The sequence below is a fragment of the Tenrec ecaudatus genome, chromosome 8 (assembly GCF_050624435.1).
Source record: "Tenrec ecaudatus isolate mTenEca1 chromosome 8, mTenEca1.hap1, whole genome shotgun sequence".
Lineage (NCBI taxonomy): Eukaryota > Metazoa > Chordata > Mammalia > Afrosoricida > Tenrecidae > Tenrec > Tenrec ecaudatus.
The window spans coordinates 12,104,676-12,347,635 of record NC_134537.1 but is presented as its reverse complement, the minus strand read 5'-3'; the positions used below and the strand labels follow the sequence as shown (position 1 = coordinate 12,347,635).

The window sequence follows — 242,960 nt, the reverse complement described above, 5'->3', positions numbered from 1 at the left end:
TATGCTTTCTTCACTCGGCTCCTGGCCCAGGTGGGGTGGTGGGATGGTGGAGAGGAGACAAGCTGATGCAGTTGACAGAACCTGCAAACACTCAGGGCCAGGTGGAGGCCCAGAGCAGGGAGAACAGGTGGTCTGCTGGGAGGCAGCTTCAAAGTCAGCAGACCCACAGTCTGCCTCGACAGCCCTCCCAATCGAAGAGGTCCTCTCCTGTCTGTCATTAGTTGGTCTTTGGAGGCTGGAGTGAGGAGGCTCATCAAAAGTAAGGGCATCTTGATCAAGGGCAATGTAGCCGAGAAGAATTACTGAAACCTGAAGGAAGGCTGAACATGAGTGTGGGACAAGAGGAAAGTAAAAGGAAGTAGAGGAAAGAACTAGGAGGCAAAGGACATTTGTAGAGGTCTAAATACAGACATGTACATATGTAAATATGTTTATGTATAACGATAGGGAAATAGATCGACGAACATATATTTATATGTTAAGTAGTAGACAGACATTGGGCCTCTACTCAAATCATCCCTCAATGCAAGAAAACTTTGTTCTAATAATCCGTCATTCTGTGATGCTCACTTTCCCTGACACAATGGATGAAGACAACATGGGTGCATAAGCACATGTGGTGAAGAAAGCGGATGGTGTCCAGCTATCAAAAGATATAGTGTGTGGAGTCTTAAAGGCTTGAAGATAAACAAGTAACCATCTAGATCAGAAGCAACAAAATCCACATGGAAGAAACACAGCAGCCTGTGTGAACCTGAAGTATTGATGGGATCAGGTATCAGGCATCAAAGGCCCAGAAAAAAAAAAGTCACATCATTGTGAGTGGGGAGCGTGCGGTGAGATAGTTAAGGTTTATTGTGCCAACCTGGCCAATAAACACATGGGGGATTAACTGAAGGGCTGAGAGATAAGTGGCTTGGTGAGCCTCGCCTTTCTAGTTCTTGGGTCTCTTGCTTTCTGATGGTGAGACCAGGGTGCAGCTACCTTAGCCAGTTCCCTGCTTTAGCTGGCAAGACTCATTCCCTGTGAGATATCCCTGAGGAGAAGCCGCATGGACCTACCCTGATGCAGCCCTGGGTGCTGGAGCAGCCGTGTGGAGACTTCTGCCAGCGCTGAGATGCTTACACATTCACTGATCCGGCTCTCTTCCTGCAGTTGGCATCATTGCGTGTGTTTTGTGAAATTGAGGAGGACTTAGCAGATTAGTGTTGAACAGATGGGCTAATGTTGGACTTATGGACTTGGGCAGCACTGGGTTGGGATACTTTCTTAATGTACACTTACCCTTTATATAAAACTCTCCCTGACACATATGAGTTCATGTGGATTTGTTTCCCTAGTTTACCCAGACTAGCACAGGCAGAGTGGCGACCCAAAGCCCATCTGTAGACTATTGGACATCACCTTACCGAAGGCTCACAAGGAATAAATGAGCCAGTCAGGGTGCAGTATAGCACCAATAAAACATACAACTTTCCTCTAGTTCTTCAATGCTTCCCCCCACCTCCCACTATCATGACCCCAATTCTACCTTACAAATCTGGCTAGAGCAGAGCATGTACACTGGTACAGATAAGAGCTGGAAACCCAGGGAATCCAGGAAAGATAAATCCCTCAGGACCAATAATGAGAGTAGTGATACCAGGAGGCTAAGGGGAAGGTGGGGAGGGGAGGGGGAACCAATCACAAGGATCTACATGTAATCCCCTCACAGGGGGACGGACAATAGAAAAGTGAGTAAAGGGAGACATCAGTCAGTGTATGACATGAAAAAAAATTATCAAGAGTTCATAAGGGAGGAGGGGTGGATGGGGGTGGGTGGGTAGAAATGAGCTGATACCAAGGGCTCAAGTAGAAAGAAAATGTTTTGAAAATGATGATGGCAACCTGTGTACAAATGTACTTGACACCTGGATGTGTATATGGATTTGTAATCAGCGCTGTACAAGGCCCCAATAAAATGATTAAAAAGCGAAAAAAGTAAGAGGATCAAGGGAGACCCCCCCTAGTCCCCCAGCTCCACTAGGTACCAGAGCTCTGACTACTGGTGGGCAGTGCGGTGGGGCACCTCCACTTTGAGAAGCTGAGTGGGCTGAGAGAAATTACCTCTGACATTGGCCTCACGCAGTCTAGCTGTCAAGAATCTCCGCTCACCTCACATCCGCTTCCAGCCTTCACTCCCCTTACCTGCCTCTCCTGTTAACACTGTCCCAACGAAGTATTTACCTTCAGCTCTGCCAGCCCCAGCCCCCAGGGCGACCATGTAACACGCAGCTGGCCAAAGGTCAACGCCAAGAGCTAATGGGGAAATGGGAGTCTCTAGGCAGTGGTTCTCAAACTTCCTCATGCCGTGACCCTTTAATACAGTTCCTCACGTGGTGGTGACCCCCAACCAGAAAATTATTTTCGTCGCAACTTCAACACTGTCATTTTGCTACTGTGATGAATTGTCATGTAAATATCTGATAGGCAGGATGTATTTTCATTGTGACAAATTGAACATCATTAAAGCATAGTGATTCATCACAAAACAATATGTAATTATAGATTGGGAAATATTTACTTCTAATGACAAATGAAATTTTGTCTTGAAGCATGGTGTAGCATGGGTAACGGTCTTAATATAACAACAGTACAGTACATTGCTACATTTTTCGACAGTATGTGAAAAAGCCAGTCAGTGTGAAGGTTGAGATAGTTTCTTTCTCACCAGATCCGAAATTCTCGGGGCAGTCTTTGCAACAGCACCATGAAGATCATCTTCCACAACATTTGCCCAGTAATTATAACTCATGAAGTGTTGTTTTACCTCCAATAGTGCTGCTTTCAACACAGTATCTGTTTGTTTTTTTTTTAACACAGTAGCTGCTTTCAACACAGCAGCTGTTCTCTACCCATGTGAGACTGGTCCGCATAAGTACAGTATAACCCCAACCCTGTCACATATACCTGTATTTGTACGGGGTGTATGTGATGGGGTTGTTGCAATGATGTCATCACACCTGGTACTCCTATGTGGGCGTATCTGCATGTGGGCGGACCTGCCTGAAGACAGATAGAGGAGCCGTGTCTCGGTTCCTAATATCATCCGCAATATGCGTTTTCTGATGGTCTTCTGTGACCCCTTTGAAAGGGTCATTCAATCCCCAAAGGGGTCGCGACCCACAGGTTGAGAATGGCTGCTCTAGGCGAAAAGGACAAGGAGCAGCCGGCTTGGCTCACTCTCCCAGGATGGTTAAAACTCAATTTGCAGAGTCGTGGGGCCCGATGACAGAGAATCACAGCCTGCCACTTGCATACTCTCTCAGTGTTCTTCCTTTGAACCGGTGGGACCGGACTCAGGTGTTCTGGTACTTGCAGACGGACTGTTTGGGGTTGGGGGGAGAGAGATCCGGAAGCCTGAATGGATCTTTCTCCAAGTCCTGCAGTGTCCAGCCTGGCGCCTCCTCTCCACCTTCCCAGGACTAGAGTTCAGGGAACCACCCAAGACATGGGGAGGGAGCCTTTGCCTTTCTCTGCCCCACGTCCCCCTAAGGGCCTTCTGAAGCCAGGCTCCGCCACCCTGCGGAATCAGTTCACACTCAGACTTCCAAACTGCTGAGACAGCCTCTCTCACACTTTTTGTCCTTGTAAGTCTGTGGCTTTTAAAAAACAATTTTCTTGTCATTGCAGACAGGTGCCTGGAGGCAGGGCTTTACTCCCCACCCCAGTATTTTAAAAAGAGCTCTCCCTTTCTGTTTCTCCCGGCCCAGAACCTTTCTAAGTTGGGCTCCAAGGTCATCCTCACGAGCTGTCACCTTTTTTTTCAGAAGGGTTTCGGTTTCCTTTTGAGAGTCTGAGCAGGCGAGACCTTAGGAGGGACAGAGAGAAAAAGAGGCGTTTGTGTATTGCCGGAGCAAGGACCTGCTTTCAGAGGTGTGCGGTGACCTGATCACTCTCTACCTTCATGGTGGGTGGGCTAGTGCTCTGACCTGAGGGGACATTGCCCTTGGAGGGGCATCTGCTGCCTCCTTCCTCTGCCCTCAGCCCTAGTCACCCAGGCATATCATGGGTCCCCACCGGACCAAAGAGTGCCTCTCTGCCAATAAAGAGGAGCGGGCCCTCCTCTAGACTCTTGACTGCCATCTGCTGGAACCTTGAGAGAAAATAGACACCTGTGGCCATTGTGAGGCCTGCATGTGGCCACCCTCCCCCCTCCATCGACGCTAACACTCTCTTCTTCATCAACCCCTCTCCCACCCTCTCTGGCCAATGCACAGAGCTAGGGAGCCAGGCTTGAGTTTCAGGAGCTGAGATACATCCCTTATTTTCCAGGTGGACTTTCTCTACCTTGTTTCAACTAGTCATTGACCACTTGTTTCTGGAGTCCTGGTGGTGTAGGGAGCTTATGTCTTCATGGGCCGCCAACCCATAAAGACAGCACTTCAAAACTGCCAGCCACTCCCGAGGGAGATAGAAGAGTCTTTCTACTCCCATAACGAGTTACGGTCTCAGACACCCACAGGGGCGATTCTACCCTGCCCTGTGGGTTCTCTATGAATCAGGATCCACTCCTGGAAGGAGAAGGCCGTGGGCTTTTTTTTTTAGGTTTCGACTCATCCCGTGGAACCGTTGAGCAGATCAAACGAGCTAACACACGGGCCCAGTGGGAGAGAAACGGGATATATGTTTCCGAGATAGAACTTGGCAGTGAATCTTATGAAAGCCTGTACCCCCTTTGCCTCTGCCCCCCTTTGCAGAAGGTACCCTTTGCAGGGCTGTCCCCCAGCAGGCAGGAGGCACCTGCTGAGTGCATTCAGAAACAGCTGGGTTGGGCAGAGGAGCAATTTGACCTCCAGTGTAGTCCAAAGCAAAAGCCTCACTCGGGCAAGCTCCGGGGACACTCTGGAGTGAGGATGACGCCTCCACATTCACCCCCAAACGGAGGCTAAAGGGAGATGGGCCAGCTTTCTGTCTCCACGTGAACCAGCCACTGGCTGTTGGCTGGAACCTTGGGCACGCAGCTTCTGTCAGTCACCACTGTGCACTGTAGTAGTGGCCACAGGTGAATGTTCCTAGGTCCTAAGGGAGGCTCCAGGCAGTGGACCACGGGCACCCTCCCACTTGACTGTTTATATCGTTGTTGTTTTTGAAATCATTTTATTGGGGGCTCATCCAGCTCATCACAATGCATCCATTGTGTCAAGCACCTTTGTACAGTTGTTGCCATCGTCCTTTCAAGACATTTTCTTTCTAATTGAACCCTTGGTATCAGCGCCTCATTTTTTGTCCCTCCCTCCATTCCCCATCCTCGCTCCCTTATGAACCCTTGATCATTTATAAATGATTGTTATTTTTTTCATGTTTGTGCTGTTCTTGAGAGGAGAGATGGCAGGTGAAGGAAGGAGCCTTCATGCTGAAGAACTTTCCCAGGGTTGGTTTATGCAATTTAACAAGCAGGAGGCTGTCGTGTCTGGAGTGGGACAAATTTCCTAAGTCATCTCCCCAGCCTTACCTTGTCCAGTAGTCAGACTGTCTGCCATCCCAAGCTTTCTGCTTGAAGTACATGGCAGAAAAGTATTCCATTCTATATAGCTTCTGCCTCCCCGGGTCCCATCCCCTGCCTCTAAGGACCTGTGAACCTGTGACCTCCCTCAGTGTGTCACCTGCAGCAGGTGACTTGGTCACCCTGTATCTGCCGTGGCTCACCTCAGTTTAGCGATGGAGTCAAATTGAGGTTCCGGGTGAGAGACTCAGAGGCTGCAGACCAGCGTCTTCCTCCTGAATTCAGCCCAGGATGTGTGTGTGTGTGTGTGTGTGTGTGTGTTGGGGGGAGGGGCGGGGCAGGGAGGAAGCGTTAATAATAATGTGAATATCGGAGCATACTCTCTCCAGCACGGGGCTTCGATTAGCAAGTTCAAAGCCACCACCCCTGGGAGAAAGAGGTGGCTTTCTACTTCTGTAAGCAGGACAGTGTCAGAAAACAGAGAAAGTTCTACCTTGACCTGTCGGGTCGCTATGAATCAGCATGGACTCGATGGCAGTGAGTTTGGCTTCGGTATGCATGGTGCTAAGGAATCCTCATGGAGCAATGGTTCCACATTGGACTGTGATCTGTATGGTCAGCAGTTTGGAATGACCAGCCCTGCTGAGTGGGGAAGATGGCGCTTTCTACTCCCATAAACAGTTAGAGTCTCAGGAACTCACCAGGGCAGTTCTACCCTGTCCAGAGGGTCGCTATGAGTCCATATTGACTCAATGGCAGTGAGTTTGGACTTTTGGTGGGGGCAGCCCAAGATTTAAATACTCGGTGGTGGTCCACATCCACCTGGAAGACCCTCAAGAGAAAGGCCTGGTGATCTGCTTCCCAGAGATCACAGCCTTGAAACTTCTGGGGAGCCCAGTTCTGCTCTGCACCACATGGAGGCACCGTGAGTCAGAAATGCTCGGTGGCATGTGTCCTGGTTTGTTTTTCCGTCCTTGTTCTATGATTTAAGTAGGAGCCTCAGTGGCGTCATGAGTTACACGTGGGCGGCTAACCGTAAGGTCAGCAGTTTGAAACCATCAGTCACTCCATGGGAGAAAGATGAGGCTTTCTACTCCTGGAAAGAGTTACAGACTCAGAAATGCTCAGGAGGGGCAGTTCGACCCTGTCCTGTAGGATCACTAAGGATCTTAACTGACTTGATGACAGTGGATTTTTTAAATGTCTATGTTAATTAACATGAGCGGCCTAGGCTCCAGGGGTTTGGGTTTCTCTCTCCTGGGTTATGCTCAATTAGTCCCAGTGAAGATTTCGGATATTGAACGTGGACATGTGAACTAGGATCAGAGATGACCTGGGAGTCCTGGGCTTTGGACAAGTTTCATGTTCAGAAGGGCAGGCTGGTTGGAGAGATGGCACTGGTGACAGAGCTGAGGGCTCCTGCTGGGTGGGCACCTGAGTTTTATCGGGGATCCTGAAGAAGTTGTGTTACGGATACATGCACCATACATGAATCTCCAATGCATTATGCTCAGTGCGAGAAGCCAAGCTCAAAAGGTTGCCTGTGCTATCAAATTCCATCTACAGGACATTCTGGAGAAGACAAGATGACTGGAACAGAAAGTAGTCACCCAGTGTGGCAGGTTGACTTAGGTCAGCTTGCTGTAAGTGCAAGAGTGAAGTCCAATCTATGCATCAGGTCATAGCTGGAAAATGCCTCCTGTGGGGTGGCCTTGTTTAAAAAATTTTTTTATGAGAGAGGCACTCAGAAGTTCTTCTTTTCTGGCCCTCTGCCTTCCCCTTGGTGGGATTCTGTCTGCCTACAGGGGGTGGCCTCCAAGCTGTCAGTGCCCTGCCATGATCCCACCAACCGTGGATCCCAGAGACTCTGCCTCCACCAGTCTCAGATCACCCTGAGACCTGTTTTCTCTTTCTGTGTCATGAGCCTCCTCCTAAGTGAGTCCGAAGAGGACTCTGGTTAAGGTCAGCCCCCTGGACTTGAGTTGGACTGGGCTGGGCTGCTTCCTCCATATGACATTCTTGACGTCAAGTTCTTTCTGATCCATATCAGAGTGTCACTGGCGTCGTCGTTTCTGGAGACAGTCAGCCTAACACCCCCAGGGGGTGGGGGTGAGCGGCAGTGGTCGACTCACAGAGAGGCAGCAGGAGGGAGTGGGTGTTAGGGGGTGAGGGACCCGCTCATGGCTCAGGGTGGTCCTTCCTTGACTCGGTGCCTTTGTCAAACCGCATGTAGCTGGACACCTGGAAGGATGGATTTGCCACCAGGTAAATAGGAAAGGAAGGAAGATGGAGACCAATACAAATAGGAGGCTCTCTCTCTCTCTCTCTCTCTCTCTCTCTCTCTCTCTCTCTGTTTTACCTTTTTTGTACGGAAGCGGCTCTTCCTTCAGGAATGTGTAGGCGTGTGAGTGGAAGAGAAACAAGAGGTGTGTGGTTTCCCCGCGATGGGGCTCAGAGCTGCTATTCCGAGCGCTTGCTCGCTGGGGACACTGGAATCGTCACTGGACTTCCGGCCTTCTGTCGGAGCTTGAACTAGCAGCTCTGGTTGCTCAGAAACAGGGGTCATGGACTTGGAATCCAAAGACTGTGATTTCTGTTAGTATTTATTATTTTTTTTCAGATCTGAGCTTTTCTCCCCAGTGGTACAGTGGCAGAGAGGAGGGAGGAAGCGAGTTCCTGGAGGAGGCTGCCCTCTACCTCCCCCATCCCCCCTCCTGCCCATGATCCCCTTTCCCTGCACCGATGAAAACCACCACAAGCAGGGGGAAGCATGGCTGTGGGTAGGGTGGGGGTGAGGGGGAGATCAGCAGATCCGGGGAGCCAGGCCCCAGTGTGGCCTCAGAGCTGGGAGACCCCTCCGAGCCTCAGTTTCCTCCTTTTTAAAGGGATTCTAAGAGCTGACAAAAGAGGTTTCCGCAGAGAGTGAGTGAAGGATCCCACCAGGCAGGTCTGCAGGCAGTGCCTGAGAACCCTCCGGCTGGGCTGCCGTGTCCGGCTCCTGGCTGGGATTGAGCCCATACCTGCTTCCTCACCATGTGCAAACCCTGACGGAGTCCTGGGGAGCCCCATCCCAGCTGCCGAGCCTGGCTGGCAGACAGCTCACCCCACGCCAGCCTGCTCACTCCCCAAAGGAGTGGATGAACAAAGGTGCCCGAGCTGACAAGCTCAGTTCAGAGGCTTTGTAGGGAAATTGGTTTTTCATGGGAAGTCAATGCTTCCAGGCCAGAAAATGCTCAGAACTGGCAGCCGCTGACAAAAGCTGCCTCTTGTCGGCAAGTGTATCAGCTTCTGAATGAGATAAGAGGCAGGGGCTGGAGTGCAGGCTTCTCAAGTGTACGCTGACAGGAGAACAGAAGAGCTGCCACCCACTCGCGCGTCACAGAGCATCCGGGCTGCCAAACTCAGGCATCAGCCACTCAGCCCCCTCACACCTCCAGGGTGGGGGCTGGGGGGCAGGCAGGGGCCTGAGACCTGCCCAGGGCTTTCCAGGGGGTGGCGGCTGTTGCTGAGGTCCTTGGACGAAGGTCTGCAGTGGAGAGCAGCCATCTTAAAGGATTGTGGGAGGGTCCACTTGCTGGCAATGAGCTCTTCAAAGGAGCCCCGGTGGCAACATGGACTGCAAGCCACAAGGCCAGCAGTTTGAAACCACCAACCACTCAGAGGGAGAAAGAGGAGGCATTATAGTATCGGATACCCACAGGGGAGTTCTTCCCTGTCCTTCAGGGTTGCTGTGGGTCGGGCCTGACGCAATGGCAGTGAATTTGGTTTGGGGTTCTCTCTGTTCAGTGGATGGATAGCAAGGACCCGAGTGGCTACCATTCTCTGGAAGGGATGTGGGAGACCAGACCAGCCTCATGTCACAGGGAGTTTGGCTTCAGTTTGAGCCAATATCAGGGCCACTTCTGTATCAGTGGGCCTTCTCAGGGAGGAGTTGAAGGGGTGGGAGGATGGGGGAACTGGCCTTGATTTTTTTTTTCTTTTCATAAATCCCACTGGACTATCTCTCAGTCGTCCCGGCATCTGGGGTCCCTGGGTAGTTTGAACGAGGTATGAACCAAAGGATAGCAGATCAGGCCCAACTATAGGGGCCACAGAAGAAAGACCTGGTGAACGCTTTCCACAAACACCTCCCACTGAAAACCCGTGGAACACAACGTACCCTGATACACCTGGGCTTGCCTTGGCGTGGAATCTGAGGTCCATGGGAATGAATGCCCAGCCTCTGGGAGTGGACAGTCAGGCCCAGCCCCCCCACCCACCTCCTGGCCATGCCTGGTTCTAACTATTGGAATAGCCCGAGGAGCGACATCGAACCGTCGGACACTCCTGACCCAATTGAAGTCCCTTTGCCGAGAGCAATCTGGACATGAGTTTAGGCTCCGTGTAAATCGGACCTGGCTGCATGAAATCAGAAGGTTGGAAGCAGAAACAGAAACCATATCCCCTCTGCACCGGCTCTTGCTGCGGGCGGGCATGGTCAGGGAGGCGGTGGGTTTTCTGTATCAGCGTTCCAATGATTTGTGACGAGCTTTTGGGGCACAAAGAGACAATAGGAGGCAGTTGGAACGGCTTCCTGATGGTGGTGCATTAAAAGCCATTGGCAAACCCCATGGAACTCACTGCCATTGAGTTGATTCTGACGCAGAGTGCCCGACAGGGCAGAGTGGAATGGTTTCTGTGGGTTTCCAAGACGGTCGCTCATCTTTCTCCTGCAGAGTGGCTCATGGTTTCTGCTGATCTTGGGTGGGGGGGCAGCCCAACTCATAAGCCACTCTGTTACTGGGGAGCCTCCCAAACCCCATTAAGAAACACGATATGTTTTCAATAGAGAGATTGCTACCGTCATGCCAACTCCAGCTCATGACAATGTCATGTCTGACAGAACGGTTGCTAGTCCCTCACTAGCCTCATGGTGGCCACCAAGCTCAAGTAGCTGTGGCCCACATGCTGAGCACCGTGGGTCTCTCTCTTGTTTGCTGGCCCTCTGCTTCACCAACCATGGTCGTGTCCCAAGCACGTGAATTAGTCCATGTTCTGTGGGGATGCAGGAAGATCTCATTGGCTCATGCTTGGAAGTAGACGACTAGGCCCTTTCTTCTTCTTCAGTCCTATTGCAGACGCTCCTTTGAAACCTACCCACCTGGGTGACCTGACTCTTATTTGCAAAACCAGGGATGTCACGTCTATCATCCCAGCAATGAATAGGCAGGCCACCGTGGTCCAACAAATGGAGAGGCGGCAGTGGGTCGTATGTTCTCCTTAAATTTACTTTGACCAATAGAATCTGTCAGCAGTGATGCTCTGTAAGTCCAGACTGCGACCTCAGGGAGCTCCAGCTTCCGCCTTCTTTGGGAAGCATCTCTCGGAAGCTACACCCCACGGACATAGTCTGAGTGGTCTGACGCAGCCATGCTGCAAGGATGCCCAGTCTCGCCATGTCAATGGGGAGGAGCACTGGATGAGAGGACACTGAGAAGCTGGAGAGCAGACGAGGGGCTGTCGGGAGTCCGGTGGGGAGGATGGTGGCTGTCATGAGGAAAGAGGCGCACCAGAGAGATCCGTGCGAGGCAGTCACTTTGCGTCTCCACTGTGGCATGGGCCTAGGAGTCTGCACACGGGATGCATTTGCATCGAACAACACACACACCTGGGAACACGGGAAATAAGGTCAATATAACCAAAAGCAAACAGACAAGCACAAACTCGCTGCCATCGAGTTGATGTCACCTCATAGCACATAGTACAACTGCCCCTGTGAACGTCCCTGACTGTCATTCTTTATGGGCGTGGAAAGCCCTGTCTTTCTCCCGAGCAGGGGCTGGGGGTATTGGAACTGTTGATCTCGCAGCCAGCAGCCCAACCCATAACCCTCGGGGGTCCTGAAAAAGGTCGATAGATTACACCGTTGTCCATTTTCTAGTTGCGATGCTATATTCTGGTTATGCAAGGTGTTTCCATTAGGGGAAAATGGGTGAAACATACGGGAAGTTTCTTGAAATTATTTCTAAGAAACGGTATGCTGTAAGAAACAATGATCTCAAATTGCTCCAAAAAAAACCTAACAAATAAAAAAACGTAAGTGGTGCCGAAGAGTTTGACTCTTAGTGTGGAGATGTTTTAAAAACACCTGAAATGATTTGTTTTGCTTAATACACTTTTTATGTATGCACAGGAATGAAATGTTATTAAATCCAGGTTTAAATAAATCCAAAAGATCTGTTTCAAAATGTAAAAATGAAAAATTCTAAGTGATGAAAAGAACCCGGGACTATCAACAGAGGAATGGGTAAACGAAGTAGGGTGGATACTTGTACAGACAATGGAATGTTATTCAGTCATAAAGAGGAATGAAGTTCTTTAAAATATATTTAAATTTTTATGGGCATATACTTCACATCTCATATAATTAATCCTTCATTCATATTTAGAAGTGCTGTTCAATCATCACCGCAATCAATTCAGAACACTTTCTTCTCGTGTTTGTTGTTAGCTTCTCATTTCGTCCGAACCTCCCCTGCCATGCCCATGCGTAATTATTAATCCAGTCCCCGTCTATAGGTTCACCTATTCTCGATGGCATACCTAGGTGTGTGATTTACACTAAACAAGTAGGAAACAAGCAACAGCAATGACTACACAAGACACAAACCTCCATAAAAAATATTAGGAGCAAAACCAACTTTAAAATAGGTCAAAAGGCAGATCGAATGATAAGGTATGGTGCTTGAACATAACTGCAGTCATCATATTCAAATTTACAATGCGCCCTGTCTGATAGCAGGACTGTTCATATCTCTGGACTGTGTTCAGAGAGGATTCACCAGAGGGTAAATCCACGGGGGTGGGGGCTCTGCAAATGGATTTTGGGCATCCACTGTCACCCATAGACTTCTGTAAACCAGGTGTACACGATTTAACTCTGACACCATTCCCTCCTTGGGATTTGAATTTTAGTATTTACAATCCCTAGATCACACAGGTTGGTGTGCTTCTTCCAGGCAGACTTGGTTGATGCCAGGAATGGGGATCTGATGCATGCCACAGTATGGACAGACCTAGAAAACATTGTACTGGAGACACAAAGGGACACGTATAACTCCATTGATATGAAATATTGAGAGTAGGTAAATGGATGCATAATGATAGAAGTGGATTAGTGGTGGTGGTATAGTGGGTTCTCTGTTGGGCTGCTAACCTCAAGGTCAGCGGTTCAAAACCACTTGCTTATTGCTGGGAGAAAGATGAGGATGTAAAGAATTACAGTCTGAGAAATCCACAGGGGTAGTTCTGGCCTGACCTGTATGGTCGCTATGGGTCTACTGACTTGACGGCTTGAATTTGGTTTTTGTGGTTTGGGGCATGGAGGCTGGAGGTTGTGGGGATGAGTCAAGAATTCTGGGTGGGATGAGAGAAAGTTGAGGAAATGAATTGAGGGGATGGTTGTCACACAACATTGTCAATATAATTAATGCCACTAAATTGGAAACTTAACTGATGAAAATGGTAAATTTTGTTTTATATATTTTATCGCAGGCTTGCTTGCTGGCAGTAAAGAGAACTTGAACTACTTGCTAATGAAGATCAAGGATTGCAGCCTTCAGGATGGATGACAACTTGATTTTAAGAAAACAAAAGGTCTCACAACTGGACCAATAGGTAACATCATCATAAAAGAAGAAAAGATTGAAGTTGTCAAGGATTAATTTTATCTTGTGTGGATCCACAATCAATGCTCATTGAAGCAGTAGTCAAGCGATAAAATGAAGGATCATATTGGGTAAATTGACTTCACAAGACCTCTGCAAAGTGTTAAAAATCAAGGATGTTACTTTGAGGACTAAGGTACACCTGACCCAAGCTATGGTACTTTCAGTGATGCATGTGAAAGTTAGCCATTGAAAAATAAGAAGGAAGAAGATAGCATGCATTTGAATCATGGCGCTGGAGAAGACTCTTGGAAGCATCATGGACTTCCAAAAGAACAAACAAATCTGTCTTGGAAGAAGTACAGACAGAATGTTCCTTAAAGACAATGATGATGAGAGTTTGTCTCATGTGCTTTGGACCTGTTGTCAGGAGAGACCAGTCCCTGAAGCAGGACATCATGCTTGGTCAAGTAGAGGGGCAGAGAAAAAGAGGAAGGCCCTCAACAGGACAGATGGACACAGTGATTGCAACAATGGGCTCAAATATGTGAACAATTGTGAGGATGGTGCAGGGCCAGGTGCCATTTTTTCTTCTGTTGGACACAGGGCGCTGTTCTGTTGGACATAGGTTTGCTGAGTTGGGACCGACTTGATGACATCTAGCAACAACAACAACAACAACATATTTTAACATGATAATCATAATAAAAAGAAACTAGGGGAACTATAAATGAGATATCAATTAGAGAGATGGTGTGGAAGCCACACCTAGTCTCCTCCAGTTACAGAGGGGAGGAGAGTCCAAGTCCATATCTGCCCAAGGACGATTCCTTTGGGAAGAAGTCTGAGACACCTCCATCTTCCAACTTCCTGCCCTATTCTGACATCCAGATTTTCCACCCATGACACTCTACTTTTCTGTTGGGCTCGATAATCCGCCGCAATGGTAACTCAGAACTCACAGACATTACAAAACTCATGCTTATGGAGTTTAGTAGTGAAGAAGTCTCCTAGCCATGTGGTATCAAAACAAAGCTCCTTGAACACTGATACATCCCCAAAGGGTATCCCACTCTGCAAACCAGTCACTCTGCCTCTCTGTCACGGTAGCTCCATGCAGGGATCTCGAATGCCCTTCACTCCTGGTTTTTACTTCTTTCTGTGATGGGATTATCTGTTCCCACTTCTGGAATCATTCTAGACCCAGTGGAACGGTCAAACGGACCAATTGCTTCTATGAAAATGACACACACCCTACTTGCAAATAATTTGGTGGAAGCTACAGACTGCAGCTAGAAGAACCATGCCAAAGAATTCCACCTCACGGCACCAAGGATTTCCCATTTCATTACACTTGTGGTTACATGTTGCGCTGCTAACGATAATGTCAGCAGTTTGAGACCACCAGCCACCCCTGGGGAGAAAGACAGGGCTTTCTACTCCTGTAAACAGTTACAGTCTTGGAAACCCACAGGGGCCGCTCTACCTTGTTCTATAGGGTTGCCATGAGTCGGCCTCAACTCGATGGCAGTGAGGCTGCTTGGTGTTGGCTGACAACATCTCGAGTAGATGAAGATGTAGGTTAGATGAAGTATTTCACACCCCTGGTGTGGTTTGATTTATACTTTGGTTTGGCATCTACTAATAGCCGTGTAACTCCACTTTAAAATATACACACAAGAGAATCTTTCACACATATGCAAAGTGTGCATGGGGTTGTTCTGAGCAGCACGGGTTTTAATAATAAAACTTGAAACCATGGGTTTATCAACCGGAAGTGATTTTTTTAAACTGAAGTAACACGAGAAATAAGGGTCAAAACGATAAGCTCAAAATGTAATGTTGAATGAAAAAAAATGAATCAAGGTACATATTGTAGTATGAATGTAACTTCTACAGAGTACTCAAGGCATTAGAAATCACTCATGAAACATATTCACGTAATGAAATGCAAAGCCCATCAAGAATATAAACACTCCCTATTCGTGATGACGATTGCCTTTGAGAGGCGAGGAAAGAGCGTCGGATTGGAAGGTCACCTCAGTGCAGGCTAGCTTCACCACACCTGCGATGTTTGTGTGCGTTTGAGCCTGCAGGCAGAGACCTGAAGCACAGTCCGATGGCTGGATTCTTCTTTCTTCTGGGTGGGGAGAGCCTGCTAGTTGTGCCTTCAACCAAAATCCACTGCCTTCGAGTCAATTCTGACTCACAGTGGCGCTATGTAAGATTGATGAGGAATCCTGATCAAGAGGAGGGAACTGAAGGAGAGAACTGTAAACTCTCATGGACTCCACACTTCCTGGAGCCACGAGGGTGGCATGAACCCTTGTCCTGAGATCATCTTGAAATTGTAGACCAAAAATAGCCCCTGAAGTCTTTCAATCACAAACAATAGTTTAACTACTTTTAAAAATGCCTGCCTTGATCATTATATGCTGTTAAGAACAATCTATATAGAATCAAGTTGAAAAGATAACTTGAAAATTTATGTAGAAACCACAGAGGACAGTGAAGTGAGTCTGTTACTGGGAGATGAACTGTTCAGAAGAAGTAAGAATGGAAGCACAGCTTGAACAATGCTATCAGTGTCACTGAATAGGACGTGTAGACACTGTTATATTGGTGCATGTTTGCTGTGTATGTTCTCAACAATAACAGAAATATATATATATACTTTTAAAATATAAAAACCGAAGCCAAATGCATGTGGCAGGCAAGTACTGAAGGATGTACAAACTCAGAATTAAGCTTTAAAGACCAACTTTGGCTTTTGACAAGAAGAAAAAATTCAATTGAAATTAAAGTGAGAAACCCATTGCTAATGAGCAACCCTTGTGGGTCCTGGGAGAATTCACACTGAATAAGGTCCTTCCAGTGAAATAAATGGAGGGAACTCTTCAGTAAGGACTCATTATTAGGCTAACATGAAAGTTCTCAGACAAGGGAAATTCCCAGACCTGTAGTCAGTGTAGAGTTTATATCAAAAAACCCGTTCTGGAAAGATACTCTATTAAGGACCTTTCCCCATGTAATTGAGCCAAGAATTCAGGCCTTGACTAAATAGGTTTTGATGGGGGAAAAACAAACAAACAAACAAACAAACAAACAAGATAGCATCTATAGCCTAAAGATCTTGAAAGTGCCATGGATTGCCAAAAGAACCAACAAATCTGTCTTGAAGAAGTGCAGCCAGACTGCTCCTCAGAACGGAGCGTGCAGCTCACGTTCCACATTCTCATCCTGTTCTTGACTTTCCTAGTCTGCTCTAGTCTTTCAAGTCAATTCCAACTCACAGCAATCTCACGTGCGTCGGAGGAGAATTGTGCTCCATGGTGCTTTCAGTGGCTGCTTGTTCAGAAGGAGATGGCCAGGCCTTTCTCTAACTTCTAACCTCTTAGCACCTGAGCATACTAACCCAGTGGTTCTCAACCCTCCTAATGCCGCGACCCTTTAATACAGTGACACCCGCCCCACCCCCAACCATAAAATTATTTTCGTTGCTACTTCATCACTGTCATTTTGGTACTGTGATGAATCGGGCAACCCCAAAGGGGTCACAACCCACAGGTTGAGAACCGCTGTGCTAACCATTTGCACACCTTGGAGACCCTGCCTTGGTCTTTCCTCCCTTCCTATTCTGCGCCTGAAGATTTACCAGACAGGGAAGCTTAGGAGTGTTTCAAGTCGTGGGCATGTGGATGTCCTGCCAGATTTCCTGATCAAAGCCTTTCCTACTTCCTATACGCTCTCTCTTTCACAGCCTCTTCTGTTCTAGGGTTTTCATCTGTTGACTGCATGCCCAATCCGTTGTCCTTAGCCTGGGCAGCTTTAGGTAAGAAGGACAATTTAACCAATCAACCAACCAACCCACCAAACAACCCCAAATTCACGGCCATAGAGGCTTTCTGTTGGGCTGACCCTCTGTTGGGCAGCCCTGTTGGAGAATGGAAAACTTTATGGGTGTAGAAAACCCCCCTCTTTTTCCCATGGAGAGGCTGGAGGTTTCCAACTGCTGACCTTGATGAGGTTAACAGCCCAATGAATAATCTACTTTACCCCCAGGGCTGCTGATTATCCCTATGTAGTATGTGCCTGGGTACTAGTCTGTATTAGCCTGTATTATTCTGAGAAACAAATTCACAGAAACTCATGCATAAGAGAGAGTTTTATATAAAGAATAAGTGCACACAAGCCCACATGTCCAACACTAACCCATATGTCCAAAACCAATCTACAAAGTCTTCCTCCATTTCACAAAACACACACTATGACGCTGACTGAGGAGGAAAGCTGAATCAGTGAGTGTGTAAGCATCTCAGCTCTGGCAGGGGTCTCCACACGGCTGCTTTAGCACCCAGGGCTGCATCGGGGTAGGTCCATGTGTTTTTTCCTCAGGGATGTCTTGCAGGAAGTGAGCATTGCCAGCTGAAGCAGGGAACTGGCTAAGGCAGCTGCCCCCTGGTCCGACCATCACAAAGCAAGACACCTGAGAACTAGAAAGGCGAGGCTCACTGAGCCATTTATCTCTCTGCCCTTCAATTAACCCCACATGTGTTTATCGGCCTGGTTGGCACAATAAACTAAGTACCTTAGTGCCTTTAAGTAAGTTTGACCAGTGCCCTTCAGGATATTGTCCCAGCCCCGAGGGAGCCCTAAGGCAAACCCTGGAGCCATCCTTTAGGGAGCTGCCATCAGATAGGTCACAACACAGAAGCACAATTCTTTGAGAATGAGGTCTATATTAACCTCTTGGACCACGAGCATGCCACCCCAGGAACATGGACCCCATGCCCACGGCTGCCTCTGGGCTTGAAAATGGGGGTGGTAGGCTTTCAGTAGAGGAGCCCTGAGGGACAGCACGCGTGCTACACTCAGGAAGAGTTACCATCTGCGAAACGCATAGGAATATTGTATCCTACAGGGTTTCTGAGTCTGGTGGACCAATAGTAATGAGTTTGAGGCTTTGAGCAAGCAAAAATGCCGCAACAATTTTTTTTGGCTTAGATTGAGTAGTTTTTTCACTAAAAATTCCCCCGATGAACATTATTATTATTTTTTTAAAACTACAATGAATAAATAACCTTTACTTTTTACAGCAGTTTTGGGGTTACAGAAAAATCAAGCAGAAAGCACAGTGTCCCTGTATAATTTCTCTCTTTCTACATGACTCCCCCTATCATTAACACCCTGCATCATTGAAATGATGTACTTGCTACAATTGATGAACTACTACTGATAACTTACTATTAACCAAAGTCCATAGTTTACATTAGCGTTGTCTATTCAATGGGTTTTCACAAATGCATGATATCTTATATTCACCGTTATATCATATAGGAATAGTTTTATCATCCTAAAATCCTTTGTGCGTCACCTATTCAGCCATCAAGCTTCCCTTGATCCACTGAAAGCTACTGATCTGTTATTGTTTTTCAATTGCCTCTCTTGTCTTACCTTTCCAAACAAAAACAAATAAACAAACTCACTGCTATCAAGTCAATTCCAATTCCTGGCCCTCTTATGACGGGATAGAACTGCCCCTGTGAGTTTCTGAGACTATAACTCTTTACAGAAGTAGAAAGCCTAGTTTTTCTCCCAAGGAGAAGCCAGTGGTTTTGAACTGCTGACCTTGCAATTAGCAGTACAACATGTAAACACTACGTCACCATGCCTTACCTTACATTTTCCAGAATGTTATATAGTTGGAGTCTGGGCCTTTTACTTAGCAATTGATTTACGGTTCCTCCTGTCTTCGCGTGTCTTGATAACTCGTTTCTTCTTACTGCTGAATAGTATTTCATTGTCTGGATGTACCACAGTTTGTTATCCATTCTCTATCAAACACATATTGATAGCCTCTGATTTTTGATAGTTATTAGTAAGCTGCTATACGTATTCATATGCAGCTTTTCGTATGGACACACATTCATTTTCCATTCATTCGGGTCAATTCTGTAAGGAGTGCTGGATCGTATGGAAAGGGCGTTAGCTTTGTAAGAAACTGCCAAATTGTCTTCCAAGGGGCTGTGCCATTTTTCATCCCCACCAGCAATAAATGAGAATTCCTGTTGTTCTACACCCTTACTAATACCTGCGGTTGTCAGCATTTTGTAAGTGTGTTAGCCTGGGTTGACTAGAGAAACAGATTCATAGATATTCTTATGTGTACAAGAAAGAGTTTTATGAGTTTGATACGGAGGGTGGGAGAGGAGGGAAATGAGCTGATACCAAGGGCTCAAGTAAAAGAAAATGTTTTGAAAATGATGATGGCAACATATGCACAAATGTGCTTGACACAATGAATGTGTGTATGGATTGTGATAAGAGCTGTAAGAGCCCCTAATAAAATGATTTTTTAAAGTAAAAAAGAAAGAGTTTTATATAAAAGAGCAATTATATATTGAGAAAATATCCCAGCCCAGTCCAGATCAAATTCATAAGTCTGATATTAGCCCATATGTCCGATACCAGTCTATAAATTCCTCTTTAGACTCATGCAACACATGCACTGATGTTGAATGCAGGGAGATAACAGACCGGTGAGTGGAAAGTCTTGTGGATCCAGTGGTGGTGGAAGCATCTCAGCGCTGGTGCGGGTCTCCATGTGGCTCCTCCAGCTCCAGGGCTCTGGCTCCATCAGCATAGCTCCATGTGACTTGTCAACAGGAATGTCTCACAGGAAGACAGTACGTGTCTGGCCACCATGAGCTATTTATCTCCATTAGTCCCTCCCAAATGAGGTCATCAAGCTGCGACTAATTGATAGGCTAGACTCCACCCCTTCACTCTTAATAGTCTCAAGTTGACACCAGGTTATGTAACTACCACAGTAAGTGTTGTACTGAATTATAAAGTTGTGGTTCAAATCCACTAGCTTCTCCAAGGGACAAAACAAAACAAAAAACAACTAAGAAAATCAAAAACTCATATCAAGTGGGTGCTGACTCATAGTGACCCTATAAGACAGGGTAGAACTGCCCCTGTGGGTTTCTGACACTGTAATTGTTTATGGGCATAGGAAATCACCAGCTTTCTCCCCGAAGGGACCACGGTGTGGCTATTTGTAAAGGTTCACAGCCTCAGAAAGCCTATAAAGGGTTGCTACGAGTGAGGATTGACTTGATGGTAATAGGTTGGGTTGGCATTTTGGAATAGGTATGTAGTGGTTTCTCATTGTTTTGATTTGCAGTGCCCTAGTGAGCACTGAGAAGCCCTGGTGGTGAAGTGGTTAAGAGTTAGACTGCTATTCCCCAGGTCAGCAGTTCAAAATCACCAGCTGCCCTGTAGGAGAAAGACTGGCTTTCTAGTCTCGTGAGGAATTAGTCTCGGAACCCCGAAGGGGGAAGTTCCACCCTGTTCTAGGCAGTGGTTCTCAACCTTGCTCATGTTGTGGTGAACCCCCCGCCCCGCCAACCATAACATTATTTTCATTGCTACATCATCACTGTACGTTTGCTACTGTTATGAATTGGGCGACGCCTGTGAAAGGGTTGTTCAACCCTCAAAGGGGTCGCGACCCACCGGTTGACAACCGCTGTCCTATAGGGTCACTATGAGTTGGCATCTACTCGATGATAGTGAGTTTGGTTTTGGGTTTTGAGTGACAGTTAAAGGATCCCTGGTGTAGCGGTAGTTAAGAAGGAATTACCCACCACAAAACGTCCGTGATTCAAATCCATCAGTCACTCCACAAGAAAGATGGCAGCCTTGGAATCCCATGGGGTATTTCTACTCTCAGAGGTGACTCAGGGGCATATAACCATGGTGACATGTAGCACGGAATATCTTCTCACATGCGATTTGCCATTACTATATCTTCTATGGTGAGGTGTCTCTGCAGATCTTTTCCCACTTTTTAACTGAGCCCCCGAACTCTTTACTAAGTTTTAAGAATTCTTTGTATATTTTGGATCCAAGTCCTTTCTTACAAAGGTACGTTGCAAATACTTCTAATCTGTGGCTTGTCTTTGAATTATGGTAACAGCGTCCCCGTCAGATCAGACGTGTTTCCTGTGAATAGAGTCCAACTTAATTTCTGGACAACCTGCCTGCACCCCGTAGCGTGATGTTAGACTACGAGTGAGAAAGAAAGGCCCCGATCCCAAGCAAAGTGAGGAAGGAAGAGAAGGCAGGCTGTCTCTTGAACTACGTTTTGCTCTGAATGAGTTCAGGGAGATGGAGAGAGGGTGGAATGTGGAGCTGAGCGAGCAGGGGTGTGTGTGAGTGAGTGAGTGTGTGTGTGTGTGTGTGTGTGTGTGTGTGTTAGAGCACAGATGGAGCATAGTCAAAGGCTAATGGGAATTATGACATTGGTGATGAAGGAGAAGGGGTACTGTAGGGTGGATGAGGATGTACATGATCTGGGGCACAGGTTAACTCTGATTGCAGCAGAAACGTTTTCACTGTAATGGGAGGGATGAAAGTGGATTAATCTCTTTGCTGACGGGAAGAAGAGGAGGTCCCTGGCTGATCAACTTACTTTTTTCAATGAAGCGTAACAGGATGCTAAGTTGGAAGTGTCCTTGGAAGTGTCCATGGAAGTGCCAAATATCATAGAATTGACAGACTAACGTGAGATGACAGACCAGGATCCAAAGTCTCAAAGAAAGTTATGGGCCCCTTAAACTCCTCATTCACACTGAGGGCCGAATGAGAAAGGTTTTTAGAAATGAAGACAGAGGGTTACTAAGGAGGATCCCTGTGAGGACAGAGGCCACCATGTACAGACACAGCAAACTGAGCGCCAACCCTCCCTCCACTGGGGAGGTGTTGAGGGTGCCTGTCTTTTACCCGAACCTTGTGAGGAAGGCTTTCAACAAACCAATAGGATGGTCTTCGGAGCACGAAACTGAGACTGTGTTCTGTGACTTCAAGTGACTAATGGGCTTCTCATTACATAAGAGTATTCAGAAAAGCTAGGGGACCATCCAAGATTTCATTCAGAGGAGAGTTGCCACATTTCCCCCATCTGAATTAATTTAAAAGGTCAATGGGAGACAAAAGGAAATTGTGTACAGAGGTAGAAACTGGGGACACAGACGAAAGAGGAAAGCAGGCAATGGTAGGAAGATTTGCGGAGAGGAGAATCCAAGATCATCAAGATGATTACACTCACAGCAACCATACAGGGCAGAGCAGAACAGCTCCGTAGTGTTTCCTACATTGTAGATCTGAGTGGGCTGAGTGGGCTGCCTCAGATTTCTGGTGGGTTCTACCGCTGGCGTTTCATTTAGCAGCTCACACTTGACTTACTACACCACCAAGGCTCCTTGAGGAGAGGTGAAGAGACACACAGTTTTCATGTTGGTGGGTGAGATAACGAACTTCTTACAAGTGAGGATCGCAAGTACTTGGACTTGTGTCCTTTGGACGTGCCGTCGGGAAAGGGTAATCGCTAGAAAAGGGCATCATGCTGGGTCACGCAGAGTGTGTTGGTCCACGTAAACTAGAGAAACAAATCCAGGGAGACCCATATGTGTGTAACAGAGAACTTTATACCAAAGAGCAATTGTACATTAAGAAAACACCCCAGCCCAGTCCCGGTCAAGTCCACAATCCGATATTATCCCATATGTCCGATACCAATCTGTAAATTCCTTTTCAGACTCAGGCAACACATCCAAGGATGCTGTGTGCAGGAAGATCACAGGCCAGTGGGTGGAAAGTCTTGTGGATCCAGTGGTGGTGGAAGCATCTTAGTGTTGGTGCACATGGCTCCTCCAGCTCCAGGGCTCTGGCTGCCATCACCATAGCTCCATGTGGCTTGTCAGCAGAAATGCCTCTTCAGGGCGAGTTTGCCTGTTCCTGTATCTGGCCTCCAGTGAGCTATTTATCTCCATTTGTACCTCCCAAATGAGGTCATCAAGCTGCGACCTGATTGACAGGCTAGACTCCACCCCTTCCCTCTTAATAGTCTCAAGTCGACACCAGATTATGTAACTGCCACACAGAGGGTCAGCAAAAACAAATGATACTCTCTATGAAGTGGATTGGCACAGTCGCCACAACTATGGGTTCAAATATGCCATCCCTTGTGAAGAGGTGCAGGGTCGGGTCATGGCCCATTTTGTTACATAAAAGGATGCAGCTAAAAACCACAAGGGAGTCCAGTACACTCATGGGGCAGCTTAGAGCCCATCTAAGGTTCGGGACTCCCTGTCAAAGCGGCATCTGACAATGTGCTAGGTCAGCAGTTCTCAACTTTCCTTAGGCCGCGACCCTTTCATACAGTGCCTCATGTGGTGGTGACCCCCCCCCCCCACCATAAAATGATTTTCGTCCCTACTTCATCACTTTCATTTTGCTACTGTGATGAATCGGGCGACCCCTGTGAAAGGGTGATTCGACCCCTAAAGGGGTTGCGACCCACAGGTTGAGAACCACTGTGCTAGAGCGAAGTCCTCCAGCAACTTTTAGCCATTCGGAGCAGGAATGGAAAAGATAGAAAGGTGGGTTTACCTGGGGTGGTTCACGATTTTCACCACCCTAGTAAGATGAAGAGAGAGCAGCAAATGATTTGAAAATGTTTGCAAGCCTGTGAGTGCTCTGCTAGACCCCGAGGGGGCAGTGGGACAGGTGGGAACTCTAGTTTCCCCCTCTTTCAGCTTTCTACTTCCTTCTCCCTGGCAGGGCGAGCTTCTCTCAGCAGGAGAATGCTGATAACCATGCTGCTTAGCTGAGTGCTCCTGTTTGGATCATGTTTGAACATCTCCAGCTTCCAAGTAGTTGTGGGGCTCCCTGTTCTAACTACAAGAAGCATCATGTTAACAGACACTCACCCACGTGCCTCTCTATTGGCTTATAATGTGATTACATCTGTTAGCAGGAGCAGCCCCATTTCTAATGACCAATTAACTCAGTTATTATGGTCTGTATGCATCCAGTGAATTATATCAACCAAGTTTTGGTTTTGTTGTTGTTTCATAAATCCGAGCTGGTGTTTTAGAAGGTCGTGGCAGACATGAACTTTTGGGCATATGCCCAGGGGCAGGCTATGCTTTTCTCTCTCTGAGCTCAATTGGGAGATGGTTCAGCTGGAGCTCTGGGAGGTAGGGGCACACTTCAAAAGTGTTGCCTTTTCAAGAAATGTAGGAATGGTTTCTGGAAACAGAGGCCAGGGCTTCTATTTGGGTCCTAGGGAGGATTTCCATGGAAGAAAAGGGCGCAGGCCTTTTAGCAGAGATGAAAATGGGCTCTGACATCCTGCTCCCTGTGGCGAGGCTCCCTATCTGAGCAGACAGCGGGGGGTGGTCCTGAGTCAAAAGGCATGCCACACTGGAAAGTCCAAAGTGGAAGTCTTCATTATCACCTGCTTAGAGGCCAGACACCGCCTCCTAATCATTCTCCTTGCCCTTAAACTCTGTCTCTACATAATTGTCCACTGTGGCCCGAAAGGTCTTTACAAAATTCAGGAGGTCATCAAAAAAAATTCATGGAACATTTTTCATTATCTTTGAATTTCACTTTCCTACAATCTTTTTGAAGCTCCTTCCTATAAATCCAAGCGATAACTTGTAATATCCATTGGAAACCCTCTCTCTCTTTTGGGCCAGGACCTTAATTTCTCTGGGGACAGGGGATTTAAAAAAACAACAATAACCAAACCCACTTCCTTTTAGTTAGTTCCCAACTCACATTGGCCCTATGTTGGATGCTTGAGGCAGTAAACCTTTATGGGAGCAAACAGCTTCATCTTTCGCTCGTGCAAGGGTTGATTTTAACTGAAAACATTGAATTTAGCAGCTCACTACCTAACCCACAGTGCCTGGACTTCCCCTACCCCATTTTGGGGGAAACAAAACATAAATACACTCCCCATGACCATTGACCAGCACCATGAGCTGATTCGGCGAGTCCCGCTCTTCCCTGGCACTGCCCATTTGTTTTCGGGCCATGAGGCAACACATTCAGCCAAATCTCTTACCATGTTGGCCTCTGAGGACCCTGCATGGGCAGCAGATCACATGAACAGCTTGGTGCAGACATTCTCAGGACATAAGCCACACATTTGGTCATTTTATTTGTGTCCCCCCCCCCCCCCGCCCAAACACACACTTTCTCTCTCTTTCCTGCTATGGTCTTTGGTGCTCTCCCCCACCTATGGCCCCATCTCCCCAAAGTGGTAAACATGTACACACAATAACACTACCAAAGAAGCAGGAATTCCTACCCACTAGATAGAGCCAACTATACAACATATCCAGTAGCTCACACATCACTAGAAGCTGTACCATGATGCTGAAGAAATAGCTAACTTATATATCTACACACACACACACACACACACACACACACACAAATGCAAACAATTGAAAACCACCCAAATCCAATGGAGTGTTCTGAAAAGGAGGCCACACAACTACTGGAAACATAATTCAGAAGAAAGCAATTTAGGTTCTCTCAAGCTCTGTAGGGAACACTCATGAAAACAATGGAAAAAAATCAACAAGCTAAAACCAAACCAAACCAAAAGGAATCCCAGAAGATAAATGATGAGATAATAGAATTGGGAGAAGAGGAAAACTGAATCAGTAAGCTTGAAGGAAGTCATTCTGACTACAATCAAAGAAAGAAAAAATCCATAGAAAAAGGGAAGGAATCAGAAACCTGAGAATGATGTGGGATACTGTCAAGAAAAATCACCTACATCTCATTGGGATTCCAGAGCTGGAAGAAACAAACAAACAAACAAACAAAAATCGACACAGAAAATAGTATAAGAAAATTTTCCCAACAGCCCAAGGCAGAAAAGAAATTTTCAAGAAGCCATAAAGAACTCCAAATTGGGTAGAGCTGAATGGGAAAAATATAATAATGAATAATAATCAAACTCTCAATTCCAAGGAAGAAGAGAGAAGCATGAGGGCAGTCCAAGAAATAAGAACAGTCACTCAGAAAGGAAAATTGATACGGATAACCTCAGTTTTCTCAGCAGAAAGTATGCAGGCAAGGCGACAATGGTGTGACATATATGAAATTTGGAAAGAAAAATACTACCAACTAAGAATCTTATATTGAATAAAATTATCTGAAAGATGAGAGAAAAATAAAGTTTTTTTCTAGACAAGGCAAAACTAACGGAGGCCATTGAAACAAGATCAGAATTACAAAAAATTATTAACTGGATCCTTATGGACAGAGACTAACTAGCAGCAGACAATCCTGAGAGCATCACAGAGCACAGCACCCCTCTGAAACTGATATCATGAAAGCGGCACTCAAAATAACACAGAAAACAAGGAGGAACAAAAACCCTAATAAAACCACACCAAAAAAAGGGAAAAGAAACACAAACAAACCCAGCAAAATGATAGAAACAAGCATGTATCACTAATGGCACTAAATATCAAAGGATTAAGTACACCAATCAAGAGAGAGAGCAGCAGACTTGATTCGAAAACAAGACACATTTATATGCTAACTACAAGGGACACAACTTAAATGCAACCAAAAATAGAACAATCAAACAAATCAAAGGATGGTGGAAAAAAAATCTACCAAGCCAATGGTAGCCCTAAAAAGGCAGGGGTGGCAGTACTAATCTCTGATAAAATAGACATCCTGGTGAATAATATAAAGAGAAACAAGGATGGACACTACATCATGATCAAAGAAACAATATACCAGAAGCTTAGAACCTTAATAAAAATATATGCACGCAATGAAAGACCCTCAAATAAATTAATCAATCAACTGCTCATAGAGTTGAAACGAATAGCTCAACAATAGTAGGAGACAATAGTAGTAATAGTAGGAGATGTCAAGGAAAATAGATCAGAGAAAGAAACTCGATAGAGAAACAGAAGACCTAAGCAACGCCGTCAGCCACCTTCTTAGACATGTGCAGACATATTCTTAGACATGTGCCAAACACTCCACCCAACAAGACAGTATATTTCTGCTCTAGTGCATGGAACATACTCCGGAGTAGATCACATGTTAGGCCACAAAGAAAGCCTTAACAAATTAAAAACATTGAGATCCTACGATCCATTTTCTGTGGTCATCATGCTGTAACACTGGAACTCAACAACAGAAAGAACCGGGACATAAAGACAAACACATGGAGACTGAGCAACATACGACTTACAGACAGGTAGGTAATAGATCAAATAAGTAACAAAATTAAGAACTCTCTTGAAACAAACGAGAACTATAACACATCATATCAAAACCTTTGGAACACAGGAAAAGCAGTTATCAGGGGGCAATGAAAAGCAGTCGGTGCACACAAGAAAAAAAGAGGAGAACTCCAAAATCAATCAGACCTTTAACACAACACCTGCAACAACTAAAACAAGGGAAACAACATACACTCTCTAACAACAGAAAAAAAATAAATAAAAGGTTAGAGCAGAAATAAATGAACTGAAAAACAGAAAAACAATGGATAAATAAGACTCGAAATTTGTTTTGGAAAAGATTAACAAATTGACAAATCCCTGGCAAACTTAACAAGAGAAGATGTAAATATCTAGCATTAGAAATGAAATACAAGGGATTATAACACATTCCTACAAAACACTGTATATACCCCAACAAGTTTGGCAATCTAGAAGAAATGGAAAAATAGCTAGAAATATACCATCTAATCAAATTAACCCAGATCAGTGTAGAAAACTTGAACAGATCCATTAAAAAAATGAAGAAATAGACAAGGTCTTCAAGAAACTTCCAACCAAGAAAAGCCCAGGATCAGAGGCTTCACAGGGACATGTTGCCACCAATTATGCAGGGAATACTTGGTATTCTACACTGACCGTTCCAAAATACAGAAAGGGACAGCAAATCTCCAAACTCATTCTATGAAATCAATATAGCCCTGAAACCAGAATTAGGCAAAGAACCCCATAAGGAGAGAATGCTACAGACCAATATGAACATAGACGTACAGATTCTCAACAAAATTCTGGCCAATATAATCCAACAACATCAAAAATAATTAATCATGGCCATTAGGGATTCATATCAAGGATGCCAGAATGGTTCAACATTAAAAAAACAAACAATTGTCTACAGAGGAGCTTTGGGTCTTCACCCCAAGCCCCCTCTTTCACATCAATATAATTGTTTGGGATCTTTGGATACCTGATACCTGATCCAGTGGACACCTCGTGGTCACGCAGGCTGGTGTGCTTCTTCCATGTGGGCTTATTGGCTTCCCTGCTAGATGGCTGCTGGTTTAAATTCAAGCCTTTAAGACCCCAAACACTACACCTTTGATAGCTGGGCACCATCCGCTTTCATCCACATTTGCTTATGCACCCATTTTGTCTTCAGCAATCGTGTCGGGAAGGTGAGTATCAAAGAGTGCCAGGTTATTAGAACAAAGTGTTCTTGTGTTAAAGGAATCCTTGAATAGAGGCGCAAAGCCAGTCTGCTATCTTAATAGTTAACATATAAATATATGTACATTGGCTTCTATTCCTTTCATTATAAATTAATGTATTTATATATATACATGTCTATAACTATACCTCTATAAATAGTTTTTGCCTCCTATTTCTTTCCTCTATTTCCTTTCACCTTCCTCCTCTTCCACTGTCATGCTCACCCTCCATTTGGCTCTCAGTAATTCCTCTCAGATACGTTGCACTTACAATATAGCACCACCAAAACAGACATTGTTCCTCTAGTTACTGAATGCACCTTCCCCCCCAACTACTATGACTCAGTTCTTCCTTACAAATGCGACTACACTGGAGAACACACCTTGGTACAAATAAGAGCTCTTGACACATGGAATTAAGGACAGCTAAACCCCTCAGGAACAGTAGTGGGAATAGCGATGTCATGAGGGTAGGGGGATGGCGGGGGTGGGGGGAAGAGGAGAAGGGGAGAACCTATAACAAAGTTGGTCATATCACACACACACACACACACACACACACACACACACACACACACACACACCCAGGGGGACGAATAACAGAAAGGTGGGTGAAGGAAGACAATGGACAGTGTAAGACATGAAATAACAGTAATAATATATAATTGATCAAGTCTTCATGAGGGTGGGAGGGTGGGGAGGGAATGGAAAAAAAGAGGAGTTGATACCAAGGGCTCAAGTAGAAAGAAATTGTTTTGGAAATGTTGACAGCAACATATGTACAAGTGTGCTTAATACCACTGAATTATGTATTGTTATAAAATTTGTAAGAGGCCCCAATAAAATGATTAATTTAAAGCAATCAATGTAATATACCACACAAAGAAGACAATGAATAAGAACACATGATTATATTAATAAATGCAGAAAAAGATTTGACAATATCCAGCACTAATTTCTGATAGAACACTCTATAAAAGAGGGATAGAAGGGACCATTCTCACCATAATAAAGGCCATGTACAAAAGTCCAATGATCAATATCACACTTAATGAGAAGACACTGATAATTCTCCTGAAAACAGGAACTAGACAAGGCTGTCTCCATTCCCACTCTTATGCAACATCATGCTGAAAAGTCTTAGAACCGTTAGACAACATAGGAATCAAGGGAACAGAATTGGGCAAAGAAGAAGCAAAACTCTTGCTATTTGCAGGTGATATGACTTTACACTCTACAAAAAGGCCGTTGGAAACAGTCGCGGGATACAAAGCTAACAAGAAGAGTGAAGAGTGCTCTGAAAAAGAAGAGAGCAGTTGTATTTACAGTAGCCACACAAAGATAAATTACCTAGGACTAAAGTAACCAAAGAAGCACATGGCCTGCACGAAGAATACTACAGAACATTATTATAAGAAACCAGAAGAGCCCTACACAAATGGAAGACTAACCCATGATCATGGATGGGAAAACTTAACATTGTGAAAATGTGAATCCAGCCCAAAGCAACTTGAAAACACAACGCATCCTTCTTTCAACTTCACATGGAGAGGGAAGCTTCACATGGATAAGCAAACTTTATCCATGTCAAGATGGATAGTCAAGTCAAGATTGGAGGGGGCGGCATGTATGTCTCTGAGAAGGCGATTGTACTTTTGCTGGTGGGTAAGCCAGATGAAGCAACTTATTAGGATAAAAATGCTTAATGATCCTTATATAGAATTCAAGGGGAGAATATGCTGTGTACTATGATGCTAATTGGACACTTGGACCTGGTGTTTATCCAGCCCTGGGTGACCCAGGCTGGGTGCTGTAGACTAATGGGACTTTTTACTCTCTTTTCCAGGCACACAACGTCCTTCATGGGACACAGGAGAAGGATTTGATGTTAGAAACCCCACTAAGTGAACTGTGCTTTACCCCAAACTCACATGTGGACGATGTAAGGAACTGACATACTCCCTTAGACTTAAAGGCTGAAACTCCTCGTGGGAGAAGAAGCAGATGCCTGCTATGCCAAGATTAAGGATTTAGAAGTTGTTGGACTTTGGTTTGTTATCTCCTGATTCGAGGTTGCCTAATGAATGGCGACCTGGGGCTACTCTATATTTATTCTTTCAATGCTCTCCTTGCTTCCCTATACCTGTGTTAGTCTGGTAGGCTTGATTCTGCTTTTGCGAATGAGTGTTCTTAAAAGTTTTGCCTTATCATCAACCCCCATTGTTTGTGTAAACAGTGTTCGATCACTTGCGTTCGTTATGGACAAGTCAACAACGCAGGCGCTGTGGTCCGAAGTTGGTCTATCCTTGTATACTTTCCTTTTCTCAATAACGCTTTAAATTCTATACATTGACTAAATTACTGATGCTATCAATAGAATTACCCGATGGCCCCGGGAGATGATTTATCAAGTTCCCTATCATACAAGGATAACCATGTCCTTTTTTTCCTGTGCTTCTTTTTTGGGTCTCTTGTTCTAGAATTCTAATGACACTGACATTAATCCTCATGATTACGTCCCACAGAATTCTTAGGCTTTCTTTGTCTTTTCTTGTTCTTTCTTTTTCCTTTTCTGATTATTCCTCTTGCACAGTGTTTACCAAAGTGCCCCATAGCACCCCCGGGGGTCACTGGAATAATCCAGCGAGGCTGTGAAAGCTGATACAGACAAGTAATCCTGGGTGATGCCAGGGGTGGTGTGTAATTTTGTTCTCCTGAAAAAGGCAATGGTGGGCCCAATAAGTTAGGGCACCTGTGCTCCAGCACACTAGGATGGAAAGGTGGGCTTTCAGCACACGAGTTCAACGTTCCATTGAATCATTCTACACGTGTATTATTTATTTCTGAAATCTTTGTTTGATTTTGCAGTGTGTTCCAAATTATCCTAATTTTTTCTCTGTCTTCTTTGATGTTGTCTGCAGCTTTCCCATTCCTTCTCTTAATCTATTGAAGGAGTCTAAATACCATTCTTTTGAGTTCCTTCATAGGTAGTTTCAATGCCATTTCTTCCTCCAAAAGGTCTTTTGGTTTTGTATTTTGGTTACGTGTTTGAGACATTCCGTCTTGTTTCTTCATGCGACCTGAAATTATTTGGTGTCTCCGAGACATTGTGGTGTTTTATTTGTATTTAACTGATGATTGTATGTTGGTAACACCTTAGGCATTCACCATCTCTATCCTGATGAGTGTGATAGAGAATGTGAGAGCTTGTGCTCTTTTCTGTTCACTCTGTGTAGTAGAGTTGAGAAAGGCTTGGCTGGCTCTGTTGTCGACGAATGATCAGGTGGTCAGAGGTGACCCTTACCCTGTAGGTGGGACTGCAGGAGGCGTGGGTGTGGCTGAGCCATATGAGCATGGTTGATGTCTCCCATCATATTGGACAAGAAAAACAACAACCAACCTCAGAAAAGAAATTAACAACTGAAAACAAATAAGCAGGGAATAGAAGGCAAACAATAACCAGAATTTAATTAAAAATAATTTAAGAACTAAAAAGTAAAAAGGAAAGGAAAATAAACACAAGGGAAGAGAAAATAAAGGAAAAATTCAAGAAATGAAATTGGGGTAGGGTGAAAGAAAAAAATCGTAACTAAAATCTAAGAAAATTAAAGAAGAGAAAAAGAAACGAGAATAATGAGAAGGGAAAAGCAGAGAAAGAAAGGAATAAAAAAGGGGAAAGAAAGAAAGGGATGAACAAACAAACAAACAAACAAACCACCACCAACAACAACAAAAAATGAACAAAGGAAGGAGAAAACTGGAAGGCAGGGCACCTGGTGTGAGTTGGCACTCTGGCAGCCAAGATGAGGAGGGAGAGATTGGGGTTCCAGACCCTAGACGGGGTCCCTGCCAACTTATAAGCTGTTTTGGGTCAAGGCACCTGATCTGGACGTAGCTTGTGCAGACTCAGATGGTGGCTGCGGTCAGGAGGGTGCTTGTCCTCAGAAGGAATTACTTTGGGCCCAGAGGGCAGTTAGGGGCAGAGTGACTGGTTATGGAAGGAGTTCCATCCAGGAACCTAGCACTGCATATTCTTCTGTGTGTGTGTGTGTGTGTGTGTGTGTGTGTGTGTGTGTGTGTGTAGGCACCAGCTGCTGGATGGGTGAGGGTAGGGGCTGACTATACTTCTGGTCACCAGCAGGGTATGGAGAACACAGGAGGATTCTACTTCGCTGGTTGCCAGCCAACAGAGAGCCAGACCAGTACGTCAGTTCGGAATGCTGATTGCATAAGTTCAAGGCAGCAGCACTGCATCAGGCTAGCCGGCAATGTATCTGTCTGTCACTATCTTTCCAGAAGTCTCTATCTTAATTTTCATGCTATCATGTCTTGGCTTTTCCTTTTGCATTCCTAAACAATGTAGTTTGATTTGGCCTGTTTGTGAGCCTCATATAATGAGTTTATATAATTCTGTGTCTGGCTACTTTTACTCCATATAATGCTTTGTAAACCCCATCTATCTCATTCATTTGCATTACTGCATACAATTACATTAAAATATGCCACAATTTTATTAATTTACTTTACTGCTGATGGACATTGGGTTGTTCCTAATTTGGGTTCATTATGAACAATACTCCTAAGAAATATTCCTATATATTTCTCCTAGGAGATGTGTGCATGCATTTCTCTGGGACTCATACGGACAAGTGGAAAAATCTGTGTCATGGGTATATGCATCTTCAGTTCTTCTAGGTAAATGGAAACGTTTTCTTGAATGGTTGTATCAATTTTCATTCACTCCAGCGATGTGTAAGTTCCTGTGGCTCTGTATCCTCACCGACACTTTCTATTTGTTAGACTCTACAAACTTCCACTGATCTGATACATGTGCAGATACCGGTCCCTCATTGTGGTTTTAGCTTGCATTTCTCTGATTACTAATTAGGCTGTTCACCTTTTTATCTTTTTGTAAGCTAATCGGATTCCAGTGTTCCTCTTCCAGTCTCTTACTATTTCCCTTCTCCAACCCCCAGGCTGTCAATTTTTGTATTGATTTGTAGATGTTAAAACAAGGTCTTTAGTGCTGGGGGAGTGGGGAGAAGGGAAAAAAAAAGAGGAGCTGATACCAACGACTCAAGTAGAAAGAAAGTGTTTTGAAAATGATGTTGACAACACAGGTACAAATGTGCTTGATACAATTGAAGTATGGATTGTTATAAGAATTGTAAGAGCCCTCAATAAAATTATTTATTAACAAACAAACAAAAACAAGGCCTTTTCTGAATATTAACACTCAGTTGGATATAAGTGGTTTAAATATCATGGTCTACTCTATAACTTACCTTTTTACACTTTTCTGGTATATTTGAAGGAATTCATGTTCTAAAATGTAATATAATATTTACCACTGTTCTCTCTATTCTATGGGCATGTAGATAGTTTTATGTTTTTGCTTCTAAGAGCTTTACGGATTTGCCTCTCACATTTAGGTCAGTCTAGAATACTAAGTCTGGTTTTAGGAAGAGGTCTATTTTAATTTTTTCCCCTTATGAAAACACAACTGCTCCTGCATCCTTTGTAGAAAGGAGTATCTTTTTCTCCCGATTTTGCTATGGCAGCTTTGCCTGAAGGGCCTATATATAATTGAGTCAATTTCTGAATTTTCTATTTCTTCTGCTTATCACAACGTCACAGATGAGAAATCACTGCCCCTTAGTAAGAAGTCCCATTTGGTAGGGCTAGTACTCTGGTCTGTGCTTTTGCTTTAAGTGGGTCTAGACCGTTCTTGACCCTTTGCATTTCGACATACAACTTTTTGAAAATTTACTGGAGCTCCATTGAATGTATACCTTAAGTTAGAGAGAACTAACAACTTTATAATTACTATGTATATGTTCATGGATGATAGTGGCCTAAAATTATCTTCTCTTAAATTTTTCTTCTTTTTTTGGTTCTCTTAAATTATTTTTGTCAGTTTTATATCATGAGTAGGCTAAGATTTGAATCATTACATGCTTGATGGGACTTGCTAGTAAACCTTTTGAATTTGGAGACTTCTTGGTAAAGTTAACCTTTATCTATTAATTAGATTTTTGATGGTTATAGAAATATTTATACTTTTGGATTATTCTTTAGTCAGTCTTGAGTTAAACTTTTCCCTGAATTTTCTCATTTCATTGATGACTTTATCATGTGATTAGTGTCGGTAGTACCTGTAATGATGATGTTCTCTCATATTAGTAATGATTGTTTTTGCGATTAATTTTGCAAGATGTTTGCCAACTTTAACATTTTTTCATAAGGAAACACTAAACTTTAGCTTTACTGAATTTATTTTTATTTTTTAATCTTCATTTCCTTCCTTATCTTTTCTTTGTTTTAAACAGTCTTATCGGCACTTCGTCCGCCTATCATACAATTTCTTATTAATATCACTTTTGCTGAAATCATGCAAATTTTATGGAGCTGTTTTCATTAAAATTTAATTCAAACATTATCTATTTTCACAATAACATCTTGATAAATTGTTTTTCTAGAAATATATTTATGACTTTTTAAATAACATCATTGCATAAATTTAAAATCCTACCTGACAATATTTGTCTATTTTCAGAAGCATTTAGATCATTTACACTTAATATATTGCTGATGCATGTGTGTTTAAATATACACACTACTTTGTCTTTACTACGTAGCTCTCTTGCTCTGTTTTTTCTCTCTTCTCCTCTTTCCTATCTCACTTTGTTATTGTAAAATATATATGAAGAGGAATCAGAAAGTTTGTGGAAGCATTCCATTATCTCTTAATTAAATTCTCCTCTTCATGAACTTTTTGAAATCCCCTCATACATAACACATCTGCTAACTCATTATTATCTACTTTTTGGATTAATACTTGTTTCTTAGCATATTTCTCCTTTCCTGGTTGGGAATGGTCAACTCGGGTTTTGTTCTGTTATACATAACTTTAAGAATTATGCTGTGTAATTCTAATTTACCAAAGTCTAATACTAATAAAAAAAACTGGATGCTACTCTTGAATAACAAAGCTTCAGCACCTGTCTTGGCTAGAAGGAGCCCTGGTGGTGGAGCGTGTTATGTCTTGGGCTGCTAAGCATGGTTCACACCCACCAGCCCCTCCTGAGGCGAGGTCTGTGCTCCTGTAAAGATTTATAGCCTCGGAAACTCAAAGGGACAGGTCTACTATGTCCTGTGGGGTTGACTGATAATCATGCTTTTATTAATTGAAGTTTGGATTGAATTGTGTCCTTCTGAAACGCGTGTCAAACTGGTTGCTCTGCGATTTTAGTGGGTTGGAAGTTATGTAATGATATGATATAACCATCTCCCACGATGTGATCTAGTGTGATCAACCCTGCTCTGATGGAATGAAAGCCCCTTGATCCATCACAGCCATGATCTGAAATAAAAGGAGTTTCCCTTGGGAGTGACCTCCATCATCGTTTAGCTTCAAAAAGACAGAAGAGAAAAGTCAGCAGGGACGGGCCTACTACCTACCACCAAGAAAGAAGGGCAGAGAAAGTAGAGCATATTCTTTGGACCTGGTGTCTCTGCACTGAGAAATTCCCAGAACCAAAGAAAGACTGATAACAAGGACCTTCCCCCAGAGCTGACACACGAGATAGCCTTCCCCTGTAGCTGGTGCTCTGAATTTGCACTTCTAGCCTCCTAAACTGTGAGTGAGTAAATTCCTGTTTGCAAAAACCTCTCTCTTGAGGTATTTCTAAGATGAAATTCTTCCCCTCTTCCCCTTCTTCCAATGACTGTGTGTCCGTGTCACCGATTTCAATGTCTGGTATGTATCTGGCATTTTTATTGTTTTAAACAGGACTTAGACTCCTGTCACAACTGAAAACTTTAGAAGTGGCCCCTTCTCCCCCATTTTATTTAGCAGATGTAGTTCCAGTCTGTCTCTGTGGGCTGTGTCTTCAGCTCCAGGCTAAAGGTCTATCTGACTCATTTTGCATCCCCAGGAGTTAGGGAAGTGCCTTCACCTTCATCTTAAGGCAAATGGTATTGCACACAAACCTCTGGCCTATTCCTGCCCATTTGTGGTAGCTGACTGTTCTTGAATGCTCTTGGCTACCTATGTCTTCATGCTACACAGGTGAATATTATGATAAGTCAGGATGGTATATGGTAGAGGCATATGAAAAAAACTCCAAACCTTGTTCTTCAGCCCCATGATATTCTCAGGTAAGAGACAATCTAGTAACATCTCCCATGGTTGAGGTTGAGAAGGGAGCTCTGGAAGTCTAATTCCTACCTCATATTTGGGTCACCAGTTACTTTGAAACTATGTCTAGCGAAGTTTTCCCGGCCCACGTTTGCTAACTTTGCGATCTGCAGTTTGAAACCACCAGCCACTCTGAGCATGAAAGATGGGGCTTTCTATTCCACTAAAAAGCTCTAGTTTTGGAGACCCACAGGGGAAGCTACTTTGGGTCAGCCCTGACTCAATGACAGTGAGTTTGGAATCTTACATTTGCTGTGCACACATTTCTGAAAACTCTGTGAAAAGCAAAATTCTAGATGGCATTTTCCAGTGGTTCCTATTATAATCCGGGAAATGTACCTGTGTGTGGGGGGTGGGTGGGTGGGTGGGGAAGGGGAATGAGATACAAAATGTGAGAAGAATCCCTTCCAAGATGAATCAGCCTGATAGTCAGTACATTTGATTCCTCCACATAACATTTTAAAAGCTCTCTACCCAGCCAGTTGTCTAAGAACCACTTGGGCTACCATCTCTCAGATGTTCTTTCTCATTGATGGCATGGGATTTAGATGTTGGAGAAACCGCACCATGGCTGTACTCCCTGATTGAGTGAAACTAGGGAGGGAGGGGCATTTTGGCCAACACATCATTGGATACAAACCAGGGACCCAGAGACTAGCTGATCTGGGTTGGGTTTGTCTGATCTGTGGGTGCTGGCAGATCCCAACAGGCATTTTGAAAGCGTCTTTGGCCTCTGACATACCAATAATGACCAAAAAAGGTGAACGAGGCTCCAGAAAACCCTGGGCCTGTAAGATGGATCAGCTTCTGGGTTTTGTAACAGTATATGCGGGAAAGACTATGAAGCGATTGAAGGTATGCAACACACTGATCTTATGTTTGTGATTGGATATTTGGATATTGGGAATGCTCAAGGAAATAATCAATGATCACAGCTATCATTATGGTCATTTCTGTCCTATGGTTAGCCATATGAACTTCATACTCTCCTTCATTTCATTTTCCCTCTGCCTTTGGCATTCAATGCTCTTCTCTGAAAACGCTGGCCCCATTCATGGCATCAAATTGAATGGGTCTTTAGAAGCATATCTTTGTTATGTGCCTAAGCCTATTTGGGGGAACTCTGGTAGGGTAGGACCAAGGTTAAGCATTTGGCTGCCAACCTAAAAATTGGTGGCTTGAATCCACCCAACAGCGCCACAGAATAAAGACCTGGTGTGCTGCCGCTATAAATCTTACAGCCTAGAAAAGTGTCACATGGAGGGAGACCCTATGAGTTGGAAAGGACTCAGCGACACGTCACAGCCACAGAAACCACTACACTTGTTGGGTGAGCTAAGAAAACTATTGGCCACACCTCTTATCTTCCAGATCATCTTTCTCAAGAGTCCTTTTACCTTTGGCTCTGTGAGTTCTGGAGGCCTGGCCCAAGGGGAGTGTGGAAATGCTCTTTCTGAAAGCCTGGCTGGGTGTGACAAAGACTCTGGAAAGTATGTGAAAACCGCCTCTTCAATGGCCTAAGTGGAAGAAGGGTAGACCATTGCGGCGCATCATTGAATTCAACCACGTGTCATGCAAGGGCACCCATACTGGACCCCTGCCAACTTTAGAAGTGGGAAAACTGAGAAGAAGAGACGTAGCACTTGGACCAACATCAGCCAGGAAATCACAGGAAGAGTTAGTATTAGAATGCAGGCCTCCAGTTCCTAGCACATGGTCCCTTCCTATCCCCACTCTACCTATGGTCCAAACTGCAAAATACCAGGAGGGAAAGTGGCTCACGATACATACCATACCAGTATCACGCAATTAAGAAAGTGCAGCGATATTTTCAGATCGAACAGTAGTCTTGACATACCTTTAAAAATATGAGCTTTAATGGATAGATCTCAAAGGGCGTTCATGAGCTTGACCACGAGTGTCACTCTTGGCCAGAGTGGTTTTCTGGAAGCCCCCAACATGCAGTCATGCAAAATCCTAAATAACATTGCCAATTTCTATGTAGTATTACATAGAGGATCAGCTGGGACTGTCAATAGCATCCTAACCATAGGTATATCCCTGGAAGTTCTGGTCCTGAGAAGTTGGTCCAGGTAAATGCAAGCTCTGGCCACAAACAAAATAAAAGACCCAGCGAAGTGTTCTGGGAAGTAATGGAAGTCACCATCTGATAGTGAGATTCGAAGGCCAAGGCCAGTGCAGATGCTCTTGGTTATGACTCCTGTTGACGTATGAGGGGAATCTTCAAAGGTAGGCACCACCTGCAGTACCTTACCAGTTCTGACACTGTGACCAGTGGCATGCATCGGTGAGGTGGTAGACAGGAGAGGCCACGTGGGATGGGAAAGAATTGCCACAGATCAGCAAGACACCCAGGAATGGTGCATGTTCATGTTGACCGTCTTCACTGGGGCCCCAGGGCAGGTTCTTCTTGACCGATGGCTTCATATTCCTTTTGCATAGAGTTAGATGCGCTCAGGTGGGCTTTGTCACTCAGGTCTCTAGTGACACTGTCGTAAGAGGGCGGGAAGGACGTGGTAGATGCAGATGCAGATTTGTCTGGGAGCATACCATCTTCATTCTCCAGGAAGGCCACAAAGCCTTCGTCCGTGGGTGTCACAGCCTCCTCCTCAGCCCTCGGCACACATGAGGGGTCGGAGACGATCATAGTACGGTGGAGCATGTAGCAGCGATAGGCCTTCTGGATGACGGTAGCGGAGATATCTTCTTGCTTCCACCGCAGGGTGTTCGCTATTGGCTCGTAGGACGCCTTTGAAAGATTCGTTGCCATAAACTTCTCTTCCATATTCGCCTTCAGGGAATCCAGCTCCCCAGATTCTCCCAGGACATTCTTGGTGAAGGCAAAAAGGATATCCAAACAGTGGATCTTATCTCCAGGGACCAGCGGCAGATCCATCTGGATTAATGCGTTCCTATTCGGTTTGGGTATTCGTAGAGGGCCCGAGAGGGTGTCTGCAAAATCCGAGAGGGCAGAGAAGGTAATGAACTGGGTGGCCTCGGGGTCAAACCTCTCCCAGGTCTCGTAGAACATGTCAAAATCGTCCTCGCTCAGGGGCTCGGTGCTCTCCTCCGTGGCCACATTGAAGTTCTCCAGAATCACTGCGATGTACATATTGACCACGATGAGGAAGGAGATGATGAGGTAGGTGGTGAAGAAGATGATGCCCACGGCCGGGCTCCCGCAGTTCCCCCGGGAGCCGTTGCTGTTGGGCAGGTTGGGGTCGCAGTAGGGGGGGCCCGTGTTGAGGATGGGGCTGAGCAGGCCGTCCCAGCCCGCCGACGTGGTGATCTGGAAGAGGCACAGCATGCTGTTGGCGAAGGTCTGGAAGTTGAACATGTCATCGATGCCCGCCTCCCACCTCACATAGGGAAAGCTCGACATGCCGAAGATGGAGTAGATGAACATGACGAGGAAGAGGAGCAGGCCGATGTTGAAGAGCGCCGGCAGTGACATCATGAGGGCGAAGAGCAGCGTCCGGATCCCCTTGGCCGCTCGGATCAGCCTAAGGATGCGGCCGATGCGGGCCAGACGGATGACTCGTAAGAGCGTCGGCGAGAAGTAATTTTCAAATGACTTCACAATTGTAGAAACCACCAGGCCTTTCAAAGAGAGGAGACATCAAACAGTCAGTGTGACCAGTCACGAGTTCTGACAAAGTTGGCTGGGATGTCATATCCATTCCCTGTCTGCCGTTACCACCGAAGCATCTCTGCTCAAGGACTCTGGGCCCTCTGAAGCCAGCAGAGCTATTGGCCCCAAAGAGGGCAGATGTTCACTTCACAAATTCTCCCTCAGCTATGTTTCATCCTTCCTACCATGCTTTCTCTCTGGACCTGAAATGCTTTCTTTTTAGTCATTCTCCATGTTGCTAGCCTTCCATTCCACATGCTCACAGTGTCTGTTTTTAATGAATGACACAGACCCTGATTGCTGTCCCTGAAAATTTAGCCTTTCCTTCCATTCTGGTCTTGTGTTCTGCGAGGCCCAGGACCCCCTAGGATTCATCCCCCTATCTCCTACTGAGAAGATTGACTCAGTTCCTGGCACATAGTCTTGTGATTAATTGTACAGAGCCTGGTATTAATTACAAGGGGGCCTGAGGAGTCGGGAACTTGCTGACAGCTAAGGCAGGGTGGCTTTGAGTGGCCAGCTGCCTGCATAATGGCTTATATTTGTTTCTTTCATTTCCAGCTGTGTCCGCATGCTATGTCAGTGCCTGGAGATGGGTTTGTTTAGGGTCAGTTACAGCCCCGCTGCCCCAACCGTGAACAAGGTTGGGAAGATGAATGTAAACGTCTCCCTACATCGTGGCTCGCTTGAAGATTTGTGACGCTTGGTCTTAGGGAACTGCTGAGGCCTCTTGAGACTACCAAAGGTGGACGTGAGGCCTTCGGATAAGAGAGGATTCAAAATCTCTCTGAACAAATGGTTAGGGGAACAGTAGCATGCTCTCTTTCCTGGCAAAGCACATTTGAGCCTCTCCCCCTTACCTCCCCAACTATTTGCATACTGCATATTTAGGTAGTCACAGACTGTGTTAGAAGGTGGAAGGTATTTGAAAGAGACTTGAGAGACCACTCTAGTTTTTGAGCTTATAAATCTTACTAAAACCCCCTATCTTAAAGTACATTTTCAAATATGGTAAGGTACATTAAGTATCTCTATATTTTCTACCAAGTACCCTACTTCAAGGGAGGATGAGCCCTCACACTTGTAATAATTAGATTCCTACCACCTGTCTTCCTTAGGGAAGAAATGTTGGGGAGAAGGGAGGACGGGAGGACAGCAGGATGGACAGGTGAGTCGCATGAGCAAGATCATTCACAGATGTCTCTATAGGTGTGGTCTGCCCAGTGGATGGTGTTGCATGTAAGTCTTGGGGGGCTGAGATTTAGAGTGTCTCCATCATAGAACTAAGGACTTTGACTATGCGTCTATTTTTATATTACTGAGATGAAAATTCACATAAGCCAGCTCCCTTCTCTAAGATAAAACCAAAATGGCCTTTAGAGTCTCTCACTTTGGAAGGTATAACCAGCAACAGGGAAGACTAAAAAGCCAAAAAAAGAAAAGAAAAGGAAAGAAAATTTCTCCTCCACCCCCAATACAAATAAAGCAACAGAACTGAAGGCTGACTTTCAATACCAGGGTACAGAGATTGATTCAATACTGCCAAGCTTTAGTTGGGTGCTACTAGCTCTTGGTGTTAAATCAATGGAAAATGACATCTATAGGTAAGCCCAGAAGGAAACCTAAGCAAGCCAGGATACAAGGAGTTTTTAGAAAGTCCATGGACAAATTCCATTAAAATTCAACTTTTCCATGAAATTTTGGAAACGCCCTTGTTTAAAAGCTCAGGATCTGTTTGACATGGGAAATGAAACCATTGAGCTTGGATCTCACCTTTATAAGGTCAATTTTCAGCTAAACTGAAGAAGGTATTGCACAGGTACTTGCTTGTCCATGGGCGTCAGCAAGTCATTGGAAGAACATAGTTTTGTTCACCCTTATCTCTACAAGCTGTTTGGTCTCAGCTGTCTTAAGTTATCTGCAGCTCAGCTTTAAATGTATAAAGTGAGGATAAGCCTTTTTTTACTGGCGGCTGTTAGGTTTCACAGAGCCCTGAGAAGTCCTCAAAGCTCAACAAGCACTCAATTATGGCAGCTCCATTCCCCGCAAGAGTGTGTCTCTATTGATTTTCTCTGAAGACCATTGACTCCTCGAAAGCTGAGTTCATCACTCAACAACACTCAGACTAAGGTGTCATGGTACTGCACTCTTGGCAATGACCCATGGTCTTTGAGAACACTCGTATTCCATGAGTGGACAGCAAGAAATATAACCCTTACTCGATTCCGACTCGTAGTGACCCTGTAGGACCGGGTAGAATTGCCCCTGTGGGTTTCAGGACTGTAATTCTTTACAGGAATAGAAAGCTCTGCCTTTCTCCTGCAGAGTGCCTAGTGGCCTTGAACTACTGATTTTTCTGTCAGCAGCCCAACATGTAACCACTATGCTCCCAGGGCTCCTGAGATTTGATCCTAGAGCCTCAAATTAATAATGGTTTGAACAATCTTCTTTTCCCACTCTGCTGGAACATGACTTGCTTTTCCAGAAAGTCTTTTAAAATTCAACTTATATTGGTTCTCTTACCCGCTTTTTGGAAGCATATCAGGAAAGACCCACCGGAAGCTTCATTATTTTATAGTCTTAGGGCCTTTGGAAGAGTGATTGTTTTCTGTTGTTCTCCAAGGGCTTGCTAGTTATTGGTAGTGCCCACAGTAGGTGCCTGAACGCACAGTCAAGACCAACGAGAGCTCTTTCATTGAGAGAGCAGCCCATGTCAATTTTAAATCAGCTGCTCCTGGGCAGCAGCAAACATGGTGTGCCTCCAACATAGGCCATGGATTTAGAAAAGAAAATCCTATCCACTGTATCCAAAAAGTGGAGCCTGGACTCCCCCACTGTGTGTTGTCCACTTACTTGCAATGGACAGAACCACGACAATGAAGTCAAATACATTCCAGCCGTTGGTGAAGTAGTAATGTCTCAGGGCGAACATCTTCATGAGACACTCTCCCGTGAAGACAGCCACAAAGAACTGGTTGATTTTGTTGAGGACTTTGGTCTTTTCTTCACTCTGATCATCAGTTTCTATCATCATGGTGATCATGTTGAGGCAGATGAGGACCATGATGGTGATGTCGAAAGCTTGTCTTGACACAATGTCAAAGACGAAGCCTTGGTATTTGTTCTGAGAAAACAAAAGATGGCGGCATCAGGGCCTCTGGGTCAACAGAAATCAGACACCTGGACAGACTGTGTTCTACCTGAAGGAGTTTTCAGTTTCTTTTCACTCACTCCCCAAACACCCCAACGGAAGCCATGCCCCTGTGGTCACCACTTTCAAAATGTCATCTTTAGTTGATTTAATGTCATTGACCTACAAGCTGTTTGATCTCAGCTTTCTTAATTTCAAGTCTTCATCACCTCGCCCAGTCCCTTCAAGTCACTGCATTGTTTGCCAGTCCCCTCTAAAGTTGGCTTTCTCAAGTCCCATGTCTTTGCGTTATCCATCTCCCAAGTACCACTTTCCCCAGGCAGTTTTCCTTCATCATCTCATATCACATGGCTCTGCCCCTTCTTTGAGCACCTCCAGCCTTGATAGACTTAGTTCTGAGTATAAACCTTTTATGAATACATCTATTCCTCTCTATTAGACAATGTGGTACCCAGCACATAGCAAGAAGTTCAATAGTTTCAAGAAATGCGAAATGATTGAGTTGGACCCCTGTTCGGAAGTGTTAGTAAAGGAATCGTGTAACCCCTTCCTGGAAATGTTCTCTTTTGATTCATAGAGCCACACAGATGCCTCAGCAAAGGCAGGCACAGAGCGTGAGGGCAGGTCTTGGCCATGAACATTCTTGGAGGTTTGAAATGTGGCCTAGGTAAGCAAGGGATCGTTTCTATCTAGTTGTTTTACAATGTTTTGAAAAAAGTTCCTCAAATGACCCGTACTCTTTTCCATTTAATTAACATCAGTGCTCTGTATGTCCACGATCCCAACACCTTCTCCATCCCTCATCTTCTTCTCAGTCTTTCTCTGGAGCACTATGCAGTGCTCACTGCTCTGAGCTACAGGCATCTCATCCCAGGGCTTCTCCTTTTCCGCCATCTCATGTACCTCAGGGATGGAGAACAGGCTTGAGGTCCTTCTTGTTCCCCCTAGCACCTCTAGACCTCTGTTCTTCCCATGACTTGAAAAACTCCCTTTCCACTTAGTCTTGTGTTACCTACTAGCATACTTCCACCCCCTCTCCATTGCTGCCACCCTCTAATCTGATGGTTCTGCATCATCACTGACATGTGTGGTGCTTGTCCATGATCCTAAACAGCTAAATCTCTAGTGACTACTTTTCTCCCTTAACTTCAAGCAACATCTTCCTGCACTTCATATCTCTCCCCAGCCATGACCCCATTTCCCTCTTCCCATTCACAGCGAAATTTCTTGAAAGAGTGTGGGCAACGAATGAAGAAAATGTTCTAAGACTGGTGGTGGTGATAATTGTACAACTCTTCTTTTCCTGTTTAAAGATGTTATTATTAATTAGTATTTAATACAGATATCATTCCATAGTTCAGTCACATTGATAGAATTGTACAATCGCTACTGCGGTTTTCAAACATTCTTTTTCTACACGAACCCTCTGGCATCGCCTCCCTTTTACCCTCCTCACCCCAGTACCACACTACCTGTGAAGCTTATATTCTGCTCGCTGTCCCTATAGGCTCATCAATCCTGGGTTTCACATACCGAAACACAGAAAAGCATATCACACAGCTTCAAGAGGGTGACCTCCATTGACGTAACACCTCTGAAATGTACCCTAACAGGAACAAGCAAAAACCAAACCAGACAATGAAAACCAAAAATACAGAAAAGTTTGGAAACCAGATCAGGTCCAGCCTGCATCATAGGGGGGGAATCTACTGGCAAAGTTTTAACTGTTCAGGTCAGAGTTATGCCTTTGATCTTATTTTTTTTTAAATAAATCACTTTATTGGGAACTCTTATAGCTCTTATCACAATCCATACATCAATTGAATCAAGCACATTTGTACACATGTTGCCATCATCATTTTCAAAACATTTTCCTTCCATTTGAGTCCTTGCTTGGTATCAGCTCCTCTTTTCCCCCTCCCTCACCCACCCTTTGTGACCCCTTGATAAATTATAAATTATTATTATTTTCATATCTTACATCGTCTGCTGTCTTCCTTCACTAATGTTTCTGTGTTCATGCCCTAGGTGATGGTGGTGGTAATACGTCAATCATCAGGATTGGTTCTCCCTTTCTACCCCTCTGCCCCTACTTCCCCTACCCTCATGGTATCACTACTCCCATGACTGTTCCTCAGGGGCTTTTTCTGTCCTGGATTCCCTGTACTTGGAGATCTTATGTGTACAAGTGTACATGCTCTGGTCTAGCTGGATTTGTAAGGTAGAGCCAGAGTCATGATAGTGGGGAGGGTAGGGGGTGGGGGAAGCATTAAAGAACTAGAGGAATGTTTTGTGTTTCATCAGCGCCTTGGTTCACTCGTCCTTTCCTTGTGACCCTGCTGTGAGGGGATGTCCTATTGTCTACAGATGGGCTTTGGGTCTCCACTCCAGCCCTCCTCGTTCACATCAATATGATTGTTCATTTTGGATCTTTGCCTTTGATCTTCTATATTCCTTTCTTCCAAGCACTCGGTTTACTTACCACTTTCCTCTCACCCCGCAATTTTAGATAAGGGGAATTCTCCAGAGAATTATTTCTTATGTAGTTCCACAATGAATGTTGGGTGCCCACTGTCATCCATCACCTTCTGCACACCAGATTCTCACAATTTAAGCTCCGATACTAATCATTCTTTCAACTTCAGATTATATGGATTCCAATCCTTCATTGACTGACGATGGTGTGCTTCCTCCATGTGGACTAAGTTGACATCTTACTTAGAAGGCTGCTTGTTTGGAGACAAGTTTTTAAGACCCCAGACACTATTTTATCTGATAGCCAGACACCATCTACCTTCTTCACTACATTTTGCTATAGCATCCGTATCTTCTGTGTTCCCTTCCTGAAGGTGAGTATCAAGCAGGGCCATGATGTAAGAGCTAATTGTTCTTAAGTTGGAGCTAGGATTTAGTGTGAACCCCAAACCCATTCCTGGATCTATGCTATTTTTTCCTTTTAATTTGTTGTGATGTGGGAATTAATACATATGTCATATTATTCCATAGTTCAATCACGTCAAGCAGAATTATACAAAATAAGGTATTGCTGCATCGACACCCTATATGCTGTATTGAGATATGTATTATTCCGGCAATCCTGTGATGGACATCCTGCTTTATTTTGTTTATGCTCGTTCATATTAGGGTGTATCTCATGGGTGTGATGCCATAGGTCGGCATCCTCATGAAGTTGCGTTGTTTGTTTTTCAGTAAATGAACCTTAGGGTCAATGAGCCATTTGACCACAGGATATAGGAAGCACTGGCCCCTCCCACTGTTCTCCAGGCCCTGCCCTTTTCTCACCTGTCAAAATAATATGACTATATCTATCTCGAAAACTCACTGCTATCAAGTTGACCCCAACTCCCCTTGATCCTAGCAGGCCAAGGAGAAGTGTTCCTTTGGCTTTCTGAAGTTGTAAATCTTTGTGGGAGCAGAATGTTCCAGAGTCTCTTTATATATATATTATATATGTGTATAATATATATATAATATATATATATATATATACTACTATATATAGTATATGCTTTTAAAAATATAACTTTTACAGAAGTAAAATTTCATATAGAAAATTATGCTTCTCAAAGGTAGGGGAGAAAAGGGCAACTGATTACAACTGATTACAATGATAAACATATAACATTCCCCAGGTCTGAGGGGGGTGGTGACAAACAACAGAAAAGTGAGTGGATGGAGACAGTTGTCAGTGTAAGACATGAAAAAAAATTATAAATTATCATTGGTTCATGAGGGAGGGAGGGAAAATGAGCTGATACCAAGGGTTCAAGTAGAAAGAAAATGTTTTGAAAATTATGATGGCAACCTATGTACAAATGTGCTTGACATAATGGTTGGATGGATGGATTGCGATAAGAGATCTAAGAGTCCCTAATAAAATAATTTTTTAAAAAGAAAGAAAGAAAAAGAAAAGTATACTATACATCAAGGTAAAACTCAATGAATTTCACAAAGTGAAGAATTCACCCTGCCAGCACACAGACCAAGAAATGAATTATTAACACATTACCAGATGCTCTCCCACGCCCTCCCCTAAGTCATTCTCCCCCCACTACTGGCACATCATTATTCTTCTCTCAGGTTGTTGTACTCTATGGCTTGGGTGTTGCTGGATGCTGGATGCTATGTCACTGGTTTCAACAGAACTTCAGACTAAGAACTGGTGATGAAGAAGGAAATAGTGCCAATTGCAAAGCAAAGCAATACAGAAATGACCAAATGTATCATTAATATCACATGCAAGTATCATTTTTCTTAAGAGAATGGAAAAATGGTTGTAGCATTAACTGGGAGCTTCCAGAAAATCAAGCCAGATTCAGAAGAGGCTAAGGAAAAGGGATATAAGGCTTGGTGGATTTTGGCTGAAAACAGAGAGTACCAGACAGATGTTTATTTGTATTTTACTGCCTATGCACAAGCATTTGACTGTATGGATCACAAGAGACTATGGATAGCATTCCAAAGAATTGGAATTCTAGAACACTTCATTGTGCTCACACAGAACCTGTAATAGGCCAACAGAATAAGAGGCTACTGAAGGGCTTAACTTCAGGAAAGGTGTGTCTCAGAGTTGTAGCCTTTCATTATTCTTTTCAATCCATATGCTTAGCACATAATTCAAGAAGCTGAATTATATCAAGAACTGGGCATCAGGATTGGAGGGCGCCTCCTTAACAACCTTTGATACACACACGACACAACCTTACTTGCTGAATGTGAAGCAAACTTACTAATGAAGAGCCAAGACCAGACCTTTCAGTGTGGATTACAATGCAACGTGAAACAAACTATCCTCACCATTGAATCAATGAACATCATGAAAAATGGAGACAATATTGAAGATGTCAAGTATGCAATTTTCCTTGGATCCGTAATCAATGCCAGGGAAGCTTCAACATGTACAACCACCTCCCTGCCATTGGGTGGATCCCATGAAAGCAGCACTTCATGAATTAAATGACATATTACATTGGAAAACCATGCTGCCAAAGAGCTCTTTAAAGTGTTAAAGATCAGAGACATCACTTTGAAGATTCAAGCCACGGTACTTTAATTTGCCTCACATGCATGTGAAAATTAGACCACGAATAAGGAAGGCCACAGGCCATTGAGTCTATTCTGACTCAAAGCGGCTCTATACAGATTTTCTGGGGGCTGTCAAGCTTTATGGGAATAGAGAGCACCATCCTTCTTCTGAGGAGTGGCTGGTGGGTTTGAACCACTAACCTAGAAGTTAGCAGTCTAAGGCTTATCTCACAGTGCCACCAGAGCTGCACCTGAATTGTGTTGTGGGCAAAGAATATTGAAAGTATTGTGACTAGCCAGAAGAACAAACAAATCTATTTCAGAAGAAATACAGTGAGAAGGTGCCTTAGAGGCCAGATGGATGAACCTTGTGTCATAGACTTCGGACATGTTATCAGGAGTGACAATAACACCACGCTTGGTAAAGCAGAGGGTACTCAAAGCATAGGAAGAGTGGGGGGAGAAGAGGGAGAAAGGGGGAACCGATGGCAAGACTCAACATATGGTGGTGGTGATGGTGGTGGTGGTGTGATGATGGTGGTGGTGAAGATGGTGGTGATGGTGGTGGTGATGATGGTGGTGGTGGTGATGATGGTGTGGTGGTGATGGTGGTGGTGGTGGTGGTGGTGGTAGTGGTGGTGGTGGTGGTGTTGATGGTGGTGGTGGTGATGATAGTGTGGTGGTGGTGGCGTTGTTGTTGGTGGTGATGGTGGTAGTTTTGGTGGTGATGGTAGTGATGATGGAGGTGGTGGTGATGATGGTGGTTGTGGTGGTGATGGTGGTGGTAGTGGTGGTAGTGCTAGTGATGATGGTGGTGGTGATGATGGTGGTTGTGATTGTGGTATTGTTGTTGTTGGTGGTGATGGTGGTAGTTTTGGTGGTGATGGTAGTGATGATGGTGGTGGTCGTGGAGGTGGTGGTGGTGGAGGTGGTGGTGGTGGTGGTGATGGTGGTGGTGGTGGTGGTGGTAGTGGTGGTGGTGGTGATGGTGGTTGTGGTGGTGATTGTGGTGGTGTTGGTGATGATGGTGGTGGTGGTGGTGATGGTGGTGATGATAGTGTGGTGGTAGTGGTGGTGGTGATTATGGTGGTGGTGGTGATTATAGTGTGGTGGTGGTGGTGGTGGTGTTGATGGTGGTGGTGTTGATGGTGGTGATGATAGTGTGGTGGTGGTGGTGGTGATGATGGTGGTGGTGGTGATGGTGGTAGTTTTGGTGGTGATGGTGGTGGTGGTGGTGGTAGTGGTAGTGGTAGTGATGATGGTGGTGGTGGAGGTGGTGGTGGTGGTGATGATGGTGGTTGTGGTGGTGATTGTGGTGGTGGTGGTGTTGATGGTGGTGATGATAGTGTGGTGGTGGTGGTGGTGGTGATGGTGGTGGTGGTGGTGGTGTTGATGGTGGTGATGATAGTGTGGTGGTGGTGGTGGTGATGATGGTGGTGGTGGTAGTGGTGGTGGTGATTATAGTGTGGTGGTGGTGATGGTGGTGATGGTAGTGATGATGGTGATGGTGGTGATGGTGGTGTTAGTGGTGGTGATGATGGTGGTGGTGGTGATGGTGGTGGTGGTGGTGGTGGTTGTGGTGGTGGTGATGATGGTGGTGGTGGTGATGGTGGTGGTGGTGGTGATGGTGATGGTGGTGATGGTGGTGTTAGTGGTGGTGATGATGGTGGTGGTGGTGATGGTGGTGGTGGTGGTGGTGGTGATGGTGGTGGTGGTGATGGTGGTAGTTTTGGTGGTGATGGTGGTGGTGGTGGTGGTGGTGATGATGGTGGTGGTGGTGGTGGTGATGGTAGTGATGATGGTGGTGATGATGGTGTGGTGGTGGTGATGGTGGTGGTTGTGATGGTGGTGGTGGCAGTAAAAGGGAGACGATGCCAAGGAGATCAGAAAGGAAAAGAAAGCTGGGAAACGGATTGTGGTAACAACTGTAGATACTGTTTGACGTGAATGACCTATGGAATGACATATGTATTAACTTCCAGTTAAAATAAATTTATTAAAAAGTAGAAAGACCTTCAACAAGGTAGATGGACACAGTGGCTGTAACAACGGCTTCAGGCAAAACGATGATTATGGGGATGGCACCGGACTGGGCAGTGTTTTATTTTGTCCTGTTGTATGCTGCTGTGAGTTGGAGCTGACTCAATGCCAACTAACAACAAAAACACTGGCAAATGCTAACTTTACTTTTACTTCTACTGCCACACTTCAGCCTTAAGGCAGGGCCAGTCTTGCTCACTGTGCGAGCAGCTATGAGGGAGAGAAAGGGGAACCGGCATGAGTCCCACCACGAAGCTCCCAGGAGCTACAACATAGCAGAGAAGTCTGGCTCCGGCTTTCTGCCCTACAAGGGTTTTAGAGCAAAGATCAGCTCTAGTAGACCAAAGTCTGTACCTAACTGCTGGTTCATGTCTTTTCTGGGGTGAGAAGGGATTCCAAAGCCCAAAATTCCAAATTTCATCACTGGAAACCGTTAAAAAATCAAGGGCCATTCAGGCGTACATGTCTTCTAATTAAACAGAACAGGGGTGACTTTGCTAGGTGTCCAGGTAGACGCTTGGCCTGGATTTCCAGACTGTGGGGAATGGAGCCACTGCTGGCTGCTCTGGGCTTAGCCCGTGGGCAGGGCTCATACCCTGCAATCCTGGGTGCTCTCAGCGCCGATGAAGGGTGTGATCGACACCACGACATTCCACAGCCCATTCTTTTCCTGTCACGTGGGATTTGTGAAACCTGCTTTTAGTGATTTCTATGGTAAAAATTGTATAGAATAAAATTTTCCAATGTTCTAGAACCTTTAATCTTTAATATGGATAAAACCCAAGAAATCGTTGTACTTGTGCTATAACAGAGGTGGGGAATGGTGTGTGTGTGTGCATATGTGTGTGTGTGTGTGTGTGTGTGGATGTGGTTTGGGTTTCCGTGTGATCTAGGCCGGCCCCTCCATGAAATGGAACCCACGTGACCCTGGGACAACACTCCTAAGCCAATGCTCTGTTTATCTGACCAACTACTTGAATTTGTGGGGTTTCTAAATGGAATGTCTCACATGCTTTGGACATGTTATCAGGAGAGATTAGTCCCTAGGAAAGGACATCATACTTGGTAAAGTGGAAACTCACTGCCATCCAGTTGATGCGATGCTGATCTGTAGCAACCCTCTAGGGCAGGGTAGAATTTTCCCTGTGAGTTTCAGAGATTGTAACTCTTGGCGGGAGTAGAAAGCCCCGTTTTTCTCCTGAGAGTGGCTGGTGGTTTTGAACTGCTGACCTTGCAGTTAGCAGCCCAACTCACAATCACTGTGGCACCAAGGCTCCTGGTAAAGTGGAAGGGCAGTGTAACAGAGGAAGATCCTTGACAAGGTGGACTGACACCAGGGCTGCAACAGGGGCTCCAATGTACCAATGACGAGGATGGCCTGGGATGGGGCAGGCCTTCATTCTGTTATTACGAGCTAAAGTAGGCCCATCAGCATCTAATAAACACCACCACCAAGTGGAACAGGTGAGCTCTCTGGTGCCAATCGTGTGATGAAAAGGCCGCTGGGACTGGGAAGGTAAGTCTTAGGTAGAAGGGGGACCTACTCTTTCCCCTTGAGTTTCTTCTTGGCCCTGGGCTTTGAGAAGAGATTTCCAGGCTTGTGCAACTGACTTATGAGGGCCCATAAGGCCACATAGATGTCAATGGAGCGTGAAGATGGGCCAAGACTACGGGCCTTGGAGAACAGCCCTATGTTGCTGCTGCTTGTGACCTACTCTCCTGGCTACACTGTTGGCATCCGGAAGACTTTCAAAGACTTGTTAAATATCCTGGCCTAAGCCAAGGAGAACAAAGGGAAATGTCTTTTCTATTCTTGGGCCTGAGGAGTAAAGGGGGAAACCACGTTCGTCCATTAAGCTCAGTAGAGTGCTCATCGTTATGAACAATACATTTTTTTCCCCACTCAGAGAGATGGTGAATCTCAGGAATAAAGTCAGACTAGGATGCTTCACTTCCCCTCCTTCAGGACCAGCCTCAGTGCCAACCCTGAGGAATCTTGGCTGTGGTTTCATTGGGAGAGATGAGGATCTTGTTGCCGGACCGACTGTCCAATACGCTCACTCTCACTTCAAGGGCTACAATGGTAACCCCAACCTTAGGTCCGTCCTTTGTATTAAGACAGTGTGCTCTCCCGGATCCCTTTGTGAGATGCAGCTCACCCGTTCCAGGGAGATTGCTCTTAAGAGGAGGACATTTCGGCAGCCCGCTTGAGGGATTGGTAGAGGAGGAACGGGATATTGCAGAGAGACGGAGTGGTGGGTGTGAGAAGTTGCCCCCAAACCTTCAGTAGTCTTCTCTACAGGGTTTAGGTTCTGAGCCCAAATTCTCAATGTCTGGTTTCAATGCACACTTCCCATGAGTCCAGCCACAGCCTCGGTTGTTTGTTTTTTGGTAAATTTTTGGATCCTCTTCTTGTAGCTTTTGACTTAAATCTCATTGGTTGGGCCCAGCCTTAGAAGTCTGAGCACCCATCACTCCGCATTGTAACGCTTCTTATCTAAATCAACGAGGACATTAATACATTCATGACCTCTGCTTCTAAGTAGAGTGTGCCCAAGGTCATGGCTTTATTTTCCTTCCGTAAGTTTTCAGGCTTCTGTGCTCACCAAGTTTGGGGGTATTTATGCAAATAGTCCGCCCTGATTTAGAAACCCCATGAATCAGAGTTAACTGACAACAGTAACTAAGAACAACAATAGCAACAATGCCTTGGTCAATGGGATAATGTCTGTCTAATTCATTTAGGGGAAGGCCTATCCCTTTGTTGAATGTCCTTGAGCTTTGTCTTTGTGTGGGCAGGGGCTAATGAGAAGTGCCTGTGGTTTTCTTCATTTATGCTAGGTCTTAGACACAGAATGGTTACATAAAGAGACAAAGATGCTAATTCCTTTGATCGGAGTGGATGGCTCAGACATTCCTTGCAGGAATTCAGCTGTCCATTCCTAGCACTCCAACATTACCAGCCTCAAACCCGCTTATCCGCACCCAACAGGGGTACCATCTTGGGATCACCAAGAAGTTCAATGCTCCCTTTTCTGGCAGAGAACTGAGAACTTGGGACTATCATGTATGGGCTGGGTTCTGCATTTAATGGAGGAATAAAAGGGCAGAGACTTTTTCTTGGGGTCTTTGAGGAAAAGAGTCAGACCCTAATTTCTGGCCATGCTTCAAAGTCTGGAGGGAATAAGTATTCATTTCAAGTGAGTGACCTGGCCATGACCATGAGTGGAGCCTGATTCCCAGAGGGCTGAGTTGTGGCCATTTCCTCTCTGTCTTCCTGTAAGGATGGGGTGGGATGTAGGGGAGGCTGAAGAACATCTGCAATGTAGCTCATGACCCCAAACCACACAAATGTTTCTTCTCTGGGCTCTAAGAATCCTTATTATCATTTAGCTTGTTCTGCTGACCACCATCTTTGTGAACCCCAAGACTCCTGAGGGACTCAGTACTGACCCTAATGGGTTTATTTGGAGGACCTATAAAAGGCTTATTACTCCGGAAAATTGCCTAATTTCTCAGGCCCGGGCACAACCATCTCCCTCATCTCCCAGGCTCAGTCAGATCCCCTCCCCTCCTGGCAGAGAGCCCGGCCAGGCCCTTCCACAGCACAGGCACAGACACAGGCTGGGAGGTGGGATTCGTGGCCTTGTTCGGTTTGAAGGAAGAGCTGAAACTCACCAGGGGCCGTGGGATGGGCTTCTGGGGCTTCTTGGAGCCCAGCTTCTTCATTGCATTGTAGTACTTCTTCTGCTCCTCCGTCATGAAGATGTCCTGGCCCCCTAAGTGCAGAGAGAGCACAACACACATTCTTGTTATTAAAACAACAAAGGTCCCAGGAAATGCCAGAAGCAGAGGACCCTGGAGGAGGAGAACCATTTCAATCCTCTGCCCGCTTTTGCAGAAAGATGGGCCAAGGCCAGGATCCCAGAGCATCCTGCACATGTTTTGTCATCAAGGGAGTAGATGAATTTGAACCCCATCTCTGAGTCTCTGCTCAGGTCTTTGGAGCAAAGCCCGTTTCTCTTCATTGAGAACTCAGAGGTAGGGTCTGGTTGGGTGGGGAGGCTTCGGGCGCATGGCTGAAGGAGGAGGTCATAGGCATAGATCTGAACCCGAGCCAATGTGTTCATCCCTGTCAAATTATCTGGGATTCTAGCGTCACAGTCCCTAGAGGGACAAGAGCTGCTTTAAGGCTTTCTAGAGCAAAGACTCTGGGGCCCAATCCTTTAAGTCCTCTTGGAGCTATTAGAATTAGTTGTACTGATATTATCAAGGACTTTGGGTCCTTGATCTTTGAGAGACTTTCAATTGGTGCCTTTAATTTAGCACACTATGATGATGCCCCATCCCCAAACACACTGCCATTGAGTCAGAAGTAACCTTATAGGACAGGGTAGAACTACCCCTGTGAGTTTTCAAGACTAGAACTCCTTATAAAGGCAGACAGAAAGTCTCATCTTTCTCCTGTGGAGGGACTGATGGTTTTGAACTGCTGACCTTGTGGTTAGTGTCCCAACATGTAACCCCTTTTGCCACCAGGACTCCTGATACAATGCCAGCAATTCCATAATTGGAGATGCCATCCTTACTTAGAATTGGGAGTTTTCTTTTAGAGACTATTTGGATCGCCTTTATTTAACCCCTCACCTCAACTTCCTGGAATGATTTAGAATCTCCAACCCCTACCCCTGTTTCCATAGAATGTTCATGTACATTAGTCCCTGAAGATCCTGGGAAGTGGACTGAGATCTGTGGCATTTGAGAGAAGCTTTTAGGAAAGTCACGGGCACCACAGCTTTCTGCAGAGGAGGTCTGGGCGGGACCGGTGGCAGTGAGTTTGTGGATGCCGTGTGAGCCAGACTGAGAGTTCTAGCCAGAGAGTGAGTAGGTCCCATTTCTTGTCTCGGCTTGATCACTGGCTCATCTCATTTGATCACTTCCCCTGGCTCCCTCCCTCTCTGGGCCTCAGCTTCCTTGTTTGTAAAATGGGGGGCGGGGAGGTTGCTCAGAATGCTCTCAAAGCCCTCTGGGGTAACTGTTGGCATTTCATAGCTGTCTCGGTAAGTCCCTCTAGGTTCCCAGAGATCTGTGCTGACTGCTTCTCTGTCTTATAACCATGACCAAATACTTGTTGCAGGTGTGGTGTCTGATCCACTGGATAGATGATCCTAGCTATAACATTTGGATTTAGTACCTGCTCAGTGCTAAGCCCAACGTCGAGTATGCTTTGTATGGTTTTATTTACCTCTTACCACAATCCTGTGAGTGAGCTTATTAGCCTTATTATTATTTCAGCTTTGTTGAATAAGTGAGAAAACTAAGGCTTTGAATGGTTGAATCAAGAATGTGGACCCACACTTATATGATGCCCAAACTGAAGCTGAGTTCCTAAACCATGAATGTGGGAGGGAGGAGGGAGCACTACAACTGAGTGTGATGGTGCATATGCATCACCTTTTAAAGGCAACCTAACTATGGAAGTGTGTGCTATGTGAATTTTATATCAGGAAAACTTAAAAAAAGAAGAAGAAACCAAAGTTGCCCAATGGATGAAGGAGGAAGAGTTTTTGCTTAGGAGGCATTGAGTTTATGTTAATGGTGGTGGAATAATTTGGAAAAAGATCAATCATGGTTGAACCACACAAAGACCATAATCAATGGCTCTAAATTATATATGTCAGAGTTGTTGAATTAGAGAACATTTTTTTGTGTGTGTGTATATCTTGGCCACCATTGATAAAAAAAATTCCGCTAATAGCAATGAGTGCAAGGAAGAAGAAAATATTCTAAAATTGGCTGTGGTAACGGTTGTACAACTTTTCTTGATATGATGGAACTATTGAATCATATGGCATGTGTAATGACGTGCCAAGAAAACTTTTTAAAAACTTCAACAACAGCAAACTCAACTAGAAAAACAAACAAAATGAAACAAAGTGGAGCGCCCGTGACCCCCTTTACTCTGGATCTTGGCTCACCCACCTCACTGGGTGAGACAAAGCAAGACAAAAAGTAAACCAGCCTCTGCAGGGAGCACCTGGGCAGCCCCGGTGTCTCAGAACTGTGCTCCTTTGGGCGTTTGGTGCTCTTTGGGCAGCAGTTTGCCAGGCGGCCTCATATGGCCAACCTTTCTGTAAGTAACACAGTACTTACCCATCGGTGCCCCCCAGAGCAATTATTGTGGATCTTTGCTGTCCCCCATATTTCCATATAAACAGGAGGCATTACTGGCCCTGGTCTTTTGTTCATCTGAATCAGAGACCAAGGAGGCAAGGTCTTCCTCCCCGTGCCGAGGAGGGCTGGGGTTCTGACATCACTGGGGGTTTGATTGTCCCTGGCCTGCTCTGATTCAGTGCTTGAGGTCTGGGCACAGGACAGATGCAGTAAGTGCCCAAGCTCTTTCCTTATCTGTTGCGATTCCTCCCTGGATCACCTGGAACACAACACACCTGCTTCTAGACAGGACGAGGAATGGGAAGGAGGGGTGCGGTGAATCTGACTTCGAGAGAAACCTAACGCTTCCAGCAGCAGTCCCGGACACCAAGCAGGGGTGAGGACTGCCATCAGGGAACAAAGGCTGATGTTTGGTGCCCAGGGCCAACATTGGGGCCCCTCGCCACGTGTGAAGGATTGTGTGCAGCGCTGGCTTTAGCTATGAGGGCAGGGCCACTGGACACTGTTGACCCGAGAGGGTAACGAGTTCTGAGATCACCCTGTTCAGCAGAAGCACCCAAACCCCACTTATCTTTTTCTTCTGTTGATTGAAGTTATCGATGATGACTCCCACGAAGAGATTCAGTGTGAAGAAGCCGCCAAAAATGATGAAGATGACGAAGTAGAAGTACATGTACAAATTGTCTTCCCACTTGGGCTGCATGTCCACCTGCGACCAGAGGGGGAGGGGGAGGAGGATGGTGTTTTAATTTGGGTTCCCCCTAAGGACAGCTTTGAGGCAAGCACTGGTGGTGATGGTGGGGGGCGGTGGGGAGTAATTTATGTGGGAAGAGATCGCTGGACATAAGAATGAGAAAGTAGTGGGGGCAAACGAGACCAGGAGACAAGCTGAAGAAGCAGGTGTGACGGTGCATGCCGTCACTGTGGAAAACTTATGTCCAATCCTGCTGCAGCCTCTAGGGACAGTGTAGGACAAACTCATCAGGCCATCAAGGGACAGGAAAGCGGGAATCTTTCTCCACAGGCGTCCTTATCTTATTGGAGAGGGTTGGCGCTGGGACATGCAGCCCCCTTGTTTGGGAGCGAGGCTGCTGAGACAGTTCTCCAGTGCTGAAGCGAAGTCTTCAGACAGAGAATGGGGAATAGCATGAGAGGGAGCCGTTGCAGCTGCCAGTGAGCCCAGATGCTGACTGAGGGGACAGGAGGCAGGGCATCAACAGTATGCGCTACACAAGAAAGGGTGTTCTTCCCTAACAACCTCTCCCCCGCAGCCAGTCATGATAGTGTCTGACGTCCTGTCTAACACTATTGAACCTCCCTCCCTTTGTCCTAGGCACTTAGCCCCTCCCACGTTTGCCCAGGCAGCTCCTATTCTTTTAAGAGTGCCTGATACTTTGCTCAGTGGTGAGCAGGGGACTGGATTGCATGTATGGAAGGGGAAGAGGATGGCTTACATATCCAACTGAGGGCAGCTGGGCCCTGATCCAGGGGAGGATAGCTTGAAGCTGTTGGGTAATCACTGCTTTCAGTGGCAAATGGACATCTCCATTCCATTTCAAACGCAGACGCATGTGGGCAGAGCAGCACGAAGGGGAAGACAGTGTTCTGCGCTTACCTCTCGGGAATCAACAGCCGCATACATGATGTCCATCCAGCCTTTGAAAGTTGCCTAGACACAAGGAGTAGAGGCTGCTCAGTGTTTGCCCATCCATTTACACCAGGACCAGCCTGTCATGATGGCCCAGTGAGAGAGGAGGCCAGCTAAGGAGGCCTGAGGGAGAAAAGAACTTGAGCAGAAAGGGAGAAAGGGAAGTCTTTCACTTCCAGGTGATGTGGAAACTCCCACAGAATCATTTATGATTCTGTTTAGACATGGCAACATCCATAATATGGCATGTCCTTGGTGCCTAGATAGCTGACCTTGACTTTCAACTGTTGTTAGCTCCTTTGTGCTCTGGATCAAGGCATTCCCTGCCACAAGGATGCCATTACATAAACCAATTTCGTACCTCATGCTCATGACATGAGAATGGGGTGTTTCCAAATGAGGAGCATGGAACCGTCCATGTCTAGCATTCTTGAAGTCTGGAGATACATTAGGTCTTCCAGCATGGGCAGGAGCTGGACAAAGTCTCCTCTCTTACACTGCCAGGCCTATGACAGCACTTGAAAGGCTGTTCTGATCTGCTCAAAGAGTATACATTTTGAGAATGAGCCCTGACATGTCTCTGTGCCATCCAGGGCTAAATACAATGCTCCCCTGTGTTTGGTAATGACTCGGAAATTATGATACATGTGCAAGTGATTTTATCACCATTTGAAGAAATCGAGGACTGAATGAACAAGTGGATGAAGGTGAGGGATGAATGAGTTGAGTGGACGAATGAGAGTGAAATCATACATATCATCGCACAGACTTGGGACATAATGCATTGTCATGTGGAGATGATATGACATTGAAGACTGAATGCATGGTTTGACCCTGTCTGTCTTGTACAAGTTCTGAGTATGAAGCCTTGACTCGATACAATACCATAAGAGATCCATACCCTTGTCTGGATTAGCCCACTTTTTATTTTCAACGGTGCCATTGTGAGATCAAACTCATTAGGAAGGCCCTTCACGGTGTCATCTATAGGACTAGCATATCCTACCCTTCAGAAACTCTCTATGTAAGACCTTCTCAACAATCCAAGACACCTCCATTTTCTCCAGCAGTCAAGAGCAGAGAGGCAGTTGCTCTCAGGACTTACCACCTGAAGAAGGGCAAGGTAGCCCATGGCAACATTATCAAAGTTGACCTTCACGTTGACCCAGAAGAAGTTGCCAGTGTCATTTTGCTGCTTACATTCAGACTTGTTGTTAATAAGAGAATAGGGCACAAGAGTAAACTCTCCATCGGTGGTGTTGATGCATCTCCAAAACTTGCCCGCAAAGAGGTTCACGCCCATGATGCTGAAGATGAGCCAGAAGATGAGGCAGACCAGGAGGACGTTCATGATAGAGGGGATGGCACCCACCAAGGCGTCCACAACCACCTGCAGAGAAATGCAGACAGGAACCTGGAACCTCACAGTGCCCACTCTTCTCCACTGGCTTCCCCCTTCCATTCAGGCTGGTTTAAGAGCCAATGGTAATTTGGAAGCAGTGAGAAAATGGGTCTAGTGCAACAGTTCAGATGCAGATGACTGATTCTATGGCCAAGAATTACTGAATATCTATGGTCATTTCGACAAACTTGCTCATTTTAAAAACCAGCAAACAAGAGCCCATTTCAATCTTAAACTCCTTGTGGCAGTTACATAATCTGTCAACTTGAGGAAGGGGTGGAGTCTAGCCCATCAATCAGGTTGCAGATTGATGACCTCATTTGGAGGTACTGAAGAGATAAATAGCTCACTGGAGGCAAGACACACTCACTCTCTCCTACACCTTCCTGTTGACAAGCCACATGATGCTTCCCCGAAGGAGCCAGAGCCCTAGAGCTGGAGGAGCCACGTGGAGACCCACACCATCGCTGAGATGCTTCCACTGCCATTGGATCCACAAGACTTTCCACCAACTGGCCTATGATCTCCCTTCATTCAGCATCGTTGCATGGCTGTGTGAATCTAAAGAGGAATTTGTGGACTAATATCAGACATATGGGCTAATATCAGCCTTATGGACTTGATCTGGACTGGGATGAGATGTTTTCTTAGTATACAATTACTCTTTGATAGAAAGCTCTTTCTTATGCACATGAGTCTCCCCAGATTTGTTTCTCTAGTCTACCTGGACTAACACACTCCCCATGTTTGCAAGACACAGTTCAGTTAAAAGGAAGCGATGTCTACTTTGGGCCAACAGTGGCAGCGTATTATGAAAAAAGGGAGGGGGGACAGTTGGCAGCTACTCTTTTCCCTATAAAACAAAACCAGGGTTTGTGAGAAGTCCGCCCTGAGGAAGTCAGTGAGGGGAAGGTAGAGGCTGACAGTGATTGAAAAGGAAGAGGCAGACATGGGGGAACATCTGTAGGATCTGATGACATCCTGAGATAAGGTAGGAATTGTACTCCGGGGAGTGGTGGTGACTGAGGTACCATGCTGAGTGCCATTGCATTGAAATGGAGCATTAGAGGAATGCTTCATTTGTCACAGGCGGGTAGACCAGAATGTTCTGGAGATGTTGGCAGTGAGGATGAGAGGTGGGGTGGAGAGATTGGAATAAGCAAAGTTATGTAGAGCCAGGCATGAGGGTCATTTCACTAAGAACAGGAGAAGTGAGGACTGAGCCCTGGTGGCTGTGTGGCTGGGAGTTCAGGGGTGGAGAGAAAGATGTCACAAAGGAACTCGATGAAGCATAAGGACACCGCAGTAGCATCTATGTTGGTGAGGGCAGGGAGGACGCAGAGTCCACCTTTGGAGGAGTCTCGGCACTCAAGGGGAGTGGGATGGTGGTCATTAAAGGGGTAGATGGTGGTTGGGGAGAGACATTACCAAATGCAGATCAAAGCAAGTTGTGATAGATCTGGGCTGTGGTCTTACCCTCATGCCTTCAAATCGAGACAGAGCCCGCAGTGGCCGCAGTGCACGGAGGGTCCGAAGGGCTTTGATGGGTGCCATTTCAGAATACTCCAGGATCTTTGCTATGAGGCTTGTCAGTGAGATCTGAGGACAAGCAGAGAGCAAAAACATCACCCCGGGATCCCCGAAAGGTCGTCCTGGTGGAAGGAGACCGAGCTTCCCTGCTTGCTCTCCTACCTCCTACTGTGCCTGAGCCCCGGTCCAGGACCCCACGTGATCCTCAAAGCCAATGAGAGCTTGAGAGAAAGATAGCCCCTTCTCGTTTGTTCCAGGTTTACTTCATTACTTCTTTGACTAGGAGAGCCATTCTTCCGCTTTGCTAACCCCCTTGGTAAGTCAGTGGCCAAACTCCCAGCATATGACACCCCCTCCCCCTCATTTCCTTTCTAGGTCCCCTGCCCAGTCTCTGGCAATCTTGAAACCGTAGTTGACTTTTAGAGCTTGGAGAAAGGGTCCTGCTTACTGGGGCCATGACGAAAAATTTACTTTGTGGGAGATAACGACTCTCAGCCACCCTTGTCCAGGAAAGGGGGAGAAAGAATGGCCGTCTGGGCGAGGGTCCGTGCCCACTCAGCATGGATTCTTTATGACGTTGGGTCAATGCCTTGCAAGCTGCATTCCCACCCTCTGTGAGATGAAGGAGCTAGACTAAGAGATTCCCACGGTCTATACTGCCCTGCGGCACCTCAGAGTGGGCGACGGGCCGGGGTCCCTGAAGTCTAGCCGCCAAGGATATCTGAGGGCTAAAGACTGACTTGTGAGCTCCTACTTGCCTGTCAGTCCTTCACATTCTTTCAGTGTCAGCCAAAAGACTTCAAAGGACACAAAGTGACACAGAGAAGCTGTTGGCCACACCTCTCTGGACCTTCTGAAGATGCCAGAGAGACGGCATGATGCAGACAAAAGCTTTAGCCAGGCAAAGGCTGTAGCACAGACTCCTGAGAACTCAAAATACACCTGAGTGAGATTCAGGCTGCATCTCCTAGCAGGGAGGCGACACACACATACACACACACACACACACACACACACACACACACGAACTACAGAGAGAGAGAGAGAGAGAGAGAGAGAGAGAGAGAGAGAGAGAGAGAGAGAGAGAGAGAGAGAGAGAGAGAGAGAGAGAGAGAGATTTACCTTTGAGCAATAAGAGTCTCAAACAATGCCCATTCTTTGAATGGGTGGTTTTCCCGACTGGGGCAAAGAACAGGAAGGGAAAGAAGCCTCTCTTGGCCTTCATCCCAGGGAGGCCCCAGGCACCAGCAGGCGGCACTCTGAGTCAGCCTGGCTGATAGAGGGCAGGGCGGGTTGATGCCAGCGGCATGCTGGGCCTCATTCATTCTTTGGTTCATTCACCTGTGAAAACTGTCTCCCGTGGACCATCTGTAGTTGGGTTGCCAGGGGCTGGGGATTTTCCAGTCAAGTCTTGCACCAGCCCTGTTCCGTTCGCTCCTCAGGCCGTTCGTTTCCCACCCGGTCTCCAGCTCCCAGTATCACACGCTCGCTGCCCATACTCCACTGCGGTTTTCACTGAGCACGTCTCCCTCTTATTGCCAGCGTTCATTGGGGTTTTCTCACGCTCGGAGCCAAAGCTCCTGACCCCTTAGCCTGGATTTGATGGTCACGACCTATTTTTGTCGTCAGGTTTCATGCATCTATCATACCCTCACCAAGTTGTTCACTGAACACACATGTGTGTGTATGTGTGTCTTGGCTCCGGGTCTTCTGTAACACAGACTGGCTTCTCCAGTTTGCCTCATGTTTGCTGAACCGCTTCTCGTTTCTCAGCCCCACAGCTGATGCCGCTGCCCCAGGAAGCCTTCCCAACACTCTGGTCCTTCCAGTAGTGCTTACACACACCCTCTCCCCCCAACCTCTTACAACAGGTCGACTTCTTTCTGTGGGTGTTTTATCAGCTGGAAGATTAATGCAGAAACTCTTGCCTATGGAGAACACAGAAAGGTTTCAGAAAGCTCACAGAGAAATGGAATGAAAAAGCAATGAAATTTATTCATGAACTTTTCAACGGCCTTCTTGCCTTTATTTCTTGCTTCTTTCCAAGCGCTTCAGGAGGCAATCTTGTCATTGTCCGTCATATTTGATAAGTGGGAGAAGGTGGAGAGGAGACAGAGGGGAGGCAGGGAAGGGCAGCCGAGTGGGAGGCTGAAGAATGATTCAAAGAAGGATGAAGTCAAACAGCACGAAGGTGGGAGATAGTTGACTGGAAGCACGGCAGAAAGCAAGCAAGGAAGAAGACCGAGCCTCATCACAGGAATGGATGGGGGAGATGGGAGGCTGGATACGAGGACCGATGCTAGTAGGCGCCCCAACTCTTAGTGATTCTATAGGCGGCAAAACAAAACAAAATGGTAGGTCCTTCTCCATCTTCACAATTGTAAAGTTCGAGCCCGTGATTGCAGCCAGCGTGTTCATCCCTCTCCTTGAGAACCTTGCTCATTTTCTATGACTCTCTCCCAAGCAGGATCTCCTTTTCCAAGGACCGTCCCCTCCTGGTCACCTGCTCAAAGTCAGTGCGAGAAGGTCTCTCAGGAGCATTCTGCTCATGCTACCTCCAAGGCAGATTAGTCTTCCTTCCAGTACCCGAGACTTTCAGATGAGTGAAACAATGGAACATGGAATAGAACGCATGAGTGGCAGAAACCATGGAAGATTGATCAGCTGAATACACTGACAGGTGGACGAAAGGAAGGAAATGGCTGGACAGAAAGATGGGTGGGAGGCAGCTGGATGGGTGAGAGGAAGGTTAGGCTAGAGGGATGGGCAGAGGGGAAGAGAGAACGAAGAATGGAAACAACCAATGGAAGGAGAGGGGATAGACATGGCCAAGGAAAGAAAGAGGGATGGATGCTGGGGAGGAAGGGCAAAGGGAAGGCCAATGGTTGGACAGATGGATGAAGGGATGGAAGGAATAAAGGATAGAAATCAGAAGGAAAACTCAGTCCGAGGAAAATGACCCCAGACTAAAGCCAGTGAGGCCTACAGAGAGAAATGTCTCTGCCCCTAACCTGGTGGGCAGGGAGAAGAAGACAACATCTTTCCTTCGTCTATGAATAATTATTCTATATGCACAAAATTATCACCTGTGACTCAGATCTCAGGCCTCCCAGCCTGATGCTCACAAGACTGCTGTGGGAGGACCTGCCAAGACAGGAGCTGGACAAAATGTTCTGTACTGGACTCCATCCAGCTTCAGGAGGCAGGCACCAAATACAGACACATTCCCCCAGCTCCGGCGCTTCTCAGACCTTGGTGCCGGTAGCTGCTGGAGTGGAGGAGGCTGAGAATTACGCAGCACATTCTTGCAGGGTCCCTTGGGTGTGCAGCGCTGATCAGTTAACTCCTACAGTCTTGCTGCAAGCTGCAGAGGCCAAGGGCCTGGCAAGTTAAATCAGTGAAACGGTAAAGAGTGGGGAGAGAGCCCTCCTGACTTTGTGGGAGCAGGGAAACTCTTGGGAGATGACTTTCAGGAACACAGTCTCTTCTTTGTTTTAAGGGAATCACATTTAGGGTGGAGCTAGGCTCTCTGTCATTTCCCCAATGCAGGCATCTGTGGTCATAGGTTACTATGATTCTGAACCCAGGAGCTGCAGCCCATCACCTTTCCAAAGGGACCCACCACGGGGGAACCAGTGGTTTAAGCTCAGGAATGATTACACCATGTTAGATATGCCTGACATCCTTTTCCAAAAGCCTGATGCCTAGGCCCATCCAAGACGTGCAACATCGGGATCTGTGGTCCCCAGGCGTTTCTACAGCTAGGGTTAGGCCCACTCAGGGTGGATGACGTGATGAATCACCTTGGTTAGGCTGTGATTCTCAGTGGTTTGGCTGAGACTACGCTGATTTCTCTTTCATAATACAATATGATGCAATTGATTTCCAAGAGGTGATCTTGAGATGATGCAACCAGTCAATCATTTGGAAGTTGAATTTTCCTGGTGTGTGTGGGGGTGGGGGTGGTGGTGGGAGGTGGCCTTTCTCCCAAATATAAGTGAATGTTTTGAGAAAGTTAGTGCTCTCTCTTTCTCTCTCTTAACCACAGACTCTTCTTATTGCCTGATTTCTGGTTCCTGGGACATAAATCGCAGGAGTCTCCAGCCTGGCAAAATCGGCCTGCAGATGGTGAAGCTGTCAGCAGCACACACACAGGAGCCAGTAGAGTCCTCCAGCCTGTTGTCGGAACTGCAAATTTGGAGTTTTCCTGCCCTTGCAACCACGTGAGTTAGCAGAGGCCTCCTGTCGGCCTCCTGACCCGTCTATGGGGGAATTGCTAGGCATCACAGTTGTACTGGCCCATGTCTCTCTCTTGCGGGTCGTCCTGCTTTGGGTGCAAACACAGAAGGCACATATGTGGTGCTTTTTGCTGGAGGCCCACCACAATCTGAGGGTCACTGTTGCACCAGAATCACGTGTTGCTTGGAGGTTAGCACTCACAGATGTGCAGGGCTATACTCAGACTCACCACTGAGTGCTCGGACCTCCTCTGGAATGGTCTTTGAGGGACAGGCCTTGGAGCCCCAAACCCATGTGCCCACTCAGCCACTCACTCACGTTCACGATGAGGAAGTCGAGCCAGCACCAGGCGTTGGTGAAGTACTTCTTGAAGCCGTAGGCCACCCACTTGAGCAGCATCTCAAACACGAAGATGAACGTGAACACCTTGTCAGTGTACTCCAGCAGGGCCTTCACAGTGGGCTTCCGGTCCAGGTAAAAGTCTTCGAAGGCCTTAGGAGAAGGAGGAGGAGGAGGAGGAGAAAAGAAACAGAGTGTCAGGCCTTCTGGCCACATCTCCCCGGTCCCCAGGCTAATAGAGAAGACAGAGCTGGCTCTCCCCACAGCTCCTGGGGCTGGCCCTGGACACCAGCTTGCTGGCATTTGTTTTTCTCTGGCCTGAGGTCATGGAGGTGGGACTGTGAGAACCAAACCTCAGAGGCAGCAGGGTCACTGCCACCCTCGCAGCTTAGCCTTTGCAGGGGAGCTGGCTGAATGCAAGTGAGAGAGGAAACCTGCTCGAATCCGAGCTTGGCAGAGAACCAGAGGGATGCGGACGGGTGATTTGGTTTAAAAATAACAGCACCCAAGGACCTTCAAAGAAATGAACGCGCACCAGCGAGCCTCTGAAAAAGAGTGCTCTATCTCATGGATTATCAAGGAAATGCACATGCACAGAAAATGTGCTTCTTCTTTGAACAGGAGGGCGGGGATGAAAAAGATCTGGCAGGTGGGGGTGGGGGGAAGCCTCTGCTCTCATCCTTGTCAGTTGGGAGGGCAGACCAGGTCTCTCTTTGGGGAAACCACACTGATAAGAGGACCCAAAGCTTTTAGAAACCCAGTGATTCCATCTCCAAGAATTTATCTCATAAATGTGCAGCTGAGGCTCCTGGTGCCTTACCCAGACCCTCTCTGGGGAGCCAGGCTCCCGGCTCTCAGCTGCTATGGGGGTTGACTAACAGCTGGCAGTTGGTCCCTTCCCCTGAGATCATCTATGAGTGGCACAGGACTGTCTCCATCTCAAGAGATGCTTAGGAGGATCTATCCTCCGCCCACCCCCCGCACCCCCCCCCTCCCGGCTGCCCACAGCCAAAGGGATCGGTGGGTTTCAAAGGCCCCAAAGTGGGGCAGTTCTGTGGGGCCGTCCCTACTCTAGAGCCCTCTGTGGAACCAGGCTGGATCTGGATGTCCCTGGAACCTACATCTTCCAGCAGCGCCTTCCTCTATTCTGAGATGCCCCGGCGACAGGGCGGCATAAGCCCTGGCCTGCTACCTGCAAGGCCAGTGGTGCAAACCCACCAGTTGCTCAGGGGAGGAAAATGAGGCTGGCTGCTCCTCCCAGGCGTGACAGTCCCTGCTGGAACCGCCTCCCTGGAGTGGGCTTGGGTTTTGTCCTGCTCTCACGCTGGTTGCCTGGGTGACCCACGTGGTTCACAGGCTTGGCTTCCAAGGAGAAGATCGGTGGTCTGAGCCAAGTCCCAGATGTCTGGGAAGAAAGGCCTGCTCTCCTGCTTCCGGAAGGTCACAGCCAATGGAAACCCGCAGAGTACACTGGTTTGGCGCGCTCCCCTCCTATTCTGGCTGGGGGTGGGGTGGGGGTGTCACTTGTTGTTGACAGGTGCTGCCGAGTTGATGGGTGCTTCATACAACAGAACGAAACGCCGCCTTGCCCTGCACCACCTTTACCCCGTTATATCGGAGCCCGCTGCTGAAGGCACCCCTAACCGAGGCCGCGTGAGAGCATTTACTGAGACAGTGTAGCATCTACCAGCACGCGGAGCAGTGGCTTTATTCTGTAACCTTTATGCATTTTATACACAAGAAGCACCGCAAAAAACACATCAGAATGCTTTCAGAGTGAACGTCTCTCTAGAGCGATGGGAAAATGGGTGGCTTTTCTCCCTTTGCATTTTTCTATAATTTCCAAGTTTGTTTGTTTTTTTGCACTTTGCCAGATAAAAACACATTTATAAAAATGTTGAAAATAAAAGCATAAAGAAAACTAAATTTAGACTAAGTTTGAGCCATTGCTTGGGGAAGAGGATGGGAGAGAAGGGGAGAATTGTTGGGCAGGGTCAGGGGTTGGGGATGGGGCTGGGGCAGGGGCAGGGGCTGGGTTTGGGGCTGGGTCAGGGGCAGGGATTGGGGAGGGTTAGCCGCTGAGGCTGGGGCAGGGGCTGGAGCTAAGTCTGGGACAGGGGCAGGGGCTGGGCAAGGATTGGTCAGGGCCTGGGCCTGGGGCTGGGGCTGGGCCTGGGGCTGGGGCTGAGTCAGGGGCAGGGATTGGGGAGGGCCAGCGGCTGAGGCTGGGGCAGGGGCTGGAGCTAAGCCTGGGACAGGGGCAGGGGCTGGGCAAGGACTGGTCAGGGCTGGGCCTGGGTCTGGGCCTGGGGCTGGGGCTGGGGCCGGAGTAGCTATTGTAAGGTCTGAGCTTCCAGGAGGGAATTCAAGGAAGGAGCAAGGCAGCACGGAGCCGGGAAATGAGAAGAGAAAGCCCACGGGTGAGTTATGAGTCAACGAGGTTATGAGGAACATAACCAGCCACCACCAATGTGACGATCACTTTCCTTAGGAAAGAAAAGAAGACAAGAAGGGGGAGAGTGGGGAAGGCCCTGCCCAGGCCAACTCTATCCCGGGAGTTTGGCCTGACACCACCAGTCTGGTGCTAAGGCTGCTGCAGAGGTGAACGGGGCGGGGCCAAAGGCAGACTCCACCCACTGCATCTGTTTGCTCCATTGCCGCCAAGATGGGCCAACCAGAGCCTGCGTTTGAGACGCTCACCTCCCAGATTCTGCCTTCTCCTTTGCTCCTCCCTCAGGGCGAGGACATACACAGAACACCTTCCTGTGTCAGCTGCCGTTGAAGTGGGGGTCTAGACGTTCAGTATGTTGCTTTTCGGGACCAATGACCCACAAGGAGGAGCTGTGTGTTAGGACCCTGAGGCTCCAACTCCTCCCCGTTAACTAGCTGAAACCCTGGCAGGTCCCTGCATGCCTTTGGCCTAGTGGTAGTGACATTATCTTGTGTCAATTTGAGGCTGTTAAGATTCAAGGGGTGGAGTTGAGCCTGCCAATCAGGTCGCAGCTTGATGACATCATTTGAAGGTACTAAGGAGATAAATAGCTCGCTGGAGGTGGGACACACACTCACTCCCTGTGAGACATTCCTGTTGAGAAGACACATGGAGCTACGCTAGAGCTCTTGAACTGGAGGAGCCAAGTGGAGACTCTCACCAGTGCTGAGATGGTTCTACTGCCACTGGATCCAGAAGACTTACCACCCACTGGCCTGTGATCTTCCTGCATTCAGCATCAATGCATGTATTGTGTCCATCTGAAGAGGAATTTATAGATTGGTATCAGACATATGTGCTAATATCGGACCTATAGATTTATGGGATGTTTTCTCAACATACAATTGCTCTTTGATAGAAAGCTCTTTCCTGTACACATATGTGTGTCTATGAATTTATTTCTCTAGTCCACCGGGACTAACACAGGCCTCAACTTCCTTAGCTGAAAAGTGGGCACCCCAGGGGATGCTGAGCCCTCCCCACATCCACCTTGACCTTCTGGGATGCCTGCATAATGGTGAGCGGGTCCTAATTCTCAGCCATAGAACAGAGTTAGCCACCTTTCCTTGTCCTACTAAGTGGACCCTGGGCAGGCTGCTCAGGAAGAGCCTTGTAACTTCTGAATCTCTAGGGCCTGTTTCTCTGGGGGTGATGTGTGGACCAGCTGCAGAAGCATCTCCCAGGCCCTCACCGCAAATCTACAGATTGGAAATCTGCCTCCTTAGCACCATCCCCACGTGGCCCTATTTTTGGTAGTGCCGCGATAATGATTGGCTGTCAGTTTTGAAGGGGTAATAATAATGTTTGCAAATGGCTTGAGCAGGTGAAGAACGAGGGTCCTCTTGGCACTAGATCCTCAGAAAAGGCCGGTGGGTTTGGTGCGGAGGCTGGGGAAGCGCGCAGGTGGAAAACCGGAAGACTTTGGGATCCAACCAGCAGGAGGGCAACGTGAGGCTTCGCTACTGCCAATCTGGGTGATCCCGGACAAGTCCCTGAAGCCCCAGGAGTGTCTGCAGGTATCACTTCAAGTACAAGGATCAGCACAAAGTCAGTTCCCAAGGCGCAGCTCAAATACAGTCCATATTTCCACATGTCCCCACTCTCCTCAGCACTCTTCCTTCCGAGGTTTGGATCTGGCAGTTCACTGCAACACCTCAAAGAACTCACAAACTGTCCTCGCAGTGAGCAGCGTCTCTCAGGCATAACTCAGTCTCTGGATCAGCAGGCTACCCGGCTGGGTCTAGATCAGGAAGCCCGTAGGCAAAGCCTCTTCTCTTCAGAGCAGGATGGCTCTCTCAGCTCATCCTGGCCGTGTGGTTCTCCTGCTCCCCCTCAGGACAGGCTCCTCTCCGCCAGCCCAGGGCCCAGGACAGGCCTGCTGTCTCTGGCTGTAGGACCTTTCCAGGATTCCTGATACCTTCAGCGCTACACACCTTGCCCATCTGACAGCTCTTTCAGGGGGTTCCTTGCCTCTCCCCCTCTGCTTCTTCTCTCCTTCCTTCCTGCTGCTTCTTTCTGGCTCTCAAACCTAGCGGGGTGGGGCCTGGCTGCCCAAATATGCACACCTGTCTGCCAGTTTCAAGGCAGGGCTTTGGGATGAGGCACAATCTGACCAGCCTCCTCTCAGTAGGCCACAGATCTTGATTCATCTGACCTTGATTTTCCAGGGTAGAAAATGAAGACCAAGTTAACTTCTCAGGGTTGTTTTGGTTTTTTGGGGGGGTGGTGGTGGTGGAGGCGGCTGTAAGCATTCAAGTTGTGTTTCCGAAGGCCCTTTAAAGAAGCTCATTTCGGTAATGAATGTACAAATGTGCTGTATACAATTGATGTATGTATGGTTTGTAATAAGAGTTGTATGAACCCACAATACAATGGAAAAAAAAAAAAGAAGCTCATTTCACCACAGTCTCCATTTCCCCATCTGCCACTCACGGCTCGGCATTTCCGCAGATAGGTTTCATTGACCAGGCCAAGGGCACCTGAGCCCCCAGCATGCTCTGGAAACGGGGAGCCCTGGATTGAAAGCAGGAACAAAAATAGAAATATGTACCCCAATGTACATGGCAGCCCCTTTCACCACAGCAAAGACGGAAACTACCACAGTGCACGTCGACAGATGAGTGCCTAGGGGAATGTGCAACGTACACACAACGGAGAACCACTCAGCCGTAAGAGACCCAGCATCTGCGCAGATCCCTAGAATAACACGGGTAAAGCTCGAAAACATTCCCACTCCAACTCACTGCCAGCAAGTCAACTCTGATTCATAGTGACCTTACAGGACAAAGTAGACCGGTACCCCTTGGGGCTTCAGGGGCTTTAAACCCTCAAAGGAGTAGACAGCCTCTCCTTCTTCCTTCAGAGCCAGTGTGGTGAGTGGCCGAATCCACAGAAGCACCAACGCTCTTGGAAAACATCCTGCTGCGTGAAACAAGTTGGTCACAGAAGGACAGACGCTGTATAATCCCATGTATGGGAGCTGAGTAATCAAAGCCTATTCATGATGGCCGGGGGTGGAAGGAAGAGGGCAGGGGGGAGTTCTGCAGAGGGGGCATTACGTTGATGATCAGGGTGGAAGAATGACTTGGAAAAAGATTTTGATTAGGGTTGCAAAATATGAGGCGTTTAATAAATGTCACTGTTTTACACGCATAAATCATGGAATGCACAAGCGTTTTAATTTGTCTTTTTCTGGTGTGTATATTTTCACAGTAGGAAGGAACAGAACAGAACCAGAAAACCAGGAGTCCTTGCTCAGGGCTGCAGCTCTCATTAGGGCTACAGGAGTCAGGGGGACCCACTGATGTGACTTCAGGGACTTGGGCTAGTGGGCCATCCTATCGGGTGGAGTTTGTGGTCGGAGACCCCTATCCTGGGCGCCCCCTTACCAGCGCTCCACTGCTGAGCAGGATCATGAAGATGATGAAGCTCTCGAACCAGCTGTGCTCCACGATGCGGTAGCAGGTCTTTCGCAGCTGCCAGCCGACGTCCCACGGAGCCTTGGCCGGGTCCACTCTGCAGCAGGGACAGCGGCGCATGCAGCCTGTGGGGGGAGGAGGAAGATAGCGGGTGGTCCCACTGGGATCAGGGGACCATTCCCGTGCCAGCCTTGCATCTACTCTGCTGGGAAACCCACTCCTCTGGAAAGAACTCCTTCCCTGGAATATGTGAGAAGCTTGCCTTCCAGGGCTCCCCTCTGTCACCTCTCCTGTCCTCCCAGTCATCCTGCTCCTTCCAGAGGGCAGCACTGGTCCCTGTCCTACGCCCAACCATCTCGCGTCACCTGGAAGCCTGAAAAACCACATGGCACGAGCCTGGTGGTATCGGAGGAGCTATGACCTGAAGACATGCAAGAATGTTGGGCAATCATATGGCTGGGACGGGGCCCAGGACAATAGTCCAGTAGAACTGGACACCAGGCAGAGGGACAACCACCTTCATGGAGTCAGAGCTAGGTGCTTATCCATTCACTGCGCAGCTACTTATTGAAGGCATAGCATGGGTCTCATGGCTCTAGACACTGGGAAAACTAGAGATGGGTAAAGTACAGGTTCTGCTTTTAACAGTTCCACAAACGATCAAGGGGAGTGGGTCCCCCTTTATGTTCTCACCGTCCCCAGTCAGGAGCTGTCAGAGTGGCAACTCCCTTCTCAGTTTTCCTCCTCAAGGGACTGGCGTATAATTCAGCGGAGTGCTTCTGGGGGTGATGCTGAGGCGTGTCACCTACCTCGACTGAGATGGGGTAATGGGAACGCCTCCGTGAGGCTGAGGCTCACACCTTCAGGTACCAGCGTGGATCACAGGTCCCTCTCAGAGGGAGGGCTGGACACTTTTGTTTGACCTTGGACCCCCTCAAGTTCTGGGGACAGCCAGCAAGACACCCTATTTGTGTGTCTCCTACGGCTGCCCCCGCCGGCCTTCTGGATGGCAGGTGCAGCTAGACGGGACCGTGTGGAGGTAGTCGGTGAGGAGGCCTGCGCCGCCACTGTACCTTCCGTGAAGCAGTCCTCTGGCTCTTCCAAGTCATCCGCCAGCTCAGGGATCTTCCTCAGAATTTCCTCTGGATCCGGGAAGTCCACTGTGCTACCCTCAGAGGAGCTGGTGTCTCCCATCGCCTGCAGGACAGAAGCCCAGGGCAGTGAACTCAGCTCTACAGGGAGGGCCCAGCGGACCTGCAAAGGCACCCACAGGTTGGAACAGCCAGGAGCTCCGAGGTGCAGGGGAGCCCCCTGGGCCTGGGCCCCACCATGGCCGAGGCCTCCCTGGCATTCTTGGTGCCCAGCCAGCTGAGGCCCGGAAGAAGGATGCTCTCCGTAGAGCCCCAGAGGCTCAGCTGTGAGAAGCTTCAAACCCCGCAGGTCTCTGATGGAGCACTGGCGATGGCCAGAGACACCGTAATTACACCCATAAAGACACTCAGCATTCCATGGGCTTGAATATTTAATCACAGAGCAGCGTTGCGGGGGCCTGCTACCCTCCCAGCCGCTCCAGCCCTGTAATGTCTCCAGATGAATTCAATTAGGAGTTGAAGCTCCTCTCCCATTAGTAAGCCTGATAGCCTCAGTAATGGACCCAAAGGGCAGGGTGGGTCCCCATCTGTTGCTGCCAGGCCCCTCCCTGCTGGTCCAAGGTCATGGATCAGAAACAAAAACAAAATCCAACACCACCCCGCAGTTATGTACTGAAAACACTGAGCTGGGAAAGCTAGCCAGGGGAGTCCTTAGAAACCTTCAAAGGAAGCACGATGGACATCGCGTGGAATGTGGAATATGATAACATTTGTCCACTAAGACCAAGCCCCATCTCAGCCACCCTGTTATCTTACTCTGCTCTGGCCATGCAGGAGCTAACATTTCTCAAGGGGACAGACTTAAGGGCTTACTCTTCCTTACCTGGGTTGAAGGGACCCCGCTGGCACACTGGTTAAGTACTTGGCTGCTAACTGAAAGGTTAGTGGTTCAAACCACCAGCCTCGGGGGGGAGAAAGATGTAGCATAAAGATTTAGTCTCATCAAAATGTGTGCATAAGCAAATGTGCAAAGAAAGCTGATGGTGCCCGGCTATTAAAAGATGCCTGCGGTCTTAAAAGCTTGAAGTTAAACAAGTGGCCATCTAGCAAAAAAAACAACAAAGCCCACATGGAAGAAGCACACCTGGCTATGTGATCATAAGGTGTCAACAGGAACAAAACAAGCTTAAATTAATGTGAAGGACCATGGACAAATGGAGACCCCAAGTCCACCTGTAAGGTAATTGGACAGTCCCTTTCAGAAGGGTCACATGGAAGGACTGGTGTATCCAGGGCCTAGTACGGCACTGATGAAACACGTAACTATCCTCCAGTTCTTTAATATTTCCTGCCCCCACTATTATGGCCTTAGTTTTGCCTCACTAATCTGTGTATGTACATGTGTACAATTAAGATCTGTTGATTCATGAGATCCAAGATGGATGAACCCCTCAGGAACAGTAATGGGAGTAAGGATTCCCTGAGGGCATGGGAAGAGAGGGTGGGGAAGAGGGAAAGGAGGGCCTGATACCAATACCAAAAATGAATGTATAAACCCCCTTGAGGGGAACAAACATCAGAATCGTAGGAGGTAGGGGATAAAGTTGGAGCTAATTTAAAAGAGTTCAAGAAGAAAGAAAATGTATTGAAAATGATGACAGAAAAAGAAAATGATGACTTCAATTGTACAATTATGTTCTATCTAATGGAACTATGGATTGTAATCATATCTGTAAGAGCTCTGAATAAAATGTTTTAAAAAAAAGATTTAGTCTCAAAAACCTTTAGGGGCAGTTCTCTGCCCTGGAGGGAGGGGCAGGGTGAGTTGAAGGCTATGAATGGGGCTTTGGCTTTGGTATCTTTGCTCAATGGTCCATGGGTGACACACAGGTCTGCATTTTGACTACTAAGTCCATTCCAACCGACGGCAGCACTTCTGCAGAAGCGAGGCCCTGGGCGATCTGCCTCCACAGAGATTATAGTCAAGAAAACCCTAAGGAACCTTCTACCCCGTTACCCACGTGATTGCCATGAGTGGACATGGACTGAGGACAACAGGCTTGGCTTCTGGTTTCTCTTTGGTCCAGTCCAGTGCCTGTCACAGAGCGGACCCTCAAGGACCAAATCTAATTCTTGAACTTCATACAGTAGCATTAGGAAGGAGCCTTGGGGAAGCACGTGGCTGCTAAGGGAAAGGTTGGTCGGTGAGAGAAATGGCCTGCCAATGGGCTCCTGCCAACACAAAAGCCTAGAAAAGCCCAGGGGACAGGAGGGGCGGGTCCAGGGAACAGGGGGGCGGGTCCAGAGAACAGAAGGGGTGGGTCCAGGGGACAGGAGGGGTGGGTCCAGGGGGCTGGAGTCACTCCTGCAACAGCATTCAAGGTGTGTTAAATCACTCCAAGGCACTGGCAACAGCATTCTAGATACCCAAGCTTGAGCGTTACCTGTTTTTCTATAGCTGACTTGCTTCAAGTTCTGTAAGTGAAGCTACGGGTTTATTTTTCACCTCTCGTAAGACACTCCTCATGTCTGAATCTCCTGATCAGTCTCTGCAAGACTGTCAGTTCACGGCTCACCTGCAGACAGCTCCCTCCAGCCGGGTCTGGTTTGGCCTAGAGCAGTGGTTCTCAGCCTTCCGAATGCAGTGGCCCTTTCATACAGTTCCTCATGTTGTAGTGAACCCCAACCGTAAAATTGTTGTTGCTACTTCATGACTGTAATTTGCTACTGTTATGAGTTGGGCGATGCTTGTGAAAGAGTCGTTCCACCCCCAAAGGGGTCGTGACCCACAGACGGAGAACCGCTGGGCTAGATAGAGTGATGTGGGCAAAGGCAGGCAGAGGAGGCAGGGAAAAGGCTCCCCCTTCCCCCACGAGCAACTCCCACTTCCCTCGCAGCCTTTGAAAGAGACTGAACTTGCTTTGTGCTGTGTCTTTTGTTTTCTTTCCCCTTCACTGTCATCTTTCAGCCGAGTCTGCTTCAAGCAGGAGCTAAACACTTGACAAGCAGCGTAGCAGGTGGAGCCGCCAAAGAATCTTACAAAGTAACGCTGCCATTTAGCTTCATAGAAGGAGAAACGGAGGCTCGGAGAAGTCAAAGAACTGGCCACAGTCCCCACATCACCCGGAGTCTCATTCGTTCCGCCATCCCTGATAACCAACCTGGGCCGAGGCCCTGGTGCCCGTTGAAGCCGTGCTGAGCGGTCCAGAGATTGGGCAGAGACTTGGAAAGTCTCAGGATGAGAAATGATGTGAGACAGCCCAGTGTTGGCTGGGATATGCCCCTCACCCCTCTTGCTAGCCCCCCCATCCACTGGTCACAGTCCAGATGACCATTCAACCTCTGTACGATGCTCACATACCTACCTCTGCAGAGTCTCTTGGGGTGGTCTGGATTTTGCACTTCTTGCCAAGGTATGGAGCCAGGTCCTCAGAAGACGTCCCAGAGCCTGGGCTCTTGGGTGTCAGGTCCTCGCACCTGTCCACTTGCTGCAACAGAGAGAGAGAGAGAGAGAGAGAGAGAGAGAGAGAGAGAGAGAGAGAGAGAGAGAGAGAGAGAGAGAGAGAGAGAGAGAGAGAGAGAAACTGTTGGGTACTGGAACTCACACTCGATGGTTTCCAAATTTCGAAAGATCTTGTACATCACCGAGAGGCAGAGCCAGGAACCTAATATATACAACCCGCACAGGCAACATACTTATATGAGGTGAACTTGGAGACTCGGCCACCCTTTGGTCATGCACATTTTCAAATGCCTTCCACAGTCCCTTACCACCTTAAGCTATTATATATACACAAGCCCTTATTCACCTCTCCTCAGGAACTCACAGCACACACCCCAGCCAGCTCTACTCTGGGGTTGAATTTTGGCTCCATGTCTTATAAGCCTTAGGCAGGTTATTTCTCTTCTCTGGTCCTCCTTCTCCACATCTGCAAAACTGAGAAGGCAGGACCGACTTCATTTGGCTATTGGGATGGTGAGGTTCATGCTCCGCACCGAATGCTTGGCTCTAAAGAGGTTAGCCATTATCATTACGACATGTCCAGAGGTCAGAGTGGTAGTGAACTTGGACTTCTGGAGCCTCCCAAGGAATCCCAAAGCCACGGAAAATGCCTCTGAGTGGTAGACAGACACTAGTGAGTTCATGTCCTTTACTCTGGGTATGGTGACGCCCTGCCCTTGGCTGTCACCCAGACAAAGGCATGCAGAAGATGGCAGCTGAATATAAGCAGCTGCTGGAACACAGGCATGACAGCTGCAGGGGAAGAGGCTATGGATGAACGTCAGACTCAGAGTACTGATGACTGGGGTCACTTAGTGGCCTGGCCAGCAGTCCTGCCTGTCTCTGGAGTCCCACAAGGATCTCCCTCCCACCTCTGCAGAAGTGTATGCAGTGAGTCCCCAAGGAGAGATGAATGAGGGCTGGTATATCAGCTTAAGGAGGCAAGGCACTGTGCAAAGCATTTGACAATATACATGACCAAAGGGTTTCAATGTGCTTAAAATTAGTTTCCCTGGGGGTGTTGAGGTTATGTGTTGGGCTGTTAACCTCAAGGTTGACAGTTCAAAACCACCAGCAGCTCTGAGGGACAAAGACTAGGCTTTCTAAATGTGGTGAAGAAAGCTGATAGTGCCTGGCTATCAACGATTTATAGAGTCTGAGGTCTTAAAGGCTTGAAGATCAACAAGCGACCATCTAGCCAAGAAGCAACAAAACCCACACGGAAGAAGCACACCAGCCTGTGTGATCATGAGGTGTCGATGATATCAGATATCAGGCATCAAAAAACAAAATATCATATCATTGTGAATGAGGAGGTGGGGAGCGGCGTGGAGACACAAAGCCTATCTGTAGACAATTGGACATCCCCTTACAGAAGGGTCACAATGAAGATATGAGCCAGTCAGGGTGCAGTATAGCACCGATGAAACATATAACTTTACCCTAGTTCTTTAATGCTCCTCCCCCCACTATCATGACCCCATTCTACTGTACAAATCTGGCTAGACTAGAGCATGTACACTGGTACAGGTAAGAGCTCACAGCAACACAGGGACTCCAGGACAGATAATGCCCTCAGGACCAATCGTGAGAGTAGCAGTGCCAGGAGGGGGAGGGGAAGGTGGGGTAGAAAGGGGGAACCGATCACAAGGATCTACCTAAAATCCCCTCCCAGGGAGATGAACAAAAGAAAAGTGGGTGAAGGGAGACAGTGGTCGATGTAAGACTTGAAAAAAAATAATAACATAAATTATCAGGGGTTCATCAGGGAGGGAGGGTGGGGGGAATGAGCTGATATCAAGGGCTCAAGTAGAAGGAAAATGTTTTGAAAATGATGATGGCAACCTATGTACCAATGTACTTGACACAATGGATGGATGGATTGTGATAAGAGCTGTAAGAGTCCCCAATAAAGTGATTTAAAAAAAAAGACTGGGCATTCTATTCCCATAAAGGTGCTTAAAATGTTTGGTGCCCAAAGGGACACCTTTGATTTTGGGTCGATGAATAAAATAAACCTCAAGACTTCTGAGGGTGCGGGGAATCACATGGACTTTGTTTTTGGACACAGTCCAGTTCTTAGAGGAATCCCACGAGCATCTTACATGTAGGGCCATGGCTGGGCCGAGAGTATGGGGTGGCTGTGAGAGAGAGAATCCCTAAGCATGCCCTAATGGCCTGAGGTGCAACCTCTGCTCAGGGGCTCGTGTTAGTCTTGGGGATTCTGGCTCTTTCCTCCAGGACCAGTTCGAAGGACACCTTCTTTAGAAGCTTGGCATTATTCAAGCTTCCTTACATCATGGTCATTGATGCCTGGCTTGCCAGGGGCTCTTCAAGGCTGTATGAACCCCGATGTTGGAAACCCAAGTCACCAAAATTTCCATCCTGTCCCGGGTCACTCTAGCCCCAAGCCGGTTCTGGGTTTCCTGTGGCTGAACCTCTTACCTCCTCTGTGGAGGCCTCCACTTGTCTCAAGCTCCGAGCTTTCTCTTCATTCTCATCTTCCAAGTCATCGAGGTCAGATTCACCCTCGGCAATGGGGACCGAGACCCATACATTGGGGTTGGCTATGAAGTCACCATGCTCCTCCCCGGGGCCTCTGGGGGCTGGGACCCCCGCAGGGCTCCCCATGGTGGCAGTGTCCACAGCAATGTGGTTCTCGGCTTTGGTGATCGAGAGGGGGAGCTTCACCATCATCTGGGTCTCGTGCTTGGGCCGGGGGAGAAGGCAGGGCGTGTGGAAGAAATTGCAGAGAGCCTGCTTGGTGCGACTGCTGATGGCCTGGATCCGGGCCAGCGCCACTTGCAGGTTGTTCACCTCCCCGTCGTCCTCTGGGGCCGTGAGGTTGTCTGCACTGAAGGAGTTGAGCAGCAGGGCGATAAACAGGTTGAGCACCTGAAGGTGAGGAATTGAGAGGGAAGAACACTCCCTTGGGGAGCTGAACGCCATCCTAACCCATCAGATGGCGGTTCCTGAGCTTTCCCTTCAGGGGGGTGGTGTGGGTGGGGGGTGGACACAGATATTCTTAAACCAGCTCAGGGAGCTTTGGGGACATCATGAGTGACCTACCTGATCCCTCCTGTGGAGGATCACCTGGCTACACCCCTGGACGTTCAGGGCTGTCTGGGACCACTGCCACTTGTCAATGCTCTTGTTTCTATTCCTCATTCTGGGGTCCCCAGCAAGCATGCCTTTTCACTGCATCCAAGGTCATGCTCTTCATCTGGAAGTAAGGGATGGGGGGCTTTCTACCTTTCGGAGTGGTAGTGATGAGGAAATGACCCGTTGGGTGCAAAAGCATCCAGAGAGTCATTCAAACCAGCAAGACATTAAATTAACCCCCTCCACCCCTCTGAAACAAGTGTTCTGAGAAGCAGGCTTGCCTCCTGAAAGTTGGGACCCCGTGTTAACACAAGTGACAAGTTTACCTGGAAGAAAAGCAGAATGCGGACAGTGGAGTTTTCAATCGTCCCCCCCCCTCACACCCCTGCCCCTTTGAACACAGGCAGAAGGCTCAGGGATTCTATAGAGCAGGACTTGGAAGATTCCGCATTCATTAATTTATCCTCTTTCTCGGTTTAGCTTTCTTTCGTCTATGAAACGCTTCCAGGGACAAGAACTGGCCCTGAGAGTTTACTTCCTGTTGGAAGCTGTGGGCATCCTTTCCCCCATCATCTTTCAAGTCCCCCTGGTCAGAGTCATCTCTGCCAGTGGGCACAGAGACCCATATGTTAGGGTTGGCGGAGAAGCTGGGATCTATGGGACCTCGGGGAGCTAGCCTCGCCCAGGGTTCACATAGTTTGAAGTTGGTTGACTTCCAGGGCAAGAAGCAAGGCGATCCTGTAAGAACACATTCCTCAACCCAGCCAGTTACTGCAGGGATGGCATGGATAGACAGGAGGAGCGTGGGCTAGAGATGAGCTGTGGGTCAGAGAAGGGGGCAGTGGAAGATTGCCAGGAAGTCCCTCAGAGGGATTCCCTAAACTGGGAGGTATATGTGTGTGTGTGTGGGGGGGGGCGTTTAATACTACTATTGTGTCTTTTGATGTTGTTCATGACTTAGCTGCTTTTTGTGATCTTGTCCAACTATGCCTGTCTGTGCTCCATGCTTGGGGAAGTCAGTCAGCTCATTTTCTTTTGAGGAGAAATATCTTTGGTGAACCACTCCAGAAGGAAAAAAAAATATTTTTCTTCAATAACGAATGGCTTACCATTGAGCCAGTGTCTTTATGGTTCAGACACTGCACACTGCAGTGGACAATTGACCTATGTCATCTCCTGTAATTTAATTCTTCCAGTAAGGCCCTGAGCAAGCACTGTTTTTTTTCTCCACCCACCTCCCTCTTGTTTCTAAGGAAAGCAGAGCCCAGGGGGATGAAGGCTCTTGCCTAGGGCCACCCAGTAAATGGTACTATCGGGATTCTGTGGGTCCTTCCTTGTCCCTCAGACAGACCTATCCCCACAAGTCTAGCTTCCCCCGCCTCTCTTAGAAGGGACACTCCTTAGAAGGTGTCCTATGTCCCTTTGGAACATTTGAAGACAGAAGATGAGGGAGGAACAGTCTGGCAGAAACATGTGCAAGCTTTTCAGGACACCCCAGGAGCCCCTCCTTGCCTACAAGACAGAGTCTCCCCAGGGGGCTCACCACTCACCACCAGGTTCCCCAGCACCATCACCATCAAGAAGAGGATGAGGCATATGGACTTCTGGCTGACTTCCATGCAGACCCACATGTTCTCGATCCACTCCCCGCAGAGGATCCGGAAGACGATGAGGAAAGAGTGGAAGAAGTCGTACATGTGCCAGCGGGGCCCGTCCTGAGGGGCAAGAGAGATGTTGTACCGTTTTTCGTAGTCATCTCCGAGGAGCTGCTTGCCAACCAGAGCGAAGACAAAGACAATGATGGCCAGGATCATGGTGAGGTTCCACAGCGCCCCCACCGAGTTTCCGATGATCTTAATGAGCGTGTTTAAGGTTGGCCAGGACTTGGCCAGCTTGAAGACCCGCAGCTGCAGAGAGACAGAAACTGTGTTAGATCCTGGTAACTGTTCTCATTACTTTTTATCTGAAGTCTTGGCCAGAAACCAAGAGTTTGAGCAAAGAAGCTGCATTCTGAGACCAGAAAATATCCTTCGAGTTCTGTGATCCCTGAGTATACACGTCTTCCCCTAACTGTGGCAAAGTTGGATAGTGGGGTTACTCTATTCTACAACCACAGTTCTGACCTCCTCTGAAGGTCAGAGGGGAAAACAACCACACTCCTATGGAGTTGGGGTGCAATGTGTTGGCATTCACAAAGAAGGGGAAACACGTCCATTTTTGACCCATACGGCATGACGGGCTACATTTGGCGGGTATTGACTAAGTGTCTATTAGGGCATTTCTCATCTTGGGTGAGCGGGCAACCTCTGTTGCACCTACCAACTCTGAAATTTCACGTGTCTGTGATTCTGTGGACCCCCTGCATATGTTCCTTTCATCAGTCAACCAATCTCTTTCTCTTACTGCATACCGATCATACATGTGCTTGTACCAGCCTCTGACGAATATGGAGAGTGGGCTTCTGTCCTTGTGGATCGAGTGGTTTTGTTAAAGAGACAAGACAAAACCCCACCACGTCTTTATTGTGAACCCCAAAGTGTTACATCCTACAAGAAAGAAAGAAGAAGAGACAGAGAGAAAAGAAAAACCAGACTGTGCTGTGGCGTAGGTTGTTAATTGTTGCTAGCTGCTGTCAAGTTGTCTCATGGCAAACAACACACAATGGGATGGCACCACTGGGAGCGATAGGCTTTTCAGGGGTTGATTTTGGAAGATCTCCAGGCCGTCCTCCTATTTGTCTTTGTCTGGCAGCTGGGCTAAAACCTGTTCAGCTGCATAGTGGCGTGAAAGCCTCCACTGACAGGTAGGTGGTGGAGGCACTGAGTGGGCACTAGCCAGGCATCAAACTTAGTTCTCCTACATGGAACTGGCAGTTTTTGATGCTCAACCACCACCGCCCCTGCTATGGTGTGTTAAAATGTAGAAACACGTAAAAAAAAAAAAAAGACGTCTCAGTGGTTCTCTAAAGAATGAGAAAGAAATATCTGACCATAAAAAATTAGTTAACTTATCTTTATAAAGAACCTCCTCAGTGTCCACCTTTGATCCTGGATGCTAGGTTGCATGTTGGACAAACCAACTGTGATAGGTTTTTGTTCTTGTTGTGTGCCAACATGGCTCCTGTAGGAACATGTGGGTGGAGTTTAACCTGTCAATCAGGCCGCAGCTGGATTGGAAGGCAACCGAGATAAATGGCTCAGTGGATGCCACCCCACCCCTCTCCTTCTTGTGGACAAGCCACATGGAGCCATGCTGAGACCTGTGAGAGGTCTGGAGATGCTTCCATCACCACTGGATCCACAGCACTGTACTCACTGCCCTGTGGTCTTCATCTTTGCATCATTGCATGTGTTACATGAGTCCGAAGAGGGATTCATGGACTGGGATCGAGCTTACAAGCTAATATGGGACTTACAGACTTGAGCTGGACTGGGCTGGGATGATTTCTTAATAGGCAATTACTCTTTGATAGAAAGTTCTTTCCTACACATCTATGAGTGTCTCTGGATTTGTTACTCTAGTCAACCCATCTAGCACACCAACAGTCTTCTCACCCACATGGTTCCACATGTGAATCCCAAGGGAGGAGGCTTAATCCTCTTAGACAGGAGGTGACATATGCCTTTCTCTATGTGACAGGGAATCCATGTTCTCCTTAAACTCCCTCTGAAGTTACTCTCCTCGTATAGTGAACAGAGCTGAAAACACCAACTCGGTGGACACAGAAGTAGCTGAGAAACACAAATAAAAGATGAGTTTTACCAATGAGTCTGAGTCCCTTTGTAAAAAGTATTGGGAAAATGAAAGGTTTCCTTCGCATCACAATTGAGAAAAATCTCCATTCTCTCAGGAAACTCAAGACCATGCCAAGACAGGGCCATGAGATAGGCTTTGACAGGTGACAACAGCCACCCATCACACCACAGAGCCACCTGACACTGGAGAGGGGCATAGGGGGACACTCACTGGCAGTGGAGCTAAAAAACCAGGTTCCCACTGGTTCTTCATCGATGGAGGAGGAGGTGGAAATGGCATCAGAATCCTGTTAGATACGTTATTGCTTACTGCTCACAATTAAGCTCATGCTAAAAGATAAGCAATTTAAATATAATTTTCTCATGATGAGACATGAATCCAGTTATTCTCTCTTAATTCTTTTGTTGTCTTTACCAAGAGGAAGAAACCAGGGTCCCTCTATTTATTACAGAGAAATATCTGGGCTTGAGGCTCCTGTCACTGGCTAGTCAGTCAGCAGACATTTATAGAGTGCCTGCTGCTGGAGGTATAATGCCCAACAGCCTGCCTGGCACCGACTGAGGCCTTGTATGAAGCAAGCAGATGCCAGCCCCACCTGGGTCCCCGTTTCTTACTGTTCCCTACCCAACTGCTCCCTGTAATCTTTGCCCAGGTTAGCATTATATCAAACGCATTTCTTTATATTGGTGCATAATGCTTACCGATAATTACTTTTAGCTACTGGGGACTTTCTTTCTTTTTAAATACTTTTATTGACATATAATTCACACAAAATACAATTTAATAGTTCAATAGTTCGATTACATTATGAAGAGTTGTCCAATCATCACCACAATCCCTTTCAGAACACTTTCTTCTTGCTCAGTTAGTTAGTTCCCCATTTCCTCCCAATCGCCCTGCCATGCGCCTCCGCTTTACCAAACATGGCCTCCTTCTCCAGGGACTAGTCTCTCCTGACCACATGTTCAAAATACGTTAGCCAGAGTCTCACCATCCTTGCTTCTAAGGAGCACTCTGGCCATACTTCTTCCAAGACAGATCGGTTTGTCCTTTGGGCGCTCCAAGGTGCTCTCCGTATTCCTCCCCAGCACCACCAGTCAAATGCATGGATTCGTCTTCAATCCTCCTTCTTCGGTGCCCGATTTTCACACGCAGACCAGGCAAATGAAAATACCATGGCTGGGGTCAAGCTCACTTTCGTCCTCAAAGTAACAGCCCTGCGTTTCAATATCCCAAAGAGGTCTTGCAGCAGATTTATCTAATGTAATGTGTCTTGTCATTTGATCTCTTGGCAGCTGCATCCATGAGCACTGATTGTGGATCCAAGCAAGACAAACTCCCTGACAGTCTCACCCTTCTCTCTATTCATCATGATCTTGCCTCTTGGTCCAGTTGTGGGGATTTTGGCCTTGTTTACACTGAGTGGTAATCCATACTGATTGCAATCCTCGATTGCATCAATATGATTGTTTTGGGTCTTCTGATACCTGATCCTGTCAACACCTCATGATCACATAGGCTGGTGTGCTTCTTCCATGTGGGCATTGTTGCTTCCTTGCTTGTGGTAGTTACATAATCTCCTGTCAACTTGTGAAGGGGTGGAGTCTAGCCTGTCAATCAGGCTGCAGCTTGATGACCTCATTTGAAGGTGCCACGGAGATAATAAGTCACTGGAAGCCACACTCTCTGCTTTGTATTTCTGATAACAAGACACATGGAGGTATGCTAGAGACCTGAAGCTGGAGGAGCCGTGTGGAAACCCACGCCAGTTCTGATGTGCTTCCACTACCACTGGATCCACAAGACTTTCCACCCACTGACCTTTGATCTTTTTGCATTCAGCATCATTGCATGTGTTGGGTGAGTCTGAAGAGGAATTTTTAGATTGAGCTAATAGAAGACTTATGGACTTGATCTGTACTGGGCTGAGATGTTTTCTCAATATTCAATTGCTCTTTGACACAAAGCTCTTTCTTATACACATACGAGTGTTTTATGAATTTGTTTCTCTTGTCAACCCAGACTAACACACTGCTAGATGGCCGCTTGTTTATCTTCAAGCCTTTAAGACCACAGACACTGTCTCTTTTGATAGTCAGGCACCATCAGCTTTCTTCACCACCTTTACTTATGCACCCATTTCGTCTTCAACAATCATGTCAGGAAGGCGAGCATCACAGAAGGGGCCTAAGGTAATTTTGTTGATAGTATCATCAATTTAGCCAAGGGTATAAAGTTTAAAACACTGCTAAGAAAAGGAAATTATACATGAATAAACTGGCTTTTCAGACCACAATACGGGAATTGCTGTGCTGTAGAGATGAAAAACTTCACTGACTGGATATTATTTACCTGAACAATGAGGGCTGGGGATAGGGAAAAACATTCAATAACATTCATTCACATAGGCAGAAGCATGCCTGCCAGACTAACATCTCAAAGAAAAAGCAAAGAGAGCATGAAAATGGTAAATATAGGTTAGTCTCAGGCCACCATTCATTGGATACCCTCCAAGCAAGCGATCCAAAGCAAAATCGAATGACCCCAGTTCTACATAACCTTGGGAGAGCTGTCATCTGCTTCCTCTTACACTAGGACACTCCAGCTCTCAGTACAAGGGAGTACGTCAGTTCCTTAAATCTGCTACAAGGGAGCTTAAGGTAAACCTGGTTTGCTCAATGGGGTTTTCCACTTGGATCTTTCTGATGTGACCTATGAATGATACTGTTTGCCAGAAATGGGAGAGTCTAACATTCCAGCTGACTAGCATGTGGCCCAAGTCACCAAGGGCTGGATAAAGACTGGATCAAAAGTGTCCAGTTAGGAACAGAGCACCAAGTGCATTCTCCCTTTGGCGTATTGCACTTATATACAATCTATATAAGTATTGTTAAACATCTCCCCTAAGGTTTCTTCTCATTTAATGAATCATTTCTCTAATTAAACTAAGAATTTATATTAAAAAGCCTCTATTTAGAATTGGGATCATGATAGTGGGGGGGCATTCAAGTACTAGAGGATAATTGTATGTTTCATCATTGCTACACTGCAAGCTGACTGGCTCGTTTCCTCCCTGCGGTCCTTCTGCAAGGGGATGTCTAATTGCCCATAGATGGGCCCTGGGTCTCCACTCCGCACTCCCCCTCATTCACAATGCTGATTTTTTTGGTCTTTGATGCATGATACCTGATCCCTTTGACACCTCGTGATCTCACAGGCTGGTATGCTTCTTCCATGTGTGCTTTGTTGTTTCTGTTAGATGGCTGCTTGTTTATTGTCAAGCCTATAGGACCCCAGACTATAGATATTTTTGATAGCTGGGAGCCATCAGCTTTCTTCACCACATTTTCTTATGCTCCCACTTTGTCTTTTTACCTTACAAATCCAGCTGGACTGGAGGATGTACACTGGTACAGGTGGGAACTGGAAACACAGGGAATCCAGGACAGATGAACCCCTCAGGACCATGGGTAAGAGTGGTGATACTGGGATGGTGGAGGGAAGGTGAGGGAGAAAGGGGGAACAGATTATAAGGATCAACATATAACCTCCTCCCTGGGGGATGGACAATGGAGAAGTGGGTGAAAGGAGACATTGGATGGTGTAATATATGACATAATAATAATAATTTATAAATTATTGAGGGTTTATGGGAGAGTGGGAGGGGGAGGGAGGGGAAAAATGAGGAGCTGATACCAAGGGCTCAAGCAGAAAGAAATGTTTTGAGAATGATGAGGGAAACAAATGTACAAAAGTGCTTGACACAGTGAATGTATGTGTGGATTGTGATAAGAGTTGTACAAGCCCAATAAAATTATTTAATTATTAAAAATAAATATTAGAATGTTGAGCATAGAAAAAATAAATAAAAACCAACCCTCTATTTAGAAAGAGAGGCTGTAAACAAGTTTGTAACATTGAATCTATTTGTTCAGTAGGGCTTGAAATCAGTTTCTAGTCTTAGATTTAAACTTTCCCAGATTTTCTAATTTACTCTAAGGAAGATGACTTATCTCCACAATGGAATGGAAAATAAGCCTACTATCTCTCCTCTGTTCTTGCAGGGTCGCCCCTGGGTGAGGAAATGGGTCTCATATTGGTGAGAACCATCAGAAGGCAGGGTATTATGTTGAACTCGGAACTTAGATCTCCTTTCCCTGGAAAGCACACTAAAAGTTTATATAATAAAATCTTAAATGCATTGAGGATGCCAACCAAGGGAACCGTTCTTCAGACTAAAATGAAATGACGCTGGGAAATCAGAGAAATAAACCTAATGCTGAAGCTAGCTGTTTCCCTGAGTGGCCCCGAGCTTAGGTTTGAGAGGTCTCCTGAGGCATGGGGAGCAGGAACGCTACCCAGGGCTTGCTTAAAGTAGAGAGCCCAAGGAGAGCTCTCCCTTTTTGGTGGCTGGATTCTAAAGTGCTACCCTTTCCATGCAAGAGCAAACTGGAAATAAACCAGGACTGTCTGGTGAAAGGTACCAAGTGGAGGGGGGAAATTTTGACACAAAGGATTTGCAATTGCAGAGTGGCTGGTGTTTACACTACCTACAGAGTTCAACCTGAGAATTCCATTCAGAACAACCTTGGGCTGGTAGCAGCTTGAGGGGCGGCGTAGAGCGGAAGCAAATGTTCCCTGGAAGAGGAATCGCCTTCATCCAGAGTCTCAGAACTGCAGTAACAGCCCACCGAAAGAAGGCACCACGAGTGAGAGCCAGAGGGAAAGCAGAGACGTGCAATCAGACATGCAAACGCTTCGGATAAAAAAATGTTTAGCCACAGACAACCATTATAATTAGGTAAATATTTGAAAAACAACAACAATCCCCAAACAACTTACATAACTTTAAGAATATTTTTTTTAAAACTTTAAATAACAACCCCAAATCTTTGGAAAGTAACAAACTGAAATTTCTGGAAAGGAAAGCTTAATCCTTAAAATTAAAAATACTATGTGGGAGTCATCAAGAGCAGGATGCCTATGACACCACCTTGTTTACTGAAAGTGCGGAGAATTCGAAGCACTTGCCAATGAGGATCAAAGAATACAGCCTTCAGTGTCGATGACAACTCAACGTAACGAAAACAAACATCCTCATGACGGAAAAATAAAAACATCCTCATGACGGGAAAATAAGCAACAGCATGCTCAACACAGAAAAGATTGATGCTGTCAAAGATTTCATTTTGTGTGGATCTATAATCATTGCTCATGGAAGCAGCCAAAAACTCATCGCTATTGAGTTGATTGCGACGTATCGTTACCTTATAGGACAGAGTAGAGTTGCCTCTGTGAGTTTCTGTGACAATAACTCTTTACCGAAGTAGAAAACCTCTACTTTTTCTAGCAGAGCTGCTGGTGGTTTCGAACTGCTGGCCTTGAGGTTAGCAGCTCACCATATAACCACTAGGACTCCAGAGCTCTTTGCTCAGGGACACAACAGTGAAGAATTTAAATGACATATTGCATTGGGCAAATCTGCTACTTAAGATCTCTTCAACGTGTTGAAGAGCAAGGATGTTACTTTGAGGACTAGAGTGTGCCTGATCCAAGCCATGGTATTCTCAATCTCTTCCTGGGCAAGTGAAATTTTGAGATTGAATTAAAAAGGCTGCAGAAGAGTTGATGTATCTGAATTATGGTTTGGGGGAAGAATATTGAACGCACCATCCATGGACTGTCAGAAGAACAAACAAATCTCTTTTGGGAGAAGTACAAGTCAGAATGTTCCTTTGAAGTGAGAATGGTCTCTCACATACTTCGGGCACGTTATCAGGAAGCCCCCGTCTCTGGAGAAGGACATAATGATGTTTGTTAAAGTAGAGGGTCAATGAAAAAAGAGGAAGACCCTTGATGAGATGGATTGACCAGTAGCTGCAACAATGGGCTCACAGGTCAATAACAACTTTGTACTGCTCTTTCCTCTTCTCAGACACACAGAAAATGAATGCCCCCCAACCCCTCTCTTCACTGGAATATATGTTGGGATCAGATGAATGGTTTCTGGCAGAAGGAATGGAAGCAGCACTAATGTACATGATGAGCAGGCACAGACATCAAATCTGCTCAACTTCCCCACTCTTTCCATGGCTATGATCCAGACTGCTCGATGAAGTGGTGGTGGCATCACAAGGTGGAATGATCTTGAATCACAGAGTCATTACATGGAAGAGACCCTCTCAGAAAGAGGTCCTTAACTGGCATTGGATGTGCTGTGAGAAAGAACCTTCTCCTGCATCAAGCCTTAGATGTACGGGTTATCACACTAATGCTACTTGAGTAATGTAGGAGTTGGTACTGGCTTATTGATCATGATGGACAGCAAGGTAGCTGATATAGAAGGCATGGAAGGTGCTGATCTGTGTCATGCAGTGGCCAGGTATTGCCTGTGAGGATTCTGTGGTACACAATGAGCCTCAAGAGGCAGCAGCTCTGGGGCAAGATTTTGTGAAACATAGCATTCTATATGTGTCTGTTGTCATTGGTTCTGTTTGGCAAGTCACTATAGGAAAGAGATGAACTCAGGAAACATTAGACTGGTTTATAAGAAGAAATGAAAGGAAACAGAACCCCCAAGTTTAAAAACTTGATGGTAGGAAAAACACATCCTTCTCGATCTCAAAGAGCAGTTAAGATGAAGCCTTTATGGGTTGAAGACCCAGATAAGTTTCTAACTGAAACGAGGCAACTCTGAGCAAAGATTCTATGGTGTGTTGTTGTTTTTATTTGCCACTGAATTGGTTCCAACTCACGGAGACATGTGCACAACAGATGCTTCCTATGGCCTCTTCATGGCTGTTGTGCACCTTAATGTCCCCAACCTAGGGGCTTCATCTTCTAGCACCCAGGCCAGAACCAAACTCACTGCCATCGAGTCGATGCCAACTCCTAGTGACCCTATAGGGCAGGGTAGAACTGCCTCTTTCAAAGTTTCAGAGACTGTCGCTGTTTATGGGAGTGGCAAGTCCCTTCTTTCTCCGGAGGGAGAACTGCTGACCTTGCGGGCTGCAGCCCAATGGGTAACCACTACAGCAACAGAGTTCCTCCTCTATCACTCTACTCGGCTAAATCTGTGGTGATCCATTGGGTTTTTATTGCTATGTTGGCCATCACACATGAAGGAACCAGCAGACCATTAAAAAAGGCAGAGAAGGGGAGTGGAGGGAGAAGAACAAAATGGATCCAGGAATTCCATTGCAAACGAAGCCAAGAGCCCTGACTGAGAAAGACAACCACAGTTTCAAACGTAAAGCGAGGCTTGCCCTCTCACCTTTCCCAAAGCAGCACACAGGCTTGAAGGCTGGGTAGACTGCTTCCCAATGCGCCCAAAGCACGCCTTCTTGGGGGAGTCCTGTCTGGAGGTGCAGGGCATTCTGCAGGACTATGATGTGACATGAGAATGAACTGGTATTGGGTTCAGCTACTAGGTCTTTGTAGTTATTTTGTACAGCAGAAAATATCATTTACCCGAGATGAATCTGTGAAGTCTTCTTTTTAACAAGATAAAATGAATGCACCTAACACAAAAGTCACTTGGGAGAAGTTAACTGAATCAAAAGGGTTTACCTAACTTTTAATTTTGAGTACGTTAGTGACACATGCTGTAATTTCTAAGGCAAGCTACTCAAAGAACAGAAAAGTACTTAATTCTGAATCCAGTAGTCAGGGAGTGGGAGGGAGGAAAGGGGATGAAAAGAGGAGAAATTAAAAATCCAAAATAAGTCAAGAGAGAAAAATGAAGAAAAGAGAGAGAATAAAACCAACCAACCAACCAAACAGCAAATGAAGAGACAGGTCTTCTTCCCCAAATATGCCCAAACCCCAACCTTGCCTAAACGAACTCCCCAACTATGATAGTCACCTGCAAAAATGGACCGATATTAAAAATTCCAATACATTCAAAGGTCAATATCAATGATATATGAACAAAAACGCTATGATACAAAGACAAAGATTGGCTCATCGAAACCGAAGAAGAAGATAAAAATCTAAACGTATACTATTTAATAGACACAGATAAAATCGAAGGACACACGAAGGCTGTAAGCAAACAGATAGAAAACGATGCCAGACAAATTCTAAACCAAAAGAAAGCAAAGCAAACAAACTAACTAACTAAATACCCTAAACCAGTTGCTGTCGAGTCTATTCTGGCCTGTAGTAATCTTGAGAACAGAGTGTAACTGTCCCACAGGGTTTCTAAGACTGTAATCTTCTCAGGAGCCGACTACCACATCTTTAACTCACGCGTGGCTGGTGGGCTTGAACCACTGACCTCTTGGTTAACATTCGAGCACTTAACCACGGAGCCTAATGAATATCAGTCAAAAAAAGATTTAAGACAAAGCACTTCTAGAGATAAAGATGGGCCCTTCTGATTAAGGTGTCGCCTTTCTGGGAAGATACAACAGCTCTAAACATGTACGTACTTGCTAACACAGCCTCAAGACAGACCCCCAAGGAGAAACTGGCCAAACCCGAATCATAGTGGGAGATGTTTTTATAACCTACTCCTTGGAAATTCTCGATTAAGCCAAACCTAGTCAGTTGCCACTGAATCATATAAACAGATAAAATGTATCTACCACTCAGTAAGCGTTCCCTTCCCAGCGAATATATGCAGATCTCTGCACCTACTGCCACAGAAGACACATTCTTTTCAAGTACATAAGGAACAAAATATACTGAGCCAGAAAGAAATCATCAGTAAATTTAAAAACATTAAACTCAGACAGCATATGCTCTGACTATAACATAATTAAGCTAGAACTCAATAGCATAGAGATCACTAAAAATACCACATATGTTTACAAGTTAAGGAAACTTTTCTAATTAACCTTTGAATCAAAGAATAGATCAAAGTTGAAATTAAGAACTATTTCAAACCAAACAATAAGGGAAAATTCACATGGCAAAGAAGTGCTTGGAGCAAAATTTAAGTCTAAAATGAATTTACTGTAAAAGAAAATTGGCTGAAAATCTTAAGCTGGAAATAAATAGCAAAGTGTGCAGAACAGAGGATATAATCAAGATAACATGCAGCATCAGTTGAAATAGAAAACATCAATGAAGAGAGGAGTGACCAACAAGCCAAGAGGTGGTTCTTTGGATAGATAAGTACAGGTGGCACAAGATTAATGTAGGGACAAAAATTAAGAAAGCACAAATCAAGAAGAAAAACATGGCGCAGTGCAGGTGATGATAGGTCCCCGAATAGTAAAAGGGAAAGGTATACAATTTTACACCAATAAACCTGAAAATTTAGATAACAAGGAAAACGTCTTAGAAAACTATCTTATTAAAACCAAATTGATAAATGGAAAACCTATTTGCATAGCTGTTACAAAAAATTAAATCAGTAGACAAAATCTTGATTACCCAGATGGCTTCACTAGTGAATTCTACCAAGCCTAAAAGGAATAAATAACGATGTTACCTACAGATTGAATAGAGAAAATGGGGAATATCCCTTCATTTTTTAGCAGGGAAGGCAAAGCCTGATACCTTGATATCCAAATTGGCAAGGACATGCATCTAAGGAAAATTACAGTAAACCCGTTGTTGTCAAGGCAACACTGATTCATGGTGATCCCAGAGTGTGTCAGAGTAGAAATGGGCTCCAAAGGTTTCCAGTGACTAATATTTCAGTGGATGTCCAAGCCTTTCTTTTAAGGTGTCTCTGGCTGGACTTGAACCTGCAACGTTTTGGTTAGCAACTGAGCGTGTGAACTGTGCCACCCCAATATTACTCCTCAGTAAGAATGCAAGAATCTTAAAACATTATTAGCAAATTAAATCATTCAATGTATTATAAAATGTAACAAGTTAGGTTTCTATGAGGAGTGCAAAGTTATTGAGATTTAGGAAGCAATTAACATAATTCATCATTTAACAGATTAAGGGGGAAAATCATGAGATTATCTTAATAGATGTAGAAAAATTTTGGGGGGAGGGATAAAATTAAGCATACATTTTTGATAAAGATTGTTAACAAAAGATATTGTAAGATGGGTATCTTAAAACAAAACAATAAAAACCTACCACAAATAACAGATTTAATTCTTTTGGGGATCAGGGAAAAGATAAGAATGCTCGCTGTTAACATTTCTTTTCAATATTGCGCTGGATGCCCTAACAGCACAGTAATAAAAACAAACAACAACAAAATGACACATAAACAAACGTTATCAGGATTAGAAAAGGAGAAACAAATTACATTATTTGCACATGCCTCGTTGTGTTCAAGACCATTTTACAGGACGAACAAGATGCGCGATGAGAATTCATAAGCGATTTCCGGATACAAACACATTAAATGTCAAACTTCCAGCAAAACAAAATAGAACAACGCCGCAAAGGACATTCAAAAAGAGATGCCATTTAGAATAGAATAAAAAACCAAGGGAGTACCTAGAAATAAGCCTAACAAAAGATGGGCCAGATCTTTGTAAGTTCTTTTGAGAGAATTTTAAACGTTGAATCTTTACAAGCTCTTTTGAAAGATATTTATTGAAAGATCTAAATAAACGGAGAGTTGCTCTCTTCATAGATTGGAAGGCTGCTTAGGTGATTACAGTCCCCATCGTGGAAACCACACAGTTTTGAATCAATGTGTATGGAGCTTGACAATGCGATTCCAGAATGAGTCCGGAAGCTCAGGGCCAAGACAGTCTTGAAAAAGTCCAAATGAAGTGGGTGCCTTGGACACATTTAATGTGGTAGCAACTCAAGCGGCATGGCGTTGGTATCAGGAGGGACCAATGAACGAATAGGATCATGAGAAGAGAGATGTTCTTTTTGGAGAGAGGAGAAAGCAGGAATGAAAGAACAAGATTTATGTTCCCTTGTCTCCTCTCTTTCATTTTCCTTGCTTCCTTCCATCTATCCAGCACCAAACAATTATTGAGTTCCTATGTGCTAGGGACTTGAGAGATCATGTTTTTGCCCCATGGAAGAGTAGAATCGTTTTACGTTGTGAAAAACAGGTTAATTTGATGAGGAACTCCAACTTTAGAGAGGGTGGTTGGGAAAGGAGTCTGTGAGGAGGTGATGCATGAATGGAGCCAGGCAAGAGGAGAACGTAGCTCATTCATTCTCCTGTGCAAACACTCACAGCCAGAAGTTCGGTTATGTGTGATAAAGGGAGAGGAGGCCTTACGGCTGCGGCAAAGTGGCCAAGCAGGAAATTACTCATAGAAATGGGCAGGACCTGGTTATGTAGGATTTTATGGGCTGTAATAAGAACTTTTTTTGTTGTTTTTTAATTCCCAGGGCACTGGAAATTATTGCAAGCACACTAAAGAGTTTTCAGGATGTGCTGCTGAAATCAGGAGGACTGATTATCCAGGGGAAGAGTGGAGGAAGGGAGATCAATGGAAAGAGTACTGCAAAAATCCAGTGAGGGACGATTCTCGTCTATGCTATATCGGAGCCACAAAGCTAGAAAGAATTAGACGGGTGTCAGATGTATTTTGGAGTTCTAATCAGCTAAGACTTGGAGACGAATTTAAAGTGGGAGGTGAGGGAAATAGAAGAATCATGGGTAAATCTATGTTTCATTTTTGGCTTGTCCAAAAGAGTGAATGGTGGTACTACTAGAGAGCCAAACGAAGATGCCTTGTCCACAGCTACTTTTAAATTCTGTTGCTCCGGTCTTCAAGGTCGTCGATGTGTATGTTCCCGGAGAGCCAATGAAAATGAAAAAGAAAGTAAAGATTTGAAGACTTCAGTAATAGAAATTAAGAACAGAAGGAGATTGGGGGGTGGGGGAGAGGTAAGGGTTTGGGAAGTATTGAGGGACGCAGGGTGGGGAAAAAAAAGAACCACATACTGGGGATAGGGTGGGATGGGTTGAGGAGGTGGGCTGCCGTTATTGGTGAACCCTGGTGGCTTAGTGGTTTTGCATAGGTGGCTGTTGTTAAGCAATGGAAAGCCAATCAGTGTAAGAGGCTCAGGAAGGAGGAAGCCGGGGAACTTACACCTGCCCTGCGGGAAAATGTCTGCTCACTTGGGCTGTGATATAGTTAAAGTTTATTGTGCCAACCTGGCCGATAAACACGTGAGGTTAATTGAAGGGTGGAGAGATAAATGGCTCAGTGAGCCTCGCCTTTCTAGTTCTCAGGTCTCTTGCTTTTTGATGGTCGGACCAGGGTGCAGCTGCCTTAGCCAGTTCCTTGCTTCAGCTGGCATGGCTCACTTCCTGCAAGACATCCCCAAGAAGAAGCCACATGGACCTACCCCGATGCAGCCTTGGGTGCTGGAGCAGCCATGTGGAGACCCCTGCCAGTGCTGAGATGCTTACACGTTCACTGATTCGGCTTTCCTCCTGCAGTAGGCATCATAGTGTGTGTGTTTTGTGAGATGGAGGAGGTCTTTGTGGATTGGTGTTGGACATATGGTTAATGTTGGACTTGTGGGTTTGGGCAGCACTGGGTTGGGATGTTTTCTTGATGTGCACTTAACCTTTATATGAAACTCTCGCTTATACATGAGTTTCTGTGGATTTGTTTCTCTAAAGTACTCAGACTAACACAGGCTGTTTGGGGCTCTTGGCTTCATGAAACATGAATGCAAGTAGCCCGTAAATCTCAAAGCATCAAGCTGATTTCTCCTGAAGTGCACCCCCAAATGTTCATAGTCTAGTAAGCCCTCATTTCTGAGCTTCCCAAGACATAGGAATTAACGGAATTTTGGTTGTTCGGTGCCATGGGATTGATATTTTGCCCTGATCACTGATCACAGGTCTGGCATTCTCAGATACATAGAGTAATTTGTCCTAAACATGGGACTTATTTCCTGTCTTCTAAAGATCCCAGGTGACGTACAAAGAGCCCTCCAAGCCCACCTATCCCTTTCTCCTCCATGGAACGGTGAAGACATTGTCAGCTCAGATAGGTGCCATCAGCCAGTGGCACACATGTCCCGGGACATGCCTTGTTTAACTCCTCCACTTAAAAAATATATATTGACTTTGCAGCCACTATTTTAAAAGTCACATGAAACCTGTGTATCTGGTTTCTCACGAACTCTGATAATAAAGAACAAGATTGCATCTTTGGCTACTCCAAAGAGCACAGGAACACAGGCTGTCATGCAATGGTCCCTTCCTGGAATGGTGCATGACTTTGGGTCTACTGATGCTGGACGGAGTAGCTGCTGTCCCGTCCAGATTGATCAGCTACCCAAGGTAAACATCTCCTTGGTTATTTCATTTCATGGCCTGCCTGGTCCCTGTGGGCTTTTGAATTTATCATCCAGAACATGGGTCAGCTGAGGCCAGAGGCTTGGGGAGGTCTCACTGGCCCCCCACAAAGCACCCAAAGCAGATTTTGTGACCTCAGATGTTATTGCTCCCTGAAGCAGCTGGCCTTTTCAACCTCTGAACGCCCAGCACTTGTTGGAGCTGCCCAGTTTGAATTTGTGGAGGCTGCCGGAACACCATCCTTAACATTGTCAGTTCTTTCTGAAAGTAGACACCGGGCTCCCAGGTGGCGATGAAGGAGCCCCCCGGGAACATGCTGGGTTTTATGCTAATCAGCTGCGTGATTTCTTTGGGGCTCTTGCCTGTTCCCAGTAGCCAGCAGAGCACAAGCTTTCTCCGGGAGATCCAGTGATTCCAGAATCCCCTCCAGGTAATCTGACAGTGCAGATGAAAACAGGCTCAGAAGAGCCAGTGGCCTGGGTGTGATGGGGGTACGCATGTTTGGCATGGGAGCAGCCCTCCTCCAGCGGAGTTTAGAGAAGAGCAAATCCACTGGCTGGTAGGAGATGGTTGCAGGGGGTGAGAGACCCTTTGGACTGTGACTTGAGGTACAGGGACATCAGGGGTGACCTGCTTGCCATGAACAGAAGGGGTTCTGGGATCAGATGATTGGGATTTGACCTTCAGCGCTGTCAGCTGAGAGGTTGGTGGCATCATTGAGCCATCCGGTGTCTCAGAGATGCTCATCTAAAAGGAGCCCTGGCGGTGCTGTTGGTTATGATCCGCAAGGTCAGCCGTGCAAAACCACCAGCTGCTCTGAGGGAGAAACACGGGGCTTTCCACTCCTGTGAAGAGCGGCTGTCTTGGAAATCCAGAGAGCGATTGGGGTAGTTATATAATCTGCTGTCAATTTGTGAGGATTCAAAGTGAGGGGTGGTGTTTAGCCTGTCAATCAGGTCACAGCTTAATGACCTCATTTGGAGGTGATAAGGAGATAAATAGCTCACTGGAGGTAGGACGTTGGCTTGCTCCCTGGGAGACATTGCAGTTGACAAGGTACATGGAGCTACGCTAGTGCCCTCAGCTGGAGGAGCCACATGGAGAACCCTGCCAGCGCTGAGATGCTTACACAACACCACTGGATCCACAAGACTTCCCACCCACTGGCCCATGATCTTTGTGCCTTCGGAATCATTGCATGTGTTGTGTGAGTCTGAAGAGGACTTTATAGATTGGTATCAGACCTATGGGCTAATACCAGACTTAATGGACTTGATCTGGACTGGGCTGGGATGTTTTTTTTTTTATCAATATTCAACGGCTCTTGTATATAAAGCTTTTTCTTAGTCACATGAGTGTCTATGAATTTGTTTCTCTAATCTACCCGGACTCACTCAGAGGCAGTTCCACCCTGTCCTGTAGAGGTCACTGTGAGTCAGAGTGGACTCGATGGCAGTGAGTTGCTTTTGTTTTTCACCCACAGGGATCGTAAAAACAACAATTTCTTGGAATTGTTGTGAGCCGAAATTGGGGTCCTGCATGTAAAGAGATTTGTGAAGGCATTCCTGCATGGCACAGATGGTGAGGCAACCTCTGTTACGGACCCGTCATCTGGGTTCAGATTCACGCAGAGGCACCGCAGAAGAAAAGCCTGGTGATCTACTTCTGAAGAAACCAGTCACTGAAGACGCCCATGGAGTACAGCTCTCCTTTGACACAGACGGGGCACCTGGAAGACTTAAGAGCACCTGATCCACTGCTTTGTTTCACGCTGTGCTGACACACTCCAAGTGCACACTAATCCCTGGTAGCTGTTCTTATTGTTGATGTCATGGGTTGATAAGTGGGCGGGGCAGGGGTAACTGCCAGCCCCCTCTCAGTGCCGCTAAGGGGACTGAGGCTCAGAAAGGAGAAGGCAGATCCTGCTTGGAGTCGGTGAAAGGTGCGGATCAGAACTCAAGGCTCCAGATTCCCAGGCACCATGGCTGGCATCCTTCCACAGGGACAACAGAGGAAGAAGGAGTTGCCTGGTGAGACCCCGGAAAGATGATGTCTACTCTCAGGGGTGAGTTTCTTGGAAGCTCGGGTGAGACCCTCTCCTAAACCTTACCAGACGGAAAGTCCGCAATACAGACAGGCTCCCCTTCTTGGCTAAGCCCAGCTCCACCAGGCTCACAGTGACGATGATGCAGTCGAAGATATTCCACCACTTCTGGAAGTAATAGTAGGGGTCGAAGGCAATGATCTTGAAGACCATTTCTGCAGTGAAGAACACGGTGAAGACCTGTGGGTGGACACAGAGTGTCATCACGGCAAGATCCATTGGACCAGGAGGCAATGACACGTATGGCCATGACTGTGCCCATTTACATGCGCATGCTCTCTCCTGCACACTTGCAGTGGTACCCCCCGTGAGTGGCGAAGGCCAGGACCTAAGAAGCGTGGGCTCTGGGACCAGCCGTCCTCTGACTCTCAAATCTGATGCTTATTCCACTCTATGACCTTGGGCAAATGATTGAACCTCTTGTGCACAAGTGCTTGTATTATAATAGAACCTGCCACACAGGGTTGTTGTCTGGGAGGAGACCTATGGCAAGCAAGGGAAACAATGTCCAGCCAAGGGGGTGCCCAAATAAAGGTGGCCATGTGGAGGGGTCCTGGGATAGGGATGGGGGGCTGCTCTCCCTCTTAGTTAGCATGCAGCAGGATCCAATATGGATTGCATCTTGTTAAAAGAAAAATATATACAATGGAGAAAAGTTTAAAGCAATGTTATCGCCAAATCAAAGGCCGAAGAAGAGTTTGACACCCTGATGCCTTGTTAGATCAGAAAACACGGTACCCTGGACCCTCTCTCCCACCCACGATTTCTCCTTTCCCTCCCTTTCCCCTTTCCTGCCCCTGCTTCCCTCTCCTTGTCTCTCTCCCCAACGCCCCCCCCCCCCGCCACCTCCCCCAATGATAGCCCTGAAAAGTCATCGCCGCTCTTCCGTGCAGGGATAAAAAGGTACATCACAGAACTGGAATGAACTTTCCAACTACAAATTCAAACTCTCTGCCATCGAGCGAGTCCGTGTCCACTCCTAGTGACCCTATAGGAGAGGGTGGAACTGCCCCTGTGGCTTTCTGAGACTGTCACTTGGGATTAGGAAGTGCCTTCCCCTACTTCCAACACACACACACACACACACACACACACACACACACCGGCTGGTGGTATTGATTCAATGACTTGGCAGCAGCCAGACGGTGAGCACTACAAGTTCATAAACGTTGTTGGCAGGGGAAGGGTTATTTGTGCTCATTTTGTGGCAAAGGGCATTTGGCTCCAGGGAATTCCAGCAGGAACTAGCTGCCCTTCCTTGAGGAGGCTGCTCATTTTGCCGGGCTCATTCATGCCAGTGCCACCCTCCGGCTTCATTCTCCTTTCTAGTGTCCACCTGCCTCGGCACTGCCCCTCCTACCTCTGATAACTGTCAGGGATTGGATGAATGAGAACCGATACCCAGGCCACCCAGAAGTCCCCACCCTTGGCTCCAGCCACCCAAGGCTGGCAGGGCCCAACATTGCACTCACAATGTTGCCTATCTGCAGCATGGATTCGAACCAGGGGCTCATGCCGTGGTGTTCCAAGGCCATGAAGATGGTGTTCACCACGATGCACAAGGTGATGGTGAGCTCGGCAAAGGGGTCCGTGACGATCCTGAAGAAGACGCTCTTGAGCTTCCCCCACATCGGGCTGCACTCCCAGATGAGGTACTTCTGAGCCACGCTGGTGAAGCAGGGTGGGCACCTCCGTTTGGACTCTCCGAGTTCTGTGGCATGGGTGTGGTCAATGACAGCGGTCAGTGATTCTGCACCTCCGGTCCTCATCCCAAAGTCATGCTACCGACCCACCCACCACCGGCAGCATCTTGCCGCAGCCCTGAGATTTTTTTTTTAACTACCTGTCACCTTACTGCTCTACTTACCTGGCTTAGATTTCACATCCCTCCGTTTCACTAGGCTCTACGCTCGGCCCCTCTGCCAGCCATTGTCCTTGCCTGGCCACAAAGTCAAAACAAAACCCTAACTCACCCTCCAGCCTACTCTGTGCTTGCACCCCAATAGTTGAGTCTCCTGAGAGAGAAGCGCACATGCATGATGCTGACCGGACCTATGGGAGACCACGACCTCTCGTTTATCACTGTCCCGGCGTTGGGCCATGTTTCTGTGTTCAGGCCACTCCTTTACATTCTCGGGCTCCTGTCTCTCACTTCCTCTTCTCTCCTCCAGTCTGCAAGCTCTCCTCTCCACTCCACTCTTTACCCACCACTGATGAACTGACTTTCATTTCCCTCGGAATGGAGAACCACTCACCCACTCACAAAGAACTTCCTCGTCTTCCTCTCACCAGCTCTGCCACCTACTGCAGCTCCATCCCCACACTGGGCCTTCACCCCGTGACAGCTCAAGCTTCCTCTGCCCCCTCCCACTTGTGTATGGGTTCCCACCTTTCTTACCTTCTCAAGATCCATGTTCTCCCTCTTCTGGCCCTTCTGGACCGTGCCCATGAACATGGAGCATGCTTTGAATCTAGCTCCTTTCTCAACGACAGGGTGTTCTCCAAAGTCTGCCTCACTAACCGCAAATCCCTTAGAAGAATTGTCTCCACTTCATCTTCTCCACTTTTTCCTGTTCTTTCCCGGGTTCCCAGTATCAGTCTCTTATCTTGCCGAATTAAAAAACTTCCAATCCTCAACTTACTCTGCCTGTCACAGCGTTTAGAAGAATTTAGTATGGCATCCTTTGCTGGCTCCGCCTCCGGGACACGCTGGTCCCCTGGGGCTTCCTCCCAGTGGAGGCTGCTTCTCTCTGAGTTTGCCTTCTTTCTCTTTCCTGCCTCTAAACATCGGAGGACTGAATCATTCAGTCCCTTGGTATTTTTGTGCCTCTGCCAACAACCCTCATCTAGACAACCTCATTGAGCCCCACGGCTTTGAGCGTGAGCTTTACGCTTATCCCATATGTCTGGCTGTGGAGGGCTCCCTTCAGCCTAGGTGCACCTCTTCAGCTGCCTTCACTAATCTGCTACTTCTTGACACCCCTATGCGGAGGGCAGTTCCATAGCGGTAGGTCCGTCCACTAAATTTACGGCAAGACAGGCAACTTACCGCTGGACCAGCCCACGCAAGCAAGCAAAGATGATGGCCACGGTTGATAATTAAACAATTGTGAACCACCGATAAACGTATTTAGGAGAAGCCTGTGGCAGGTGTATTCATGACTATAGAGAAAAATTGTTATGTGTTTACGTGTGTGTGTGAAAGACACATTCGACACTGGGCCTCACCAAAAGAATGGGGGCAGACAGGGTCTTGAGCAGGAAAGAGATATTTCTTCCATTGTATACACCTTTGTGGTGTTTGGATTTTTGGTACTAGATACATATTTTTTTTACCTAAAGAAAATGAGTTCATAGGGAAAAATGCACAACCCCAGATGTTGCTAACAGGGTCCCCCCAAAGATAACTCAAACATATATACGCAGCCATATTCATGTCTTTTCTTTACATTTTCTTATTTTTTTATGACTTGTGCATAATGCTCTTCTCAATGCAGATCTTGGAAATCAACTATTCATGTTTTCTTCTCGTTCTATGGTTTCTTTTATCATATTTTAAAGTTTGGATTTATCTGGAATTTATTTTGGGTAAGGAGCAAAATGCAGATCCAGTGTATTGTTTTCAGTATCTGGTAATATATGCCTACACTGCTTACTGAATCCTTTTTTAAATGACTACAGCTTCTAGCATACATTATATTTTTCCGTATCCATGCATTTGCTTCTGGATTCTAGTCTCTTCACAGATCTAGCTACTTATGTCACTATTTAATTTCATTGTGAAATTAAAACATTTCACAATGCTTTAATTACATCCTCTGCATTTGTAATCTTTAAGCTACTTTTGTCAAATAAAGCCAAAGGAAACACCAGAGGAAAAATATTTTCAATTCATATTACAGACAAAATGCCCATTTTCTTATCATATATGAGGTCCTAAACATTGATAAGGAAAAGCTAGCCCTTTAGAAAAAACACTAGATGATCCCAGAAAAGTTTATAGATATTTGAAAATATGCTCCACAATACTCAAAATAAGAGAAATGAAATTTCACCAGGACATTGTCACTCATCACCATATTTGTGAAGTCAGATCAGGGTGACGTTGTTTGGGAGTAAGTGGGTACACTGACACCCTCACCCAAGGCTTGAGTGGGCGAAATTGGTACCACATTTATTGAGGGAAGTGTAGCATCATCTTTCTTAGTTGGACATGCATATCTCCTCTGACAAAGCAATTTCACCACAAGGTGTTTAGCTTATCGTTCAATTCATAGATGAACAAAGCAATGATGTTACTGACTGCTGTTTACATCTCAGCAAGAGAAGACGGACCAGACAAATCAGGGTCCCCCATACAATGCAACACTAGTACTGGAGGGAGAGAATAAAAGCAACTCTAAAAGAAACGGATGTGGAAGGGTTTTCATCATATGCTAACTGATCAAAGCATGGTATTGGAAGCGTGATATGCTACCATTTTTGAGGAAGGAAGAACAAATGATGTAGTTCTGGTTGAACATACATAGAATAGCAGGCTTCATCTTAACATGAACGCTCTGCAGATCCGTGGCTCTGCCTTGTGTTTGTCTGGGTTTCCTGCTATTGCCAGGTGTCCCTTCTCAGTTTCTTAAGGCTGTGCCCCAGGTTTCTTCCTCTCCTGATTGTTCCTTGTGTGATCTTCTCTCCTTTTATGATTGCAAAATTACCACCAAGTTTCAAGTTTCTTCTACATACGTGCCTGGAGTTTACCCGTGCCTTCTCAGTTCTGGACCCATTGATGATAAAGCCAATTTCTTATCCAATACCCTTTCCGGTACATCCCAAGCACAATCCGATCCAGACTCAGCTTGTCAGCTTCTCTCTTCTCTCCCCTGTGGGGCCTTTTCCTCCCTACAGTGTTCCCTGTGCGAGTAGCTGCACCTCTATCCTTTCAGTCGCTCAAGTCAGAAGCACATGCATCCTCACATCTTGAGTCGCATTCCCTTTAGATAGCGCTCAACTCCCTCCATTTTCCTTCCTCTCCCCTGCCCCCACCCTAGCCACAACCCGAGACAAGGCACTGGCATCTCTCATCTGCCTTCCTCCTCCCTGCTTTCTTTGGCAATACTTTGCCCTCTTAATTACATTCTCCACACGCATTCATAGTAACCTTTCCAAAGTGCAATGGTGACTCCCCTGCCTCCCAGCCTTTATTGGGACCTGGCTGCTCTTAGGAGGAAATTCAAAATCCTTCCTATGGTTTGTGAGCTACTGGGGAGCTGGGCCCTGCCCATCTCGCGAGTCTTCTTTCGAGCTCCCCCCCCCCCACCTTTCTTTCTGTGCCCCAGTCACATCTGATTTTTATTTTTCTCTTTCATTTTTCCAAATGCTATGCTCTTTTCTGCTGCACGGTCTTTTGCTTTCCCGTTTGCCTTGAACACATCCCCTGTCCCAGGTGACACGGAATTATATTTCCTTTAGCACTCTGCACTCCTTCAAGACCCTGGTGATAACTTGTTCCAGGCATGCCTTTCCCCCTCAGCAGAGGGCAGGGCCACCTGTGCTCACTGCTGTGGACCTGCTTCTGGTTTTCTGGTTTGGGCATTGTCAAGTCTAGGTTTTTATGCCATGCACTGATGATACACAGGGATTAGTGAGTCCCCAAGCTTGTCTTGGCTCAGGTCAAACTTTCCTAGGCACAATGAGTCCCAAAGGGGTAGGCTTTGCAAATACAAGCAAGACTAGGACAGCCTCAGACATCCCGTGCCTGATGGGAACAATCGGTGTCAAACTCACACCAGAGAGAATCACAGCAGGCTCTCCTCTGCCCTGTGCTCAGAAAACATCGAACTCTTGGACTTAACCTCAGTTTCTCTTAACCCGTTATTCTCCCTCCTGTCCCAGTCCACTTTCTGTCCTGCCATCCCAAATCTGACATGTTCTCACTCTCTTCCTGTTCATCAGTTGAGTTCATTATAATGAGCACCTGCCTGCAGGCGAGGAACCCTGTGTTGAACTGCCAGCAGCCAGGTCAGCAGTCTCATGGGAGAAGGAGCAGGTTTTCTCCTCCAGGAAAGAGCCACTGTCTTGGAAACCCACAGGGGCCATTCTACCCTGTCCTATGGGGCCCCTGGGAATTTGGAAGAGAATCCGTGGTGGTGCATTAGCTTTGCTTGTAGGGAACACGATCAATATATCACCACTGTAGATAACATTCTTACAATGAGTAGGTCTTGAATGCCTACTCTGTGTCATACACTGCTTTTCTTGGTGTTAGAGATGTAACGGTGAACAAAACAGACACAGCTCTGCCCTCATGGAATTTACAGCATAGGGAAAAATAACAGCCAACATCTGTTGAGTATTTACTATGTGATCACCATGGTCAAGCGCTCTGCTTGCTCATTTCACCTAGTCATCACAAAAGGCTACTCGGTAAGCGTATTTTACACTATTTTATAAACAGGGAAATTGAGGCACAGAGTAGCTAATGGAGCCTCAAAGTCTTACAGGTTACCATTAGCGGCAGAGCCAGAACACAGACCCATTGCCCTCTATTGCCTCTCATTCATCCCAACACTTTTGGCACGCATTTTGTTCCTCCCTGTCTAATGCACCGCGCTTCTGCTCTTCTGTCTGAAACGCTCTCCCCTTGGCTCGCCTGTGACTGCTTCCCTTACCTGACTCAGGTGTTTCCTCCTTGTCAAGAGGATAGCCGCTCACAACCACCGTCTTTAAAATAGGCCCCCTTCCAGCCCTCCAGCGCCACTCTCTATCTTCCCCCTTACTTTTCTCCACCTGCTTCTTATCACTACCTCTTGGGCTTGATCACCTGCTCCTCCACCTCCCTCTAGAATTCAGATTCCATCAAAGAAGATACATTTTTTTAAAAAATTCATGATTGAATCCTAGCACCTGGAACTGTGACAGTCACGGATTAACAAATGTTTGCTGACTGAATAAATAAACAGGAGGAAAGGAGGAATCTGGGGCAAATGAAGTAGTATGATGGTTGTACTTCATGTTTACTATTTAAAAATTAATAACAAAAAGAATTTCTAAGCTAAGAAAGATCATGGGTATAGCAACATCATGAAATGCTAGGCAGCTATACAAAATCATAGGAGTACAGACACAACTATTTTAAAAAATGTGATTGTTGAAACATTAGCAACGAGGAACAACAACACAGAGAAGTTAGACATGCTGTTGTTATTGGAATGGGTACACATTTCTCAAAACATATCATGCAAAACAAAACAAAACAAAAACGTAACTTCAAGAATCTTCCTGGCCCCTGATCATACGCTTCAAGCCCTCAACCCGGGCCCTTGTTAATTCAGTGTGTGCTGCCGCTCATTACGCTGGAGTTCTGAGCTTTCCACAGGGGTGGCGGGTGGAGCTGGTCTTTAATCCTTGACAGGCATAGTTCCCATCTGGTCATTAATGCAGAAGCCACAGTTATGGCTGCGCCCACCTTGCCTCTCTAGGTCCGGTTCTCATTCATCGCCTTCCATAGCCTTCAGTGGGGATGGAGACATCATCTAGATACTCTGCTGCATTCTGGAGCCACTGGCATTCTCAGAGGCTGTCCACCGCCCACCCCCACCCTCACTCTCCTAGACCTCTCCACAGGTAGCTTAACAGTCAGCTCCTTACTCCACCGTTCTGGGCTGTGGTGGGCACATGAGCCTCTTTCTAGCTTGCTCCACCCAGAAAGCAAGGCACAGATCAATTCTATTTCCAAATCCTCCCAACATCTTGTTTCTTTTGGGGGGGGGGTTGCCCACCATGACCTCCCCATGCTGTATTAAGATCCATCCTAGAGCTGGAAGCTGGAAGTCCGCAGGAAGAACCACACACCAACATCATGTTCCCGTCTCCCTCCTTCCACCCGGGGCATTCTTGATTTGTTCATGAGAGAAGAATAACTTGTTTGGATCGAGGCCGACTCTCCACCCGCTGAGAAAAGCAAGGCTGGGTAGGAGAGAACAGCACAGGTGTGCAGTATGTAGTCCACGCTCCGTGGGTCAGACAGCTGTGACCCAGTGCCTCGCTCTTCTCCCACCTACAGGCTTTGTGTAAGCGTCTGAAATTAGAAGCACCCCTGGGAAAATTGAGTGCAGTCTTCATTTAACTGACGGAACCCTAAATTGACACGGAGTTCCTTCAACTGTCTGACAGCAGCTTTCTAATGTTCCGCATAATGGGGCTCAAGATAGAAATTAAGTAAAATAGAAATTAAACATGGTTAACTGTCTTGCCTACCTGCCTGGTGGCTTGCCATTCTCTGGTACCTGCTATGCCATTTAGAACATTTAGTTATGTGGATACGTATGAATCAGATGTTCATTTGAATATGAAATTATCAAAGGTATTTCATTCCTTGAATTCTTGCTTTTGAAAATTCATCGTTATAAACACACAGCGAGAAAAAGGATAATGGGATAGGGTATAAGAAGGAGTTGCTAGGATCCCGTAATTCCAGAGATGGGTACCATTTAGCATAAACTCCGGGCATCCCCTCTAAGATTGATCACAGCAGAATGGACGTTCCAATGAGCAGCACTTACCCTCGAGGACAGAGGTCATGATACTGACAACACTCATTGCCCTCTGGGCTCGGAAAGGTTCATTCAAGTATTCGGCTGACAAGAAAATCTTCTGTCCTGTGTTTGGTGCCTGCTGAGACACAAACATGCAATCACGTGGCGTCTTCGGTGACAAAGGTGGGTCATTCGGCCTCTCTTGGCCTGCCTCCTGTGACCTGGAATGCCTCAGTGAGGCTATGACCCTCTGCTGTCACGCTTGGCGACACCGGAGACCCATGACACACGGTTTGGGTGGAATCCGATGCTGAAGGACTTAACGAGTTAATCATGCACTAGCCAAGAATACGTATGCAGAATGGGCCGAGCAGGCTATCTCAGAAAGAGATCATCTCAGAACAGGTAAGGGAAGGGCATGGAGTCTATCACAAGGTTTCTTGGAGCTTATCGTCTGGAGGCTTTGGCTTGAGAACGCTGTGCTGACCATTCCTGTTTGCTCTTGGAGACCCACTCTCCATTTTCCCTGCCCTGCTCTGCTTGAGCAAGGTGGCCTATACATGCACCTTTCTGGTTCTGATCAGGTTTAGCCAGTGGGAGGCACAGAGAGAAGAACTGCTACTGGAAGGAGAGGGACTTCAGGTATCCATCCCCTGGCTTCTCCCCAGGTCAGCCATAGTTGGAGAAGAAATCTGAGGCTCTCCCTACTAAGTCCCTAAGTTCTATCATGCAACCTCTCTTGACTCCCAACTCTCACTGGGCTATGGTTCTGGTGCCCTCTCTCACCCCATCAGCCTCGGTATGTAGTAGCTTTGCACTATTGCGAATCTTAGGTGCCGCACTGCCCATTGTTTATCCCCTTAACCCATCCTAAGAATTCAAACAGAGCCAGTTGTCATTGAGTCAGATCAAACCTGGGCCCACCCCACAGGGCTTCATAGGGTTTTCATCTGTCTGATTTTTGACCAAGTTGTGCGCCAGGCCTTTTTTCTGAGTTACCTCTGGTGGACTCAAACTTCCAACTTTTTGGTCATCAAGCACTTGGTTAGCCATCATTTGCTACCCAGAAATGAAGACAGCTTGCACTGTGCAAATGCATCTATAAACTTTCCAATTGCCCAGTGGAGCAGTTCATTTTTTTTTGGCTGGGTCCCTTAATCACATGGTGAACTAATTAGAGGCAGAGCTAAGACCATTATGTCAGCCTTATCTGAGTCAAGGACATTCATCTCTGTATTCCTGACTAGCCTGAGAGAGAGGATAAACAAAAACAAATACTAGAAACATCATTACAGGAACTGGGAGAGAACTCAAAGTAGGATCACAGCCCTCGGTGCCGTGAGGAGTCCCGGGTTTGTCATCACATCCTATTACTCTAATCAGAGTGCTGGCCAGTGAATCATTGGTATCTAATTTGTGCATCTGGGCAAGTCACTTCTTCAACGAGTCCTTATTAAGATTTCCTTGGATCCGATTTTCAAGCCTAGGCTAGTTGGGCATAGCAACTGACATACAAGAAGGGCCATCGGTTTCTCTCATATTCATCCAGGGAACAAGTAGGCCTATTTCTAAAGCAGTGTTAGTGAACGGGGAAAGCGAAACACTGTGAAGGAACAGAAGATCAAGTAGAAAATAATCTGTTCACTGGGTTGCAGGGAAAACCAGAAAATCTGTTAGCTATCAGGTACATCTCTTCTCTCTCTAGACCTCACTTTCCTTCTCTGTAGAATGGGGAGAGGATGGATGTCTAGATCTTTCTGTTGGAGACACCCTGGACTCCTTGGTCCAAGATCTCTAGCTGCAAGAGATTCTGGAGCATGCCCAAACTCACCGATCCATCTGTGGTTCCAGGGGTGAGCTCAGTAGAGGGCAATGTGTAATGTCCATCTTCGCCATGTCCTGAGCCAGGGTTGGAGGGCTGAGGCAGCAAGCCTCTAGGGAGGGGACTTTTCTGGCCAATGCTCCCACCCAGCAGTGTAGAGCTTTGGCGACTTTCACCATCTCCGGAGAAGACTCCATCATCGGTGACCCCCTCAGGGAAGGAGAAGTCTCGGCCAGGAGCCCGGAAATGGAATAAACTTCCATGGCTAGTGTGGCGTCTCCCAGAGGCAAGGCCTAAGAAAGACTGGGGAAGGAGAAAAGCACGCAGAAAGCTGAAGGAGTGACTGGTTTTGAACTGCTGACCTTTCGGTTAGCAGCCCAACACATACTCACTATACCATTAGGGCTCTTTACCTCCAGACGGGTGCTAATTTATAGACATGGGTGGGGAAGGGCCACTCTTCCCCACTGAGTCCTTTCTGACTCAGAGTGACCCTAGGGACAGAGTGGCATGGCTCCATTGGTTTCTGAGGTCGTAAATCTTTAGGGGGGGCAGACAACCTCATTTTTCTCCCTTGGGGTAGCTAGTAGGTTCAAACTGCTGACCTTATGCTTAGCAGTCTAGTGCATAACCCACTGAGCCACCAGGGTGGGGAAGGGCAGTGTCTGGGGAAAGGACTGTTCTAGGAAGACTCTGGGATAAAGTCAAACGAAACGAGAGGCGATCAGGTGGTTAAGTGACTAGGTCAGCATGGCCAAGGGCAGGTCAGAAGACAAACAACCCGTTCAGATGGGTCAACTGATTATTTGGGGCTGCAGGGCTGGGCACAGCAATCTGTTGAGCTCCCTCCCTCACACACTCAGTTATGCGCTACAGAGGCTCTATTATAAAGCACCCGTACTGGGGCATGCTTGGTAAACAGTTGTTGAATGAACAGCAGTGTACGTTATTGTCTGAAAATTGTTCTACAATTCATTAGAACCAGCCTGTAGGGGTGTTAAGAGTTTGTGTGGCAGAGGAAGAGACAAGTGCTTTATAATATAATGAGCTTCGGGGATCCCTTGAGGCAAGCTTTGAACTATAACAATGGGGAGATTGAAGGAAGAGTTGCAGTCTAATTTCCTGGAAGAACAAGACCATTCCTTCCAATCAATAACATTTCCCATAAAAACCTTCCAGTGAGGTAACCGTGTGGCTTACAGTTGCCAGGGGAGCAGAGCTCACTCTCAGACCCAGAACCTCTGAAAAGTGAATGTGCCCGCTGCTAGCTCCCATGACCACTGTGGAAACTGATCACAACAAGTCATTGATTTTGCTCTCTACCAAGCTCAACACCATCAAGTCAAGCCCTACATGTGGGGCCCCTCTGTGGGGTTTCTGAGGAAATCTTTATGCGGGCAGATTTTCACATCGTTCTCCTTCAGGGTGGCTGGAGGGTTTGAACTGCGAACCTAGCAGTTAGCAGTTTAACATTTCCCTGACACCATCCTAGATAGTGTGTCTAAACAGCAAGGTTCTCTCTAACTCTGCTTGCACAGCTGGATTTTGCTACCTTCCAAAATTCCATTTATTTAGTAAATTACTAAAGTTGGGGCAGCTTGCTCATAAGACTTCTCCTTACTTATCTTGTTACCTCCTGAAGTGGAGTTTTCCTTCTGGATAATTGGTAGCTTAGTCCTCTTTAGAAACCGTCATTGTAAATCTGCTATTTTAAGCAGAGTGTTATTTTCTGGGACTGCATGGCTAAGGCTTAAGGAACTTTGGAAAATCCATTAACTCCTTCCCACATTTAAAGCAAAGAATCAGAATGGGTAGAACTACATAAAAGATGCAAAGATGGAATGGCTCGTACTTGGGCACCAAGCAAGCCAATAAAGAAATTGGGGAGAAAGTCTTGGCTCCATATTTGACAGATTCATATTTCAGAAACCATCCAAGAAGACAAACTGGCTTTAATGTGTGTATTCACTATTCACTACCTGAATGTACCTGTGACAAAAGGAAGCGTTTGCCTGTCTGAGTTCCATCCATTAGGCTTAAAAAAGTGCCTACTCACTGCTTCCTTGCCTCTGCACACACATGTTGTGCTCTCTCCCAGAAATGCATACCTTTCCCAGCCCCCAGTCTGCTGTCTCTGGAGAAACCCGTACCCATGTTTTACTATTCGCCTCAATTAGCCCCTCTTCTGGGAAGTCTTTCTTGATAGACACCCCCCCCCACACACACACACCAGGGGTGAATGTTTCCTGCTTATCCCCAAACAGCAGAGAGGTGTCTTCATGCTGGCCTTTATTTTATCTGCCTGCTTCCTCCACCCTGGCGGCGGTCCTCGAGGAAAGGAGCCATGTTTCAGTGCCCTCTTAATACAAACAGCTAGCCTTGTTGAATGAAGAAGAGACCGTTCCTTTTTCTCCTCCTCCGCAGGCAAGCCTACCAGGAAAGGCAAGTGTATGAGCACACTAGACAATTGTTGAGCATCCAGGTGCTCATCTGTGTGGGGCTGACTGAATGGAGAGAATTAGATCCTAATTCAGAGTGCCACTGACTTTTCTGTGGGAGCTGTGATTCATCTTGCTCTCTGATTGTCAGACTTCCAGTCATGTCCTCTTTGAAACACGTCTGAAGCCTGCCCTGTGTGTGCTGGGTGATGCTCAAAAGACCAAGAGCAAGCAGAGGGAGGAGTCGCATGCAGAGAGGCAGAAATGTGGGCGTGCCACAAAGGCTAGTGTGTGAATATGCGTGTGAAAGATCTTCCCACAAAAGTAGAAAATGTCCCTCCAGTGGAAAGAGGTGCAGAGGGAAGAGAAAGGCAGGGAGCTTGGGAAATGGCTGTGTCGGTCCCCTTTCAAGTGTGGAGACTTCCCTTTCACCAAAACATATTTTCTTCTCATCATGTAGTAAGAGGATATTTGGGGTAGGACGGACTTCCAAAGATGGAGGTGGGAAGAAAACTTGGTGAGTACGGGAATTGTGAAGTGGGAGGCATAAGACAATGGTGAGGAGTAGAATTTCTGCACGGTCACATGGGGGTGTCCTGAAATTCATAAACTGGATGATGTCCCAGAGATACTTTATGGAATCTTCTCTGCCTACAAGGGTGGATCTGCGCTGTTAAACCTGAGGTGAGGGTTCAGCACCATGGACAGGATATCCACCGGGCTCCAGAATGGCAGATCTAGGGGTCTGATGTTCATACACACCTCAAAGTTGGCATGCCCAATACCATAGAAACATGGGTTTATATAATTATATCCACATCCAAATAGTTTCTTTCCCCAGGGATCTTGTCTTCACAACACCACCCAATCCCAAAACCTGGAGGTCAGATACAACCTCTCTCCTTTTTTTTGCACAATCCAAGTCTTACTGATTTCCACCCAGAAAAGTCATTATCATGGGCCTCCCCCCTCCCCCAATCCATGTGGACCCTGTCTTCGTGTAGGTTGAGAATCTGAATTACAAAAATATCCTCCTAATTTCTGCGCCTCCTGCACTCTCCCACCTACAAGTAGGCTCTCACTTCAGCCCATTCTCCGTTGCAGCTGAAAGGCGAGTAACCCGTCAGAGTCCCTGTAGAAGCCCTTTACCATTCTGCGCTGGTTGTAAGGCTCAGACTGGAGTGATTTGTTGTCGTCTGTGGAGCCCTCTGACACTCTCGGCTTCATCCTGTGCCTCTTCTCGCCGGCGCTTTTGGACGTTAAAGGCGATTCATTGTGAGAGTGGAGGGAGGCCGTGTCGATCCCCATGGCTGCCAGGACCTGAGGGGCAAGGACCAAAGCTGCAGTGAGCAGTCTCTTGTTGAGTTTAGCGCTAATACACCCCCCAGGCCTGGAGCAACATGGGGTGAAAGGATATGCGACAGGAGGTTGAGGACCAGGACCCGAGTGGTGGTGGGATTGGGTCATGGCAGGAAGACATCCCATTGTCCCTCTCTATAGTAAGTAGACTCCGTGGGTGCTTTGCTCGGATTCCCTTTACCGGCACCACACACCTCATCCCGCAGCAGAGAGGATTAACTGTTGGTGATTCACAACTGTGACATTCATCAGAGATTTTTCTTTGGCTGTCTTCCCTACTCCTAATTGATAAGGAGTATGACAGGGCAGTCTGATGCCTCAAGGTAGGGCTTAGTGACCATGTAGTGACCATGCTCCAGAGCTCCCTGTGGGGACAGACTGAGGCTTGTCTATGGATGAGAGTGTTTGTTTTGTTTCATCCCCTGCCCAACCTACTTCCTACACTCTTTCGATTGGATTCTCCCTCAAGGAATCCCTTGCACAAGAAGCCTCCATCAGGTTCTTCTTTGAGCAAACCCAACTGCAAACAACACCTGAGATTATCTGAATTCTACTCTCGTTCCCTAAAAGGACAGCTTTAATCTGAGTGGTGGGTCGAGACTTCATCCCGGGAATCTATTGCTTGCAAAGCCGCTGTCCCCTGCCACCAACCTCCTGTTCCTTCCGGAGCATCTCAAGAGTCTCCTGGAACTTCTTCTCCTTGGCTTCAATTTCATCCAGGGTAGCCTGGTTCTGCTCCTCATAGGCCATGGTGACCACAGCCAAGATCAGGTTGACCAGGTAGAAGGATCCCAAGAAGATGACAAGGACAAAAAAGATCATATAGATTTTCCCGGAAGCCCTCAGCGTCTGTCGATTGATGACAAAGAAGAGAGACAGGTGGTGCCCATCACATACAGGTCCTTCAAAGGAAGTCAGATTTGCATGGAAAAGATGCAGGCATGCAGTTCACCCACCGGCCTCCAACACAGTCCATGTGGGGGACAAGCACATCAATACCTGTTGGTAGAGGCGTTCCCAGGAATCCTGTGTCATGAGGCGGAAGAGTGAGAGGAAAGCCCAGGCAAAGGAATCAAAGCTTGTGTAGTTAAAGTCCGGGTTGCCAGTTGTTTTAAGGCAGAAATAGCCCACAGGGCAGTGGCTGCAGCAAGAACAGAGGAAGATCACCCTTAGCTCAGCCCGAAGGCAGCCCAGGGCTGCCGGAAGAGCACAGGTTTGAAGCAGGAGACCAGAGTTCAAGGCCTGGTCTTCCTTTATTAGCTGGTGACCTTGAACCTTTAAACTCGTTAGATCTCAGTCTCTTTTATCTATAACACAGAGAGGATAATATTTTGAGTTCCCAGTTCTGGCTACTGTTCCATGTATGGGGTGTATGTCACCTGAGGAAGGCTAGCTGACTGTCCAGACAGGACCCCCATTAGATGACCCGCTCTTTGCTAGTTCACGCCAGGAGAGGGAGAGTCTGCAACAAAGAGGCTGCCTGAAAACACAGGCCTGGAGGTTTGGAGAACTACCCATGGGGAACTCACCTGAGCTTCAAAGGGGAACGTCACTGACCCCTTGTATAGTCCAACAAATGGAACACATTCCATTTAGGACCACTTACTGTGCGCTCTACTAAGTGCTTTAAAGCATTATAATTGAATCCTCTCAACAGCCCTGTCTTTACAAATGAAGATTCTGGGTTGCAGAGAGGCAAAAGTCACTCGCTTAAACCACACAGGTGGCAACGTCAGAGACAGAGAATTGTCAGCTCAATGCTGGCGTCATCCCAGCACCCCCCCCCCCGAAGTCTTGCTGATGATGGAGGTCTCAATTAAAGATGATTGCCTAAGGAATTACTGGAGTGGAAGGGCACTGGACTGCTTTCTTTCTCTCATAATAAGGGGATAAGTTGATACCAAGAACTATCTCTCAATTTGGGTTACGTAATGTGTTCCTATCCTCTTAGGTGGAGATGACCTGGTAAGACACAAACGCATTGCCGTGAAGTTTATTCAGACTCATATTGACCCCATAGCACAGAGAAGGGATTCTGAACTTGACTGGTGGGTTCAAACTCCTGACTTTGCAGTTAGCAGCTAAGTGTGTAACCCACTCCACCACCAGGGCTCCACATGCTCTGTTTACAGAAATAGTAATGTACTGTTTGTACTTTGAAATTCTTCTGCCCCCAGGATTCCTCCACCAACACTGACCTCTGAGACGGTCCTTACTCCAGACACCCATGTGAATCCACAGCTGTAGGGCCCAGACAACAGATTAGAGTCCCAGCCATTTAATTACAATCAATCCCGATGCTTTCTCCAACACGGGTGGAGATTTGGGAGTTCCCAGACTCTCTAATGAACATTTAGAGATATCCGTTAGCTTGTTCTCCCTGGAAGCTAGTCAAGCCATTATCTAGTGGTTTGCTAGTTAGCACTTAGACCAGCCTTGTTTCTATGTCTTCGGTAGAGCAACATTCTGTTTACAGCATTGGAAACTGCTTAATGCACCAGCAGCTAACTGTTCTGAGAGGTAAATAGGAGCACAGTGATTTCAATAACGTACATGAAAATATACAAATTAAAATTACCACTTTTTTTAAACCTCAGAAGCTACAGAGAGGAGAGACTAGAATAGCCCATGTGAAAGAATGATGGAAATTGTCAAGCGTTTCTGAGTTTCATGTGCAGCGTTTTCAACCACTGTGCTGTAGGCCAGTGTGGGACTTTACCTTGGGCTCTGGCTTCTCTGTGGTCCAGCATAGGATGGGGGCTTGGAGTTCAAAGCTTGCCCCTTTAGATTCATTTTATTCTTTGCCCTGGTTTGCATCCCAAACACTACCCATTCTTCCACAGCTAGCTTGAACCTTCCCAGTGGAATGCCCGGCCTCTTTGGGAGCTGACAGGGAGGTCGGTAGGTAGCCCAACAACTTTGCCATGAACAGTGTTTGGGCTGGAGAAATACCATCTCCAGCCTGGAAGTGGACATCAAAGGCCCCTCAATTGAAATATAAATCAAAGGCAAATGAGAACCTACACTTTCCCTGAGCCAAGTGCACGTATGAGTAAAGAGGCCAAAGACCTTGAGGATGACCAAACCGCCCTATTTGCTCCCTCCCCCTCAGTTTTCTCTGATAAGTGTTTCTACTTGGCTGACTAAGGTAGAGCTTCCTGCAGGCCACCCGAAGCCTCAGCTCCACTTGGGCACTATGGGACTTTCAGCTACCCTGAGATTGAGACCATGGTAGCTGAAAGAGTTGGCCTTTCTGATCTGCTGCCTGAAAGTCTCACTCTAATTGCCAAAGAAGCAGGAAGAGTTGAGGGGGTCCCCTGCCCCTTTTCTTCACCTCAAATTCTGTCCTGCCACTTAGAATGGCCTCCATCCAGTCTGCCTCTCTTCTTTCCAGTCAGGAGGCATCTTGCTTGCTCTTTAATGCTCACCTCCACCACTCCTTTCAGGAAGCCTTCCCTGATCTCCTCCTCTGCCTCCCCACCATAGCTCTCTCTGTTTCCTCAGCCTATGTAACCTCCACCCCAGAGTTTATTCTCCACAGTGTGGCAGCTGCATGTATATATACACACACCAAGGCATGCACACCGGCAGCCTGTGGGCTTCATGACCTGCGGACATGTTTTGTTTTGGCTTCACAAGGTGTAGACATGTTTCTGCAATTGGAAGTCAATGTTTATCATTGAGAGATTCCATCTGAAATTCCAGTTTTCCTGCCTCTCTTTGAAAAGTTGGAAGAGCTGGATATAATAGATCCATATTTCTACAAACTACCTCAAACTACTGGGCTAAGTCCTGACTGCCGCCTCCACAGAAGGCAAGGACTCTCAGGTCCCCTCGTCCCCTCCATTCACTTGTATGTGTCTGACCTCTGCAAGAATTTGATGTATGTGCGTGATGCACCATCCTCCTTGTGCAGATAATGGAACATGTGTGATTGCATTACAACGCTGAAATGTAGGACCTTTGACGCGAAACACATATCTAATAATCATCAGTCCCTTCCTGGGGTAGGCTGTTGGCAAAAAAAAAAATGGCCACAATTATTCCCCTTCCTGTCGCCACACTTTCCCCATATGGCTGTACAGCTTCTCCCTTCAAGAGGTGGAGTCCAGCGCCCCTTCCTTTGGATCTGGTCTAGCCTGTGGCTTGCTTTAATCAAGAGAAAGCAGTAGAAGCGATGCTGTGCCAGCTTGCATATCCCCCTTTCATTTCTTGCATCCCTGCTTCTGTCACAAGAGCAAGCCCTGGCTTGCCTGCTAGCAGATGAGAGACCACATGGGGCAGAGACAAGTCATCCCAACTGAGACCATTCTACACTGGCTATTTCACAGTCACTCTGCGTCTGTCTGTAGGGACTAGGGTCATCCAGCACAAGAGGCTGATGTGCAGGATTATAAGTTAAATGCACGGTTGCTGTCTTAAGCCACTCAACTGTTGGGTGGTTTGAGTCACAGCCAAAGCTCTCTCATATCCTCCTCCCCTACACCCTATGAGCTCTGAAATAGCATAGGCTATGACTTATTCATCCCTACATCTTCCTCATGGCCTGGGGTCCAGTACCTGTCTATAAAATGCTGATGACCAGGTGGATTCAAGACTTTGGGACCCCAGTGGGTGGGCACTCACCCGGCATCCGTTCCGTTGCCACACAGTAAGGGATCAGAGGTTCCCGACTTATTGATGAAGAAATCTGCAAGAGAAAGGAAGAAATGAAAATCCCACCAATGATTGCGAGCCCTCCAGCCGAAGCTTTGTGCTGTGAAGGCAGCGCCTCTCACGTCCTTCCTGAGCCGCGTGAGCCACATGGACTCGGTGGACATGCTGGGCCTCCTGAAAGGTGAACAGTTACACCTGAGAGTGGCAACCTGAGCAGGTCCTTCGGTTCTGAGCCTCTTCTAGAGGCAGAATAACATGACTCTGAGTGGACAGCTCCTTTTCTTCTAAAAGGGGTATTGGACAAAGGGGAACATAACCCCCTTCCCCCCAAGTACACTACAGCTCAGAGGAAGCTTTTCATCAGGAAAGAGGAATCCAGATACATGTCCCATACAGTCATCTAGGCCATCACACCCCTTGTCATCAGACCTCCGTCCTTGTGGCAGAAATCCCACGCGCGGGTCTCCGAAGAGTAATTGGCTGTCTGATTAAGAAGCGTGCAGTTCTTCACACATTTGTTCTTGAGGTTGCCCTTGAAGAGCTGCAGGCCCATCAGAGCAAAGACACTCAGGAAGAAGATGGTGAGGATCGTCACATCCGCCAGTTTCTTCACCGAGTGGATCAGGGCCCCCACGATGACCTTCAGCCCTGCAGGGAGATGACCACAGTGTTCCCTCCTAGACAAGGTGCCAACACACGCAGCGCACACACATGCCTGGTGACCCGCCTCTTCACCACCACTCCTCCGAACTCCACACAAGTGAAGTGTTTTACCAACCCCAGGGCAGTCCCAAGCCCGCGGTTCCTTGTCTGAACCTTTCAAAAACATTTTGGAACCGACTGTTCCCCTGGTAGGCAGAGATTATTGTCCCCATTGCAAAGTTGAGGCAACTGAGATTCATGCAGCACATTGAGCAGCCTCTAAAACCTGAGCCATGTGCTGAGACGAGCAATTTGAGAACTCGTGGTGACCCTACCTGCTCTGTGCCAAGCAACCTGCAAGAGATGAGGCTACCGACTTCATTCATTTAGCACAGTTCTGGGAAACAGCTCAAGGCTTGAGCTACATACAGCCCTTCTTGTACGTATGTTGTGTGTGAGAGACAGAGTGGGGTGGGTGAGGAGAAAGTATGAGAGAGACCAGCACAGAGGAAACTGTAAGGGGAAAAAATTGAGAGCTAGAGAAACAGAGAGAAAGATAGATATGCACCCAGACCGAGAAAGGAACGTAACCATTGAGTGATACCATGAGAGACCCCTAAAGAGCCAATGAGGGAAAAGCAGAGAGACTGTTAGAAAAAGCGATGTCATGGCCAAGTGCAACTCGAAGCAAAGATGGACACCCTGAGAGATAGAGTATGGCCTTGGCAAACGGCATCACCTTCTGAGAGGGGCTGTGTGGGTAGGAAAGAGCTCCGCCAGGCAAGTGATTTGGGATCTGCTCTTGGGTGGTGAGTTTGGTGGGTAACATCCACCAAGCAGCACGGACACTGTGAGGATCGCAAGGCAGCCTGACAGTTGAGTGGAAAGCATCTACCGAGCAGATGAGCACTCTTAGAAGCAGCCTCAAGTAGAGGTTCGGGGTGGGGATGGGGTCTAGGGAAGGGTGAGGACATTGGGAAGGGCCGGGGCGCTTTGTGGAGGAGGTACAGCCACGGCAGAGCCCTGAGGTATGAGTGCAAACTCAGCAAGGAGAAGAAAGGGTGCATGTGACCGAGGGGCAGCATGGCTCAAGCAAGGAGGTGAGTAAGGACATGCCATACGTGTGGGACCACAGGTAGCCTCTGCGGTACGAGATGAGCGGGTTAGAGTCAAGACATGAGGTAGGAGAGGGCATCTGAGGACACCACTCAGGACCTTCCTTAAGCTAAGAGCATGTGAGCGAGGCAGCAGGCGTTGAGCTGACTACTTATTTGCTGAGAATCCCTTCATGAGCGAGCTTGCCCACTGAAAGTGTGCAAAGATTTCCAGTCCTTCCATGCCGATCCAGACATAGAATGGTAGGAAGGGATTTCTAATGTAGGCAGCTGCTTCTGACTTACAGATGACTACCTGACTCCTGACTAACTGACCCCTTCGAAACATAAGGGGAACCATTAGGTCCTGTTTCAGGGATTTTTATGTTACCTCTGGCTTCACCATCTCCACCATCGACCCTATAGGGCAGCGTGTGTTGGAGGCTGGGTTACTGATGAGACCATGGTTCTTAGAAGTTCAATAGGATGAACTTGGATGTGGACTCCCCTGTTTCTAAATGATCATTAAACAAGACTGACTTCATTGTTTCCTTTGGGGTGGGGCTCCACTGACGTGTACAGAATGGAAGATATTTTCAGCCTCTAGGGGTACCCCCTCTTGTCTTCCCTATTTCCAAGCGTCAGCCTTTCGTGTGAGGTGTGAATGAGAGTCCAGCCAAGGGTCTTGTCTGAGCTCCGCAGCAAGAACAGAACGTGAGGCTGCGGCCCTCTGGTCATCGATTGTGGTCTATGTGGTCTTATGGACAGACCACTGGCCTAGGACCTGGGGCTTCTGAGTCTTACTTTACCTTTTCCTGTGGGATTGCATTGTCTACTCTCTGGGCCTCAGTTTTCTTGTCTTTAAAGTGGAGACAATAGTCTTTGCCTTGGAACCTTGCCAGGCACTTATGAAAATCCATCACTGGGCTTTAGAAATCAACATTGACTCGGGATAAATGCACTGGTTAAAGTCTCTCACCTGGGATCACAGAAACTGTTTTTAAAGCTCTAAGAACTCTGAATGTCCGCAGGCCTGAGATTCCTCGCAAGTCTATTGCTTCGCCAATGTATCTGTAGGGCCAGAAGTGGGTCAGCATCTCTGCCAGGAGAGGGTCCTGGGAGTGGATACACCATAAAGAAGGACAATTTGGGGGTAAACCAAGCCTAGGAAGAGCCCAGAACAGCAACTGAGAACCCACCGGTCCTTCCACCTATAGATTCCCTAACACTGGCTGGAGATTGCTCTCTTTCCCAGAGAGGGTTCTCTGAGAAATGGCGATACCACCGTTGAGGTCTTGTTGTGTGCTGTATACATATGGATCTCCCAACATGCAGGACTGGCCCGCTAGTCTCCTTGGATGTTGGCTTTTCAGGGAACGACAAGGCCATTTCATGTCTGGTCTACTCTGAGAGCTCTGAGAGCCAGACATAAGGTTAGATTTGAAGTCTCTGGCTTCTTCCTAGGGGTGGGGGTGGGGGGTGGGACAGACTCTGGAAAGGGACCCTCAAAGCAGGACTCAGTGGCAAGAACCCCCCACATCATGCTGTGGCCAATGAGAAAGGTGGGATGGACGAAGGGCACATCCTAGCACAAGGCCATGGACCCATCCGTCAGATGCACGCGGACGCACACGCAGACATCTGCACGAGGAATACTCACGCCAGGGTAATAACACCAAAATCCAGCCAGTTCCAAGGGTCTCTCAGGTACGTGAACTCGTTGAGACAAAATCCTCTCGCCAGTATCTTTATCAAGGCCTCAAACGTGTAAATGACGGTGAAGACATACCTGGAAGGGAAGGTGGGAAGGGTGGGAGCATTAACTGTGCCAAAGAGAGCACCCAGGGGCTCCTTGTCTCTCCAGGAGGGAGAGATGAGTTCCTCTGGCGATTCCGGTGGGGGCAGTGGGGGGGGGGCAGACACAAAGCAAATAAAGTGAATGGAAGGAGAGAAGAAGAGTAAGAGACTCTAAAATGTAGGCCGAGGAAAACAGAAAGTCCACACAAACGAATGGGGTGGAGAGAAATAGATACAAGGGGGACTTCATTCACGGACAAACTTCATTTATAAATCCGTTTTCCACCGACTTTTGGAAGTCCCCGTGCATGTGACTGAGCCAGTAGGCAGCCTTGTTTGCACCACAGGGACAGAGAAGGTAATGGCAGTTCAAGGGCTTTCACAAGGTCAGCCTCCTCTTCTTGAGCGCGTCTGGTGACTGGAGAAGCAGAGAGCAAGGGTTTTCCTGCCCCATAAGCCTCACACAGGCTCTCATCCTGAGGGAAACTGGAGTCTCCTTCCCCACCTGGTTGATGTGGAAGATAAGAAAGAGGGATGGTACTTGTTTCTTCTCCAAACTTTTCCAGTTCCCATGGCCCTGTTCTCACGCCCGTGACTGCTAGCCTGGGCCCCTGGCCTAGCGGGTCTCAAGCTAGGAGCTTCAGAAGGTGATGGGAGGAAGCAACTCAATGTCATGGCAAAAGGCATCTAAATCCCCACATGCTTTCCCAGAAGGATTGTTCCTTTTAGATCCATCTCAACCCTTTGCTTCCGCTGTGCACCCTGATTCCAAGAGTTAGATGGGGAGTTGGGTTGGATCCAAAGAGTGGGACCTGGAATTGAGGTTAACAGAGTGGTGTTTCTCAGACGTTCAGAATCCAGGGATTACAGACAGCTGTGGTTTTCACACCCTAGTGCAGGCGTGCTCGCGCATTTTCAGTGTGTGAGCTACTTATAAAATGATCATGTCAAAATGATCTACCAACGACAAAAAATGCAAAACATGCATTTATTATTTTTATTTATTACATTTATTCAAAAATGCATTGAGAATTCGTTGCATGTACAATGTATGTTTATGTACCTTGCATAACCCCATGAGTCTATATTGCACAACACAACACAATTTATGTACATTTTTTGTCATGACCTGAGTTTACTCTGATGACTTGCACTGAATGGAATGAGCCAGAGATGCATAGTCCGGACAGTAGCTGCTGACAGCCAGCCTCAAGCACACTTCCAAATGAGCATCAGTCATGGTGGAACGGTACTTGGACATAATGATCTTTATGTGGGAAAAAGCTGACTCACAGAAATAAGTAGAACCGAATAATGCAGCCATGGAGGTAGCACATTTTCTCATGTGTGGGTACTTTCCCTCTGAGAGTAAGTTCTAGAACTGTCATGAGCTCTGGACTTCAGCTGAATGTCAGCTTGTAGTGTCAAAATGCCCGGGGAAAGTTCTCTCGGGAGCCGGAGAGCAGACAGAAGGGGGCCTTTGACAGAGCAGGCGCAAGAAAGCTGAAGCCGCTGATGGAGGTGCGGGGTGCCCAGATGCAAATGCAGCCACACTTTAGGACCTCAAGACTGCTCAGGAGCTAGAGAGGTTCAGTGCCTCTGATAGTGGGGTTCAAATTGAGGCTGTCCAGTGACGCTGGGAACACGAGCATTGTTTGCAAGTCTGTCCAAGAAGCGTTTGGACCTTTTCAATCTCACCCCAAGCCAACCATTCCGTGATCAACTGTCTCTCCACTTCAGACACAGGCCAGGTGTTCATTCTCTCCAGAGGGGAAAGAGTCGCATACGGAAACAGGATAAAACGGGAAAGTTTACACACGGAAAGGCAAACACTCCCTCCCCACTTCTGCCGCTGAATAAGTTCCTAGAACACCAGCAGTCAGGAATATAACCCAGGAATAGGCTGCACTTTAAAAATGAGCAGCCAGCTAAGAACATTCGGCATTGGAAGAAAGTTTACAAAGTCAGGGACCAAAGAATCTAAGGCTAAGCTGACAAAAAAGGGGGCTGGGGTAGGGGGTGGGGAGGAGATGGGGATGGGGAGACAATGCCAGGAATTGAAGAAAAGTAAGTGTGTGTGTGTGTGTGTGGTGGGGGGGAGGTGGTGGAAAATTATCATGAGTATTTTTAGAGTTATGAGATGATAAGACATTGCTCATATAAAACAAGAACAGAAAGTTAATTACAAAGAGCATTCAGAAAACAAGACATTACATTTGACTATAAAACTGTGATCACACAAGGAAAACACTGGTATAAGGGCTGGCTGGAAAGTTGAGGAAATCTCTCAGAAGATGGAAATCGGTGAAAGGTGATTAAAATAAAAAATGAAAGACTCAGACTGGTATCCTATCTGACCAATAGGAAGATAAGAAGTAGGCTCAACCCCTAAAACGGTTGTTCCGAGGGAACCTGGAAACGTCTGACGTCTTCTAACAACCAGATCATAGGTTAGCGTGCAGAGCCAAGCATTGCACGCTGCTGAGAGCTATCACACGGGGTTGAAGCCACAACAGAGACTCGGAAGGGACATGGGCACCCGAAGTGGCAGGGAGTGCAATGCGAGTGCTAGGGGGGGGGGCGGGGAGGGGCAGGCTCCAAAAAGGCAGGTGAGAATGGTCTGCCGACGAAGCAATGTCGCGGAATCGCACTTGTAGAAATTGTCGCATCAGCGTGTCGTGGGATTTGAACATCCTCAACAGCAGCAACAACAAAATAACACCTCCCCAAAGAAATAGACGGGAGGAAATGAGTAAAAAAAAATCATGAGAGAAAAACCGTGTTCAGGACCACAGATGATCAAAAACTCTTCTCAGAGTGTTACGTGACAAAAAAATAAATTAAATAAACCCACAAACCTTCAGAACTCTGAGGACCAAGACAACACACACACACAATGCGATCTATAGGTTACATATAGATTATAAATGATGGAGAATGCACATATTGTTAGATTTCTCAATGGCATCCTTGGCAAGTAGAAGGCCAGGCCTTCAAATGTTGAGGAAAATATTTTCTCCTGTAGAATTTCTTTTCCAGTTAAACTGGAAGGAGGAAAAGAGCACAGGTACATTTTCACATAGGCAAACGCTCAGAAAACATGCCTTCCATGCACCCTCTGAGAAAGTTCTAGCAAGAGGGGCTCTGGTACAACAAGGAAAGTCTTGGTCAAGTGGGATCCAGGGGAGCCGAGGAAGAGGCACAAGGAACGCAGGAGCTGGAAAAGGGGCAACCTTGTGAAAATCGCTGTACATCAGACCCCAAGGACACACCCAGCTCAGACTGAAGCAGGAAATGGAAGGCTCTGGGCACAATTTCTCCTAGAATAATCGAAACTGCTAGCTACACTCTGGCCTCCTAATCAACAAGAGCGAGAATTAGACCTCTAAGATGAATTTGGAGGAAAAAAATGAGCGATAAATATGTAGAACACTCAGCACGGGTAGACAGGATATCCTGAGTGCCCCCCCCCAAACCAAAGCCCCTTTCCGTGGGGTGGATTCTGACTCATGCTCTCTCACGGGACCCGGGACGACCGCTCCTCGGCGTTTCCCAGGCTCAGTCTTTCCAGGAGACAATCACGTCTCTCTCCTACAGAGCGGCTAGTGGGTTTGAACTGCTGACTCTTAACCCACCAGAGCCCTTGATTGGCCACAGGAGAAACAAAAGCATCATATAAAAATCAAATATAATCACAGGACACTGTATGGCAAAGCTATGAATAGTGTTTGTTTAATACCATTACTTAATCATAGTAGGGGATTTCAAAGGTCTGCAGGAAAATTTCGTGACCTTTTAATTCCATTCCCCCCCCCAACTCTTTGAAACTCCTCCTATATGTAATCAGACAAGCACATATTGCCTGGCCATCTACACAAATTAAAATGTGATCCTCTAGAACAGAGTAGAACGTCGCTGTGGGTTTCATATACTCTAAACCTTTATGGGAGTTGGAAGCCACATTTTTCTCTTTCTGTTTTTTTTTCCTTTTGTAATGGGAAGATAAGGGTGAGGGGAGATATGTATGTGATAAGGGGATATTTTTTATAATTAGAATGTAATAGGGAATATTGAAATTTGAAAAAAGTCTAGAAATTATTGTAGATCATTGGAGATTTAATAAAGACAAAAAAAAAAAACGTACAAACCAAACCAAACCCACTTCCAAAGAGTCAATGCTGCCTATTACTGACCTTCTCTGAGAGGCCTTAAAAGTACTCGTGGAAAAACGAAGTTAAAAGATGATGGGATCTTCCCACAGAGAAGAAAAACTGATTCTTGGATTTCTGATACTGTCCATCTTTACAGAAATAGTCAGCTTCATCTTTCTCTGGCAGAGAGGCTGGGGCTTTGAATCACTGACCTTGAGGTTAGCAACCTGGTACTGAAGCCCCAAGACACCATGGCTCCTAGGTTCCAAATATCAGAAGAGGAGAAAAAGGTGAAAGGGATTGGCTTTGAGAACATAGGATTAGAGAGGAATTGATGAATATCAGGGAATCGCTGGGTGTTTTGTTTTTATTGTTGTTAGAGTCTGAGATAGTTTAAGTGTATTGTGCCAACCTGGCTGAGAAACACGTGGGGTTAACTGAAGGGTGGAGAGATAAATGACTCAGTGAGCCTCCCCTTTTAAATTTTCGGGTCTCTTGCTTTGTGATGGTCGGACCAGGGTGCAGCTGCCTTAGCCAGTTCCCTGCTTCAGCTGGCAAGGCTCACTTCCTGCAAGACGTCCCTGAGGAAGAAGCCACATGGACCTACCCCGATGCAGCCCTGGGTGCTGGAGCAACCGTGTGGAGACCCCTGCCAGTGCTGAGTTGCTTACACATTCACTGATTCTACTTTCCTCCTGCAGTCGGCATCATTGCATGTGTTTTGTGAGGTGGAGGAGGATTTTGTGGATTGGTGTCAGACATATTGGCTAATATAGGACTTGTGGGCTTGGGCAGCACTGGGTTGGGATGATTTCTTGGTGTGCACTTACTCTTTATATCAAACTCTCTCTTATACATGAGTTTCTATGGTTTTGTTTCTCTAAAGTACCCAGACTAACACAGAGTCCTTACAGAATAATGTGATTTTGAAAGTATGAATAGGCATACATTAAATCAGAGTAAAAATCAAATGCAAAGTAACCAACAGCTCTGTTTTTCCTATCTGTGAGGGTAGTAATAATATTTTAAATCATTCATAGAAAGTCTAGATCTGGCTGGGTAACCACTTTGCTGTCAGCTGCTAATTCTAGTTGGTTCTCCTTCCCACCCACCCACCCCCCACCCCCTACAACTCTTTATGTTTTGTAAATTAGAAAACATTAACTCAGAATTATAGGTTGTTGGGAAGCTTTGATGGATATTTCTGGCTTTTCAGATTACACACAGACCCAGAAATTATGGCGAGAGCTCTCTCTGAGGACTATTTTCAGTGTTTTATCCGAGAACAAGTGCTCAGTTAGCACCATTAAAAGGTGGAACAACAAATGGCTCAAGTCGGGCATAGTGGCTTAATGGAGTCCACATCCCCTCTTTGGTGGTACGTGGTTGCAGAAGCTATTTCTTCATGTCTGGTTGTAGCATGTGGATGTCACTTTTAATATATTCAATGACATATTAGAAGTGATTTTATTTTTTATGAATGGAAAATGTCATTGGGTGTTGTGAAAAAGTCAAACCCTCAGGCACCGAGCCATTTGCACTATGAGTCCATTTCAAACAACTCTCTCTTGTAAGCATTGCACTGCTAACTGAAAGGTCACCAGTTCAAATCCACTAGCTTCTCTGGGGAACAACAAGGAGGTTTCCCGCTCCCGTAAAAATGTATACCCTTGTATATGTATACCTACATAGGGTCACCATGAGTTGCAATCGACTTGATGGTGGTGGGTTTGAGTTTGGTTTTTGATGTTTAAGCATTAAAAGGGAGTCACCAGGTGGAACAAGCTCCCCAGAGGTGCCTCCGCAGGCCCGTTGCTCTGCTTCCAAAAGGTCACCGTCATGGAAACCCTGCGGAGTGCAGTTATTCTCTGACGTGTGTCGTCACGCGTCCAACTTGACGTGATTGGCAAGTGGACTTTCTGAATTGTTAAACGTCTGCTAGGTAAGTCCTCAAGCCAACACTCCGCTCTTCTCTAGATCCTGCATGTATCACTGAGACAAATGTTTGCACTCACAGAGACGCCACTAAAGAAATTGCATGTCTTATTTTAAAAGCACAGCGTCTACCTTTTAAAATGTGTCTGGTGGTTGGCCACTCAGAAAAACTCGATGTGGGGGCGATGTCTGGCGGACGCTTTTCAGTTCCACACAGTAGGCTCAGCAAACATATAGACTAAGTGGCCACTTCAATATTTTTCTTCACAGCGAACCAGGATGTGGAGGCGTACTCTGGCGCCCCAGCTGTTTTCTGTGACTAAGGTATGACCTAGCATTTGAACGGCACATCTTTCCACAGAGCAATATGTCTCCCTCCTGCTCATATGGTGCTTCATCAACGTCAATTCCAACTTACCTTTTAAAGTATTCTCACACTTAACACGCCAAGCTCTCAGCAACCCAGAAATTTCCTCTTTGAAAACCAGCTTCGTGTGGAAAACAATCCAAGCACTCATCAACAGATGAATGGATAACTAAAATGTAATATGCAGGCCATGAAGCATTGCTCACCCATGAAGATACATGAAGTGTTGATACATGCTCTCAACATGGAGAAGTTTTGAAATCATTATGCTAAGCAAACAATGACAGATACAAAATTCAACGGGACAAAAAGTAGATTAGGGTAGGGGTGGAGGTTGTTTTAAAAAATTGCAAATGAGCATAACTTTTGTAACTTTAGAGAAGAAAATAAATGGAATAAGTCAATAACAGAATCAAAATAGGACAAAAAGTCATTGGCGACCTTTCTCTCATGTATATAGTGAACAAATGCTGATGACTGAATTAGTCATCATCTTACTTAACTAGAAAGTGAAATGCCTGGCTTGCATACCAACCTAAGTAATAGATTTTAAATGCTAGTCACATAAAAATTCCAGTAGTTCTGGTAAAAATAATTTTTCTTGGTCCTCCCCTCCCCAAATTACAAATTCATCATTAATTTTGATGAGTGTACGATGTATCTTAAGCAAGAATGTAATCGTAGTTGGTATGACTATGAGGGTGAATGATGACATTATCGTGTTGATGTCTTCTCAAGCTTTATCAAAAATTTTTTTCCCATTTTGCATTGGAAAGCCTTTTGTGTTTATGATTTAAAGGTGAGGTTTCCAAGCTTGATGGGAAAATGTATGGAAGTCTTGGCAGATTTTTTTATCCGTATTTGATAAGTTTGTTGCATGATGATAAACAAGGTGCCAGAATGAAGGGATTGTTGGCTCGATAAAATCTCATGCTCAGATCATCATGGCTGTGTTTCTTTTCTTATAAATTGTTTGTCTTTTTTGAGGGATTATCCATGTCTGCTCACTTGTATCATGACACACAGATTCACTATATTTAGGAAGGACTCTATCCACTATTGACATCTGTGACCTTATTTCCTGTTGTGGTCTTCCTCGTTCCACTTTATGATGGTTTCCACACTTCTGCAAACATTTTTGAAGTGATGGTTCATTTTCCTGAATTGGGAGATCAAGCAATGCAGCAGTTGCAAGGACGAATGAAACCATAGCAAATGTAAACCGTTAACTGTCAGATTACCAGTCAACAGACTGCAGTCAGATGCCGATGTCAGCCAAGATGAAGCAAGACAGTTTTTGTAGCACATATGCAACTTTTAAGAACATAAAAATGAGGAATTCTGCAAGCAGCATGAATCACGCAGTTCAGATGATTAAATTATCAGTGAATAGAATGGAACGGTACCACTGATTTTCCTTTGGGATCTGTCAAGTGCTATTGAGAGACTTCCAGTCTTCAGTCACTCACTGGGAAACAATGCCAGGAAGGGGAGCTGAATTCCTCTGCCAAACAAAGGGAGAAGACTTCCGGAGAACAGATCTCATCTCGGGTGGGGTCCATTTCTCATGCTGGGGGAGGAAGGAGAAGATCACCCCATTCCTGCCATAGAACATTATTCTACAGTTGCCCCAAATCAACAGACACCCCTACAAGGAGGCCTGGTGTACCTTCACCGAAATTCAGAGGTGGTGGGGAAGCATGTCTGTTGATAGATAAACCAGATGGGATGACATGCAATGGGAAAAATGCCTAACATTACTTATAGACACCACCTTTTTCCAAGGGGAGATGATACACAACAATATATTCCTAACTGGATGTGTTTGGCCTACCTTCTCTCAAGTTCTTGGTAACCCAGGCTGAGGGCAATAGGCAACTAGGATTTTAGACTCTATCCTTTTAAGGTACACACCATCCTTCATAGGCTACCCCAGATGACCCAAATTTGGAAATCCCTCTAAGTGAACTGATCTTTACTTTAAACTTACCAATAGCAAATTGAAGGAACTGAAATACTCCCTTGGACTTAAGGCTGAACCACCATCGTATGAAAAGAAGCAGATGACTGCTAGACAAAGATTATGGAGTTGAACGTCCCTGGGCTTTGGATCTCTTGTTTTGAGGCTGCCCAATGAATGGCAGCTCGGGGCTACTGTACATTTGCTATTTGCATGCTCTCTTTACTTTTGTATGCCATGTCTTAGTGTAGCAGGCATGGTTCTGCCTTTATGAATGCGCATCATTGAAAACACTGCTCAACCTGATTGTTTGCATAAGTATCTCCAACCCTGATTGTTGGCATAAGTAGTGTCCCGTGACTTCAATTGTTGATCTGTATGGGTCAACAATCCATGAATGTAAAATTCTGTGAGCATCAGTTTTTAAATGATCAGAGAATAGGATGCTCTAAAAAGCGGCCCCAGACATGTATAATTTCCTTTTCCAAACAGTATCTGAAATTCTGTAGCATTGCTAAATTAAGGACACTGTCAATAGAATTACCATATGCCCTATGAGATGTTCGTTCCCTCATAAAAGGATAACGCTGTCTTTTAAGTGGACCAGGGACCTACATAAACCATAGATACATAACTGGATTTTGAGTGCATATTAATCATAGGCCTAAACTAAGAACAACTAGTTCTTATGACATGGCACAATTTGATACTTGGCTTCATGAAGAGATCCTTGAAGATAAGGCTACTATCACAATGTGGTGAAGAAATCAGATGGTGTCAGGTAATCAGAAAGAACAGTGTCTTAGGTCTTAAAGGCTTGTCTTCAAACAAGCAACCATCTAAGTGAAGTGTCAGCTAAGTCCACACAGAAGAAGCCTGTGTGTATTAAAAACAATGATTAAAACAATTAAAGGACCATAGGGTTGGCCTCACTATGAGACTTGATGTCCCTGACTGATGCCCCCCTCCCTGTCCCATACCACTACGGTGACCAACATTGGAGACACAGTGCAGGAACTGCACCCCATCTGACCCCACCACACTGAGGTGAAACATTAAGGGCATGCAACAGAACAACAAGGGGGACAGAGCAACAAGGTCCCCAGGGAATACCAAAAATAGACTTTGGGGCCAGAGCGTGGCACCCCGTCAGACTCAAGCTGAAAACATTCCTAAAGGTCAACAAACAGACCTTGAACGTTTTACAGTCTTTTCTTCCATTTTTTGTCCTTTGTTTTTTTGTTGTTGTTGTTTTCTTTTCTTCTGTTGCTTGGTTTTGCTCTGTCTTGCTTTTTTGTGCATATTATTATCGCTCCAGGTCTATCTAGATAAGATAGGCGGGATAGACCATCTGGAAAAGAAACCAGCAGGATGGATGGTTCTGGGGGGAGGGGGCATGGGAGAGGGGGAGGTGGAGGAAAGGAAGTGGGTGTTAATAAACCCAGGGACAAGGGAACAACAAGTGATCTAAAATTGATGGCGAGGAGGGTGTAGGAAGCCTGTTAGAGCTTGATCAAGAACAATGTAACCGAGAGGAATTCCGGAAACCCAAATGAAGGCTGAATATGATAGTGGGACAAGAGGAAATTGAAAGTAAATAGAGGAAAGAACTAGGAGGCAAAGGGCATGTATAGAGGTCTAAATACAGGTAAGTACATATGTAAATATATTTAGATATGAAGGGGAAATAGATAATTGTGCATATATTTATAGGTTTACTCGTAAGGTAGCAGATGAACATTGGGCCTCTACTCAAGTACTCTTTCAATGCAAGAACACTTTGTTCTATTAAACTGGCATTCCAAGATGCTCACCTTCCCGACACAATTGCTGAAGACAAAGTGGGTACATAAGCAAATGTGGTGAAGAAAGTTGATGGTGCCCAGCTATCAAAAGATATAGCATCTGGTGTCTTAAAGGCTTAAAGATAAACAAACGACCATCTAGCTGAGAAGCAACAAAACGCACATGGGAGAAGCACACCAGCCCATGTGATCATGAGGTGTCAATGGGATCAGGTATCAGGCATCAGAGACCCAGAACAAAAAAACCTTATCATTGTGAATCAGGGGGAGTGCAGGGTAGAGACCTATAGCCCATCTGTAGGCAACTGGACATCCCCTTACAGAAGGGTCTCAGGGAGGAGATGAGCCAGTCAGGGTGCAGTATAGCACTGATGAAACATTCAGCTTTCCTCTAGTTCTTTAATGCTCCCCCCATTCACCCACTATCATGATCCCAATTATACCTTACAAATCCGGCAAGACCAAAGGCTGTACACTGGTACAGATAAGAGCTGGAAACACAGGGAATCCAGGACAGATAAACCCCTCAAGACCAATCATGAGAGTATTGATACCAGGAGGGGAAGGGAAAGGTGTGGGAGAAAGATCATGTTGATCTACATATAACCCCCTCCCTGGGGGACGGACAAAAGTAAAAAATGGGTGAAGGGAGACATTGGACAGTGTAAGGCATGAAAAAAAGTTATAAATTATCAAGGGTTCATGAAGGAGGGAGAGTAGGGGACAGAGGGGGAAAATGAGAAGCTGATATCAAGGGCTCAAATAGAAAGAAAATGTTTTGAGAATGAAGATGGCCACAAATGTACAAATGTGCTTGACCCAATGGATGGATGGATGGATTCTGATAAGAGTTGTACCACACATGAGGGAGGGGGGAGCGGGGAGGGAGGGGAAAAAAAAAGAGGACCTGATGCAAAGGGCTTAAGTGGAGAGCAAATGCTTTGAGAATGATTGGGGCGGGGAATGTATGGATGTGCTTTATACAATTGATGTATGTATATGTATGGATTGTGATAAGAGTTGTATGAGTCCCTAATAAAATGTAAAATAAGAAAAGGGAAAAAAGAGAAAGAAAGAAAAGAAAATGATTAGGGCAAAGAATGTACAGATGTGCTTTATACAATTGATGTATGTATATGTATGGAGTGTGATAAGAGTTGTATGAGCCCCTAATAAAACATTTAAAAAAAAGAGTTGTACCAGCCCCCAATAAAATGATTTTAAAACAAAACAAAAAATCCCACAATTAAATCCAAGATCAGAGGGGAGAATGGTATTAGAGCATAAATTTGGAGCACCTGGTCTGCAGAAGGCTATGGAAGACAGTGAAAGCACCAAACCCACTTGGAATGAGCCCATAGTGAGTCCCTTCTGACCACTGACTAAGGAGAGGAAAAGCTTTGCTGTCAGACACAGTGCATTGGAAAGGGGGCCCGTGTTGATGTAACCAACCCAACCCAAACCAACCTCACTGCCATTGAGCCAATGCCAACCTAGAGTGACCCCTCAGTGGATTTTTGAGACTTTACCTGTTTACAAAGAAAGTCAAACCTACCCAAAGAAAGGAAGGAACAAATTTCAATAGCAAAGATGAGGGGATACTACACCAGACCCTAATGAAATCAAAAGGATAGTTACATAGTACTATGAAGGACTGTACTCCAATGCATTTAACAACTTGGAAGACATAGACAAGTTCTTGGGAAAACTATCCCTCCCCAGACTGAGGTCCCAATGGACCTCAAGAATCTCAACAGCCCCATAGCAATAGAAGAAATAGAAAAGGTTATCAAAGGATTAGCAACAAAATATCCCCTGGACCAGATGGCTTCAAAGGAGAATTCTACCAAACATTCAGGGAAGAAATGACACCAATCCTACACAAACTCTTCCAGAACATAGAAAAAGATGACAAACTCCCAAACTCTTTCTATGAAGCCAGTATAACTCTGATACCAAAACCTTGCAAGGATGAACATTAATGAACATTAATACAAAAATCAATACAAAAGTATATAAAACAAATAATTCACCATGACCAAGTGGGATTCATGCCAGGGATGCAAGGATGGTTCAACATTCGAAAGATCATTAGTATCATGCGCCACATTGACATGAAAAACTATAAGAACCACATGATAATATTGATAGATGCAGAAAAAGCATTCGACAACATCAACACCAATTCCTGTTTAAGACACTCAAGAAGATAGGAATGGAAGGAAAATTCCTCAATATAATACTAGCTATATATGAAAAACCAACAGCCAACGTGGTAGTCAATGGAGAAAAAGGCAAACACACTCCCACTGAAAAAGGGGACCAGACAAGGGTTCCCCTTGTCCCCAGTCTTATTTAGCATCATACTGGAGGTTTTAGCTAACAGTACAAGGCAAAGAAAAGACAAAATGTTTTCACCAAGGGAAGGGAGAGGTGAAACTCTCATTATTTTCAGATGATACGATTTTACATATGGAAAATCCCAAAAGCTCTACAAAGGGAGTACTGGAAGCAATAGAGGAATATGGCTGAGTGGCAGGATACAAGATCAACTAGTCTATTGGACTGCTATACATATCAGACCAGACCACAGAAGAGGAGATCAAAAAGGTGATACCCTTCACGGCAGCCAAGCACAATTTGAAATATCTAGCAATACACCTGACTAAAAGAACAAAAGATTTGTATGAGGAAAACTACAGAACACTATTATAAGAAACCAAGAGTGACCTCACCGAATGGATGAATATCCCATGCTCATGGATTGGAAGACTCAATATAGTCAAGAAGTCAGTTCTGCCAAAGGCATTATATAAATGTAATACAATCCAGGTACAATTACCCTCATATTTCTTCAAAGAAATGGAAAAACTGACTACCAACTTCATATGGAGAGGGAAGAAGCCCAGAATTAGCAGAGAACTCCTCAAGAAGAAGGACAGAGTGGGAGGGCTTGATTTATGTGAGTTTAGCACATATTATACAGCCACAGTGATCAAAACCGCATGGTATTGGTACAATGACAGACACTCAGACCAATGGGAAAGATCTGAAACCCCAGAAATAAAATCAGCATATAGACAAATGATCTTTGATAAGGGCCCCCCAAAATATCAAATGGGAAGCAGATGCCCTCTTTAACAAGTGGTGCTAGAAAAATGGATGTCTACCTGAAGAAAAATGAAGCAAGACCCTTATCTCACTCCATGCACAAGAATAAACTCAAGTTGGATCACAGACCTCAAGGTAAAACCCCAAACTATTAGGGCCATCAATGAGGGAATTGGGACAAACCTGAGAACTTTGGTGCAGGGAATACATAGACTATCACAAATAAGGAAGGACATAAATATATATGAGTCACAAATTGACAAGTGGGATATACTGAAGATAAAACACTGGAGTACATTGAAAGAATTCATCAAGAGAGCAATAAGACAGTCCACGGACAGGGAAAACATCTTTAGCAATGACACATCAGACAAAAAAAGTTTACAATACTCTGCTAGCTTCCCAAAAGAAGAAAACTAATTGCCCACTGAGGAGTTGGACAAAGGACCTGACACAGAAGTTTTACAAGGGCAGAAATCCCAATGGTCAATAAATATATGAGAAAATGTTCCTGATTGTTAGCCATAAGAGAAATGCAAATTAAAACAACAATGAGGTACTACCTAACACCCTCAAAGGTAGCTCAATTAAAAATATCAGAAAGCAACAAGTGTTGGAAGGGCTGTGGGGAGACAGGAACTTTCATCCACTGCTGGTGGACCTGTAGGTATGTACAGCCACTATGGAAATCAATTTGGCGATATCTAAAATAGATGGAAATTGAGCTACCATATGACCTCGCAATCCCCCTACTGATTATATACCCAGAAAAGGCAAGAAACAAACCACAGCCAGACATCTGTGCCCCAATGTTCATCATGCCAGAGATCACAATTGCAAGCCAATTGCAACCCAAATTTCCATCAATGGACAAATGGATTTAAAAAGCTCTAATATATACATAAATGGAGTACTATACACCCCTAAAAATCAGTGATGAGCGCATGAAGCACATCACTGAATGGAAGAACTGGAGGAAATTATCCTAAATGAAGTAAGCCAAGCACAAAAAGACAAGTACAACATGAGTCTGCTGAGGTAAGCTTAAAAATGCAAAAGGGGCATAAGGAAAAAACTACTGTATACAAACATTCCTGGGTGAAGTCCAGGTAATATGGCAGGGGCCAGACCAAATCCAGAGATACATATGATAGCCAAGTAAAAAGGAGGGAGGAAAAAGAAAGAAAAAAAAACATTGGGTAGTAGGGGAACAGGGCAGTAACCCACCAAAGAGGAGGGTATTGTTTATATCTCCATGGGGAAAGAGGGACCAGAGTTCAACCCGGTGCTCCAAGACATGAATGAAACATGCTGGCATGAAGCAGAGAACCAACAGAGAGGTCTGAGGGGCCGGCCCCAATCCCAACTCCATGGACAGCCGCCCTCCCCACAGAATTCAGGACAGCACTGAAGCTACAGCTCAGGGAGAGGGACATGTCTGATCAGAGCACACAGGAGCAAATGAAGGGGGAGAAAGAGAGAGTGGAGCACATCCTGGCCTACCAGGCCCTGCGGACAATATTCCTGCTTAGAGCACCCAATGACAGAGAGGACCACAGGTCTGGCCCCACTAATAGACACAACATCCCTCATTGGCCCATAGTGCTATGGGTGACAACCCTGGAGATACAGTGCAGGAATTGTGCCCCATCTGACCCCACGCACCGAGGTGAAACACTAAGGGCGAGGAACAGAACAGCAAGGGAAGCAAAGCAATGAAGTCCCTAGGGAATACCAAAAATAGACTGGGCACAGGGTGTGGCACCCCATCAGATTCAACCTGAAAACACTCCTAAGGGTCAACAAACAGACTTTGATCTATTTACAGGCTTTTCTTTCTCTCTCTTTTTGTCATTAGTGTTTTAGTTGTTTTGCTTTCTTTCATTGCTTTGTTTTGCTCTGTTTTGTTTTTTGTGCATATTATTATCTCTGCAGGTCTATCTAAATAAGATAGGCGGGATAAACAATCTGGAGGAGAAAACAGCAGGACCAACCATGGGAGGGGGGCATGAGAGAGGGGGAGGTGGTTGAAAGGAAGTGGGTGTTAAGAAACCCAAGGACAAGGGAACAACAAGTGATCCAAAATTGGTGGCAAGGAGGGTGTAGGAGACCTGATAGGACTTGATCAAGGGCAATGTAACTAAGAGGAATTACTGAAACACAAATGAAAGCTGAACATGATAGTGGGACAAGAGGAAAGGAAAAGGAAATAGAGGAAAGAACTAGGAGGCAAAGACCATTAATAGAGGTCTAAATACAGGCATGTACATATGTAAATGTATTTATATATGATGATGGAGTAATAGATCTATGTGCATATATTTATAAGTTTAGTATTAAGATAACAGATGGACATTGGGCCTCTACTCAAGTACTCCCTCAATGCAAGAACTTTGTTCTATTAAACTGGTTTCCATGATGCTCACCTTCCCGACATGATCGCTGAAGACAAAGCCCGTGAATAAACAAATGTGGTGAAGAAAGCTGATGGTGCCCGGATATCAAAAGATACAGTGTCTGGGGTCTTAAAGGCTTGAGGATAAACAAGCGGCTATCTAGCTCAGAAGCAACAAAGCCCACATGGATGAAACACACCAGCCTGTGTGATCACGAAGTGTCTATAGGATCAGGTATTAGGCGTCAAACGACAAAAAAAATCATATAATTGTGAATGAGGGGGAGTGCAGGTGGGAGACCTGAAGCCAATCTGTAGGCAACTGGACATCCTCTTACAGAAGGGTCGCAAGGAGGACACAAGCCAGTCAGTATAACACTAATGAAACATACAACTTCCCTCTAGTTCTTTAATGCTTCCTGTCCCTGCCTCCCCGCCCCCCCCCCACCACTATCATGATGCCAATTCTACCTTACAAATCCAGCTAGACCAGAGGATGTACACTGGTACAGATCAGAGCTAGAAACACAGGGAATCCAGGACTGATAAACCCCTCAGGACCAATAATGGGAGTAGTCATATCAGGAGGATAAGGGAAAGGTGGGGGGAGAAAGGGGGAACCAATCACAATAATCCACATATAACCCCCTTCCTGGGGAACAGACTACAGAAAGGTGAGTGAAGGGAGACATCAAACAGTGTAAGACATGAAAAAACAATAATTTATAAGTTATCAAGGATTCACGAGAGAAGGAGAGCAGGGGACGGAATGAGGAGCTGATCCCAACGGGCTCAAGTAGAAAGAAAATGTTTTGAGAATGATGATGGCAACAAATGTATAAATGTGCTTGACACAAAGGATGGATGGATTGTAATAAGAGATGTAGGAGCCCTCAACAAAATGATTAAAAAAGAAGAAAAAGAAACATTTTAAGATATTCTATCAATTCCTGGAACCTTCGCTTTAGCTAATTCTTTCAGTGCAGTTTCTTCCTCCTTCAGCACCTCTGGTTCTTGCTCTTATGCTGCCTCCCGACATGGTGGAATGCTGACTCTGCTGAGCAAAGGGACTCGTGGATTCTTCCCATCTTCTCTTGATGCTTCCTGCATCATTCAATATTTTGCCCTTAGAATCTTTCAGTATTGCAACTCAAGGCTTGTTTTTTTCCCTCTTGAGTTCTTTCAGTTTAAGATAGGCTGACAATGTTTTCCTTTTTTTGTTGGCATATAATTTACTTACCATATAAATTACATACCATAATATTCAACAGTCCTATCATATTAGGAAGAATTGCACAGTCATCAGCACAGTCAATTGTAGAATATTTTCTTCTTTCTTATACTTATTGCTATTAGCTACTTGGTTTCCCCAAATCTCCCCTCACAGACCCATAAGAAGCCATTAATCAAGTTACTGTCTCTATACATTTTCCTACACTGGATTGCGTATACAGAAAAACACGCAAACCCCAAACCAAACCAAAAACAATAACAAAATGAAACAGAAAAACCTCAAGATAAATCAGAAAATAGTAATAACTAGAATTAATTTAGAATGGGTCACAAGGGAGACAAAATGATAAGGTATTTAAATTTAACTTCACTGCATCTGCCATAATCAATTTCACAATGCTCTCTGTCTGTCTGGATATCTCTGTCTGGTATTCACATCCTTCAACTACAGCCAAAAGGGGGTTTACTAGAGGCTGTATCCATGTGAGCACCCTGCTAAGGGACGTTGGGGCTTCCACTGTCATCCATAGCCTGCTGCAAACCAGGTATCCCCAGTTAAGCTCTGATGCCATTTTCTCCTTCAGATTTTATTAAAAAAATTTTTTTACATTCCTTGGATCACAAGGCTGTGCTTCTTCCATGGGGGCTTAACTGATGTCTCACTTAGATGACAGCTTGTTAGAAGACCAGCTTTTAAGACTTCAGACGGTACTCTTTCTGGGGCACCATCTAGTTTCTTCTGCACACTTTGCTATAGCACCATATCTTCAGTGATCTTTTCATGAGGGTGAGTATCAAGCAGGAGCTTGTCATAAAAACTAATTGTTCTTAGAGTTGGGCTTAGAATTAAGGATTGCATAGCTTAAAAATACATATACTATTGAATTATATGATCTGTGAACTATATGGCAATAAACCTGTTAATTTTTTTTTAAAACCCACCTTATTATTTGTTCTCCTTTTTGACCTGTTTTAAATGTATTCTACTTTTTAATTTTTTGGCTTCTTTTTCAATTGAGATTTTTTGGTGAATTATTTAGTTATTGTTGTTGTTTTGATTTGGGTATGTTTTTCTTTGTACGAAGTCCAGGGTAGGTAAATCTATAGACAGTAACTGGATTAATAGTTTCTTAGGGTTCTGGTAGGTCAGGTCATGGAGAGATGGGGAGCTAATAATATTGAGTAGAAGAATGAGAAAAATGCTTGAAAATTGTGACGATGATTACATGGCTCATTTTAATATGTTTAAACCATTGGGTTGTATGATCTGTGAATTGTATGTCAATGAAATTTAAAGTAGATTGTTTTTAAGTAGAACTTGGAGTTCCCAGGGATGATACAAAAGGAAGACAGTGAGGTAGATAGGAATAGCAGCCCAAAGGGACAGGGTGTGAAGATCATAGACCAACCTTGCTCACCATGATAGATTCACTGAAACACGGCATACTGAGCACAACAATGATCAAGTTAGAATCATTGCCAAATAGGTCAAACTAAAAAAAAACAAACCACCTCACTGACAATGAGTTAATTCCGACTCATAGCAACCCTTTGGGTTTCTGAGACTTTACATGAGTAGACAAGTATGAGAGTAGACAGTCTTGTCTTTCTTCGGAGTGGGTAGGTTCAATGGTTAAACTGGGGTTAGCAGTTCAGTTCATAGCCCTCACCACCACCTGTGCTCCTTATAGAATAGATTAGCATAGCTTCAATGTACCAGAATAATCGATGAAAGATTAAACTATGATCTTGTTTATAGAGAGCTATAAATGTAGATACAGATACAGATAGACAGGCACAGACATAGATATTGGCATAGATATAGATAGATAAAAACTAACACCTAATCATGATGCAACTCTTAGCAAATCAGAAATGGAAAGAAATTTCCATAACCCGATAAAGGGTACTTATGCAAAGCCCATCGCCAGTATCATAATAGGAAACATTAGACGTATACTCTTTAAAATCAAGAGCAAAAGAAATGTTATAACTTCTGTTCATTATTGTGCTGGAGGTTCTGTCCAGGTCATTAATGAAGGAAAAATAAACAAGTGTATAAGAATTATAAAGAAATTAGTTTATCATGGGTGCATAAGCAAATGTGGTGAAGAAAGCTGATGGAGCCTGGGTATCAAAAGATACAGCATCTGGGGTCTTAAAGAGTTGAAGGTAAATTAGCGGCCATCTAGCTGAGAAGCAACAAAGGCCACATGGAAGAAGTTCACCAGCCTGTGTGATCACAAGGTGTTGATGGGATCAAGTATCAGGCATCAAATAACAAAAAATCAAATCAAATCATTGTGAATGAGGGGGAGTGCAGATTGGGAACCCAACACCCATCTCTAGACAACTGGATACCTCCTTACAGAAGGGTCACAGGGAGGAGATGAGCTAGTCAGGGTGCCGTGTAGCAACAATGAAACATACAACTTTCCTCTAGTTCTTAAATGCTTCCTTCCTGCCCCCCCCCCCCCCACTCCACACTATCATGATCCTAATTCTACCTTACAAATCTGGCTAGACCAGAGGATGTACACTGGTACAGATAGGAACTGGAAACACAGGGAATTCAGGACAAATGATTCCTTCATGACCAGTGGTGAGAGTGGTGATACTGGGAGGGTGGAGTGGAAAGGGGGAACCAATTAAAAGTATCTACATATAACATCCTCCCTGAGGTATCGACAACAGAAAAGTGGGTGAAGGGAGACGTCAGAGAGTGTAAGCAATGACAAAATAATAATCATCTATAAATTATCAAGGGTTCATGAGGGAGGGGGGAAAGGGGAGGGAGGGAAAAAATGAGGAGCTGATACCAAGGGTTCAAGCAGAAAGCAAATGTTTTGAGAATGATGATGGCAACAAATGTACAAATGTGCTTGACACAATGTATTATGTATATATGGATTGTGATAAGATTTATGTGGATCCCCAATAAAATGATTAAAAAAGAGAAATGAGTTCATCATTAGAGATGTTATAATTGTTTATATAGAAAATCTACAGAGAAAATATTAAAATTTGTTAGGGAATTCAAAAATACACCTATATGTAATCCCCATACATAGACATTAATAGCAGTCAGATATTCTAGCCATAAAAATAAATATATGAAAGAGCAAAAAAGCTATAATGTTCCTGGGAGAGCTTTAGTGTAAGAGCTTTAGAGAGGACATTACAACATGCTGTGGAAGAACACAAAAGGAGTTGTGTATGAATTAGAGATACACCATGCTGATGTGTGTGAAAGGTTCTTTTTATAAATGTAGCAATTTTTCCTGTGGTAATAAATAAATGTAATGTATTTTCCACCAAAGTTTCAACAGAGTCTTAAGTAAAAATCATCCTGAAAACTTGACCCTAAAATTGATCTGGAAAAGCAAATAAGCAAGAAATCCCAAGGTAATTTATAAAGACGTCAAATAAGAAGAGGGTGCCATGATCAATCAGGTCAAATCTTTTTTAAACCATATAACTCAATGTGGGGTTGGCTCAGGGAGGCACAAAGAGATGATTGGGAGATATAAATTCAGGTGGAAGAAATTGCTTGGGAAATATTGGGGACTTAAAAATAGTATTGTGATAATATTTGGCTCTTAATATTCAGCCTATATTATACTAAATATACTATAATATACTAAAACATAAGTTCCAGAAAATGAAAGAGTTAAATGGAGGGAGAGAGAGAGAGAGAGAGAGAGAGAGAGAGAGAGGCGCTATGGCTATTGAAGGAATCAACTATCAACTTTGGCAGCGCAGATAAAATGAATGAATTATGCCATCAAGTATTAAATGATACAAGCCTCATAAGCATACTGCTGACTTGTGCAAAAGCACCAGGTGAAACATACATATAACATGATACCATTCTTTATACATTTGAATAAGAGACAAAGCAATTCTTTAAGCCTGAGATGCCACGTGCCCTCTCCTTATTTGTCACAGGTTCAGCCTCTAGTCACATGTTCTTTTTCGGCTAAGGAAACATTGATTTTTCCATTGGGGTTTTCTCTGCAATACGATTGCTTTATTCTGTCAATTGTTCTTCCAAAATCTTAGTGGGTCCCAGCGATAGGTGTCCCAGCATCACTAATAAGCCCGTCAATGTTTCTTTGGGAGGTCAGGCAATAGAGATAGTGGGAAGTTCTAACTTGGCCATCAATATCCTTTTTGTCCCCACTGGCATATTTGCATATCTCCTAGGACCTTGCTCCCACTTTAGCCAGGATGGGAATTTTAAGTTTGTTTTTTTGTTGTTGTTTTTTTAATTTTTTATTTATTTTAATTTTTTAATTTTTTGTTGTTTTTTTTAAGAAGGAAGAAGACATTTGAAAATGGAATATATATACATGCACTGTGGATACCCCACCCAAATACTGTGCATTATTTTTTTTTTTTACAAAACAACATTATCACCTTCAAAGTACTCTCCATTTCACTTAATGCATTTGTCAAATTTGTGATTCCACTCTTGAAAATATTTTTCAAACTCATCTGTTTGGATGGCCAACAACACCTCTCTCGTTTTTTTTTTTCTTCTTCACCTCCTCTATGTTGTCAAATTGCTGTCCTTTCATGTCCCTCTTCATCCATGGAAACAAAAAGAAGTCACGTGGAGTAAGGTCAAATGATTAAGGTGCATGGGACAAAAGAGGCATCATGTTTTTTGCCCAAAACTGCCACACTGCGATGGCTGTGTGAGCAGGTGCATTGTTGTGGTGGCAAAACCAGTCCCTTGTCAGTCACAGATCAGACCTTTTTTGTTGTTGTACACTGTTATGCAATGTTTTCAGAACCTCTAAATAGCTTGATTAACAGTCTGACCTGGTGGAATGAACTCCAAATGCACTACAAGTCAACATTTTCGATTGTTCTGGAAGCTGATGGACATCCAGAATGAGGTTTGGCATCAATCGACATTTCAACATTTTTGAAATGAGAAAGCCACTTGTACACTTGAATTTTTCCCATAGCGCTGTCCTTGTCAGCTGTGTTCAACATCACAACAGTTTCTGGGGCATATTTCCTGAGCAAGAAACAAAATGTCACAACCACACACTGTTCTCTTAAATTGACCATCACAAAAAACCAGGTTCGAGAGAAACTGCTTTTATGAAAAAATTCATTGTGACCAGGGAGTACCTTCCCAAGTGATGCCACAGGGTGCACTGACTCAGAGAGACTTTCTCAATGCTCGCTCAGCAGGAAAAATGTGTGCTATGAAAGCTTTGCTCCACCCAGTGCAATTTTGTTTTTTTGTGGGGGTACTCCCATATGTATGTGTGGTTGTTTGTGTGTGTGTGTGTGTGTATTCCCCCTCACACAGAGAAAAAACAGACAGGCAATCTGCTGCTGGTGAGGCAGAGAAGCAGGAAGCTACTGTATCAGCAGGTCATTCAACCAAGTCACATTTGAGGTCTATGGAAGGGAAGAGAGATAGAGATTGTAACTACTTGTGTCCAGAAGACTATATAAAAAACATGATAATAGAATCAAATTCTGATGCGACTGACTGCATTTCATATGCCCTCAACCATATACAGTGTGCATTTGGGCATCCCAGTAGTGTTAGCATTCTCATTTTTTCCATTCCCATTGCTCCAGCTTCCCTTCATTGTCTTGCTTCTCACCTTTACTTTTGGGTAACTGCTGGCTACCTGGTCTCATAGGCTTGATTGTCTACAGGAGCATATTACTCATGGGGATACTGCTTATTTTACAAGTCAATTTTTAGTTGGCTGAAATGTGACCTTCAGGAGTGGCTTCCATGCCTTCTTCAAAGGTCAGTGCCATTTTAGGTCAGTCTTATCTCTCTTAGTCCAAAAGATCTTATATTTTTTAGGATTTTGAGTTTTGTTTTACATTTTGATCCCCCTCTGTCCAGTACCTTCTCCTATGTCTCTGGTCAAAACAGTAGGTAACAGTAGCCAGGTCTCAGTCTAGAAGAGGCTGTGATTTCTGTGGGTTTAATCCTGTGGACAAGTTTCTTCTTTGAATCTTTGGTTGTCTTCATTCTCTTCTGCTCCAGATGTCTACAGACTAATAGTTGTATCTTAGATGGCCACTCACAAGACCTCAGATATTACTCACCAAACTAGGGGCTAGAACCTTGTCTTTATGAACTATATAATGCTAATTGACTAAGATGTCCCATGGGTCGATAGTTTTAGGCCTTTAACCCAGTAAACTAATTTCATTAGGTGTTTGGATAGGTGTAGGAGGTTCGTATTGCACATATGAATATATATGCAACACACACAAGCACATGCATCCACATATACACTTATACACGGATATACTCTTATGTGCCATCCTATGCACATATACATGCATATCCATCAAGTAGGTAGAATTTAATATTTTGCATTTTTCAAAGTGTGTTTATAAAGGAAGCAATGACCACAATTCATGTCAGTTAATCCCAAATCTGGTAAAGAATGGATTTAATAATTAGTGGCAATGAAAACTGATTCAGCTTCTTTGAAAGACAATTTGACACTATCTCAAAATAAAAATTGTACTTCCCTTTGGCTTAGAAATTTCACTTTGAGAAATTAATCTCCCACATTTACCCCTATATGTGCACAAAGACATGCATGTCAGGATAATATACAACAGAGCAAACCTGCTGCCACTGAGTTGATTCCAACTCGTAGTGACCTTGTAGGACAGTGTAGAACTGCCCCTTTGAGTTTCCAAGGCTGTTAATTGTTATAGAACGTCTCGCTCATCTTTCTCCCTCGGAACAGCTGGCAGATTCAAACTGCTGACCTTGGGGTTTGCAGCACAATGGATATGAACTCATACGGAGGAGCGCTACTCTTGTCTATGGAATCGCTATGATAAAAACCACAGGCCCTTATCCCTGTAATATTTTATCTGTTTCCCTTTCTAGTCATCATTTTTGTTTTATGAATATTGTTACCACATTTTGGTTGTTGTTGTTGCAGGAATGTGTTAAAGTTAAGGATTACTTAGCATTACAAAGGGTTATTTTTTCCCTCATGTTTAATGCTTTGGGCCCCAAAGTCCACTTTCTAGGATATCAAGGCTCTGGCTCTTGATTCCTTTCTGCTTGCCTTTGCTTATAAGTTTGCCCATTCTTTAATCTTAGCCCATCTGAATCACCTTGAGGAGTATCTTTATAAAAGAAATTCAACATGGAGTTTGTAATTACATTGTTTTGTAATATAGTGACATTTAAAAATAGGTATGTTAAGTCTACCCATAGTTATGGACATGGCAGACTTCTTTGGTTAGTTTTCATGTTATTTAATATTGTGCATTTCTTATAATAGCTTAAAAAGTATTTTATTGTGTGGCTTGGTTTTTTTAATCTCTTTGTTTTTGCAACAAAAACTCTTCTGACATTTAGGAAATGTTTCATTTTTTTCTTCTAGTGGTTACTCTAGATCATTACAGTGAAAACAATATAATACATTACCCTCAATATTTTATTTCTTAAAAGATATCTGTTGTTACCATTTGGTCCTTCTCTTTACTCTGCTTCTATTGAGTAAAGTATTTTTCATGTTTACCTTTGTACTGCTAAATAGAATCTTTTTTCAGTTATTTGACTGATCAGCTTTAGTGGCACACTGATTTACTCCCAATAAAATGGGCTGGGGGTGGTGGTGGTGGTGGATACTCTTTAACATCTTACTATAGCAGACTCTGAATGCTGCTATTTGGATCACATCACAGATTCAGGGCATCTACCATTCATATTTATTTTGGCATCGTCCTTGCCACACTGGGTCAGACTAATTCCCATAGTTACACAAATCCAGTGCTCAACATTTGTGTCTCTACTTCTATTTCCAAGATCATCTCTTAGTTGGCTGGAATTTATCTTCTAACTGTTTCCATACAAAGAATTTGTGAGAACAATTACAGTTGAATTCCGGTGTGTTCAGAATGGTTGCCCATCTTTCTAGGAAGAGAGTTTTACTGTGAAGTTTTATATTGCACTGTCCTTGCGGATATTGTAAGTACTGCTGATATGTTTCTGGTATGAATATTGCTATGAGGCAATGTAAGGCCAGCCTCATTTTCTCTCCTCCTGGAACTGAATGGGTTTGTTTTGTACTTGCTTCTAGAGACCTTTTTTTTCCCCTTTCAAATTGAATCATTTTAGTATGTTAGGTCTCAATACCACTGTCCTTGTTCCGTGTTACCTGACCCATCCTTTGATTTTTTTCAATGTCTAGGTTCAAGTTTACTTTTACTCTAGGAGAGGTTTCTTGGATTTTATCTTGATCTGTTTGTTCCACTGCTTTGATTTCCCACCGCCCGCCCCAGGAAACTTCAATAATGCACATAGATTAGTGGATCTTATTTTCCCCTGTTGTGTTAGTCCCAGTTGACTAGAGAAACAAATTCATAGATATTCATATGTGTATAAGAGGGAGAATTATATCAAAGAATAATTGTATATTAAGACAACATCCCAGCCCAGTCCAGATCAAGTTCAGAAGTCCCATATTAACCCATATGTCCAATACCAGTCTATAAATCCATGCACACGTGCAATGATGCCAAATGCAGGAAGATCACAGGTCAGTGGGTGGAAAGTCTTGTGGATCCAGTGGAGGTGAAAGTATTCAGGGTTGGCATGGGTCTTCACGTAGTCCTTCCAGCTGCAGGGCTCTGGTTCCATCAGAGTAGCTCCATGTGGCTTGTCAGCAGAAATGTCTCACAGGGAGAGAAGCAGAGAATGTGCTTCCAACCTCCCAGGAGGTACATAGGCATTCCCAGAATCCTCAGGAGAAGACCATGCCCACACAGAGGCCTCGTTGACTACGACCTGATTGACAGACTAGACTTCACCCCTTCGCAAGTTGACAGGAGATTACATAACCGCCACACCTGTTGAACATACTTCCAAAGAATGTCATACGCTAGTCCTTTGAACCTCGCGTTTCCATCGCCGTACACTTGCTTTCCCGTTCTTCTTCTCTGTGACTCTTAGACACTTCCCCCCTTTTCACTATTCCTTTTGCTCTTAATTTCATCTTCCCATTGTAATGGCTTTGTTTTGCCTTCTTCTGGCCAGTGTCTTCTCCGCTCATATTTCTGCTCCTATCGAGCTGGCTTCCCTCCCTTGAGCCCTGGCATGTCTTCGCTTTCTTCTTTTTAGTCTTCTTTAGCAAAAATGTTGGTTTCATTAAGAATTAGTTTACAAAGTGTACGAAATAATACCCTTTCCAACTCGTCTCCAGATTATTTTGCTGAGTGTGCTTTGCCAGTGGGTGAATTTTACAGCTTTTTTTCCACACACTTAAAGGCATTTTTAAAAAATGGTTATCTATCAATTTCCCTTTGCCTTCTTTATTACTGAAGGAGTAGGATCACCTTAGACAAGTTATTCATGGAAATTTCCTGTAGGATATAAAGAGGGATCAGGGTAGAAATCTGGATATCACAACTCCACGCCTCTCTCTTTCTTGGCTGTTACAGACACGAGCATCTTCCTGGAAATTGGCTCATCTATAGGATTATTCTTTGAGTCAAATGGGGTCCAGAATGGCTTCTCACTCCAGTCCCAGTTGGTTAAAAAAGAAGAAAGGTAGATTCTTTACTTTCTCTTGAGATTGTCACCTTCAGCAAAATTATATATGCTGCTCTTTCTGGCATGCGTGGTCCCTGGACATCACCATCCTCTATGTATCTCCTTACCTCCTTCTGTGGAAGTCCTGTCCAACATCATCTGCCTTTGATGGCATCTACACATCTTTTGGGATTGGCAGATCACATATACCTTCCAGTTCACTAAAAGTGAAGTAGGGTCCCCACATCCCCCCATCCCATTTCCCCATTATTTTGCTTGATTTCCAAGAAAGGAAGAAGAAAATGCTAATAATAAGCAAGCATTCGCTACTGGAACAGTGTTACAATTTACATTTCTGCGTATCGTAGTTCCAATTTATAAGTGCACTTCCCTGTTTTATGATGGTCCTTTTGATACAGCATCCTTTTCTCTTATGGATGCAAACCATTCGCTCCTTTCTAATGAAACGAAGAACGCTCCTCGAAAGTGTACTTTTGGTCTTCACTTTGCCTGTCTTCATGGGTTGGGTCTCACTTTTGTGGGTAAGGCCATTTCCTCATAACCGGGCAATTCTTCACCTTTTAATTTTTATTTAAAAGGGAGGCCATGCACACTTACAGGGAGTTCTGCAAGTGCGTGCTCAGGAAGCAGCAGCAGTGGGCTTCTCTGTCCTGGGACTGGACCTTGACCGTGAATGACTTTGATTCTGGGGAGTCTCAGATGTAAGTCAGCATTGGTCAGTGGTCCCTCAACACAGTTCAAAGTCTCCAGAGCAAAGTCTTTCACTCCTTCGCGGGTGCCCTGACAGCAGGATGGGGTAAGGAGACTCTGAGACTCAATGTTGAATTGTAGACGTACACATCACCCCTCTCGTTTCAGGCCCTAAGAGGATTTACTAACACCTCACTATACCTGGTGTTCTGAAGTCTAAGTCCCTGGGTGACATGACCAGCTTGTTCTCCGCTAATAACCCAAAGGTTGTTGGTTTGAACCCACCCACGACTCCGTGTAAGAAAGGCCTGGCAAACTGCTTCTGTACGATGAACATCAATAAAATCTTGCGGAGTACAGTCTTCTCTGAAGTACACGGGGCCACCAAGAGTAGAGCTCAACCTGATGGCGATGTTTTGTTTGGTTGGTTCTCAGGTCTAGCGCCATCTTGGTCTAGTGTCTATGAAGAATGAGGTTTCCTTTGCAGCGAAAGTCAGGCTAAGGTTGTCTTCAGGTTGCAAAGAAAAAGATGAGGTCTAATTGCTCAATTTACACACTTTCAACCAATCACTGAGAGGTCATCTTACAGACCCACCTTCCCATCTTTCCCAGTACCTGCCACCTTGCCCAGTACGTGCAGCGCCAGGTCCCTAGGCTCTCTGGAGTTTGTAGGAGGTGAACATGTCTTGGTCCTCCTTTTCATCCCCCTCTGCAGGATAAACTGTCATTTATCCTCCTCTGATCTGCTAAGTCAGGAACCTCCGCCCACATTCCTTCTTCTAAGATTGTTTTGACGCCTTTGCCTTGCTCCCTCTCTTTGTTCTTGTGTATTTATACTGTTCCCATCCCCTTGCTGTCACTTTATTGGCATTTTGAGAGGGCTGGGGTAAAACACATGCATGCAATTTTCCATATTTAACCAGAATCCCCAAATAACTCTTACTTTTGAGAGAAAGTGCTTTGCATTAAAAGTTCACAAGAAGGATAGCAATTTTTACATGCTCTATGATCTCAGCCATCTCAAAGATGTAATTTTAGCAGATTGCCCTATATATCTGCAGACGATCAGCTAATAATACCAGTGATCTCTCTAACCGATTGCACTATTTTTTCATTTACATTTTGCAGTATTTTGCATTTTATGCAGTGGCCTTTATTTTTTTTAAGATTACCTTGGTTTTCCACCTTTTTATCATTCTTTGAAACACAGTTAATAAAAAGAGCACCCCTAAGGGAAAAACATAAAATAAAATCAACTCACTGCTGTCAATGGATCCCGACTTACAGCAGACCCTATAGAGGATAGGCTAAAACTGCCCCTGTGAGTTTCCGAGATGGTAACTCTTTATGGGAGTAGAAAGCCCAGTCTTTCTCCTGCAGAGTGGCTTCAAACTTCTGACCTTGTGTTTAGCAGCCCAGTGTGAAACCCCTCCACCCCCAGGGCATAGGAGACCTAAATTGGTTGCTGTAATGTGAACACTTGAGTGACATCTACCTGCCTCACAGAGTGGAACATTGTAAGTATTCTGCACACCTCGTTGCAATGACAACCTCTTTCCTCCACCCTAAAGGTCAGGATGATTCTGCTTTTTATGGCTCTCCTTTCCTTGCGTTTTTAACCACGGAGATCTGCATCTCTGGACAATACGGCTTATTTGTTTTCAAATTTGCATCTGCGGAGTCACGCATGTATTCTTTTGTGTCTGGCTTCTCTGATTCAATAATGAAACTCCTCCGCAGGAAGATGGAGAAGCAGAACCAGAAACGCTGGCAACGAAACCCAAAGCTACAGGGTGTGTGCTTACCGGAAGCACCTAATAGATGGACCTCAACGAACCGTGGGAGATGAAAAAGATAGAAAATACCTAAAATCGTCTATGAAGGGTGGCCTCTCAGGAGCCCCAAATGGAGACTTGACTAAAGACATGACTAAACAGTGGAAAATGTAAACATTAGAAGATCTCTCAAGGGGACAAGAGGAAAGTAAAAGGAAATAGAGGAAAGAAGTAGGAGGCAACGGGCATTTTTAGAGTTCTAAATACAGGCATGTATGTATGTAAATATTTATTTATATATAAGGATAGGGAAGTAGATCTATGTATATATATTTATATGTTAAGCCTTAAGGTAGCTGATGGACATTTGGCCTCTACTCGAGTACTCCTTCAACGCAAGAACACTTTGTTCTAATAACCCAACACTCTGTGATGCTCACCTTCCAGACACAATCACTGAAGACAAATACGTGCATAAGCAAATATGGTGAAAAAAACCAATGGTGCCCAGCTATCAAAAGATATAGCATCTGGGGTCTTAAAGGTTTGAAGGTAAACAAGTGGCCATCTAGCTCAGAAGCAACAAAGTCCACATGGAAGAAGCACACCAGCCTGTGTGATCACGAAATGTCGATGGAATCAGGTCTCAGGCATTAAAGACCCAGAACAACAACAAAAAATCCTATCAATGTGATTGAGGGGGAGTGAGGAGTCGAGACCCAAAGTCCATCAGTAGATGATTGGACATCCCTTTACAGTAGAGTCACAGGAAGAGACAAGCCAGTGAGGGTGCAGTATAGCATACAACTTTCCTCTAGTTCTTTAATGCTTCCACCCCCCACTATCATGAATGACCCAAATTTTACTTTACAAATCAGGCTAGACCAGAGGATGTACACTGGTACAGATAAGAACTGGAAACACAGGGAATCCAGGATATAGAAACCCCTTAGGACCAATAATGAGAGTAGAGATACCAGGAGGGGAAGGGGAAGGTGGGGAGAAGGGGGAACTGATCATAATGATCGACATATAACCCCCCCTCCCAGGGGGATGAACAACAGAAAAGTGGATGAAAGGAGACAGCAGTCAGTGTAAGACATGAAAAAAATAATAGTTGATCAATTATCAAGGGTTCATGAGGGAGAGAGGGTGGGAGAAGGGAGGAAATGGGCTGATACCAAGGGCTCACATAGAGATAAAATATTTTGAGAACGATGATGGCAATAAATGTACAAATATGCTTGACACAATGGATGGATATATGGATGTGATAAGAGCTTTATGGGCCCCCAATGAAATGATTTAAAAAAATCCCCCAAGGAAGCTGCCATTTTATGCAATGGAGAAGCAACAACACAACCAGCCCGTTGAGAATTGAATAAGAAAAAAAGAAGACAACAGAAAAGTGAGGGATGCTGCTGTGCCTGATTAAAAAACAAAAAGACGTAGAGGAGTCCAAAGAATGTGGCATCACGTCTCCAGCAGAAGCAGACATGAGAGCGGAAAAGGCCAGAGGAGGAGGAGGAAGACTGAATTGCCCAGCCTGGCCCTGAGACCGACGGGTGGGTGCATTTGAAGCTTTGCAGGCGCTTCTCTAGCTAACCTTGTCGACACAAACTCCCCGAGGGCGATGAGAGAAGCTGGCTGTACAAACAGGACTGAAATGCAGCATCGGCTGCTCCTGGAAGGCAGGGCTCTCCTAGAAGCTGCAAAAACAGGCAGCGGCACAGCCCTCGCCTTTCTCATCCCTGCAGTTGGACTCACTGCTAAGTTCAACTTCATGCCCAGGAATGGACGGGCGCTCTCATTGGCTGGCCCACTAGGGAGCTGGCCATGCAGACACACGGTGTGCAGAAGAAGCTAAAGACACACCACGTTCACACGTTCCGGCGGATCACGGGAGGCAGTAACCGATCTTCAGAAGCACAGAAACTTGCTAAGGGAATCAGCCTCATTGTAACCATGCCAGACTGCCTCATGGGTCATATGCACAGTCCCCCCAGGGTTTCTGTCTAAAAACCGACAGTGCCTGCTGATGGATGAGGCTGACCGGAGCTTGGGTGTTGGATTGGAAGAGGAATCGAAGCAAAATGTTAAACTGCTGCCAGTACACAGACAGACCATCCTTTTTCTGCCACTCAAACGTGGAAAGTTGAAAACATGCTGCGGATTTCTCCAAAACAGGAGGCCCGGTAGGTTGGTGTAATGTCACTCAAGCCAGCGCGGCCGTGGATGTTCTCGAGCACAGGGACACATTGTCTGGCCCTCTGGCCAGAGACTCCTTCGGCTCTTTACGCTCCTGAACAAAAACCCCAAGAAGAAACTAACGGTGTTCTTTTCATCCTGCCCGTTGGTTAAATATCACTATGAATTGCTGAACTGCATTGAGTTGCCCGCCTTGATCATTCATGGACCACCAAAGTAAAACAAGCAAGTTTTTAAAAAATTAAATTCCGCTATGCAGATTCAGGGGTGTTGTTGTGCACAGCGGTGACAGTCTGAGGGCTGGATATTCCTGAAGTCCACTTGACTGGTCAGCGTGACCCTCCCAACGACCCTAAGGGGTATATTCATCATGTGGGTAGAGCAGCCAGGGGCTTACATGGAAGAGGGCAGCCTTGCTCCTTTTGCATGCAGAAGAATTGGTTTTCCTTCATTACTTGAAGCAATCCAATGTTCTTTTTACGTGAGTTTGAGTTTTCCTGGTCCAACATTTCCAATATTCAGTCTCAGCTTGAAGAATTTATGGAGAAGAACTACTTCCTTCATAAATCAACCCGGGAAGCGTATAAGTCACCTATTTGAGCATATGATTCTCACTCTCAGAAACAAATCTTTAATGTTAATCGTTTAAATTTGCCTCAAGGGTCCCCATCATTCATTTGGTTTCCAGCTGGTTCCTTTTGTTGATCTGAACAATGAAGGCAAACATAAAAAGCCAGAGGAGGTGGTGGATCTGGCTATCAGAAAACTCCAAATGTCGAAAAGTCCAAGATCTTTCAGATATGAGCAAGAAATCACCCGGCAGCAGGCAATTCTCAGAGTGAAGACACACCTTCCTTCATCTTGAATAACTATCCCCAAATGGATTTTCTTCACCTTGATCTAACCAGGAAGTTTTGTACCCTTAAGGATTTGGACTGATTTATCAAGAGTTTAAATGGCAAACCCTGAGGACTGGCTGTACTGGCAAATCCTGCCCCCGCCCCGACTTTTTTTGTTTGTTTGTTTGGGTGGGGATCACAGTCAAAGAAAAGAAATACTTTTGGTCTTCTTTGATTTTCTTTTAAATATTTTAAATACCTTCCCCCCTCAAATGTGTATGTCACTATTTTGGCCTCATTTATACCTCTCCTTCCTGGTGGGGTATGCAGCTATGCTAACTTGCTGGCAAAGCTATGCCAAGTAGGTGGTACCAGTGATAATACTGAAAATGGTCCCAGGATATTTTGGGGTTTAGACTATTTCTTCAACCTTAAGAATAGCTCTTGATCCTTCTTGAAGACGCAGAGGATTTGGGTAAACCTAAGGGATTACCTTAGGTTAATAGTGGTGGTGATTTTTATCGATTGCTCATATGCTTTGTAGTGAACTTGACTTAAAATTTTTTAAAAGAAATTTAGGTTGCCACTGTTATTTGAAGAAAGTGTCCCTTGTTGTTCCTAATTTTGGAAGGCAGGGATCTGGAGTTTGGGTACCTGGTTTGTGGATGTAGTAGTCTTCCTGCTGTGTTCCTATTTGGTAGCTGAGCAAAGGCAAAAATGGTGGTGCTCGTTCAAATTAGATAATTTCAAAGTGGGTTAGGTTTTTGGCAACCCTCGTTGATTCTACAGGATACATAGCGGCCATGGCCGGCTACTCACATGGGCTGTTTGCTAGCCACTGACTGCTCGGCGTGTTGGAATACTATTATCGTCATGAGAAAACAGCTCTTCCAGATCTGGGAAATGAAAATAAGTTTGCAGTGCAGTTCAATAGAATAGGTCAGGGGGAAAAAGTAGCAAAAGCCACTGGTCAACCAGATTTTTACCCCAGGAGCTTCTGATTCTACTATTTTTATGCAATTTATTAACACCAAGCTAGCTCCATTTTATAGCCACCCAACTGAAATTGATGGCATTTAGCATTGTGCTCCTAAGTCCCTCCAGAGTCCCATGAATATAACCACACAAGGTTTGCATTGACAAGAACGTCAGATGAAGGGGCAAAGGACTGATAAACCCATTGTTGTGGGGAAAGAATGTGCAGTTCTACTCTGGGCCCCTGATGTCAGCCCTGGACTGCTGGGTGCCTTCTTTGGCTTCCTGGAATCTTCATTCTTGGCATTTAATAACGTTTTCTCTCCAGTGACTTTTTGTTTCAGAAATCATGGTTCAAAAAAATAAAAAACAAAGGGAAGACCAGCTAATGACTGCACAGGTCAACACTTGATATTTTGAGATGTGACATTTCCCTGTGCGTCCTCATTTTGTAATAAAACCTAAAGTCAAACAATTAAAAATAAAATCTAAAGTCATCCTTGACTGTGATACCCCCAGTATCATGTCAGTTTCATGTTCCCCCATAGCCATAAATAATTTTATCAATCATGTAAAAAAACTAAAAGACATCCTCGTGTGCATAAAAACCAGTTGTTATTGAGCTAACTCATGGTGTCCCCATGTATGTCAGAGCGGAGAACTGGGCTCTTGAAGCTGTGTTGTATGTTGTTTTGTGTTTTGGTATATGAAACCCAGGATTGGTGAACCTGTAGGTACAGCAAGTAGAATAAGGGTTTTGGGGGGATTATGGAGTACAGTGGTGGGGGGTGTGTATGAGAAGGGAGATCATGTCAAGGAGTCCAGGAAGAAAAAGAATGTTTACAAACTGACTGTGGTAGCAAATGTACAATTCTGCTTGATGTGATTGAACTATGGCATAGTATGATATAGGTATGAACTCCCAATTAATAATTAAAACATTTTTTGAAGCCTGCTTTTTTTAGAAGCAGATTGGCCTTTCTTCTGAGACAACTCTGGTTAGACTAGAACCTCTAACCATTTGGTTAACCGCCCAGCCCTACAGTAAGTGTTTTGCATTACCCACGGCCTCTTTGGGGTTGGGAGCTATATAGCTTATGCATGTTTATTGCTGTACATGATTCTATTCTAAGAAAATAATAGGAGTACTTAATATACTCAGAGATTTATGGACCATATTGGTTATTTCCACTGTGGGGCTTTTTGTGTACGAGTTCTTAAACCGTGGTTCAAATGTGCTCGCACACACATGCTTCTGTGGAGTGTTTGTAGCTGTGTAAACAGAGGATCATAGGGAGGAGGCCTAGTGGCGTAGCCTTTGTGCATTGGGATGTGCACTGCAAGGTCAGTAGTTTGAAACTACCATCCGCTCCACAGGGAAAAGACGAGGCTTTGGTCTCTCTGGGTCGGGATGGACTCATGGCGGGGAGAGAAGCACTGGCCTAGCTTGTGAGTTACACATTGGGAATGAAGTTAGTCCTTTGTACCCACCAGCCACTCCCAGGGTGGAAGAGGAGACTTTCTGCTCCCGTAAAGATGTACTGCATTGTAAACCCAAAAGGACAGTTCTACCCCTGTCCCTAGGGTCACTGTGGATCTGAATGTACTAAATGATCATGAGGGAGGGGGAGGTATAAACGCTTTGACAGCTAAAGCCAACTGCTTCCCAAAGTCGTCACCACAGCATTGCGAGCTTCCTTTGCCCAAAACTTTGTATTCTCACACTTTAAAATTGTCAGAGAATAAGTTATCATTGTGGGTTTAATTCGCCTTTCCTCCATTATGAAACAAGTTACGAAAATTCTCACATGCCTCATCGGCCATTGTTATCATTTTCATTCGAGTTTTTTGCTCATTTTAAAATGGATTGCTGGGATTCTGTGGTGCTCACTTTTCCAACATGATTGCTGAAGACAAAATGGGTGCATAAGCGAATGTGGTGAAGAAAGCTGCTGGTGCCTGGCTATTAGAAGATATAGCATCTGGGGTCTTAAAGGATTGAAGTTAAGCAAGCAGCCATCTAGCAGGGAAGCAACAAAGCCCACATGGAGGAAGGACACCAACCCGTGGGATCACAAGGTGTAAATGGGATCAGGTATCAGGCATCAGAAGATCTCAAACAAACAAATATATTGATGTGAACGAGGGGGCTTAGAATGGAGACCCAAAGCCCATCTGTAGACAATTGGACATCCCCTCACAGAAGGGTCACAAGGAAGAGATGAGCCAGCCAAACACAACATTCCTCTAGTCCTGTGATGCTCCCCACCCCACTATCATTACCCCAGTTCTATCTTGCAAATCTGGCTAGACCAGAGCATGTACAATGGTAGAGATAAGAGCTCTGGACACATAGAATTCAGGACAGATAAACCCCTCAGGACCAATAATGAGAGCAGTGATAACAGGAGGGTAGACCCAAAGTGGGGGGAGAAGGGGGAGAAAGGGGAAACCCATCACAGTGATAACATACAATCCCCTATCCCAGGATGAACAACAGAAATGTGGGTGAAGGCAGACAGCAGATAATGTAAAATATGAAAAATTATCAAGGGTGTGGTAGGGAAGGGATTAAAGAGGAGCTGATACCAAGGGCTCAAATAGAAAGAAAATGTTTTGGAAATAATGACAGCAATATATGAACAAATGTGCTTGCTACAATTGATGTACAGATTGTTATAAGAGCTGTCAGGGCCCCCAATAAAATGATTTATTATAAAAATTAGACTGGATTGCTCTGGCTTTTGTAGCTGGTTTGCATTCTGGGTGTACACCGTTTTTCAGATACCTGTGTGGAAAACATAACATCTACTCAAACAGCTTGCTTTTCCCACGCAAAATGTTTGCTGGTGAACGGGACATTCTTACTTTTAGGATATCATCAGTTATGTAGGACCTCTGATAACGTGGTCGTTGTGTGTTGGGCTTCGAACCACAAGGTCAGTCGTTAGAAACCACCAGAGAAAGATAGGCTTTCGACTCCCATAAATAATTAGACACTGGGAAGCCCACAGGGGCAGCTCTTCTCTTCTCTAGAGGGGCATGATGAGTCAACATGGATGAGATGGCAGTGAGTTTGTTTTTATTTTTGTTTTACTGATTAATTACCCTGAGCCTCTTCTGCCCTGTGTAATGGATCTTTCTCTAACTCGAGACCACAGAGAGCCTATTGTCATTTTCTGTTTTCTTCTTTCCTTTCTACAAGTTTCATTTTCCCATCTTCCATGAAGGTATTTCCGTCTGAAACCACCTACATCGATTCTTGTCTGTTCTCTGAAGTTGGATGTTTCCTGTTCCACTGGGGTTCCCAATACTTTGACATCCTTCATTGAGGGTCATCCTTGCCTCCCATGAAGATGTTCAGTCTTGGAAACCCGAGTTCGGGTTGTTATGCATTGGAAAGGATCAGTAGGAGTGGTTTCGTTTGTAGCAAATCTTAGAATCCAGTAGAGCCAGTTTTCCCTCCTGGTCCTTCCTCCTCAAACGTCTTAGTTACCATATCATGTGTTCTTTGTAATTCCATATTGATGCTAGCATTAGTTTGTCAGTTCTATATTTTTAAGTCCATAGGGATTTGACCGGGGATTAATATGTTAACATTAATATATTAGTCATTTTAGGGAGTCATGACAATATGGAGACTTCAAATCCAAGAGCATATTATCTCTCCAGTTATATTTTAAAATTCCACTTAACATTTTATCATTTCCCTGGTAGAGAACTTACTCATACCTTGATCATTTTATTCACACGTTTTATATTTTAAGATACTCCTGTCGACTGTATTTTAAAAATTGATTTATTTACTTTTTGCTGCTAGTGTGCATATACAACTGATGTACATATAGTAGTTTATACTCAGCTACCATGCTATACCCTTGATTAATTCTCATGGTTTATCTCTAAATTATGCTGACTATTTTAGACACCCAGTAATGTTATCTGTAAGCCACATTTTTTTTAGTGTGTTTCTTATTCTTCCATCTTCTCGTTTTCTTGTCTTACTACACTTGATTACTGCAGCGGCTGTTTGACTCCTTCACAAAGTTAAACAGAACTAATGAGAACACCCATCTCTGTATTTTTAATTCTGGTCTCATGGAGAAAGCTTTCCATGTTTCACAATGAAGTATGATGTTTGCTAGTTTCATTTTTTTTAAGTGGATACCCTTTATCAGAGTACATAGCCCTGGTGGTGGGTCAGGTTAAGTGTTGGGCTGCTAATAACAAGGTCCGCAGTTCGAACCCACCAGTCTCATCTTGAGAGAAAGAGGAGGCTGTCTGCTCCCATCAAGATTTATAGCCTTGGACATGCTGAAGAAGCAGTTCCACCCTGTCTTACAGGTTTGCTAAGAATGAGAATCGACTTGAGGGCAGTGGGTTTTATCAGAAGAAGGCAAGCTCTCCTATTCCTATTTTTCAAAGAGTTTCAAATATGACATAGATATTGGAATTTAGCAAAGTTAGAAAACAAAGAAACAAACAAAAAACCCCAAAATGGTTTCCTTGTGATTCGAGTGAACGTTTACAGATCAGTGGGACTGTTCATTTTATAATGGATCCACATTGTATTTGGTGATGCTGATGGCAGCCCCACAGAGTAAGAGCATTCTTTCCACTGGCTCCCTGCGCTGACTGCTTCCATTGGCTCTTACCCTCTCCTGCTCCTGAGTTGCCTCCCTGGGCATCTCTGCCCTTTGGCTCTCCTATGGCAGATAGTTCTATGGAGTGTGGATTTCCCCGGTGTCTCTTGCTTGACTAAAAACTGAACCACGAGGGTAACTTCAGTTCTGAAGAGTGTCTGGAGGACCACAGTCTCAGAGTTTCCATAAGTCAACATCAGACCAGCAAGTAGGCTATTTTTATTATTATTTTGTTTCGTTCCACATGTTTTGGTTCATTGGTTTTCTTTATCAATTAAGATGCCGACATGATCTTTCTTCTTTAATTGGTTAATTGCCATACGACATATTTTCCATGATGGCCCATATGACTCTTAAAAACAGCACACACACACACACACACACACACATGCATACATACTCACCAAAGGTCAGAAAAAGAGGAAAACCCTATGGAGCTCTTGTGATCCTACAGAAAGTTATACCAAGCCTAAATGGGGAGGACAGCTCTCCCAGCTTGGGGTGGCACAGAATGCTTTGGGAAAGGATTCTCATAAACTAGAATAATCTTAGGAATATGTAAAGTAACTGTGAAGCGATGGTACTTAAACAGCTTCATTGATGGGCTATATTTGGAGTAGGTCCCAGAATCATTTGGCCTATGCTAATTTTGCTAATGCTCCTCTTTCCAAGTAGGACTGTCCTAGACTTCATTCACATGTAGACCTGGTGGGAGTGTGTGTGTGTGTGTGTGTGTGTGTGTGTGTGTGTGTGTGATGTGGTAGAGCATCACACCAAACCACTCTCAACCAATTAAAAATTAAATTAGACTTGGGGAGAGGGGAAGTGGGATCCAGACATCGGTACTTTCCAAGTCTTCCCAAAGGAACTCAATGTGTAGTTGAGTCTGGGAACCACCAATCTATATCTGTTTGAAGTTGCAAAATGAAGGGGCGGAGTTTATGAAACAAAAATGCCACAGAGAAGAAGAGACCCAATCACCAAAAATCCAGAAGAGCAATAGGACTTAGCATTGCTCACATGAGATCTGGTAGATAAACAGAAGAGCAAGACCACTACATAAGTGGAAGGAAGAGGACGAAAAAGGGAGGAGACACAACAGCAGTGATAAAAATCTACTCACTCAAGTTTATCTGGAAGTTCCGTTTGGGTCATGCACGCACAGTTGACCAAAATTGTGATCGTAATAAAGAAGGTGAACCATCTGAGGGGCGAGTGTTAAGGAAAAGCTGGGAGTCACCATGTATGTCCAGGGTTCATCTGTGATCATCTTGATCACTTCATCATCAATGATTGAATTTATAGTTCCCATCTCGTATCAAAACTATGGTCTTATGACCTGATCATTATTAACACTATCTGAATGTCTACCCTGGGGTGTGTGCTTGGTCCACATATGACTATTTAGATGATTGACCTAAAGATTTTGACTTTTCAGGTGGATATTATGATCTGTGATTGGAACTGAGACAACAGGTTGACAAATAACTTTTCCAAGGTCACACAAGTAGTTAATTATGCTGCTGAAGTAGGGACTCAGATCCCTGAGGCAGATGGAAGGAGATGGAATCCCTTTTCCAAACTATCCTTCTGCAACAAATGCCTTCATTTTTCTATTCAACCATGAAATTTCATCTACCAATTGTCTCTTTTAATCTTGAGAGATAGCAAGGGTTTTCTTAGGAAGTTACAGATTAGGGAAAGTGAGCACTCCTGGGAAGTCACTCAACCATCATCATTGCATTGGCTTCCTAATGTAACTGAGACCAGTTATGCAGAGGATGCACTTTGGTCTTGCAATGGCAGAGCAGGTTCAGAGAAGGGAGATGCTGGCTGAAGAACTCTCTGAATGGGATTAGACTGTCTTGGGGGGAACTCTGGATAGCCAAAGAGGAGAATCTTAGGGGCAGAAGGCCGGCAATGGGTTTAAAGGAGACCCTGAGACTGGAGGAGTGTGGAAGGAGGTGAGTTGACAGGAAGCAATGCTGGTGGAGAGAACCCAGAGGTAAACTTCTCCGTTTGGACATTTTTTTCTTTTTCTGAGAATTAGCTGGGTTCTTAATTACTTCCTACAGAAAAACAAAGTCTGAAGATAAATTTGACCTACAGAGCAAGTGCAGCACTCATCCTTCATCATTTCAATTTGAGCAGAAGTATTTTAGATCTATTTTTGTGTTCTGTAAATGCCTTTTATGTGCCCTGCTTTATAGTTACTTAGGAACATGACTATTTTGAAAAGGGAAATTCTACTAATTAAGCCACATTTTCCTGTTGGCTTATAATTAAATTTAGAAATGTGTTCACATAGGGGACCCTGTTAACTCAAGGATTAAGTTAAAAATCTTGTCTCCAAAGCCATAGACCTTTATAAGTAGTATGGGAGATTATGTTTGATATTGCTTATGAGAACCATGATAGCAAACATGATTGCAATTATATTTTAGATGACATATGAATAATAGGGCCCTGAAAATTGCATACATTGAGGAGTATTTTTTAGGGCTGGAGCTACCAAGTTCACGAGTTTAAATATATAAAATGCAGCCTTTCTGTCAAGCTGTGACTGTACTACACAATCATTTACTCATCAGCTCTCAAGATGAAAAGGCTATTCACTGGTCACTTAGTCCTTTAAAGAGATTTTTATTTCTAATTAGCCATTTCTTATGATTTGGATGAAATTCAACCAGCTTCCATGGATAGGATTTTGTACCTTTGCTGCATCTCTTTATTTATACTTTTTATGTAATTGCATATATATGTATATCTAAAACCCCAAGTGGTGATGATAAGCTGAAAAGATAATTACTCTAGTTCATTTCCATTAATTCCCTGTTTCTTCACTCCAGGGATTGCTCGAGGCAGGATGACCTCTTAACTGGGTGTATGATCTGGAACAATTTACTTAACGCCTCCAGAAGTCAGTCTCATCATCTTCAGAATGGGGATGGTATTACCTGCTTCTAGGGGCTCTTTACCCAGGACAATGTTGACCCTGAATTGGAATTTAGCAAGTGAAAGCCTATGATTATCATTACATATTCTTCTATGGAATTGAGAGACTCCAGCTTCAATTAGGAAACTATAACACAACCTGGTTAGCCATAAAAATGAAGTCTATTTAAGGAAAAAAAGGTGAGGCACATTTATGAGCAATGCAGTGTTTCCCATCGACAGTCTAGGCATCCCACTAAGCTTCTCCTGAGCCGAGGAGTCAGGGCTTTTGGTTTTCTTTCGACTGGTGTCCTCTAGGAAGAGGCTGGCTACCATCTGACAGGCAGTGGAGGCAAGGCCTTAAAAAAAAAATCAACCACTTGGAAGCAAGGCTCAATTAATCCTTAGGAACGTTCCATTTGGACGGTCACCAGGGGGAGACCCTTGGAAACCAAGCCAATGTCTCTTTGTACTACGGGTTAGACTTGACTTGAAACACACACACACACACACACACACACACACACACACACACACACACACCCTACAATCAACCAACCAACCAACCAAAATAAAATCCCCTAAAACCTGAAGACATCTTTTTTTTTTAAGCTCGCCAAAGGAATTACTATAATATAGACACTTGCCCAATGTGTGTGTTGTTAGCATTATATTCTCCAATGGTGAGGCCTTGGGCTGCTGGTATTTTTAGCATGCTAGTTCTCCAGAAGCAACCTGTGGGGTTGGCAGTGCCTCACGACCAAGACTCTGCCCATCACGCTGTTCTTTTTGCCCCTCGAAGGGGTCACTCTCTTGTTTCTTCCCGACATGACTCAGGCACACTGTAACATTCATGCCTATCCCACCTGCCCAAAGAAGGCAAGATACCATTCGGACAGGGTAATTAGGGCCCCTACTCTGCTGTGCAGGGAGGTGGATGGGAATAGTCGGTTACATCCCATGGGGAGAATGTTCCTAGGGGTCTCAGTCAAAGCTTCTTTCATCAAAAAGGACATTTTCTACGTTGTGTCTGGATTACTCTGAGGTGAGCCTCATGCCTCTGAGCTCTTCTGTGTTTGGAGGGGTGGCTGTGGGGTGTCAAGCACATTAAAGGAACAATTTTTTAAACTTTAATGGGATCCTTATCTCGGGATTCAATTACCAGCCTTTGAAGAAGACATTAAACACAAGGCCTGATTCTAACGGGTGGAAGAGACCAACTGCAAAGGATATGAGTGGACGGACACTTTGATGGCCGTCCTTCGGATCCGGTGGAAAGGCGTGAAGAGCCACAGGGCCCTGGTGGCACTAAACCGGGAAATAGTCCTCCTTTTGTTCAGCACCATAAACGTCTAAAACAAAGCAGAAGGGGGACCTCCAGTGAGAAACAAGCCTCCGTGCACAGCCGTGCTGTTGAGCAGTGCGTGCTGTCAGCTTAGGTCACCCACAGGACAGACTCTGGACATCACGAGGCAATGGGAGCCAGAGAGCTGGGAGCCTCGGGGCCTAAGTAGCTCATCCTGACCACCTTGGAAAGATCCCAGCCCCTGGCAAGCTGAGTCCTGTGGAACGCTGAGTCCTACGGGCAGGCAGCTAGTCCAGAGGCTGGTATGAAGCACTACCCCCGGGGTGAGGATTCTGGCAGCAGAAGAGGGCCTTTGGGGGAAATTTTGAGTGCCCTTATGACTAGAGGACTCCCTCTGACCTGCGATGCTCTTTCCATCTGCCCCTTCTAGACCTCCTCCTTGTACACCTTCTCCGGACCCCTGCAAAGTGAGGGCTCTTGGCAGGGTGGAGGAGCAAGGCAGAGAGCCTAGCATCATTTTAGGTTTTCTACAGCCCTTCTTTGAGATGGCTGATTCCCTCCAAAGTCCTAAACCCCCATGCACCATTCCCCCCACTGTACAGAACGCTCAAGATACCATTCGGACAGGGTAATTGGCGTGGAGCCGTTCTTGTTCGAACCCATGGCCCCCAAGCGTTTCTAATTCTTAAAGAACTGGGAGTTTTGCTTTATGTGGGATATACAGATGTTGGCTGTGTTAGAAAAACTCAAGCTGAGGGAAAAATTTAGAACACAGGGACACGTAAACACCTGTGCCAGGGGCTCTTTGAGCAGTAACACAGCCCCCACAGCAATTGCCTGCACTGCACAGTCACTGCTGGGATTCACTTTTCTTCTCCTCGCATTCCCACGTGAGCAAAAGGATGAAGGATTTATAAGCATTATCATGAAGGCGTTTTGACTGCATGAATCCTCTAAACCACTCAAATAGGTTTGGGGGACTCTCGGGGTCCCAGGACCACCTTCTGAGGAATTCTTTTTATGAATTTTAAGGCTTCTTGCCACCATTTCCTACCCTTCTTCAACCTCAAGATCTGTGCTCTTGAGGAGAGCAGGTAGTTTGTAGAGAGTCAACACCTCTGGGGACCCTGCTGAACAGCTTGCTCTCTCTGCAAGCTCTGCAGCTGTGGTTTTCATTAGCCTCTCTAGTAAACGCCATGGAAAACACAAAGACGGTGTTAGAAAGGTGATTTCGATTTTTTTTCCTTCTTCTTCTTCATTCACGGAGTGAGCAACCGATTGGGTTGACACATCCCCCAGGACCCCAGGGTGCAGGAAGATCCCCCCCCCCACTGCTGGGTGGGGTGGAGACTTCCTCTCCCAAAGGTGAGAGAAGCCCTTACCCGGTGTGTGCGGTAGTAGGGATCCAGGTCCTCCAGTGCCTCCCCTACCAGCTCCACCGGGAGCTCGCCGTAGAACTTGGGCAGCTGGTTGCAGGCTTTCAAGTCTAGCTGGGGCCGAGGTTTCTCTTCTGCATCCTTCTTCTCCTGGCGCTTATCTCCCGCTTTCTTGGCTGCCTGCTCTGCGGCAATTTGCTTCTCAATCTCCACCAGTGACTCCGGGGTGAACCGACGGAAGTTGGTGGTTTCCAGAGACTCAAAGGGCAATTCCATCTTCTCATTCTTCAGGGAAGATGGACAGTCTTCTAAGAATGGATAAAACCACGGAGAGATAACAGTCTGCCCATGGGGCCTCTCCCTCTCAGCCCTTCTAAACCCGCTCCTTTAAGCAGCTCTCCCATCCCCAGCCTCCAGTTCCCCCTTTAGCTCACTTAGGCTGCTCAGGAGCCCGCTTCCTTTGCAGTGTTTTCAGGGGAGGCTGTGATTCCATCCCGCCCCAGGAACCTCAAGCTTGCGTGTTTGCACCCATGCAGTGCTGAGTCATTTCACTTTCATGGTTTTGGTAGATCTGCCCCACCCAGCCACCCCTAGATAGATGGCGCATCTAACCATATTGCCCTCCTCCCTCCCCTCATTTCTGCGAGTTAGAGGCATTCTCCCTCATTCATCAAAGTCATTGCCTCACGATCCACTTCTTACTTTCTGATCACAACCATTTATTCCTGGATATTTTCAAACTATGGATACCTTCCATTTGTACCTTCTCAAAATTGTACAGCTCTCTCCTCTGAACTCTTTGCTCCACATCTCAACCATACTCAGTGGTTCCTCTTGTCCCATCACCCAAACCCAGGTGAATGTAGATCAGTGTAGACCTGAGCTGCTGATGGGCCTGGGGAACATCAATCCTGCCTGGGAATCACAGTGTCTGCTGGCTAGTCAGTAGTTTCTCCTAGTCTGACATTTCAAAGACACCGCATCTTGTCTGCTTGTTCTGTCTACCCTTGCAGTAAGCCAGTGGCCGTTCTTCCTATGTTGTGGGGAAAATGAGAGTCTCTCAACTTCCTGTGCCTCACCTCTAATGCAGGGGCATGGTCATCCTTCTGGTCTCTGATCTCCTGCTATGGCAGACGAGTGTCACCCCTCATTCTGGTGAAGGCCAACAAGTTCCTCTCTTTTGGCTCTGATCCTCTCTCCGCCTTACTTAACTCTCCTTCCTCTTATCCTGGCCTCTTCCTACTTGCATTTACAGATGCTAAGTCACCTTCACCTTTTAAAACTTCTTGGGTACACAGCCCCTTCAGATCTTCCCTCCTCTCTCGCCGCATTCCCAGTCAGGTTCCATAAAATATTTATTTCTGCTCATTGCCTCCTGCCACCTCAGTCCTTGCAGCATGACCTCTGACCCCATCACGTCCCTAAAATGTATCCAGGAGACCAGATACTTCCTTGTGGAAAAATCCAAGAAACTATTCTCAGATTTTTTTTTCTGGAGGCTCTTATGTTGCTGTTGCGACCACTTCTTCCTTCTTGAAACTCTCTCTCTCTCTCTCTCTCTCTCTCTCTCTCTCTCTCTCTCTCTCTCTCTCTCTCTCTTGCTGTCTCCGGCTACTGTGCCACATTCTAGTTTTTCTAACTTGCAACCTGCTTTGTTTCCATGCTCTCTTTCTCAGCTTTCCTCATGCAGAATTACTAATCTTATGATTCTCTGTTATGCTCTTTTTATCCTTAATAGCAGCAGCAGCAGCAGCAACACTGACAGCAGTTAGCATTTACCGAGAGTCCATTAAGGTCTAGACTCTGAATTAACCGATTTGCCTGCCCCATCACATTACTTATTACTGTACCCTGTGAGGCATTATCTCCGCTATATAAATGAGAAACCAGAGAGGCAAAGTTAGCTTTTCTAAGAGAACAAAATTACTAAATAGTAGAACAGATACTCAGCCCTCACTCTATCGGACACATCTTTGGAGAGCAGCTTCTCCATTCCTATGGCTTCAATTCGTATCACAATAGAGAGGGCTCTTTAATCCTTATCACAAGCTCTCCTAATGCCCTCAGGGCACAGATTTGGCATCTCCACTTGAGTGTCCCAGAACTCGACCTACCTTCAGCCTCACCTGTGAATGGCGGCAATCAGTGTATTTTTGTCACACCCCGCAGCTGCACGTCATATCTGTGTCTTTTCAATTTCATTCCCTATCCAATCAGACCTCCAGGGTGGTTGATTATGCTGTCTTAGTACCTTCAACCCACATCGCTTCAGGCTCCTCACTGATCCAGCCACTGCTATCCCAAAGGCCCATGTGTCCACTGTCTTTGTTAGCTCGTTCTAACCCATTCTCCAACGGTAACTAACCCGATCTTCCTAGGATGCAAATATGATCTTGTGATAGCTTGACTGATAAGTTCATAGGTGAAGTTACTGAAGGTGTTCTACCCTTTGAGCAGCCCTGGAAGTCTCTGCAATAGTGGGCCTCAGTGGAGCAGAGGTTAAGGTTTCATGATTGGGTGTAGGCATGACCTATTTCCACAGCACTAGAGCCTGAATGGAATTTGCGGTGGATTTTGGAAGTGGAGCAAGTATTGGACATGTTAGGGATTAAACCTTGAGCCCAGTGGTAGAGTGTCCTTATTAAGTTACCCTCCAAAGAAGCTCTGAATCTTCAGAGGTTTGGGTGGACTCTCTTTAGGACCCCTCCTTTTTGTTTTCAGGAGCCAGGGGGCCGCTGGCCAGAGCCTCAGATATCTGCCACTTAGGGGGCTGCAGTGAAACAGCTGTTTCTGAGAATCAAGCTTCTGCAGATCTTCACCCTGTGTTTGGGGTTTCGGGGCTATAAGAGGACCCACTAGATCTCCTCTTGGTGGACCAGAAAAGCAAGATTTCTGAGCTCTACTGAGTCAGCAGTGTCTAAGAAGAGAAGAAATCAACTACAGCTGATGGAACAAATAGCAGGTGAGTCACATTTGTGATTTTAGGAATGAAGGAAGTATCTTTTTTAATTTTAATTAAGACCTATGATCTTGGAGGTGTACTACCGTCAGGGCTGCAATACAGAGGTGGGTGTGAATAAGGGAATAAATGGAGGACTCTAGGAGATTACAATGGTCGGGGCAGAATAGAGAGTCCTTTCTACCAACTTCTATGCTTCTTAGTAGGAAAAAGAACACATTTCCCTGATTATGGGCCCATCATGGGTGTATGCTGGAGTGGAGTGCATTATAAAGATAATTGATATTCACAAGAAGAATTATCCAAGTCTTAAAATCTATCTACAATCGTAGTACCTCCTATCAGTGCAGTGCCTCTAGATAACGATCCCTTTTCATCCCAACCGAAAGTCTACAGCGTAGGTAGAAGGCATTCACTTTTCATTTTATATATAAGGAAACGTTTGTGGTTTGTGGGGACTATGCTTGCTCTAGGTTATAGAGATATTCATTGAACTGAGTAATCATATCTCTGAGTCTCCCCATTTCAGATCCAGTGCTCTCCCATTTCCACCCAACCTTGCTGGTTGGAACAGTTCTGGAACCCCAGGCTATTACTGGAGGGACTCAGGGACCCGAAAGAGGCAGGGACCGATCTGAATGCATTCATTTATTTGTGAAGTTGCAAAGGGCCTCAGGAAACAGCCTTATCACCTTATAGCCCATGGAGACTCAAGAACCCAATGCAAGACTTTCTCCACTAACGCAGCATTTGGCTCTGTAAACCAGACAGTTTGTGGCCAAACAGATCATTATAGTTTTCCAGACCCTGATTAGTAGGTAAAAATGTCACCTCATCCCATTGCATCTTCTCGTGCTTTTTAGGGCGGCTCTCATTTACTTTATCTATAGCCTTAATTACCGTTTCAGTCTAGATGACTCCCAGATATAGACCTTTCCCATGCACACCAGCTATTCCAACCCCTCTGGATGTACGTTCCAGAATGTTCCATTTCAAAACCAAACCCACCGCCCCATAGACTTTCCAAGGCTGTGATTCCAATTCATAGCTGCCCATAGGATAGAGAAGAGCTGCCCCATAGGCTTTCCACGGCTATACATCCTGACGGAAACTGACCGACACCTCTTCCTCCTCCAGATGGTTGGTAGATGAAGACCACCAATCTTTTACCACTTTCAGAACACACAACCCTTGAGCCACGGTGCCACCTGTGCTCCTGAATGCTCCATGCCCAAACCAAATCAATTATGACTCATAGTGTCCCTGCAAGACCCAGTAGAACTGCTCCATGGGATTTCCAAGCCTGTTCACCTTCAGTACAACAGGCGGCCACATCTTTCTCCCATGGAGTACTTACTGAGTTCAAATATCAAACCTTCCAGCTAACAGCTGAGCCCTTACCCACTGGGCCACCAGGGGTATTGTTTTATACCCACAGTGCTTGGGTTTATTCAGACTCATTGTGACCCTGGAGGATTGAGTAGAACTGACCTGTTGGGTTTATGGAAGCAGAAAACCTCATCCATCTCCAATGGGGTGACTAGTGGGTCCCAACTACTGGCCTTGAAACTAAGAGCCCAACGCGTTAACCCACGGGTCACCAGAGCCCCTAAATGCTTAATAGGCATCTCAGAGTTACCCTCTTCCATTGCTCCAATATCTCTGCTCCAACCAAAGCCAGCTTCTCCTGGTACTGTGTTTCTTATCTTGGTCTATGGAAGAACTATTTTCCTAAAACAGAAATCCAGGGGTTCTCTTTTACACCTCTGTCTCCCTCAGCATCTCCTTCCCTTATGCAAGATACTGTTTTAGCAGCAAACAAGTCACAGCTTTAAAACCTTTGGGGACTTCTATGTAGCTCTGGTCCTCAGCCACCACCTCTGCCCAGCTCACAGAGCCTTCCTTCCCAGGAAGGAAAAGCCGAGGCTTTGGGGATAACATGGAGAGTTTGGAGACACATTTGAAGTATGGATTCAAATTTATATCTCCCACCTGGGCCTGTCACCTACTTTCAAGATTCTTCTGTGAGCTGTCACACATCACTCCTGTGGCATGAGTGATTGATGTATAAAACCAATGATTAAAAAAACAAACTAACTAATGATTTCTTCACCCCTAAGTGTGTGCCTCCCTGAGATGTTTCATTCCAATATATTGAAGCGTCATCCTTCCAGTGTGTCAGATGACCACCTTGCAACCTTTGGAATTTCCCATGATTCTCTCTCAGACCTCATGTTCCGGTCCTCGGAGAATTTGAATGCGCTTAGTCCTGAGGTTTAACTATCTACTTATTACGTATCACCAATCGTTCAGCCATTGCTATTATAGTTCAAACCACCCTGATCACTTGCCTGGACAGACATCATATCCTCCTACCTTGCCTTATTGCCAGCTTCTTTCACACCTCTCACCACCCACACATTATGCAGCATTCAGAGGGATCCTTTGAAAGTGTAGCCAGAATCTGTCTTTTTAGCTCTAACGTGTTCCTCTTCTCTGCATCCCGGAGCTCAGCTCATGCTCTCTCCCCTGCCTCATGGCAGTACAGCCCCGTAGAGGTCCTGGCTATTTCTGGAGCATGCCGGGGACACATTTGCCTCCATGTTTTTGAACTTGCTGTCTCTCTTCTCTGCTTACATATGCCCGATGGCTCATTTGAATATCTGCTCTTTCCAGAAGTCTTTCCCGAGACCACCCTGTGTCAGGCAGGGTCCTTGACTAGTTCCCATCCTTTCACCTCTCTTCGTGTATTTTCATATCCTCTTTTTTTTAAATTAAGAGATCATTATTGGGTGCTCTTACAACTCTTATAACAACCCATACATCAATTGTATCAAGCATATTTATACGTATGTTGACATCGTTCTTTTCTAGACATTTACTTTCTATTGGGCCTTGGGTATGAGCTCCTCTTTTTTCCCTACTCCCCACCCACACTTGTGACCCTTTGGAAAATTATAAATTATTCTTGTCCTCATATCTTACATTGACTAATGTCTCCCTTCCACCATGGTTTCTGTTGTTCTGTTTTTCTGGAGGAGGGAGTGTGGGGTATGGTTATGTATCAATCACTGCAATTGGTTCCGCTTTCCTCCCCTCCACTCCTCACTTTCCCCTTCTGTTACTGCTTCTCCCATTCCTGTTCCTGGATTCCATGTGTCCTAAGCTCTTATCTCTTAGCTGTACCTGTGCCCATGTTCTGGTCTAGCCCATAGTGAAAGGCAATACTGGGGTCATGATAGTTGGGGTGGGGTAGGGTGGTGAGGAAGCCTCAAGGATCCACCAGAGGAATCTTGTGGGTTTCATCAGTGCTTTACTGCGGCCTAGTTGACCCGTCCCTTCCCTGCGACCCCTCTGTGAGGGGATGTCCCATTGTCTACAGATGGGCTTTGTGTCTCTGCTGTGACCCCCCCCCATTTCTCAACAGTATGCTTTTCGCCACCTATCAGTTAACATTGTTTTTTATGCTTATGATTTAGTCTCCGTCGACTAGAATGTTTGCTTCTTGGAAGTATGGCTTTTGTTTGGTTAACTGTTGAACTTCCAGTTCTGAGAATGGTGTAGATGTTTAACCAACGTTTGCTGAATAAATGAATGAATAAATTTAACAGATCCTGTCTGAGGATGGCATCAGCTATTGATGGAGCCTGCTAGAGCGGTTCTCCCACCGTCAGGAATGGATGTGAGGAAGAGAGTAAGGGGGCACAAGGACCAAAGTGTGGGTACTGAGAGGTAGAAATTAGCCACATCTTGGGTTAACAAGAAATCAAATGTCTCCTGCTCAGTAGTGACTTAAGGCCGATGGCTCCTAAAATCCACACTCATTTGGATAAAAATTGCTCTCCATGGTGGGAGGAGAACACTGGTGTTGAAACCTGGAGGGCTGTGGGGGTGGAGAGGCCCTGAGCATCGCAGAGATGCTGTCATCTACGAGGAAGGAGAACAGGGATGTCACAGTGTCATAGAAACAGCAGGTAGAACAATTTTAAGAAGAACTGCTTCATCTTGTTCTAGTTGTGGGAATTGTTTTAGGCGTGGGGATTCAGGGGGAGTGAGACTAAGGATCATGAAGCGGAAATGATGTGACTGGATTGCTCCCGTTGCTGAGAGATAGCCTGGCTGGGGTATTGGTGAAATTGCAAACATGACTAAGCTCTTTCTTAGAGGAACTGAAAAAACAGAACCACGATTATAAACTGTTACGTGTTCTGCTGGTATGACATGGCTGCCTGGTGGAACAGCAAGCATGTTATACAGATGCCAGTAGGACCGAGAATGCTTGTGAATGACGGTGCTGGCGAAGAATATTGAAAGTGCCAGGGACTTCCAAAAGAGCAACCCAATGCTCCTTAGAAGCAAGAATGGCGAGAGTTCATCTCATGTACTTTGGGCATGTTGTTAGGAGAGACCAGTCCCTGGAAAAGGACATTATGTCTCATAAAAAAAAAGAGGGACAGCAAAAACAAAACAAACAGATAAGAAGACCCTCCGTAAGATGGATTGACACCATGGCTGCAACAATGGGCGGAAACATAGGAACAATGGTGAGGACGGCACAGGACCAGGCAGTGTTTTGTTCTGTGCACATTAGGTTGCTATGAGGTAGAACTGACTTGACAGTGTCTAACAACACCACGACCAAGAAGGTGGTTGGATTTTCCACGCATTACTATTGTGGAGATGTCCCCAGGGTCAAGGGATGATGACTGATTGAGTTGGTGCTAAGAGATAGCAATGGAGTTGTTGGTCTATCTGAGTGAAACTGAGTTAGTTCTTTATGATGCTGATAGTATGATTGGGCTTTCCATTTCATGGAACAAGTAACCTTTAAACCAACTCCGATTCATTACCATTAAGTTGACTCTGAGGTACTGTGACCCTATAGGACAGAGTAGAACTGTTTATTATTGGGTTTCTGAGACTGTAAGTCTTACCAGAGCAGACAACTTCGTCATTCTCTTGTGGAGAGACTGGTGACTTTCCATAATAATAAGAGTGTGGAATTAAATGCCCCTGGGCTTGGGTATGTGGTTAAACTTCAGGCCTTAAAGAAGGTTGTTCCTGAGATACCTAACATTCTTAGATATGTAATGATCCTGACAGGTGTCTCTGAGTGGTATCCTGCCCAAACATTTTCATTGTTAAATATCTGATTGGTGCAAAGGACAATGAACATGGAATTATACTACTCAGAAAAGAGATAAAATTTGATAGAAGGGAGGATATAATACCAAGGGCTCAAGCAGAAAGCAAATGTTTTGAGAATGATGATGGCAACAAATGTACAAATGTGCTTGACACAATGGACGTATGTATGGATTGTGATGAGTTGCACGAACCCCCAATAAAATGATTTTTAAAATTTTGGTAGAAGGATCGAGGTCACTGGGGAAGTGAAAATGATGAGACCCTATTGTCCTCGATTCTGACCAGTGGTCAAAGACTGAGCCCCAACTATTTGGCACACTAGAGGATTGGCCACGCCATCTCTGCGGTGGTGTGGTCTTGAGTTGTTCTTGCTGTTAAAGAAGGGTGCTTAGGAAGTAGCTGCTGATTAATAATGCAAAGATAATGGCTTGTTAATCTGTTGCCCAGGAATGGAAAATGGCTAACGTATTTGCGGTGTGGATACAAGTTCACGTATTTCCCATAGTTCTGAGAGGATGAGGCTGGGTGGGGAGCTGCATTTTTGCTGGCTTCGGTTGGGACTTAAGTATCTGTAATACTGAATGAGCCATTTGGGACTAGATGAGAATTGGAGGAGATTGGATTTGTTTTTGTTTTTGTGGTGTGTATTGAGTGATTGAACTGTCCAGAGTGCTGAAGGCATGTGCCAAGCTTAAGTGTGGAGAGTGACCTATTTTCTGTGAGCGTGCAGAGAAAAGAAGAGGGTAAATCCAGGAAAAAATCTGGCTCATCCCGCTCTGTGCTCCAGACTGGGCATCCATATTACATTGAGGAGGACAATTTCCCTTTCCCAAGAACTCTTGCTGCTTTCCCATCACGTCAACTGATCACACATGAATCAGAAGGGGAGGCGTGATCTTTGTCATCAGTGAAGAACCCCAGTTCCTCATCACATGATCTGTGGGCCTATGCTGTGGACGAAGAAACCCAGGTGGTAGTTTGAGTTAGTCCTCCAAACCAAACCAAACCGAACAGAACCGAACTCACTACCACTGAGCTAATTCTGACTCAGAGTGGCCCTATAGGACAGGGTAGAACTACCCCAGTAGCTTTTCTGAGACTGTAACTCTTTGTGGGAGTAGAAAGTCTTGTCTTTTGCCTGTGGAGTGGTGAGTTATTTTGAACATCTGACCTGGTGGTTAGCAGCCTGATGGGTAACCACTATGCCACCAGGGCTCCTGAGTTAGCCCTAGAGACTTGGAATTGTAACAGATAAAAAATCTCAGGGAGGTCATATGCCTTGGTGAAATAGTACTGGATTTGGAGGCAGGAAGCCTGAGTTCTGACACCGACTTAGTCTTTGACATTCCCTTATCCTCACTTCTATCGTTTTAAACCAGCAATGATAACCCCTGCCCTGTTCGTCTGGCACTGTGGTTGGGGGAATCAAATGTATATAAAAGCACTTTGTAGACTAAGTGCTATACAAATGCACAGTATATGCTTTAATGTGCCCATTACACGTGTGATTTAATAGCCAATAGCCACTTAGTCCACATCGCTAGCTCTCCGCAAATAAAAGGAATAAACATGTGAGATCATTTCCAATGAAACACAATCTACAGAATTCACAAGGTTCCACTTAACATCTCTACCACCGCCGCCAGCCCCATCTTCAGTGTGCAAATACTTTTGACTATGGTTCAGCTACTCCAGGTACAAGTGTTTATTTAAGAGGAAATTTAAATTGTAATAGATCCCAGAAGTCAAAAGGCGACCTTGCTGTGGATAAGAATTCATATTGAAAACCTTCTACAGAATCTGCTTCTTTACTCTTATTCCTAACACCCCTCCCCACAGAAACTCCTGTTTTAGTCAACAGGCTCCTATCAGAATCTAACCCTCGGAGGAGCCTCAAAAATTCCTAGAATAGAGGGTGATGGAAAAGCAGTCATTTTTTTCTCATTTTTCTGAAACATTGGGCGAACACGTGCAGGTACCTTTAAGTCAATCAAAGCTCTTGTAACACCTGGTTAAACTTGTGGGTTCAACACTGTGACAGAGCCTTCCTCGGTTAAGGAAATAGGCTACATGCTGTGAACCACCAGGAAGTGACAGGTGGCAGAGAATTGTCTAACGTTGCGACTTCTATATTCTTGTCATAGCAAGTCTGTTTCTCTTCTGGTGGCACCAGATAACTAGATAGACACTGCAGCGAGATAACTAGATACCTTAGTACTAGCTATCTGAGGTGACCACGACAGACTCCAGGACACACGGAGTCTGTAAAACAGCTGAAGCAACAAGGACTTTCCTCCAGAGCCAACAGAGGGAGAGTTTCCCCCGAGTTAGTGTTTGGGATTCCAACTTCCAATTCTAGCCTGCTAAACTGTGAGGGAAAAAAGCCTGTTTATCAAAGGCGCCGACTTGCAGTACTTCTGTTGTCGTACTAGACCCTTAGACACCTCGGGCGACAGCCAGACGTGACAAAGATATTCTTTAACATTATGCCATAGTCCTCAATCCTCTCTCTCTCCTAGTCCACTCCATCAAACTTTCGACTCACTTGTAAATGACCTCCAGGCTGCTACATTAAGAAAAACTTTTAATCTCTAGTTGCTTGCGCTCCCAGCAGGATTTGAAGCAAGTGACCACTCTGGCCCTTGGAACCACTGTTCTTCCGTTGGCTGTTCCATAGGAACAGGAGTGTTACAGGAGGGTTTTCTACAGGACCTGTGTTACAGGAGGGTTTTCTACAGGACCTGTGTTACAGGAGGGTTTTCTACAGGACCACGAAACATCCAAGTGTTTGGAATTCCACCCCACCATCTTCTTTCAAATGTCTTTAAAGGTCTTTCCTAATTGGTCAGCAAGTAGTTGCTGAAAGTTGACTTTGTGTTTGGCACCAGTAGTTCCGACATAATTGAAAGAGCACGGGGTAACAAGTTAGGAGGCTGAGTCCCTCTCACAGGTGTGTTAAGCCACCCTGGGTCTCTGGGGAACTTCCTGATTGACTTTGGGTTTTCCAGCCTGTACCATGAGGGTGTTGGTCTCGAGGTGGAGCTAGAAGAAGGGCTGAAGGCCTTCCATCTTGAGTCTATCAAGGAAGAAAAGAAACTCCCAAATAAGGAAATAATTAGAAAGATAGATCAAGGCTAATTGGCATGGCTCTGATCATGGAGATTTAAGTCCTAAGGATAGATGCCTTGGGGTATTAAAGAGAGGAGGGAACAACAAAGATGGGAGAAGATGGAGAGAGATTCCCGGAGGAAGGTAGCACTATTCGTAGAGTCTTTGTATGACCACATGTGTCACAATATGAATGCCATATGTCTAGTTAGGAGGGACGACAATACACTCCGGTCCCTGGAATGCCCCAAATATGCACGTGCACGCACAGGCTGAATTGGGGACATTTTTTCTCTGTCTGGACCTTAGTCAAACACCTTCAGAACAAGGGCATGAGTGTGAGGAGCTTATTCCAAGAAGCAATTCTGTGGTTGTTAATCTTCTTAACATTAATTATTTTAGAGCCAACTATATTTCTCACGAACAATAGCCACCTCTTTTCTTCTTTGCTAAGTTTCTAAAGAAAAAAATATGCTAATTCTGATAGAAATTGACAGGTAGGAAGGGGTTTTGGACAAGGTTCTGAGGCAAGCGCACCATGAGCATTATGTAAATGCCAACCCATGTGATGCGGTATGTTGGCTTATTCCAGGGAAGCTGAGGGCACTCAGGGAGCCCGGTGGTGCCATGCAACTCTCAACACTGAAGGAATCCGTCATCTTTTGTCCCCAAATCGTACCCTGAGTTGGTCCCAAAATTCTGCTTCCAAATAACCACAACAGACAAAAAACAGGCTTTGACGTTTTAGGGGTCAGCAGGATTTAGTTGTTTCTTAGTTTAATATGAGAAGTGTTCCCTGATCGGTCATCCCCATTCACTCACCATCCTCTAAATTGGTGTCCCTGGAATGACCTCTGCTCTTTTCTTTCCTGGCATTTACCACAATTTATAATCAGATTTCTCTGTGTATTTGTTTACTATTTACCTACCCTGCCGGACTATACATTCTGGGAGGGCAGAGATGAAATGTTTCTGTCCACTGAATATTACCTGGTGAGGAGTTCAGTGAGTAACTAATAATAATAATAATACAAATGTTTTACGTCTATGAAATCCAGGATGGGTGAATCTCTAGAGACAGTGACTGGATTAATGATTTCTTGGGAGTATGGCAGAAGAGATTGGAAGCAAGTGGGGAGCTAATAACAAGGAATACAAAATAAAGATGTTTAAAATAGTGATTATGATCATGTTTGTACAACTCTTCTTGATCTGACTGAACTATTGGATTATATGATATGTGAATTATGTCCCAATAAAACTATTGAAAATAATAATATCAGGATTCATCCTTCCTTCTCTCCCTAAAAATTAGGTCTCTCAAAATGTCAAGCTCACACCTGCTGAAGCATCCATGTCGGGCTGTGTATGCCCCACCCCCTCCCTACAGAGTGGGAACAAGGCATCTCTAACAGCATCCCCTGTGTCTTCTTGGAGCCAGTTGGTGCTGCCCTGTGGTGGGCAAATGTTCCATAGTGGGACAGGGAACCAAAGTTCTTGCTCCTTGTGTCACTGACCAACTGTAGGATGTTTAAAATGCCCTGAAAATGGAAACTTCGGGTCTCGGTTTCTTTGTTCATTTAACGAGAGGGTCAGAATAACAGTGAATAAGCTGGGCTTGGCCCTTTGTAGGTGCTCTCCTGTCCAATCCCTTCAGTAGTTTTGCAAGTGGAGATTAGCACGGATTGTGGTGACCATTTCCCGGGCAAGGAGACAAAGCTGTCGGGGGTGATTTGCCTACAGTGCTCATAAGTAATCAAGCTTCTAGTCTAACCAAGCGGTCACATCCAGCAAAGCCTGTGGTCTTAAGTCCTTGTGCTAGATGTCTCTGGCCACAGTCACTCTGACTGAAGTCTAAACTGATTCATAACACATGACCTAGTAGTTATCTTTGGGGGGAGCCATAGAAAAGAGTGGGATCAACTGACAAGAAGAATGACCATGGGACCTACGGAGTGGACTGTCCCCTGCTGAGGACAAATGTACCTAAGGCTCTCATAATTGATGCTGGCAGCCAAGGGAGAGCACAGTTGCTTGGTCAGAGAAGGTGCTGACATAATTGAATCATATTCCCAAATGATAAAGGATAATAAGGCTTGATGGGTATTCAGTAAGCACTTTGTGCACTCTCTAATGACAGAGTGGGGGGGCTTTACCAAAGAGAAACCAAAAAGGTTCCAGCCACCCCGTTAGGAGTGATTCAATGAACTGCTTGACCAGTGTGGTGTTTGACCGGGAGGATGACCCACGCATGATGTTACAAATATTCAAATTACCCCCGGAGAAAGAAAGATTCCTGGTATCTGCTCTAATGTGTGCAACCAGTTGATCATAGCCTATGGGCCAAACCTGTAGTGCTTGGGACCTCGAAGGTTGACCAGACGGCAGTCAATACCAATAGTGAGTGCAAAGTTAAGTTTTTGGTCAGGGGTTGCCCATAAATAGGATCTGATAGTTTGCCTCTCATCAACTCTTCTTCTGGGAGGAGAGAGACAAATGCAACCCCCCTTCTACTCTGAGACAAGTGCCATTGTGGTTACACATGATGAAGAGGTGAGGCCGAGGCAGAGATCAGCAGAGAAGGCACTGCGTCCTCTCAGTGCAGGTTGGGTTTGAAGTGTTCATCGAGGGCTGGGTGGGAAAAGGCAGCGCAATTCAAGGATGGGGAGTGGGAGTGGTTCTTCAACAGCTCAGGAGCTATAAACGTCAAGGCCACCCATTACTTGGTGGATGGAGCCCCCAAGGCTAGTGTATGTTCTAGGGAAGAGCAAGCTGAGGGCAACCTTGGTGTCACTGTTTATAAAAGAAGCCTTCTTGACCTGATTGGGCTCCGACTCAGAGAACAGGGCTGTACTCCTGACCAGAGCCCGTGATGATGCCACGCCCCCTCGCCCGGTGACCGTGATTCATTGCCAACATTTACTTAGGAAAGCGTCTTTGCCCACCATTTACCATTACTGGTCAGTCTTAGGTCCCCTGTCCATTTCCTTTGGACGATGACGTTCCTAAACCATCCTTGCAGAGAGATGCTCTTTCACAGGGCCAGGGCTCAAGATACTGATGTTTCCATTTACATACTTGTTTATTACTATTACTGCCTGCCCCCCTCCAATCTGACTGGTAAGTTAGTGGAGAGGGTAGTGGGAAAAACACTTTGAAATCACTTTAAAACCTCCCCAATATTTCAAACCAACTTTACAGCAAGTCCAAAGAAATTATTCCATCATACTAAAATCAATTTATCCTCCTGTGACGTTTCTAATACCTCCAATACCATGTGGCTAGCAAGACCAACTTTTTTGACTTCTGGTACCCCCAACTATATATGGGGGGTCCCTTCTTCTCATCTCATTTTGCAAATCCAGTACAGCGACTAATGTAAGCTCAAATGGCATTTTAAAAACCAGAGCGGATGTTTCTCTCTCTTTCTGGCACAGATCCAATCAGATAAATACCAATAAGTAAAGTCACAATCCAGAATCAAATTTATACTAAATGCACTTGAGCTAGAGGTGGAGGGGTGTGTGGGGGTGGGGGAGGTGGGGAGAAAGAAAAGCCAAACAAATCCAGAGCCACAGACATTGTTGACTGAGTCCATTTGGGGGGATGCAGACTTGGGGCTGAAAAAATATATATATATGCGCCTCTGGTTTCACCTTCCTGAACATGTATAAATGCACCACACCCTTTTCCAACACCCAAGTTTGTCTTTGTTTTTTTCAATCATGGATTCTTAAAGCTTTCATGGCCCGTGGGACATATGATACCCACCAGCATCTTCAGTCTCTCGGCTTTCTTAGGACCCTGATCTCCCAGGTGTGGTGTGTGGACCTGTGGGGATCTGGATAAGTACATGAATCTGAAGACATGAGCTCATTCCACCTCTCCTGCCACCAGATCCCTCTTGGGACATACGTGCCCTCATGGAATGGTATGAAAATGCATCTTAACTTTCAAAAAAACAAAACAAAAAACACCCTCCCTTAATTTCAATATGCCTCCTATTCCTGAAAATATACCAACAACAACAACAGAAAATTCAAAGCAGAAAATAATCCAGTCCCCAAAGGGTTAACCTTGCTGTACATCAGTCTCGTCCAGCAAGTTGTGAGAATGCAGCCAGTTCCTGGGGGTGCCAGTGGACACTCAGAGTCAGCAGGCTCAGAAGAGGTCCAGCTAGGTCGCGCCGCTCCTAGAAATGTCTCCGGTGTATTCTGATGTGGAGCTAAGTTACTGCTTTGAGGCTTCTCCACACTGCTCTGGCAGGAGTAGGTGTTCCCTCAAGTTAGAGGGAAAACTTATCTCTGACGGATTGTATCACCCACCTACCCAAAGACCATGGGTTCTCTGCCCTCTTTAACCACTTCATTTAATTTTGGCATTTTCATCAATGCTCCTGGGATATTTGGCCTTTACTCTGATTGTTTTGATAAAATTGCTAAATTGTACCTGTTCATAAAGCATATCTTCATATCAGTGTAACCCCTTTAAAGAACATGAACGTGCCATTGAAGTGATACGATGATTCTTGCATCTATTTATCTACCTACCTACCTATCCATCTCTTTTTCCTGATCTATCAGAAGAAAGAAAGCAGTGGGAGCCTTCTATGCCAATTGATCAATAATTATTAATTCTTATAAAACTATACGCGCTTTGGAACATCCACATATGCAAGCAGCCTGCCTCAGGGATGCATGCAGTTTGCTTCCCGTAATACCCCCAGCTATCTTTCCATCAACAGCCGTAGCCTGGTCCCTGAGTCCCACAGCCAAACCTTTGCCGCTCAATCTTGCTTATCTTGTAGAGAAGATCCTGTCTTCTAGCCCGGGCCACCTCCACTGGAAACCATGAGATCCTGGAACAGTTGTTTCGCTTAACTGTCAAGAATGGCAAGAAGAAGGACACTTCATCTGACGTCTGCTCTCCTGCCAAGAGGCCAGTGAGCGCTCTGGTGGGGGCAAGCAAGTCCTAGACCCCAGCTTCGCTAAGACTTACACTGGCTTGTCCTCGTCCGTGAGAGCGAGCTGGCTTGGGTGGGGGGGATTTTGCTGCTCACTAAATGGCTGTAATCATGAATTCTTGGGCGCCATTCCTGCTTCCCGTCAAGAGTTCCACGCTGGCTGAGTGCGGTGCACTCCAGAAAGTGCATTCCTTGGAAGGAAGGCAGGGCGGAGGGAGTGTGGGGAGAGGCTTATATGTGATTAGATGATAAAGTAACAAATGTGATTTTAAATGATCTCTTGGGAAATGCTGAAACCCGAGGAAGCTAAGAAGCTGCACTTAGATAGCCGGGCCTCTGGCGTCCACGGTAGACTCCCAGCTTGGGAAGGCAGTCTTGGACGTCTGTACTGGCTGTTTCCTCTCCACTGATCCAGTCAAGGAGAGATACATCCAGTCGTATAGGCCCTTTCTTGACTCGGTGTATGTCAGGTGTGTGTGGGGGGCGGGGTTGGGGGGATCCTCATTCCAGGATGCACGGTGTTCATTAAAAAGCCTTTATTGGGGAAGATCCCAACAGAAACATATCCATTTTATCTTTTCACATTTTGGACATTTTGAATTAGTCATTTTTACTGCTAGTAATTTTCCCATGCCTACTCAGTAAGTAGACCAGACCGGGTCTTATAAAGCAGCCGTCGGAAATAAAAACGAAAGCAGTAGATCAGTTGGCCACGTGGCGAGAGGTAGGAGGGTGGATTGAAGCTGGGGTCACAGCATAGCAGGGCACCTGGAGCAGTGGAAACCCAATGTGGGACCCAGCACCACCGGGCTCCGTTTGGTCTGGAGTGGGAATTGTCCTGATGGAAGTTGGACTACATCCTGGCTCCATTTAAACAAAACCTCTGGAAGGAAGCAGAAAGCAAGAAACAACCTGCTTCTTCAGGTCCGAGTGCCATTCTTATGGAGGAGATGTGGACTCCCCCCACGGGAAGCCACACCCCTGCTCCAAGGCCCAGCTCAGCAAGGAGGCTGGAGGGTGTGGTTCAGGATGGTTTGTACAGACTGAGGAGGAGAAGCGCTCCCCCGCTCCGACCCCAGCAATTTTCTCCACGTGTCTCTGCCAGTGATCTCTTCAAGCTGAGCTGCCTGGGCAGATCCTGCCTCTGGACTCTTGGTGGGTGGGACGGCGAGGTGTCTGCGATTTGTGCACACTGTACCAGGGCCAGGGGGAGAGGGCGGGATGATGCGGCCCAAGGGGCCACGAGTTGGTCACGGGAAAATTAAAGTCAGGAAAGATGTATCTGACCATTCTGCCCCCTTCAGTGTCCGCCTGAGCATTTCAGTGACAAAAGCCCGAGGGTGGTACGCAGGCATTAAAACGAGGGTGTGTTGTGTCAAGTGCATGACAGCACTGCATTGATCCTAACTTTATGCAAAACATGCTCAGCTACATGCCAAGGATATTGACGGGCAGAAAGACGCCCCAAGGCCGAGTGTTTCTATCTGTAGAATAGAATGATGAGTGTACTGAGGATTCTTCTTTCTCCTCTTCCACCCACTTCCCCCTCCTTTATTTATTTTTTTCCCTCCTTTATTTTTAAAAGCGTTCCTCTCTGTGCAACTTTCTCTGCAGCAAAGGTGCTAACTGAAGACAATGTTTAAGAAACATGATGATGCTCTAGCTCCCAGGATTTCTGCTCTCTGAGGCTTGATCTGCTGGGTTAAAAAAAAAAGAAGAAAGTAAAAAAGAGGAGACTCTGGGACTGCTACTGGTAGGAGAGCTCCTTTCAGGGTATCCCCTGAACACCCCTGCGGATGCACATTAAGTTCTGTCATCACCCTGCAAATGAACAGGTGCAGGTAGAAAGGGATACCCTATGCTCTTGGAAGTCAATTCTCTTTTGCTTGTTCTCCATCCTCCACACCAAGCCTAGAGCCAGGACTTGAGAGGTCCCAGAGGCAACATGGTTAGGGGAAGCAGCCCTGAAGTGTTGGATGCCAGAGAGAGGTGACTCTGGCATTGGTAAATTTGGTGGCCTTGGATGTAATTTGAACGACTGCATTTGCACCTAATTTCTCTGGGCCTCATTTTCCCAAATGTGTAACAACCATATTGAACACACAGACTGCTTCACTGTCTCGGGCTCTACAGTTCTGTGGGGACATAGAATTACCATAAAGCTCATTACTCATCCCGCAGACACCCAGAAGTTACACTACACGATTGGGTGCATCTTTCCCCTATTACAACTAACTATCACATTTAGGAGAGGCTGCCAATTTTTTAATATGGGAGTTTCTGCTACAGTTCCCTTTAGTTGGAAACCCCCTTGCTCTTCAGCATGCCAGGACTATGGCAATGCTTTCAGTATTTGGGGCACAGAAGGTGCTGGGGGGAGGGCCACGTCATCCACTGAAATGACATACGACACTCACAACTCCTCTCCTCATTCCTGGACATTTGCATGAGCTCTCAGAGGCATGGGGTCTCATTTAGGGAGCAAAAGGTCATTCTATGGAGGTCATTCTATTCTACCTCAGGCAGGGGGAACCCTCCCATGTCCACACAAGATTCTTATTCAAAAGCATATTGGTGTTGTCAGTTGCGGTCAAGTTGACTCTGACTCCTGGTAACCCCAGACACAACAGATGGTGTCCAGCCCTGCCCCAGAACCATCGATCTATCATTGTGGCCACTGAGTATGTAAAGTGTGCTTTACCAACCCAAGGACCACACCTTTCAGCCATATCTTGGTCACTGTTCCATTAGGAACTATAGGGCTTTTGTTGACTGAATTTTGGAAGTCATCTGTACCAGGCTTTTCTGTCGCAGTTTAGAAACTCTACTGAGATCTCTACTGAGGTCACCACAGGTGACCCTTCTGGTACTTGAAACACCAGTGGCATGACATCATCGCAACAGAAAGGCCACCATGACATGACAAGATGACAGACCGCGATGGAAAAGTCTGCTGCTGGAATATTATGCAGCCATTAAAAAGAAGCGAAGCCCTAGTACCTGCTGCTACATGAACTGACCTTAAAAATATTTTGCTAAGTGAAAGAAGTTAGAGGCAAGGACATGGAGTTCCCAAGGGTTGTAACCAACTTGACAACTAACAACAACCTACTTTGGAATGCGGATCCTGCTTCATGATGAAAGATTTCCCCTCGTGAGATGTACAAAGCCTTCTGAAATGACCACTACCTCTCTCTGTGGGACCTCATGCCTCTATTTAATCAGCCAGGATAGGCCACTTTAAAAATTGGGGCAGATAGATAATTTTTAAAATGGCCTCACCAATCCTTCAACAGAGAGTTGCCAGAAAACCAAGCCTGATTTAGAAGAGGATGTGGAACACAGGCTATGGTTGCTGATGTCAAATGGACCTTGGCTGAATGCAGAAAATGCCAGAAAGATGTTTACAGATAGATGTTACTTCTATCGACTACGCAACATCGTTTGACCGTGCAGCTCATAACGAATCACAAGTAACTCCAGAACACAGTTGTGCTCATGGAGCGTCTGCAGGCACTCCTTCAAAAGAGCAAGGGCGTACTTCAGAGTTTAAGATCGGGGGAAGGTGTGCACTGAGGTTGTAGTCTTCAGCCATACTTGTTCAATTTGTATGCTGAGCAAGTGTCCAGAAGCTGGCCTATAGGAAAGAGAACGTGGCCTCGGAATTGGCAAACGGCTTATCGACACCCTGTGATCTGTCGATGACCAAACCCTGTGGGCGGGAAGTGAGGAGGGACTGGAAGCCCTTGCTGAGGAGTATCATCCAAGACTGAGACTTCAGTATCGGTTGCAGCTTAACGCCAAGAAAACAAAAATCCTCACAATTGGACCAGTCGACAACAATATGATAAATGAAAAAAGATTGAAGTTGCCAAGAGTCTTGTGGTACTTGGATGTAGCCCTATCAATGCTCACAGATGCAATGGTCAAGAAAGAAAATGACACAGTACTTTGAGCAAATCACAATGGGGAAGAGCAAATACCGTCTATACTCAAGGATAAGCCAACCCAAATATCAGCAGGGGTGCCTAATTTTACCACAAAAATGGAATAAAAATGTGCTGAAAAACTCTGCTTATACTCAAGTGTATACGACATATCACTTTGAGGACTAAGGCACCCCTGACCCCAGCCATAGCGCTTTCAATTTCCTCATTTGTGTATGAAAGTTGGAACCACGAATAAGGAAGGTTGAAGAATAATGGATGCCTTCGACGTCTGGTGTTGGTGAAGGGCCCATGGACAGCCAGAAGAATAAAACGTGTCTGTCTCGGAGGAATGACGGACAGAATGTTCCTCAGGCAGGAGGTTGGTGGGATTTCATTTCACATACTTTGGGCATGTGATCAGGTAAGACCAGTCCCTGAACAAATAAGGTAAAGGGGGAGTGAAAAAGTGGAATACCTCTGATGAGACGGAGTGACACAGTAGTTGCAACCATGGGCACAAGAGCAATTGTGAGGATGGTGCCGGGCTGGGCAGTGTTTAATTCCACTGGACACAGGGTCGCTATGAGTTGGAACTGAGTGACTAAGACGCCTAACAACAATAGCAGGTGGGCTAGAGGTGGCATGGAGGAAGCAGAGGTAACCCTGCAAGTCACCAAACACGATCACAAATGGCCCAATTTTCAGGACCAGTAAGTCAAGGTAATACTTTGGCTTCTGTCCTAGGTTCCAAGACTCTTTTTTAATAAAATGCCATATACAGCCTAAACTTTTTATTAATAAACACTTTCATCAGGGCATAAGCCAATGATCATAAAATTTAAGTATAATCATTGCCACAAACAATTTTAGAAGATTTTTCCTTTCCTTGTGCTCCTTGTTAATAGCTCCCCATTTCTCCGTAACCTCCCCTGTCATACCCCCAAGAAATCATTAATTCAGTTATTATCTCGAAAGATTCAGCTATCCTGGATTCCATATGCCGAGAAAACACACAAAAACACAAAACAAAGAGTTGAAAGAGTTAACAACAATAAAAATAAAATAGCAAAAAAAACTAGTTGGAAGGACAAAAAGAAAATATTAAAATCAACTTAATGATGGCAGACCTTTCTGAACGATCTGCTTCTGGTTAAAGGGTGATATTTCCAATAAGTGAATCAGTATTGAAGGGAGAAAAGAGCAAAGAAGGCTTTCATTCCAAACGTTGGTGATATGCAGGCCATGGGGATTTCACCTCATTCTGAGTGAATGGATGGGAGGTGGAAAGAAGTCCATGCCTGAAAGACACAGCCTCCTGCTGTAGAGATGGTGGGTCCACTGCAGCAAGACAACAGTGGCTGTGCATGTGATAAACCCCATTAATGTTGAGACAACCCCAACTCACTGTGACCCCGTAGGATAGAGTAGAACCTCACCATAGGCTTTGCAGGCTTATAAATCATTATAGAAACAGACCGACGCATCTTTCTCCCGGGATCAAGTGGTGGGTTTGAACCGCTGAACTTGCTGTAACTAGTTAAGCACTTAACCACTGCACCACCATGGCTTCTTGCATATGTAATGGTGAAGGATTAGTCTAAGGAATCTCTGATGTGTCATTCACTGGCTGTTTGTCCTCCTCACCAACCTTCAAATGTCAGTGAAAGGAGAACTTGTCTGGACAACTCGGATTGGGAGAGTGCGTAAGGAAGAAGCCTGGATGATGACCCAGCCCCCGAATGCTCAGAACCCCGAGTGCTTTTCATTGACATCCCTATGGATTCACAGATCTTCTCTCAGCTGAACTCTTATCATCAGCGTTCATCGTGAGTGACCTCAACATCACAGCAGGAACATCCCTTTCTTTTGCTTCCATGACAAGAATTTCCGCAACTTCTTGGCTGGCAAAAATTCTACCATGTAATCTCCTGCTAGTTTCTACGATCAAGGTCATGTTTTCCAATTACTAATCCTTCCTCTTTGTTTCCAACGTTCCCAATTCAGTTACCAGTAATTTCTCATGCATCTTGATCGCATGTTTAATTAATTTCAGACTGAAGACCTTGGTAGAAGTCTTCAACTTCTTTATTACTGACTCTGGTGGTTGGTGCATACATTTGAATGATAGTGATAGTCACAGATCTTCCTTGGAGGCATAGAGATCTTACTCTATCACATGCAGTATTGTACTTCAGAATAGATCTTAAAATGTTCTTGTTGATGGTACATGTGACTCCATTGCTCATGAGTGGGTCCTTCCCAGCATAGTAAACCACAGCATAGTCTGATTTTAAATGGCTGACACCAGTCCATTTCCCCTCACAAATTCCTAGGATCTTGATCTTTATGTGTTCCATTGCATCTGTGACAACTTCCAATTTTCCTAGATTCATACTTGGTGCATTTCATGTTCTTATTGCTAATCGATGCTTGTAACTATGTCTTTGAATTGTGAGTCACCAGCAAGTGACAGTTCTGAAAGCTTCACTCACATGATTAAAGTCAATTGTGCTTTGAAGAGGCAGTTCTTCCTCGTCTGCACTTGCAGTTTGAGTGCCTTCCAATCGGAATTTAATTTCTAGGACTATATCATACCATGCTCTGCTGCTATTCACAAAGTTGTCAGTGGCTAATCCCTCAGAAGGAAGAAGCCCATCCTCCTTCCCCATCTCATTTTAGTCTGGCAGCTCTGCTGAAACCCGTTCATCATGAGTGATCCCACTGGTATAGCTTCCAGTGTCAGAGTAACATGGACACCATCACAAGATGACAAAGTGACAGATGAGTGTGGGTTTTGCTCCATGCCACCTCAACATAATAACTCCCAGAGTTCCCTCTCCAGCAAAGTCACCATCTAACTGAATATCCAAACCATAAATACAGGGATTATCCAAGAGTTCTTACTCTCCTTCATGACCCACATCCATCATCCACCAAGTTCTTTTAAGTTGAATTTCTAAAACTCCCCTGATTTCATCAGCCGCTTTCCTTATCCACTGCCATCATGATGACATTCCTATGTGACTCTTCTCTGGCCTCCTAGCAGGTCTCCACACTGCCATCCTACCCCCCTTGGGTACATTCTCCACACAGAGAACTGAATTCTTTGTAGTAACAAAAATGTAATCAGGAACTGCTCCTGCAGAGAACCCCTTAATGCCTGCTCCTTGCTGCCATAGCAAAGTCCCAGATCTCAGAAGAGCCCCATGTATCTCTGGAGCTTTACTTTGACAAGGCCCCATCCGACCACTCTTCCAAGCTCTAATGATACTTGGCTACTGGTAGATGCTTGAGAATCCCGGGTTCTCTTCTGGTTTAGAAGCCTTGGAGATGTGAAGACTTTTTAGAGCTCTTGCATTTCACTTCCTCCTTTCCCTTTCATCTATCACTTACTATTGATCCTCCCTTCCTTCCTTAGACTAAACTGCACATATTTGAGACTACATTCCCAACCTACAATACTAAGGTCAATACTCATATCAAACCTTCATGTAAATCCATTTATTCATGTAACAAACTATGGGTAACATTGCAAAGAATGGGGATTCTGGAACCCTTAAAATGTGTTCATACTGAACCTGTATACAGCCTAAGACTAAGTCATCTGAATAGGACAAGAAGACGTTTTATGGTTTGAAAGCAAGCAACACAGGTGTCAGAATTGTAGCCTTTCACCATATTTATTCCATTTGTATGCTAAGTACATAATCTGAGAAGCTGGACTCTAGTGGAAAAATGCAGCACTAGAATTTGAGGAAGACGCATTAATGATCTTTGACATGACCATGACATGTCCTTGCTTGCTGAAGTGAAGAGCACTTGAGGCATTTCCTGATGAAGATCAGAGACCGCAGCTTCCACAATGGGTTACACCTCTACATAAAGAAAACAAAATCCTCATCACTAGACCAACATACAACATCATGATAAATGGAGAAACGATTAACGCTGTCAAGGATCTCATTTTAATTGAATCCTCAATCAACTTTTTTAGAAACAGCATTCAAGAACTCAAATGATATACTGCATTGAGCAAATCTGCTGCACAAGAGTTTAAAATATTAAAGAGCAAATATGTCACTGTGAGGACCTAAACCACATAATCTCCTGCCAACTTGCAGGGGGTGGGGTTTAGCCTGTCAGTCAGAACATAGCCAATGAGACCTCTGTGTGGGCATGGCTTTCTCCTGAGGATTCTGAGAACTCCTATCTTCCCCCCTGGAGGAGGGGCACACATAGACTCTCTACTCCAGCTTCCTGCTGCCACATGGAGTGATGCTGATGGAGCCAGAGTCCTGGAGCTGGAGGAGCACATGGAGACCCACGCCATTGCTGAGATGCTTCCATCACAACTGGATCCACAAAACGTTCTACTCATTGGCCTGTGATCTTCCTGCATTCAGTACCATTGCATGGCTCTGTGAGTCTAAAGAGAAATTTATGGACTAGTATTGACATATAGGCTAATAAGGGACTTACGGACTTGATCTGGACTGGCTGGGCTGTTTTCATAATGTACAATTGTTCTTTATTATACACATGTAAGTGTCTCTGGATTTGCTTCTCTAGTCTAGTCTTTAGCCTTTCCGGACTAGCACACCGTGTTATTTCTAATTGCCCCATATGCATGTGAAAGTTGAACAATGGATAAAGAAGACTGAAAAGAAGAATTAGTGCCTTTGAATTAGAATATCAGAGAAGATTAAATATATAATGGCCACTTGATCACAAAGATTATTTTCCCAGAGCTAGGCTTATCCATTGCACTCTCCCTGTGATTTCAACAAATGAGTGTGGGAAACTTGACTGCAGAATTTGTGATAGTTGGATTGGGGATTGCATTTGCACTCCTCCCTGCAAGAATACACACACACACACACACACACCCCATGGCTAGCCAGGAGAATGAAAAAAATGTGTATTTGAAAAGTCTAGTCAGACTGTTTCTTAGAATGGAGGATACACTTTGCCTTATGTACTTTGGACAGGTTATCAGAGGGACCAGTTCCCAAAGAAGGACATAATGCTTGGTAAAGTAGAGAGTCAGTTAAAAAGAGGAAGACCCCCACCGCACCCCCAATGAATACACTGCAAGTACAACGATAAGCTGAAACCTATCAACGATTATGAGATCTGGGATATGCTTTTGGTTGTACATAGGGTTGCTATGAATTAGTACAGACTGAACGGCACCTAAGAACAGCAAAATGCGTTTAACAAGCATTTATTGTGTAGTGGGGGAGACAGACATTAGATAAATAATCCTGCGTATGGCCATGATCACGTGTCTTGTGATGACATGCCCCATAATCAAGCAAATTCAGACAGACAGACAGACAGACAGCAAATGGGCGAGTGGCTCTTTTCCTCTGCAGCTGGCTCACCCTGCCTATTCCGTGGGTCTCCATGGCAATGCTAACGCATCCTATTGCACTCCACTGGACTTCTTGCGCCCCACTCCGGCGGCATTGTGGTAGGACTTCCCTCTATTATCAATGGCAACAACAGTATTGGAGAAAAAGTAAAGGGAATCCCCACACAGGGGCGTCTTGTGATGCAAAGAACTAAGCTGCCTGGCGATGGAATGACAGGAGAACCTTAAACTCCGAGGAGGAAGCCCGAGGGGAAAAGCGACACAGGACGCGATTCCGACTAGGATGGCATTCTGAAAGTGGCAAAGCAACAGAGACGATGAAGAGATCCGTGATTGCCAGGTGCCCCGGGAGAGGGGAGGAGCAACTGGAGAAGCGCAAGACGTTGCAAGCATGCTGCATGAGTCTGTCCGGGCGCCCTTAAGACATGCGCTTGTCCAAACGCGCAGAACTGAGCAACACGCACAGGCTGCTTTATCGCAGACAGTAGTTAACGCGAGCGGATGGATGTGGCCTCCTTCATTGTGACAAAGGAAGCGCAGGAAGGCAAGGTGTGGGCCAAGCGGGTGGCAGGGAAGACAAGAGGGGCGATGGGCATGCTCTGTACTTGCTGTGCGACTTCTGCGCACTATTGGATTTACTAAAAAGTCCGGTCTGTTTTTCTATAAAGTGAAGGGAGAGAAGCTTTGTATCACAGAGGCTAGAAAGCGCTTTGAGCAGTGCGCTGGACGGCCGTCGTCCCTCGCGGATGTTTATTCGTGTGACTGAGGCAGGGTTGGGGCCTCTGGCGGCCCAGGACTGCGTCGGGTGCTGAGGGCACAGAAAAGAAAAGAGGAGGTTCTGTTCTTCGGGGAGCTTATCCTCCAAAGGCTACAAAACAAACACTCCGACAAATCCACAAACACGTAGGAAAGAAAAACGAGTCTTTTCTAGGCAACAATTCTTTTTTTCCCCAGGAGCACAGATTTCTTCTGCTCCAGACACGAGCGAGTTTTATGATTACAATTTAGGTGCCCTAGAAATAGCAAGCTCCCGTCCCTCCTAAAACCACTGCCGTTGAGTTGATTCCGACTCATCTTTCTCTTATGAAGTCACGGGTAGGCTTGAACTACTTACCCCTGTGGTTATAAGTCCAGTGTTTAACTCACAGCACTGCCGGGCCTCCTGGTCCCTAAGAAAGACACCACCAATGTCTTCCCCATGCAGATACAGCCTCCTGTTGTAGGTCATAGGCATGCACATTGGGTTCATTCCCTCAGCAATTTAATTTTATGTTCCGTGAGTCAAGTGTGACCAGGTCGATTCGGACTTGTTTCTAGCACCAGGTGCAGTGCTAGGTACCTGTATCAAGCAGGGTTCTCTAGAGAAACAAAACCAGGACACTAATAATTTTTGTATATATTTATAGAAATAGATAGGTAACATAAGACATACACAGTTAATTAATCTATAAAGCAGTACAAATGGCTCAGTGCAACTCACTTCCGTGAGACAGCTAGTACACTGACAGTCTTTCGGGTCTTGAGGGCTGCCGGGCAGTCCTCCATGGAGCAATGTAGGCAGTCTGACCACAGGCAGCAAACTGCAAGGCGGGTCACCAACAGTCAGCCAGATGACAGGGTCCCACAGTCCCCAGCTCAAGAGATGTACACTCCAGCAGCGTGGCGAAGAAGGTCTTGAAGGAACGTCAAGTTACAGCAACACAGTCCAGGGGTTAGGTGTCCCACAGGTAGTGTAGCTTGCAAATGGGGGCACAGAACAAGCAAGGCAGCCGCACACTGGTCCGATGATCAAAGAGCAAGAGAGAGAAAGACGACACTCACTGAGCCATTTATCTCTCCACCCTTCAATTAATCCCACATGTGTTCATTGGTCATGTTGGCACAACAAACCTACCTGTCCCAGTACCAAAACCCAACTCCCTGCCACTGAGTCAAGATTGACTTCTAGCGAGCCCCTGTGGGCTTCTGAGATGGTAACTGCTTACGGGAGTAGAAAGCTGTCTTTCTCCTGAGGAGATGCTGGTGGATTCGAACTGCTGAGCAGGTAGATCGCAGCCCAACGCGTAACACTGCACCACCAGGGCTCCTATGTGCTCATCACACAGTAGGTCAACAAATAACACGTCTGGGAGTCTGGGAACAGTAGGGTTCATGACTTACAGCAGCCCTAGACACTGTGCCTGGCTAGATATGGAGCCACTTTGTGAATGCTTGTTGAAGGCAGGCAGGCATCATGGGATCATTGGCTCTTTGTAACCTGGTCAGTGATCCCTTGGACATGCATGTATTTACCTCACTGGAATGAGACTATGTTTGCCACCTGCCCCGGTAACACTTTCTTTGGATGCACAGGTTTTACAGATTTCACTGCACCCTTGGAGGAATGACACATAATAAGACAATGCAAACGAAAACACAAAGCCCCCCTCCCCGCAGTTGTTGAGGAAGGGGTTCTGACTCAAGGGAACCCCCTCTGGGTCAGGAGAGAGCTGTGTTCCTGTCCCTGCAGGACCACGCTCTGGGACCTCTTGGGAGCAGATCACCGGCCTCTCTTCCAAGGTGTCTTTGGTTAGACTTGAGCCTCCAACTTTTTAGTCGATAATCAAGTACGTTTGCCGATGGAACAACATGGGGACTCAGCTTTCTGGGGGCACGTCAGGAAAACAGTCCTTATTGTAAATGAGAGGAAACGAGGCTCAGAGAAGCCAAGAGACTTCACCAGTGATGTAGTAGCACCAGATGAGAGTCCTGACTCCGGGCAATTGGCATCAGGGAACCTCCTACAGATGACTCTTGCCTCTGGCTACTGTCCCTGGACTAAACCAAGAGCCAACTTCTTTGAGATGGTAACTCTCCCCAAGGACGAGGGCCGTAGTCAAATGAGGTGGAAAGAAACAGGACCTTGCCAGACCCGGAGTTTTTGGCTGTCCGGACTCCTCTGAGCTGCTGTGAACTGTCTCTGGGTGCGAGATGTGCCCGAGACATAACCCGAGGGGGCGAGAGAAGGCTCTGCTGTCTTCTGGCCTCCCTGTCAGAACTCCAAACACCAGGGAAAAGGCAAGCAGCTCGGTTCCCATGGCAACCTGCCCACCCCGCGCCTGCAGCTGCTGCCCCTTGCAGGCCCCCAAGGCGGGGGCAGAGGATGCCCCAGCCGGCCCTGTGCCCACGCTGTCCCCCACAGATTCGGGAACCACAGCAAGCAGAAGACAGTTCAAGTCCCAGGCTGGTGGTTCACGCTGGGCTGCCTCTCGGCCTGCCTTGGTTCCCATGGGGACGGCTGTGGGCACGCACGGCCTGTGGTCAGACGTCCAAATCAGAACTGCCCTGCAATTCACTCAGCTCCTCCGGGATGCAGGCCTTTAAAAGAAGAAAGCCTGAGTTCAGGATGCCCTGGCCCTCATCCCTGCCCACCCCCGTAGCCCAGGGTAGACGTAAGCATGGGGGAGTACAGGGGCATTTTGTGTCATGTGTAGGGTAGCACCTCCCTCTCTGTGCCAGGGTCCTACAGGCACCAAGATGGGTGAGACACAGTGGCCAGGCCCCCTGAAGGAGCAGTGGGGAGGGTGGGCCACGGAGCTGGTGATTACAGCTTGGCTGTGGACCCAGGAAGGGGAAACAAAGGAGGGGGGCTGGGTTCATTCTAAGAAAGTTTCAGGGGAGGGGGAGGTGGTCCAGGCCAAGGGGACAGCTTCTCAACATGCTCTGAATGGGGTGAAAAGTTCCGCCCGGAGTAGAAAGAGGGCAGGGAGGGGACAGAAACCCCACAGTGAGCCTCCCCACCACCTGCAAGCCTGTGGAAGGAAGGGAAAGAGGAGTCAACGAATCAGGGGAGCAACGTAGTAGGCTACGTAATTTAGAAAGGTTACCTGGATACTGTGTAAGTCCCAACCGAAGGAGGAAGAGACTGGGGTGGGGAGGACGGATGGTGAGGTGGCTGCCGACAGCCTAGTGAGGGTGCTGGGGTGGATGACAAATCTATCTCAGAGTCGAAGTGGCCCAAGTATTCATTCTGTATATGTCAGGAGAAATGGCAGGTATAGGTCGAGGTCGATGAAGGATACTCAGAGGTGGCTTGCCACCTGCCAGAGGCTATTCCTGGGATCAGCGACTGTTGTAGGGATGCTACAGCTGCAGGATTGGGCAGATGTCAACTGGGCTGCAGGCCGCGCTGACCCAGGGCAGCTCTGGAACTGACATAGTCACTCAGAACTGTCCTGCATTGGACTGAGAAGGCAGAGCCTTCTACAGAACAGAAAGGCTTATTCTGTAGCCATGGTCATTCCTGAAGGGGTAGACAATTGGTGTCACCCCCAGGGCTCCCTTTCATTGAAGGGGGTATGTGGAGAGTACATCTCAGGCCACCACATCTATGACCTGTGGGGCCTTGGGAGGTTCTCCCAGCTGGACACTGTCTTGTCTGAACTCGGCAGCCTGGGATGTAGTTCTCATCTTAGCTATCTCTCATATTGGGGATAACTGCCATGTGTCCACTGTCTTGGGTCCCTGGGTGTTGTCAGTGGTTCGTGACTGGCTGAAAGGTTGGTGGCCCTAAAGTGCTCAAAGGTACCATGGAAGGGGGGCTGGCAAGTGAGGATTATAGTCAAGCAAACGCTGTGGCATGGTTCTGCTGTGTCGCATGCAGGCTTGCCACGAGTTGGAATCAACCTGCCGGCAACAGGTTTGGTTTGGGGTTGCGTATTGATGTGCCTGTTGGTTTGGTTGGGTGTTGCTGATTGATGTGCCTGTTGGTTTGGTTAGGTGTTGCTGATTGGTGTGCCTGTTGGTTTGGCTTGGTGTTGCTGATTGGTGTGCCTGTTGGTTTGGTTAGGTGTTGCTGATTGGTGTGCCTGTTGGTTTGGTTGGGTGTTGCTGATTGGTGTGCCTGTTGGTTTGGTTGGGTGTTGCTGATTGGTGTGCCTGTTGGTTTGGTTGGGTGTTGCTGATTGGTGTGCCTTTGCTCTTGATTTGCATCATCTCATTTCAGCCTCTGTGAACACCTCTCACTTCATTTTATGGATAGACAGCTGGAGTCCGACAGGTAAAAAGTAGCCTTCCAGGGTGTCCCTACAGTAGGTAAGGGGCGGAGCTGGACCTGAAAGGGGACATGTGGCCCCTGTGTCCAAATGTCTCAAACTCCCACCCACGGCAGGAATGGCCTCTTTCCTCTATACAAATCCCTGCAAGAAGATGTGGGGATGACATTGACCCATCATGCAAGATGGGTCAGTCAACTGTGCCCTAGCACCCTCCAAATGACCTATGGAAAGGCCTATGACTAGTGCCCAGGAATGTCCTCAGGACATCAGAGGTGAAGTCACAAACATAAAGGAATAAACACTAAATCCAGTCTTGAGAGGGCACATCCTAGTGTCCAAGGGGGAATCCATTGTGATGGTGGGGGTTGGGAGGTGGGGTGGTGAGGCACAGAGGATGTGGTAGCTACATCATCTGGTGTCAACTTGAGGGTATTAAGAGTGAAGGGGTGGAGTCTAGCCTGTCAGTCAGGTCACAGCCTGATGATGCCTCCTTGTGGGAATGGCCTTCTCTTGGGGATACTGGGAACTTCTCTCTCTCTCTCTCTCTCTCTCTCTCTCTCTCTCTCTCTCTCTCTCTCTCTCTCTCTCTCTCGTTTCACCTTCTGGTTGAGGAGACATACTAGGAGAGCTGGGGAAGCCAGGTGGAGATGCACACCAGCGCTGAAATGCTTCCACTGGCATCCATCGGACTTTTTACCCCCCAGCCTGTGATCTTCCTGCATTCAGCATCATTGCATGTGCTGCATGAACCAGAAGAGGAATTTATGGACTAGCATCAGACATATGGGCTAATATAGGACTTATGGACCTGACCTGAACTGGACCGGGATGTTTTCTTAATATACAATTACTCTTCTATATAAAACTCTATCCTATACATATATACATGTCCCTGGATTTGTTTCTCTAGTCAACCTGGTCTAACATAGAGGACCTAATGCAGAATGCATGTGGGAAAATTTCCCGTCATCCCTTTTCTTTCTTTGTATGTATTGCCCTGTAAATCAAACTCTGCTTCTCGTGTGGATCTCCCGAGCACTGATTCTAGAGTATGACAGTCACCCCCACTTAAGTCGCCAAGACATGCCAAGTGTGTGCCAGAACCCCATCTCATCCTCATCATATTCCTGGGAGGCAAGTGTTGCTAACCCCATTTTACAGAGAGAGAGAGAGAGAGAGAAATTGAGTCCCTAGCACTTGACTAGCTTTTTCCTGTTCTGGGTCAGGGCTACATCCTGACTCCATTGTAAGCCATTATTTTAGGGAGTTGAGAGACTATCTGTATCCGAGGGGTCAGAACTACAGAAGGACAAAAGGACAGCTTGTGAGCTTCCAGAGGAAGGAGGGAGAGAAGTCGTGCAGTGCTGAGGGGTGTCGGGGCTGGCTGTTTTGAAAACCATGCCAGGAGCAGCATCTGATCCAGAGTCTTGAGAGCGATGGAAAAAGGACAACTTAGATGAGCTGTTTTGGAGAACACTGCTGGGTGCCTTGGAGTGAATCTAAAAAGTAACACTGATTGGTGCTCACCTAGGGACCCAGACACCTGGCTTCTCTCATGTCTGGGCCTCAGGGTTCCTGGGTACAAAATAAGGGTGGTGGTGTAATGAGAGGGAATGGCTTGGACCAGCAGTTCTTCAACTTTAGGATCTGTCAGTGTCCCTTGGAGACCTTGTTAGGGCATTTTCCTGGGCCTCAAGCAGAGACCCTGATGAGATATGGGGGTGATGCGGCAACTGCTGAACAGATACTAAACCTGAACCTCAACAAGGGTTACACAGCTAGTAAGTAAGTGCCCGACCCAAGATTAAATAAATCCCTGACCTTCCTTAGCAGTGACCCACAGGGACAAGGTATAGCTGTCAAGGTGGACATGCGAGCCCCATATGACCTTGAATGCCCATGACTCTGGGCAAGGGATAACAGCATATTTGTTCTGCGAGCATGAGCTGGATTGAATTATCACCGTCGCCAACCTCCCGAGACAAGGTGTCTGAAAGAGACACGTTCCAGAGAGGGATCACGGGGTCATTTGGAAGAAATTGGATGGAGGTCATGACTTCTTTCTTTGGGGCTCCAAATGACCAGAAAATAAAGGGACCAAGTACCCTGAAAAGAGTTTCTGATTTCCTGAAGACAGCAGTCTTCAGGCATGAACTCATCAACAGGGCTCCTGACTTTGCATGAACAAGTCTTACCAGGGAAGAAAGACAACCGCACAGTGAACATAATGAAGCTCCGTGAATTTGAATATTAAAAGGGAGCGGGTTTTGTTTTGTCCCCTTAAGCTCCTTGGAGACAATAGGAATGGATGGGGGTGGTGCTGGTGGCGAATGAATGCACACTGTCTTTGAAACGGATCCACTCTCATTTAAATGACAATTGTTTTGAGTCATAATTGATAAGCTGTTTTCAACATCCCAAAGTAAGAGGAGGGGGACAAAAGGTGGAGGAAAAGATTCCTAAGCCAGCGAGGCCACTGAAATCCAAAGAGGCTGTTGGTAGACAATAGCTGTTGAAAATTTGGTTCCTGGTGGGGAGTTCCGTGCATGTAGAAAGAAGGGATTTTTACAAGAAGAGAGAACATTTGGAATCGCAAACCTCTTAGACTTGGGTGGAAGGAAAACACTCCAAGAAGGGCTGAGAGAAGCAGGGTGTGCGCTAAGAGCTGAGACGTACCCAGGAGAATTGGGAGCTCGGAATAGGAGGCAATCTAAATGGACAAAGGAAACACAGAATGGATGTTAATGGATATTTCAATTCAAGTTGAAATACAAGTCCAAGGAGCATTTCAATATAATATATATTTAATTGAAATGAACGACATATCTTAAAAAATGATGTTAGCAGCTCCATGCCGCGTGAGTATAGCTCGGTGACCTTGACTGCCTCCCTCTCTAATGCGTGGCTGGGGAGAGAACTGCTAGTTCAAATAGTCGCTGCAGGAATGAGCGAGTGAATGGACGAATGAATGAAGCTGGGATCGATGGAGGGGGGTTGGAAAACGTGATTTTTAATCATGTGTTTCATTTCCAGCTCTTCCCAAGCCTTCGACCCAGGAACCATAAAATTAGAGAATGATTACACAGGGGGTAGGCCAGCGGGTTAGGAATTAGCTCTCCTGAGAGCACGTTGCTTCCTGAGTGGAACCGTGAGATGTTTCTCTCCTGGGGCCGGATGGTGCCGCTCCGGACCTGTGAACTTACCAGAGGGTGGACACAGATGCCAGTCATCAGGGCTGGGGCAGGAAAAGAGTTCTGGGTCATGGAAGCTCTGCTCAGACTAGCCTTATGATGGGGCCTCTCCCTGAAGAAGCTCCTGGTTTGGCTAAGAAGGCTCATGTGGCCCCGCCCCTGCCGGTGGCCAGTAAAGGCAGTGGGGCTAGAGGAGCTGAAGGGGGACATGGGACAGCTGGGTGAGAATGTGTTGATGGAGGCCTCTGAGAAGGGGCCTGTGGTCCTGAAGAGGCCTGCCGCTGGTCCCACGCCCCTGCTCCTGATGAGATGGCAGAAATGGGCACGCCATCTCAGCTGTCCCTAGGGTGCCCTTCTTGGTGCTTGGAGCAGAAAACCCACCCAACGATTTCACTAGGGGTTAGTCAGGGTGGTAAGGATGGGCCTGTTTTGGAAGGGGCTGTGCTGAGTGTAGGCTCTTAGAATGGGGAGGGAGACCCAGCCATAGGGGATCCAATCGGCAGCCCAAGGTCTGGAAAGGACTGAGCCTGTCTAGCAGAGCTAGTCACCCCTTAGGGCTTGCCTGAGGTGGTTCTAGACACAGATCCCAAACGCAAAACCCAATTCACTACTGTTGAGTCAGTTCTGGCCCATTAGCGATCCTGTAGAGCAGGGTACAATGACGCCTGTGCGTTTCCCAGTCTGTAATTTAGAGGAGAGGAGAGGAGAGGAGAGGAGAGGAGAGGAGAGGAGAGGAGAGGAGAGGAGAGGAGAGGAGAGGAGAGGAGAGGAGAGGAGAGGAGAGGAGAGGAGAGGAATCAAGTCTCATTTCTCTCCTAGGGATCAACTGGTGGTTTCAAACTGAAGACCTGGCTGTTAAAGGCCCAATGGATACGCCACGGCCCCAGAGTCCTGCTTTTGTTGGTTTGTTGGGGTAGGTTTGGAGACATCCCTGAAAATGTGTACTTCTCACAAGGTCCCTGAGTGATTCCCCTGCAGGAATCACACATTCCATATTGACCACTGGGTGTGAAGGACCACTGGGTGTGAAGGACCACTGGGTGTGAACGACCACTGGGTGTGAAGGAGGGCACCACGATTCATGTCCACTCTGCCAGACCTGCACTCTGCTCCCATACACGTGAAAATCTAAGAAAACCTTCAAGGCAGCTCAGCGCTGTCATAGAACATTCAGAGCCTGCATCAACTTAATCACACCCAACACCAACAACGGAATATTACAAAAATGGAAGGAAGAGTTGGAAGTTCCAGGCTACCCTGAGGCACCTGGGAAGGTCGGCCAGACAACTCACTTCTGAAAAGTCAGCCTGTGAAAAGCAGACAGAACCAAGATCTTCTCCCATGCTCCTGGGGTTACCGGGAGCGGGAGGCAACTTGCCAGCAATGGTGTTTTCCTGGCTGATCACTCCTGTAGGAGAGCAGTGCCTAGACAGCTGGCAGAGGCCAGTAAGGGACATTTAGTGACAGGGCCAGACCTCTGGGGAAGGATTGCGTGCACAGAGATGATAGGACGTCAATGCTACCGCCCTGCTTCCTGTCCCTGGAGCTTCTCCATGTAGCCAGTAGGGATCTTCCTTCACCACAATGCTACACCACTGCTAATGTCGTGCTACCCTGCCGGACTTTTCTAAAATTAAATTAAATCTCATGCTGAGGTCCGCTTCCCTCCAGGGAATGAGAAATGCAGGTCAATGATCACTGAGGCTCCTCCATGCTCCACCTCCTCCCAGGGAGAGTGCAGCTCGCCAGGCCTCCTCTGCACAATGTGGGGCACTTGAGAAAGACCTTCTGGGTGGAACTGATCGCAATGAATGACACATAACCACCACCGCCCTCCAGGGGGAAGAACAACGGGAACCATGGGGGAAGGGAGACAGCAGTCGGTGTGGGATATGAAAATAATAATAATTTATAATTTATCAAGGAGCCACAAGGGTCGGGAGAAGGAGGAAGGGGAAAAAGAGTAGCTGATCCTAAGGACTCAATAGAAAATAAATGTCTAGAATAGAATGATGACAACCTATGTACAAATATGCTTGATACAATTGATGTATGGATTATTATGAGAGTTGTAAGAGACCCCAATATATTGATCTTTTAATTTAAAAATCCATAATAAATTGATACTTTTAATAATTAAAAAAAGACATAGTAGTAGCAGTGGTCAGACAAGTGGACATGGTGGAGAGAAACAATATATACATGTGAAGTAAAACTTAGTATCTTAGTAAAGTGGAAAAAAAAATTTAAAAAGAAAGATCTTGTGGCCTTGCATGCCATGACTGTGCTCGTAGTCTAAACCTCTGTGAGCTCTTGAGGGCCAAGAGGTTACTGTTTGGTCCCTCGCTTGGCAAGGCAACCTTTCCCAGAGCTGGGATACCTACTGCCCAGAATTCAGTGTCGAGGCCATTCAGTGCTGGTTCTGGTCACCCTGGACACCCCCATGCTACTTGCTCAAACATTTCCTTCCAGCAAATGCAACTGGATACCTGGACCGCTGAGGTCCCTAGAACTAAAGAGAGTTCCCTTGCTTGTTCCAAGGGAGGTCCACTTGTCCCTTCAATCTGGCCGGTCCACATTTCACCACACAAGCCCTCATGCTCACAAGGGTCCCACCCACTCTGCGCCCAGTAGGCCTGTGAGGTGACATACTGCCTGATCCTCCATCCTGGCACGGTGTTTGCAGAAAGACAGTCTGAAAGCAGGTCGTTTAGCATCTACTGAAACTCGAGGAGTCCCTGGATGGAGCAAGGGGTTACTGCCCTTGATTGCTAACTATGCTAGTCCGGGTGGACGAGAGAAACAAATCCAGAGACACTCATATATGTGTCAGAGAGAACGTAATATTGAAGAGTAAGTAATTGCATATTAAGAAAACATCGCTCCCCTGTCCAGTTCATGTCCATAAGTCCGATATTAGCCCATATGTCTGATACCAGTCTATGAGTTCCTCTTCAGACTAACACAACACATGCAATGACACCGAATGCAGGAAGATCACAGGCCAGAGGGTGGAAAGTCTTTGGATCCAGTGGCGGTGGAAGCATCTCAGCGCTGGCGTGGGATTCCATGTGGCTCCTCCAGCTCCAGGGCTCTGGCTTCATCAGCGTAGCTCCATCTGGTTTGTCAGCAGGTATGTGTAGCAGAGAGTATGGGTCTGGCCTCCAATGAGTTATTTATCTCCATTGTGCCTCCAAATGAGGTCATCAAGCTGCGACCTGATTGATTGACAGGCTAAACCCTTCACTCTTCAGAGTCTCAAGTTGACACCAGATTATGTAACCACCACACTAACCAAAAACATTGGTGGTTCAAGTCCACCCAGAGGTGACTTGGTAAATAGTCCTGGCATTCTATTTCTAAAAAAAAAAAAATCATGTGCTGAAGAGTCTGCAGAGTGTCGTTCTACTTGCCATTCCGAGGGTCGCCATGAGTCAGTCATCTGGATGGCAACCGGTGACGGGGAGAACCACTGCCCTACGAATATAACGACCAACTGCTCTCTTCACTTATACTTTGTAGTCCAGGCCTCCAGAACTCTGGTGCCATGGGCAGGATCACTCGGCCATCAAGGTCAGGAAAGAACCAGTGGGCATATTGCCTGTCTGGAAGAGAGATCCCCAAGGATGATGCCAGTGCCCAGAGAGCACTTCTTAGTTGCTATCAGGTGGCGTCCAATGAATGGCAACCGCTGATGTTTGAGAGGTCAAGGCTGTGACTTTTCTGAAGTAGGTCATCAGGCCCAGCTTCAGAAGTCTCTTTGGGTGGGTTTCAGTCAGTCCAACTCTGGAAGAGATTTTGAATTCATTGAACCCATTGCATTTCTTAGACCCTTGCCCAAGGTCCGCCCAAGTCATCGCAAACCAGGGATGAGTCCCTAACACTCCTGCCTTCCATTCTCTTCCAGTCCTCTCATTCTCACCGCCATGGGCCTGGGTCCTCCGCACAACTAAATCTTGTGATTTTCTTGGTATTTTAAACTATAAAAGCGCTACATTCTTCATCAGAAAATTTTCAGGACATCAAAAAGCCCAGGGAGAAACACACACACGCACACACACACACCCTCTTAATGTGCAGTCCCCTCATCTCATTTCTACTATTGTTAGCATCTGGGGGCGCATTCTTCCAGAACATGGAGAAAAACACTCACTGGGAGCTCTAGCAACAGCTAGGGGTCGCACCATTCACACTTCACCGCACAAGGGTTGACTGCTGCAGCCAGCTCCTCACACGGAGCTGGGATGGGAATGAGGTCTACAAATGGGACGATGCCCAGCCGCAGAGTGGGCAGAGCAGGGCCAGAGCACGGAACCCATTATGTTTGGTTAGGAATGCATGAGCCATTATGAAAGTGGGGAGGTACCAGGTGCGTTTCTTTGCAGTGTGGTAGCCACGCGACCTGACCCTGGGCAGGACGGGAAGAGGCTGGGTGTGGTCCTGAGCAGCATAATCAGACGTGGTTTCTGCTCTGGCCTGAGGAGGAAGGGTCAGGCCACAGAGAAGGTGAGAACAGGGAGGATAATTCCAAGGCTAACGATGATGAAGTTATCACGTGGGCACTGACTCATGATGACCTTATGTTATGCCTGGCCATGGGCTGTCTTGGTGATTGTTGCTGTATTTGATCCCCTCACTGAGGCTACTGTGTTTAGCCATGTCATTGAGGGGTGCCCTTGTTTTTTGCCAATCCTGACGAAAACAAGATGACTTTTTTTGGTGACTGATTTTTTCAGACAACACGTCCGAAGTCTTCCTATCCTTGCTTCGAAGGAACATTCTATTTGCATTTCTTCCAAGGCTGACTTGTTCATTCTTCTGGCTCTCAAAACACAAAACAAAAGCCAAACTCACTGCTATCAAGGTGATTACAACTCACAGCAGCCCCATATGACAGGTTAGAACTGCCCCCTGAGGGTTTCTGAGACTGTAACTCTTTATGGGAGTAGAGAGCTGCATCTTTCCCCTATGGAGCAGCTGATGGTTTTGAACTGCTGACCTTGCAGTTATCACCCCCATGCATAACCCACTCTGCTACCAGGCCGTCCGCTCCTTCTGGCTGTCTATGATATACTCAAAATTCTTTGACATCGGCACAATTTAAATGCATCCACTTTTGTCTTTTGTCTCCCTTTTCACGGTCTAACTTTTACAAGCATATGAGGCAATTGAAAAGATCATACCTTATGTGGTAGTTACATGATCTGTTCTCAACTCGAGATTTATGAGTGATGGGGTGTTTAGCCTGTCCTTCAGGTCACAGCTTGATGACCTCATTTGGAGGCGCTATGGGAAATATTGGAGGTGGGATGCATGCTCACTCCTTGGGAGACATCCCTGTGGAGAAGACATATGGAGAGATGCTGATGGAGCCAGAGCCTTGGAACTGGAGAAGCCTGGTGGAGACCCCTGCCAGCACTGAGATGCTTCCACTGCCACTGGATCCACAAAACTTTCCACCCACTGGCCTGTGATCTTCCTATATTTGGCATCATTTCATGTGTTGTGTGAGTTTTAAAAGGAATTTATAGATTAGTATCGGACAAATGGGCCAATACCAGACTTATGGACTTGGCCTGGACTGCGCTGGGATGCTTTCTCAATATTTAAATGCTCTTGTATATAAAGCTCTTTCGCATACACATATGAGTCTCCCTGGATTTATTTCTCTAGTCTCCCTGGGCTAACACACTTTGACCATCAAAGTGGACATTGCTGCTCATTAAGGTTAAAGAGGTCTTTGTAGCAGATCTTCCCAGGCCAAAATGCCATTTTATTTCTTGGCTGCTGCTTCCATGAAGGTTGAATGTGGATCCAAGTAGAGTAAAATCATTCAGTGTCCCCTTTTCCTTCATTTCTGAGGATGTTTGTTATTAGTCCAGCTGTGAGCATTTTATTTATTATGATTGCTATGGTAATAGCTGAAGTGTATTGGTACTTATTTGGTGCAAACAGCCTGATGTGACTATCTCATTTAATTTTCCAGAATAAAGGTGTGAACAAGGATGGTGTATTAGAGATGCCAGAGAGGACTCTATGAGTGATGTTTGAGGGTCTGGGCGGGCTGAGCTCACTGATAGATCAACGAAGTACACAAGGAAAGAGAAAAATCAAAAGTGACTCCCAAGTTCCTCGGAAGAACTTTTCAGAGTGAGCTGAGTTTTTCTTTAAATCTATCCCTGAACTCATCTGCTATCAGTAGGGCACCCTCTTGGTTGGTAAAGAGCAAGAGTGTTTGTGTCCTGTCACAGACTGCCCACAGCCACTGTGAAAGGAAGGCAAGAGAAGGGGGACTGCTCTCAGAAACCCCTTCCCTGTCTCATTCTGACCACCAAACCAGGCACCCTCAACACACATCAAGTGAGCTGGTATCCCAAGAGATGGCCACCAGGAATTGGGACCAAACAAATCCATTTGGGGGGGGCGGGAAGAAGTGGAAGAATGGCTGACTGTGGCAGCCTTTTCTCTGGAAGGCGTTTGCTGTCAGACCTCAGAAGCTCGCAGCCCGCCCTGGTTGAAGATAGTATGACTCATGTATTTGGGTAAATGTTAATTTGCCATGATTACTCATGTGGCTCCCGCCTTCCACTCACCCAGGCCCAGCAGTAGGAAGGATAGCTATTCCAGTTCTCGGTGATCAACCCTCTGGGAGGCAGCCAGCCTAGCTGGCAGATGGAGTCCCCTCAGCCAGAGAGGTATGGAGAAGGAGATCCCAGGGAGACCAAACAGCAAACAAAGCCAATGAAGGGACCTGGCATGGCACTTCTTGAGACGGTCATGTACAGGCCCTCATGTGGCCCTCGCAGTGGCCTTGGAAGACAAGTGGTTTTATCTCTCCCGTTTTCCCAGAGAGAAAATTCCATAGGACCAAACGTTTCTGAGTCACAAAGAGAAGACACTGAAGTGGACAGTTCCTTATAGAGCCGTGAATTTTGAGCGCACAGGAATGCAAGTAGCACTTTCACGTTGAGAGCCTTCTAGGGGACCTTAAGCAGCTTCCAGTGGAGGAGCCACCCAGAACGTCGCAAGTGATGGGCCCCAAGATATAGCCTTATGCATGGGACTGTTTCTTTCACAGTGTCTGAAATATTGCCTGAAAATCAAAGGCACGAAACAACTGCCATCATAACATGGTGTTGGGAGTGCCCTAAGAGAATAGGGTTTCTTTCATCCTCTTGGTGCGCCCAAGCCAACCCTACAAAATTTGGCATATGTGTACACAATAAATATGTCACTAATAATAATGGTTCATGTTAATTGAGCTATATCTAATTTAAGGCTCGCGGTTAAGTAGGTTTTGTCATTATTGTCTCCATTTTCAGATGATTTGGACTCCAGAGAGAGAGAGAGAGGAGTGGGTTCAAGGTCATCCCGCGGTTCTTTGGTAAAGTAGATGGGAGATTCATCTGTGTTGCCTGCCATATTCTCGGCCCAGATAGCAGCAAAAATATCTTTGAATCGAGGATGGTATAAAACCAGAACACTGCATGTCCACTTATAGACCCAGAAGCACCTTCTGTAGCTCCCAAACCTGTCCATTTCTGGCCATTTTATCCACTTTCAATGAAATGATTTATTCTGCAATGGAAGACTTTAGAAAACATCAGCACTGGGGTTGATGACAGAATCTTGTATCAGTTGTTATTGTTGTCAGGGGCTGTCAAGTTAGTTCTGACTTACAGTGGCCCAACGCACAACTGAATGAAGCGCTGCACCCTCCTCACAATTGTTGTGATCTTTGAGCCCATTGTTGCGGCCACTGTCTTAATCCACCTCCTGGAAGGTCTTCTGCTTTTTCATTTAGCCTCTACTTTACTGAGCATGATGTATGTCCTTTTCCATGAACTGATCTCCCCTGATAACAAGTCCAAAGTGTATGAAATGAAGTCTTACTGTCCTTGCTTCTAACGAGCATTCTGGCGGTATTTCTTTCAGGATAGTTTGTTTGTTTGTTTGTTCTACTGGAAGTCCGTAGTACTTTGAACATGATAATTCAAATTCACCCATTCTTCTTTTTTCCATGTCCAACTTTCACATGCATATGATGCCACAGCGAATACCATCATGTGGCAGTTACATCATCTGTCAACTTGTGAAGGGGTGGAGTCTAGCCTGTCAATTAGGTCATAGCCAATGGGGCCTCTGTGTGAGCATGGCCTACTCCTGAGGATTCTGGGATCTCCTGTCTTGCTGCTGGGGGTGGGTCACATACTCCCTGCGAAATATTCCTGTTGACAAGCCACATGGAGCTACAGTGATGGAGCCAGAGCCCTGTAGCTGGAGGAGCCACATGGAAACCCACGCCAGCGCTGAGATGCTTCCACCGCCACTGGATCCACAAGAATTTCCACCCACTGGCCTGTGATCTTCCTGCATTCAGCATCATTGTATGTGTTATGTGAGTAAGGAGAGGAATTTATAGACTGGTATCAAACCTATGAGCTAATCTCGGACTTGTGGACTTGAACTGAAGGGACTGGGATGTTTTCTTAATATAAAATTCCTCTTTGATATAAAACTCCTTCTTACACACACATGAGTGTCTCTGAATTTGTTTCTCTAGTTAACTCAGACTAACACACATGGCTTAGGTCAGGCCAACTTAGTCCTTAAAATGACATCTGTGCTCTTCATCACTTTCAGGAGGTCTCGGGTAACAGATTTGCCTAATGAAATGCATCATTTGATCTCTTGACTGCTGCTTCCATGAGCATTAATTGTGGCTCCAAGCCAGACAAAATGCTTGACAACGTCTATCTTGTCTCCATTTGTCATCATGTTTGTTATCTATTGTTACAGCCGTGAGGATTCGGCTCTTCTTTACCTCGAGTTGTAGTCCACACTGATGGCTGCAATCCTTGATCTTCATTAGCAAGTGCATCAAGTCCTCTCCACATTCAGCAAGCAAGGTTGTGTGATCTGCTTATCAGAGGTTGTTAATAAGCCTTCCTCCAATCCTGCATTCTTCTTCACATAGACCAGCTTCTCAAATTATGTGCTCAGCATAGAGATGAAGAGGTATGGTGAGTAAACCCTGACACACACCTTTGCTAATTTCCATATACTATTCTCTTGTTCTATTTCAGCAACTGCTGCTTGGTCTGTTTACATGTTCCACGTGAACATAATGAAGTGCCCTGGAATTCCCATTCTTCTCAATGTTATCTCTAATTTTTATGATCTACCTAGTCTGATCCCTTTGCATAGTCAATAAAACGCAGGTAAGCATCTTTATGGTATTCTCTGGCTTTAGTAAAGGCCTATCTGAGGTCAACAATGATATCATCTGGGCCACATCCTCTTCAGAATCTGACTTGAACTTCCGGCAGCTCCCTATCGATGTACTGCTACAACTGCTGTTGAATTTAGTAAAAATTTTACTTGCATGCAATATTAATGCTACTGTTCAATAATATCCACATTCTGTAGGGTCCCTTCTCTTTCAAAAGGGAAAAAATATGGATCACTTCTGGTCTGTTGGACCCGTAACTGTCTTCCAAATTTTTTGGCATAGATGAGTGAGTGCTTCCAGTGCTTCATCAGCTTGGCCAAACATTTCGGTTGATAGTCTATTAATTCCTGGAGATATTTTTGCTCACGTGTTCAGTGCAACTTGAATTCTTCCTTCAGTACCATTGGTTCTTGATCATAGGCTACCTCTTGAAATTGTTAAATGTTCACCAATTCATTTTGTCATTCTGTGTATTTCCCCCTTTCTTAAAATTCATCTCTCAATATTTTGTACATTGTCAATATTATGACTCAAAGCTTGAATATTTGTCTTCAGTTCTTACAGCTTAAGATACACTGAGTGTGTCCTTCCTCTTTGGCTTATTAACTCCAGGTCTTTTCCCATTTCATTATAATACTCTACTTGGTCTTCTCAAGTTTCCCTATGACATTTCTGTTTACCTCTTTTGCTTCATCAGGTCTTCAATGTCAGCTACTCTATGCTCAAGATCGAGTTTCAGAGTCTCTTCTAACATCCACTAATAATGACCTTTTGCTTTCTCCATGGGTGATGTTCTTGATGTCATCCCACAGCTCATCACATCTTTTGACATTAATGCTCAATGCGTCAAATCTGTTCTTGAGATGTACTCTAAATTCAGGTGGTATATACTCAAGATTGTAGTTTGGCTCCTCCTCGCCTTGGTTTAGTTTTCTTCGACTTCAACCTGAGCTTGCATATGCGTAATTACTGGCCCGTTCCAGAGTTGACTATGGACATGTTTTGGCTTCTCCACCATCTCTTCCCACAGATATCATTAATTTTATTCCTGTGTATTCCATCTGGTGATGTCCACATGTATAGTTGCTATCTATGTTTTTGAAACAAATGTATTCACAATGAAGAAGTTGATGTTCTTGAAAAATTTTATCATGCAATCTTCAGCATAATTTCTATAACCAAGGCCATATTTTCCAATTATTGATTACATCCTCAATTTCTAATCATTACAAATGCTTCTTGATTGCATATTTGATCAATCTCAGCCCGAGGAAGTTGGTAGAATTCTTCCAACCCCTGACCCTAGTGGTTGGTCTGTAAAATTGGATACTAGTTGTATTATATAACCTAGAGATATTATCCTATGAAAGATAGATAGCCTTGTGATTCAGGGTAAATCTTTAAATATATCAGTTAGAGCAGTGGTCCTCAACCTTCCTAATGCCACAACCCTTTAATACAGTTCCTCATATTGTGGCAACCCCTCCCCCAGCCATAAAATTGTTTTCATTGGTATTTCATAATTTTGCTACTGTTATGAATTGGGTGACCCCTGTGAAAGGGTTGTTCGATCCCCAAAGGGGTTGCAGCCCACAGGTTGCGAACTGCTGAGTTAGAGTTTCTTTATAATGACTATAAGTAGAGATGCATGACAGAGTGGGTTGAAGAAAATATGGGCCTTCTTTCATATGTGATATGATGTCCAGAAGCAGATGAGTCATGGCTAGTGCATTAAATCTATGATTTCAAGTGTCCTACTCTTTTCATCTTTCTCTTCTGCCATCCTTGAGTTGCGACTCCATTTTAAAAGATGCCTCCTAGCCACAAGATGGCTATGGGAGCACCCCCATCACATCTATACAAGGATAAGACTCAAAATACTGCTACAAGCACATAGACAACTATTAACAAGAACATCCAAATGTGAAGCAATTGTTTCTTGACATATCCTCCATCTAGGTATATACACTTCCGAGGGCAGTGTATCTATTTATCTAATGCCTCACACCACCATTCTTCTGTCAATTTGTCTTACTATGATGGCTTATGCATTGCTGTGAGACGGCAGGCTATGCCACCAGTATTTCATACCAGAATGGTGGAAAGGTGTCAGTGTAATTTACAGACTAAGACAGACTAGGAAGAAGACAAAGAGGTGGTCCACTTTTGAAAAATTAGACCCCCAACACTTAAGACTAGCAGCAGAACACTGTATGCTATAGTATCTAAAGATGAGCATCCAAAATAGGACTGAGGAATAGCTTCCTCCTTAAAGTTGATCTAATTATGTAGATAGAGCAAAGCTAGTGTAACTGATTTGCTGATGTGGCATTATTCAAAGAAAGAGCTGTCAATATCTATTTGAAATTGGAACATGAAATGTGTGAAATATAAATCTAGGTAAATTGGAAGTCATAAAAATGAAATGGAATTCATAAAGATCCATAATCTAGGCATTAGTAGCTGAAATGGACTGGTATTGATCATTTCTAATCAGATATTAATATAGTCTACTATGCTAGGAATGACAAACTAAGAGGAATGGCATTGCATTCATTGTGAAAAGACATTTCAAGGTCTACCTTATCCATGTTGTCAGTGATAGAAAAATGTCCATATGCTTATAAGGAAGACCAAGAAGCCCTGGTGGAGCTGTTAGGAAAGCTAACCTGCCAACCACAAGGTCAGGATTAAATCCACCTGCAGGTCACAGGTCACCATGAGGGAGAGTGGGGCTATGTGCTCCAGTAAAGATTTAAAGCCTTCCAATATAGCGATCCTATCTAGGGTCACTGTGAGTTTGAAGTGACTTGATGGCAGTAGATACGAGGAAGGCTCATCAATGTGACAATTATTCCATCACTGCTGCCAAAGAGGAGAAGATAGAAATATTTTACCAACTTCTGCAGTTTGACCTTGATCAAACATGCAATCTAGATACTTAGATAACCAGTGGTGATTGAAATAGGAAAGTTGGAAACGTGGTCTTGGTAATGGGAAGTATGCTAGAGATCACTTGTTAGAAATTTTCAAGACCAAGGACTTATTCCTTTCAAATACCATTTTTCAGTAACATAGACAGTGAGGAAACAGATTCTACATGTGAACCTTTCTGGATAAAATACACAAGAATAAAATTGACTACACTTGTGGAAAGGACCAATGGAGAAAGTGAATATCATTAGATAGAATAAGGGCAGGGGTCCGTATCCTAAGCATTTCTCATCTGAATCGTAACCTGCTAAGCTTCCAAATAAACCCTATAATCATGAAGAGAGAAAACAGAATAAGGACAGGGGCCAACTGTAGAGCAGACTATCCATTACTCATGTGAGAGTGTAAGTTGAAATGAAAGAACATTACAAGTCCACGAGAAACCAAATACGACCTTGAGTATTTTCCATCCGAATTTAGAGACCATCTTAAGAATGTGATTGACACATGAAAAATTTAGGGCTGTGGACCAAAGCTGTTGTGGGGTAACATCAAGGACATCATGCATGAAGAACCAAAAGGTCGCTTAAGATACAGGAAAGACCAAAATGGATGTCAGAAGAGACTCCTAAAACTTGTTCTCGTGGGTCGAATAGTTAAAGTAGCAGGAAGAAAAGGTGAGAGATGAATGTGATGAAAGAGCTGAAGAAAAGATTTCAAAGGCCAGCTAAAGGAGCCAGGTAATAATTATCATGAAATGTAGAAAGACGCAGAGTTAGCAAACCAAAAAGGAAGAGAAGGCTCTGCATTTCTCTAGCTGAAATCATGGAAGAAAAAAGTGAAGCCTCAACTTGCAACACCGAAGGATCATTTCAGCAAAATATTGAATGATGCAGAAGACAACAAAAAAGCAGATGGAAAGAATACGTAAAGTTACTGTGCCCACAGGAATTGATCAACATCCAACCATTTCAGGGGATAGCATACAAGGGGAACACCCCCCCAAAAAAACTGCAAAACAACCTTATCTTCTTCAAAGGACTCTCCATGACATTTAATGCATTTGTCAAAGCTGCGATTCCATTCTTGGAAACATTTTTTTCAAGCTCATCTGTTTGGATGGCTGACAGACAGCCCCGCCCTCATTTTTGTCTTCACCTCTTCTACATCATCAAATCGCTGTCTTTCATGCCCCTCTTCATCTGCAGAAACAAAAAGAAGTCGCACAGAGTGAGGGCAGGTGAGTAAGGTGCCTGGGGCAAGAGTGGCAACCTTTTTTTGCCCAAACCTGGCACACTGAGATGGCTGCATGAGCAGGTGCATTGTTGTTGTGGCAAAATCCAGTCCCCTGTCTGCCACAAATCAGGCCTTTTTGTTGTACACTCTGATGGTATCTTTTTAGAATCTCTAAATAAAAAGCTTGATGAACAGTCTGACTTGGTGGAATGAAGTCCAAATGCACTATGAGTTGACATTTTCATCTGTTTGGGAAGCTGACGGACATCCAGAAGGAGGTTTGTCATCAACTGACATTTCACCTTTTTTGAAATGAGAAAACCACTTGTACACTTGCGTTTCCCATACCACTGTCCTTGTGAGCTGTGTTCAACATCACAACAGTTTCTGCATCATTTTTCCCAAGCAGGAAACAAAATTTCACAGCCACACGCTGTTATCTTAAATCAGCCATCATAGAAAATGAGATTCGAGCAAAACTGCTTTTATGAAAAAAATTTACTGTGACCAGAGAGAAACTTCCTTCCCAGTCGACTCCACTAGGTGCACTAACTCAGAATGAGTTGCATGATGCTTGCCTCGTGGGAAAAATGGGTACTATGAAAGCTCCACCCAGCAGAGCTTCTTTTTTTTTTTCATTTTCTTGGTTGATGGGGGTACCCCCTCATATACTCAAGCACTGATCTTACTGAATAAAGAGGCCCAGCTGCACTTAAGCCGCTTGTCTATGCCAATACATCTGGAAAACACCTACCTGACCATCCTAATAGAAGAGATCCATAATTGTGCCCATTCCAAAGAATGGTGATCCACCAGAATGTAGAAATTATCGAATAATAGGCTTAATATCACATACAAGTAAAATGTTGCTGAAATTATTCGAGAATTGTTGCAGTTGTACACAGATAGGGAATGGCCAGAAATCCAAGCTGGATTCAGAAACAGATGCAAAATGAAGACAATCATCGCTGATATCCAGTGGTCCTGGGCTGAAAGAAGAGCATACCAGGAAGGTGTTTACCTGTGTTTCCTTACTGTGCAGGACTGTGTGGATCATACAAATTATAGAGAGCAGTTGACAGAATGGAAGTTCCAGGGCTTTTCATTCTGCCCTGCAGAGACTGTCTGTAGACCAAGGGATATGGTTTTGTTGCACATCAGGGTTGTCTCCCTTCACCACACTTAATTTAATCTGTAGGCTAACTAATGGGCATCCGGACTGGGGAGGATGCAGAAACAACCTGTGATGTGCAGAGGACGCCGTTGCCCTTGCTGAAAGTGAAGAGGACTTGAAGTGCTTGCTGATGAAGATCTAAGACGACCGCTCTCCAATCTCCGTAGAGATTGTGCCTCAAAGTAAAGAAGAGAAAGTCCTCATACCAAAATCAGTTAGTAACATCATGATGCACACAGAAAAGCCGGGAGCTGTCAAGGACTTCATTTCAATGGGACACAATGCTCCTGAAAGCAGCACTCGGGAAACTCCGTGTTTCATGAGCCGGATCTACTGCAAAAGATCTCTTAAAAGTATTAAAATAGCAAAGATGTCATTTTGTAAACGATGGTGCACTTCACCCAGCCAGAGTATTTTCAATCCCCTCGTATGTGTGGGAAAGCTGGAAAGTGAAGCAAGAAGACCAAAGCAGAAGTGATGCCTCTGAATCATTGTATTGATGAAGAATATTAACTACAGGATAGGCTACCAGAAGAATGGAGAAATCTATCTTGGAAAAGTATAGCCAGAGTGATTTTTAGATGCGAGGGTGGTGGCTTATTGTCTCATGTACTTTGCTCATGGAATCAGGAAGGACCCATCGTTAGAGATGGACATCATGCTTTGTAGAGTGTGTTAGTCTGGATACTTTAGAGAAACTAATCCATGGAAACTCACATATAAGAGAGAGTTTTATATAAAGGGTAAGTGCGCATCAAGAAAACATCCCAACCCAGTGCTGCCCAAATCCACAAGACCAACATTAACCCATATGTCTGACACCAACCCACAAAGTCCTCCCCCATCTCACAAAACACACACTATGGCGCTGACTGCAGGAGGAAAGCTGAATCAGTGAGCGTGTAAGCATCTCAATGCTGGCAGGGGTCTCCATGTGGCTGCTCCAGCACCCAGGGCTGCATCCAGGTAGGTCCATGCGGATTCTCCTTGGGGATGTCTTGCAGGAAGTGAGCCTTGCCAGTTGAAGCAGGAACTGGCTAAGGCAGCTGCACCCTGGACCGACCATCACAAAGCAAGGGACCCGAGAACTAGAAAGGCGAGAGGCTCACAGAGCCATTTATCTCTCCTCCCTTCAATTAACCTCACATGTGTTTATTAGCCAGGTTGGCACATAAACTAACTACCTTATAGAGTATCCCCCCAAAAGAAAAACAAAACAAAAAACCAAAGAAGAAGATTCACAATCAGATGGATTGCCATCCTGGTACAACAGTGGGCTCGAACATGATTGTGAGGATATCGAATGGACAGTGTCTCATTCTAGTCTCCATAAGGTTGCTATGAACCATAGGCAACTAGGAGTCCCTGGGAGTGACACCCAGCCATTCCAACCACTCTCCCCTAAAGACTTCTGTATTCTTCAATTCACACCACATAAAAACAACACTTTTGGCATCCCTGGGCCACTCAATTTGTGCTCCTTCTCAATGTTCTTTGTGTCTAGGGAGCAAAGGGAATCTTTGAGGGGCAAGATCAAGGCTGTAGTAGGGGCGAAATTCTGGTTGAACAGCACTTGTTACCCTCAACGAATGACCAGGTGCCTCGTCAGGGTGGAAAAATCATCCTCTGTGCCACTTTTCTGGCCTTTTTCCTCACCAGGTGTGGCAGTTATATAATCTTCTATCAATTGCAAAGGGGGTGGAGATTAGCCAGTCAATCAGGTCATAGTCAATGGGGCCTCTGTGGGCATGGCCTTCTCCTGAGGATTCTGGGAACTCCTGTCTTCCTCTCTGGAAGCAGGATAGACTCTCTGCTTGTCTCCCTGTAAGACATCCTGTTGACAAGTCACATTGAGCTACAGTGATGGAGCCAGAGTCCTGGAGCTAGAGGAGCCACATGGAGACCCACGCCAGTGCTGAGATGCATCCACCGCCACTGGATCCGCAAGACTTTGCACCCACTAGTCTGTGATCTTCCTGCATTCAGCATCATTGCATGTGTTGTATGAGTCTGAAGCGGAATTTATAAACTGGTATCGGACTTATGGGCTAATATCAGACTTACAGACTTGATCTGGACTGGGCTGGGATGTTTTCTCAATATACAATTTCTCCCTGATATAAAGCTCTGTCTTACACACATCTTAATGTCTCGGAATTTATTTCTCTAGTCAACCCAGAATAGCCCACACAAGTTTTCCGTTTCCAGAAAACTTCCCAATCTGTGATTGTCCCGTGACCTTAGAGAAAAATCTATCAAGATTAACCCTTTGAAATTCCACAAAACAGTTCCTATAACCTTCTAAGCTGGCCTCCCTGCTTGGAATCTAATTGGTCCAGAGACCCTCAGAAGCCACTGTCTTGATTGGACCTTTTTTCTTGGACCTTATCGGACCTTTCTCCAACAAGGCAAAGACAGGTGCATAACTGAGAGAACTTGCCTGCAGTAATCTGCTGACCACAAGGATGTGTTAAACACACGTTGCTTGGGAGAAACCCGTGTGTCCTGATTGGAACCGTGGTGGCAATCCTTTTCATGCGTACCCTATATTCCAGGCAGAAAGAAGGAAGAAGCGACAAATAGAAAGGTGTATGCTAGCAAAGGCCTCCGTTGAAGAAGTTTTTCCTGGAAATTTCATTCAACGATGTCTTGTTATAACTCATTGGCTACAATGTAGTGCAAATCTTTTTGCTAGCTTTACAGAACATTGAAACGGCATTTGTTTTTCAAGTGGACACTTGGATATCTATAATACAATCAGATTTCTTTTCTTTTTAAAATAATTTTATTGGGGGCTCATACAGCGCTTGTCACATTCCATACTATCCGTCCATTTTGTCAAGCACATTTGTACATCAGTTGCCGTCATTTCCAAACGTTTTCTTTCTACTGAGCCCTTGGTATCGGCTCACTTCCCCCTTCCCCCCCACCTTCAGGAACCCTTGATCATTTATAAATTTTTATTTATTTTCATGTCTTACACCGACCACTGTCTCCTTTCACCCACTTTTATGTTGTCTGTCCTCCGGGGAGGGGATTATATGTTGATCATTGTGATTGGTTTCCCTTTTCTTCCCCCACCTTCCCCTTCCCCTCCTGGTATCACTATTCTCATGATTGGTCCTGAGGGGTTTGTCTGTCCTGGATTCCCTGTTTTTGAGCTCTTAAATATTAGAGTTCTTTTACTAGGGAGAAGCAGATATTGGGTAAGTCCTTCATCAGCTCTGTCACAATTTGTTTAGCCTTCGCCTGGTTTTGAGCTTTACAGCTCAGGGCAGTCCTAGGAAACAGCCAAAGCCATGAAGGTCAAGCTCAAGTGAAAATAAGGAGAATGGATGCCTTTGGTGGACTACGCCCCGAGGAGTCTGTGGGCGCTCAAAGGGACATAAGACAAGTGGCAGTGCCTCATAATCTCTGATACCCCCCTTTTTGAGAGTCTCCCTGTAATTGTTCAGAAAGTCTAAGCAGATGCAGCAGGAGCAGAGTCTGGTCGCTTATTACAAATGAAGATTCTCGGGCCCTACTGCCTCACAATCTGCTGGGTGATCCATACACACAGTTAAAGTCTGAGAGGCACGATCCCTAAAAAAGCGGTGGGCTGTTCCCATAGGTGAGGCAGGTGATAGCACCCTGGGGAGCTCCAACTGGATTTAACCTTGGGAAAGTCACTGGGGGCTCCGTCTGCCCACCTGTAATATGAGGGGGTGGAGCCAGGGTGACCCAGGGCCCCAGCAGCTTCAGCTCACCTGGGCACTTCTTGAGAGAGACAGAACATGAGCCCTGACCCCCTCTGCCCCCAGAGTGCGTGAACTAGAATCTGCCTTTTCCTGAGATTCCGTGATTCATCTGCACCTCATCTTTTGAGAAATTCCATTCTAAATGACATCTGCCCCCTGGGACCAGATCCCAGAGATGTCCATACTGGGAGATCACTGCTTCCTGCAGCTTCTTGGTGGTGAGTGGAGTGAACTCCCTGTGAAAGTGAGGTGCTCCGCAGACCCCTAGGTCAAGGAGTGCCAGCATGTGCCTGGGCTAGATTTAAAGGAGGGGGTGGTGCAGACATTGGGTTGGTCTCCGCTGGAATTCACTTGACACCTGGAGTCACAAACAGGAGCTTCTTGTGAACATCCGTGCAGATGGCTCTGGACCAAGCCCGCCCACACCCTCCCTTCTCTCTCTCCACTGTGGGTGGGTTTGCCGGAGATGTCTAATTGAACACCCCACTCGTGCATGCTGTCTGCTTCCAGCAGCAGGAGGAAGCGAGGGCCGACCACGCCGTGTGGTTAAAACGAATCCTTTAAAACGCTTTGATTCTTTGTACTGAATAAAGCTACGCTCCTACTCCAATTGCGCTTATACTGGAGTCTAATTTTTATAAAGAAGTCAATTAATGGCTTTGTAAATAGAAAAGCTCCCTGCTTTCCCACACCCCCCCCCCACCTCCCCTTGACCAAAAGGCCCCAGAAGTTAATCCTGTAAAAATGTCAAATCTGGCTTTAAAGAATGGCTGGACTCCTCAGAGGAGAATAACAGGAAATGACTCACCAAGGGCACCCTGAGGCTGCTCAGCTGCACAAAGGGGCCCCCTGAGCCGTAATGCGGGGCTGCAGTGAGGAAAAGCCCCGCCCACGAGGGGCCTCTAGGCTGGGGACCGCTCTGTGGGTCCCCTGAGGTTGTGGCCTGCTGCTGGCAGAGCCTCACAGTGGTGTGAGGCTGAAGGCAAGGCGGGATGGAGGTGGAATTTGGTGCCTCAAAGAAAACTCCCTCAGGCTCAGAGCTAAATGAGCCACAGGGGTGGGCCAGCCCTGCACCTGTCCTGGCCTCTGGCGGGGCCTCCCCTTGATCCCATTTGATGAGTAAGGTGGCTCCCTAACAGAGCGGAAGGAGACCTGGAAGATGCCTCTTCTGTTTTCTTGTGGACCCAAATGGTCAGTCCTGCCATTTGGCTCCCCACTGGCCTTGCCTTAACGCCTCGGCTTCTTCACCTTTCCCCTGTGCTTTCTTTCCTCTTGCTCTGTCCTTCAACCCCTGGGGTCTGCCCGGACATTCACTAGGATGAAGGCTCCACTTCAGACTCCCCAGATGGCCAGGAAGTGCTCCAGAGGCTATTCAGAGACTCTGGCACAACCATAAACCCATTACCACCCAGTTCGTTGTGACATGGGCAATCCCTGTGTTAGAGTACCCCCACCCCATAGGGTTTCCTTGGCTGCCACCTTTATGGAAGCAATGCCAAGTCTTTAGTCTCTGGCATCATGGGGGAGATTCGAACCTCCCACTGCTTGGTGAGTCACCAAGTGCAAACTGGTTCAGCCACACCACACTCCCAGTACCAAGGCACTGTTAGAATATTCGTTTTCTTTTTTACCCTTTTTTACAACAGGTTTTAATATTTTCTGCTTTTTCTTTGATTGAAGTTTTTCTATGTTTTAGCTAGTCATTGTTGCTGCTTGTTTGCTGTTCTTTCTGGGCTTCTGTTTGCTTCATTGTGTCTCTTTAAGCAGTTTTACTAGTGCCTAATCCACATACCATACGATTCAATAGTTCAATCATTCAACCATATCAAGCAGAACTGTGTAATCATTACCAATCAATTTTAGAGCATTTCTCCGACTATGGTCAAATAGCCTTTAAAATGAATTGTGTAATTAGAATCAGTTCTAGGGCTCCCTCCCGAAATCCCCTTGCCCTCCCTATCTCCCACCCTCCATCCCATATCCCCTGTAAACCCGGTGCATCAGCTTTTATCTCTATGCATCCACTCCTTCTGTGTGTCACAAACTGGGGAACCCACTAGAAACAACAACAAAAGTCAAAATAAGGTAGCAAAGATAAAATAATAATAATGTAAAGACGAAAACACAAATAATGAGTCAGATAAAAAAGAGCAGCCCCAATATTTTAAAAGCCAAGGAAGACATATATATGTTATTTTATTTTCATAAATCATTTTATTGGGGGGCTTTTACATCTCTTATAACAATCCAAACATCCATTGTATCAAGCACATTTGTACATATGTTGCCATCATCATTTCCAAAACATTTTCTTTCTACTTGAGCCCTTGGTATCAGCTGCTCCTTTCCTCCCTCCCTGTCCCACCCTACCACCCTCGATAATTTATAAATTATTTTTATTTTCATATTTTACACCATCCAATGCCTCTCTTCACTCATGTTTCTGTTTCCCCCTTTGGGGGCGGAATTGAACATTGATCATTGCTGTTGGCTCCCCCTTTTCCCCCTCCCCCTGTCCCCCCAAGCCTTTCCCCTACCCTCGTGGTATCACTACTCTCATTATTGGTTCTGAGGGGTTTATTTGTCCTGGATTCTGTGTACCAAGAGCGCTTTTCTCTGCCAGTGTACATGCTCCGGTCTAGCTGGATTTGTAAGATAGAACTGGGATTGTGATAGTGGTGGGGAGGAAGCATTAAAGAACTAAAGGGATGTTGTGTGTTTCAGCAGTGCTATACTGTACCCTGGCTAGCTTTTCCCTTCCTTGTGACTATCCTATGAGGGGATGTGCAACTGTCTACAGATGGGCTTTGGGTCTCCATTCCGACCCCCATTGTTTGTATCAAAATTGTAGTTTGTTTGGGGTCTTCTGATGCCTGATACCTGATCCTATCGACATCTTGTGATCACGTGAGTTGGTTTACTTCTTCCATGTGGGCTTTGTTGTTTCCCTGCTAGATGACTGATTGTTTAACTTCAAGCCTTTAACACCCCAGACGCTATATCTTTTAATAGCCTGGCACCATCAGCTTTCTTTACCACATTTCTTTATGCAACCATTATGCCTTCAGCGATTGTGTCAGGAAGGTGAGCATCACAGAATTCCAGGTTATTAGAACAAAGTGTTCTTACGTTGAGGGAGGGCTTGAGTAGAGGCCCAATGTCCATCTGCTACCTTAATACTTGACCTATAATATATGTTCATAGGCCTATATCCCTATCGCTATATAATAATACATTTATATATGTACATGCTTATGTTTATACCTCTATAAATGTCTTGGGCCTCCTAATTCTCTCATCTATTTCCTTTAATTTTCCTCCTGTCCCACTATCATGTCCGACCTTCATTCATTTCTCAATAATTCCTCTCGGCTGAATTGCACTTGATCAAATCCACCAGGCACTGTATGCCCTCTTTGCCATTGATTTTAGATCTCTTGTTTTTCCCTTGTCCCTGGGTTTATTGGCTCCTCCCTCTGTTTCCCCTATCTCCTCCTATCCCCTGTCCCCCACGAACCCTCAGTCTCGTTGTTTTTTCCTCTGGATTGTTTATCCTGCCTATCTTATATAGATAGACATGGAAAAAGTGGAAAAGAAAAGAAAACAAAAACTAGACTAGGAGTAGTTCCAGGTCTGTCTGCTGACCCTTATGAATGTTTTCCCATCGGGTCTGATGCCATTCCCTGCCCCCTGAGTCTGAAGTCTCTTTGCAGAATTCCTCAGGCACTTTGTTGCTTTGCTCCCCTTGGTGCTCTGTTGTGCTCCCTTCACGTTAAGCCCTGGTGTATGTGTGTGTGAGGTCAGACTGGGCACAATGCCCGCACACACAAGAGATATTTGTACCTTGAACAAATTCAGGTTGGGTCAATAGGGAGGTCATCTGACCAAGTATCAAGTTCAATTCTGCATAATCAAGATTACAGTCATTTCTGTCTGACCCTTGACTGTGGCTACTGGAGATCTGCCACTGGTTTAATCAAACTAGTAACTCTGCAGATGGGTCCTAGCTCCTTCTGTCCTCCAAATAATGCATATGTTTCCCATGCTAGTTGTTAAGTCGCTGTTTCCTTGAGCCCCTGCATTAGTCAGAAAGCAGAATCCACCTCAGATGGTTTAATGAAGTAATGGTTGACAGAGATGTGGATAATGCTATATTAGTTAGTTGTACACTGCTGTGTACAAGTTAGTTGTACACTGCTGTGTACAAGTTACCCCAAAGCTTTATGGCTTAAAAGAACGATCATTTATTTTCTCACAGTGTCTAAGAGGGCAGGATCTGAGAGTTGCTTCGCTAGTGCTCCTGGCTCAGGGTATCTTATGAGGTGGTACTCCTGCTCTCTGCAGGGCTGCAGGACTCAGTTCCAAGCTCGTCCAGGAATTGTAGATAGACATTGGTCCCTTGCTAGATAGTAGTTGGTGATGTCAGTTTCTTGACACACAGGCTTCCCCATTGGCCATCTTGCTTCCCCAAAGTGAATGACCCAAGAGTAAGACAGTGAGTGCCTGAAATAGAAGTTGCAGCTTTTTGCAACCCAATCTCAAGAGAAATCAAAGATCATTGGAGGGCATCTTGGGGGCTTGCTATCCCAGGAGTTGAGGACATTGGGTCACTCATGAATACCAGGAAGTCATGCCACCTCTAGACGTGAAGGCGACAAGGGGAAGAGAGGGTCCCTGCAGGCCAGGGAGAGCTGTTGTTTTGAACAGCAGTGGAGTGGGTCCCTGATGCATGAGGATTCCATGCAGAATGGAATGAAATGCTGCCCAGTCACACACCACCCCCACGATCAATTGCAGATCAGATCACTGTGATTCACAGGACTTTCATAACCAGCTTTCTAGGTCTATCATCCTAGTCTGTCTTAGTCTAGAACAACGGTTCTCAACCTGTGGTCGTGACCCCTTAGGGGGTTGAATGACCTTTCACAGGGGTCTCCTAAGACCATCGGAAAATACATATTTCTGATGGTTTTAGGAACTAAGACACCGCTCCTGCATCCATCTCCAGGCGGGTCCACCCACATGCAAATATGCTGATCTGGTAAGAAAGAAGCTATCTCAACCTTTGCACTGAAGTTGGCTTTTTACGCATACTGTCGCAAAATGTTGTGATGTAGTCTACTGTTATTATATTAAGACTGTTACCCGTGCTGTACCATGCTTCAAGACAACATTTCATTTATTTGTCATTAGAAATAAGTATTTCCCAATATATAATTACATATTATTTGTGTGATGAATCACTATGCTTTAATTATGTTCAATTTGAAACAATGAAAATACATCCTGCATATCAGATATTTACATTATGATTCATAACAATACCAAAATTACAGTGATGAAATAGCAAGGAAAATAATTTGATGGTTGGGAGGTCAACACGAGAAACTGTAGTAAAGGGTCCCGGCATGAGGAAGGTTGAGAACCGCTGGCCTAGAAACTCAGAACAAACTTTTTCAGTATCATAGCAACAGGCAAGGTTCATTGGCAGATGGGTGGTAGCTGTGTCAGACCTGATTCTGTGGCATGGGCGATGCAAAATCTACTACTAAACTACCTTCCAAGAAGTCTACCACTGAATGACCACAAGAGAGCTAGAGCCTTGAAACAATAAGTCCATGGCAGGAGCTGTGGCCTTTCAACAATACAGCCATGCGGGAAGCACACTGACAAGCAGGAAGGAAGCTGAGAAGATACACTCCGACCACTTCTCCCCACCCCCCCACCCCCCACCTCAGCCTCCTACTGGTGCCTCCCATTGGTTGGATTCAACTGGACACGGCTTGAGAGGCTCTGTGTTCTGGGACACAGATTAAGGAACAGCAGAGCCGAAAAGGGGCCGGAGGCTGTGTGTGGATGAATGGATTCCACCCAGCACCTATAAACACATCCTGACTTCCCAAGATCCCCTGACTTCTCCCCTGTCGCCTTCTTGATTGGTCTGCTCATAATCCCACTAAAAGTTTGCCCTGGCCACACTGCTAATCTGCTCACCCACCACTTCCCCCCATTTATTCTCAGGATCCTCTTTAGCACTTAGCAGTCTCCTTACTGCTTGCAAAATATCCATACCTCATAAGAAATGAAATGTTTTGAATATCATCTCTGGCCAGAAGAGAGAGCAAAGGAAATCTTTTGAATAAATTCATTTCTGGGATTTTACTCTCAAATATAATGGAATCATTCTTAAATTTGTTTTCTTTTCAGAATGCACATTGTTGCTATATAGACACTGGATTAATTTTTGTATTTTGCACGTATACACTGTCACTTTGCTGGATATATTAGCTCTGCAAACTTTCTTGTGAAGGCTGGGATTTTCTCTGTATGGGATCATGCCATCTTCAAAAAGAGATAGTTTTACTTTTTATTTCTTGCATTAACTACCTTTTAAATTCTTTCCCTGCCTAATTGCTCTGGATGTGACATGCTTTATAATATTGATCATAATAGCAAGAATAGGCATCTTTGTCCTTTTTTTAAAATCACTTTATTGGGAGCTCTTATGGATGTTGTGACTATTCATAATTAAATTAGATCAAGCATGATTGTACAATTGCTGCCAACAAACAAACAAACAAACAAACAAACGACCAAACAAACCTGAGTATGATGACTGAAGGAGAGTTAACAGCCACAGTTCACACACGTGTCCGATATCTGAAGAAGCTGCTCTGAGCGCGGGGTTGAGCCCTGTACTCCATAGAGAAGGGTCCTCTTCATTCAAAAGATGTAGGACTGGGGATTTGGAATGAAGCTCCTGGGCTACCAGCATTTACCTGTGGTTTGGCATGCTATATGGGTTCCAACAGGTGAGAGGGAGGGTGCCAGGTACATACGATTCCGGGTGCAGCAGACAAAATCCATGCTTTCTGCCTGAGCCCTCCTGTGCACCTTTGTCCAGGCTGTTCCACGCACAGTGATGGTGTAGGTGGAGTTTGAAGGATGGCAGGGAAGTAAGCAGAGAGTGTTTCTGGGGTTGCCTCCAGAGCCGTGTTGGGAAGAGATAAGAAGGTGCGTGTATTCCAATGGGAGAGGTTACTAGGAGGAGGAGTGGAAGCAGGAATCTCCTGAGTTATTTGAAGAGCTTTCTGGGGCTCCTGAATGGAGTGAGCAAGGGGCAGCAGTGAGTGGGCAGCCAGGAGGTAAATTGTCCATCATGACCTGCACAAGAAGACCTAGGGGCCCTCATTCTTCCTGTCTCCGGAACTTGCCTAAGCCATCTAGCTCATACTTGAGGTCAGTTGGGGACATGTGGGGACATCTAATGAAAAGTCTGTAATGGGGGGTGGAGTTGGATACAAGACCAAAAAGGAGACCAGGTCACCGTAACCTGGACTGTGCCTTTGCATAATTCTTTGTATGCTGGTTTTAATGTGCTCACTTTCTAAATGAACAGATGCCTATCTAGAATGTTTCCCTTTTTTCTGACACCTCTGTTTTATTGGCATTTTTTCCCCTGGTTATTCTCTTGAGCCAGTCATCTGGAATGTGTCCCCTGTTCTTCCTTTGCCTGGGAATAGGCCTGTTGCTGACCATGTTTTAAATCCTAACCTTTCTAGCTGTGATTATAATCCTGTTGGAGGACTGAGCTCTCTCTATTATGCTAATGAGACAGAATTTGTGGAGGGTGTGGCTTGAGTCCATCTCTTTTGAGATATAAAAGAGATGAACTAGCAGGACAGAGATGGGGGGATTGATGCCAAGCCACGTGGAGATTTCCAAAGAACCCGGAAATAAAGGGAAAGAGCAAGGACCATCCCCCAGAGCTGAGAGAAAAGGAAATCCTTCCCCTAGGGCTGGCACCCCGAGTTTGAACTTCCAGGCTCCTAAACTGTGTGCAAAGAAATTTCTCTTTGTAAGTCTCCCCCCGCCCCCCGCTTGACATCCGATCCTGTTGCCCCAGTCTTCTTGATATAAACCAGCCTCAGGTTCAGAGGAAGGCTTATTAACAACCTGTGGCATGCAGATGACACAACCTTGCTTGCTGAAAGTGAGGGGGACTTGAAGTACTTGCTGATGAAGATCGGGGATTGCAGCCTTCAGTATAGATTAAAAAGTGGAAAAAAGACCAAAATCCCCACAACTGGACCAAGAGGTAAGATCATGATGAATAGATGAATAGAGAGAAGGGTGAGACTGTCAAGGAGATTATCTTGCTTGGATCCACAATCAGTGCTCATGGAAGCAGCTGCCAAGAGATCAAAGGACAAGACACATTACATTAGGTAAATCTGCTGCAAGACCTCTTTGGGGCATTGAAAAGCAGGGCTGTTACTTTGAGGACGAAAGTGAGCTTGACCCCAGCCATGGTATTTTCATTTGCCTGGTCTGCGTGTGAAAATTGGGCACCGAAGAAGGAGGATTGAAGACGAATCCATGCATTTGACTGGTGGTGCTGGGGAGGAATACGGAAAGCACCTTGGAGCGCCCAAAGGACAAACCGATCTGTCTTGGAAGAAGTATGGCCAGAGTGCTCCTTAGAAGCAAGGATGGTGAGACTCTGTCTTACATGTTTTGGACATGTTGTCAGGAGAAACTAGTCCCTAGAGAAGGAGGTCAAGCTTGGTAAATTTGAAAGGTAGTGAAAAAGAGGAAGTCCCTTGATGAGATGGATTGACATAGTGGCTACATCAATGGTCTCAAGGGTCAAGATCACTGGGTAGGCCAATTAGGGCAATACTATTGTTTAAAGAAAAGAAAAACCCTAGTGGCGTCAGGCTGCTCACCACAGGCCAGCCATTCAAACACAGCAACAGTACCTCAGGAGAGACATGGGCTGCCTGATCCCATAAAGATTTACAGTCTCCAGATACAATATCTTTTCATAGCCACGCACCATCAGCCTTCTTCACCATTTACTTATGCACCCATTTTTCTTCAGCAATCACGTCAGGAAGGTAAGTATAATACAATGCCACATTATTATAACAAATCATTCTTATACTGAGGAAAGATTTGAGTAGAGGACCCAAGTCCATCTGCTTCTGTTGCATTTGCATATATGTACTTATATAAACAAATACACACACATGTCTATTTTTTATTTCCTCTTTTCTTTTTCCTTTCCTCCTACCCCACTATTATGTTTATGCATCATGCACTTCTCAGTAATTCCTCTCAGATACAATTCAATTGATCAAACATGACCAGGAAACCGACACCCTCCTTGTCATCAGTTTTAGGACACTTACTATATTCCCCTCTACCCATCAGTGTTGGTTCCCCACTTCGCTCTCCCCCTCACCTCCCATGCCCCCCAGAAAACGTTGGACCAGTCCCTGTCTCCACAAGATTGCCTATCTTGGATAGATAAACACCATAGATGATAGATAGATAGATAGATAGATAGATAGATAGATAGATAGATAGATAGATAGATAGATAGATAGATAGCAGAGAGATAGTCATTTGCTCTGTGTCAGGATCCCTGTTCAGCTCGTGACTATCTGTGTGTTGACTATCTAAGCTGAGAGAAGGACATGTTATAAACCAACAGTGTAGCCCCTCATTCTCCCGGAGCTGCATATCCCAGGTCCTGTTTACCCAACAATACATACACCCTTTTAGGCTTGATAATTTGTCTCCCAAAGGTGAGCATCCTAGGAATGAACGGATAGGGTTGTGTAAGATGTGCCAAACAAACAAACACAATAAGGGTCAGTGGGGTGGGGTATGGGAGGGAGGGAGGGAACAAAAGTGACCAGATATACAAGAGTTCAAGAAGAGAGAAAATGTTCTGAAGCTGATTGCTGTAGCAATTGTTTATTACTGCTTGACGTGACTAAAAGGTGGGATGTTATTCTATCTGCAAGAGCTCCCAATAACACATTAAAAACAAACAAACCTACACTCTCTTAAATTCTACATAGGATCACTATGGTTCCGAATGGACTTGATGGCAGTGGGTTTGGGTTTTTGTTGGGGGTTGGGGCGGTGGTGTTTACTTAAATTGTGAGAATAGAGATTTGTCTTTGTCAAGGCCATGAACTTGAGATATTCTTGCCATAGCAACATGAGATAACCAAGATACCTACCTGGAGATGCAGGCTGTGGCTGTGAACAGGAGTGCATCCGATGGCCAAGTCCTCCCGGCTTATAAATGTCAAAAGGGGCTCAGAGGGAAGATGGTCCCTGCTCAAACGCAGGCCTCCATGTGGTACCCAGAAGCTGGGATTGGGCCTCAGAGCACTGAGCAGCAGGGCCAGGAGGTGTCTCGGCATCAGAGAGGGAGCGGGGAAAGCAGCTGCAGGCCCCAGTGGCTCTGAGAAAATGCTGCGATTGGGCTCATCAGGGCATTCTTAAGTGTAATTGACTTTTCGGCATTAAACTTTTACCAGAATGAGCTCACACGGTCTTTAGGGAGAGAGAAAGTGCCTGGCATTTCCTGCCTTCTGGGGCAGAGTCTGGGGTTCAGAAAGCCCAAACTCCCGAGAGGGAGAAGAGGATTGAGGTCCCTGGAGAGGCGGCAGGCAGGATACAGAGTATCTGCTGGCCAGTTGATCCTCACTGATGTTGATGGTGGGCGGAGTGGGGAGTGAGGGGTTGACCATTCATTCAAACCGTCATCCTCTGCTCAGGAAGGGCCTTAGTGTCTCTTAGTACTTCTGTAGCCCAAATACAACATCAGAAGTGGTTCTCTCTCTCCGCCCCACTCCCCCAGGCCCCCATTATGACTCATAGAGATTCTATAGGATAGATGAGACCTGCCCCTGTGGGTTTTTGAGGCTGTAACTCGTTGCAGTAGAAATCCTCATCTTTCTCCCCTAGAGCAACAGGTGGTTTTGAACTGCTGACCTTGTGGTTTTCACCCCCATCCCTAGCCCACCACACCACCAGGATTCTCTAGGAGAAGTTTCAAAGGGCAGAAAGCTATCCCCTCACAGTTTCGAGGCTAGAGGTCGGCCATCATGGCCCTGGCTCAAGGTGAAGGCTCTGTGTCTATTCTGGGGGTAGGGGGCCGGGGTGGGGAGGGAATCCTCGTCTCAGCTTTTCTGGATTCTGTGGTGGTCTCCACGTGGCATCTATCCATCCCTACTTGTACATATTGGCTCTCTCTGCACCTAGTTCTGTTTTCATAGCTCAAAAGTGATGGTGCTTCAGACACACTCCATCCCAAGACAGCTTCGTTCACATCGCAGAGAAAACCCTATTTCCATACGGGATTACATCCACAGGTGTAGGGGTTAGGGTTACAAATCTGATTTCTGGCAGGGGATGCAATTCAATCTAACAGTGAATAACGGGGACAGGGGATGAGAGAGAGACCCCGACGTCTTCTAATCGAAAGCACTCTTCCCTCCCCTGGCCATCCTCGCTCACCATTTTGGTCTTAGAGCTACCATACTACCAAACTCGGAGCTGGTGTGAGTGACTGCCACCGTCGGGGCATCCCTGTTCTTATCAGTGCTGCACAATGCGGGGTGGTTGAGGCTATGTCCCGAGATGTTTAAAGTGTTGCCTCTCTCCAATGGGGGAGTTCTCCCAATTCCTATCCTAAGGGTTTCTTTCCAACACCTGGTGTAGCCGCTTTGGTAGATTACTCTCTCCAAGGTACCGTACCATACCTGGGCTTGAAGCAGGCTCACCTTGAAAATGTCATGCTCACATGAGGATTCAGGGGGCTGATTGGGACTGTCACTTAGGTGAAAAATAAAAGAGCTGGATTGCATCACAGTGACCCTCTGGACAACGAAACGAAGCACCGTCTAGACTTGGCCCATCCTCACAATTGCTCTCATGTTTGAGCCCACAGTTTCAGCCACTGTGTGTCAATGCAGCCTGTCAGGGGCCTTCCTCTCTTTCGCTGTCCTTCTACTTTACCAATCAGGATGTCCTTCTCTAGGGACTGGTCTCTCCTGATAATATGTCCAAAGTCCATGGGAGGAAGCCTCACCCTCCTTGCCTGTAAGAAGCATCTGGTTCTACTTCTTCCAAGACAGATTCATTTGTTCTTCTGGCAGCTCATGGTATGTTGGCCAACTTCTCGTATTCTTGGCCAATAGCACAGTTCAATTGCCCCTGCTTTGCTTCCGTTTTCCTTCTTCGATGTCCAACGTTCACATGCATATTAGGCAACCGAAAATACCAGGACTTGGCGAGCACCCCGCAGTCCTCAAAGTAACATCCTTGGTTTTCAACACGTTAAAGAAGTCCGTGCGCAGCAGATTCACCCAGCCCAGCACTTTGTCTTTTACTCTTAACTGCTACTCCCATGACATGGATTGCGGATCCAAGAAAGACACAATCCTTGACAACCTCAACCTTTTCTCCACTTAGCATGATATTGCCTTTTGGTCCGGTTGTGAGGATTTCGGTTTTCTTCCTCCATACCGAAGCTTGTCATCCTTGATCTTCATCAGCAAGTGTTTCAAGTCCTCCTCACTTGCAGAAAGCAAAGTTGTGTCATCTGCAAGTTGTGAGTAAGCCTTCCTCCAATCCTGATGCCACACTCTTCTTCATGTCATCCAGTCTCTCTGATCGTTTGCTCAGCATAACTATGGAGAGAGGATTTTAAACCATACAATGTCCCCTTGTTCTGTTGGCACAACCACCTCCTGATCCATGTACAAGTTACCCAGGAACACCATGGGATGCTTTGGGATTCTCATTTCTTTCGAGGCTGTCTGTTGTTTGTTATGATCCACACAGTTGAATGCCTTGATATAGTCAATAAAACACAACAAAACATCCATCCAGCATTCTCTGCTTCCCCCCGAGATCACTCTGATATCACCAATGCTATCCTTGTTCCACATCTTCTTCTGACTCTGTCCTGAACCTCTGGCAGCTCCCTCTCAATGTACTGTTGCAACTGTTGTTGTATGTGGTATCAATGTTATTGTTCTATAATTGATACAGCCAATTAGGCCACCTTCCTTTGAAATGGGCACAGATATGGGTGTCTGCTAGTCAGTTGGCCAGCTAGTTATCGTTAAAATTTCTTGGCATAATCGAATGAGTGATTTCAGTGCTCTATCAGTGTGTTGGAACCTTTCAACTGGTGTTCCATCACTGCCCAGAGGCGAGATTTTGCCTCATGCTTTCAGTGCTGTTTGGACTTCTTCTTCAGTACCATTGGTTCTCGATCGCCTGCTCCCTCATGACAAGGTAGCACATCGACAATTTCTCGCTGGTACAGGCACTTTGTGAGTTCTTTCCACGTTCTTTGGATGCTTCCTACATCACACAATATTTTTCCCCATAGAATCTTTCAGTGTTGCATTTTGAGGCTGGAATCTTTCCTTGCGTTCTTTCAGTTTTGGATAGGCTACACGTGCTCTTCTGTGTTTGCCTTTTCTAACTCCAGGTCTTTGCATATTTCATTACAATAGTTTGCTTTGTCTTCTTGAGTTCTCCTTAACCAGCTTACTGTGATTGTCATCCTGTGCATTGAACTTCTTTGATCCAGGAGACAGTGGTGACACCAGAGGAGTGTCAGGAACCAGCAGCAGCGGCAGCAGCGGTGGTGGCGTCAGAACCAGGTGCCAGAGCATGAGACAACGTGGTGGAGTTTCCAGCACACAGAACAAGTAAAGCTGCATGCTTTGGGGCAGGAGACTGACTTGTGGAGTGGAATATCTCTGGGCACTTGACTGGGGGAGCTGGGTCTGCTGACCTGCAGAGCTGGAGCTGGGTGCCTTCTGCTGAGGCTGATAGCAAAATTGCATCTCTTTGGGGACTTTTAGTCGCTGCCCTAAAAGAGCTTTGTAAATCTGCCTGAACAGGGCAGAGATAAGGTCAATATGCTGAGGGTCAGACAGAGAGCTGCCCGTGGGCACAACAGAGAAGAAACTATCCTGACGGAAAAAAGCTGTATCTGAGCATTTCTACTGTCATTGCAACCTGTTAGCTTCCCCATTAAACCCTATCATTATGAGTATTGCAAGTGAGCTCTTTGAGGCCCGTGCAACGAATTTTGTCATATATGTTATATATACACACACATATATATAATTTGCTATGTACTAAACACAGCTAACTGCTAGGGATACTGTATATGTAATGGGAATCAAATGAAGCAAATTTATAAAATGTTTAGTGTAGGTCCAGAAATCAGTAAAAAGGAGCTATATTTATTTGGGAGTATGGCTGCAAATGATTGAAGAAATGTAATAAGCTAAGCAAATGATAAGGCACATCATGCTGAAGAAGGGAGAAAGGTGCAGTATAATGAGGGCAGTCATGGTCAGAGGGTCACACTCAGGACCAGAGCAGAGGCAGATGTGAGAGAATCAATGATTTTATGGCCTGCTGAAGAGTTTGGATTTAATTTTACAGGAAAAATGAACCCCAAAAGAATTTTTTAGCCGATGGAAATAGGATTGACTACAGATTAGAAAGCAAAATAGCATACTTTGGGACAATGGTTCTCAACCTGTGGGTCGTAACCTCTTTGGGGGTCGGATGACCCTTTCACAGGGGCCACCTGGTCCATAACAGTAGCAAAATTACAGCGATGAAGTAGCAATGAAAGTAATTTTATGGTTGAGGGGGGTCACCACAACATGAGGAACTGTATGAAAGGGTCACAGCCTTAGGATGGTTGAGAACCGCTGCCCTTGCTGGATGGCTGAATTTTGGGTTTGGGACTCAATAGCAATTTGGCAAAATGGCACATTTAGGTTATCTACCCTCCACTTTCTTGGGATTAGTCTGTGTTTTCCTAAAAGAAATTGTTTTTCTCATTTATCACCTGGGAAATCATTACCTTGATTAGGAGAGTGAACATAACCCATCATTCCCAATGTTTCCTCATGCTCTTTTATTTCATTCCACTCCACCAGCCATCCCCACTGATTTGCTTCCAATTGATCAGAACAAATTATTGATAACATTGTGAAGAATGGAAATCCCAGAACACGTACCTGCCCTCATGTGAAACCTGTAAATAGGCCAAATTGCAGCCCTTTGGCCAGACCAAGGGAATACCTGACCGAGCACAACATAAGACTACCTTGCAAGATGTGGGACTGCTGTGCAAGATGTAGAACTACCTTGCGAGACAAGGAATGACGAACACAGGAGACTCCGTTTTGACAGAAAATAAAAGCCTTACAGAGCCCAACAAAAATGCAACGATGAAACATACAACTTTCCTCTAATTCCTAAATGCTTCCCCCCCGACCCCCGAACAATCATGATCCCAATTCTACCTTACAAATCCGGCTAGACCAGAGGATGTACGCTGGTACAGATAGGAACTGGAAACACAGGGAATGCAGGGCAGATGATCCCTTCAGGGACAGTGGTGTGAGTGGCGATACTGGGAGGGTGGGTTGGAAAGGGCCAAGTGATTACAACAGACAACAGAAAAGTGGGTGAAGGGAGATATCAGACAGTGCAAGATATGACAAAATAATAATTTATAAATTATTCATTAGGGCAGGGGGAGCAGAGAGGGAGGGTGAAAATGAGGAACTGATGTCAGGGGCTTGGGTGGAGAGCAAATGTTTTGAGAATGATGAGGGCAATGAATGTACAAATGTGCTTTACACTATTGATGTATGTATGGATTGTGGTAAGAGTTTTATGAGCCCCTAACAAAATTATTAAAAGGAAAAAATGCTGAATCACCACAATGAAGTAAACAAGTAGACTAGAGGCCACCCAAGAAAGTCTGGGGAACCCCAATAAGACTCTGGCTGATGTCAAACAGTCAGCTGAACTGCCGGTATAAACCCAGGTAGAGAGGCTGGAAATTCAGAGAGCTGGGACCCAAGGAGACATCAACTCCTGTTTCCTCCAACTCTACCCAGGGTGAGTACACTGGTGAAGGCCATGCTTAATGGGACTCTGATGCTGAATTAATTGTGTGTTACCCGTATAGTTAATAACGAGTGAATTTTAGAGTTGTTAGATTGTTTGATGTGTGTTTGAAGTGAATAAGTGAAGCATTAAAAAATGTCAAAGAGCATTAAGTCATTATTGATCACATCGCTTGTGACAATACCAAATATTTTTGAACCAGGAAGATGTGCATCAGAGTTGTATATGTTCATCATACTAATTCCATCTGTGTGATGAACAAATAATGAAAGAATCTTGATTATATGAAGAAGAGAAGTTGTAGGATCAAAGGAAGACTCATTACCAACCTTTGATTAAAAAAATGACATAACTTAGCTTGCTAAAAGTGAAGTGCTTGAAGCACGTACTGAGGAAGAAAGATTACGTGCTTCCGTACGCATTAAACCTCAATATAAAGTTTTAAAAATCCTCACAACTGGACCAATAAGTGAAAAATGGGCAAGAGATTGAAGTTGTCAAGGGTTTCACTTTACTTGGGTCCACAATTAATTCCCATGAAAACAGCAGCCAAGAAAACAGATGATATACTATAGCTTTGCCTCATCCTTTCCTATCTGAATTCCTTTTACTTCTTTCTCTTGTCTAATATTACCCTGCCTAGAATTTCCTGTACAATGGAGAGAGACGTGATATGAACTACGCCTTTCTTATGCCTGATCTCAGGAAGAAAGCACATCATTAATTACATGGTTGGGATTCTCTGGGCCATGCAGTCACTCAGCTTGGCTGCTAATGGAAAGGTTGTCAGTACTAGTCCACCCAGATGCACCTCAGAGGAACAATCTGGTGACAACTTCTGAAATCCAGCCATTGAAAACCCAAGGAGCACACGTCTATGCTGACACACACAGGATTGCCGTGATTTGGAACTGAATGATGGCAATTGGTCTGATGAAGTTAGCGTCCTTCCGTCTGTGTGTGTGTGTGTGTGTGTGTGTGTGTGTGTTCTTTATCAAATTGAGGAACCTTATTTCTATGCCTAATTTACTGGCAGGGTTTTCTTTGCTGTTTTAATTGAGAAATAAATGTTAGATTTTAACAAATGTTTTGAGATATTCATATGACCGTCTTCTTTTCACTCATCAGGATTGCACATTGCACTAACACTAATTGATTTTTCAGCACCAAACTAATCAGGTATCAGGGGATCAACTCCACTCAGTCATTATGCTCCATTCTTTTCATATATTTCTAGATCACCATCCTCCTAAATTTTGTTAAGGATCTCTTAATCTGTCATCATGTGGGGGATTTGTACTTTTCTTGAAATATCTTGCTTTACTCTATGCTTCCCAATTTTCTGGAAGCATGTGCAAAATTGGTATATATATATATATATATATATATATATATATATATATATATATATATATATATATATATATATATATATACACCTTAAAGGCTAGATAGAATTTGCTGAGCCCAGAGTTTTCTCTATGGAAATATTTTCACTACAATTCAATTTCTTTAATAGATATAGCCCTTCTCAGGTTATCTATGCCTTCTTGACCATGCTGCAGCAGTGGTACATCTGGCTCCAGATCTGGAGGAGATTGTGCCTTCAACTCACGTAGACAACCCTTTGCAAGAGGAAGAGGAGTCTGTCTGATCATCTGAAGAGGTATAGGCCAAGAAGTACTATATAGAGTCACTGTGAAAAAATTTGACTTATTTCTTCTTGAGTAAGGTTTGTACTGTGTGTCTTTAAAATTTTTTAAACTATTTCATTGAAATTGTTGACTTTATTAACATAAAGTTGTCCATGATCATCCTTGCTGTCCCGTTATTATCTGGTGGATGTCATCTCACTCATTCCTGATATTCTGATTAATCTGTTAGGATCTATAAACTTTTAGGATTCTCTCCAAGTATCAATTTTGGGTGTATTTGATTTTCTCTATGTTTTTCCTACTTTATATTCTAGCAATTTATCTCATCTTAATAATTTCATCCCCCCCCCATTTATGTGGGTTGATTTTATCCTTATCTTTCTAGATTTTTGAGGTGGAAGCTGAGGTCACTGATTTGAGAATCCTCTTCCACCCCATCCTAGCTCCAAATCTAGATAGTGCTATACATTTTCCTCTAAATAAGCCTTTAGCTTTCGCCTAAATACTTACATATTGCTGTATTTTACTTCCATTTAGCTAAGAATATTTTCTGATGATGTTTTATTGCTTCTTTGAGGTCTGTTCATTTTAGTTTCCAAATATTTAAGGATTTTTCTGCTGTTATTGATTTCCAATTCAAGTCCATTGTGGTCTAAGAACATACTCTTATGATTTGAATATTTTAAAAATTACTGAGAAATGTTATGACCTTGTCTTGGCATCTACTCTACATGTGGTTGGAAGTAATGTGTATTTTTCTGTCTTGGAGATCTGTAAATATCAGAATGAGTTGGTTGATAGCGTTGTCCAACTCTTATATTCTTCCATATTCTTATCTAGTACAAGAGCTGCCACTCCCAAACCCTGGCAGGACATCCCCTTTGTTTAATATGTCTCCCAGAGTGAGTGGGTCATTCCTGAAGCTTTCCTGTTCTCCCGGGAACAGTAGAAAACTCTCCTTTTCAAAATAGGGCTAAAATGGGTGATTCAGACCTAACTAAAGCCACCAATTACACCCCCAAAGTCAAGTGCTGTACTTAAAAAATATCTGGAGGTCCAACAGTAGGTCATAAATCATGAAAGTATGAGCTGTCTGTGTGATTCAGCTCCAGATAGGATTTTAAAGTACTTTAAAGATTTTAATATCAGAAAGATTTTAAAATACAGGACACGTCTGAGAAAGGTGGTAAGGAGACAATGAAGGTACATTGGCAGGTAGACACTGTCCATGTTTTCACTTGGACTGTATGCTCAACCGGAGACTTGGGTTCAGAGGTGGCCGGAGATTAGGAGAGGCTAAAATACATCCATGACATCTTTTGGTATCACTGAGTAGTCTACATTAATAGACATATAGTTTCTAAAGAGCAGGAATAGCCCTACTGCCCCTGGGTACCTTGCTTAAGTGGAGCTGAATGAGCAAGAGTTGTTCTGGAGTAGGAGGGAGAGAACGGTAAATGGATGGTAATTATGGAGAAGGAATACGGTAGTTTCTCAGAACAATTTCCTACATTATAAGAAGGACTTTGAGAATAGCATTCTCTCCGGAAGAAAGAAATAGATGGCGAGAGATTTTTAGACAATGCCCAGAAAATCCCAGAGAGTCACTTATTATCTGAGCGGCCTACTTGATGTTGAGCCAACCCTGATTTTTCCTACATGGCTCCGTTTCCACATTTGTACGCTAGTCTTGCCACACTGTACAGTATTCTTGCTGAGTTGGTTCTGTTGGTTCCTAGGTCCCGCAGCATGAGATGCTGCTTGGGAAAGTAGAGGGACCGTGAGACAGGAAAGCACTCACTCAATGAGATGGATGGACGCAGTGACTGCAAAGATGGGCTAAACATAAGAACAATTGTGAAGATGGCATCGCTTGGGGAGGTTCTCTCTGGTCACAGTGAATTTTTTTCATTAGTTTCACTCAAACCTCATTTTTGTTTTGTTTTGTTGTTTTTGTGTGTGTGTGTGATGGCCAATTTAAGAGAACAGCGTACAGCTGTGAAATTCTGCTTCCTGCTCAGGAAAAATGTTGCAGAAACTCTTGTGATGTTGAACACAGCTCACAAGGACAGCGTGATGGGGAAAACCCAGGTGTATGAGTAGATTTCTTGATGACAAACCTTGTTCTGGACATCTCCCAACTTCCTGAGCAGACGAATATGTCAACTGGTTGTGTATTTGGAGTTCGTTCCACCGGGTCAGACTGTTAATCAAGCTTTCTGTTTGAAGTTGTGGAAAGATTGTGTAACCGTGTGCGACAAAAAAGACCTGATTTGTGGCAGACAGGGGACTATTTTTACCACCACAACAATGCACATGATCCCGCAGCCATTTCAGGGTGCCAGTTTTTTGCACAAAACAGCATGCCTCTCTTGCTCAACACACCTTACTCACCTGACCTCACTCTGTGTGACTTCTATTTGTTCCACGAATGAAGAGGGACATGAAAGGACAGCAATTTGATGACAAAGCAGAATTGAAGACAAAAATGAGGGAAATGTTATCCGTCACCCAAACAGATGAGTTTGAAAAATGTTTCCAAGAGTGGAATCACAGATTTGACAAATTTTAAGAGTAATGGAGACTACTTTGAAGGTGATAAGGTTGGTTGATTTTTAAAAAGTTAAATATATAGCTTGGAAAAGCAAAATTCTGGATTTGGGGATAATCCCTCACAATCTCACCATCCTTGTCTCTAAGGCTTATTCCAGATGTGCTTTTTCCAAGACAGATCGGTTTGTACTTCTGGAAGTCCACTGAACTTTCTATATTTTTTGCCAACACCATAGTTCAAATGCATTGATTTTTTATTCAGTCTTCTTTATTCAATATTCAACTTTCTCCTGAATATGAGGTAACTGAAAATACCATGGCTTAGATCAGACATACCTTAGTCCTCAAAGTAACATCCTTGCTTTTCAACTCTTTAAAAGAGGTCCTGTGCCACACATTTACCTACTGCAACATGTCCTTTGAGATCTTGACTGCTGCTTCCATGAGCATTGATTATAGATCCAAGAAAGACACAACCCCAGACAGCTTCAACCTTTTCTCCATTTATCATGATGTTACCTATTGGTTCATTTGTGAGGATTTGGGTCTTGTTTACATTGAGTTGTGATCCATGCTAAAGACTGCAATCCTTGATCTTCATTAGTAAGTGTTTTAAGTCCTCCTCCCTTTCAGCAAGCAGGTTTGTGTCTTCGGCATATCTCAGGTAGTTAATAATCTTTCCTCCAATCCTAATATTGCATTCTTCTTCACATAATCCATCCTTTCTGATTATTGACTCAGCATACAGATTGGGTAAGTTTGGTGAGAGGATGCAACCCCGAAAAGGAAACGCTGTTTGTGATTTTTTTTAACTTCCCATGGCTAATAATTGGGTGCTGATAATTGACGTGCCCTGACAACTTCCAGGGCTATCTGGAACTTGAGTCATGATTTCTCCTAAATAAATTTTCATTGTTGCCCTAGAAAAAGTTCATGACTAAGGGGTGGGATTCTTTCCTGGAACACAGATTTGACATACCTTGGCTTGGCTCCCTGTTGGTGTGAAGGATGCAGGGGGTGAGGGGGTACTGTATTGAGAGTGACCTGCTATGGTACAGCCTGCCTGTGTTCATATTGTGTCTTGTGCTTTACCTTCACCTATCTCACTTCTCCTCATTGGTAGTCTCTGAACACAGGACATGCCCTCTGCATCCTTCGAAATCTGGCTATACTCTCTGCCCTTATGACTGCATCTGCCCCTGGGATTCTACACATCACCCCGTGCTGAGGACGCTTGGCTCCATCTTGTCTGCAAGTTTCAGGCCTTGCTGGACATCCTCACTTGGTCTCATCAACATCTTAACCCTTCAAAGTTTAAAATGAAATTACTGCTGAGCTTCTATAGTCATCCAAACAAGCAAAAATAAACCAACACAACTTGCGTCTCCTGTCCCCCTTAACTTGATGAGTTCTGTTGTTATCTGTGCTATCACCTAGGGCTGGTTTAGGAGCCATGGTGGCCAAATGATTGAGAATTGGGCTGCTAACCATGAACTCAGTGGTTCGAAACCACCAGCTGCTCCAAGGGAGAAAGAGGAGGCTTTCTACTCAGTAAAGAGTTAGTCGCTGAAACCCAGAGGGGCAATTCTCCCCTATGTTGTAAGTTTGCTATGAGTCAGCATGAATTCAATAGCAGTAAGTGCTGTTTTAACAGAAATAGCACAAAATGGAAGGTGGGTGGCTTTCGTTTTCTCACTGTTTTGGAGGCCAGAAATCTGAATTCAGGGCACTAGATTTAGGGGAAGATCCTGGTCTCTGCTTCTGAAGATTCCACATTCTTCAGTTTGTATTCAAGTAAACAGCTTGTGCTTCCTTTGAACAAACCCATAAGGCCATAAGGCTTCCTCTATCCAAATCCTAGTTTCCCCTTTAGTGTATCAAATTGCCTATTGATGGAAGGCAGACTAGCACAGGCTCTGTTTTCTGTTCTACCCGATATTCGCTTCTAGTGTGCATGTAGGTTGTATAATACTAGGTAAAAGAAACCTTCAGTACCCACAGTGCACTCAGCGAAGCACACAGTCCTTTTACAAACATTCAAGTTCACTCTTGTCACTGTCCTTTCCCAATGCAAATGACTGTGGTCTCAGCTTGCTTAATCATTAGCAACCTATCAGTCATCTTGTTTAATCATCCTAACTTTTGTTCCAAGCCATTCCAGGTATAGCTTTGTTCCTTCAGCTATAGCATGATATTTCTTACTTTTATTTCAACCATATAAGAATTAAAAGTTTCACATCCCACATGCCTTTGTTCTATCTCTTTTTTATTTTTACATTTTATTATTTAAAAATTTTTTATTTAATCATTTTATTGGGGGCTGGTACAACTCTTATCACAATCCATCCATCCATCCATGTGTCAATCCATGTGTACATTTGTTGCCAATATCATTCTCAAAACATTTGCTTTCTACTTCAGCCCTTGGTATCAGCTTCTCATTAGTTCTCCTCCTTCCCCGCTCCCCACTCCCTCATGGACCCTTGATAATTTATCAATTATTATTATTTTGTCACGTCTTACACTGTCCGATGTCTCCCTTCACCCATTTTTTTTGTCCATCTCCCAGGGAGCAGGTTATATGCAGATCCTTGTAATTGGTTCCCCCTTTCTACCTCACCCTTCCTCTACCCTCCCAGTATTGCCACTCTCACCACTGATCCTGAAGGGATCATCTGCCCTGGATTCCCTGTGTTTCCAGTTCCTATCTGTACCAGTGTACATCTTGTTCTATCCCTTATAAAGACCCATGCTTCCATGAGTCTGGAACCACTGCCCTGAGAGCTATTTCTGACACCAACTGTAAAGATGCTGGCAGGGAGGGGCTCGGGAAAGGGGGTAGTGCAGTCTGACCTTCTCTAATTTTATAAGGAAGAATAAAGGTCAATATCAACACTCCAAGGCCAAGTCTTATGAGACACGCTTCCATCCTCCAACACTTTTACCAATTCTCAGGAATGGCTTTGCTTCCCAGGAACCAATCTGCTGATTTAATTGAACGGGGCTGATTTCAGCGGGCTGGCACCTGGTTCCGAGTGCTGGAAGGGCTCTTAGCCATGGATGTTCAGTGGAATCCCACGTGGGCAGACCATAGACCTACACTTCTGCTTCTTAGCTGCCAGGTGGTATCCTGGTCCTGTCCCAGGGAACACTACCTTGGATGAATAGGAACCTTCCTTACAAGGTCTCTGACTTGTGGAGTGCCGGGCTCACCCAGACCCAGACAGTGCTCAGGAAGGAGCTTGCTGCCATCTAGTGAGGGAAGGGTGACTCAGCCTCTTGCTAAAGCCAAGTGCAGCTTATATTCTCCCCAAGGAGAACTTTGAACCCTGATTCACACCCTCTCCCACCCCCACCCGCCCCGGCCTGATAATTTGCACTTCCATGCTAGACCTACTGTTTCAGTTTCTTAATAGTCACCTGGAGAGCTTATTATAAAATATAGGCTCAGTTTCAACCTATGAGGGTGGCAATACAAATTCTCAGCATGAGGTTGAATCAGAATGGACTGGTCACTCCAGGAGATGGCTTCAGGAATCCACCCCTGGCCAAATATGAGCACCTGAGGGTAGACAGGTATGTGGGGGGGGGGGGTTGAAGGACCGAGTTCCTATATACCAATGGTTCTCAACCTCCTAATGCCGTGACCCTTTAATACACTTCCTCATGTTGTGATGACCCCCAACCATAAAATTATTTTCATAACTGTCCTTTTGCTACTGTGATCAATTGGGTGACCCCTGTGAAAGGGTCATTCAATCCCCAAAGGGGTCACGACCCACAGGTTGAGAACCACTGCTGTAGATGATCACCATGTCTTATATAATCCCCAAAGGGTCACTTGGAATGAGCAAGGCCACGTTCTTCCAGATTCTCCTCTGGCTCTAGCCAGGAAGTCACTTCACCTGAAAGAGGGCCAACGATCTTTTGTAGAAAACATGGTACCCAACACCAGTTCTAAGCCAGAACACCCCCAATCCATTGCCTTCGAGTTGACTCTGACCCACAGAGACCCTATTTCGGGTTTCTGGGGCTGTAAAGTCTTCACAGGGACAGTTGGCCTCACCTTTCACCTCTGAGCAGCTGGGGGGTTATGTCGCCAAGCTTGCCCTTAGCAGTGTGATGTCTACCCAACAGCAGCACCAGGGCAAGGTGTTCATCAGAAGCGTCTTCTGGGAAGCCCAAAGTCATCCAAAGCCTCCACCAAAACTGCCTCAGGACTTTAGACCCAGTAGTTTCCACAAGACCCTCACCCTGCCAGGGAACCCCTATCGCAGAAGTTTCCTATTCCCGGGTCTGTCAATACCCATCTTCTCCAATATTGCACAAAGGCATTCACTCCCTCAGGTAAAGGGAACCTATGGACCTTACCTAACCTTTCTGAGCCTTCCGATTCCTCCTTTCTGGAATGGAGTGTGCGCCCTCGTGAGGGAAACGCAGAAGATTAGGGTGCTCTAGCAAAGTGTGGTGAAGTAATGAGATGGTGTCCGGCTATCCGATAGAACAGCACCTGGGGTCTTTTTGATAAATTAAATCATTTTATTGGGGGCTCATACAACTCATAACAATTCGTCCATCCATCCAATGTGTCAAGCACATTTGTACATTTGTTGGCGTCATCATTCTCAAAATATTTGCTTCCTACTTGAGCTCCTCAGTTTTCCCCCTCCCTCCCCGCTGCCTCTCCCTCATGAAACCTTGATAATTTATAAATTATCATGATTTAATCATGTCTTACACTGTCCAACGTCTCCCTTCATCCACTTTTCTGTTGTCCATCTCCCAGGGAGGAGGTTATATGTAGATCCTTGTAATCGGTTCTCCCTTTCTATACCACCTTCCCTCCACCCTGCTGGTATCGCCACTCTCACCACTGGTCCTAAAGATATCATCTGTCCTGAATTCCCTGCATTTCCAGTTCCTATCTGTACCAGTGTACATCCTCTTGTCTAGGCAGATTTGTAAGGTAGAATTGGGATCATGATAGTGGGGGGAAGGGAGAGGAAGCATTTAAGAGCTAGATGAAAGCTGTATGTTTCATTGTTGCTACCCTGCACCCTGACTGGCTCGTCTCCTCCCCGAGACCCTTATGTAAGGGGGTGTCCAGTGGCCTACAGATGGGCTTTGGGTCTCCACTCTGCACTTAAACTCATTTACAATGATATGATTTTTGTTCTTTGATGCCTGATCCCTTCAACGCCCCGTGGTCACATAGGCTGGTGTGCTTCTTCCATGTGGGCTTTGTTGCTCCTGAGCTAGATGGTCGCTTGTTTACCTTCAAGCATTTAAGACCCCAAATGCTATCTCTTTTGATAGCCAGGCACCATCAGCTTTCTTCACCACATTTGCTTATGCACACGTTTGTCTTCAGTGATCATATTGGAAAGGTGGGCACCCACTGTTATGATTTTTTGTTCTTTGATGCCTGATACCTGGTCCATCCTACACCTTGTGGTCACACAGGCTGGTTTGTTCTTCCATGTGGACTTTGTTTCTTCTGAATTAGATGGCTGCTTGTTTACCTGCAAGCCTTTAAGACCCCAGATGCTATATCTTTTGATAGCCGGGCACCATCAGCTTTCTTCACCACATCTGCTTATGCACACAGCATCTGGGATCTTAAAGGCTTGTTTCCAGACAAGCAGCCATCTAAGAGAGATGTCAGCTTGGCCCACGTGGAAGAAGCATGCCAACATATGTGATTCAAGGGTTGTAAATTACATAATCCAAATCTGAAGGAAGGAATAAGATCAGAAGCTTAGAATGTGAGATTCTGGTGTGCAGAAGGCTAGAGTGACCGCAGAAACCCAAAGTACAGTTGCAGGATCTACTGAGGAAATAAGCCTCCAGTGATTTTACCTCTAACCATAATCGAGGGATAGGAATAACCTGGTTATTAAACAGAGAGTATTGGAAAGATGACTATAGTAAAATAAAATGATAAATATGAATGGTGAATCAGACTTAAAATCTTGTCATTTCATGTCCCCTTTGATACATTTTGGGCTTGATCTGGTTTTTAATATTTCCTATGCGTGTGTGTATGAGTGTTTCATATTGGGGTTTATGTCTGTTGTATTATTATGTCATTGTTGGTAACCTTCTTGAATCTTTGTTATGTGTTTTTCGGTATATGAAACCCATGATATTTGAATCTACAGTGACAACAATTGGAATGAGGGTTCTGGGGGGCAGGGAGGGGCACAGTGGGGGAGGTGGGGCTGGGGATAAGGAGGGGCTAAAAGAAAGGAGCTCAAAAAGGAAGAATGTGTTGTGAAACGGATTTTGGTAATGATAATAATAATAAAAAATGAAAGAGTACCTTCCTCATCGGACTGTCGTGAGGTCCAACCAAATGTGACTCGTTATGGCAACGATGCTGCCGGTGCCTGAGGCAATCAACTCCAAACCAAACCTCTGCTGTGGAGGGGATCAAAACGCATAATTGGCCGAGATAAGGGGTTTTGTAAGATGCCTGTAAACCATCAAGGGCTCGGGAAGCTTCATCTTTCTCTGAAGAGTGTAGTCCAGTCCTTCCCTGACCGTGTCCCTGGGACCCATTATTTCTAGATACAGGGGATAAGATGTCTACACCATTGAGGGGACACCTTTAATTGACAACCTCCTCTTAAAGCGCACAGCCCAGAGGGGAAGATGAACAAGCAATGGCCATCACTACATGGCATAGACATCAGGGAGCCCTGGTGGTGATTTGTGCTTGGCCTTGGGTTGCTAACCACAAGGTCATCTGTTCAAACCTGCTCACTACTCCTTGGGAGAAAGAGGAGGCTGTGTGTTCCT

General features: G+C 45.5%; 1 protein-coding gene and 1 pseudogene across 1 annotated transcript; one reads left to right on the top strand and one right to left on the bottom strand.

The window, feature by feature from the left end:
- Window positions 1-39,063: 39,063 nt before the first annotated feature.
- On the bottom strand, window positions 39,064-164,438 carry SCN10A (sodium voltage-gated channel alpha subunit 10). The gene is made up of 28 exons (XM_075555861.1): window positions 164,169-164,438; window positions 162,702-162,832; window positions 159,670-159,750; window positions 120,749-120,877; window positions 120,068-120,159; window positions 117,782-118,000; window positions 117,323-117,386; window positions 113,696-113,837; window positions 113,348-113,545; window positions 112,487-112,657; window positions 108,909-109,202; window positions 107,105-107,213; window positions 100,022-100,260; window positions 98,556-98,729; window positions 81,036-81,392; window positions 78,849-79,278; window positions 78,402-78,433; window positions 76,247-76,369; window positions 72,864-72,987; window positions 71,761-71,915; window positions 65,860-66,033; window positions 61,249-61,371; window positions 59,476-59,760; window positions 58,338-58,391; window positions 57,294-57,431; window positions 54,227-54,331; window positions 43,165-43,435; window positions 39,064-40,280 (listed from the first exon to the last, which is right to left on the bottom strand). The coding sequence occupies exons 1-28, from the start codon at window positions 164,436-164,438 to the stop codon at window positions 39,064-39,066; spliced, it is 5,901 nt and encodes a 1,966-aa protein (XP_075411976.1).
- LOC142454569 (ATP-dependent RNA helicase DDX18 pseudogene) lies at window positions 151,193-152,931 on the top strand (annotated as a pseudogene).
- Window positions 164,439-242,960: the final 78,522 nt, after the last annotated feature.

What these genes read in the sequence shown, in the direction of transcription:
- SCN10A (XM_075555861.1), bottom strand. Translation starts at nt 164,438, where the DNA reads ATGGAATTGCCCTTTGAGTCTCTGGAAACCACCAACTTCCGTCGGTTC. An exon ending in AACAGTTTCTGTGATCCCAG is followed by an intron (nt 118,001 to 120,067) that starts GTGAGAGACTTT and finishes ATCTCCCTGCAG; the next exon opens with GGCTGAAGGTCATCGTGGGG. An exon ending in AGCCCATCCCACGGCCCCTG is followed by an intron (nt 43,436 to 54,226) that starts GTGAGTTTCAGC and finishes TTGTTTTCTCAG; the next exon opens with AACAAATACCAAGGCTTCGT.